At 53.8% G+C, this 273218-nt stretch overlaps 15 protein-coding genes and 1 long non-coding RNA gene across 28 annotated transcripts; 5 read left to right on the top strand and 11 right to left on the bottom strand.

Annotated features, from left to right (window-relative positions):
* The first annotated feature begins 579 nt into the window (after window positions 1-579).
* On the top strand, window positions 580-31414 carry DRP2 (dystrophin related protein 2). Of its 2 annotated transcripts, XM_064713125.1 has the most exons (24): window positions 580-892; window positions 8504-8640; window positions 13897-14030; window positions 14870-15026; window positions 16002-16122; window positions 16748-17016; window positions 17657-17803; window positions 18314-18392; window positions 19610-19670; window positions 20041-20102; window positions 20370-20444; window positions 22332-22533; window positions 23463-23548; window positions 24295-24452; window positions 24577-24743; window positions 25035-25146; window positions 25516-25652; window positions 25897-25962; window positions 26614-26679; window positions 27336-27479; window positions 28056-28293; window positions 28414-28534; window positions 28669-28755; window positions 29490-31414. In XM_064713125.1, exons 2-24 carry the CDS (start codon window positions 8533-8535, stop codon window positions 29507-29509), a joined length of 2817 nt encoding a protein of 938 aa, XP_064569195.1. In that variant the 5' UTR covers window positions 580-892; window positions 8504-8532; the 3' UTR covers window positions 29510-31414. The 2 variants fall into 2 exon arrangements, with proteins under 2 accessions (XP_064569195.1, XP_064569194.1); XM_064713124.1 differs by lacking the exons at window positions 580-892; window positions 8504-8640 and adding an exon at window positions 10774-11145.
* Window positions 31415-38004: 6590 nt separating this feature from the next.
* Window positions 38005-43785, bottom strand: TAF7L (TATA-box binding protein associated factor 7 like). The gene is made up of 11 exons (XM_064713123.1): window positions 43590-43785; window positions 42636-42714; window positions 42332-42465; window positions 41860-41986; window positions 41620-41678; window positions 40539-40611; window positions 40023-40139; window positions 39734-39922; window positions 39520-39632; window positions 39197-39256; window positions 38005-38431 (listed from the first exon to the last, which is right to left on the bottom strand). Exons 1-11 carry the CDS (start codon window positions 43653-43655, stop codon window positions 38387-38389), a joined length of 1062 nt encoding a protein of 353 aa, XP_064569193.1. The 5' UTR covers window positions 43656-43785; the 3' UTR covers window positions 38005-38386.
* Window positions 43786-43815: 30 nt separating this feature from the next.
* LOC135447912 (magnesium transporter NIPA2-like) lies at window positions 43816-47756 on the top strand. The gene is made up of 5 exons (XM_064713120.1): window positions 43816-43984; window positions 44096-44152; window positions 45167-45257; window positions 45393-45553; window positions 46484-47756. The coding sequence occupies exons 1-5, from the start codon at window positions 43867-43869 to the stop codon at window positions 47104-47106; spliced, it is 1050 nt and encodes a 349-aa protein (XP_064569190.1). The 5' UTR covers window positions 43816-43866; the 3' UTR covers window positions 47107-47756.
* An 890-nt stretch (window positions 47757-48646) lies between these two features.
* Window positions 48647-49941, bottom strand: TIMM8A (translocase of inner mitochondrial membrane 8A). Its single transcript, XM_064713121.1, has 2 exons — window positions 49734-49941; window positions 48647-49415 (listed from the first exon to the last, which is right to left on the bottom strand). The coding sequence occupies exons 1-2, from the start codon at window positions 49854-49856 to the stop codon at window positions 49254-49256; spliced, it is 285 nt and encodes a 94-aa protein (XP_064569191.1). The 5' UTR covers window positions 49857-49941; the 3' UTR covers window positions 48647-49253.
* Window positions 49942-49984: 43 nt separating this feature from the next.
* On the bottom strand, window positions 49985-60952 carry BTK (Bruton tyrosine kinase). 3 transcript variants are annotated; one of them, XM_064713118.1, is made up of 20 exons: window positions 60898-60952; window positions 59848-59925; window positions 57831-58011; window positions 57574-57672; window positions 57336-57404; window positions 56736-56817; window positions 55203-55331; window positions 55043-55110; window positions 54369-54550; window positions 54035-54097; window positions 53745-53799; window positions 53360-53442; window positions 53123-53250; window positions 52918-52992; window positions 52406-52577; window positions 51925-52141; window positions 51609-51673; window positions 51039-51157; window positions 50774-50931; window positions 49985-50573 (listed from the first exon to the last, which is right to left on the bottom strand). In XM_064713118.1, exons 3-20 carry the CDS (start codon window positions 57969-57971, stop codon window positions 50505-50507), a joined length of 1974 nt encoding a protein of 657 aa, XP_064569188.1. In that variant the 5' UTR covers window positions 57972-58011; window positions 59848-59925; window positions 60898-60952; the 3' UTR covers window positions 49985-50504. The 3 variants fall into 3 exon arrangements, with proteins under 3 accessions (XP_064569188.1, XP_064569187.1, XP_064569189.1); XM_064713117.1 differs by having other exon boundaries at window positions 49990-50576; XM_064713119.1 differs by lacking the exons at window positions 59848-59925; window positions 60898-60952 and adding an exon at window positions 58203-58273 and having other exon boundaries at window positions 49990-50576.
* An 893-nt stretch (window positions 60953-61845) lies between these two features.
* Window positions 61846-64839, top strand: RPL36A (ribosomal protein L36a). Its single transcript, XM_064713116.1, has 5 exons — window positions 61846-61966; window positions 62204-62309; window positions 63002-63069; window positions 64562-64684; window positions 64771-64839. Exons 1-5 carry the CDS (start codon window positions 61964-61966, stop codon window positions 64789-64791), a joined length of 321 nt encoding a protein of 106 aa, XP_064569186.1. The 5' UTR covers window positions 61846-61963; the 3' UTR covers window positions 64792-64839.
* A 1002-nt stretch (window positions 64840-65841) lies between these two features.
* GLA (galactosidase alpha) lies at window positions 65842-71730 on the bottom strand. Its single transcript, XM_064713115.1, has 7 exons — window positions 71558-71730; window positions 70922-71096; window positions 70574-70751; window positions 69030-69121; window positions 68030-68191; window positions 67252-67449; window positions 65842-67088 (listed from the first exon to the last, which is right to left on the bottom strand). The coding sequence occupies exons 1-7, from the start codon at window positions 71725-71727 to the stop codon at window positions 66825-66827; spliced, it is 1239 nt and encodes a 412-aa protein (XP_064569185.1). The 5' UTR covers window positions 71728-71730; the 3' UTR covers window positions 65842-66824.
* A 5638-nt stretch (window positions 71731-77368) lies between these two features.
* Window positions 77369-88110, bottom strand: LOC135447907 (glycine receptor subunit alpha-4-like). 2 transcript variants are annotated; one of them, XM_064713111.1, is made up of 10 exons: window positions 87896-88110; window positions 85333-85466; window positions 84724-84791; window positions 83825-84048; window positions 83625-83707; window positions 83294-83434; window positions 82998-83212; window positions 82622-82771; window positions 81640-81735; window positions 77369-78978 (listed from the first exon to the last, which is right to left on the bottom strand). In XM_064713111.1, exons 1-10 carry the CDS (start codon window positions 87976-87978, stop codon window positions 78700-78702), a joined length of 1473 nt encoding a protein of 490 aa, XP_064569181.1. In that variant the 5' UTR covers window positions 87979-88110; the 3' UTR covers window positions 77369-78699. The 2 variants fall into 2 exon arrangements, with proteins under 2 accessions (XP_064569181.1, XP_064569182.1); XM_064713112.1 differs by lacking the exon at window positions 81640-81735 and having other exon boundaries at window positions 87896-88107.
* A 13753-nt stretch (window positions 88111-101863) lies between these two features.
* On the top strand, window positions 101864-108775 carry PLP1 (proteolipid protein 1). 2 transcript variants are annotated; one of them, XM_064713110.1, is made up of 7 exons: window positions 101864-102014; window positions 104197-104383; window positions 104806-105067; window positions 105832-106000; window positions 106195-106268; window positions 106379-106444; window positions 106798-108775. In XM_064713110.1, the coding sequence occupies exons 1-7, from the start codon at window positions 102011-102013 to the stop codon at window positions 106867-106869; spliced, it is 834 nt and encodes a 277-aa protein (XP_064569180.1). In that variant the 5' UTR covers window positions 101864-102010; the 3' UTR covers window positions 106870-108775. The 2 variants fall into 2 exon arrangements, with proteins under 2 accessions (XP_064569180.1, XP_064569179.1); XM_064713109.1 differs by having other exon boundaries at window positions 101883-102014; window positions 104806-104962.
* A 4407-nt stretch (window positions 108776-113182) lies between these two features.
* Window positions 113183-119025, bottom strand: RAB9B (RAB9B, member RAS oncogene family). Of its 2 annotated transcripts, none has more exons than XM_064713107.1 (3): window positions 118949-119025; window positions 117388-117440; window positions 113183-116355 (listed from the first exon to the last, which is right to left on the bottom strand). In XM_064713107.1, exon 3 carries the CDS (start codon window positions 116318-116320, stop codon window positions 115715-115717), a length of 606 nt encoding a protein of 201 aa, XP_064569177.1. In that variant the 5' UTR covers window positions 116321-116355; window positions 117388-117440; window positions 118949-119025; the 3' UTR covers window positions 113183-115714. The 2 variants fall into 2 exon arrangements, with proteins under 2 accessions (XP_064569177.1, XP_064569178.1); XM_064713108.1 differs by lacking the exon at window positions 118949-119025 and adding an exon at window positions 117891-118887.
* Window positions 119026-128631: 9606 nt separating this feature from the next.
* Window positions 128632-130102, bottom strand: LOC135447712 (thymosin beta-15A homolog). The gene is made up of 3 exons (XM_064712800.1): window positions 129968-130102; window positions 129548-129652; window positions 128632-129132 (listed from the first exon to the last, which is right to left on the bottom strand). Exons 2-3 carry the CDS (start codon window positions 129645-129647, stop codon window positions 129095-129097), a joined length of 138 nt encoding a protein of 45 aa, XP_064568870.1. The 5' UTR covers window positions 129648-129652; window positions 129968-130102; the 3' UTR covers window positions 128632-129094.
* A 4254-nt stretch (window positions 130103-134356) lies between these two features.
* On the bottom strand, window positions 134357-146466 carry PRPS1 (phosphoribosyl pyrophosphate synthetase 1). The gene is made up of 7 exons (XM_064713106.1): window positions 146151-146466; window positions 143763-143946; window positions 143320-143418; window positions 141569-141693; window positions 139660-139833; window positions 138705-138864; window positions 134357-136434 (listed from the first exon to the last, which is right to left on the bottom strand). The coding sequence occupies exons 1-7, from the start codon at window positions 146270-146272 to the stop codon at window positions 136342-136344; spliced, it is 957 nt and encodes a 318-aa protein (XP_064569176.1). The 5' UTR covers window positions 146273-146466; the 3' UTR covers window positions 134357-136341.
* A 7797-nt stretch (window positions 146467-154263) lies between these two features.
* Window positions 154264-220883, bottom strand: FRMPD3 (FERM and PDZ domain containing 3). 6 transcript variants are annotated; one of them, XM_064713099.1, is made up of 15 exons: window positions 220699-220883; window positions 186848-187010; window positions 186514-186616; window positions 186124-186169; window positions 184946-185050; window positions 183859-183966; window positions 183272-183403; window positions 182241-182360; window positions 181988-182124; window positions 181113-181236; window positions 180399-180488; window positions 178341-178523; window positions 166409-166553; window positions 161081-161896; window positions 154264-160319 (listed from the first exon to the last, which is right to left on the bottom strand). In XM_064713099.1, exons 2-15 carry the CDS (start codon window positions 186996-186998, stop codon window positions 157474-157476), a joined length of 5106 nt encoding a protein of 1701 aa, XP_064569169.1. In that variant the 5' UTR covers window positions 186999-187010; window positions 220699-220883; the 3' UTR covers window positions 154264-157473. The 6 variants fall into 6 exon arrangements, with proteins under 6 accessions (XP_064569169.1, XP_064569171.1, XP_064569170.1 ...); XM_064713101.1 differs by having other exon boundaries at window positions 178341-178520; XM_064713100.1 differs by lacking the exon at window positions 220699-220883 and adding an exon at window positions 199708-199741.
* A 12803-nt stretch (window positions 220884-233686) lies between these two features.
* Window positions 233687-236998, bottom strand: LOC135447751 (uncharacterized). Its single transcript, XR_010440290.1, has 3 exons — window positions 236942-236998; window positions 236467-236543; window positions 233687-236145 (listed from the first exon to the last, which is right to left on the bottom strand). It is a non-coding gene; the product is annotated as an uncharacterized LOC135447751 (long non-coding RNA).
* Window positions 236999-254471: 17473 nt separating this feature from the next.
* DNAAF6 (dynein axonemal assembly factor 6) lies at window positions 254472-264806 on the bottom strand. 2 transcript variants are annotated; one of them, XM_064712798.1, is made up of 7 exons: window positions 264661-264806; window positions 263763-263871; window positions 261432-261495; window positions 260186-260291; window positions 258256-258352; window positions 257375-257460; window positions 254472-255873 (listed from the first exon to the last, which is right to left on the bottom strand). In XM_064712798.1, exons 2-7 carry the CDS (start codon window positions 263856-263858, stop codon window positions 255738-255740), a joined length of 585 nt encoding a protein of 194 aa, XP_064568868.1. In that variant the 5' UTR covers window positions 263859-263871; window positions 264661-264806; the 3' UTR covers window positions 254472-255737. The 2 variants fall into 2 exon arrangements, with proteins under 2 accessions (XP_064568868.1, XP_064568869.1); XM_064712799.1 differs by having other exon boundaries at window positions 263766-263871; window positions 264661-264751.
* A 158-nt stretch (window positions 264807-264964) lies between these two features.
* Window positions 264965-272265, top strand: LOC135447900 (nuclear pore glycoprotein p62-like). Its single transcript, XM_064713094.1, has 12 exons — window positions 264965-265325; window positions 266107-266492; window positions 267195-267305; window positions 267766-267897; window positions 268153-268257; window positions 268672-268780; window positions 268932-269076; window positions 269516-269565; window positions 269687-269821; window positions 270203-270314; window positions 270840-270906; window positions 272042-272265. Exons 1-12 carry the CDS (start codon window positions 265018-265020, stop codon window positions 272131-272133), a joined length of 1752 nt encoding a protein of 583 aa, XP_064569164.1. The 5' UTR covers window positions 264965-265017; the 3' UTR covers window positions 272134-272265.
* The last annotated feature ends 953 nt before the right edge of the window (window positions 272266-273218 follow it).

Genomic DNA, 273218 nt, shown 5'->3' with positions numbered 1-273218 from the left:
TGTGTTATATGAAAATAACAATACTTGGTGGCTTGAGCATTTTGAAATCCTTGGGTGGAATGATCTGCAGAACTGTAAACTGTTATCTATGGACAAAAACCCCAACTCTGTGTCTGTGTCCTCACCCAAGCTAGCAGCTCCAATCCTCCTGTTTCTTGTGAGCTGAGAGAAGATACCCTGACATTTAAAAGGAGAATTGCCTCCTTCCTTTACTTATTTTTCTTTTCTAATAAGAACAGGAAGCACATCCAAAATTAAGCGATAATCCTATTTTTGCTCCTTAACTTTAAAACGGGCTATTCTTAAATTATAAAAATCTAATGTCAGATACCCAAATTGTGCTTAAGGAAGGAGGCGACTGTGTCTGGCATTTTCCAGCACACGCGTGGCCATATCTAACCTAAAATGAGAGGCGCTGGGAGATGCCGGCGAGCAGAGGGAAGCGTGGCTGAGCCCAGCGGCCCGTGGCAGCTCCCCAGAGGTCAGATCTCTGTGTGTTTGTACCTCTCCCCTCCTCCCTTTTCTCTCCCCCTTTCCATGTGTATTTTGTCTCCTCCTCCTCCCGTGCGTGCCCATCTTTGCATCCCCGCTGTTCCCTCCCCTGCCCGGCATCCTCGCTCTCGGGCCGGGCTCTCGCAGGGCCGGGCGCTCGGGGGGCTCCGTCCTTGCTCCCCGCCGATCCGAGGGGATCTCTGTGAGCCGGGCGAGCCTCTGCTGCTGCTGCTGCTGCCGGGGATGTGATGGCATAGCAACACAGCAGCCGGGGCGGTGGAGGAGGAGGAGGAGGAGGAAGGCAGCGGTGCCGAGGCTCAGCATGCAGCCCTGCCCCAGGGGCTCCGCTGCTGATTCACAGCCAGCCCCGCTGCCCGCCCGGACCCGCCGCGCTCGCAAGGTAGGCCACGGCAAAACGACTGTGTTCCTGCCTGGGCTGGGAAAAGGGAGAATTCGGATGGATGGTTCAAAGTGGGCAATGCGCTCTTTGGGGTGTGCGTGTCCCTTGGCAGCAGCGCTGCCCGTGCATGTGCGGGTGAGGAAACTTGCGGAGAAGGAGAGAAGGGTGTCGGGGTGGGAGCAGGAGAGTGGCCAAGAGCATCTCCAGGAGGGAGAGGCCGGGGAGCAGCTGGGGATGCGGATTCCCGAGGCGAGCAGCAGAGCCCGGCGTGCCCGGCTGCGATGCTTTTTGCTCATTGAAGGGTTATTTACCCCGGCAGTGTTTATTTACCCCGGGCAGGGCGTGTGGTGGCCTTCGAGCATCTTCCTGGCAGGATCAGGGCACCGAAACACTCCTCACGAGCATCAGCCCACAGTCCCAGCTCTGCCCTTCCCATCCAGCACCTTACGCGGTCCAGCCTTGCTCCTTTATGTGTCCGCCCTCCCCTCCCCCAGCTCCTTTCACTCATCCTTCCTCCTCCTCCTCCTCCCCTCAAGGGCTGGTATTGCCACCACTGACCTTCCCCTGGCTGCAGGCAGCCCTGATTGCCTGCAGGAAGCACAGGACCTCTCCTGCTCCCCAGGGCTCTGCCTCCCTCTCCCAGCCAGACAGGACAGCCTGGGCTGTGCTTTCTCAAGATTTGGTGCCACAGATTGTTCCAGGTGCCCAGTCCAGCCTGTTCCCTCCAGCCTTCCCTCCAGCACAGCATCACAGCTGTGGAGGTGCCCTGGTGGAAGTGCCAGCATTGTGTTTGTGGGGTTTCAATGCTGAGATTGCCCATGTGCAGTGACAGGGGTGTGGAGCAATTATTCCCATACCCTTAAATGCCATGATTTCTCTGGGAGAAACCAATGTTTGTATTTTGGGTTTTAGTGATGTAAAAAAGGTCTAGTCAGTTTTTGGTCAGTTTGTTTTCCTTGTGCCCTAATCCAAGGTCCCTCACACCTCTCCTGCTGCTCACCTCTCTGCCTTGGACCTGTGGGAGTTCTTGTTTGGTTATTCTCATTAATGGCCTTTCCTGCCTGAGCACAGTGCCCTTGTTGAGGAAGCTGTGTGAGGTCCCAGCCATCAGGTTCAGCTGTTCTGGGGGGGTTTCCATTCTCCTGGCATTCACATGTGGCTCTGGTGCCATCTCACACCCTCCCTGTGCTGAAAGCTCTTTCCCTGATGCTGTGAGAGCTGTCCAGGCAGGATTCTGGAGGCAGCAATGATGTGGTGGCTCTCTGGAAAGGAACAGGACCACAGTCTCCCTTTGCAGCACTGTCCAGGAATGTGGAGTGCTGGGAGGGGAAGTGTTGGAGTGTTGCTGTGAGGTGATGCTGTGTTCAAGTCCTCTCTGAGAAGGGATGAGGATCATGCCTCTGGATTAATGCCTGAGGCAGATCAATGCTGCTCTCTAAACCTGGCCAGGGCTGGAGCTGTGAATGGGGCTGCTCAGGTTGGAGTGGCTCTTCAGAAAACCAAGCAAAGTGAGGCAGGGAAGGGATTAAATGAATGGGTTCAAACAAAAGTCCTGAGTTCTGGAGACATATGGTTATTTCTGAATATAGAAATGTTTCTAGAAGTACATTCAAGGTTTCCACTTTAGCCTGGGTGTCTGTGATAAAAGCATAACAGAGGAATTATAAGTATCATGAAATAAGACATACTGACCAGAAAGAACTCAGTCTTCAAAAAACTCCCATTTTCATAGGTGTATGAAGATGAAACCAATCTTTTCAGAATTGAGCCAAAATTGCTCCATTCCATTTTCCTTTGCATAAGAATAAGGTCATTCTGCCACATCTCAAGTAGGGAAAGGAAATGTGACTCCATGGGGCACACAGCCTGGCCATTAAATTCATGGCCTCAGAAGGGCAGAGAGCCTTGTGCTTTGGCAGGGAGTTTATTGTAAAAACGACCTTGGGGGCAAGGCAGAGCATTCAGTTTAGAGAAGCAGGTGCCAGCTCTACATGAGAATGAGAAGCCAAGTGCCAAGGCAGCCAGGAGTCAGCATTGCCTTGGCCATCAGAGCTGAGTGTGGGTGTGCTCTTCCCACTGTTGTTGATCAGTTACACAGCCTGGCAAATGGGTGATGTGCTTTTCACAATGCAGCAAAACTTGTTTGCTGCTTCCAGCAGCAGGGGAGGTTCAGGTGCTTAGAGGAGAAGGGCAAGGCTTGAGGTTTTTACTGGTTTAAATTGGCAGTTTCAGGGCTACAGGAGCCACATTTCTGAAGGAATGTGCAATTTTTATGCTCGTTGCGACCTTCTTTCAGTCATTAGGAAAGTGTTTCCCCCCTGTTCTGCTGTCCCTTTTGGGAGGTTGCTGCCTGCTCTTCTCCTGCTCCTTCTGTCTGTCAGGTCTAGCAGGCAGCAGCTCCTCTGTGTCCAGCCCAGCAGGGCTGTGGGCTCACAGCTGGCTCCTCTGCCTGCTCGAGTCATTATCTCAGTACTTTAAGCTGCTAAGAGAGGGTAAGAGTTCCTAGGAAAAGTGAGCTTTAGAGGGAGCAACTTAAAACCCAGCTGGGAGTCTGAAACGACATGCAAAAGAAATGTAGGTTTTTCAATCTTCCTTTAAAAAAATTCCCTAAGTTATTTTTGAGCCTGGAGAAGGGTAGTCAGTGTTGCATGACCATGTTGTGGGCATACACCCACACTCACCTGGTGAGGTGGGGACATCATCATCACCACAGTTTCCTAGTGCAAAGCCACCCGGGGAAATTTTTCAGTTTGAGGTTGTGTGTGTGTATTCTGTTGCTTAGGAAAATGGAGAGTGAGTGAGCCGGGGGAAAGGATGCTGCTTCCTTATTTAGATGTGTGGCAACTGTTTATCCATTGAATTAAAATAACATTTTGGTTATGAGCTCCAAGTCCAAGTGGCCATTTAAGAAAGGAGCTCATTAGATGTGAGAGTTCCCACTTGACCCACCCTCAGTGAATAACACATCTTGTGCTGCTTGCTCACCACCAGATAAACCAAGGTTTTATGTTAATTCTCATGCACAGGTGCTTAATTGAAGCACCCTTCATTTTAATTAATAAAGGGGCCCTGGTTCTTTGGTGGAAGTGCAGTGTGATGCCCAGCTTTGGCCTCTGGGATTTCTAGCCCTCTGATGATGGGGTTGGAAATGCTCCCACGTGTGGAAGATTGCTGACAGTCCCTTTCAGGGTACATGGGAGCACATAACACCAGGAAAATGTTCGGATGATTTTTGTGGGAGTGTGTTTGGGTATCTATTCTGGGTTTGTAAAGAGATGGAGATGAAGGGCCAGTGCTCTGTGTTGTTTTGATGTTGATCCCACTAGGACAAAGGTTGCTTTTCTCTCACCAAACCTTGACCAGTGGGGTCTTGGGAAGTAGGTCATCTGGCCTGCGATCTCAGGCTTCAATTATTTACTTACAAGTGCAGAAAATAATTTTTTTGCTGAAACAGGATGTGTTGTTTAGCTGTCGAGGGAGTCCTGCTGTCTGTCAGCCTGGGAATGCTGCCTTTGTTAGCATCTACATGGGAGCTGAACTCTGAAATATCCACAAGCCTCCCACCTTTCCCCTGAAAGGACACCAAACATGCTGAGCTAAAATGTTATTACTTCTCTGTACAGTAAGTTAAACAACAACAAAGCCATTAACATTTCCAGCAGCAGGGAACATGTTTGTATTTCCACCCTCCTCATGGGATAGAGGCTGAGCTGAGCTGCCTTGCCTCAAGATGTTCCCATATTTTTTTCCTTATAGGCCAAGATCTGAAGTGGAAAGTTTCAGGGAAGAATGTTTAGGAGGAAATTAGGAATTCAAAGCATAAACTATGTGATTGAGAGACCTCTTGATCTGGAAATTCAACATGACACTCTACTGCCTGGGACAGGTTTCTAATCCTGGGGGATGTCTTATAGCCATGGAGGGTCAGCTGCAGTGTGAATTCCTTCACTGAACTGTGAATTCCCAAACTGTTTGGGGGAGTTTGGATTTGGGTTTCTATCAGGGGGATTTTAAACAAATGCAGCAGAATTGGAGAATTCTGTGCACCATGTGCATCTTCTGTGCATCTTCCTTTTGGCTGGGATGGAGGAGAGGTGCTGGGGAGCTGGGGCAGCCTCTCCAGCCAGCCAGGGGTGCTGCTGCAGCAGGTCTGGGAAGCAGAGAGGGCACAGAGATCCCTGGGTGGTGCAGAGTTGTGTGACAGAGCTGGAGCAGGACTGGCTGGGCAAAGGCTGTTCCAGCTGCCTTTGTCAGACTGCTGGAAAGAGGGGAGTGGGACAGGCTCTCCAGTGCTGAATTTGTAACAAGTAGGAAGAGGAAAAAAAGGCAATTATTTTGGTTTTAGTACCTTTAATACCCAAGCATTCATCTGTTGAAAAGTAACATCCAGATTTTTTGCTTTCTCATTTTTCAGCTAGAGGATCATCAAGGTCTCAGCTGTGGTAGTGGTTTGGGTACTGAAGTGTTTGGGAGCTCTCACACAGCACTGTGGAACATGCACTGCTTCATTTCTTAGGGTGTTCTGAGAGCAGATTCAAATGTTGGGTGCTTTGTATGAGGGAGGATGCAAAACAGCCCCAGGTAAGGAGGTTGTACCTGATGCCTCTGATCTGACACCTTTGTGCCTGGAGTGGTTCCTCCAGCACAGACAGGTGAGAGACGCCAGTGGGAAGGGTTTCCCTCCCTGCTGTCTCCACTGTGTGGGTGCAGTGCCCCAGTCCCTGCTCCATGGTGACTCTGCAGCTGCTTCTTGCAGTGCCCACCTGTGGGAATTCTCACCTGAGCCTTGATGCTTGTTCTGCTTGCACAGAAATGTGCCCAGGGGACCAAGCTCACTTTGTATCTGTTTGAACAGCCTGACCACGTTGTTCCCTGAGCCCTCCAAAGGAGAATCTCTCAACTCATTTCAATTAGAGGTTGGAGTAGGCTGTGGGGATAAGAGTTTTTGTTGTCTGCACTTCAATCTGGTTTGAATGATGTTGAACCTTGGCTGTTGTGTGCTGGGGCTCCAGCACCAACCTAAAGCAGAGTTCAGAAGGTGGATGGTGGTGTGGGAGAGGCAAAGTGGATCACAGGTTTGGCTCTTGACAGGAGGAGGCATCAGGCAGCAGGAATTTAGCCAGGAAGCATCCACAAAATCTGCTCCACATGCTGCAGTGCCCAGCCCCAGAGCTGTATGAAGCACTGAGGTAGGAGTGCCAGAACTGGAGCTGTTTTGTGTGCCTCAGCAGAGAAGCAGAGCAGATCCAAGAGCATTTCTCCTTGCCTGGTTCCAGCAATAGCAGGGAATTTGGCAGGGGGTCCCGTGGAGCTGCTGCCTTGCCTGCAGACGTGCCTCTCTGTCTGGTTGTCTCTCTCTCCCCTGGATGTGCTCCTCTGTGCTGCCTGCTGTGCAGCTCACTCAGTCCCATCTGCGTTCTCTGCCTCTGGGCTTTGTGTTTGCTGCTGCAGAGTGCCAAAGGGCAGCTGAGCACTGCCCTCCACCCTGCTCTGGTGTTCCTGGCAGCGAGGTGATGCACAGGGCACGGCTGGGCACTGCCCTTTGCTTGGCACTCAGCTTGTGCTGGGACTGCTGCCTTGGACAGGCTTTAGCTCCCTGTGCCATCTGTGTCCTGATGGGCTCTGCCATCCCTGGAGGAGCACAAGGAGCCTCAAGAGTGCAGCAATGCCTGTCCTTATTTCCATGATGCTGGCAGGGAGCGTGGACACCCTACACATGCATACCTGCAGGAGCAGGGTTCCCCACTCCTGTCTCAGAGTGCACCTGCCCTGTGCATGCACAGCTGTCACTCGGCAATATGCACTCAGAGCAGAGCTGCTGACCAGCCCAGCACTGCTCCTGCTCTCTGTGCTGGTGGCAGGCACTGCCAGGGGCCAGGCTAAGAGCAGAGAGCCCAGGTGTGTGTGTGTGTGTGTGTGTGCTGTTGGAGGGCTGGCTTAACTCCTCTGGCCAGCACACACCGCTGCAGTTTCACTGCACTGTGGCACAGGAAAACCCAGGCCTCAGGATGGCAGCTACTGTGAGATATCACAGAACCTCTCTGCAAAATCCATGGATTTCCCTGTCCTGGGGAAGAGCTCAGGGGCATTCCTCTGTCAGGGGCTGTGAGGAAAAATAGCATTCCACACGCTGAGAATTGTATCTCAGCTAGATTGTCATTTAGAGGAACAGAGCCCAAATGGCACAAGCACTGGAGGAAAAGGAGATGGTGCTACCTTCTGTCAGAAATCTTCTGTACCCTTGGGGTTGGGTGTGGTGAATTTGCACCAAGAGGCTGCAGAGCTTTGAAGACCCTGGAATCTATAATGATTAATGTGGGTCTCATAATCCCCTGATAATCCCCTGCCTGCATGGGGGAAGGAGCAGGGATGCACAGCCTGCAGTGTTCATTGGAGCTAATGGGCAGGAGAGGGAGAGGACGAGACCTTGGACTGTCAGCCTGCTGGAGAGCTCAGCACAGGCTGTTCTGCTGCAAAGGGAGAGCATTATAGCTGTAAAAATCACTCAGAGATTAAAAAAAAAAATCACAGGATAATCTCTTAATGTGTGTAATTGAGGGCAGAGAGGCAGAGGAGGCTCGGGCAGGGCAGTGAGGGCTGTGGAGGTGCCAGGGATGGGCAGCATGCACAGGGCCAGGGGGGTTTCTCCTCAGCTGTGCAGGGTGGCTGCTGTCAGTGCAGGATGTGCTGTCTGATCCTGCCCTGCCCTGCCAAGCAGGAGGGGTCCCCAGCTGTCCAGGTGTGAGGAGCCAGCAGCCTCCTCCCATGAGCATCACTCATTGCCCTGCAAGCAGCCATGAGCTCTGTCTGCTGGAGCAGGTGATTTTCACCTTGTAAAAGTAGGAAAGCAGTCACCAAGTCTTCTCTGAGCTCTGTTTCTCATGGCTTTCCATAAAGCTGAGATGGTGCTGGCAATGAAATGAATCCTTGTTTTAGCTCATTTGGAGTCCAAACAACAAAACCCAGCAGCATTGTGAGCAGAGGTCTCATTTCTGATCTATAGAATAGTCCAGGGGCCACTGCTAACTGGCTTTACAGGTCATGCAGTTCAAAAATGGGGATAATGAAGGGAATTTTATAGCTCATAATGAGCAAAATCTCATAAAAAGCCAGCTCACAGTATGAGATACATGAAGTTGGGGCTCTAGGCAGTTTTCCTTCTGAATATAAAAGGAAAAAACAGGTTTGAAAATGTTGTCTGTTATGGGGAAATGTCTGTTCTGTCTAAACATAAGTTGTTCTGGATTAAAAACCATACTGTACCACCCGCTAGGAAGAAAGTGAATGTTATCTCAACCACAACTAGAGCAATGGCCATGCTAGTGAGATCCTCTCTCCCTTTCTATAACCATGGGCATCTTGTACAGTTCAACAAACCCAGCCCTTTCTAAAAGTGCAGTATAGTCTGTGGGACTCACTAACACCAAATTGCATAACCAGGTGGAAGAAAAGAGTTGGATGCTTAGATGAAACTAGATTGTAGCACCAGTAGAAGTACATTAAATTAAAAATGCTTCCTTTAGTCTCCAGCTGCGCTGCGGGCAGCTGGGAAGGGGCTCAGCTCTGTGAGGAGGTGCAGGCTGACCCAGGCACTCTGCTGCTGCCTTTCAGGTGCTCCATGCCCGTGACCATCAGCTCTGATGCAGCCCCTGGTGATGCAGGAATGGCTCCATGTCCTCCCTCCGTGTCCTGAGTGGCCCCTCCCGGCCCAGGCGCAGCACAGCAGCCCTGCCCGCCCGCTCTCTCAGGTAAGAGCTGCCCCTGAGCCCTTCCCTGGCAGATTTGTGCACATCTTGTAGCTTTCTTGGGGGGCAAAGCAGCCCCTCTGCCCTGGGGAAGGGGAGGCTGAAGCTCCAGCCCCCATCCCTCCAGGAGGAGAGCGTGTGCTCTGCTCCAGCACTGCTGCTGCAGAGTGTTCCCCAAAGCAGGGGAGGAGAGACCTGCAGAGCTGGACTCTGAGCTCTTCCACAATAAAGAATGAGAGGTTACTGTAAACACCTCTCATGTATTTGGTTGGGCGCATTTTTCTTTCCTGGAAACCTGGAAGAATGTCAGCTTTTGGTGAAAATGCAGCTTTTCTACTCTTTCTGGTTGCAGAGAGGAGATTGGAAATAAGCCCCTGGTGGGTTGTATTGATGCTGTAAGGCAGAGCAGGAATCTGACCTCTTACTAATCTAATTATCTTGAGGGACAGATCTTGGTGTCCCTCCTCCTTCACCAGGCTCCTCAGCAGAGGGGCAGGAAGGTCTCGGGACTCTGGGTAAGTGGCAGGGCAGATGGAAGGACAGAAAGGTGTGCTGGCAGCTGTCTGCAAGGCTGCCTGTGCTCTGCACTAGGCTGTCATGAGGTGCTTTAGCCCCTCTGCTGTGGGGAGAGGCTGCCTGGGCTCTGCCAGGCTGTGGGTCCCTCTTTAGCCCTTGGTCCCAGGGTGCTCTCCCCTGTCTGGGCACTGCCAAAGGTTCCCTTGGGCACTGGCAGTGTTCTCCCCAGGACAAACCAGGTCCCAGCTCTGCCTTTTCCTTTTTTGTTGTGTTCCAAGCATGAGAATCAAGGCTGAGCCTGAGGTCTCTCCCTGCTGGGGCTGACCATCAACCTGGACCTGTTTGCCTCAGGGAGCTGGGGTGTGCAGGAGGGAGGCAGAGCTGCCTCTGGAGAGGCTCCAGCTGCAAGGATGAGGCAGGGACAGGCTCTTGGTGGCTGAGCCAGGGGTTCCTGGCCCCAGGGTGGCTGCTACAGTGCTGCTGTGGGCCAGTGGTGGTTGATAAACAGCCTGGCAAATGAAGTGACGAGGGAGAGGGATAGAATAGGATGAGCAGGGAAAAGCCTTCCTGACCTGCTGAGCAGGGATCAGAGCCCTGTGGGATTTGCTGGGGGAGAGGAGGGGAGTGGGAGCAGGAGCAGTGTTAAGGACAGCTCCCTGTTGGAAGGGCTGCTGCTGGTGCCTAGGAAACAGCTTCTCTGTCCTTGCTGAGAGCTCTGGGCAGGCTGCACACAGCCCTTCCTCACTGCAGCCCCCTCCTGCAGTCTGGGAGCTGCTCTCCCATCTGTTGGACCTGAGGGGTGCTGGGGACAGGAGCTGGCTGTGCTGGTCCCACAGGGAGGGCAGCACCCTCTGGGAAGAGAGGGGGAGATACTGGGAGCTTTTCTTTCCCTCCCTGTAGGTGGAAGAGAGCATGATAAAAATTCTGGGCGTCAGGACTGTGGGGGACACAAGAAGCCAGCCCAGAGCTTTTTGGCAAAAAGAAACTATTGGCACTTGGTCCAGGCTGGCATGAACATCTGCTGGTACCCAACACTGTGCAGGGACACGTGGGGGACAACAAGGGCAGATCTCAAGAACCTATTCACCTTCTGGGTCACTGAGGCTTGATGGGATGATTTCCTGGATAAATCCCTTTCCTGGCAAACACCCCTGTGTGCTCCGTGTGTGCTCCAGCATTGGAGCCAAGGTCTGTGCTGGGCATCCCAGCACATCCCCTTTGCCCTGCCCTCGCAGGGATGGCTTTTCCAGTATTGTAAATCAAAGGTGACTCCGACAAAGGGGAGAGAGAATGATGCATCTGGTTCCATCATCAGAAGGCTAATGAATTACTAATGAATTACTTTATTATACTATACTATGTCCATTGTATCTAAACTGAATCTGCTGTGCACTCACTCTTGCTCACAACTGCTCACACTGCACTCATCTCTTATTCTCTCCTGACTGTCCCATGACAGTCTGACACACACACGCACACACACACACACACCTGGCCCTGATAGCCAAGGGAACCAAACATCCTCACTTTGGGTAAACCATCTCCCTATTGCATTCTACTTTAGCACAACACAGGCACAGCAAGCGAGATAAGAATTGTGTTTTCCCTCTTCTCTGCTTGTCTCACAGCCTCTCTCCGCTCAGAGGCCGTGTGAATAGCACAGCCCTGCACACACCTGCTGTCCCGTGGGGCTGTCCCCATGGGCACATCCCTGCCCTCGCCGTGCTCCAGGGCAGCCGCGGGCTTGGGGCAGGTTGGAGGCCGCTGGAATGCCGCTGGACAAAGCTGGGATTGAGGCTGGCAGGGATGGCTGCCGCCCCCTGCGCATTCCTGGGGGGTCAGTGCCCGGCCGTGCCGGCTCCGGCCGTGCCGTGCCCGCTCCTGCCCGGGGCGCTGCGGGAGCGATGCCCGCTCCTCCAACAGAGCTGGGGCTGGGAGCAGCGAGGGGCACCGGCCACAGCCCGCGGGAGCCACAACATAAACCTGAGACAGGTGAGGGTCCGGGCTGCCGGGGCTCTGGGGAAGGGATGCTGAGGGGATCTCAGAGGGAAAGTGTCGGAGTGTTGGGGGGTAGCACGGTTGGGATGGACGGAGACAGAGATCTCTGCAGCCAGGGCTGGAACTTGGGGTTTATTGCATTTATTGCAAAGGGCCTGGGTGCAGGGCCCTGCTGGGAGCTGCCAAACACAGCTCAGAGCAGATCTAAGAGAGGGGTACAGAGGATGAGAGAGTAAGAGAGTAAAAGGGTAAGAGAGCAAAAGCATAAGAGCGTAAAAGCAGCAAGCGAGTAAGAGGGGCAAGCGAGCAAAGTTCCTGTTACAATACAATAAATCATCTTCTGTGTTGAATATTCTGATTCTCACTAACTAATCTAGTACAATATACAAATTCTATAGCATTTACATACAGCCTATATGGATCACTACATTACCATGCTGTGTTACATTTTAAACCCTAAAAACTCCTCTTTGGGCCCCTTCTGCCAAGCTGCAGTGTCTGCTCTGAACCTTGGACCTGTCTGCAAGCAGAGGGTGTTGTTCCATCAAAAGGGGATTACCTTCAGCCAGCCACACCATTGTTTTGTCATTGTTCAGTAACTAAGAGATCTCAAAGCTTGCTTTCATTTCAATCTCACTTATAGTTTCCATATTCTCAAAATCTTTTGCTAGGCAATCATATTTATAAGGCTTCCCTGTTTCATCTTCCCAACAGGAAAGCATTTCTTTCTCTCTCTGCTGGCTTGCAGGGGGTTTGTCCAAGGGAAGCAGGTGTTCAGCACCTGCTCTCTGCTTGGCCACTGCTACGTGATTGTCTACAAGGTTTGGGAGCTGCAGATGTGGTGGGCTTTTAACTTATGGAATAAGGCTGGGAGGGCTGGGTTGTCTGCAGAGCTGTGTGTGGTGGCACCCAGGTAGAGCTGATCCTTCCTTTGGCATCCCCTGGGATAGAGGGGAGGGCTGGAGAGTTCCCTGGCACTGACCTACTTCAGGGCCATGAGCACCTGCACATGCAGAGTATTGGTTTTTCTATGTGCAAGCAGCACTTTTAGCTTCAGTGGATCATTATCCGCGGCCCCAAGAATCCTGTGAACTCTGTGGGTGATGGTTTTCTCTGTTTTCTTGGTGTTTCTGGAGTGGCAGGATGGGGAGGCAGAGAACAGCCTGTTGGATGTTTTTAGATGAATCAAACTTAGCACCAGTCTTGGCGATCATTTGATTTTTCTCTGAGAACTGGTGTGGAGGGGGTATTTTTAGCTGTGCAGCCAAATTCCTTGTCTGGTTGTTTTCTCCTGCCTGTTGTTCCCCTCGGCTTGGCTGAATTGCTTCTCCAGACACCTCCACGAGCCCCTGGACAGCACAAGTGACAAGTATGTATGTACACATTCCCCTTGCAAGAGCTGCTGCTTTTCCCCCAAGGCAGCTGCCCTTATCTGGCCTGTTGTATGCTGTTTAGAAAGTACTAACACATTTAATTATGGTTGATTAAGCACCTGGGGATAATTATCTCAAGCGAGCTCTGATATCAAAGCAGCACTCGATCGAAATGCTGCCATTTCTCCAACACAGCTCATTGATGTCTCACTTATGGGGAAATGTCCATGTGTTTTGCTTAACAAACTGTGGTTTTTGGAGAGAAAATCCCCTCTCACTCGCTGAGTCCAGGGGCTTTTGATGCTGTGTGCTGCTGTCACCAGCACATGCAGCAGAGTGTGTTGTGAGCAGGGGCATGATACAGTGCTGAAGGCTCAGGAGAGGATTCCAGCAACGATTTGTTGTCCAGGGATCAGAACCCAGATTTTCCAGCTGGATGTGCCTCCCTTGCCTGGCTGGGTTGGGATTTGCTGTCTCCTCGCCATGGCCTTTTTGCAGCACCCTTCCCACGGCTGCTCATTCTGGAGGGCTGCGGAGGAGAAGCAGCATCTGTGGAGGAGAAGTGGCTTCTCAGATTTGCCATGCAGGCAGGGAATATCCTGGAGCCTCTGTAGAGGAGCAGGTGGCAAGTGCCAGCACTGGGGATGGCATAGAGGATGTTGGCAGATCCCCTTGGTCCCTGGGAACAGCAGGATCAGCCTCCTCTCGAAGCACAGCAGCTCTGTGTAACATGGGAAAAATCATCATTAGCCCTGCAGGCTCTGTGACACATAAGGACCAGCTCTGGCTTAACAGCTCTCAGCAAGATAAGCTCATTGCTGGATAGCTGAGGAGAACAGGAGATGTGCAGTGAACCCTCCCTTCCACCTTTGCTCTGAGTGCTGCTGGAGCTGCGCTGTCACTATAGGACACGAAAGAACACAAGCTCACACCGCTGCTCTCAAGGTGAAGAAAAAAGGGGAGTTAATTTTCTGACTCCAAGATTTATAGTTTTCCAAAAGTGACAGTGGATTGGAGGGTGACAGTGCCACCTCTCCAATGACACTGGACAAACCAACAGTTTATCAACTTTCTCCTCCTCCATAAAGGAATGCAAAACAATGTGTTATTTACAGAAAGTGTGTGAGAAAGTTCACTGCAAGAATGTCAACATCAGAAGGCTTAGAAAATCTTAAAGAAACAGGGTGACAATGGCACTGCATCCCAGGAGTTTCCTGGGTGCTGCTAACAGACCACCTAAGGAGCAGGGCAGCCCCCTTGAGAGTCAAAAATCCAGTCAGGGTCAGGGCAGAGTGGGGTGGGTGTCCCCAGGCAAGTTCCCACAGCACCAGGCAGCAATCTCTGGATGCAGTGTGGTTCTGTTTCTGCGCAGGTTGAAGCCTCCCAGGATGGTGCAGGACCCTCGTGTGTGACCCCCCGGGCTCCCAGCAGTGCTGCCGGGCCCCAGGCCCCTCTGGAGATGAATCTTTGCTGGAACGAGATCAAAAAAAAATCCCACAGCCTTCGGTAAGAGTCGAGCCTGCAGCGAGCCCCAGGCTGGCCTGGCCTCCCAGCCTTGCCTGCTGCTTCTGACTGTCAGGAGGTTTTTGAACTCTTTTGCTTGATGAGCCACATGAATTCACAGTGACCTTGGCTCAGCTCCCCCTCTGGCCCACAGGCTTTTGAACTCCTTTTGCTGGAAAGCATCTCCTCCATTTCTACCCATCCCAAGCTCTCCTCCCTCCCCTCCTTCCCTCCTGCTTTCTGCTGCTCTCTCTGTCCTCTGCCACCCCTGCAGCTGTCTCTTCTTGCCCCATGGCTTTGCCTGCACCTCCTCTGTGCCCATCCCTTCACTGGGAGCCCTCTTGCCTGCATGAGGGGAACATGCCTTCCAGACTGCCAGAGTTTGCAGCTCCAGCACGACAGAGAGATTAACTGGGGCGTGTTAATTGTGTCCTGCCTTAATCCAAGGCTCCTGGAAGCTGCCCAGACATGTAAATGCCATTCCAAGCCCCCCTTGCTAGCCAGAGCAGTTCTGACCCACGGGCAAATGCAGAATGGCTGTCCTCTGTGCTGGGCTCCAGGGTGAGGAATGGCTCCAGGTCCTTGTCCCCAGTGCCTCCTGTCTCACCCCACCTGGCAGTGTAGGCTCTCTGCTGGCTGGGGGTTGTGCACAGCCTGTGCTGAGGTGTGCTGCCAGTCCCTGGGGATGTCCTGGAGGTCATGCACAGCCCATGCTAACATGCTGAGGTGTGCTGCCAGTCCCTGGGGTCAGCACCCAGCCATGGTGCTGTGCTTCCCCTCCTCAGGGAACCTGCTCCACTCCTGTCTGTCTGTCTGTCTGACTGTCCTTGCTCTCCTGCCAGGGCTCGGCTGGAGGCCTTCTCTGACCACAGTGGGAAGCTGCAGGTGCCTCTGCAGGAGATCATAGACTGGCTGGGGCAGAAGGATGAGGAGCTGTCGGCGCAGCTGCCCCTGCGGGGTGATGTTCTCCTGGTGCAGCAGGAGAAGGAGACACACGCGGTGAGTTCTGCTGCTCCCCTGCTCCTGCCCTGTGTGTGCACAGCCCTGCCTGTCACTGCCATGCCACAGCAGCCCCTGAGGGACTCCATCTCTGCTCTGAGAAAAGGCAGAGCCCAGCTGGTTTTAGACAGCAAACCCACATTACAGCCTCGAGTCCCCTGCAGCTGGTGATGGACCCTGTCCTTTTGTAGTGACTTCCCTGTGTCCTGCCTCTCACTGGCCTCTGCTTTTGGGATGCTGGAGCCTGGGAAAGCTGGTCTAGGGGCAGTGCTGTGGCTGCAGGAACATGTTATCATCATACCTGGGGTACCCCCAGGCACATCAGAGTCTCCTGCTCCCAAGTTCACAGCATTTTCCTCTCACTGCCAGTGCCTGTTGGGCTTTAGTTGTTTTTACCTTGAAGACAAAATTAAGGTGTTTACTGCTGCTATCCCTCATCCTTGCTGGGTGCACAAACAGCCCATCAACAGACAGCACTGGTGTGGGAGCTGCAGTGCAGGGGAGGAGAGGACATGATAGACCAGCGTGCCTCTGACAGATGTGCTGCTGTGGGGCATCCTGCTGTTCCTCTCCTTGCTCCTGCAGCAGCTGGACCTGTTGCTGAGCAGCTGCTGGAAGGATTGTTAGTGTGGCCATGCTCTCACTGCACGAGTGAAGAGCATCTCCAAGCAGTGCCTCTGAAAGCACCATAAATAAAACAGCTCCTCTTGTGCAGCCCTGGCTCAACACACCATCCTGGGCTTGCTGCTCTGCCTCCCCACTCCAGGCCAAACCTCTGCAGGAGCCACCTTCTGCCAGGTGGTCATTCCTTCCCTGAACTGCAAAAATATTTCTCTTGACACTGACTTCTCTCTGTGCCTCCAGGGAGGTTTGTGCCTTGGGGTGAATAAATCACTGCAGCATTTGGCAAGGGGGCCGCCAGGGCACAGCTTTCTGGCTCAGCCTGCAGTCTGATCTCTGTGCTCTGCTCTGCAGGCTTTCATGGAAGAAGTGAAGTCTCGGGGGCCATACATTTACTCTGTCCTGGAGTCAGCACAGGCTTTCCTTTCCCAGCACCCATTTGAGGAATTAGAAGAACCAACTTTGGAAAGCAAAGGTCTGTGGAGCTGCCCTCTTTTTGTTCTCTGGTTTCACAGCTCCTCCTGGGCTGGCCCAGAGAGGGTGGGATGGAGGTGGCTGTGGTGGCACAGAGCAGCACACCAGTGCTCTGCCCCACACCGTGGTGTGAGACCAGGCTGTGCCCAGTGCCAAGGGTCAGACTGGCACAGAGCATCACACCAGTGCTCTCCCCCACACCATGGTGCCCAGGCTGTGCCCAGTGCCAAGGGTCAGACTGGCACAGAGCATCACACCAGTGCTCTCCCCCACACCATGGTGCCCAGGCTGTGCCCAGTGCCAAGGGTCAGACTGGCACAGAGCAGTGTTGCTGTCCCAGGAAAAGGCTCCTGATGCAGTCCATGATGGGGGCACCTCATGAGGCAGCACCAGATGTGCTCTGGGTTAGCTTTTTAAAAGGCAGTACAGCCTGTGAGGATGGAGAAGAGGAGCTGGTGCAGAGACGGATACTATGGATGCTATGGACACTATTATTACTTGTTTTCCTTCCCTTTGCCCAGTTTTCCCTGGATTATTTTATCTCCAATTTCCCTGTCCTCCCTCCACCCCTTACCCCTCTCTGCCCTGGGCTGGGCTCTCATGTTTGCTCCCTCTGTCGCTCCCAGATGTGTCTCCGCGGCACCGCATCCAGAACATCAGCCGCTTTGTGTGGAAGCAGGCCAACGTGGCCAGCGAGCTCTGGGAGAAGCTCACAGCCCGCTGCGTGGACCAGCACCGCCACATCGAGCGCACCCTGGAGCAGCTGCTGGAGATCAAAGGGGCCATGGAGGAGCTCAGCACCACCCTGGACCAGGCTGAGAGCGTGCGGGACACCTGGGAGCCCATCGGGGACCTCTTCATCGACTCCTTGCCTGAGCACATCCAGTCCACCAAGGTACTTCTGGCTCTGGGAGGCTCCAGCCTTGGCAGAGCTGCTCCATCCAAGGCAGCCTCATCACCTGGGATCCCAGGGCCAAGGACTCCTTCCCACAGCCCCCCTGCTTTGTGAGGGGGTGTTTGGCCAGCAGTGCCCTGAGCACCTTGTCATGGCACAGACCTTACACAGGTACAGTGGCTCAGCATATCTGAGTCATTGTGTCATTGTCCCCTTTTCATTTATCAGGAGTAATCTGCAACCCCCCATTTCACTTATCAGGAGTAATCTGCAGCCCCCATTAAATTTATCAGGAGTAATCTGCAGCCCCCCATTAAATTTATCAGGAGTAATCTTCAGCCTCCCATTTCATTTGTCAGGGGTAATCTGCAGCCCCCCCATTTCATTTATCATTAAATTTAATTTAATAATTAAATATAATACAATTTATCAGGAGTAATTTGCAGCCTAGTTAGCTGCAGATTGGGCTGGGTATTTTTTCCCCTGCTGAGATACCCTGTGGCAGGGTTGGTCAGCAGTGGTTTGGCAGTCCCTAGCCCACCCTAGCTTGTGGCAAAGGAATCAGATCCAAGTCCTGGCTACTCACCTGCTTCTCTTCCTTCTTCCCCTGCTCTGTGTCCCCATCCCCGCTGCACTCCAGCTGTTCAAAGAGGAGCTGTCCCCCATGAAGGACGGGGTGAAGGTGGTCAATGACCTTGCACACCAGCTGGCCATCTCAGACGTGCATCTGTGCATGGAGAGCTCCCGCACCCTGGAGCAGATCAACACCCGCTGGAAGCAGCTGCAGGTGGGAGGGAGTCAGGAGCAAGCGCTGCAAATAAACCATGGGCAGGAGGGTGCTGGGAAGGGCTCTCACTGCTGACATCCTTCAAGGAGGATAAAGTAAGGTTTGGCACAGCAGGATGTTATAGCTGGTGCTCCTGTGAGAGAAGAGCATCAGTTCAGGGTGAGGAAAGAGTCTGGTAAATCTGCAGAGGTCTTGCTCAGGAGAAGGCAGTGTGAGGAACAAAGGGAGAATCAGGATGTGTTGGTGGAGAGGGTCAGTACCTGCTGTGACTGCTTTGATGTCTGTGAGAGAATGGATGCAGGTGAGCTGGAGATGTGGCTGTGCTGCCCCAGCAGGAGGAGGTGTAGAGGGTTTAGCAGGCTGGAGGAGGACACAAACATCAAGATAGGAGAGGAAGGAACGGCATTTGTGCACTGGGGCATGTCTGAGTCCACTCACAAACCTTCCTGAATGGGTCATCAATCCAAAATGCCTGTTGGACTGGCTGTGAGCTATTTTTCAATTCTCCAGGCCTCCATAAACGAACGCCTGAAGCAGCTCCAAGATGCCCACCGGGACTTCGGACCAGGCTCCCAGCACTTCCTCTCCTGTACGTGAGTGACCCCCTGGCTTCTGCCACGAGGCTGCCTCTGCACAGCAGCCTGGGCTGTGGCACAGCAAAACAAGGTGCAAGGTCCTCTTGCTGAGCCCAGAGCCATGCACGAGGCTGGAAAAGTGCCCAGGCTGGTGTTTGGTGCACAGGAGCTGAAGCATGAGGCATCTCCAGGGCTGGCATTGGGCTGTCCCACCTTGTGGGACCAAAGCAGGACACATCTCCACAGCTGGCATTGTGCTGCCTCACCCTGTGGGACTGAGGGTGGTTCTGAGTGTGGTTTCCCTTCAGAGCACAGAGCTGTGGCACTCACAGCAGCTCCCAGGGGACACTGGGACTGTGTCAGCCTCAGAGCAAGACAACAGATGGCAGGAAAAGGCAGTGCCTCATATCCCCTGTTAGTTATTTGGAGGCTGAAATGTGCCTTTTCAGGAGGTTTTCATTCATGTGGCGAGGCAGAGGATGCTGTTTTTACAGATCAGAGCTGTTGGCTGACAGCTCTCAGCCTGCCAAGGCTGGGCAGCAGGTTGTGCTCCAGAGCCTGGGCTCCATCCTTGGAAATGCTGAGCCCTGCAGGGTCTCAGGATGTCAGTGGGGTTCACTGGCCTGTGCCTCTCTGCTGCATAGGCTGCATACTCCTACCTGAAAGGAAGAATGACTTTTCCAGCTGCTGGAATTGATACACTACCTGTGAAAAAGGAAAATAACTGATGTCATGCCATGGCTTCCATCCTCTGTATGACACAGGGTGGCAGGCAGCTGGTAGGGGATGGATCCTCATCTTCCCAAGACACTGCAGCTGGCACACAGAGCAGGAACAACAGATGCTTTGGGTGTCTGAGCCTGGTCATAACAGGCAGTGCTGTGTCTGTGTGCCCAAATCCCATCTGCTATGAGCCCTGCCCACTGGTCACCACAAGGTTGCCTTGGGCATCATCAAAAACATCAGGAAATGTCTCTTCCTGAGTTCTGAGCTTGGCCTCTGGCTCAAGAGGCAAGATGTCTCTAACAAGACCAGCAGTTGGGCCTCTTTTATAGGCAGCATCCCCTTGCCTGCACCAACACCTCCAGCTGGTGATTTGGGAGCATGCAGCCTTTCCAGAGGCACCCACGTGCTGGCACAGTCCAGCTGTGCCAGGGCTGCCATCAGAGGCAACAGCAGCAGCTTAGAGGAGCATTTGGTGTTGATCTGACAGGTGTTTCTCTCCTTGCAGCCTCTGTCCAGGTGCCCTGGGAGCGAGCCATTTCCCCCAACAAAGTGCCATACTACATCAAGTGAGTGTTCCCAGACACAGCCGAGGCCTCCTCTGGCCTGGAGGGATCAGAATTGGGAAATTAGGAGAGGGGGGCAGAACTCACCTCCAGTGACGCAGGGCTTCCCCAGCCTGGCAGATCCAGGCTTTCCCTGCCTGCTGGGATGCCCAAGATGAGGGGAAGCCCCAGCAGGGAGGAGAGAGGGCTGGGGATACCCTGCTGTGGGCATCCTTCCTGCTGCTGTGCTGGGGAGTGTGCTCAGGGGGATGCAGCAGTGTCTGCAGACACTGAAACACTTGCTCCCAGCACTGGCCAGCTCCTTTTTTTTAATCTCTCATGGCAGATTTTTGTTACCACATTGACTCTTGGTCTCCATCTATTTTGCTTCCAGCCACCAGGCCCAGACAACGTGCTGGGACCACCCAAAGATGACAGAGTTGTACCAGACGCTGGGTAAGAAGGCTGTCCCAGAACTTTTTGTGCAGTATTTGCCTTTTTGCAGCATGGGGTGCGTGTGAGATCCTCCCAGGCCACCTGCTCCCTTCTGTGCTCCCCTCTGTGCCACAGGGTCCCCCAAAGCACTGGCGTGTGACCCCTGCCAGCCTCTGCTCCTCACTGTCCTGCACGTGCTCTGCTGGGCTCTGAGAGCTGCAGCTGCTGCTTCCTGCCCTGGGGATGAGGGTGTTGTGGTTTAATTCTTGTTTTCCTGTGTGTCTGCAGCGGATTTGAACAACATCAAGTTCTCGGCGTACCGCACGGCCATGAAGCTGCGGCGGGTGCAGAAAGCCCTGAGATGTGAGTGTGGGAAGGGCTCCCCTCCTGCTGCTCTCCCTCGGTGAAGGCTTAAACTAACACAGGCTTTTATCAGCACATCAAAGGCAGGAGGCACCAGGGGATGGGCAGCTGAGGGGAGAAACCAGGGAGATCAGCCTGGGAAGCTGAGCAAATGCACCGGGTCTGTGTCAGCGCCTTTCGTACAGCTTGGGGTGGAGATGACCCAAGGGCAGGTGCTGTCCAAAGGGATGCGAGAACAAAGTGCTCCAGCTCAGGGTTACAAAGCTGTGGGATCAGGCAGGAGCTCACCAAGCAGCTCCAAAGGAGCATGGAGGAGGTGTGGGTGTAACTGAGAGATGAAACCAGCCTCCCTGGCAGGGACAGAGAGGGCTGCACCGCTGAAAGAGAAGGAAGGGAGCAAATAAACCTGACTTCTGCACTCTTGGTGAAACTGGAGGATTCATAGCCAGGTGAACATGATACAACAGGAGTTCAAACATCTGTCCAAGAGGCAGCTGCTCCCTGGAAACTGCTGAGGAGTTTCTGGTGGAACTGGCAAGCAGGCAGGTGGGAATCTGATAGATGCAGCATCCTTGGCTGTTCAGAGCTTTTCACAAAACCTCTCACCTAAGACTGTCAAAATTAAGCAGCAGCAGTCTGGGGGAAATAATCCTCCTGAATTAATTGTTCATGAAGGGGATCAGCAGTGGGGCCCAGGCAGACCTGTGCTCCTTGGCATCCTGTGAGAGGGCTGGAAGGAGGCAGTGAGTCAGGGAAAGAGGAGTTTGGGTTCTCAAGGGAGTCAAACCCTGGCTGTGGAGTATCCTCATAACACTGTGGTGATCAGGCTGTCCTGTACCCAGGGACATTCAGGGATGATGTAATGCAAATGGAAGAAAGTTTTTCCACCCTGTTAAGGTGTCTCTGCAGCAGCAGGCAAGGTGTGGAGAGGAAACAAGGATGAAGAGCAAAGGAGAGCTCTCCTGTGTGCTGCGTGTGCATCCTTGGTTGTGCATCTCTTGCATCTCACGTGCTGCACAGTCACCTCCTTTCCATTCCAGAAGTGACTCGAATAAGTGCTCTTTATTCAAGATATACTTGAGAAAAGGGCAAGGAGATTGCCAAGGCAGCTTTCCCATCACGAGAAGTTTGGTGGAGTGGCTGTGTAGGAAAGAGGCAGTGAGGGATGGATCAGAGCCATATGCAGTCGTGGGCAGTGTGGACACGAGGGTGGGCAGGAGTGATACTCCCTGGCATGGAAACTGGGGCTTCCCAGTGCGAGTGTAGCAGCTTTGACAGGAGAAGGGAGGAATTATCCACAGAGTGAACTTACAGTGTGGAAAAGGCACACAGTCCTCTGGGTACTGTGAATATAAAAAGGTCTCAAAGATGGAAAGACTTTCAGGAAAGAAGTATTGCTGGCTGCTAACACAGTAGCACGTACAACCTGCAGCCATAGAAATCTGAAAGCAGAGCAGCTCACACTGTCCTAGCCCTGTTTTGGGTTTGTGCCTTAATTCCCTCACCCTGTCAGAGCTGGAGGCAGGACTGATCCATCTCTGGGCAGTTGCTTGTAGGGTCTGTGTGGGTCTGTGCCCCCACACCAGCCCCACAGGGACCTGGCCCATGCAGAGAGGCCAGCACTGGGCTCTGCACAGAGCCTTCCTTGGAGGGCATTTTCATGGCCATGGCTGGACACAGAAATGAGGAAGGGGGGGTCACAGAGAATGGTGGCTCAAGGTGGAGATGTGGTGTTTTGGGACAAGTTTACAGGCAGGAGAGAAATTCTAGGAGCTGCCCCATCCTTACCAGCATCTTTCCCAACACAATGGGACCAATACTGCTCCAGGTTAGGGCAGGACTGCATCTCTCTCATTTCCCCTCTTTCCCTCTGTTCCCTCTGTGCAGTGGACATGGTCACCTTGGGCACAGCTTTGGAAATCTTCAACGAGCACGACCTGCAGCCCAGCGAGCGGGCGATGGACGTGGTGGAGGTGATCCACTGCCTGACCGCGCTCTACGAGCGCCTGGAGGAGGAGAGGGGCATCCTGGTCAACGTGCCCCTCTGCGTGGACATGAGCCTCAACTGGCTGCTCAACGTCTTCGACAGGTACCTCTCCCTCCCCCTGAGCTGCCAGGCCTGGGAGGAAACCCCCATGTGGCATTTAAAAATCCCTTTGCTCAGGATTTTTCTCCTGGGAAGCTGAGAAGCTTCAGAGAAAAAAGAAAACCATATTATCTCATGTGCTTCTCCTGTGTTTTGCTCCTGTGGAATGTGTTTGGAGAGTAGGTCCCTCCGTGTCCCCTGAGCTGTGGGGCTGCCAGGCCTGGGAGGAAACCCCCGTGTGGCATTTAAAAATCCCTTTGCTCAAGATTTTTCTCCTGGGAAGCTGAGAAGCCTCAGAGAAAAAAGAATCAGTTACTATCTCATTTGCTTCTCCTGTGTTTTGATCCTTTGGAATGTGCTTGGAGAGTAGGTCCCTCTGTGTCCCCCAAGCTTTGGGGCTGCCAGGCCTGGGAGGAAACCTCCATGTGGCATTTGCATTCTCTGAAAAATCTCTTTGCTCAGGATTTTTCTCCTGGGAAGCTGAAAAGCCTCAGAGAAAAAGGGAAACAATTATTATCTCATTTGCTTCTCCTGTGTTTTGCTTTTGGAGATTATTTAGCCACAGGGGATTGTTTCACTGGTTTCTGGTGTGAGTTATTTTCACTCTTTGGCCAATCAGTGCCAAGCTGGGACTCTGGAGAGAGTCACGAGTTTTCATTATTAGCTTTGTAGCAGTCTGTAAGTATTTTCAATATTCTTTAGCATAGCATAGTATCCTTCAGTACAATATAGTATCATAAAATAATAAATTAGCCTTCTGAGAGCATGGAGTCAGATGCATCATTCCTCTCTGCAAATACAATACCCCCGTGCTGCTCTTCCAGCTGGCAGTGAGGGAGGCTGCCTGGTGTGTGCTTGCCTTGATGACCCCCCCTCCCAAAAAATTCCCACTCTGGAGCATTTGCAGAGCTGTGCAATCTCTTGTCCTGCAGTGGCCGCAGCGGGAAGATGAGGGCTCTCTCCTTCAAGACGGGCATCGCGTGTCTGTGCGGGACAGAGGTCAAGGAGAAGTTCCAGTGTGAGTCCTTTGTCTGCCTCCCCTAGAACCTGCTGTGAATTCACCTCGGGAAGACAGGAGTGGTTTTGTTTCCTGGCTCAGACCTTCCTTGCCCAGGAAGAGCAAGGAAACAGCTTTCCTGCAGTGACTAAGCTGCTTGCATCATCACCTCTCCCTCCCTCCCTCCCTAGGCCTGCCCACTGAAATTAGGAGGTGTTGTTGTGCACTGCCTGGTGCTGCAGTGATCTTGCTTGCATGGCACTGTGAGGAGCAGAGCAGAGAAGGCACAGAGGATAGTTATCCAGTGCTCTCCAGAAGGAAAATACCAGGGGGTGCATGGCTGGGGGGAAGTAAATTTCAGGCAAATTGCTTTCCTCACTGCATTTTAACCGTGGAATATTGTGGAGGGGAATCTTGTGTAGCATAGGGAGCACCAAGGGGTTAAATGAAGGATTAAGGCTGATTCACAGAGGACAGGCTGTCTGGGGCTGTTTAATAGATGATGTTATGTCTGAAGAAGACACTAAACTGGTTATTAGGAGCTGGAAGGACACTGATAAAAGTTATTTAATCATAGTTCAGGTTTCTCCTTGCATTTGAGCTCTGTGCTGGGGGTGGGCAGTGGGGTCCCTGGTGTGCCCTGCTCCCTGTGTCTGCTGGGCTGTCAGCTGTGTGTGTGTGCTGGGGATGGGCAGTGGGGTCCCTGGTGTCCCCACACCCTGCTCCCCATGCCTGCTGGGCTCTCAGCTGTGTGTGTGTCCCCACAGATCTCTTCAGCCAGGTGGCCAACGCCGGGGGCCTGTGTGACCAGCGGCACCTGGGGGTCCTGCTCCACGAGGCCATCCAGGTCCCTCGCCAGCTGGGGGAGGTGGCAGCGTTTGGGGGCAGCAATGTGGAGCCCAGCATCCGCAGCTGCTTCCGCTTTGTGAGTGCGGGGTGATGGCCCTGGCCCCGTCTGTGCTGGGGACAGGCTCCCGAGGCAACAGGGGACCTGCACCCCATGGCAGCCAGGCCCCAGCTCTGAGCAGCTCCTTCCTCTCCCTCCCCAGAGCAATGGGAAGTCTGCCATTGAGGTGTCCCAGTTCCTGGAGTGGGCCAACCTGGAGCCCCAGTCCATGGTGTGGCTGGCGGTGCTGCACCGGGTCACCATGGCCGAGCAGGTGAAGCATCAGACCAAGTGCTCTGTGTGCCGCCAGTGCCCCATCAAGGGCTTCAGGTAAGGGCTGTGGCACGGGACCCTGGCCCCAGGGACAGAGCTGAGCTGCTCTGGGCTCTTGGGGCAGCTGGGGCTCTGCAGCCAGCACTGCTCCTGGTGGGGCAGAGCAGGTGCCAGCTAAGGGGAAGGAGCAGAGTGCTTTCCTGGGGACTTCAGCCATCAGCACTGTGGGTTCACTGGGGTGTTAGAGCAACTCAGGCCACCTCTGTCCCCTCCCACTGACCTCTTATTGGGCTTTAAACACATGTTGTGATGACTTCCAGTGGTTCCCTATGGCCTCTTGACATGCAGGTATCGGAGCCTGAAGCAGTTCAATGTGGATATCTGCCAGACCTGCTTCCTCACGGGGCGAGCCAGCAAGGGCAACAAGCTGCACTACCCCATCATGGAGTACTACACCCCAGTAAGGAGCTGGGCTGGGCTGGGAGGGCCCTGGCACAGGGCAGGGCAGCAACCTTGTGAAGTTTGGGCTGGTGCAGCCCCACAAGGGGATCTCTTGTGTAGTTTTATACCCTCTGCATGCTGGAGGCTGCCTGTGTCCCTGTTCTGGGGCTAGTGGTGAGCAGGATGCATGGCCCCAGTGCCCAGCTTGGCCTGTGCCAGGCCCCATGATGGGCTCACAGAGCTGCTGTGTGTGCTCCTTGCTTCCTTATCTGCCTCTTCCCCCATGGAGCTCATGCCCAGCCTGGGGTGATATCTTATTGTGGATGCTGAGCTGTGGTCCCCCACTTTCCATTAAACAGGCACCTGTGTCACGTTTGTGTCTCTGCAGACCACATCCAGTGAGAACATGAGGGACTTTGCCACGACACTGAAGAACAAGTTCAGGTCCAAGCAGTACTTCAGCAAGCACCCCCAGAGGGGTTACCTGCCCGTGCAGTCTGTGCTCGAGGCTGACTGCTCCGAGACGTGAGTTGCTGGGCCCTGGATTTTCTCTCTAGGCCCAGAATGAGCCATGGCTTCTGTGGATGGAATCTCAGCTCATACAGAGCTCCTGGGGGAGGGCTGGAGGAGCACTTGCTCTGGGGGTGTTCTGCCACCTTGTTCTTGAAGGAACAGAGATTTCAGTCTGTGTCCAGCCCGTCCCTGGCCCTTCTTGGCCAGGAGGGCTCAGTCTGTGCCAAGCCTGCTGACCAGTGTGCCTCTCTTGCAGCCCGGCCTCCTCCCCGATGTTACCCCACGCCGACACCCACTCCAGGATCGAGCACTTTGCCAGCAGGTACCCGAGGGCTCTGCTGTCCTGCTGGGGCACAGGGCATGGCCTGATGGGTGTGGGGGGGCTATGGGGCACACAGATGGTCACAGACCCCTCCTGCTGCCCCAGCACAGCCAGGCAGACCTGCCTGGGACGTGGCTGGGGCTGTGTAAATTGGCAGCAAAGACCATGCATTTGACAGCAGAGTGCAGCAGCCTCCATGTGCTGTCCTGCTCTGCCCAGGGTGAGCTGCTGGATGGGTTCTCCCTTGGTTGTTCTGCTCTGTGTCCTCACCAGAGCTGTTTGCCAGCTTCCCACTGCTACTGCCCTGTGGTTTGTGGTGCCTCTGCCCTCACTGTGGGGACCCAGGGGGTTCAGGGAGCCTGTACTTGTAGCTCAGCTCCTAGGCTGGAGCTGGAATTCTTGGATCCCTTTCCTTTGCTTGTGAGAGAGGAGGCTGAGCCAACTGCGCAGCAGCAGCTCTTTATTCTAGAGACTTACAGCCAAGGAAGCAGTGTATTTTAGTTTTTAAAAAGGCAGAGCTCTCCAGAGCCTGTGCAGAAGGACAGATTGGTGCAGGCCAGGTGGGAGACCCTGCAGAGAGGGTCTGCAAGCAGCTGAGCAGACATTTAGGGTGTCTCTGATCATATCTCAACCTTTTTCTCTTCCCTCCAGGCTTGCAGAGATGGAAAGCCAGAACTGTTCCTTCTTCAGTGACAGCCTGTCCCCTGATGACAGCCTGTGAGTTCTCCTTTCCCTTCTCCTCACCTCCTGATGGGTCAGGGCTCCTGTGGCTCTGTCCATGCCTAGCCAGGGTGCAGAAATGCTCTCCTTCCCAGTCCCATTGAGTGAGAGGCTCTTGGGCACCCCTGTTACTGTGATCTTTTCGGAAAAATCTCTTTGCTGGGATTTCTTCTCCTAGGAAGAGGAGAAGCCTCATTTTTTAAAGTTTTGTTGCTTTGGAATGTGGTTTGGAGATTGTTTATCTAAACATGTGAATTGTTTTTAATTAATGACTAATCACAGTCTAGCTGTGTTGGACACTGAGGAGTCAGTCATGAGCTTTCATTATCGTTCTTGCCAAGCCCTCTGATGTATTCTTTTCTCTATTTCTTTGGTATAGTTTTAGTAGAGCATTAATGTAATATAATATCATATCATATCAGCCTTCTGAGAACATGGAGTCAAATTCTCATCTCTCACCTCATCCTGGGGACCCTCACAAACACCACAATCCCCCAACAACAAACATCAGGGATGCTGAGCCCCTTCTGAGCTCTGGGCCTGGAGCAGCCAGGAGCTCCCCTGTGAAGCTGCCTCCCTCCATGCTGTCCTTCCCCAGGGGCAAACAAATCCCCTGGTTTTCCTAATGAGGTGTTTCTCTCCTGCTGGAACAGGGATGAGGACCAGTACCTGCTGCGCCACTCCAGCCCCATTACGGACAGGGAGCCTGGGGGCAGCCAGCAGGGCCCAGCAGGCCTCAACATGGATGACAAGGGAGAGCTGGAGAGAGTCCTGGCCCACCTGGAGGATGAGAACAGGTACAGACATGGGCAGCTCTGAAGGTTGGGGTTATGGCCTGGGAGGGGGGAAGGGGCTGGGGAAGCCTTGCAGAGCTCAGAGTGGAGGCAGGGGATGCTGCTGGGGCTGGAGCTGGGGATTGCAGCTGCTGAGAGGGCAGTTTGGAGAGGGCTAAGCTGAGCTCTAAAACTCAGTGAGGCTGTGCTCTCTCTGGTCCCCAGAATATTCCTTCCTACATCCAGAGAACCTGTTCCCTCCTGAACCCCAAATGAGTTCAAGTGAGCCCAGGGCACTCTGCCTTTCTTGTCCCTGAGCCCCTCATGATCAGTGGTATTGCTGTTGTGGATCAGGGTGAGGCTCCAGGCAGGGCAACCAGCTCAGGAGGAGGTGATGCTTCCCCTGCCCTTGTTTTCAGCCTCTTGGGAAGTGTTTGCACATCTGTGAACCCCCTGTGTGGGGCAGAACCACACACAGGCCACCCTGCAGTGCAGCATCCTGGCCCTTAAGCTTCACAAACAGCAGAGCTTTGTCTGATGTGCAGCTCCCGGGGGTTTGCAGGCAGCATTGAGGGGATGCTGACCTGGGCTGTCCTGCAGGATCCTCCAGGGAGAGCTGAGACGTTTGAAGTGGCAGCATGACGAGGCAGTGGAGTCCCCAACCTTGGCCTCAGGCTCTCCTGAGTCGGTGCAGGACCCTCGGAACGAGGAGCTGCTGGCAGAGGCGCGGATCCTGCGGCAGCACAAGAGCCGCCTGGAGACACGCATGCAGATCCTGGAGGACCACAACAAGCAGCTGGAGTCACAGCTGCACAGGCTGAGGGAGCTGCTGCTGCAGGTGTGCTCAGAGCAGGGATGGGGTGGGCTTTGCCACAGCAGGGCTGGGACAGTGGCAGAAAGGGGGAGCCAAGGACAGAGGGTCATGACAACCTTCTCACAACAACTCTTCTCACTGCAGCCTCCAACAGAGTCAGAAGGCAATGGGTCAGCAGCCTCCTCCTTGGCTTCATCTCCACATCAGTCAGAAGGCAGCCAGGCAAAGGAGAAAGAGCACAACACTCCTGACACTGAAACTGCAGGTGAGCTGTGGGCTTGGGCTGAGCTCCTGCCCTGCTGCCTTGTTCCTGCACCCTGCCATCCTGCAGAGGTGCTGGCAGCCAGGTGTGAGTCCAGAGAGCCTTTTCCTACCCCCCTGCCCTCCTTGCCACTGCAGATGAGGTGGAAGCCAAAACCCAGGAGGTCAGCATGTGCCTGGAAGACATCATGGAGAAGCTGCGGAGCGCCTTCCCCAGCTCCCGAGGTACTTGAGTGAAATCCTCCTCCCTCACTTCTCACTGCTCCCTCAGGTGAGGCTTCCCACAGAGCCCTGCCCCAGTCCCAGCTTCCCTGCACAGCTGATGACCTGCAGTGCTTCAGCCAAGAGCTTTGCTGCTGCAGAGCTGCTGGGATGGGTGTGTGGCCTGGGAATGGAGGAGGAGGAGGAGGCTTCACACCTGCGAGGAGAGGCCATGAGAGCTGCCAAGAGCACAGAGCAAACAGATCCCTGTGATGAGCTGCAGGGCAGCCTCCTGCCCTGCTCAGGACCTGCAGCCCACCGTGAGGATGGACAGAGTGCCAGCACCACCTGCAGTGACAGCTTTGAGCCCCCTCCTGCCTTCGTCCCTGTCAGACCCCTCTGCAGGAGAGGCCCCAGCAGCCTGCTGAGATGGGGGCAATGGTGCAGGCTCTCCTGGCTGCTCGTGGATGGCTCCTCCCAGCAGGGATGTGTGTGTGGGTGGCACTCCACTCACCCAGTGGGTTTGGTGTTGGTCACTCTGCTCCTTCCCTCTGTGCTCCAGTGCAGGGCAGCACTTGGTCTCTTGCCAGGGGGAGCCATTGCTTGGTGCCAGTGCTAACATGAGCTGGTGGTCTGCCCATGCAGATTTTGCCCACTTTCTGCCATCCCTGAGCAGGATCCTCCTGGCTCTGCAGCAGCCCCCTTCTAACCAGCTGGCTCTGGCTCCTGTTCTCCTGACCTGTCTATTTCTCTTCCAGGTATGACCTCCCTTATCTAACACCTCCTGTGAGCCAGAGGCTTTTCCTAACCAGCTCCCTGGCTGCTTTCCTCCCCTCTCCCCTGCCATGCTCCCTGTGCTGCAGCAGACCTCACACAGACTCCCTCCGAGCTGGTGGTGCAGGATGCTTGCCAGCTCCAGAAGATCTCAGGGGAACATAGGCCATGCAGGAGTGGGACTGTGGGCTCCCCAGGAGGCTGGCTGGCTCACTGGCCACAGTGTCCAAGCCTGGGTGGGATGGTTCAGAAGGAAGAACTGAAGCCATGAAAACTGCCAGTCTCCCCTGGCACCCTCGGGGGATGCAGAGCTCAGCATCCCACTCTTCATCCCTGCCCAGGAGCCTCCAGGTCTGTGGGCACCAAAACACTCCTGGAGCCACACAATTTTTAAAATAACTCTTTATAACAGTGACCAGCTGCCAGCCTTGTGGTTTGAGCTCTGCCACCCAAGGCTCTGCAGCCAGCCAGGCACACACCACCAGGAGAGAGTCTGTGAGGTTTATGGAGTAGGGATTGAGTCCATGTTAGAGCTTCAGCCCAGCTAGTAGCCTTATATTGAGAGGGTCTTTATAACAGAGCCTTATTGTTTAATTTGCATATATTTCTATATATTATATATATATATATACTGTACTTAAATCCTCTCATGGACTCACTCTATTAAACTCTAATACCTTAAGTGTAGCTGCCCTTCACTTTCAGACCAGCTCCCAGGGGCACCAGCACCTTCCCTGTTGCTGGGGCTGCCTTGCAGGGCTGCAGTGAGGGAGCTGCACCCACAGCAGGTGCTCCACCCTGCCTGGTGTCCTGGGCATCTGTGCCTTGGCCATGGCAGGGTCCTGCACAGACCCAGCTCCCTGCCTGGCTGGGAGGGCTCCTCCAGCCATACTCAGCCCTGGGGCCGCCCTGGTGTGATGCAGGTGTGGGAGGGCAGCAGGACAGGCGGGCACCTCCTGGCTGCAGGTGCCACGGGGCAGTGCCAGCTGGCAGGGCAGCTCGGGGGTGGTGGCTCCTGGTGCCCAGGGCTCCCTCGGGCTGGCTGATTGGTGCTGTGTTATGTCGAGAAGGAGGCAGAGGCAGGTGCTGCAGGGTGACCCAGAGCAGGGGCTGACATGGCCCCGGTGCTCTGGAGCCACAGAGTGAGGAGAGATGAGAGGTGTGAGCCCTCGGGGCAGGGCAGGGGTGAAACATCCCATTGAACAGGGCTTGCAAGGACAGCCAGGGCTGCACACAGGGGTGAAACATCCCATTGAACAGGGCTTGCAAGGACACAGCCAGGGCTGATGTTGCTGGCTGGGACAGGACACGGTACAGAACTGTTCCAGGAGGTTGTGAGCAGGGCTGTGGGCTTGGCTCTGGGCTGCTGGCAGAGGTGAGCAGCAGTGCCCACCCCAGTGTGAGCCTTCCAGCCTGGGCTGTGCAGCATGGAGTGCTCCAGTGTCACTGGCACAGCGTGGGTGGCTGTCCTTGCTGTCCCCTGTGCCAGCCAGCTGAGTGGCAGGAGGGCAGTGTGGTGGCATTAGGTGGCTTTGGGCATGCTGTGGGTGACAGGGACGCCGGGCCAGCCTGTGAGACCCAGCTGGACCCCTCTGTTATGCCAGGGGCAGGATGGCAGCAGTGTGGGGAGCAGCAGAGGGAGGCTTGGCCTGAGGGTGTGCTTAGGAGTGTCCAGCCTTGGGGGAAGAAGAAAAAGGGCAGGATGAGGACAGAGCTGCTGGTCCCAGTGGCAGCTGTGGGGAGCAGAGGTGGCCAGGTGGGTGCTTGGGCTGTGTTTGGGAGCCAGGATGTGTCAGCGAGGGGAGCAGGCTGGCTAATGCTCTGGTAACCATGTACTGTGGTGCTGCTGTCCTCACTGCTTTGTGGCATCTCTGCTCTGGAAAGAGAATAAATTTGTATTTATACTGATGCCTGGATCAGTGCTCTGGCCTCTTCTGTCCGTGTGTCTGGGCTGAGCCAGCCCCATGGCTGTGCTGTGCAGGGCTGCTGGGACACAGCCTGCACTGTCCCCATGGCTGTCCCCAGCACCTGAGGCACAGCAGCAGCTGGGAGCAGAGCCCCAGGGTCCCCAGACACAGGTGTGTCCCCCAGCCACCATCTTCATCCTCTCCCAGCAAGATCTGTGCATGTGGCTGCAGAGGGGTGGGACAGGGGCTATGTGGGGACAGTCCCTCATTTCTCCAGGAGCTCTGGCTGATGAAACACTTCAGCCCCAGGCAGGCTGCTGGGCGGGCAAGGCAGTCCTCTCCCTCCTTTCTCCCTGCAGCTCTGGAAGGTTTTCAGTGCCCAGAGGTGTCTGGGTGCCCCAAGTGCTGCCCGTGTTGGCTGTGCCTTTGTGGCACAGTGAGGGATTCAGAGAAGTTCAGGGTGAGGCCAGGGGCTCTCAGGCTCTCTGCCCTGCCCAGACTTGGCTGATGGTGAAGCCTGCCCAGGACAGACAATTGTTGGGCTCTCACCCTGCCTGGCAGTGCTGGGAAAGGCCTGACACGGTGCCGGTGCAGGGAAATTTGGGAACACTCACACAGGAGAGATTTGGGAGTTTAAGGGGCTGAAATGCAGCCCCTTGACCCCACAAGCTGCCCCATCCCTGTGCCAGAGGGCAGGGCAGAGCTGTGGGATGTGCTCAGGGAAGCTGCTCACGCTCAGGAACAAATCCAGCCCGCGGTGCCAGGGAAGAGCTTTTATTTCTCAGCCAGCAGAGCTCGGTGGCACCAGCTGAAAGGGCTGGAGCCGGGCAGTCGGGCAGGGTGAGGACAGCATTGTCCCCGTGTCACTGCGGGGCCAGCCCCAGCCCCGGGGCTCCCCTGCGGGCACAGGAGCCCTGCTGTGCCTCTGTCAGTGCCCTGGCAGCTGTGCCCAGGCAGGGGAGCTGAGCTCAGGGCTGGGCGCTGCCCTGCTCTGTGCTGCACTGCTCCCGGGCTGCAGCACCCCCTTCTCCGGCTGTTATGGGGCATTTCTGCCCCTTAGGGGGCATTTCTGCCCCTGCACCCAGCTCCTCACCTTCCCCAAGGGTGAAGCTCTCTGCAGGGATGTTGCTTTCCCCGGGATTTTCTTGTTCCCTGCCTGCTCCCTGCAGCTCCCTGCAGCTCACATCTCCCAGAGCCTCCCCAGGTGTTTCATCCTCCAGCCCTGGGGCCCCCTGAGCTGGTCCCAGCCCCTCGCTGGGAGGCTCCAGATGTGGGGCTGGTTTTGGCTGAGCCTGAGCCTCACTGCCTGTGCCAGCTGCCTCTGCTGTGCTGGCTCCTTGCTCCAGCCCCGGCTTTGGCCCTGCTGCCTTTGTCCCCCCTGTTGTCCCACATTGCCCTGCTCCAGGCTGTTCCAGTTTTGCTGGTAGACACTCTTTCTCTTTGGCCTTCTCCTCTTTCCCTTTCACTGCTGCCTCCTCCTCCCTCTCTTCTCCTTCATTTTCTTCTTCCTTCTCCACTTCTTCACCCTCTTTTAATTCCTCATCTTCTTTCTCTGCTGTCCTCTCCAGCTTCTCTTCCCCCTCCACTTTGTCTTCCTTTTCTTCCTTCTCCTCCAATTGTCCATCTTCTTCCTCTGCCCCCCTCTCTACCTTTACTTCTTTGCTCTCCTCTTTTTCTTCCTCTTTCTCCTCCTCTTTTTCTTCCTCTTTCTCCTCCTCTTCCCCCTCCTCTTCTTCCTCTTCCCTCTCCTCCTCTTTCTCATCTTCCTCCTCTGTTCCCACGCTCTCTGGCTTTGCCCTGCAGGTGCCCAGGTTTTCTTCTTTGCCCACTGCTGTCTCATCCCTCCCTTCCACCTCTTCTCCCACAGGTTCTCCTCGGGCTTCTTCTCCTCCTGGTGCTGCCCCTTCAGCTGCAGCCCTGGGGGTCCCTGGTTCCATTTGGGGAGCCCCAGGGGTCCGTGGTTCAGCCTGGGGAGCCCTGGGCTGTTCTGTGACCCCAGTCCCAGCACCCTGCTCCCCCTGCCCAGCCTCCCCCTGAGGTGCCCCATCACCCACCTCCCTGCTCTCCCTCCCCTCACGGCCCTTCGTGCCCTGGCCTGACTGGAAGAGGCCCTGGTAGCGTTTCCGATCCTCCACGTGCTTCTTCCTCATCCTCTCCCCCAGCTGCTTCAGCTCCTTCTTCACGGCGGCCGCCATGGAGGGGTCGAGGTGAGCCACGCGCTGGAAGTCCTCCCGCGCCTCCCTCTCATTCCACACAGCAGCGTGGGCCTTTGCCCGCTTGAAATAGGCCTTGGCATTGTCTGCCAGGAGAGAGGAGCCCTCAGTGGGCGTCCTGCAGCTCAGGACCATCAGCTATGGGAGCTGGAGAGCCGAGCACATCTTGGGTGTGGGGTGGACACACTTGTAGAGCGGGCAGGGAGATCTGGGCTATGCACAGGGATCATCATGGGATGGAAGGGGAAGGATGGTGGTGGATGGGGCAGACTGGGACACAGGGATCCAGGTGACACAGGCACTATCACAGGACACAGGATGAGCGTTGTCACGGCTGGGGGATTCAGAGCATGGAGTCCCTGGGAGCCATGGGCACAGCAGGGGTGGGATGCAGGGCACAGGTACCATTGTGCTTCTGGAGGAGCTCCGTGGTGTGCTCCAGCACCTCGTAGTACTCGCCGAGCTCCAGCTGGCACTGGCAGTAGTTGAGCACCAGTGGCGTGACCAGGCTCTCCAGCTTCAGCCAGCCATCCTCCCACGGCTTCTCCTGCCCCACGAGCAACCCAGGGCACCTCATGGCAGTGTCCATCCCCTCCCAGCACCCAGGGCAGCTCATGGCTGTGTCCATCCCCTCCCAGCACCCAGGGCAGCTCATGGCTGTGTCCATCCCCTCCCAGCACCCAGGGCAGCTCATGGCTCTGTCCATCCCCTCCCAGCACCCAGGGCAGCTCATGGCTGTGTCCATCCCCTCCCAGGCACCCAGGGCACACTGTGAGGAGTGACCCAGGCAGGGATGGGGGTGCTGGTGCTGCTCACCTTGGCCTGCAGGTTCCTGAGGCAGATGACAGCCTCCTGGTACTTGGCGGCCGCCTGCGCGAACTCCCTGCGCAGCACCAGCCGGTTGCCCTCGCTGTGCAGCACGGGCACTGCTGCCAGCTTCTCCTCCTTGCTCATGGCCCACGTGTCACGTTTGTACGCTGAGGGGTCCTCCACCTGCCCAGGCAGCAGGAGCTGAGTGCCTGTCCCAGCTGTTCCCGCTCTGGCAGCCATCCCCACCATCCCCTTATGTTGTGGTGTGTTGCAATATCCTGTTTTACCTTCTCCCTTCCCCCTCGCCCCTCGCTGAGTGTGCCCTGTCAGTCAGGCTAACATACCAGCAAGGTGTCGTGTGATAGGTGACCCTAGTACCTGGAGACCCTGCCCCTTCACCTGGTTGGTGACTCACCTGTCCCCTCCCCTTCCCCTGTCCTGAGCTTAAAATGTGAATGAGACCATGCGGCCCCATTCTGTTACCAGCAGTGGCCCAGTGCAGACGTATCTGTACTCATGGAATAAACATCTGGCTACCTTCTAGCAGAATCCATTCCCTTTCTCTCCACCATCGCCAGAAGCTCTCTCCTGAGGAGAACGGAGTCCTGTCTTGTGCCCCGCTGCACTCTGCCGCCAGCCAAGGTATCTCTGCGGTTAAACACCACAGTGCTGCCTCTGGCCAAGCAGCGAAGGTCAGAACTGGCCTAGGCACCATCTAACTGGTTATATTGGGATAGTTATTCCAATATATTGGGAAAGAGAGCCCCCCCCTCTCCCGCAAAGAGAAAGAGAAAGAGAGTCTCCTAACACGTGTCTGAGCACGCTGCTGAGCCGGGGGGGAAGGGCAGAGAGCGATCCCGCTCCGGCGCGAATTCTAAAAAACAGTGAAACACGCAGCAGGAAAGCTAACACTAGAACGCTATGAATTCTCGTCTGTGGGGCTGCGCAGCCAAAATGCAAAGGCAAAAAGGAACAGAACTCGCGGCAGAGTCTGTTTTTGAGCTTCTGCTCTACCGAAAGCAGAGATACTCACGTGAAATGGAAGCTGTAGGCTGGGTACAGGCAGGCAGGTCTCCACCGGAAAAGGACCTCTCTCTGGGTGCAAGAGAGGCTGCCCTTTTCTCCCTCTGGAAAATCTGTTCACCACAATGAAGCAGGGCTTTCCAAAGGCGCCGAACAGTCCACGAAACTTTTTCTGGGAGTATTCCCAAAGTCTCTAGCTGGGAGTCTTGAAGCCAGGCTCCTTTCAGCTGGATGCACGGCTGGCAGAAGCTTCTCTGAGGAACTGCGAGTCCTTTTTCGGGCTGCAGAGTCGAGCCACCCACAGGGACGCCAATATATTGGAATAACTATCCCAATATAACCAGTTAGATGGTGCCTAGGCCAGTTCTGACCTTCGCTGCTTGGCCAGAGGCAGCACTGTGGTGTTTAACCGCAGAGATACCTTGGCTGGCGGCAGAGTGCAGCGGGGCACAAGACAGGACTCCGTTCTCCTCAGGAGAGAGCTTCTGGCGATGGTGGAGAGAAAGGGAATGGATTCTGCTAGAAGGTAGCCAGATGTTTATTCCATGAGTACAGATACGTCTGCACTGGGCCACTGCTGGTAACAGAATGGGGCCGCATGGTCTCATTCACATTTTAAGCTCAGGACAGGGGAAGGGGAGGGGACAGGTGAGTCACCAACCAGGTGAAGGGGCAGGGTCTCCAGGTACTAGGGTCACCTATCACACGACGCCTTGCTGGTATGTTAGCCTGACTGACAGGGCACACTCAGCGAGGGGCGAGGGGGAAGGGAGAAGGTAAAACAGGATATTGCAACACACCACAACACCCTTACCCGGAACAGCTCCATGATGAAGATGAGAGGCTGAGGTGTCCGCTGCAGCTCATCCAGGTCCTCGTAGCCCGTGCTGTGGTAGTCAAACATGTTGCCCATGCCACAGCGGTGCTTCTGGCCCTCCAGGGGGTCCCGTCCCTCTGCGATCCTCCTCATGCCCCTGGAGACCAGGGCGTACATGCCCGTGTGCTGCAAGGAGGGAGCGCCCTGCTCAGCCCCTTGTCTGGGGCAGCCCCTTGGTGCAGAGGCCAAGGGACACGCTATGTTGGCACCAGAGGACAGAGCATCTCTGGGATGTGTGGGTCTCTGCAGGAAGGAGGGAAGTGGGCATCTCTGGGCCCCTCACTCACAATGGCGTCGCACCAGAACTCTGCCACCTCCCCAATCCTCATGGAGCTCAGCAGCGTCTCCCAGATCTCCAGCTTGAACATCTTGCCCACGATGATCTCCATGGGCATGCCGGCCTCCCGGCTGTCGTCGATCACCGTGCGCTCAAAGTCGTCCTTCAGCGTCTGGAAGTGGAAGGTGAACTGGCCCAGAGAGAGCCCAGGTGAGACCCCCTGGCAGCCACCCTGGCCTCAGCTGGGGGGCTGAGCCTGCTCCCAGCACTGGGCTGGTCTGACTGGCAGCTCTCCCTCCACAGCAGGACATTGTGCTTCCTGCCCACTTGAGACAGCAAGCAGATGGTCAAATGTCTTAACATCCATCCATGCTGTAGCTCACTGCTCCCTTTGGATCCCCCTTTACAGCCCTGTGCAGAGAGAGCTCTCAGTGTGCTCCAGGACCTGGTGGAACCCACAGTGATCAGAGGCTGGGGAATCTCCCAGAACAACCCACTGGCACATCTCACTGCTGCTTGGCACATGGCAGGAAAGGCAGATTTCAGCAACCCACCTGGGCTGCTGGGCTCCGAAGGTGCCATGGGGAGGAGGTGTCCCAGGCCCAGTGCAGGGTGAGGCTGTGGGCACTGCCAGCTGTCACTGTGAGTAATTTGGCTGGGAAAATTTCAAAATTTTGAATTTTGAAAATCCAAACCAGCCCCTCCTGCACCCCTGTTGAGGGCTCTGACTCTTTCCAGACCTGGAGCTGGGCTTGTGAACCATAATGGGCGAGGATGTTAGACCCACTCCCTCTCCCAGGGCTCTGCAGGAGCAACCCAGACCACTTACCTTGCTCCCATCCTGCAGCTTCGGCAGCTGCCCTTGGCCTCCGTGCAGAATCTTCTTTTTGACCCCTTCCACATTCAGCAGGTAGGTTTCTTCCATGGCTGCTCACAGATCACTCTGGCCCTTCTAGAGCTCCACGTCTTCCTTAGGTGTCTCTTTCTTGATTATCTGGACATACACATCACCTTCCAGGGCTCCTGCTGACCTTTTCCTTTCTGTGCTGGGGGCAGAGCCTTCTCCCCTACCCGTGGGTTGTAAGAGGGGTGTCCCCTCCTAGCACACACTTGCTGAAGCCCCTGGTGTCCTCTGTTGCTTTCTGTAACCGCCCTTCTAATCCTCTTCCCACCCTGTCAGGTTAATCTGGGATTTGCCTGCAGAGTCTGTGAGGAATTACAGGAACTCCCTGATTGGGAGGGCCTCGTTCCCCCACCAAGTGCCAGCACTTTTGACCCAGCTCCAAGAAGAGCACTTTGGGGAAGGAGCCCAGCAGTGCCCCACCAAAGGTGCCCAGGCACGGCTCCCTGCCAGGGGCTGTGGTTGGGAGACCACAAAGGAACAGACCAGGGTTGAAAAGGAAACTTTATTGAGTTTGGTTTGCAGATATAAGCACTCCTCAAACACAAGAACAAACTCTTACCAGGCCACAGCCCATCAAGCCCAAGACTCAGTAAGATGCAGAAACCAGCACCATGCTGTCCTGGGGAGGCCAGTGCTGACTATTGACAGGAAATCTGTTTTTTTGGCTGCTCTCACAGGCATAGTCCAATTCTTTAGCTCCACCAGCCAAAGCCAGCACAGTGAATGAGACATCAGCTCTGGACACAGACCCTGTACCACTGCCCAGCAGCACAAGTGGCTCAAGTGGCAGCAGCAGTGTGTGACTAAAGCAAGGACTTCAGTGTGGCAGGTGACCACGTCCAGCTCTGCTCACAGACCCAGGCCCATTGCTCACTTCTCCATGAGGGACTCCAGCTGCTCCTGCAGGGATGCCATCTGGGAAGACAGAGTGACATGTTACAGTGAGGCACATCTGGGACCCCAGGCAGCCCCAGCCCACTTCTTTTGTTTCATCTTCAGCAATGACTTCCCAGCCTAACAGCAGGAACAGGTGAGTCAAGGGAAAAAGAGAAACTTGGAAGCTGTGATGGAAGAGGCTAAAAAGGGCAGATCACTGCCACTCCAACCAGTCTGGCCTTGTACCTATGGATCCCCAGGATGAAACAGCACAGACCTTTTTTTTCTAATGACTTCTCTACTAGGAGAAGAAGATTCTTGCACATCTTCTACCCACATCAGTGGCTGCTCTCCCTGTGTGCTGCCTGGAGCTGTGCTTGGGCTCCTCTGGGGCAGGACTGGCATTGCCCACAGGGATGTGAGAGTGAGAACCTCCTGCCTTGGCACCAGGCTGGAACAGAGCTGCCCAGGCAGGAAATCTGCCACAACTCTACAGCCACTACCTGCCTTGTACAGGGGTGCCAACAGGTTTGTGCTGTGTTTCACCCCAGACAGCAATCCTGGCAGCTCTGGACTGGGCATGGCTTGGCTGCTCCAGAGGGCAAACTGCAGTCAATCCCACTCCTTCTATCTCCTTTTGCCTTGGGAAGCTCCATGCACTACAGATGAGGTACAACCCCACCTGAGCTGTAACCTGGAGTTCACAGCAGCTGCTGTGCTGGAAGACTCAGGGAACTCTGTCAGGCCAAGCCTAGAGCAGTGCTGTGCCCAGTACCTCCCACTCCACTGTGGGCTTTTCCTCACCTGCTGCTTCTCTCTCTCTTCTTGCTGCTTGAACTCGTCCAGCACAGCCTGGAGACGGGTCTGCAGACACAAACATGGAGAGCACAGCTAGCAGTGTGCTCTCAGCAGAATGGGTGCTGCTACCACACATCAACCACCCCCTTGTCTCCTCCAGTTTCACAGATTACTTTGCCTCCACAGGGAAATGCTGGAGTGTGTACAGCCACACCACAGCTATTTTTAACCCAGCAGGCAAAGGCTCCTGGCTTCTCCACATCAACCTGCTGGATCTAATGGCCAGACAGTGTTAAGCAGGTCTGAAGAGACCCCAGGAGAGCTCTCACCTTGAGGGCAAGGTTCTCCACTTTCATGATGAGATCTTCCTGGCGCTTCCTCCTGTCTTGAGTTTCCTGGAGTTTACTTTTCAGGTTGTCAATCTGTTTCTGGATGCCCATGGCTGGAAGGGAGAGTGAGCTCAGACCCAGAGCAGCAGCAGAGCTGGGAAGCACAGCCTGCCTGGCACCCCAACAATTCTGCCATGCTCTGCTGGCCACTCACCAATCTGGTTGGACCCCTCATTCTCCTGCTGCTGCCCATCAGACTCATTCAGCTTGTCCTGCAGCTGTCTCTCCAAGTCCTCCTCAGTGTCCATGATGTTCAGGTCTTCATCATCATGATGATCCCTCTCATCTTCATCCTCGCTGCTGCTGCTGATATCATTAAATATCTCCCGCAGTTCATCGTGTTCTAGTTGGGGGTAAAGAGTTAAAACACAGCTGATGAGCTGCCAGTGCCCTGTGCCTGCCAGGGACCACAGCTAGAAATAAAACAACCTTCCCCACTGCACCTGAGGAGCCATGGCCTTGCTTATGCCCCGACATCCCTGGGGAGGAGATGTCCAGGCTGGTGAGGGAACCATGGTTGTCCACTTCTTTTGTTTCATCTTCAGCAATGACTTCCCAGCCTGACAGCAGGAACAGGTGAGTCAAGGGAAAATGAGGAACTTGGAAGATGCAGTTGTGATGGAAGAGGCTAAAAATGGCAGATCACTGCCACTCCAACCAGCCTGGCCTTGTACCTATGGATCCCCAGGATAAAACATCCCAGAATTCTTTTCTAATGACTTCTCCTCTACTATTTCAGTCCCTTCTCACTACAACAACACAGTCCACAAGAAAGGTCACCCTGAGGAGACAATAAACTTTGAATAAGGCAAAGATGAAGCTCCAAAACTTCAGTGCCTCTTGTGTGTTGATGTCCCAGAGTCCCACACCCGCACAAAGCTCAACTTGCTCTTTCCAGAACCCCAGGTCACACCCATGTCCTTGTCCCACTCCTGAGCTTTTCCCCACTGAAAGGATACGGACACTGACAGCCTCAGCATCGGTGCTCAGGAGACGTTTCACCTCTTTTTCCACATCAGGAGACTCAATATACTGGGCCAGAGAGGGGAAAGAGAACAGAGACACTGTGAAATGCCTTGTGCATGCTGCTGCTGCTGGCCAACTACCAGGCTCCACCTCTGGATAGAGCACTGTTTCAAGGCTTTCTTATCTCTCTGCTCAGTTTGCTCATATTTAACTGTGAAGTAATTTATGCACTCCCCAATAACAACTCATCTTTTTTGTACCTTGGTAGGTTGAGTGCTCTCACTTTTCTGTTTATACTATGTATTTCATAAGACTTTCTGTGTCTATGCAGAAAGTCCTTGAGGTGTTGATGGTCAACTCAACTGAACTCAAGTGAACTCAAATCTTTCCCATCCCACTCAAAAGAAGGCTTCATTTTTCACTTTTAAATTAGTCAGGAATTTTACTGCAGTGATATCAAATCTCTCCTGTGGGCTACAAGAATGTCTCAAGTAATTTGCTTCCCAAATGTCATGCAAAATCACACTCAACCCTGTTCTCAGAAACTGCAAAGGAGAGAAGAACAAGTCTTCCCAGCCTCAGGGTGCTGCCTCTCCCCAACACCTTGCCTGGCTTGTGCATATGCACAGAGACAGTCTCTGAGCTCCATCTGTTGTCACTCCCCCAGCTGAAGTGACAGTGGTACTATTTGGGGAAGGGAATGGGCCGTGCAGAAAGAGAAGATTTAAGCTGGGAAAGCAGGAATGAGTGAAGCCTCATTTCCATGTGAGTCTTTCTTCCTTTCTTCTCTATGAGCAGGAAGAGATGTGGCTGGGCAAGGCAGCCACAGGAATGAGGTCCAGCAGTGCTCTAAACAGAGAACTTTCCCCTCAGAAGCATCTTGGAAAATACAGAGGAAGCACCCAAAGAAGTGTTTAAATCTACTATCCTGCCCTCACCCTCATCTCAGGCAAGGAAAAGTGAACAAATGTTACAGAACACATGACTTCTGGACCAATCACAGCTACAGCTCTAATGTCTCTGCCCTCCTAGCCCTTGGCTATTTCATCTGCATCTGGGTGAGAAACAACTCACCTTCTTCTTGGCTGTCTTCCGGAACCGCCGCTTCCGTACATTTTTCAGGGGAAGGGTGACTGTGACAGAGGAAACAGATTTCATGTGTCAGGCAGTGAGAGAAGCACGTGTCAGAAGGGAGAAGATCCCTTCTGCAACAGAGAGAGCTGTGGAAAGGAGCAGCAGCACTGCCAGTACTGTGAGCACCCAGCTCACAAGTAGGGTACTGGGGTGGAGGGGCTTGGCACAGCCTCTACTCACTGCCATGGTTCCATATGAATTTCTTCTCTCTGTCCTTGTCCTTCTTCTTGTTTGCCTTGGGGTCAGTGGTCACTGTTTGCTCTTCCAAAGGTGGGTACAGATCACCATCCACAGTGCAAACAAGCATCTGGAATCCCCACATGAGCACAAGGATGTGAAAGGCCAGTGACTGCACACTGCACGGTGTCAGCCAAGGGGATTCAGGGGCACAGGGTGTGGGAAACACAGCTGCACCCCCAGCTCAGCTGGACACAGCAGCAGTTAAACTGTCACAAGGACAATCACGTTTCACACTTCAGGAATGAGGTTTCTAAATACCAAGTGGAATGGGGAATTTTAAACTGCTAATGCTGTGAGATACAGGAATTGGGCATGTTATAATGGGTGTCCAGTTGCCAAAGTGTGCAGAGGTTTTCCTGGAGGGGGAGCAATGAATTAAGCTATTGGTGCAGGCAAGAAGGACAGCTCATACCTGGCAAATATCTGCTGTCTTGTAGAAGGTTTTCTTGTCAATGGTTTTTAAGCTCTCGATGATGCAGGGCAGATCCACCAGCTTGGCTGCCAGTGGCACCCGGTCCACACGGACAATCCCATGGCGCCCGTCCGCTGGGGAGAACCAGGGCAGGTCAGTGCTGTGCCCCAACAGCCACCCAGGAAATACAGCCCTGGGCAGCAGGAACGTCACAGGACAGTATGTGCAGGTGGCACAGCCTCAGCTGTGGGCAGGCAGAGTGCCCAGAGCAGATGCTCACCATGCCCTGGTGCTGCTCACTCACCGTGCAGCTCAATGGTGAGCCTGTCCTTCAGGTTGACATTCCCAGACTGGACTGCTCGCCGCACAGTCGAGGCATATTCCTGAGAAGGGAATTCTTCAGGAGCTGGTGTGCTTCCTCCAAGAGTTACTGAATGCTTCTGCCCAACCTACCCAGCTTTAAACACCTGCCATCCACATGCTGGACAGCATCTGCAAGACCTATAGTGAACTGCACCCTCTTCCCGACAGCATGTGAACGTGGCTCTGCTATTCCCAGTGCTCTCCATACCCCTGGCTGTGACAGTGGTGTGAGGTCCCTGACAGACACACCTGCCAGAGCTCCACAGCACTGTGGGCACTTAGAGCTCCCCTCACCAAGCCCTTGTGGTCTCAGCAGGACACAGAATCCCAGAATAACTGGGGGTGGAAGAAGAGATCACCCAGTCCAACTCCCCTGCCAAGGCAGGGTCACCTGAAGCAGGTGATGCAGACACATCCAGGTGGGTTTGGGATGTCTCCAGAGATGGAGATCCCACAGCCTCCCTGCCCAGCTGTTTCAGTGCCCTGCCACTCTCAATGGAAAGTTCCTCCTCATGGTGAGGTGGAAATTGTGATTTAGTTTATCATCCTTTCACTGGGCACCAGAAAAAGTCTCAGCTGTATGCACATAACAAACAGCAACAAGGGCACGTATCGCCACTGCAACTAAAGAGCCAAAACCTTTACAGAAATGTCCTCCCAAACCCTCTGGGTTGTCTCTGAGCCTCAGTAGGAGCACCTCTCTAGGGAAGGCCGTGGACAACCCGCTCAAAAGAATGGGAAGGGGCTCCCCAGGCCCCAGAGCGCCCAGCCTGCTTCCACACCCAGAGCCGCAGCTTCCCCACCGCCCTGTCACCTCCTGGGGCAGCCGGTGCCGGCCTGCCAGCCGGGCTCAGCCCGGTGTGGCCGTGACGGGACGGGCGGACCGAGCGCTTACCGGGGGCAGCCGCAGCACGAACTGGCTCTCGAGCTCGTGCGGAGCATCGTCCTTGCCCTTGCTCATCCCGCCTCAAACACAAACACGCGGTCACGGCGGCCAGGGAAGGCTCCTGCACGGAAACCGGAGCCCCCAGCCCAGGCCGGCCGGCCGCCCCAGCCCCGCTCCCGGCCCGGCCCGGCCCGGCCCGGTCCGGTCCCGCCCCGCGGAAGCCGAGCCCGGCGCACCGCCCCTTCCGTTCCCTCCCCGCTCCGGCCCCGCTCCGGTGCCGCTGGCCATGGGGGCCGGGTTCGGCGCGGGGCTGGGGCTGGCCCTGGCCTCCAGCGCCTTCATCGGCGGCAGCTTTGTCCTGAAGAAGAAGGGGCTGCTCCGGCTGTGCGGCCGCGCCCGGGCAGGTACGGCCGCTCCCGGGGCGCTGCCCCCGCTGGGTCCCCCGAGGGTCGGGACCAGAGTTTGGTTTGGTTTGGTTTCATCTGAAGTTTCTCGTTTGTTTCCTCCGCACTCAGGGCAAGGAGGGCACGCGTACCTGCGGGAGTGGCTGTGGTGGGCAGGGCTGCTGTGCAGTAAGTACCGCGCTCAGACTGTGTTACCACACTTATCGTGGGATCACGGAGTGGTTTGGGGTGGTGGAGACCTTAAAGATCATCGCGTTCCAACCCCTCCCGTAGGAACACCCGCTATCCCAGGCTGCTCCAAGCCCTAATGTCCAACCTGGCCTTGGACACTGCCAGCGATGGGGCAGCCACAGCTTCTCTGGGCACCCGGTGCGGGGGCCTCACCACTTTCACAGGGAACAATTCCTAGTATCTTATCTAAACCTACTCTCCTTCAGTTTCAACCCATTCCCCCTTATCCTGTCACTACATGCCCTTGTAAAAAGTCTCGCTCTTTCTTGTAGGCTCTCTTTGCACACTGCAGGGCCACAATTAGGTCAATCCAGAGCCTTCCGTAAATAAGAGTGTGGCTGTGGTTGTTTCCAGTCACTTTCATGCTTTGTTACTACCATTTTTGTTTGACTACTTGAGTTCTATCCAAGTTTCTGATGATGATGTTGACCTCATTGTAATTAAACTATTCTGAAGTCTCATGCATTACCAAGTTTCTGTGCTAAGCAGGTGTTGAGGAGCTGGTTTAGCTGGGTTGGGTTAAGTGCTTCTGAAGTGGCCTGCCCTGAGGATGTAGTGATAATTGCACATCCAGCACTGTGTGCAGCAATTTCAGCAGCTTTACTTTACACTTTTCTATGTTAAGAACCAACTCTAACTGATTTATCCTTTAGAAAGCTGTAAAAGCTTTTCCAGGAAAAGGACAGACACCTTTCAGCTTTGTGGAAATTATGGAGATACTTTCCTGTGGTTGCTGCTCACTGTAGAGGCACATGTGACTAAGGATCACTGTGCATAACACTGAGCCTTCTCTTCCCAAGAGAAGGTGCTGGTGCTGTTCTTCCCTGCTTGCTCAGCATACCTTAGAGAAACAGCATGCTCAGGAGGAAGCTGAGGCTTTTCTGACTACACTCAAGCTTGTATTATGCTGAATTGCTCCCACTTTGATGCTCACAGGAGTTTCTCTTGCAGTGGGAATTGGAGAAGCTGCAAATTTCGCCGCCTATGCCTTTGCCCCTGCAACACTGGTAACTCCACTGGGTGCTCTGAGTGTCCTTGTTAGGTAAGCAGCCTCAGAAACAGCCTAACTTCACCTACCAGCCCTCAAGTATCCATTTCTTGTCCTGACTGGTTTTGGATTTGATTTTTGCCTTTTTTTTTCTTTTTTTTTTTTTTTTTTTTTTTTTTGCTTTTTCAGTGCAGTTCTCTCTTCCATCTTCCTGAATGAGCAGCTGAATGTTCATGGGAAGATTGGCTGCATCCTGAGTATCCTGGGCTCCACTGTCATGGTGATCCATGCTCCACAGGAAGAAGAGGTTTCTAGCCTGGAGTCCATGGCAGAGAAGCTGAAAGATCCAGGTACTAAAATAAAAGGATTTCTGTTGACTTCACGCTGATGACAGTAGAAGGTGGGATACAACTTGGAGAGATTGGAAAAAACTGAACTAAATGGTAATTGAGCTGTTTCTTGTTCTGCACACCCCACTGGAATCATTACTAGTTAGCAAGTGGGCTGGTTTTTTTACTGTCTGTGATGCATAATGCAAAAAGTGAGGAGCAGGGAAATGAGGTGCAGCTGTCAGCAGAAGGGATTGGCCTGTGGCAGTGCCAGGAACTGCAGAAGGAATTCCTGTACATAAGGGTGGTAGTGGTGTGGCTGAGAGAAGACAGAGGAGGAAATTCAGGCAAAAGAACTCAAGGCAAAAGAATTCAAGGAGTTGTGCCCAAGATCAGGTAGTCCTTGTATTTATCTCAGAGGATGAATCAAGTTGCAAGGATATGATGTAGGCAATAGCACAAATGGCAGAATAAGCCAAAAGAGAAGGAGGAAGGCAGCATAAGGAGAGGAGCAAAGCAGAGTAACAGGCAGATGTTGCTGCTCATTAGGGGGAGCACTGGCAGGGCATTCCTGTGATGTGGCACTTTCCTTTTTATCCCACCAGTCTGCAGAGTTCAGCCACGGCTTCCCAAGTCTTCTGTCACCTTCCTGGGCCTCCTGCTGGACTGGTCACAAGTCCCCCAGTTCTGTTAGTGCTGTGGAGCCTGGCAGTGCCCCTGCCACTCCCAGCAGACTGTATCCCCAACAGCCTGGCTTGTGATCACACTGTCATGAGCTGTTGTTGTCTCTGCAGCTTTTGCTCAGGCTTTCCAACCCTGTTCCCCTCAGATGGAGGCCAGAAAGGCTGATGGGGCAGTAGAGATGTCTCCATCTCTCCTTGCTGTTCAGTCATATCTGTGACTGGTGCTGCTGTGTTCTGATGGGAATTCTTGAATTCTTCTTTCCCCAAGGATTCATTGTATTTGCTGTGTGTGTCGTGGTGAGCTCCCTTCTGCTCATTTTTGTGGCTGGACCCCGTTATGGACAGAGCAATGTCCTGGTTTATGTTTTGGTCTGCTCTGCCATCGGCTCGCTGTCTGTATCCTGTGTCAAAGGCCTGGGGATTGCCCTCAAGGAATTGTTCTCTGGGAAGCCAGTCCTGAAGGAACCCCTGGGCTGGGTGCTCCTGGTGTGCCTGGTGATCTGCATCAGCATCCAGATCAACTATCTGAACAAAGCCCTGGACATTTTCAGCACCTCTGTGGTCACACCCATTTACTACGTGCTGTTCACCACAGCAGTCATGACGTGCTCAGCCATCCTCTTCAAGGAGTGGCAGCACCTGGTGCTGGACAACATCATCGGCTCCATCAGCGGCTTCCTCACCATCGTGTCGGGCATCTTCCTCCTGCACGCCTTCAGGGACCTGCCCCTCACCCCCAGCCTCCTGCCCCTCTTCCTGCAGCCAGCCAGGGCAGACCCACACCCTCCCTGGAGCACTGCAGACAGACATCAGAGCTGTCAGCACCAGCCCCTGCTGCCCTCGGAGGACAAGGGCTCTCAGAGTGCAGAGGAGGAGGAAGAGGAGAAGTGAAAGCAGGTGAGGAAGCATGTGAACTGCTGTTTTCTTGCTCTCCCTGCCAAAGGCTGAACGTGCTGCTGCAGGAGCTGTGAGTTACCCTCTGCCAGTCCAGGCACCACCAGCCTGACAGGGCCAGCAGCCTCCTGTGGAACAGACAGGAGCCCTGGGAACTGCCCCATTCCTGGCATCCTGTGCTTCTTCACTCTTCTTTTATGTGAAGAATTAATTTTCCCTCATCAGGACTCGGAGCTCAGCTGTGCAGAGAGGCCTGCAGCACTAACACAGTGCTAACCCTGACTCTGTGGCAGGTCACACATCTGGGGAGGCTCACACTGTTTTTTAAACCCAGAATTAACAGTTACAGAATGATCTAACATGGTGCTAAGGTTGAACAGGGAGAAGATGGATGTCTGGCTTTAAAGGTGACATTCAGAGAGTATTAATGCAAAAATTCCTCTGTCAAGTACTTGGTTTTGCTCACTCTGCTAGAATTTATTTACAGATTCACATCCAAAAACAGAATACAGCCCAAACGGGGAAACTTCAGTGGTGCTGCCACATGCTGCTGTGGCTCTTACAGAGGGACCAACCTCTTCGTGCAAAGTCTGCTGTGCAGGTTGATGAAGCTTCCTGTGTTCTATTAAAAACTGATCTGTTCAGTTTCCAAGTGCTGAGTGATACATTTACACCAAGAGCTGGGTGAACACTGGAAGGCATGGAGGATCACAGGGGTAGAAGAACTCTGTGAGTGCTCCAGAGAAACTCAAGTTAGGACAGGAGAGGCAATCACCTACTCTGGGAACCTGGTCCCTAGCTACTGAGGTAAGTTTCTGACAGATAACTAGATAGCTGTGTCCTCACTGACATGGGTTTACATCTGCATAGCTGCTAAACACATCCTGAGTTTGTTCCCAGGAAGGCTGCTGGCTACAAGCCACCCACATTGGGAGCTCACACGCTCTGACCAGCAGCCCTGCAGTGGGTTGTGTGCAGAACTGCTTTACCAGGCTTCTGTGTAGAGCTCCAGACCACTGTCAGGGTCACTCCAGGCTTCCCAGAACCCTGCAGCATATGAGCACTGCTGAAATGCTGCTGCCTTCCCAGAGAGCTGAGCAGTAATTGGTTGTTTTTCCAGTTTGAAGCTCCTCTTTGTGTCCTGGGGGCAGAGGTCCAGAAAACACACCCACAGGCCTCCTGCCAGTGACCTCCAGAGGTGAAGGTGCACGAGGCTATAAAGCAGCTGGTTAGTTATTCCTGCATTTAGTCTCTCTAAAGAAACTACTCTCCAGGACAACAGGAGCTGTTAACCTTTTGGGGAGGAAGAGGAAAGGCCACAGCCTCTCCCAGAAACAAATCTGATTCATGAGACCAGATTAATTGAGCAACGTATCAGAATTCAGAAAAGGCCTTCTAGCCAAAAGACAGTTATGTCTCCTTCCTACTAATTTTGCCATAAATAGGGTAACTGGGAAGGAGGGGGAGTGACAAGAAGGCCAGATTTTCCATTCTTAGTAGTGATCTATCTGAAAAAAGGAGAATCTCATATTAAAAATTGACCCAGTTAATATTTATTACATTTACCCAGGGAAAGCAGTTAATGGAGCAAGTCAGCATCGACAGAGTTGTGCTGCAGAGTGTGAAAATTGGTCACTTGGCCATATGAACGATTCACCTATGGAAGCCTGGAAGTATTTTCCAGCAGTGGCACTGCCTGGGATGATCACTGTTCCCAACACGCTCTTCTTGCTCAGGGTGCCTGTCCCAGCCATGGAGCCCGGGGCGGGTGAGGATGTGCCCAGGAGAGCTGCTTTGTGCAGCACTGTTTAAGGCGGGCTGGCCTCACCCAGAGCCGAGCTTCCCATCGGCGCTGGGAGCATCCGTGAAACGAGCATCAGCACCCTCTGCTCAGCCCAGGGGCACGTTCCAAACCTCCCGGGTCCCGGCACAAAGGTGGCCGCTGGCCCGCAGGGCCGGGAGCAGCACATCACCCCGACGTGCGGCGTCCGTGTGTCTGTTGTGGGCTCTCATCTGGCTGCGACTTCCCCGAGACTGGCATTTAATCAAATCCTACCCCCCGAGCTGATCCTGGCTCCCTGGGGCAGCGGAGTGACCAGGAGTGGGCATGGGCGAGGGCCTGGCCTGGCGGGGCTGGGTCCGGCTCAGTCGGACAGGCTCTCCGAGAAGGCCGACTTGGATTTCTGCGTCTGCTCCAGCCGGTTCAGGATGAACTGGCTCGTGTCGATGAAGCGCTCCACGCAGTTCACGAAGCACGTCTCGGCCCGGCTGTCCAGCTTGGGGCCCGGCTTGTCCATGCACTTCTCCTGCACACAGCGGGGTCCCGTTGGTACCGCAGCCCGACCGGGGCCGTGCCTCCGGCCATCTCCCGCCCTCGGGACCCCGATCCCCTCGGGACCCTCAGCACAGCTCGGCCGCTCCCCACGCGTGGCTCTGCCCGCCCCGGAGAGCCGCCCCCTCCCGCTCTGTGCTCACCGGAGCTGGGGCTGCTCCCACGGCGGCTCCATTTTGTCCCCATAGGCCTCCTCCCCCCGGGGACAAAGGTCTGCGCGGCCTCCCAGCCCGCCTCGCCCCACCATCGCCACCGGGTCACCGGAGCCGCCGGCCCTGCCCGCCGCCCGTACCCAGCAGAGCTCGGTCATCTGGTGCACCAGCTGCTGGAAGCGCTGCTTCTGCGTCTCCACCTCGATGAAGCGCTGGAGCTGGGGGTCGGCCCCGCCCAGCCCGGCGGCGGACGGCGGGTCCATGGCGCTCCCGGTGTGCCCCCGGTCCCTCCCGGTGCCGCCGCGCCGCGACCTTCACGTGCCGCCGGTGCCGCGCCCGCCCCTTCCGCCCGCGCCTGCGCGCCCGCCCGCCGCGCGCCCCCTGCCGGCGGGGCGGAGCGGCCGCAACGGGGAGGCCTTGGAACCGTTTTATTGTCCGGGACCGACCGGAGCGGGAATGGTCCGGGGCGGTGATGGAGCTCCAGGGATGCAATGGAGCTCTGAGCATGTAATGGAGCGCCAAGGCGCTGATGGAGTTCTGGGGATGTCATGGAGTTCTGGAGTGGTGATGGAGCTCTGAGCACGTGATGAAGCTCCAAGGCGCTGATGGAGCTCCAGGGGGGTGATGGAGTTCTGAGCACATGATGGAGCTCCAGGGATGTGCTGAAGCTCTGAGAATGTGATGGAGCTCCAAGGTGCTGACGGAGTTCTGGGGATGTGATGGAGTTCTGAGCATGGGATTGAGCTTCAGGGATGTGCTGAAGCTCTGAGCATGTGATGGAGCTGTGGGTGCAGCCGTGTGGGTCCCCCAGGCTCTTGCACGCCCCTGTCCATGAGGACTGTGCCAGCCGGTGTGCGGGGTGTCCCGCGGGGCAGTGGCAGCGCTGGGCAGGGTCGGGGCAGTGCCCGTGGTCAGCACTCCTCGTCAGCCATGTCCAGGATGCTGCTCAGCAGCACAGTGAAGGTGGGGCGCTCCTCAGGCTTCTGTGGGGCGAGAGGGGAGCCTGGCTGGAGCCCGTGTCTGCCCCAGCCATGCCCTGGGGATGCTGTCACCCCGCCAGGGTGGCTGGAGGCATCACCAGGGGTGGAAGGCACTCACCTCGTGCCAGCAGCTGTACCTGATGGCACAGACCCACTCACCTCGTGCCAGCAGCTGTACATGATGGCACAGACCCACTCACCTCGTGCCAGCAGCTGTACATGATGGCGTAGACCCGCTCCGAGGCCGCCTGCGGCCGGTACAGGCGCAGGCCTTGGATGACGTGCTCGGTTGTCTCGCTGTTGTTAAACCTCTCGTAAGGCATCTTTCCCAGGGAATAAACTTCCCACATCAGGACGCCTGTTGGGGGGAACAGCACGGAGAGCTCATGGCATTGGAGCACCTGTGCCTGCACCTGGTTTGCAGAGGAGTTCATAACCTCCAAACCAGCAATGCTGTGCCCTTACCAAAGGACCAGACGTCAGACTTGCTGCTGAACTTGCTGTACAGCAGCACTTCAGGAGGAGACCACCGCACTGGGAACTTGGACCCCATGGAGCTCGTGTACTCATCATCCAGCACGTACCTGCAGCAGGAAAATGGATCAGGGTGCCTCATCTGGATTTCACATTTCCCTCCTCCACACAACTGAGCAAGCTCAAAAGGAATGGGCAGCTCAGAATGACCAGAGGCTGCAGCTCTGCACGGGTTTCAGCAGTATGTGCGTGTTAGCCAGGATTGCAGAAGAGATTTGCTGACATGGAAGCACAGCAAAAAGGGGATGTGGAGAGAAAGCTGCAGCCAGGAGATTTGGGGGTGGGAAAGAAGATACAGAGAGAGGGAGGAAAGGGCCAGGGAAAGTAAGAAAGGGATGGTGGAAAGTGGAGAGGCAGAAGGTTGAGCCAAGCAGATTAAATGGGAAGACAATGGTAAAGCAGAGCTGGAGGGTGGTGGGGACAAAGACTAAAGTGTAGAATTGATGGAAGGAGGAGATGGAGTACTGAGACAGGAAAGCGACACAGACACATCTACCAGACCTGGAAAGACCAAAATCTGACACTTTCACAATTCCTTGGTCATTCACCAGACAGTTTCGAGCAGCCTGTGAATGCAGAGGTGGAGGCAGTTACTTCTACCTGCTCTTGTCTCTCCCATCCCCCTGTAGCAGGTGAACTTCATCTCATCCCACCCACCAAATACTTCACCTCACTTTGTCCTGCAAGTTCACCTGGACTGGGGCAAGCTAGAGAGCCCTCAGCAGAGAGCAACTGAGGCCTCCAAGCATCCTATTTATCTATGTAGGGGCAATTTCCCCAGTGGGATTTTGCCTGAACAAAGCAGCCAGAGCCCTACCAGGTCTCTGTGCAGGAACTGCTTGGATTCCAGGTACTCCATAGCTTCACAGACATCCTTGCACATCTCCAGCAGCTGGGCGGGCTGGAAGCGCTGCCGTGTTTCCCTCAGGAAGTTCAGGAGGCAGCCATTGGCCATGTACTCGGTGATGATGAAGATGGGACGCTGCTTAGTGCAGACCCCATAGAGCTGCACCAGCTTCTCGTGAGACAGGTTCCTGTGTTGGGGACAAAGGCAGTTCTGAGCATCTAGAAATCCAGGGAGCAAAGGAAGTGAATAAAGAGAGTTTGGGAAGGGAAGGTGTTTCTGGCCCAGCTGACAGTGGAAAACCTCACGAAGGAATCAGCACAAAATCAGTGGGATCTTAGATGCTTTTTGCAGAGTATGGGACTGCCCAAGACTGTCCCTCCACACCTCCCAGGAGTGCAGCCATTCTGGCAAGGAGCATCCAGTGCTGCCCTGTGTGGTGCTCACCACTTACATCATGACTTTGGCTTCATCAATGAACTCGTCCTCTGACATGGAGCCCTCCCTGATCATCTTGATGGCAACGTTGTACTGGCCTCTCCATTTCCCATATTTCACCACGCCAAACTGCCCCGTCCCCAGTTCCTTCAGGAAGGTCAGATCCTTGGGGTCAATCTCCCACGAGCCTAGGACAAGAGTGTGAGTGTAATGTGGGTACAGGTGACCTCCCTGCACGGTGCTCCCAGTCAGCCAATCTAGCAAGCCCAAGAAAAGCTCACAAGCATTTGCTGCCTGAAAAATCATCCACAAAATCCACAACATCTGAGACCTGTAACTCCAGGGAATGGGAGCAAGGCAGCTTGTGAAGTCTTTTGGTCAATACTGTCACCAGAGGGCAGTTGGGAAGTGGTTCCTGGGAAGGCTATGAGCTGTGGGACAGCCAGGATCCCAGCCTGGGAAGGCTGCTGCCAGCAGAAACAAACCCTCTAACCAGGGAACTGCAAGGTAGCCCAGGCTGTGGCTTACCATAGCCAAGGCCAGCTGTGGAAGGAGCACTTTTCTTGTGCTGAGACACGGGGTACTTCAGTCTGGATATGAGCCCTGAAACACAGCAGCAGAGAATGCCACATTCCAGCAGGGAACACAACTCCTGCCTTTGGCACAGGAAGGTGGGGATGCCGTGGTGCCAGAGCAAACACTGCTGGCTTCACTGTGTCTCCAGAGCACTGACCTGCAGAGTTGTGCTGGTGGTAGGTGATGAGCTCTGGGATGCTGTTGAAGAGGTGTTTTTCTGCCAGGTAATACTGATTCTGGGGGGTGCAGCAGACAACGTAGTGGCGGATCGTGCCTTGGGGGTCTCTGGAGAGGGAGAACATGAGGTCAGTGCCATGGGGAGGAGAGGCAGAGGGTGAGGGGTGTCTGGAGAGGCCCTCTGAGGGAGGAACAAGCTGTTCTTAGAGGCACTTACGCAGAGGACTTGGCATAGACAGAGACAGTGTATTTCCCTGTCTTGCTGGTGGAATCTCTGACAATGAAGCCTCCTTCCTTACCCTAAAACAGAAAGGGGAAAAGGCACTGGGTGTTTGTGGGGACTGTGTGTGATTGAACAGGCAAAACTTGAAGTAAGTGAAGATCACAGCATAGCTGGGAAGGATGCAGTGAGTCAGAGGAATCCTATTTCCAGTCCCTGCATGGGAGGCAATCTCCTGAAGTGGCTGCCTGGAGGAGCTCACACTGGGATAGGGAAGGTTCCTGGGGCTGTTGGGGCAACACTCCTCTCCCAGAAAAGCCAGGGTTGGTCCCATGCTGGACACAATGTGAGAACAGACCCAGCCTCGGGAGGCAACACTTACCTCCTGTTTCAGCAGTTGCTCTGCTTGGCTCCGAGTGATATTCTTGGAGTACCACCTGGAACAGGGACACAGCCATCAGAGAGATCTCCACAGCCACCTCTGTCCCCAGCCAGGACAGGCAGTGCAGAGAGCAGGGCAGGGATGGCTGCCAGGGGCTGGAGGCTGTCAGAGGATGTGGAAGAGGGAGAATGACCCAGCCAGGCTGGGCTCACGGGCTGTGGAGGGGAACAACCAAATGGAAAATGTCTCCAACCAAGTGCAACTCGCCAGGTGCCTGTGCCCTCTCTTACTCAAAGATCTCCAGGGAATTTCTGGTTTCAGTGACGTAGTTGCTGGGGATGTATCCTTCCCTCCTGCAGAGAAAAGGGCTGGTCACACTCTGATAGGGGAGGCCAAGGGGAAAAGATATTCCTATCTCAGGAGGCTGATAGAAATGGGCTCAAAAGCTTTGGTGCAAACCCATCTGGGGAGGGCTGACACCACAGCTGGTTTCAGCTTCCTCCCCCTCCTCCCCAGGGCAGCCCACAGGTGGGCAGGCAGCCTGTCCTCGCCCAAGGGGTGCCCAAGGATGTGTTTGCCCACCAGTGCCTGAGCACCACGGCCATGGGCAGTGGGAGCTCTCACCCATTCTTGTCAAGGGCTTTCCACCAGGGCAGGTGGCTCTCCTCCAGGATGAAGTACTCCTCGCCCTTGTGCAGCTGCAGGTCCTGGGCATTCATTGGCTCATAGTTGTAGAGGGCCACCACCTTCTTCCTCTCCCCTGCTGTGCTGGGGGCTGGCTCGGGAGGCAGAGGCTTCATCACCATCTTCCCACAGGGAGAGGGAGAGCATGGGACACAGTCAGGCTGGCACATACACCATGTGAGACCCTTCCCAGGCCTGGGAGAGCAGTGGTCTCAGGCAAGGTCAGTGCAGTGTTTGTCTCAGCTCCCATGTGTATCTCTACCAGAACACCCATTTCCTTTCTCTGGACTTTTTATCAAAATATTTTCCCCATCTCCACAGAAAGGATAAGTGTTTTCTCTTTACCTTTTGGCTTACTGTGACTCCTCCAGCCTACATCAGGGCTTTAATCTCTCTGGGAAACCTTAGGGTTGAGATCATTTGACTTCCCTATAGGCCTTTGGGCTTCATCCCCTGCTTCAAGCTCCTTCTTCCTTAGGTCACCATCTTGACCTCCCTCCCCAGAACAGAGTCCTGCCTGTACATCTCTGAGCAGTCATTGAACATGTTGGCTTTTGCCAGGGAGATCTTTTCTCCAACACTCTGGAGAAGCAAACCCTGGCATTGGCCTTTACCTGGTCCTCCTCAGGAGTTGGGGGAAGGGGCTTCTTTGTCTTGCGATGCGACCGCCCAACTTTTAAACCTTTGGAACAGAGGAGGGGCTGAGGTGAGAAAAGACCCCTGGCTCTGTGTGCAGTGCTCCCCAGGGCAGGGGGAGGGTGCCTGGTGTCTTACTGCCATTCCTGCTCTCCAGAATCTGGCAGCCCATGGCGTTCTTGGCTGTCTGGGAGCAGCACAGGTACTGCCCGTCGATCCAGAAGCAGGGGTGGTACTTCTGCACCAGGTCGCTGTTGTACCGAATCACTGTGGCAGAGGAGGGAAGATGTGTGTGAGCCAGGGCTGTGTCCCCAGCCTGCTGCAAGAGCTCTCTGCTCCCTCAGTGCAAGTGGTCAGCTGCATTAAATCATTTCCTCTCAGCTGTGCTGCAGTCCCCTGAGCCCTGATGTTCAGGTTTTCCCCAGCTTACCACTCTTGTTTCAGTGCTGAGGCTGTGCAATCCCTGTGCCACAGGGAAGGGCCAGGCTTGGATGGCAGATCCAAGCTTTTGAGCAGCTCTGCAAAAGGGCATGAGCATGCTTGGAGCCAGTCACAGAAGGACCAGGCCCTTCTGCCAGCCAAAATATCCAATAACCCCCAGGCTGCTCTGGCCCATGGTTCACAGCTCTTTTGAGCCCTTTTTTCCCCCAGAAGTGGGGTAGGAGGCCAGAGCTGTGCTTGGCTTTTCCATGGGAAGAGGAGGGCACTGCCACCACCCTGTGCCTGCTCAGAGACTTCCCTGGCAGGGAGAATATTCCCTTGCCAGGCAGGCTGACCAGCTTCCTCACACTTCTCCTCAAGTCAGAGGGACAACTGGATGTGCCTAAACACTGCCAACAGCCTGGGGCTGGCCCAGCAGCTGCACAGGCTGCAGAGAGCCCGTTCTCTGGTGGAGTAAGAGGAGGACATCCTGTCAGCAAAAAGGCAGCATTTTCTCTCCTTTCCCTGTGGATTCTACACTGGCTTGAGCTGCCAGAGCAGCCCTCCTCCCTCAGCAGGGAAGTGGGGAGAGGACTGGCTGCTCTGCTGGGGCTCCTGTGAGATAACCGACTTCCCCGTTATCAGCCTGCCCCTCTTCCGCCCCGCTCGAGCCAACTTCCCCGTGTCAACTCAAGCAGCTGATCCCACCCTGCCAGCACAAAGCCACAGAAACACACACACACATGTGCCAGGAGGCACACACAGGCAGCTCCAGCAGATTTTGGGTGGTTGGAGCCCCTTGGCACAGTGCTGCTGCAACCCACTCGAGGAGGGAGCACCCACCCAGCTCTGAGCATTAGCTCAGCATCACTGAGGAAGGCTTGAGGTGGTTTGGGGATGATACTCCCTAGCTCCCAGCAGGTTTGTGGTCCATGTTTCCTAAAGCACTGGGCACCCAAGGCAGCACAGCTGTATGGCCACATCTGCTATTTCCTCTTGCCCTCAATGATTTCTGAGCCTGCTTGAGCTGCTTTGGAGCAGGTTTGTGAGAAGGCAAGGAGCCTCAGCCGTGCTGCTGCAGAGGGTGACAGCATTCACCTGCCCCAGGCAGGATCAGCTTGCTCTTCCTTCCTCAGCCATGGGATAGGTACCCATGAGCCAGGCAGCCCTGGGAGGCTGCACTGAGGGCCAGGCACAGGCACAGCTGTGCCTTGCTGGTTCCCCAGGGAGCTGCAGAGCCCCCGCACTCACCGCTCTTCAGCTGATGGATCCAGCGCTTGCGCAGCTCCTCGGTCGGGGAGAAGATGTACAGAGGCCCCTCGTCATAGACCACCTGCAGGAACATTCAGCTCAGCGCCGCGGGCAGGGCTCTCAGGCAGGCACGGGCGGAGCCGAGCCTTGTGGCCACCCCGAACCAGCCCCGCCGGTGTCTGCTGGCCCCGCACGGTGCTCGCAGGACCGTGACAAAGAGGTTAAAAATAAGCCCCCTCCCCCGAGACTTTCCACTTCCTTCTCTGACTTTCGGTGTGCCTGGGTGCCAGCAGGGCAGGCAGCTGGGCTGGGGGCTGAGTGTGCAGCCAGCATCCCTCCAGCATCAGCCAGGGGATTGAAAGGGGCAGCTCAGAGCTCAGAAGCAGGTTTCCATCTTAAACAGAGCTGGCTCGGGGCTCAGAGAGGCCCACCTGGCTGTCCCAGCAGTGTGGACAGCAGCAGAGTGTCTCCAAGCAGCTGAGTGACACCTGGCACCAGGGCAGTGATGCCATGTCTGACCCCAGGCCCCTGTGGGGTCCCCCCCTCAGGACCTGCCCCCAGGCAGAGTGGAGCAGCAAAGAGGGCGCAGTGAAAACTCACCTGGAAGGGGTAGGGGAACCGTTCGATGATTGAGATCTGCTCCATGTTGTTGTAATCCTCCCCTTTCCTCTGGAAGAGAGAGGCAGAGATGGATGCTGGCATCTCCTCTGAAGCAGGCCCACAGCTTTTGGCATCCCCTTGCTCTGCATCAAGCTATACCCCTGGTATGGTGTGGACAGAGCCCCCCACACCAAGCAGGGCTGTCCCCCACTGCCACCACCCCAGGGACCCTCCTCACCGGGACCTGTCGCTCAGGGGGAGGGTTGTTTTCAGGTGCCACTGTCTCCACACAGGTGATCTTCTCAATGTCCACAGAGCCCTTCTTGCTGCCCCGGCGCTGCAAGAGACAGCCTTGGTTCAAACAGCCACCAAGTGGAGACCTGGAGAGACTCAAACCAGCCCCTCTCCCTGTCCAACCACCCCCTGGGCTACGTGCTGGCAAGGGACAGCTGTGACCCCTGGACACTGGCCCAGCCCCTCTGGCTGCAGACTCACCCCCCGCTCAAAGTCATACTCGTAGTAGGACAGCTTGCTCTCCGTCAGCAGGAACAGGCGCTTCTTGAAGTTGAGGGGAGATGTTTTCTTCTTCTGCTGCGAGCGCTTCAGGAAGATGCTCTCCAGGATGACACTGGCCATGTCAACCCCTGTTGTCCCCCGTGCTGTGCTCACAGGCTGGCTGTGGGTAAGACAATGCTGACACGGTGTTTGTTCAGCCCAAAACCTGCTGGACCTCACTCAGTGCACTCTGCCCCTCGCCCCAAGGGCACACAGGGAGTGCTGGGACCCCCACAGCGAGGGGAAGCAGCCACAGCGGGGTGAGGGCAGGTCAGTGTGGGTTGTTTGTGATGTGACCTCTCCCACACCAACCTGCAGACCAAGCCACCACCCGGATGGCTCCTTCTCCTGCTGAAGAGGCCCCCAGGATATGCAAGATGGACAGAGAGCTGGAGACAGAGAAATGGGGGGAGCTCGGAGCCCCGGGGAGGAGCGGGGCGGCTGTGACACCCCGCAGGAGCTCCTCCCCTCAGGCTCTGTGCATGTGAGCCTGTGTGGGCCGTTTCCTCCTGCCCCACCGCAGCCTCTCCGTGCCGGGGATGTGCTGACTTGGCGGCGTGCAAGGGCTGGTCACGGGAGACCAGTCCCTAAAAAGCTGTGGCTAGGGCCTGGCCCTGAAAAGCCACAGTGCTGCCAAGAGCACGGAGTAGCCCCAAAGTCATCCTTCCCCTGTGTGTCCACGGAGCCTGCAGGAGTGCAGGGATGGAGCTCAACTCCCCTTCCTCCCCTCTGAGCAGCACTTGTCAGTGGCCAGGCTTGAAGGGCAGCCTCCAGCCAGCGGGCAGAGGGGTTAAATCCTCCCCCAGCCATCAACAAAGCTCCCCTGAGCCTCTCCAGGGAAGGGCAGAGCAGGAAAGGGCTCATGAGAGCCCTGCATCCCACTGCTGCCCTGCCTTTAGGGACTGGAAATTTCCCTGGCCCATTTCCATGCTGTATTCAGAACTGTGACCCCCAGGTGGGCCCAGCACCCCCAGAGCCACGTGGGCTGGAGCTGTGGGCTGTGACCAGCACCTGACTGCAGTCTGGGAGCTGATGGGTGAGCTGTGTGCAGCCCCTGCTGAGCTGGGAGCCCCTGGAGCCCAGCTCCTGTCTCCTGCCTGACCACCTACAGTCCCTGCTTCCCCTTCACCCTCACCTTGTTCCCCTTTTTCCTCCTATAAGCACAGCTTTGGAAAGTAACCTGGGAGAAGCTGTTTTTCTCCCCTGCTCCCCACAGCCCATCTCCTCGGGGGGAGGCTCAGAGGTGGACCAGAAATAAGGGTTCAGCCCCCCCCATTCCCCAGCTGAGTATTCCATCCATTCACCACACACAGGAGATGGGCATTGGCTCACTCACAACACGGTCAGGTGGGGAACAAAGATGCCAGGACCCAGTCCCACACACTGTGCCTCCCTCCAGGGCAAGCCCCAGCTTGGGGACAAGGAGCAGAGGTGTCCTCCCATCTGCTGGCAATGCCCAGAGCCTCCCAGCACAGCCCCTGCTGCTGCAGTACTGGTCCTGCCCCACAGCACCCAGAGAGGCTGGGGACAAGCAGGATTCCCTCTACCAGGCTTCCCTCTCCCCTCCTTGTGGCTCTTATGGCTCACACCTTTCCAGCTTGTTTGGGTGGTCAAAAAAAGCCCAACTTAAAAAATTAGTAATTTTGGAGTCTTTTGGAACAAACAGCAGTGTGCTGACTGAGGCCTCAGGAGGAGGGATCTGGCGTCCCTGCAGGTGGCTGGTGTGGCCTCCCTGACCCCCAGACTGCTGGCAGGGTGGTGGATGAGCCCAGAGTGACCCCAGAACCACCGTGTAGCCCTGTGCCTCATTCTCCCTCCTTATCAAGTGTGGCTGCTGATCCTGTGTCCCAAGAGCAGGAGCGTCCCACTGCCCTCCCTGGCACAGACACAGAGCTGAGCACAGGGGCCCTGGGCTCCATCCCATCCCAGCTGCAGTGCCAGCTCCCTGGAGCTTTACCTGCAGTCACAGCAGCGGGGTCATGGCCAGCAGTGCCAGGCAGGTGGGACACGTCCTCACTGCGTCCTCTGGATGAAACTGCCAGAGGAGAAAGGACGACGAGTGTCTCAGAGGGCTGTTGTGCCCCCATCATGGCACAGCCTCCCTGTCCCCAGCAGTGCCACCAGACCCCCTGTGGGTGCCCCGCAGGGCTCAGCCCCACAGCCAGCACTGCTGTGCGGCGACAGCGGTGACGAGTGGGTGTGTGGGAGCATGTCCTGTGTCCCCCCCTCCAGCCAGTGTGACTTCCTGCCATGCTCACACCTCTGCCCAGCGTGCTCTGAGACCACCACCAGCCTGGCACATGCTGCTGGCCTCATGCCACTGCACTGTGTCCCACCATGGTCCCACGGCCACCCCTCCTGCACAGGCAAGCTCTGGTGTGGGGCTGGCATGCCTGGGACAAGAGGGAAGGGTGACAGAGTGACAAACTTCACACCCTCATCTTAACTTCACAGCCCTCATGTTTCAGGTTCAGCGCTGAGAATGTCAAAAACCATAGGTGGGAAGGACAGAGGGGGAAACCTGCATGGGAGAGACTTGACAGCAAAGGCAGAGCTGCACACCAGCAGCGCCCACTGCGGAAAGCACAGGTGAGGAATGGCCAAAGACACTGGCAGAGCCCCAACCCTGCTCTTGGCAGCCTTGGCAGCCTCACACCGCTGTGATTCCCTGCTCCAGCCCAGCCTGCACCCCCTGGCACCCCCTGCACCTCCCTGCACCCCACAGCCCCGGCCAGGTGACAGGGTCAGACGCGTCCTGCTTGGAACTGGCCAGGGAGTGGGACCAGGCAGAGCCCTGCCCTGCCCGCTGGGCTCACCCGCCCCGTGTGCGCTGTGCCCAGCACGGCTCCCCTGCCCTCACGGAGCCCAGCAGAGGTGTGAGGCCACCAGCACAGCCACATGGAGCCTCCCGCCACCCCAGCTGTCCCTCGGGCACATCAGCAGGGCCCATCGGTGCCCAGGAGACAGAGGCAGCGCTGCCCTCCATAGCTCCCGGTCCCTCACTCACCGCCCGTCCGCCGCCGCTCCGGCCCGCCGGGCCCGCCGCGCCCACCCGGCCGCTCGGGGTGCCTGTGGCGGCAGGGACCCGCAGAGACGGCAGGGTGCGCAGGGAGGAAGGACGGGGCCGGCCAACCCCACCCTTTCGGTTCCCCTTTTTTCGTTTTGTGACTCAAAGGCAGGGTTTGTGTTTCCTCCTGCAGACAGCCGGGTCATTGCCGTGGGGGCGCCAGGCCGGGAGCCTGCCCCGGGCTCTGGGCAGTGCCGGCTGTTGGATGAGTTGGATGACCAGCCCTATGTTGCCCCAAAATGCGTTCTTTCACCCAATGGGGCTGATCCCCACACAGAACCAAGGTATTTTTATTTAGAGTTCTGAGTTGAAAGAGGTTTTGGTGGTAAATTCACAAAGCCAGCAGAGCAATTATCAAAACTTTGCACTGATTATACGTTTTAGTAAATGAAAACATTAATTTTCATTGGCTACAGATTACATCATTCTTTAGTATGCTGTCTTGTAGTGTTAAATGATTCCCTCATTTCCTTTGTTAATTGGGCCACATGTTCAGTCTTCATTTGGGTCAGTGAGTTTCTTGGGTTGGTGGTCCGTGAGTTGGTGCTGTGATCTGGAATCTCTCTTATCCACTCAGATCTGATTCAGCACAGTTGTTCAGTTAGCTTTGCTACTTACATCCTTGTCTTGAGAGTTCTGCCAACTGTTCTTGTGCTCCTAAATTCTGCATTCTTTGTAATGGTAAATCCTTCTTCCCAAGCCTTGTTAACTTCCACCCAGGTCTGAGATCTCTGAAACATGTCAAGCCCTAAACTTTATCAATGAACTCTTGACACACAGTTTGTGTTTCGAACACCTGGATGTCACCTGCACCGGCAGACCCCACAGTTCCCCGCCCTCACACCCCCGTCCCACACCCACCCACCCTCCCTCCCATGGCTGCTCCCCTCCCGCCGCCAGGGGGCGCCTTGCCCCGCGTGCCGCTGCGCGCTCCTCTCTATGGTCCCCAGCTCGCATTCGCTTCCGCTTCCGGTCAGCTCCTCCTCTCCGGGCCGCCGCCGCCAAAATGGTGAGTGCTGGGGCTGGGCCGAGCTCCATCCGCCGCCATCCGCCCCGCGGCTGCGCCGGGCCGGGCTCCCTCCGCTGCCATGGGTGCGTGCTGGGCGGCCAGGCCGGTGCCGGGACTTACCCATCTCTGGATGGCAGCGCCGGGCCCGAGGGAAAGGGAAGGGCGGGAGCGGGGCCTTCGGAGCTGGATGTGGCGTATGCGCAGCGGCCGTGACCGGTTTCTCTCCCTCTCCTCCAGGTGAACGTGCCGAAAACCCGCCGGACGTACTGCAAGAAGTGCGGGAAGCACCAGCCGCACAAGGTCACGCAGTACAAGAAGGGGAAGGACTCGCTCTACGCGCAGGGTGAGCCCGGGCTCGCTCCGGGCCCAGGGGAGCTGCATGCGGTCCGGGTGTGGTGTGCCCTGCGCGGCTGGTGTACATTGGGAACATTTGTATGGCTGGGGAGGACAGCTTGGCCTAAAGGATGTGCTGTACAATAAAGGGAACTATAAAAATAGGAGAAAGGGAGAAAGACTAAGGACGTGTTAGCCCAAGGCACTTTCGGATGGTTGTCGCATAGAAATGTTTAACTAATTATGGAATGTGCTCTGGGTAAACCTGGCTGGCTGTGAAAGCACAACTGGAGCCCAGGCTGGCCAGCTGAGGGAGAGCCCTGCTATGAGTTTAAAATGTGCTGAGGTGAAAGTAAGTGAATCCAGTGGTAGGTCTGCCTGTACTGATGTGGATCAATTATACAAATACCACCTGAACAGGACTGTATAAATATTTTCAGCCCTTTGTGTGCTGGCTTTAAGGCTTTACCGTGCTGCACCCTTCTCTGCACAGAACTGAATAAATCGAGTGCCTTGACCTTGTGTGTCTGTTGGGTGCACAGTGAGGGGAAGGTTCCACTTTTGGGGACAGCACTAGAGCCGTGGCACTGGTTCTGCTGGACTGTGCAGGGTCAAGCTGGGCTGTGCAGGGATTTAGGCAGTGCCAGCTGTGCCTGGAGCATCTCCTCAGTTGTTGCCTGACCAGAGCTGTTTTCCCCACAGGAAAAAGGCGCTATGATCGGAAGCAGAGCGGGTATGGGGGCCAGACAAAGCCCATCTTCCGTAAAAAGGTGAGTGAGTTTGCTCCTCAGGAACAGGAACTTCCCTGGCAGCCCGTGCCCAGCTGAGGGAGGTTCCTCAGTGCTCTGCTCTGGCTGTGTTAGGGCAGTGCTGTGCTGGCACTGCAGGTGTCCCCTCATCATCACAGAATGCCTTGGGTTGGAAGGGACCATTGTGTTCCAGCCCCCTGCTATGGCAGGGCCACCTTCCACTGTCCCAGCCTGGCCTTGGACACTGCCAGGGATGCAGGGGCAGCCACAGCTTCTCTGGGTAACCTGTGCAAGGGCCACCCCACCCTCGCAGGGAGAAATTTCTTCCTACTGTCTAATCTAAATCTCTCTCAGTGTGAAGCCATTTCCCACTGCCCTGTCACTCTGTGCTCAGGTAAAATCCTTCTTTTTATCCCTTGTAAGCTCCCATCAAGAGCACAGCTCATCTCCTTGCTGTGCTGTCTCATGGAGATGCTCCTCCTTTGCAGGGTGACTTGGGCTGTGTTTGCAGAGCAGCTTCTCAGCTTTGGTGCTGCAGGGGAGTGGGATATTTGCAGTGAAAGGAACGTTTCCTTCACTGCTTGCCCAAGGGGAAGGGCTTGGCAAAGGGAAAGGAGCTGTCTGCTTGCTTGGTGTGGTATTTACAGCAGGGAAGCAGACCCCAGTGGGTGGGTTTGTTACTTTGTGTGAATTATTTAGTTATGCTCATAATGCTGCTTGGCTCGTTGCTGGGAAGCCCTGGTGTCCTGCTGGAGGTGCACAGGAAAGCCTTCCAGCAAGAAATAAAAAATGAGGCAGCAGGTTTCAAGTTGATTTTGTGCCAGGAAGTGGGGAGACCTCTCAGCAAATGCTTCTGCAAGCAGGGTACACCAAGCAGCTGCACTGCTGGCACTCTCTGCCTGTACATTGCAATTCTCATTTCTGTTTTTTCCCAGTCAGCATTGTATGGATGCTTGGCTGAGGTTTTTAGCAGGTTTTTAGCTGGTGGTTACAGCCCTGTCCAGCTGCTACAGCAGCCTCCCAGCTTTGGATTCTCCCCTCTGCAGTCTTTTAGGTTCCATCCAGCTTCTGAGTAGCTGCAGGTCTGCACTGAGCCTGTTGTGTCACTGCTCCTTCCAGAGAAAGTTTGCCAGTGGTGTTGCTTGCAGCTGTTACTTTTTTCCAATTTTCTTCTGGATTTCTCCTGAGCACTGCTGGTCTGTGCTTCCACACTAAAAGTGTGGGTTTCTTAACTCTGTTCAGTAGAACAGACTTCTCCAGCATGGCTGATCCCTTCAGGAACCAGCCCTGCCCCACTGAATGCTTTTGCCAGTGCCCTTTTTGTGAAGATACCAATCCACTTCACTCTCCTGTACTGATCCTTTTCAGTGGAGGGAGCCTACCTGTGCTTGTAGTCTCTCTCTATGCTTTGGGGACAAACTGAATGCTCAGGAGTGCAGGGAGCAAGCTCTCCCTGAGGGTTTGTCTGCTTGGGAATGTGGGGTTCCTTGAAACACCCTGCTCCTCCTCCTAGGCCAAGACCACCAAGAAGATTGTGCTGAGACTGGAGTGTGTGGAGCCCAACTGCAGGTCCAAGAGGATGCTGGCAATTAAGAGGTGCAAGCACTTTGAGCTGGGAGGAGACAAGAAGAGAAAGGTGAGTTTGTATTCTGTGAGTGGCTGAGAAAGGGGGGGCAATACTCAGTGGTGAATAAACTCACTCTTGTCTCTTGTTTCTTACAGGGCCAGGTGATCCAGTTCTGAGCGTCGTCCTGCTCATCGTTACGGACCATATTAAAGTAATTAGATTGATCCCTTGCTTTTCTTAATGTGTTTTCTCTTGGGGTGGGAGCTGTGAGTGCATCAGCTCAGCAGGGAGGTGTTGCTTGCAGAACCATTTAACAGACCGGTTTTAACCCTGGCTTTTGAAAAATTCCCTGCCAGTAGCTGGGATCTCTTTATTGTTTCCAAGAGGTGTTCTGTAATGGATGCCTGTGACTTCTGTGCATGAACATGGTGCAGGCTCGTTGATGAACTCCCCTGAACAGCCCCTACACTTGGCTGTAGGCCCCTTTTTACAGACAGCTGTACTGCCCTGAGGAGCAAAGGCCTTGGAGCAGCCAGTGGGTTTGACACCTGGAGCATTAGGCAGGTCCCTAATTAGGTAATGAGGCAGGTGCCAGTAGCTGTGGCAGCTCAGAGAGGTGGGGGACAGCTCTGTGCCTGTGGTTGCCCCTGGCACATGGTGAAACAGCCCTCAGCTGCCTTCCCCTGTGCCAGCTGCTGCTGGCTCCTCTTTGCATCTTCCTTGAAGGAAGAAGGCCAAGCACAGCAGTGAAGTTTCAAATGGGCAACAAGCAGAGTGTGGTAGATTGTGGGGACAGCCTTCCCTTAGAGAGGAACATTTCTGTGAGTAGGAAGTCTGCTGTTAGCAGGTGCTGGGAATGCAATGCAGAGTTCACCCTTATCGGCAACTTCTTGTAGTGGAAATAGAGCTGGAGGATGGGGAGATGCCTCTTCACATCTTCATCATGATTGAGAGCACTCAGTTACTGAGCTGTAAGGGAATCTGTGGTTTTGCCTATTAAATATTGGCTGATGTGATGGCATTTTCAGACTTGTGTAGGCAGTGGTGGCTCTGGCCTGTGGGGTGGACTGTACAGCTGTATTACATCAGTTTCACTGAGTGCTGTTTCTAGTTACAAATGTCACAAAAACTTCCATGACTGGAACAAACTGGCCAGCTTTCTAAACCATTATTTAATTTCAGATACCATGCTGTACTCTTGTACACTGCAAGTAAGAAAAAGCATAGACTTTTAAAGGGATTTTAATCAAAGTGCTTAATCACAGAAGAACAAATCAAGAAATCCTGATTGTATAGTAATCAGAAAATAATATATTTGCACATGATGTTTGCTTAAGTGATTATCCATCTCCTGTCTTGGAGAGCCCATGTTATTCTACCTAAAGGCTGCTGCCAGCAGTGGGAAGCGAGCACTCAGGGATTTCTGGGGGGCAGGATTCATGGAGAAAAGGGACTCCATTGGTCATATGAAGGGTAGAGAGGGAGTTGTCATCTAAAAGGAAGTGACAGCCACTGGTGAGAGATTCCTGGAATGAGGGGAAACTCTCAAAAACTTGAGTCCTAAGGCCTGATAGCAGCTGTCAAGGAAGTTGCTGAGAAGTGCACCGGTTCATGTCAGTCCCTGAGTTGTCAGAAGATGGAAGTGCATGTCCATGCTCTGAGTCAAGTGTTTGGTTTCTTTAGTGGGGATGGGAGCAGCTTTTCTTGGACTGTGTGTCCTGGTCTGGAAAAGAGAGCAAGGTGGCCAAGGTATGTTTCCCTATTGTCCCTAAAATGCTCCAGGACAGCTGTAAGGTGCTGTCTGTGCATCCCTTGCCTTTCCTTGCTCCATAGTGGCAGTGGGTGTAAACAGGAGCTGCCGCCCTTGGAGGAGGAGTTAGGTGAGATGCCAGGGAAAGGGGCCCTGCTGGAGCCCTTCCAGCCCTTGGAGGAGGAGCTGGGTGAGATGCCAGGGAAAGGGGCCCTGCTGGAGCCCTTCCACCCCTTGGAGAAGGAGTTAGGTGAGATGCCAGGGAAAGGGGCCCTGCTCTGCTTTCACCCTTTTCTCTGTCACCTCTCGATGATGGAGTGATGGCAATTTGTCACAGTCAGCTGAAGGTTCAGATAATGAATGCCTGAGAAGAAAGGCACCTGCTTGGAAGAAGGAGAACAATTTCCTGCCTCAAGTTCAAACAGAGCCTAAGGCTTAGGATGATTGTCTTTGTGCTGCCTATAGTGGCAGGACTTTGAGCAGCACGGTGCCTGTGGGGTTCACCTCCAGGCTCAGGGAGGACATCCAGCTGTACACACCACAGTCCCTGCTGGCTGGCAGCACCTGTTTGATGGAGCAGGCTGGGTTGCAGGCCAGCCCATTGCCAAGGAAGGTGAGGGAGAAGGTGAATTTCTGGGGCCCCCCAATCTCCTGCTGGTTCAGCACTGCCACAGCGTAGGCTCGGTCAGACAGGGGCCGCTCCCACAGCTGAAAGTTCTTGTCCTGCCAAGGAGAAAACAAAACAAACCCAGGGCTGTGGGAGGCTGAAGTGGTGATCTTCATGCCTGTCCCAGCAGGCTTCAGGAACACATGGGCTCCTTTCCCAAACCCTGACCACCACTCCATCCCTCCCTGCCCCCCTCTGAACCCCCCTTCTCTACTGTACCTTGAAAAGCTGGTATCCCTGCTTGCCCAGGGGGTCCTGGTTGATGGCAATCACCTCTTTGTTCTGGAGCAGCCACTTGGCCTCGGGGCTGATGTGCCGCAGGTCGTTGGACATGAACAGGGGGGCGGCCATGATGGCCCACATGGCCATCTGAGTCACCGACTGGTCCCAGCTCAGCCCAAAGTTTCCAATCACCAGCTATGACAAGCAAACAAAAAGGGCCTGGTAACACTAACTGCTGGGGACAATCTGGGCCACCAGCACCAGGAAATCACAGGGTGGGACCTCTCTTTGGAGCCTGGCTAGATAGGCTGAGGGCCAGGAGCAGGACCAGCCGGTTGGGAAAAGCAAGGCACGACTGCGTGGCAGTTTAGGATGAGTCCCTGCTGGAAATAAAGGGAACTCTTTAAGTGGCTAGGCAGTGTTTGAGAATGCTTTTGGATTCAGATTCTTGCAGTGCTGGCACCTAGGGGTTTTCACTCTGGTGGGACATCAGCACTTTGGAGACTGTCCCTCAATGTCACACCTGTGTCCTGAGCTGGTGCTGCTTGTGGAAGCTGTGACACAAAGATGGTGCTTCCTTGGTACCACCCAGAGCTGCAGTTCTCTTTCCCTTTCCACTCTGGACCTTCTCACCAAGATCCTGATCCTAGGGTCCCCTCAGAGCCCCTCCCCTCAGTGTTTCTCCCCCAGTTCTCTCCCTCCCCATTCTCAGCCTGCAGCTGAGGGAAAGTTTTTTTGCTGATGCTTCAAGTGGGGTGGGTGCTGCTGTACTTGCCATGTCAGGATCATTCCAGCCCCCTGGCCCAGCTATCTTCACAATGGTGTCCTGGTGAAGTGCTGTCCAGTCTAAGATACTCTTGATGCTGCTCCAGGAGTCATAGACATCATAGAAGTTCCTCCAGTGGTTGCAGTACTGTTTGATCTCTGTGTAATTGGGCTGCCAGAACAATGAGTGTGATTAGACAGAGCACCTGGCTATACAGCAGGAGTGTCAACAAGGCTAGACTGGACCAGAGGTAGCTTGGGGGAAAACCTTCCATCACCAGCTATCTGAATGATGTGCATGTTGATTCCCTTGAATGCTTTGTGCCAAGTAACTCCACTCTGACATGTTCTAGACAACACTATTGCCCCCCTTGGGAGAACAGTTGTGACCACCAGCTCTGTTACAAAATTCCTTCCCAATTTTACTGAAGGTGTGACAAGGCCCGTGGGATCAAATTGTAACATCCCAGTAATTATTGCTATTTCTTGGGTTTACACCCTTTCATGAGTAATGCATTTAATTCCAGCTGTGGGTGGAGGGCAGTGTGTCAATCACAGACCCTGGCTGGCAGAAATTTGTCACTGAACAATGTGGGGGATGTCACAAAGCCTCTCTGGTGGTCCCCAGAGCTGTTTGTAAGGCTGAGCCTGCAGCACTCTGTCCAGGAGGAATTACCCTGAGCTATCTGCTAGGCTGTGTGTCTGCACTGCCAATGGTTTGCTGCTTAGCTCCTTGGAGAGAGGAAGCAGATGGATGCTGTGGTTTTTTTGGCATGCTCCATCTGGGCTGTGCCTTCATGCTGCAGAGTCCCACTGAATCTATTTCAGCAGAGCAATGATTTAGGAATGCTTCAGGGCTCTGGAAGAAAAGGTTTTTTCCTCCATTTTACAGCCTTGTTCTCAGTCAGAACAGAGAACAGCCAGTTTCTCAGGGTGCTGTTTTGCAATGTTAAATGTTTTTCTCTTCTTCCCACTTGAGCCCCAGGATAAACCTTGCAGGCACTCCTTACCTGCTGCACAGGCCTCAGGTAGAAAGGCCACTCACAGGAGTACACAATGCTCCTTCCAGTCCTGTTCAGGGCCACAGACATGCGCCTGTACCCTAGAGGAAGAGCACAGACACAGCTTACACAACCTCCCTGGTCACACAGCAGAACTAAGCCAATGTCACAGGTTCAGGTTTCAGTTCAACTCTTGCAAAATTAAGATTGAACACATTTTTGTGGTTGAGACACCACAGGGGGAACAGGAGAATTTAAAGTCTGCAGCTGGTCACCTGCCTCCCAGGGACAGGGGCTTTGCTTGGGCAGGCTGTTGCTCCAAGACTGCTGATCCCTTTGTACATACAGCCAGGGGGAGAGGTTAAAAGCATTCCTCTATGGCATTTTCCCTCTAGATAGCCAGGAAACACAAGTCAGTATCTATCAGGCAGTGCAGCTTTGCTGGGTGATGTAGGAGTAGGTTCTCACGAGGCCCTTGCGCCATATGGACTGGGCAGGAATGCAAGAGCTCGAGTTTTTCCTGTCCTTGTCCCCAAACAGCCCTGTTCAGTCCCTTCCAATTGGCAGAGAGGGAATGAAAAGTCTGCTCTCTCCTCTGGAACTGCTTCAGTACAACTGGATTGTATCTGGGTTACACATATGATCCAGCAGGAGCTCTCAGCTCAGCTGTCACTCAGGGTGCTGAGCTGTGCTCCTGTCTGTGGCAGTTGGCATATGCCCCACCATCTGGCTTGGATGGCACTGTCACTTGGGCAGGTTCTCCCTGCCAGGCAGAGACAGGACTTTGTGCAGCGCTCCTACTGTCAGATGTGGTGGTGCATACTGTGCCAGCAGCCAGAGAGCACAGTCAAGAGGAAAAAGCTTTCTAAGTTCAAGTGTTCTTCCCATAAATCCACTCCTGTGGCACTGGGATTTGCCTGTGCTTCAGAAGAGGCTGTGGCCAAATTGCCTCAGCACCGGGAGCTGCTGAGCTTCCAGCCTTTGTGCAAATCACTTCTGAAGTGGTGTGCTTTAAGAGGAAAACCCCAGTAGGATTTTTATGCCATAATTCCCTTCATTTTTATCTGTTAAAAGCCCTCCTAACTGCTCCTTTAATGGCTGACACAAACTTTTCTAGCTTCAGGCTGATTCACATTGACAAGGCCCCACCACAGGGATTGAGGGTTAAGTGTGTGAGATGCTCTGGGCTCTCCAGTACAGGTTCTGCAGAAGGGCAAAGCCTTTGCTGAGTTAAGAGCTGAGGGAGCACAGCCCTCCCAGAGCCCACAGCTGATGGGTCTGTGCTCAGCCTGATCCAGGCTCTGGGCTCACAGCTCCTTTTCTGAGCTGTGCTGGAAGGGCAGCTCCAGGAGACCGAGCAGGTAAAAACACTTAACACAGCAACACTCAACACCTTGGCCTTGAGAACAGAGCCTCAGATTTGCTTTTGTAAGCAAGTCCCTTAAATGAGTATGCTCAGGGGAAATCCCTGGAGCCTGATGCTGGGCCTAGAATTGGTGCTGCCTGCAGAATATTCCCAGCCATGGGAATAGCTGCCTTGAGCCCGTGCCCACCTTCTGCCAGCAGATCCAGTGACTCAGAGTTGCAGCCATCAAACTTGAGCAGGTCCACACCCCAGGAAGCAAATGTCTGGGCATCCAGGTCATAGTGGTTGTAGCTGCCAGGGAAGCCAGCACATGTCTTGGTCCCAACATCGCTGTAGATTCCCAGCTTCAGACCCTTGGAGTGAACCTGCAGACAGAAACAGACCCTGGCATGGGGCAGCCACAAGGCAGGAGGGTTTGGGGCAGCGAGGGAAGCAAAACCCCACAGTGGCAGGCAGGGCGTTACCTCAGCAGTGACACCCAGCCAGCCCTCCCCAGCTCCCCGGCCGGGTGACACCGTGCCCCGGTGGCACTCACGTAGTCGGCCAGCTTGCGGATTCCCCCGGGGAAGCGCTTGGGGTCCGCCTGCAGCCTGCCCTGCTTGTCCCGCGTCGGGGCCATCCAGCAGTCGTCGATGCAGATGAACTCGTACCCGGCGTCCCTCCAGCCCTCGGCAACCATCCTGTCAGCCATCTCCACGAACAGCTGCTCGCTGGCCACGGCACCACCGGCAAAGGAAGCGGAGAACGTCTGCTGTGAACCACCGGCACAGCCGCGGGCACAGCCGGCGGGGACACCGGGGCAGCGCGGGGAGGGCACAGGGGCTGCCGGGCACCGGGCCGGCTCTCTGCTACCCGGGAAGGCACAGCGGGGACGGGAGCACCGGGCCGGCTGCTCGTTACCGGAGAGGGCACAGAGGCTACCGGAGCACCGGGCCGGCTCTCCGCTACCGGGGAGGGCACAGCGGCCGCCGGAGCACGGGGCCGGCTGTCCGTGACTGGGAAGGCACAGCGGCTGCACCGGGCCGGCTGTCCGGTACCCGGCAAGGCAGAGCGGCTGCCGGGGCACCGGGCCGGCTATCTGGTATCTGGGAAGGCACAGCGGCTGCCGGGGCACCGGGCCGGCTGTCCGTGACTGCGCTGCCCCGTGCTCCCCGTGCCCCTGCGGCGGTACCTGACGCAGCGGTGCGGCTCGGCGGCGCAGTCGGTGGCGCAGAGGAAGCGCTCCCAGTGCAGCCAGCCCATGGGCGGTGTCCGCGCCAGGCCGTTGTCCAGCGCCAGCGCTGCCGCCACCGCGGCCACCGCCGCCGCGACCCAGCGCAGCATCCACCGTGCGGCCGCCATCGCCCCGCCGCGCCGCCGACTGCTGCTGATTGACAGCCCGCATGCCCAATCCTCAGGGAGTCGGCGGGCGGGGCTGACCGTAGAACCAATCACCGTGCGGCACCGCCCGCCCCTCCGCCAATCCCGAGCGGCGAAGCGCGCACCGGCCCGCCCCCTGTCGCGGGTCAGGTGCGGCGGTGTCACGTGACCGGTGTAAGGGGCCCATGGCGGCGCGGTCGGGCCGTGCCGGAGCTGCTGCCCGGAGGTGCCGGCGGAGCCGCGCCCGGGGCGGCACCGGCCCTGTGCAGGGGCCCAGCTGGCCGAGAGACCGCTGGCACCCGGCCGGTACCGATAGAGTGGACCAGGGCCAGAGCAGTGTTTGTCCCCCTGTGTTGGGCGCTGCTGAGGCCACACCTGTGCCCAGCTCTGGCCCCTCAGCTCAGGAGGGACGTGGAGCTGCTGAAGGAATAAAGCTGGGGAAGGGTCTGGAGCACAAATCCCGTGAGGAGAGGCTGAGGGAGGTGTGGGGGCTCAGCCTGGAGGAAAGGAGGCTCAGGGGAGTCCTTATGGCTCTGCACAACACCGGGCAGGAGGGGGAGCCAGGTGGGGTCAGGCTCTGCTCCCGGGGGACAGGGACGGATCTCAGGGACAAGGGTCAGAGGGATGGATCACAGGGACGGGATCTCAGGGACGGGGTCAGAGGGACGGGATCTCAGGGACAGGATCTCAGGGACAGGGTCACAGGGACGGGATCTCAGGCTGTGCCGGGGGAGGTTCAGGGTGCACATCTGGAGTAATTTCTTCACAGAAAGGGTGAACGGGCTTCCCAGCAAAGTGGAGTCAGGGTCCCTGGAGGTGTTTAAGGACTGGACACGACAATCAGTGCCATGCTCTGGTTTGCATATGTTAGACTCAATCTCAGAGATCTTTTCCAACCTCAGCAGTGCGGGGGCTGCCTGAGGGGCTGGGGGCTGCTGTGAGTGCAGGTTATGGGTCTATGTGTGTTCTGTCAGCACAGAATGCTGGGGAAGAGAGGTTGTACCCCATGGGCTCAGGACTTGGTTTTAGCCCTGGGCTTTCAGGTCTACTTTAAAAACTGTGAGAAGCTCCTCCTCCTGAGCGCCTCTCCCTGTGCTCTTTGATGAGATCCAGCCTGATCCAGAGTGTGGATTATGGCCAGGCTGTTTGCTGCCTCTCTGCTGTGTGTGTGGACTCTGTGCTCTTGGATCCAGCCTGTCTCTGCTTGGGATGCTTGGGTCCATCCAGATCTTTGCACTCAGAGATTTTGGTCTCTCTTCAACGAGTTCAGCCACAAGAATAAATCATGGGCATCACCCCATTTGCACCAGTTACATGTGACTGAGATGAGAATCTCTGGAAAGGGGCAGTGCTGGTGTCAGCAGGACCTGGAGAGCTGCAAAGGGCACCTGTGTGCCAGCCAGCATCTCTGAGCTGAGCCCTGCATTTAATCCCTGGTTTTGCAGGAGTGACACAGCCATGAGCAGCACTGGTAGTACGTGTGGCCTGTCAGGGAGACTGGAGGCTCCTGCTGCCACGGCACAGTGGGAAATGGGATGTGAGGAGCCAGGTCTCCCCCTGGACCAGCCCTGGAGCCCCCTGGAGCTATTGAGGGTCCCACCAGGGCAGGAGGAGGGGCAGGATGGGAGCACAGCAGGGCACAGGGCTCAGGGTGCCACCGAGGCAGCTCGCTAGGTGTCCTCCCATCCCTGCTCTGCCACAGCCAGGGAACAAAAGCTCCTCAGAGCCCGCGGGCTGATAATCACTCCTTGTTTCAGTGCTGGAGTCCTCCCCCTGTCCCTCGGGGAGCTGAAGCGCAGAGATCTCTCAAAGTGGGGCAAAACAAGACACTCTGGAGGCTGAAAAACCTCCTGGCTTTGTTTTCTCTTGTGCTGAATGATTCTCCAGGGCTGGGCACTTATCCCTTACTGCCAGAGCTTGGATGCTGCAGGGCTGATCCCTGCTGCTCTCTGTGCCCCACCACTCCCTCACTGCTGCTTCCCAGGTGTCCTGCCTGTCCCCAGGAGAACCTGGCACCCCACACCCCTTGGGATGGGGAGCTCTGGGGTGCTGTGTGGGCTGCATGTGCTGGCTGGTGTCCCCAGAGTGGGGCAGGCTGGTCCCCAAGCCATGCTGTGGGGTTTGGTGTGATGCTGTTCACAGGGGTCTCAGGGTGTGGGAAGAGATGAGAATCTTGACTCCATGTTTCAGAAGGCTGATTTATTATTTTATGATATATATTATATTAAAACTGTGCTAAAAGAATAGAAGAAAGGATTTCATCAGAAGGCTAGCTAAGAATAGAAAAGGAATGATAACAAAGGCTTGTGACTGACTAAGACAGTCTGGATAGCTGGACTGTGATTGGCCATTAATTAGAAACAACCACATGAGACCAATCCCAGATGCACCTGTTGCATTCCACAGCAGCAGATAACCATTGTTTACATTTTGTTCCTGAGGCCTCTCAGCTTCTCAGGAGAAAAAATCCCCAGGAAAGGATTTTCCATAAAACATGTCTGTGACAGTTTGGCAGGGCCATGGTGCAGCCCCTCAGAGCAGCTGGAGGTGACAGGCTGGGGTGTGATGCCACAGCTGGAGTGGCAGGGGATGCTCTGTCGGGGGGCAGCTCTTGCAGGGCTGTGCTTAGGACTGGGGTGCTGGCACAGCCACACTGCCCAGCACCCTGCACCTGTGCCAGCAGGCTCCTGTGCCATGGAGCTCCTGTTGGGGCCCTGTGCCTGTGGCATGGCCAATCCCAGCAGGGCACAGTGCCAGTCCAGCTCCTGGTGCTTTCCTTTGTGTCCATTTCCCCCCTTGTAAAGGGGCAGCCCTGGCCTGTTTAGGATTGCCTGGCTGACTTTTGGAATTTGCTATTTTCTTTAAAAGAATTCTGTGCTCAAGGCATGTGCAGTGGTTGCTCAGAGCCCCAGAAGAGCTGTCACCTGTTCCTGTGGCACTGCCCTGGCCTTGGGGCTGGGATCAGCTGGGACAGGCTGTCCTGCAGGCGCAGCTTTGTGTGCACAAGATGCTTTGCTGAACCTCTGGCACTTGGAGCTGCCCCACAGGAGCTCCAGGCTGTGGATGTGGGGAGAGGCCCTGGTGAGGGAGAGCGGGGAGAAGGGGAGGTTTGACACCCTGATGCTGCCAGGGACAGCAGCAGAGCTCAGTGCCAGCAGGGTCAGGCCCTCTGTGGTGCTGGGGCAGGGGCCAGGCTGGCATGTCACTGCAGTGCCCAGCCCAAGGCACATTTCCTTGGCCCCACATGGTCCCTTGGGGCTGGCACGGGGCTGAGCTGTCCCCAACCTGTGTGTGCTCCTGGCCCTGCTGCAAGCAGGAGCTGGGAAGCTGCCAGTGCTGCTGATGCTCATTTTGCTGTCTGGGAGTTCCATTAACCTGGTGTTAACTTCATTAACTTCCTTTTAAACCAGTAATTAACTTGGCCATGGCTGTTGGTGCTGTGCCCACAGCTGCTGTCTGTGGTGGCTGGGATGCACCACCAATGCACAGCCTTGAACAGGAAATAAAAAAACTGATTCTGTCCAAAGACTGTGAGCGTTGCTGAGGGGCTGAGCCACCTGGGCTGGTCCCTGGCCATGCTGTGAGAGGACATGGGGCTCAGAACCCCCATCCCAAGATGTGAGGGACCCACTGGAGCTTTGTGCTGGAGGGCAGTGGCAGCCCTGCAGCTGTGAGGGTGTCCCAGTGACTCCCAGTTCAAACTGGGGAGCTGGGAGCACCAAGGGCAGGGCCTGAGTGCTGCTCCCGACTCTGAAATTGCCCCCAGGGACACTGAACCACAGATACCTGCAGAGCCACGGGGTGGTGCCCTTATGCCTTTCCAAGTGTGATGCCAGAAATGAGCTCCCCACTTTGCTGTGAGCAGTGCCTGGGACCTGGGGGCTTTGGCTTGGGAGGGATGTGTTGGGTTTTTACATTTTTCTTTTTTTTTTGGTAATTCCTGGAGCTGAATGGCTCAGGGCTGACTGCAGTGTTTGTCTGAGTGCTCAGATGTGATGTCCTGACTCCAGAGCAGGGAGTGAAGGAACTGGGGACACCGTACTGGTGTGGAATACCTCCCAGCTCTCCCCTTGGCTGTGTCCTCTCTCAGTTTGGGGTGGGAACAGCAGCAAGACCCCGGGGAAGCTTCATTTTTCCCACCTAAAGAACAACCCCAGCCCCAAAGCAGCGTGGTGCAGCTTGCTTTCTCTCCTCCCTGCCCCAGAAGGGCGATGGGGCTGCGAGGTACCAACAGAGCTGCTCTGTGAGACTTGGCCGGGAGCACAGAGGGAGATTGATGTTTGCTCGGGCGCTCAGCCCTCAGCTGCGGGCTCTGCCCACCCCTGCACCAGCTGGGGACAAAAGCCCCGGCCCCGGGTGGCACTGCAGGGCTGGCGTAAGCCCCCCAGGACAGCTGGCAGCTCTGTAAGCTTGGCTCCTGCCCAGCAAGCCGAGTGAAGGGGCTGAGGGGCCACACAGGGAGGTTTGCTTGGGGATGCTGCACATGCTCGGGTGTCTGAGCTCCACCGCAGAGCTGGGACCCCCCCCAGCTCCGCCTCATCTCGGGTCCTGTCCCCTGGCCAAGCCTGGGTGGGAGAAAAGGGCTGGGGTGACTGTGGGGAGCACCCACAGAGCTGGGGGAGACAGAAAGTGAGGAGATTTGGGGCTGAGGGCTTGCAGGGGGCTCCTGCCCAGCCGTTCTGGCATCTCCCACGTGGGAGTTAAATGTGACAGTGATCAGTTGTGTCAGAAAAATCACCCCTGGAGAGTAATGATATCTGTATGAGTATAATGGTGGGTCAGGGCTCCTGTCCCCACAGGGCATTGTGCCCTTGTCCCCTCCCCACGCTGTGAGTGGGAGCTGGCTGCAGTGTTCTTGGCAGAGACAAATCCCCAGCACACAGCACGAAAATCCCAGAAAGCTTTATTTGCGTAGGAAGATCGATGCTGTTTAAAAACCCACCACTGCAGGAGGCTGGCATGGCCACCCAGTGCCTGTGGGTGCTGCTCAGACACTGGTACCTGCCTGATTGGCACTGCCTCGGGTGCTGGGGAGCCCAGGGTGCCTCCAAATGGGGCTCCCCAAAGCAAGTCTGGCCTGAACACATGGTGGGAACCCATGGGGAGCCCCATGGCAGGGGGGGCATGCACAGGGCTGGCAATGGGATGGAGCTGGCTCAGCCTGTTCTTGTGGGTCCCTCTGTCCCCTCATGGGGTGGCCTGGGGCCACTTCTCTGCTTGCCCCATGTGTGGAATGGGTGCATGTGGCTGAGCACTCTGTGGGGCTCAGGGGATGGTGCTGCTGGTCAGTCCTGCAAGGAAGAGGGGGATGAGTGGTGCCTGAGGAGCCAGGCCAGGGATCACAGCAGGGGTTTCTGCCTGGGTCTGGTGTCAGAAGGCAGTGCTGGCCTCCTGCCCATGTCCCCCTGCCTTGCAGGGTCCATTCCACCATGGCAGGTGGATCACTGGAGCACTCACTGTGCCATGGGGCCACCACAGCCCTTAAGGAAAACGGGTGAATTCTATTTCCATCCTGCCCAGCCTGGAAGACTCTGGGCCCTCTCCTGCACCCATGGCAATGGGACCTGCTGGGCTGCAACCTCCTGAGGGCAGAGGGAAAGGAGAGCATCACCACACTCCTCTCTGGAGGACTTAAGCATCACCTGCTGCTTTTATTTCCTGCAAAGCATGGAGGGTATCCAGGTTTGGAGGGCTGGGAGCCTTGCTGAGCTTGTCCTGTTGGGGTTCCAGTTGCTCTCCTCTCCAATGGAGGAACATTAGGGATGAACCTGCCAGGGGATGCTGCACCCAGATGCTAGGCTGAGGAATGGGGCAATTTTCACCTCCATCTCTCTTCTGGCACTGTGGTGCTGTGGGAATGCAGCAGTCTGGGGATGCCACCACTCACTCTGCTCCTCCAAAAGGATTGGCCAAGCTTTCCCCACTGCTTTCATCCCAAAATCTCCCTTGGAAGACAGGCTGTGGGCCCTACCCTGCTGATAATGCAGTGCCATCTCCCCAGTGCCAAGTGACTCCCATCTGCAACTGCAGTGGCCATCTGGGCCCCTTCAGCAGGACTGAGCTTGCCTGCTGCCTGCCTCAGGGCTGGCCTGTCCTTGGAGCAAACAGAGCCTCCTGCCCACTGTCCCTGCCACAATCCTGCAGTCCTGGGCACCACGGGCAGTTCTGAGCTCTGCAGGGAGGGCAGCATCCCCAGCCTGCTACTTTGCTGTGTGCTGGAGCTGGCTGGGGCTGCATTGCTGGGCAGGGGCTAGGGGGGCACAGCCAGCATCCTGCACAGTCCAGGTAGGGCTGCTGCCTGCTCTTTCCTGCAAGCAAGCTCCAGGCCAGAGCAGAGAATTGCAGCCTGATCCCTGCCCCACAGCTCAGTGATGCAGGCTGGAGAAGCAGCAGCCTAACAGGGTAGGTGTGGAAAAGGGAGAGAATATTTTTTCTGGAAGGTGATGTTTTCTGGCCACTGGCTCTGCCAAAGTACCCAGGGCTCTCCTGTGCCCCTGGCTACTCAGGGTTCCCCCAGCAGCACAGCATTCCTAGGGTATGGTTGTTCCCCTGTTCCCTGACAGCACAGCATTCTTAGGGTATGGTTGTTCCCCTGTTCCCTGACAGCACAGCATTCCTGGTATGGTTGTTCCCCTATCCCTGACAGCACAGCATTCCTGGGGTGTTTCCCTGCCCTGATAGCACAGCATCCCGGGGTACCTGGGGTGACACCATGCAGGAAGCAGGAGGGGTTCCTCTCTCCAGCTGACCGTGGGGACCTGTGATTGTTGATCCCCCCACTTTGTGCCACAAAATCCACAGGGGCACAGGGGCTGCCACACATCCAGGCTCTGAGGCCCAGCCCAGCTGTGCCACCGCTCCGGGACAGAGGGAAATGCAGTTCTGGCTGAGCCTGTGGCACCTGAGCACACTGTGGGGTGACACCGAGAGGCAGTCAGTCCTACTTTTCCAGCCTCAGGGCACCATGTGGATGTCCTCTGAGCGCAGCACTTTGTAAACCACCCAGTAGAAGATGTTGAAGAGCAGGAAGGTGAAGGGGAAGACGGCTCTGGAGACGGTGTCGATGCGCTTGGCGCGGTCCAGGTAGCGCCTGTGGAGGCTCTCCCCTTCCCGCAGCACGGCCGGGGGGCTGAACGCTCCGGGGCCCTCCCCAGCCCCCTCCTTGGGCTGCAGGCAGGGGCCCAGCCCGTAGCCCCGCAGGTAGAAGCGGCTCTCACGGCTCAGCTCTTCCTCCTGCCGAAGGAAAGGCGGTCAGGCAGGGCACGGTGGTGCCGGTGCTGCGGGGGGAGGCTGCACGTCCTGCACACCCCTGGTGCTGGGTGCTGGGTGCTGTGCCAGACTGGCAGCTCTGTCACACAGCTCAGCCATGCAGGCAGAGGCAGGAGCTCCCAGTGCTGTCTGTGCACAGGGCAGGGGTGAGCACTGAGCCCCTGCCTTCTCATCCAGCACGTGTTTAGTTGTATCCAAAGGCAACCCGACCCTCACATCCCCCCAGCTTCCTCCCAGCTCTGGCAGCCAGAGGGATGGGAGCTGAACTGCTGGAAGGGGGCCCATAGGGGTGCAGGGTGCATTGGGTGCAGGGAGCTGAGGTGTGCAGGCACTGCTGTGAATGTGCTGTGTTTGCTGTGCGGTGGAAATGTGACTGTGATGGTGAATAGGAGGAGACAGGCAGCTTTCTGGGGCAGAGTAGGGCAAGGATGCAGGAACCTGGCTACCACCAGGGCTTGCAGGGCACCCCAGTCCCTCCAAGAACCCAAGCCCTCATTTCTCCCCATGGCTGCTTGGCAGAGATTGCCTGGGGCAGCAGAGGAGGGAGGCTGAGAGAGCTGGACTCTGCTGGTCTTTCTGCCCTTGCTCAGCTTCTCTCTCCCCTGGCTGGCAGAGGGGGCAACGTGCCCATGGAATTGTGTGTTCATGATCAAGGCTGCAGAACTGCCGTGAGAGTCCCTGGCTGCAGCCCACTGCCATTGTTCAGGGCACCGACTGGGTGCCTCAGGGGCTGGCCAGCAGTGCCTGCCCTCCTCCCCATCGACAGCTGTGCACTGCGAGCCACTTGCCTTGTTTTAGCCTTGGAGAGGGTAATGTGTGCAGAGATGTGATGAGGGATGGGCATGTGCAAGTACAGGCTGCACATCTGGCTTTTTGCTGAGCCCCTGGACTCATTTGGTCTCTGTGGCTCCCCTCTGCCTTTGCTGGTGCTGTATCTGGCTTTGGTGGGTTCTTTCTTCCAAAGCCTGCTGCAGTCAGTGCCTCACTTTGTGTCTGGGTGCTGTTTGGGATCCCAAACACCATCTCTGGCCAGCACTGCCCTCCAGGACACAGGGGCTGCCTGCTGAGATCAACCCCTGCAGGCACTCGGCCGGCACGGGGGCTCTCATGCAGAGAGTTTGTACCCTGGCATCTTTATTTAACTCAGCAATCCACAGGCTAAGCAAGATTTTACAGCGGGAAGAGCAGCAGTGGCTCAGATTGCTGAGGTCAGTTCTCATTTGCAGTACAGTTTTATTTCCCTGCCTCAGGCTGAGTGCCTGCAGCCCCTCTGGATGGTGGGACCTGGGTGCTCTGTGTGCTCTGGGGACCAGCAGCTGCTCCCCCAGCCCAGGGTTCCTGAGCCTGGATTTAGGTGGTCTGCGGGAGGTATTTGCCCTCAGGCTGTGAGACCCGGGCTGTGCTTTCTCAGGCACAGGAGCTGTGTGTAGCAGGGCTCTGCTCCCGTCTCTGACTGAGCAGCACCCCAGGGTGCTCCTGGCTGCATCCAGTGCTGTGCCAGCAGCACCCCAGGGAGCTCTGCAGCCTCACTTTGGTCTGTTCTAAGCCAGCACACGTTTCTTGGGTTGGACAGAGCCTCCTCCTCCCTGCCCTGGCTGGGTGCTGCTCTCCAGGAGTCATCTGTGAAAGGCAAAGATGCCTCTCCTGGCATCCAAGGGCTGATGATGGTGCAGAGGAGGTGAGGGTGACCAGGTCTGATCTCCTCCCTGAAGCTGTGGTTGATCCCCTGCATCTCCCCAACACCCTGGGAGCTTGCCCTGCCCCACACTTCTCCCTGTGCCTCAAAATGCTTATGAGCCCTGAGCAGCTGCCTGTGCAGGAGGGACTGCAGGCAGCTGTCCTCTCTCAGTTTGGGGTGGGGACAGCAGCAAGACCCTGGGGAAGCTTCGTTTGTCCCACCTAAAGAACAACCCCAGCCCCAAACCAGTGTGGCTGCATCTTGCTTTCTCTCCTCCCTGCCTCAGAAGGCCCTTGGTGGGCGACGGGGCTGTGAGGAACCAACAGAGCAGGGAGTGCCTGGAACCTGCCTGCAGGGAGGCAGAGCCCTCACCCTGCCTGAGCTGTGGGCATGGCTGGGGAGCTGGGCTCACTCACCCTCAGCATCATCACCCTCAGCATCACTCACCCTCAGCAAAGGGGACTGTGCTGGTGCTGCTTTACCAAAGGGGAACCCAAGGCATGGAGTTGGGGTTCCACAGGGAAATCTGCTCCGTTCCCATCCCTCTCTCAACACGTTTGAGCCCAGGGAATGTGACCCACATAGCCAAGCTTGTGTTAGCTGACCCCAGGAAAGCCACAGCCATGTGCTATGGCTTGGCCTGTGGGAAGAGGCACACCACCGGTGTGGTGCCAGAAGGGGTCACAGGAGCCCTGTAAGCAGAGCCATGGGCACTGGGGACTCCCACGCTCCCAGCACAGCCCCTGCCAGCCCTGAGGCACTGGGACAGGCTGCCCAAACCCTCACCCATCAGCCACATCCTATGGGCACATACTCTGTGCTAATCACTATCCTGCTTCTTCCAGAGCCCCTTGCTGCCCCCAGGGCTGCTCCTGGGGGCTCCTGTGGGGAGGGGAGGGTGAGGCTGGCTGGGGAAGCACGGGGGCTGCCGCAGGGTCGTGCTTTACCCGGGAGCTGCAGAGCGTCGCGTAGGTGTGCTCGCTGCTGCGCCGGCTGCTCGGCTGCCGCAGGGACTCCAGGCTGGCCGTGCCGCTGCTCAGGCCCTTGTGGCATCCAGCAGTGTGCACCAAACAGAAACAGGACAGCGGGTGACCCGGGGCAGCGGCTCTGGGTGCCGGGGTGGGGGTGGTGGGGGGAGATGGGGGCTCTGTGTTGGGGGGAATGAGCCCCACCAGTGTGCCCTGGCACTGGGATCTGTCTTCAGCACGTGCTGAAGGGATTTGGTGGCATGGGATGCTGTGTGTGTGAAGGTTTGTGTGTGTGTACTCGTGTCTTCCATGGTGCCTCACAGGCTGCTTAAAATGAGAGTGAGGCAGCCACATGCCGACCCCAAGCTTCTTGCAGGCCTGATGCCTGTGTTGGTGGGCTGACAGAGGCGAGGACCATTTCCATGAGTGAGGGATCCTGCCTCTCCAGATCCTGCTGCGCTCCCATCTGCAGCCCACACCTGTCCCTGGGTGCCACCAGCTCCCTCCCTGACACAGCATGAGTCCCTGTCGCCGCTAAGGAGCCCAGGTTTGGGGCTGCATGTAAGGAGAAAACCTGGTTTCCCTCATCCTCACTGCTTATTTTTCTGCATTTTTCTCCCTGACATAGCAGTGAGTCCCTGTCACTGCCAAAGAGCCCAGATTTGGGGCTGCACATAAGGGGAAAGGCTGGTTTCCCCCATCCTCACTGCTTATTTTTCTGAATTTTTAGAGGAAGCAGAGCCCGAGGATGTCCCAGCAGGAGAAGGACAGCACCCTAAGCAGGGCCATGGGTGCTGAGCCCTGTGCTGCAGTGCCTGTGGGTCCCTGGTGTGCCAAAGGAGACATCTGTGGCTATGGAACACAGCCCTGCCCTGGAGGCTGATGAGAAACTGTCCCTGCAGCCCTGGGCTGTCCCCTCAGGGGCTGAGGAGGAGCAGATGTCAGAGAGGGGGACACTCACCATCCTCTGCCGTCGCTGGCGGCGGCGCAGGCGCATGAACTCCTTGTGCTGGCGCGACACGAAGTTGACGGCCGCGTACTCCAGCAAGGCGGCGAAGACGAAGAGCAGGCACACGGCCATCCAGATGTCAATGGCCTTCACATAGGACACCTGCCGGGGTGACAGGGGGCTCAGGGACCCACTGCCCCCCACCTTGCTCGTTCCCCCCACTGCCAGGAGGCTGGGAGCCCTCTCAGCCTGGGCACACAGGCCAGAGTAGCCAGTGTTTGTGTCAGCATGTGTTATCCCCCAGCTGACGAGGCTCCAAAGCCAAGGCATTGCCAGGGAAAGGCTGTCCCTGGCCCTGGGGCGCTGCCCAGCAGGCAGCAGCACTGACCTTGGGCAGGGAGGCGCGGGAGCCGGCGCTCTGCGTGGTCATGGTGAGCACCGTGGTGATGCCCAAGCCCACCCGGGCCGGTGCCGCATCCATGTTGATCCAGAAGGAGACCCAGGAGAGGATGACGATGAGTAGGCTGGGGATGTACATCTGGATCAGGTAGTAACCCATCTGCCTCTCCAGGTGGAACTTCACCTCGATGCAGGTGAACTTGCCTGCAGGGAAAGATGGCGCCAGTGGGCGAGAGGGACCCCTGGGCCATGGGAGGGGTGGCAGCAGGTCCCTGGGGTGCTCACCTGTGTTGTAGTACTTGGTGCAATAGCCCAGGTCCTTCTCATCCCTGAGGATGAACTGTGGGAGTGTCAAGCCCTCTGCCACCTGCACGGCCTCCTGCTCCTCCAGCCACTCGAAGATGAGGTCGTTCATAGTGTAGCCAACTGGAGGGGATGTAGGGAGCCATGGGATGGGGACATGCACCCCGTTCAACCCCACCCTGAACAACTGCTTTTTCCTGCTCATGTCCCTCAGAAAAAGTGAGCTGCCAGCTTTTGGGATGGCATGGAATGGGAGGGCATGGGATGGGAAGAGGGAAATGAAGCACAGCTTGAACCCCCCCAAGGTACTCACAACTCTCCAGCTGCATGGTACATGTCTGGATGTCCATGGGGAAATTCTTGAGGTCCATGGGGCAGGACAGGATCAGGGTCAGCCTGAGGAGGCAGAGGAAAGGAGGGAGTTGTTGGAGCTGGGGAAAAGTCACCACATGGAAGGCCAGGGGAAAGCTTTGCCTCCCCACTCAGGCACTGCACCAGAGGGGAAGGTTCTACCTAATGCTGTAGAGCACGTTGCCATTCTTGAAGATGCGCAGGAGCTTGTTGTCAGTGGTGACCTCGTGGAAATTGGCCCCTTTCTCGTTGGCAAAGAACAAGTCTGGCTTCCAGATGGAGTCGAGCATGGAGGGGTCGAGGTCGAGGGAGTCGTCGGGGTACTCCCGGTAGGCCAGGCGGGGATCGTTCCACTGCTGCCGCAGGAACACGTTCACCCGGTAGTCCTGGCACAGGGGGCAGCAGTCAGTGAGAGCACCCCCGGGGCCCAGGGAGGAGGAGGAGGAGGAGGAGGAGGAAGGGATGGAGGAGGGGTGGAAGGGGCTGTTTCCACTGAGGCTCAGCCCTGCTGTTGCTGTGTTCCTGCCACTAATAAAGCAGGGAGCAGGGGCAGCTCAGGAGCCTTTCCGTGCTGCTAGCAGCCAGGGAAAATTAAAAAGCCAAGGCCATAGCAGCTGAGAGAAGGAGGAGGAGGTGGAAGACCAGTAACTGCTGCCTGCAGCATTCTGCACATGGCTCTGTGGGACTGTTGATAGTATTAAGGCTTTTGCAGAAGCACAAATAGGAAATATTTTTGCCCTGGGACTTCCTCTGATGTGTTTCTCATGCACCCAAGGAGGTTCAGGATGGCAGGAGATTACATCCATCTGCCCCACTGTGACCCTTTGGGGGGCTCTTTCTTCCAGCTCAGGCACAGGGAATGTGACCCACATAGCCAAGCTTGTGTTAGCTGACCCCAGGAAAGCCACAGCCACGTGCTATGGCTTTGCATGTCCCCAGTGTGGTGCCAGAAGGGGTCACAGGAGCCCTGTAAGCACAGCCATGGGCACTGGGACCCACACCCTCCCCAGCACAGCCCCTGCCAGCCCTGAGGCTCTGGGAGAGGCTGCCCAAACTCTCACCATGGTGGTTTCAGTGACGGAGCCAAAGCTGTTGATGAAGATGTTGCACGTCACGTTGACAGGCGGACCTGGAAAACAGCGTGAGCCTCCTCTTGCTGCTGGCTGCTGAGACACGTGCGGGCACACGCGGGGACACCGCTCCTGCTGCGTGCCTGAAGGCACACAGGCGTCCCCTCCTTCTAGGGCCACCCCTGGGGACACCAGGGACACTGCTCCTGAAGGCACACAGGCATCCCCTCCTGTGGGGCCACCCCTGGGGACACGCTGAAGGCACACAGGCGTCCCCTCCTTCTAGGGCCACCCCTGGGGACACCGGGGACACCGCTCCTGAAGGCACACAGGCATCCCCTCTGCTGGAGCCACCCCTGGGGACACGCTGAAGGCACACAGGCGTCCCCTCCTGTGAGGCCACCCCCGGGGCTGGGATGACCCCAGCATGCCCATGCTGCCAGCCTAGCAAGCACACAGGGCTGGCAGGACAGCCGGGACTCTGGGCAGGGTGTTGGGACAGGGACGTGGAGCAGGATCCTGCCCCAAAGGCCCTGGGTTTGGGCAGCCATAAGCTGCCAGGACCTGCCAGGTTTGGAGCCCTCACATCCCCCCTCTTACCTTTGAAGTTGGGTCGAATGCGGGCGTCGTACCCTGAGGTTCGTCCCATGAGCTTGTCCAGGAAATCAGAGGGTGACATGGGCTGGGCTGAACCTCGGGAGCCAGCTTTAATCTCCTCCCTCCCTGAGACCAGCCTGTGGGGCAGGAGGGCAGGTCAGCGGCTGCCAGGGGTCCGCAGGCACATTCTGGGCTCCCCTGGGGACACTCAGTTGCCTGTGCTGCATCCACTCCAGTGCCTGGTCAGCATGGTGGGGGATCCCTTCCCTCTGCTGGGCTCCTGGTGGCTTTTTTCCACTACCTGCAGCAGCCTGAGTGTCACATGCCCGCATTTTGCCTGTCCCTGCTCCACCACGTCCCTTGGCATGGGGCTGGGGGCTGGTGCTCCTGGCTCCTGGGGACAGGGCAGAGCCAGTGCTGGAGGGAAAGCAGGCAGCTCCTTCTCAGGTTCCACCTACAGCTCAGCTTGGGTTGCTGAGCAAACAATCACCCAGTGCCTGTCATGGGGGGCTCGGGGACACAGTGTCCCTGCCTGAGTGAGGAGTGTCCAGCTGGGTTCTGACAGCTGCCAGGGGCCAGGGAGATGTGGCAGGAGAGGAGCAGCAGAGCCCACCTCCACACCAGCCATGGGGATGAGCTCTCCCACACAGCGCTCTGAGTGACGATGGAGATTTATTTAAACTGACTCTGGAGGGGATATTTTTGTGAATGCATCTTAGCCTGCCAGCTTCTCTCCTCCCGTCAGTCTATAATGATAATTTCAAGGAACAATGCGAGAGATGTTCACTCACCACATTGCCAGGCATGTGGCTGTGATGGAGAGGATTAGCCAGACATCTCTGGACACAAAAGAGCTTTGAGCATGCTGCTGGTGCTGCTGCATGATGCCTATAACTCCACCAGGTCTGTGCCCAGGTGGATCTCACTCCTGCTTGGAGCTACAGCCCCAGCACTGCAAGAAGAGGATGATGCTGGGAACCCTGTGTTCCTTCTTCCTGCCTCTTTTCAAAGGGGTGAGATTCATCCTAGAGGGGGTATGTGCACCTTACCAGCTAGAAATGGCCACAACCAAAATGTTCCAGTGGGGCAGGTTTTCCTCTAATTGGAGAAGGGCAGCAGAGAGTAGCTGAGATTCGTCCTGATCAAGAGCAAAAGGCTGGGAGGAATTCCCTGCCAGGAGCTGCACAAGCAATTTTGTGTGGTACAAAATTGCACGAGCAATGGTGCCTTTGGGAGGAGGGCTGCCAGGGACCAGGCTAACAAGGAGTTAAAGTGAGGCTTCTGCCTGGCACAGAGCTGTGAGCCATGTCCTCTCGCAGGAGAGGACAGTGAGGGCTCTCCCCTGCAGCACGTGGCAGGGAGGCTCCCGGGCTCCCTTGGCAGGTAGCTCCTTGAGGAGGCTCAGATAACAGAGCCACGGCGGCTCTGCAGCCCCGGGGATGCTCAGAGCAGCGTGGGGGATGCCAAAATGCCCAAAGTGCAGCTGCTTCCCACGGCATCCCCGGCAGGGGAGCGCAGCCCTGGGGCACAGCCCCTGCCTGGAGCGCTGCCTGCCCTGGGGGCTCTGCCCCGACCCGGGCCGGGCACCGCGGGGCCCTGCAGCTCACTCAGCACCTCTGTGGAGCCCGTGGATGGCAGGGCTGGAAACGCTGATGTCTGCCTAAAAACGCTGCCCTGAGACAGGCAGTTTCTGCACGTGAAGCAATTCTGGGTTACCCCTCCCTGCCATAAACGTTACAAATCCCCCCGTGCCCCTCCAGCCACACTGGCTGAGTGCTGGGAGGGGGACTGGGATCAGGCTGAGCCCAGGAGTCCTGCAGACTCCAACCCTTCCCTTCCCCTCTGCCCTGCATCCCGCCTCATCCCAGATAACACCCAAGGTGGACCAGATAACAGATAACACCCAGATAACACCCAGAGATGGAAAGAGGGACCTGGGGGCTTTGGATTTTCCATCCAAGTGGGCCAAGAGTTGTTCCTGCACCCAGGGGACCCACCCACTGTCCCGAGTGAGCCAGGGTCTGGGTCAGGGTCTGCCCTGAGCTCTCCTTTCCCCACACACCATAAGCCAGGAGAGGATCTGGACATCTCGGGGGCTTTGCAGCAGCAGGGACGGAGCTGCCTGGGCTGTCACGGGCTCAGCTGTCCCTTTCTCCCGTGGGTAACCCTCCCGCTGGCCCGGGGAGCCCTCGGGGGCGGCTGGGGACAGGCAGGGTCTGGCTGTGTGTGGTGGGGACTGTGGGAGAAGGCTGCCGGGTCCCGGGGTGCTGGGTCAGGGTCCCGGGAATGGGGAGCCAAGCCAGGTTTGCGGGAGGTCCCGACAGGAGCTGGGGGCGTTCTGTCCGGGGCATCAGGCCGCGGAGACAGCTCCGCATCGGGGGTCGGGATAAGGGTCCGGGGATGGTCCGGGTCTGAAGGAATGCCCAGGTCCCGCAGGAGCTCTGTCTCCCAGAGGGGGTGATGCCCGTGTGCCGGGGGGAATCGCGGCTCCCGGGGGATGGACGGGGTCGGGATGCCGGGGTCCCGCAGCCCCGCGCAGCACCGAGCACCCGCGCCGTGCGCTCACCTGAGCGGGCCGCGCCGGGGCAGGAGGCAGCCGAGGAGGAGGAGGAGGAGGAAGGCGAGGGCACCGGCCCGGAGCGCGCCCATCCCGCCGCAGCCCGCAGCCCCGCCGCCCCGGGCGCACGGGCATGACCCGGCCGGCGGCGGCGGCGTCCCCGCTCCCGCTCCCGCCGCACCGGGGCCGCACCGGGGCCGCTGCCGCCGCCCCCCGCCCGCTCCCGCTCCTCATAGTCCGGGCGCCCGCCGCGGGGTGGGCGCCGGCCGGCTGCGGGCCCCGGGAGCCGGGCGGAGCTTCGCCCGCCGCGGCGGGGAGGAGGCGGGAGCGGCGGTGGGTGGGGGGCTCCGGCCCGGTGCCCGCCTCCTCCCCGGCCCCTCGGGGCCTCTGTCCCCGGCCCGGAGCCCGCGGCCCTCGGGGGGGATCCCGGTGCGGGGAGGGAGCGGCCCCGGCGGGGGCTGGGGGGGTCTCGGGGCGCACCGGGCTCGGGGCTGGAGGGGGCGAGGGATGGGGCAGAGCCGATGGATGTGCGAGGGACCCTCGGAGGGAGAGAACCGTACCGGGATCAGAGGACGTGCGGGGCTGAGGGATGTGCGGGAATGAGGGATGTGCCGGGATGAGGGATATGCGGGGCTCAGGGATGTGCGGAGCTGAGGGATGTGCGGGGCTGAGGGATGTGCGGGGCTGAGGGATGTGCGGGCTCAGGGATGTACAGGGATGAGGGATGTCCCAGAGGAGCTGCCCGTCGGATGGGGGGAGCACCTGGGGAAAACCGGGCCCCCAAACCCTTGTGCCCGGCCTTGGGGCCGCAGCTCAGGTCCCTCCTGCGCCTTTCCCAGGGCTCAGCGGATGGACAGGACTGTCCTGGGTGAGCTCCTCGGAGAGCACAACACCGACACTCATGTCTGTGTGATTCAGGAGCTGCAGCGGCTGCCGGGGACAGGGCAGCCAAGGCAGAGGGAGCGGAGCTGCCTGATAACCACAGCCCGGGCCGGGACTCGGTGCTCGGCTGCCTTTGCCCGGTCCCCTGAGGCCACCCGGCCGAGCCGCAGAGTCACCTCTGCTCCAAGGCAATCCGTGATTAATTTGCAAGGAAGTAAATAGTATTTAAAAAAGATAAAAGCGCAGAATAAATGATTCCTGGCAGATATGTCAGTCAGGTTTCTGTTCACTCTGCTGTGGCTGGCTGATCTCATTTGTTTGTATTAATTGCAGTCTGGTAATGGCTGGGAGCTGCTGTACAAAGCCATTGCTGCAGGGGCCCACAGAGGAGGAGCTCAGCGGGGAAGGAGGGCACGGTGCCCCCTGTGCCTCCTCTCCCAGGGCAAGCAAGGGGCTGCACAGGGCCTGGAGAGCTCCCAAGGCTTTGCTGGGAGGGCAGTGTGGCTGAGGGCTGTGTGAAGCCAGCCCAGGGTGCTGTCCCAGCACAGGGCACAGGGGGCTGCTGGCCAGAGGACACCTGGCCCGAGGTGCTGTGCAGGGTCCCCATCCCCTCTGATCAGCTCCCCCAGCAGCAGGAGCTGGAGAAGTCTCCTCTGATTACCGTTGCCATTAATGTTTGCGGTGCCACGGTGCCAGGAGGGGCAGGGACAGCGGGGAGCCCCAGGGAGCAGAGCAAACACACACGGTGTGACAGCTCCTCTCCTGACGCTGTCCAGCTAAACTGACCTGACACTGGCAGGAGGGCAGCCAGTGCTCCCTCTCTGCTCTCTGGAGAAACTGAGGCACAAGCATGGTGTCCCTGAGGGGCCTGAGGATGGTCACAGAGGCTGTGGGGCCAGCGTGCCAGGTGGCCACGAGCATGGGAGCTCAAGGTGAGCAGCTCCAGGGCATGGGTGCACATGCTGTGGTCAGCAGGGCTGGGCTAACGGGGCTCTGGGAGAGGCCAAGGAGGCTCCCAGGTGGGCAGCACCGTGGGGATGCTGCAGCCACAGCCCTGCTGCCCTCCTTGCAGCTCTGCAGGCAGCCAGCACGGTGAGGAGTGCTGAGAGCAGCGCTGAAAACAAGCTCTGAGCAAGTGAAGGCAGCGAGCATCCCACCAGGAGGGCGCAGGCAGTGCTGATTCGCTGCTGGCTGGCCCGGGGATGGAGCAGGAGCTGCACAAACAGAGAGTGCCCAGGGGATGCCAGGACGGTGCCTCATCCTGAGCAGGGCATTTTTGGGAGTGACAGGGATAGGCTTATCCCCCATATCCCTCAAATCAAGGCATGAGTTGGTTTTTGTGTAAACAGTCAGGACTGCAGCCATCAGGCAGCTGTCAGCATTGGGCTCCAGGCATCCACCACCAGCTTGTCCTGGGGCTGCAGGGCTGGCAGGGGCAGGGGGCAGAGAACACACTCTGGTCCAGGCTGGTCCAGCCCCCAGGGGCATCCCCAAAGCTGTCCCTGTCACCATGCAGGCTCTGCTGACAGGAGACATGCAGGCAGCAGAGACTGGGCTTGCTCAGATGGCCAGAAAAGTGGGGGATCTATTTCCTTTCCCTCCACTGTCTCTGAGTTCACATCAGCCTGCTCCTTTGAGGCCAGACACTTCCCTGCCTCAAATCTGCAGCCTGGGGAAGGGCTGTGCCAATCCACACTGCCCCAGCCCCTCTCTGCATTGCCACATCTACAGACTGAATCCTGTCTGATAAATGAAACCCTGAGGTGTATTTGCAGACAACACCATTACAAGGTGGGAGTGAGTCATTCAACCCCCTGAAAACAGGTTTGGGCTTTTTTCCAGAGAAAAAAGGTTCAGGTGCTTAAGCTCAGTTTCAGGATAAAGACCTGCTCTGTGCTATTTGTGCTGAGGGGTGAGGGAGGGGAAGGACAGCAGGCAAAGGAAAGCACTTTGCTATTCATGCAGGACCACAAAGTCATCCTGCTGCTTCCCACTCATCCTTGGCTCCTCCTTTGGAGTGAGCACAGATTTGCCTTTGCCCTGGAGCCTGGAAGCCCTGAAATACCAGGAGGGACAGAATCTCCAGGTGGGCACAGGTTTGTGGTGGGCTTTGAGCAGCCTGCTCCAGCAGGCTTGGAGGGTCATTTGCTCTGGGGAGGGCTTGGAAGCACCTCAGTGATCAGCTCCTGGTTTGGGGGCACTGCTGGCTCTGCAGCCCTCAGCCCCAACCCCAGTGAAGGGCTGGGCAGGGAAACAGCCCTGCCTTTCATCAGGCACAGTCTGATGCTCTGGGAGGATGGGCTTGCTGTAATTAGAGCACACCACATCACAGCACCTCCATCCTGTCTCCTCGTTCTCTCCTGACTTCCCTCTCCCAAGGCTCCCAAGGCTCCCAGCCAGCTCTGGACATCCTCCTGTCACTTTTTCCCCAGGACTGGAGTTTTCTTTTGCAGAAAGCAAGGTGTGAAGCAGAGCTGCTGCGTGCAGAGGGCTCTGCCAGCGTGCCAGGGCTGCTGTGCATCCTCTGGACCAACTGCTTAAATGCTTAATGAGCCCTGGGGAGCAAAGCAGTCCTTGTGAAAGATTCAGGCTCTCTGTTGCCTTCAGTTTAGGGCCATGTCAGCTCTCCTTTCCCTCTTTTAATCCTCTGACAAGTGAAATTAAGGGAGAGCAGGCACAGTCTCAGCACTGTTTCTAAGGAAAGCAGCAAAACAAACAGGAAAACCCATGTGCTGCACAGGGGGAGAGCACATCCCCTCCACCCTGGGGGACACGGAGGCACACTCCCCCAAAGCAAACATTTGGAGGCATTTAATGAGGTGTGAAATTAATGCTGGAGACAACACACCCTGGTGGGTGGCTGTGCAGTGCTGCCAGCCTGCAGCTCCCCATGGCTGCCCAGAGTGAGCCCAGGGTGGGCACTGTGCTGTCACTGCTTTTCCAGTGTCCTGCTGCTCCTGCCTTTCCCTGGAGAAGCTGTCTAACAGGCTGTGGGTACTTTCCTTTCCCTGCAGGAGCAAAAATCATCTCATTGCAATAAACAGTGAAGGGATGAGCAGCTGTAGAGGTGTTTTGGTGGATGGATTGAGCCCCACAGGCACCAGAGCCCAACCATGCCCCTGCTCCTCAGCAGGGCAAACAGGCTCTGGGCTCAGGTGTAGCCACCACAGGGACAGGGCAGGATGTGGGATTCCTAGGAGGGATGGGCTTGGAAATTGGTAAAAGAAGCTTAAGTTCATGGTCAGGTTCAGGGGGTGGTGCTCGGAGTGATGGGTGGTTTGCTAGGAGGGGATTTATTGATACGAATGACAGGAATTTGGGTTGGATAATTAAAGAGAGTCATGAAGTGAGCATGATAAAATATCAGGGGCTAGGGTTTAGTTGAAGTCTACCATTAAGGAGGGGGAAACCCTCTTTCTTTAGCTTAAAAGGCTAATGCTGGTTCATAGCTTCTTAATGATTAGGATGATATTAGAGAGGATCGGCATTCGAAGTTGGCAAGTGGGGTGGATTCTACTATTTCTCCTATTTCTGCTATTTCTGCTATTTCTACTATTTCTGCTATTTCTACTATTATCTTCTCTGTGGCCTGGAAGGTGACAGGCTGTGGGGATGTTTGGGGCTGCTCCTGAAGGAAGGAGGCACCGTGGTGCAGGAGGAGGGCACAGGGGGCCCTGGGGACTCCAGTGGGGCTCAGTGTTTGTGTGGCAGTGCCAGCAGGAGCCAGAGCCTCACTAGGCAGGGCAGGGTGACCCAGAGAGAATTGCAAGGTGAACTGAGACGCTGGTCCCAACTCCAGAAAATGTTGCTCTATGATTTTGTGGCACTTTTCCAGGCTAAAAATACCCCAGCTGCTGGTGCTGGGGTGGGCTGTGCAGGCTGGGCAGGGATGCTCTGTGCTGGGGACTGGCCAAGGGCAGCTGCACCATCCAGCTGGGCTGGCCCTGCCAGCGGCCCCAGGGCTGCCCCTCCTGCTCTGTGAGCAGCCAGGCACAGAGGTCACCTCTCCTCTGGCTCCGAGTGACCTGGCACCTCTCTCCAGGGCTGTGCCAGATGCAGCTGCTCATCCATCAGTCCCCAAAATACTCTGTGGGGACAGAGCACCCTCAGTGAGCTCTCTGAGCTGTGTTTCGGGCCAGCACTGGGTTCTCTGATGATCCCAGAAGGTCACTTGGGCCCATCTGGGGGCTCCTCAGGAGTGGGATGCTGTAACTGGGCTCGTTTTCCCAATGGGGCACAGTGAGGTGAGGCCTGAGCACTCAGCCCAGCACTGTGCTTGTGGGGCTGCTGCATGTGCTGAGGAAATGTGCCCCAGACCCTCCATACAGCTGTGGGGGGACATCAGAGAGGGCCCTTCCCTGTCCCTGTGTGTCTGAGCTGCTGGGTTTGGGACTCCAGAGTTGGTGGCTGGAGGGGACAGGGCTGAGGAGCCTCTCTGAGGCTTGGATGCAACCCCAGCATGGCAGAATCCATCAGGGTCAGCCCCATTCTCCCAGTGCTCTCCTGGCCATGGGGAGCAGCTCAGTCCTGCAGGATCCAGCTCAGTCCTGCTCCTCTCTGCCCTTCCAAGCAGATCACTCAAAGCATCCTGGAGCCCCTGAGTCCCTTCCCTGCATGCTGGAGGCCATTCAGGTCTTCTGAAAGCCATCAAAGAAAGGAGAGCCCAGTGCTTGTTCTTCAAAACCATCCCCTCACCAACAGGTGCCTATCCTCATCTAACATATTTATTTTATTTTGTGGCAGGTTCTCAAGGAATTATTTTGTGTACATCCCAACCATCACATCCAACCAAGTGAGTGCCACTCTGGCCTGAAGACATGGAGTGGATGGTGCAGACTTCCCTTTACCTCTCCATGGGCTGCAGACCTCCTGTCTCTGGCTCTCTTGGTTTGGAAGGCAAGGCAGGAGCCTCTCTTGAAATGGAGAATGTAAACCCTTCCCACCCCTCTGAACTGCTGTAAATTTTAAATTAAGGGGCTCTCAGGCAAAAATATGGGAGCAGGAAATAACAGTTATTTAACAGGGAAGGAAATAAAAGGATCAAATAAAAAATGCAGTACACTAGAACAACACTGACAGAGTCAGAACCCAGCCTGACACCCTGTGGGTCAGGGTGTTGGCAGCAGTCCCATTGGAATTGTGGCTCAGCCCTCCTGCAGTGTCAGGGGTGGTTCTGCTGGAGCAGGATCCTGTAGAGAAGGATGGATTCTTCCTCTGAAGATCCAGTGGGAGAAGAGGCAGCTGCTGTTCCTCTGGAGAATCCAGTGGAGAAGTTGTGCTGGTGTTCCAGAATCTCCAGATTATATCCAGGTAGGAATGTTTGGCTCCTCCCTCTGGGCTCACACCTCCCAATGGGATGCTGTAGTTCTTATCAGCCATGCAGGGACATTCAATAGCTGTTATCAGCAATGTCCCCTCCCGAGGGAGGAGTGGGTGTGGAAGAGATAAGGCAAACTGCCCAATGAACAGAAGACAACTGCCATACAGATGGTAACAGAAAACATCTTGCCTTGCAATCTGGAGCACTGGCCCTAGTGCTGCTGTGGCCTGGAAGGTGACAGGCTGTGGGGATGTTTGGGGCTGCTCCTGAAGGAAGGTGGCACCGTGGTGCAGGAGGAGGGCACAGGGGGCCCTGGGGACTCCAGTGGGGCTCAGTGTTTGTGTGGCAGTGCCAGCAGGAGCCAGAGCCTCACTAGGCAGGGCAGGGTGACCCAGAGAGGATTGCAAGGTGAACTGAGATGCTGGTCCCAACTCCAGCTGCTTTGGGGGGACCCTGGGGGCTGTGTTTGCAGGCAGAGCAGGAGAGGAGGGAGCTGCAGGCAGAGGAAGGCTGGAGCAATGGCACTGCCTGATCCTGTGACCTTGGCAAGGCAGCAGGATGAACAGGGAGATTTAATTTAGATAAGTGTCAAGCAAGACTCTTAGGGACAGCAGCAAAGGCTGGCACAGATCCCAACCCTTCAGAGGACACCTCCCTTCCCCAGGGTGCTGGCCTGACCCTGCTCTGGCTGCCTCCAGCATTTCCAATGTCTCTGGAGAAAATCCACTGGATTTGACACTGCAGGACCCTCAGCCCTGACCCTGCCTGCCCCTCAGCCTCTGCAGCTCTGAGCAGGGGAAGGAGGAGCTGCCGTGCCAGACCAGAGCCTCAGCAGGGCTGGGCTGAGGGTGGCACTGGGGCACTGGGGACAGGCCCAGCATGGCACCCCCAATTGGGGTGCCCAGCTCTGAGCATCCTTGGCCAGGGTTGCCATGGTGATGCACATCTCTCCCTGCAGCAGCAGCGCTGGGGTTTGATGAGCTCTGCTCACTGTTCTACCTTCCACAGCTCCCCTGCCCTCAGTCCCTGCAATCTCCAAGCTGGAGAGCAGCAGGACATCACCAGGAGATCACCAGGAGCAGAGCCTGGGGCTGTGCTGTGGGCCATTCCCTGCAGGCTGCCTGCCCCACCTCACTGGGTGGGACTGGTTTGGGTTCTGCCTTAACCAGAGACCCCCAGGAGAGACAAGTTTGGAAAATGGAACATTTCACATCAGGTGGCAAATGCAGGAGAGAAAGAATAAGGAAGAATAAGGAAGAATAAGAGAATAAGAAAGAATAAGGAAGAATAAGAAAGGATAAGGAAGAATAAGAAAGAATAAGAAGGAATAAGAGAATAAGGAAGAATAAGGAAGGATAAGGAAGAATAAGGAAGAATAAGGAAGAATAAGAAAGAATAAGGAAGAATAAGAAAGAATAAGAAAGAATAAGAAAGAATAAGAAAGAATAAGCAGGCCCTGTGCCCTCTTCCCCCAGTCCTGTGCCCCTGCCACTCCCCTCCATGCCCAGCTTGGCCTTTGTGGTGGAGATGGGGTCCTGGCCATCCTGGACAGCCAGAGGGATGTCCTGGGTCCTGACATTTGGGAGCACATGAATTCACCTGAGCCTTTTCAAATGGGCAGCAAGAAATAAATGGGGACAGCCCAGAGCTGAGGCTGGTGCTGGCATTGCTGCTCTTCCCTCTACAGAGCCCAGTGCAGCTCCACAGGGACAGAGCAATCCTGGGCTCTGTTTGCTGTTCTCATCTCCCACCCCCTCCTGCCAGGGAGGCAGGATGGCATTTGTCTTTCCCTTCCAGGATTTTCTGAAAAGTAAATGAGAACAGTTCAAGAATGTGACCCCACGAAAGGCAGAGTGAGAGAGTAATGAACAGCCTGGAAAAGATCAGAGTGAGGCATCTGTTTACCCTCCAGTAGGGAGAAAATCAAGGAGAAAGGCAGTGGATGTGAAAGGCAAATCTGCTGGAAAAGGAGCCAGGGGAAAAGAAATCACCTTCTCCACCAACCTGTAATTAATCTGAGGGACTCACTGCACCGAGTGAGAGGCTTTGTGGGAGTTTCTTTTGAAATTAGAAACCTGACTAAGAGAGTTGTTTGCACCACTGTATTATCCCCAGTTTCTGCAGTAAATAACAGAGCTGTTTGGTGGATAAAAGGAGCAGTGAGCAGCCAGGAAGGGTTCCAGTGCCTGGCCCTGGTGAGGGCACTGCACCTGGCACTGCTGGCACTGCTGGGTGTGCCCTGGGCTCTGCAGCTGATCCCCCAGGCACAAACACAGCCTGAAACTGCACACACCCGTCACAGACATCTTCTATGGAAAATCCTTTCCTTAGGATTCTTCCTCCTGAGAAGCTGAGAGGCCTCAGGAACAAAATGTAAACAATGGTTATCTGCTGCTGTGGAATGCAACAGGTGCATCTGTGATTGGTCTCATGTGGTTGTTTCTAATTAATGGCCAATCACAGTGAGCTGGTTTGGACTCTGTCCAAGCCACAAACCTTTGTTATCATTCCTTCTTTTTCTATTCTTAGCCAGCCTTCTGATGAAACCCTTCCTTCTATTTTTTTAGTATAGTTTTAATGTAATATATATCATAAAATAATAAATCAGCCTTCTGAAACATGGAGTCAGATCCTCATCTCCTCCCTCATCCTGGGACCCCTGCTCACTGGATGGGAGTGCGAACACGCTCACACTCACCTGGGTGACACAGCCTGGGAAGGTGTGGGACAGCAGGGAGGCTCCTGCAGCGTCACCTCTGGGATGGCAGGCACCCTGCCCTGGTCCCTGCTGCCCCCAGCAGCGAGCCAGACACGGAGCACAGGCTGGACAAGCTCTCCCAAACTTAAAAACTGGGTAGGTTTGAAAAGTCAGGCTCCTGCAGAGGGAACATCAGCCAGAGACACCAAACAGAAGGGCAGACATCTGCTCAGCTTCTCTGGAGGGTGACTGCGTGGGAGGTGAGCTCATCTCGGTGCCATCCCTGCTGGCCAGCACCTCCTGGTGCCCCTGTGCTCCCAGGAAAGCCAGGACAGGCAGGGCTGAGGGCTGGTGCCAGCTGGGAGAGCTTTGTACCTGGGTTATCCAGCAGGGCTTTGTTGCACTGCCTCAACCCTGCCTGCTCTGGGAGAGCCCCAGAGCATCCCTGGGGGGCTCAGGGGGCAGGACCCCACCCTGTGCCCAGCCCTTGCTGAGCCTCACAAGGGTTTTGGCCTCTCCCTTTCCCTTTCCCTTTCCCTTTCCCTTTCCCTTTCCCTTTCCCTTTCCCTTTCCCTGTCATCCTGCAGCACTGCCCTGTCTGTCTGTCCTTCAGCACTCCTCCCCTGTCCTCTGACAGCCTCTAGCAGCTCCTTCCTTCCTTTTTAAATGTAATTTTTATTAGCACATTTTGCAGCGCGCCGGGAACACCGACAGGACGGTGAGGACAGCCAGGGCGGGCAGAGTGAGCGGGGCTGGCTCCGGGAGAGCCCTCGGCATCCCGGCAGGGGTGGACAGACGGACGGACAGACAGACGGACGGACAGACAGACACTGCTGCAGCCAGCACAGCCTGCCCATGGCACTGTCACCTCCTGGTTCTGTCGGGGACACCTTGAGATAATGATCTCCTTGAGCCAGGTCCTATAAGCTTGTCACAGACATCTCTTTTGAAAAATCCTTTCCTTAGGATTTTTCCTCCCTGAGAAGCTGAGAGGCCTCAGGAACAAAATGTAAACAATGATTATCTGCTGCTGTGGAATGCAACAGGTGCATCTGGGATTGGTCTCATGTGGTTGTTTTTAATTAATGGCCAATCACAGTCAGCTGGCTCGGACTCTCTGGTCACTCACAAGATTTTATTATCATTCTTTTCTATTCCTTTCAAGACTTCTGATTAAATCCTTTCTTCTATTATTTAGTATAGTTTTAATATATAATTTTCTTTTAATATAATATATATAATAAAATAATAAACCAGCCTTCTGAACCATGGAGTCAGATCCTCATCTCTTCCCTCATCCTGGGACCCCTATGAACACCACCACAGTGGGTGAGGTGGGGCAGGAAGGTGAGAGAAAAGCAGAGCTAAAATCAGCAGCAGATGACAAGAAATTCATCCTGACCGGGAAAGAGAGTGGCTAAAAATAGCAGCAAGGCTCTGAGCTGTGACACGATGGGCTGGGGTTTCTCCTGCTGACAGATGTATAATGGATAAAGGCACTGCACGTGCCGCTGCTGCTGCCTCTTGGGGTACCCAGGGCTGTGCCTGCACTGTGGGGAGCACACTGCAGGGGCTGCAGGGTCAGCACATCCTGATTTTGGCCACTGTGCATCTTTGAAAGCCAAGCCCCATGCCCAGGGGAGTGCAGAAAATGAGGAGTGCAGAAAACGAGGAGTGCAGAAAATGAGGAGTGCAGCCCCTGTGGGGCTGTAAGCAAAGAAATCAATCAGCAGGGAATACAAATCCTCCCTGGAACTGCAGGAAAGCCCCTTCTCCCAGCTGAGCCCACCCCAGGGAGGGCTCTCTGCCTGCCCAGCGTGTGCTGGGAGGGGGTGGGACAGGCAGGAGGCTGTGCTGTGCCACCAGAGCGATGGGACAGTGACAGTGGCAGTGACAATCACCACAGTGACAATCAATCACCTCAGTGACAGCCTCTGGTGATGGTGGCTGCACACAGAGAGGGACAGCAGGATGCTCTGCTCCCCTGCCCCACATGCTCCTCCTTGCTTTTCCATGCCACTGCTTTGCCCTAAAGCAGTGGAGTGGATGAGCCAGCAGTGCCTGTGTGTCTGTGCCTTTGCCACTGATGTCCCCTCCTTGTCCCCCCAGTCCCAGGGCCCAGGGGAAGCCTGAGTCTGGGCTGCAGCTGTCAGGAGAAAAACCCACAAAAATTCCAGGGAATCCTTTCCTCACTGAGAGTGTATTTAGGGATGTGTGTGTGCCCATCCAAACCCTTCACTTTGGTGCAGCCTTTGCAGCACCTCAGTGCAGATTGGGGGTGCTGGGGAAGGAAAACCCCCTCCAAGCCCTGCCCTGCCCTGCCAGCCCCCCACACACCTCACCAGGGGCATGTGGCAGTGCCAGGCTCTGTTAGTGAGGGCTCCTGCCTAATTCCTTCATTTCCCGGGGGTTTGGATGCAATTGCTCACTGCCCCAGGGTCAGAACAAACTGCAAGGTGATCCATATTGATTTATAAGCATGTTTATTTTTACCAGCCTGGCGTGTTCCCCACCTGGGAAGCAGCAGTGATTTCTCTGGCAGGGATGAGCCAACAGGAGAGCTTTGATGTGGGCTGGCAGGCTCCCTGCAGCTCCCTGGGGGCTCACCCAGCAGGGGCTGAGCTGCAGGATTGCTCTGGGCACGCAGAATTGCACGGCTGGGTTTGCAGCAGAGGCTCTCCCAAACTCTCCAGCTGGAGTGCAAAGTGTGAAAAATGCCAATCACTTGGTTTTTGAAATTTTATAAGTTTAATAGCAATAAAATGGTTATAAAAAAAGTAATACAATTAGAGTAATAATACTTTGGACAAATTGAATTAGGACAATATGAGATAATAGAAACAAAGAGTTATGGACAGTTTGGGTACCTCTTTCTGGGCAAAAGAAGCCCAAAAAAGGACCCACGTTAACAGAGGATTAACCCTTAAAAACAACAGCCTGTTGCATATTCATACACCTCATACATGATGCATAAATTTCATTCAAACACAGGATTCTGTCTGGTCAGTGTCAGCTTCTTCCTCTGAATCCTGACAGCACCTTTGAGGTGGGAAGAAGTTCATTTCTTCTGATAATGGAGCAATAAATTCTCTTTCTCTGAAAGATTCAGGTGTCCTGTGGCTGCTATCTTGGTGCAAGTTCTTTCTTTAAAAAAATATCCTACATAGCATCGTTTCTATTTTAACATTTTTTATAGCCTAAAACTATATTTAACACACTACTCAAGAGAATTAATACAGCATTACTTTCTAACACAACACATATAATATTCATTTGGATATGTGTGAAAAGCCAACCATAAAACAGGCATTTTTCACAAAAGGAGAGGGATGCACAAAGGGTTTTCCATCACCCCCGTGCCCCCAGACTCTGCTGCCCAGGGCAGGCAGGGGCAGTGCCTGGGGTGGGCTCTGGGTGCCCACCCAGCTGCCTGGGGCAGGGCACCCTCCACGCTGCCATGGCAAAGGCAGCTCCAAACACTTCCCTGCACATTTTCTTCTCCCTTAGAAAGCCTTAGAAATCCAAAGGGGGGATTTCTCCCTTCTCCCTGTCCTGCAGTCCTGCTCTGGAGCATCCATGGAGCGCTGCCAGGAGCTGGTGGGTGATCCCCACTGCCACTCATCACAGGGCCAAGGGGTTTCCATCACATTTTGGCATCCACCTGCTGACAAAAAATGCCCAATAGCCAAGAATTTTACAGCACTTTCTGCAGGAATCACAGTCCCTCTTAGCTGCTCACCTTGTGCCCAGTGAGGTAAAATTCCCACTTCCCTCCTGAGTGTTCAGAAATGGGAGTCAGCAAATCTGGAATTTCTGTGGAAACAAAAAGAGGGGCAGGTGTGTTTTTGCCCTATGTCATATTTTATTCTTTTCCTGTCATGTTGCATTTTATATGTTTTATTTATGGGGGACTTTTTATGTAACACTTTTCCCTCCTGGTGGCTGGGGGTCCCTCTGGTCTTCCCTGGGATGCAGGCAGGGCTCTGCTGGTTTCCAGTGGCTGGAGGGGTTCTGGCTATTTCCAAAGGGGTGTTGTGAATCTGTCACCTTCCCATGGCCATTTCAAGGCCATCGTGGCCAGGTGACATTGCTGCCAGGCCACCTGGTGTTGCCACAGTTGTGACAGAGGCTCCCCCTGCTCTGTTGTCCCTGCCATTCCACATCGGTCTGAGGACACCAGGCAGCCCCTCTGCAGTGGGAAACTGAGGCAGAGAGGGGTCTGTGGGGCCAGGAGCTGTGCCCCACTGATGTGGGGTGCATCACAACACCCTGGCACAGATGCCCAAGTGATGTTTCCCCCCAGCCCCCCTGTGGCAAGGCAGTGGTGCCTTTTTGGCTTGGTGGGAAGGGGCAGGGTCCCCAGAGGGTGGCCCAGCCTGGTCCCAGCGTGCCACAGCCCAGCAGTGTCCCCGAGGCTGGGGACAGGCAGGCCCTGGGCACTGCCTGGCACACAGAGGGGCATTGAGGGACACAGCAGGGCTTTGTCCCCCTTTGTGCCTGCCGGGAAGGGCCCGGTTGCCCTCTGCAGGCTCCCGGGGCCCTCTGCTGCCTGCACAGCTGCAGGGGACATGGGAACCGTGGCACCCACGGGACTGGGGCACCCAAGGGACCAGGCTGGCCCTGCCACAGCCCTGGGGCCATGGGGAGCCACGGGTGTCCCCACCACAATGCCACTGCCCCATAGGGGTCACGGGGCTGGGCAAAGTAGCTACAACATTCCCATCAAAAGGGGGTAAACTTCCAGTTTGGAGCCCCCAAAGCTGAAAGCAGGTTCCTGGGGTGGGAACACCTCTTCCCTGCTGCCAGATGCTGGGATCAGGGAGGTGACAGGGGCACACCACTGCGGTCCCACAGGGCCACACTCCCACACCAGCTTGCACCAGCACAGCCTGGTGGGGCTGGGGGATGTCCCCAGAGGCACCAGTGAGAGGGAGCACCCCCTCCCCATACCCCAGAGTGCTGTGTCCCTTTTGCAAAGCCTTTTCCCCTCAGAGCACTGCGCAGGGCCCTTGGCATCACCCGGGAGCTGGCAGCCAAGGGGTGCTGGGGGGCGGGCAGGGCGGGCCCGTGCCTTTAAGGGGGGTGGCTGTCACTCACAGAGCCCTTTTCTTTGCTGGAGAGCGGGACAGGCACCCAGAGGGGGGACCCAGGGCGTGGGACCAGCGGGCAGCAGCCAAGCAGCAGAGCCAGAGCGGCGCTCGGGGAGCTGAGCAGGACCAGCACCATGGGTGAGTATGAGGGGACCTGGGCGACACCTGGGTGTCTCTGGGGAGTTGATCCCACAGCAGAGCCCACTGAAAGCTTCCTCTGGCAGCAGTGAGGTCCTGGTGACCCCGGTGTGCCCGTGCCAGCTGTGGCAGGATGCCTTGGCACGGCAGGGATGATGTTTTCTTTCCCAAGGCAGTTTTCTGTCCCCATGTGCTCCTGTGCTGTCTGAGGGGGCAGATGCCATCCCCACAGCCTGTCCCACCCCAGCCCTCACCCCATGAGAGCTCCATCCTGGGGCTGGCAGGAGCTGTGAGGTCCAGGCAGGGCACTGAGCCCATCACAGCTCGTGCCACTTGGGAAAACAGAGCCACACCTGGTGCCTCAGTTTCCCCACTGATAGAGCAGAGCTAACACTCACCGGGGTACCCCTGGGGTTTTAGGGCTGCTCTGTTCCCAGGGGTGCCTTGTTCTGCTGGCCCCCTGCTCCTCCTCCTGTCTGCAGCACGTTGTTTGGCGCTGGCAGCAGCGGAGCCTGGGCACAAGGCTCAGGATTGTGTGGCACAAGGCTCAGGATTGTGTGGTACAAGGGCTCTTTCTCCCCTCCTTTCCCTCCCCAGGCTTTCCCCCTGCAGAGGGGCTGTGCCAGGGCCCTGTAGCATCCCAGGGCTCTCAGTCCCCTGGGAATGGAGCTGCTCACTGCCCCAGAGCTGGCATCTCTGTGCCATCTCCCAGGTGGCCAAAGATCAAACCAGGAAAGGAAAGTTTGGCCCAGCAAGGGGCCAGACCCTGGGTCCCAGCGAGGTTGGGAGCAGCACTCCCAGGATGAAGGAGGCCCCCCCTGGATGTGCTGTGTCCAAGGCAAACAAGAGGGAGGGGTCCCAGCACTCCGCTATAGCGCTGCCTTTGTTCCCTGTTTGCTCTTGGCGTGGGGCAGCCACTGGGGTGGCAGTGCCAGGACAATCCCCCATTGTCCTCGGTGCCACTGCGCAACCTTGCTCCCAGCGGGGAGGGCAGGGCTGGCCAGGGCCCCACGGCTTTCTTGTCCTCCTGGGGAGGGGATAAGCACTGTGGGGTTTGTGGAGGGAGCGTGGGCTTGGTGTGGGTGCCTTCGTGGCATTCAAGGCAGGAATTCTGTGCCCAGATGCAAGCCACTGTGCCCTGGGCAGTGGGACGCTGGAGCCCATGTCCTGGGGAAGGGGAGCAGCTTCCCCAGGTGTCACACAGCCAGGGCAGCAGCTTAGCTGGAGCCAGATGCTGGTGGGTGCAAACCCACCTGGCTGTCTGCCCCCAAAGCAGGCAGGACAGCAGCTGGCTGGGCACCTCCAAAGCCAGCCCACAGGGAAACTGAGCCCATGTTAGAAACTGGCTGGGCACCTCCAAAGCCAGCCCACAGGGACACTGAGCCAACACTCTTGCAGGTTAGACCCCTGACGTGCAGGAGGAGCAGGTGCCCATGGCCTCACTGCTGAAAAAACCCAGCATTTAGGCACTCCAAGCAGCACACTGCTGTGTGTCCTTGCTTTCCCTGCAGCTCCTGGAGGACTAAACCTATTACACAAGTGTTGTCATTTGTGGAACTGGCATGGCTCTTTCCTACAAGCACGCCTGCCTGCATAAAGGGGCAACTGCAGCCCGAGGTGCCTGCAGGGTGCCCAGCAAGGGACAAGTGCCCACGGTGCCACCTGAATGTCCAGAGTGGTCAGGGCGTGTGCTGGCTCCTGCTGTGCTGCCCCAAGCAGGGCCACCTTGCTGGATCTGCCCTGGGGTTTGATTCTGTGCAGGTGCTGGTTCCCCTCTACATTTAATGGCAAATTAGAGCTGCAGGCAGCTGTGGTGCTGCTGTGGTGGCAGTGGGGAGCCCATTAGCAGCTTGTTTGCCAGGTCCCACTGGCATTACGCTACATCACGCTCTATTTCCATCTGTTTGTCACGGGTCAGCATGGCTGGCTCCTCACAGCCCTGTACCCCACACTGCCACCATTCCTGGGCACCCTTGGGTGGGCTCCTGAGCTGCTGGGAGAGCTCTCAGGGGAGCTGCTGGGTTTGGCTCTACAGCACTGCAATGGGTCATTTCTGAGGTTTTCCTTCCACCTGTTTTCCTCCTCCTGGCAGGCACCTTTCTCCCACTGCACTCCTGAGCTGCAGGCTCCAAGCAATCCTTGTCCCAGCAGTCCCGTCCCACCTCTCCCCTTTTCTCCACAGGTTTACTCGAGTGCTGTGCCAGATGTCTCATTGGGGCACCCTTTGCTTCCCTGGTTGCCACTGGCCTGTGCTTCTTTGGGGTAGCCCTGTTTTGTGGCTGTGGGCACGAGGCCCTCACAGGCACCGAGCAGCTCATCGAGACCTACTTCTCCAAAAACTACCAGGACTATGAGTTCCTCCTCGATGTGTAAGTACCCTGCTGCAGAGCACCCACCTCACAGCTTTGTCCTGCTCTGTGCCAGGCTGAGGTGTCTGGCTGGGCTGGCCAGGGCCAGGCTCTCACTGGACACCAGAGAGACCCCAAGCTGCCTTTGGCAGGGTCCAAGGGGCCACTTGTTTTATTTCACACCAGTTTTCATCTGGCCCTTGTTAGGTGTCCTGGGTAGAGCTGGACCTCTGCACGGGGTAGGTATGGAGGATGTGGGGGGAGGATTGGAGGATATGGAGGATTGCTCCCCACAGCTTTGCCCCAGCTTGCTCTTCCTGTGGCTTCACCCTCTGCTTTGGTCCCCGTGGGGCAGCGTGGGGAGGGGAAGCAGCAGCAGCCAGGGCTGAGCTCTGGCACTGCCCTGGCACCTGAGCCCCCCTGCCCGCTCCTCTCCCCCGCAGCATCCACGGCTTTCAGTACTTCATCTACGGCACAGCTGCCTTCTTCTTCCTCTATGGAGCCCTGCTGCTGGCCGAAGGCTTCTACACCACCGGCGCCGTCCGGCAAATCTTTGGGGACTACAGGACCACCATCTGCGGCAAGGGCCTCAGCGCTACGGTAACTGGGGGCCCGAAAGGGAGGGGAGCGCGAGGCCCCCAGCGAGCTCACTCGTGGCAGCGGGTGTGTCATTGTTTGGGAAAGTGGCTAGGACATCCTGACAAGGTGATCTTAACCGGGGTTTGGCACCCCTTCGCGCGCCCCAGCGGGTTCACCACGCTCCACGCGGCCAAAGGGCAGGAGAAGGAGCCCCTCAGGGTTTTGGGATATCCCAAAGGGAAGCACAGCCCTGCTGTCCTCACCCAGGCCTGCTGTGTTCCCTGGGGACAAAAAGTAGCACAAATGGTTATGTTTAATAAAAGTGCTTCATGTTTAAACATAGGCTGGGAGAATCTGAGCATCCCTGCAGTGCTGGCAGCTCAAAGCTCTGTGGCACCCGGTACCCCTGGGGTGCTCCACTCTGCTGTGCTTGGGAACCATGACAAGAGTGCTGGCAAAGGGGAGCAGAGGGGCACGGCTGTGGTTCCCTCGGGGGCTGGTGGGGGTGGCACCATGGAGGGAGGGCAGGAGAGCCACGCTGACATGCCAAGGCAGCTTTTGCAGCTGCCCTCCCTCAGAGATCAAACCCTGCTTGGTCTGGCCACGGTTACCCCCCCCCTCCAAAGGTGGCAGCATTCCTGCTGCTGCCGGTCCCCCCCATGCACACCCAGTCGGGCATGGATCTGGGACTGGCCCTGCTCCTGTGAGCTGCAGGAGCCCCAGCCTGGGCTGCTGCCCTGTGCTGCCTGCCTGGGGCCACGCTGGCTCTGAGCATCGCAGTCCCCACCTGCCCCACGCCCTGCCCTGCCTGGGGACCCTCGCGCTCCCCTGTCCGTGGCCTGGGCCATCGCTAACCGCGGCTGTGCCCGGCTTTGTCCTGCCCCCTGCAGTTTGTGGGCATTACCTACGTCCTGACCATCATCTGGCTCCTGGTGTTCGCCTGCTCTGCCGTGCCTGTCTACATCTATTTTAACACCTGGACCACCTGCCAGTCCATTGGCAACCCCACCAAGACCTCGGCCAGCATTGGCACCCTGTGTGCAGATGCCAGGATGTACGGTGAGTGCTGGCTTCACCAGCCAGGAGGAGAGGGGACGGAGGGCAGGGCCCAGGCATGGTGGGTGGGGTAAAGCAGAGCAGGTGCTGAAGAGCCCCGAAATGCTGGGGGGTGTGTGACAGGAGGCTGCAGGAAGCTGGGCAAGGGAGTTAGCTGTCAGCCATGCCCCTCTCACCTGCCTCCCACATCTCCACAGGTGTCCTGCCCTGGAATGCCTTCCCTGGCAAGGTGTGTGGCTCCAACCTGCTCTCCATCTGCAAGACCAGCGAGGTGAGTAACTCCTGCCACCTCGTGTGTGCTCCCCTCGGGGGGACACCTTGGCTCTGCCTCCCCAGGCAGCACACGGGACCCCGTGAGCTCACCCTCCTGTTCCCTTGCAGTTCCAGATGACTTTCCACCTCTTCATCGCAGCCTTCGTGGGGGCAGCTGCCACGCTGGTCTCACTGGTGAGTCAGTGCTCCCCCTGCCCAGCCGTGCTTCTCCGCCTGGCAAGGATGTGGGGGAAAAGGACAGCGAAGGTGGTGGGCACGGATGGGACAGAGCCTGTGCTCGTGTCGTTTTCTGGCACGTAAGTGCAGATGGTGAGTCCAGGCCATGAGGCAGAGGTGGCTGCAGGAGGGGATCTGGAGAGGCTTTAGCAGACTGACAGGGAGAGGTCCCAGTGCATGGAGTGCCCTGCCTTTCCCCGGACACACTGCAGTGTCCCGATGGTGCTGTGGGGCTGCAGGGCTCTGCAGGGCACTGCTCTGTGGGGCTGGGGCTGGGGCTGCCCCCTCGCTCACTCTCCTCCCACCCACAGGTCACCTTCATCATCGCAGCCACCTACAACTTCGCAGTCCTCAGGCTGATGGGCCGAGGCACCAAGTTCTAGCCCGCGAGGCGGAGCCCAGCCAGACCAAACGCCCTCCTTTTGTCTAACCCCGAGGCTTTAACACTGCAGCCACCTGACACCAGGTCTCCTGCGTTAACTCTGCCTTCGCTGATGACTCCCCTCCTCTTCCTCCCTCGCATCCATTGTGCTGAGCGTGACCAGGAAGGAGAGCTTCCCACCGATGGACGCCTCTTCATGCACTTTTCTCTCGTTGCTCATCCGTAACCGGCTCGCTCCAGAGCCAAGCCCATCAAAACCAGCCAGAGAAGAGGAGGGACTTTCTCCAATGTCCCAGTGTTGCCTAGGGATGAGCAAAGGCCTTCAAGCTCCTGGGAGGAAGAAATCCACATAGGTTGCTCCGTGAGTAGCAAGAGGCTACCTAGAGAGAAAAGGAAGTCGGCCCAGTCGTGGTACCATTGCTAACGACTCTCCTGGAGCTGTCTGCTGTCACCACCCATGGATGGAGAATAAGAGAAGGATTTTTTTCCCTTAGCAGAGAAAGATGAATTTAACCTAAATCGCCTGCTGCAGCCACGGCAAAGGGAGTTCAGGGCAAGGATCTTCCCAGTGTGGAGAAGAGAGTACTGATCCCAATGCCGATAAAGCCCTAACCCAGCTGCTCCTATTAAAGCCTAAAGGAGTTTGGTGTCTCTGTAGGCAAGGGGGACTCTTGGCTTTACTCTCCAGGCGGCAGAGAGGCAGCAAATAGGTTTGACTGAGGAGGGGACACCTCTGCACAAGCCCTGGGAGCGTAAAGCCAGAGCCATCCCTCCGTAGGCAGGGGATAACCCTCGGGACCGCGTGCCTTGCCTGCCCTGCCAGTGCCCTTCACAATGGTGCTCTTCTCTGGGGTGATGTCTGCTTCTCTAACCTCCACTGGGCCGCAGAGCTCGGCTCGCTTCTCCCCCTTGTCAAGTGTAACCACCCCTCCCTCTGTCCCCCTCGTCCCCTCACTTTTCTTCCTGCAAGTCAGGACAGCTGCCTTGTGCCTGCCAGGGTGGGAGGGATCGGCAGCATCTCGCTTCCGGGTGAAACCCATGAAGGAATTGAGGAGGGAAGGAAAGGTGGCGGTGTGGGGGTCACAGGGTGCAAACACAGCCCGTCTCTGCAATCCAGATCCTTACTGGTGCCAGTCTTTTCCCATGGAGAGGGGTAGGGGGGCAAGGGGTTGGGTGGAGACCTCTCCTCCGTGACTGTTCTCCTCTGGCTGGGTAGCATGGATCCAGCCAGACCTGCAGAAGTGCTGTTTCCTGTCCTCCCTGACAACTGGTGATTTGTTTTGCTCTCCCTGCCTCTCTCCTTAGTGCTAATCTTTGTGTTTATTTATTGGAGAAACTAATTTCAGTGGCAGACTGAAGCTCCATCTTGCATGGATTTATTTTATTTTTTCCATGTCTGTATTGTTGTTATATATATTTTTAAGTGCTGGTTTCAGCAGGGGCAAGGATAAGGAGGCAGATCTGCTGAGCAGTGCATTTGAAGGATCCTTGCTGCCAGGAATGCTGAAATAGGTTGGCCAGGCTACCAACGCACACGGGATGGGGAGGGGGGAGATCCAGCAGGGGTGCCAGGGTGGGGAGAAACCAGTCAAGATCTGGAAATTCACATCAATGCTATCTCTCTTGGGGGGTTGCTGGGGTTTTTTTTCATATCCATTTAACAAAAAATAACCAGGTCCTCCTTCCCACCCTTGTCCCCAGACCCCACACACGCACACACACATACACACACACATACACACGCAAAAAGAGTTAATCAACTGAAAGTGTTTCCTTCATTTCTGATCTAGAATTTCAACTTGTTAACCAGCAATAAAAAGGAGCAAGTTTTTAAAGACTTATCTTACAGGATGTATTTTATAAAAATTAAAGAAAATGCATTAAAATTAAGAACATTCTGAACAAGATGTACGTCTGCCTGTCCATTTGTTGTGCTGGCTTTCCCACCTTCTGCCCCCACAAGAAAACAAAAAAGGGGAGGCTGCAGAAGAGAAGGTCTCAGAGGAGCAGTACTTGCTGATCCATGTGTGGGCCAGCAGCCCCTGCAGGGCTCTGCCCACTCCAGCCACGAGGTTCATAACTCTGACTTCAAAATCATTGTTCCCAGCTGGTGGGGGGCCCCTAAAACCTCTTCTTTCTCCTCCAGCCACCCTGAGGAAAGCTGGGGTCTTGTGGCAGCTGCTTGCTTGTGTTTGGTGCTGCTGCTGCTGCCCTTTAACCCTCAGCCCACGTGCTGACAGCCTCTGCTGTGTCTCCTCATGTAGCACAACAAAACCACAACAAAACTAACAGGGCATCTCCAGCCAAGCTGGCTGGCACTAAGGCAGCATGTGTGGGATGAACATGGCCAGAGCCATGCAGGGTGGGCGATTGTCTCGCTTGCAGAGAGCCCTGTGTGGAACAGGATGGCCTTGTTCAGGCACAGGGGCACACTGGGCTGTCACAGAGCCCTGCATGTGCTGTCTGTGGCTCTGTGGTGCCGTTTGCTGCAGGATTGTTAATGTGTCCATGGTGCTGGTGTGTGGGAGGGCATTGGCTGCTGCCTTTCTGCCCCAGAAACCCCTAGGTGCATCTTTCCACAGCAGCTGCTCAAAAATTATTGATTCAAATGTTGTTTCTCTTGGAAATCTCCTCAGAAGCTGTGCCCAGGGGCCTCCAGGGAGTGGGGCCACAGAGGGATGCTCCCAGCCCCATGTATCTGTCCAAAAAGGCAGATTTAAGGCACAGCCACATGCACTGGAGTGGCAGGGTGGGACCTTCACTACTCCTTCTAAATGGGACCCTAGCCCAAATCCCACTCCCTCTGCTCTTCCCTGGCTTCAGCCCCCTCTGAACAGGCAGCAAAGCTTCCCAATGCAGCTTGGCCAGGGGAGGTTTAGCTCATGCACTGCTGCTGCCCCAGCTCAGTGGCACAGCTCGGCCTTGCCCTGGCTGACAGAAACCCCTGGGGCTGCAGCCAGCATCAACGGGGCCCTTTGTTCCCTGCGTTCCCAGATGCCATCACCCTCCTCTCCCCGTGCTGAAAGGGTCCTGTGTGTGCACAATCAGCCTCAGGGCAGCAGCGAGCTGGGGAACAAAACAGCATCTCTGTCCCCTGGCAGAGCCTGGTGCCCCCCCGGCCGGGGCGCGGGCTGGGGACAGCAAGTGCGAGGTGGCAGCGTGTGAGAGCGGCCAGCAAGGCCAGGGAGCTGGGCAAGGCCCCAAGGGACACTTGGAGCCCCATCAGGTGTGCCCTGCAGCCACCCCACCTGGGCACAGGGGATTTGCCCTCAGAGCTCCTCTCCTGAGCACCCAGCGCCCTCCAGACACTGGCTGAGAAAAGACAGGGAAAAGCTCTGCCTCATACCAAACCATATCTCTGTAAAAAAAACAAAACAAAACAAAACAAACCGAACCACATCTTGGCCCATCAGGAAAGCTCCAAGCAGGGGACCTAGTGCAACCACCTGCGGCTAAAATGCGGCAGAACTTTGCCGCCACAAAGGCTGGACCAGAGCAAGGGACCCTGGAGCAAGTCCCATGGGCTTGCTGGCAAGAAGGCGAGGCAAACTCCCATCCCTCCATCCTGTGCCCTGCCGCCCCGGGGGACGGCCCTGTGTGCCCTGGGGAGGGGATGGCGGCACCCGGGGGGTGCTGGTGATGCCATGGGCCCCCAGCCCTGCGCTCGGGCAGCCCCCAAGGCTCCGATGGCTCCGCATCCCCGAGCCCCTGGGCGCGCATCGCCGGTCCTGCGGCTCCTCCCCGCGGCCATCGGGCGCAGCAGCGGCTCCTCGGGCAGCGAGGCGAGCGGCGGCCAGCCCCGGTTCCTCCCGCAGCACCGGTCTCCGTCCCTGCGGTCCCGGCCCCGGCTGATGGTGCTTCCTGGGGAGCCCTCCCCCGAGCCCCCCAGGACACACCATAAACACCACCAAAGGCTCGCTTCTCTCAGCACGGATTCGGACTCAGCCCTGGAAAGGCTGTGTAGGATGATGTGCTGGTTTCAGCTGTGTTTTGGATAAGCCTGGCAGGCAGCTCTGTGTGCCAGGGCCGTGGCATGGTACTGACACCCACCTGCCCTGGCTGAAGTCCTCACCTGCACCTGATCAAGCAGCCAGCTGCTTTCTCTCCATCTCTGCAGAGTCCAGCTCTGCCAGAAGTTTCTGTCTAAAGATGAAGAGGGAATAGTAAGTGGAGTCACACAATCACAGAATGGCCTGGGTTCAAAGGGACCTTAACAATCATCCAGCCATTGCCACAGGCAGGGACAACTTCCACTAGAGCAAGTTGTTCAGAGCTCCGTTCTCCCTGGACTTCAACACTTCCAGGGATGGGGCAGCCACAGCTTCTCCAAGCAGCCTGTTCCGGGAGTCCTGTACCTGGAACACGTGGCCATGAGCAGCAGCCCCCAAAGGACCCCAGGCAGTCACGAGGAAAGAGCTCCTGCAACAGCCATGCAAGCACTGGGGGCAGGGGCTATCTCTGTCCATCTCTGATTGCTTTTGCATGAGCAATCACCTCAGCAGCAATCCACCATTTCACAGATTAGCCCAATCTCCCCATCAAGGGACTCTGACTCACCTGTGTCCTCCAGAAAACTGCTGATGGAGCTGCCATCACCTCCCACCTGGGCAGAGCTGAGTGCTCCTCAGTCCAGAGGAGAACACCAGTGCCACAGTGTCAGAGCTGTCCTCAAGCCCCTGTTTGTGACTGGAGCTTGGAGCAGGGTTCAGAGGCTCCTAAAGGCGCATCTTTAACTCTTTATTAATTCAGCGCAACTTCACACAAGAATACGCTGTATCCAGAGATCCCATGAATCTCCTCATGGTTTATTGCCTTGAGCTAAGGAGGAGCTGCACTCAGGGAACAGCCCTGGTCACCAGAGAGCAGCCCCAGGGCATCTGCAGCCACTGGTGTGTCACCCCGTTCCTCTAAGCCTTCTGATGTTTACATTTTTGTACTGAAGTTTCTCACACACTTTTCATGTAAATAATGATTGTTTTGCATTCTTTTCTGGAGGAGGAGAGAACTGATAGACTGTTGGTTTGACCAGTGTGGCTGGAGAGGTGGCAATTTCATCCTCCAATCCATGGTCACTTTTGAAAGTCTATAAATATTTGAGTTCAAAAATAAACTGCTCTCTTTTTACCTTGCACATCTCAGCTTGTGTGTGTTGCTCATTTTGTGTCCTATGACACCAGTGCTCCTCAGAGAGTGGCTCTTGAGGAGAATCCAGTTTCCTTAGCCCACCACCAAGCAGTTGCATGGCCTTTCAGGGGCACTACCCAGCCCAGAGCAGCAGAATCCTCAAGAGGGACATGGGAAAGATGAATGGGATCAGGACATTCCTCACCCCTCCTCCTCTCCAAGCACACTGGGATGTGCTACAGCAACTGTTCCATACAAAAGCAGCTCCCTGCTTTCCTTTGGAAACACTTTGCCCTGCAGGGATCCATCCTCTCCCCTGCCATGACAAAACCTACAGAGCCCTCTGAAACAGGTTACAGAGGGAAAGTGGGGAATGAGGGAATGGCCACTCTATGGCTCCTGCCTCTGCCTGCACTTCCTTACAAACATCTCACCCCAGGGGAGTCAGCAGCTTCTGGTGCTTTCAGACAGACCCTTCCTGATGTGAGGCAGCCTCACCCAAACCCCACAGTGCCACCACACCAGAGCCATCTCCCACCAGTGTTGACTGTGTTTTCAGCTGCCTTTTGAGATGTTGGAGGACCCCAGATACTGCAGCCCACATGTAAAATGCACAGTTTTCAAGGACTTTGAACCCTACACTGCCTCCTGGAATCACGGATAGCACAAGCAGACCTGGGAGGAAAATAAACAAAAACATTCTGCCAAAAGAAACAGCAGGCACAAGCTCTGAAAACACAGAGAAAGCTTCCCAAAATAAGCAGCTATCCTGGCAGGGCAGAGAAAGAGAACAGTCCCATATGCTGATTTCCTTCTCAGCATCCTATGGAAGTCATGCCTGGTTAAAACCCCCTGGAGCCCGAGGAGCCAGTTCCAAGATCACAGGAAGAATTCACAGCAAAGTACCGGACTTGCTGCTGAGAGCCCAGGCTGAGAATTTAAGATGTAGTGACAGAAGGAAGCCATGTGGAATATTTCTGTTCTGAAACTGTTTTCTGATTCTCCTGAAAAGACAAAACTGGTCACTGGATTCAGCTGTTGAGCTCTGATCCTCCAGCTCCTGGTGCAGGTAGGTACATGAAGGAATATCCCCCTGATCCCTTAGTGACTCCTCTCTGTCAGATGCTGTAACTAGGCAGTCCTCAGAGCAAAAACTGACTTGAACATGGATAAACCAAGAAGGCAGCCACTTCACTTGAATACATCCATGTTTTATTTGCTTAAATAAAGGTAGACTCTTGGTTTTACAATTCCAGTTCTGTAGCAATAGCAACAACCGCAGCAGCACGAGGGGGCACGGGAAGGGATGGCTGTTGGCACTGAACTGCAACAGAGTTCAAAATCCTGGCTCCTTTGGGAATTGTGCGTTTCATTTAAAATAAATTAAACAACTGAAATATATTATACTCTACCTTTTATAAAAAAACACATAAGCCTGATATAATGGGGGGGGTTAATATAAAAAGTCAGTGATCCTATGTCAGAAATAAAAGTGCTGTGTAACACGTGCACAACGAGGTCCTTGAGCTTTAGCTGCCAGCATTGACACACACAGGGTGCTGCAAACAGCTGCACATGTGCCTCCTGCACTGTGGCATGCTGAATCTCTGCCCCCTTCTGTAGGATGTGCCATTCCTCACAGAGATCCCAGAAAATCCATGGCAAGTGGCAGTTTCACCTGCAGGGAGCTCCCTCAGCAGCCCCCCTACCAGGGGGCAGCAAAGAGGGACTCAAGTCTGTTCTCATCCTGAGCCCCTGTGCCTGTTCAGGGATGGGAACTGGAAGCACAGGTCACAGAGCCTGGGACCTTGAAGGAAATATCAAGCAGTGCTAATGAAGAAAAAATCCAGAGGCCTCAGGAGGTCAGACACGGTTAAATAAACAGTAACAATAATATCCTGTAAAAATCTCTTTCACCTACAGAGGCAGAACCTTCTCCTTCAGGGAGCTGCCTGAATAGCATTCACTCCCCAGGAATACAACTGGCCTGTTTAGAAATTAGATCCCCCTAAAGCACTAATACTCCAGTCCCTTCCACACACAGTTGCCCTGCAGACAAGGGCAGTATCTTCCTGGTTTACCCCAGAGAAATGGGGGAAATGCTCATGCTCTGCATGCTCAGAGACTGTGCCTTGATGGGGACAAGCTGCCAAAACAGGGCAGAGACTGCCCTGCTCTAAAGCACAGCTTAAAGGAGGGTTGCTTGATTTGAGCTATAAAATTCACCATCCAGCAGCTGATCACAGTGGGAATCACTCGGCAGCCAGTGGATACGTGCTTGGAGCAGGCTCCTACGTGCCTGTGGGCAGCCACAGCTTTGGCCAAATGCTTGCACGGGAGGTTGCAGGGCTTGGGGTGTGAATGGCAAAGGCAGCAGCCAGCAAGCTCATCTCTGCTACACAGCCAGCCTGGGACTAACACCTAGCAGAGGGCAGGAGATGGGAGCAAAGCCTGGCATCCCTTCTAGAAGGCTCCTTGGGCTGCCCACATCTTGAACAGAGAAAGTGGTGCAGTTTTCTCCCCACTGGACTGAACACAGCAGTCAGTTAACCCAGCAGACACCTGACCAGTCTGTCACAGAATTACAGATAAAACATCCTGGGTTTCCTATGAAGGATCAGAGGCCAGGATGGCATGGGCTAACAGTGCCTGACACACCAGGTGAATGGTTCCACACTGCAGCATTCATGGGAACATCCATGCTAGAGCAACTGAAGGTGTGGCTGTGCCAGCTGATGAGGCACAGTGGTCACTGGTGCCAGACAGAGTGGGTTTAACAGCTGACCACACATGAGCCACCTGCACACCCAGGAGACAGCCCACCCACCTGCCATCTGGCCTGCTAGAGCACATCACCTGAACACAATGATCACTTGTGACAGAAACCAGCTGAAGTGTCACACTCCAGATCTCCTGAGTAACCCTTTGATATGACCCAGTGAACATCCACAGCGGTGTTTTTCACCCAGGGCTTCAAGGCTGAGCTTCCACAAGAGACAAGAAAACATGTATTAAACAACAAGCAGACAGTCTCTCCAAAAAATAACACTCACACAAGACAAAGTTAGAGGTGAGGAAAAACAGATCAGAAATAGGCAGCTATGAAGAAACAATACTGTCACATTCAAACACAGGCCCCTCTCTCCTTCACATGTTGCTTCTGGTCAGAGCTCTAACAATTCTCATCACATTTCAGCCTCAGGACACAATGCACTTATCCCAAAGAACAGACACACATCCCAGCCACTCCACTATTTGGCTTTCTCAGTCACATGGGCCAGAGTCTTTAGGACAGGTTTTGTTCAGTATGTTGAGTGGGATTTCCTTTGGCAGTATGGTCATGAGTGGGTCTATTTTTTTTTTTATTTCAGGACTAAAATACTTCAATGTCTAGGATGCTCTCAGCTTTGCTCTGCAGGCAGTTCTTGGTAGAGAACAAATCCCTATTGTCTTTAGGGAATTTAAAGGACTTTAACTCAGCCCTTTAAACCTGCTAAAACAGGCAGAGATGAAAGCAAGACTATGCTCACATGCTCTGTTAACAGCTCCCTCCTGCAGATACATGCTCTGTGCCTGAAAACCCCAGGCAGGATTCAGATGGTGAGGCTGCAGCTCCCCAGTGAGCAAACCACCTCTTGTCCTTGTGGCCACTCTCCTCAGAGAGGCCCAGGGCTGCCCAGGTGTGTTTGATCCAGCTGCTCCCAAGGCAGCAGCAGCCACTCTCAGCAACAGGCTGAGCCTGATTTGGAGCTGGAGTTGAGGTCAATGGTGTGGCCCAGCATGCAGTGCTCCAGCTGCTCCTCCACCGCCAGCACCTGTCGCACGGCTTCCTCAAAGGCCACTGTCACATTGGTGTCATCCTTGGCACTAGTCTCCAGGTAGGGATAGTTACCGTTTTCAATGCACCAGGCCCGGGCCTCCTCTGTGCTCACCTGCCTCTCCAGTTTGTCTATCTTGTTGCCCAGGACTACAAATGGGAAGTGTTCAGGGTCCTTCACATCAGCATAATAGATAAACTCCTTCTGCCAGTTACTGAGGTTCTCGAAGCTCTGCCGGTCGTCCACGCTGAAGGTGAGCAGGCAGCAGTCTGCTCCCCGGTAGAAGGGCGTCCGCAGGCTCTTGAACCTCTCCTGGCCCGCAGTGTCCCAGATCTGCAGGGTCACAAAGCGCCCGTCCACCTCCAGGTCCCGGTTCAAGAACTCCACCCCAATGGTGTGGAACGCCTGCGAGTCAAACTTGTTGGTGACGTAGCGGTTCATGAGGGAGCTCTTCCCAACTCCACCATCTCCAAGGAGAATCACCTTCAGGAGCAAGGACTTCCCGCTCATTGCAGCAGCACGGAGGGACAGGGTACCAGGGCAATCTGCAGGGTTCACAAATAGAACAAAACAGCCATTGGACTTGTGGGTTCTGCAGAACAGAATAAGGTATTTCCATCCCCATTTCTGAAGTTTTGTAAATAGTGCCTCGCCGGCAGTTTGTATACAGCCCTGAGGACGGGACACCTGAAATCAGCGTCTAGAGCTTTTATTTTCCCAGCATCAGTCTAATTACACTGTTATGACAATGGAGAAGAAAGATGCTAACAGCTCACTGATCAAACAGAATGCCAAGGAAATGTAACATTACAGCATAAGACAGTCTCAGTCTAAGTGAGGTGTCTAAGGAAGTGATGTCTGTTTTTAGAGAGATCTTATCATCCTAATCTCTCTTATTAGAGAGTTAAGAGCTAGGAACTGGACAAACTTTCAGGCACTCAAGTCCTCCATCAGGTCCAAAATGGATGCAGCACATGACCTCTTTAAGTGCAAGGTAAAAACAGCTGTTGAGAGTTTAGTATCAATTACAGCATTTTTGGTGAAAACACTGTATTAGAAAGCTCATCCAGTTTTTCCAAACACATCATCCCTACCTGAAACATCTCTCCAGGCCTGCATCCTGTGAGGCTATCACAGAAACAGCAAAATCACCAGGGGTGGCCATCACCAGGCCTTCCTTTCCACTGTACCATCCCCAGCTAAACAATTTCTGCTCTCTGACTTGCTCTGCTGGAAGGATGCAATAGATGTGCAGGTCTAATACCAATACCAGTCATTTGTCAAGCCAGTTGTTAATCACCCTGAGGATGCTGACTCACCTTGCCAGCGCAGCTGCGCGTGATCCCAGTGCCTCAGAAGGGGTTTCCCAGCACAGGACCAGCTGCTCTTTGCCTGTCACAGCCCAGTTTGCTTGGGCTCAGCTGCAGGTTCACATTGCAACCACCCAGACACCACAGGTTCCTTAGTCAGCACCCTCAAGGCCAAGTGCCAGTGCACCCTCCCCTCCCAGGGACACTGTGCAGGCTAGGGTAAAGGCCTGACATGGAATAAGAGGTTTGTTGGGTGTTGTACTGTACCTGCTCTGTCTCCAGGACTGTCCAGGGAACACCTTCCTCCAGTGTATCAGTCACTAAAAAACAAACATCAGTCATCAAGGTTACCAGGGCAGCCCTCGTTGGCTTTCAGTTTGTGATGCTGAGTGAGGATGGAAGGACAACAGCAGAGCCCTAGGAACCTGCACGTGCAGTGCTGATGGCTGGAGTAAAACAGCAAGAACAAAGCACTGAGGAGCTTCCCTTGCCCTGAGTGAAGTGGAACACAGCCCAGTACAGAACCAGTACAAAGTGCACGCTGAACCCCAGGTAAGAAGAGAACAACTGAAGGAGCTCTGACATGAGAGCACAGGCTGCGCAACCTGTGTCTCCCTTCAATCCAGGGATTATAATAACTGTGATCTGCTTGTCCTGCCTACTCACACCTTGGAATCTGATTTGAGGATTGAACACGCACCAGAATCTACTAAACAGAAAGTGAGCCAGCTGGGAACAGCCTGGGATGAAAAGACAAGGAGCTCACTTACACCTGCTACCAACATTCCTGGGAAGGGTGTGGATGAGTAGTGCTGCTTAGTGATGACATCTCCAACCCACTGAAGCAGGAGCGTGTGGCACTGCTCAGATCAGCACTCCTGCTCCTTCCAGGCCAAACCCTGCTTTCTGCCTTAACCTCGGGGGGCCCTCTTCAACCTTGATTCTGCTCTTTTTGCAGCCCTTTCAAACCGTGCTTACCACAAAGCCAAAAGCAGAAACTTCTGCTTTAAGTGAGTTTCTTCACTTTCTGCACAAAAGGCTCACAAATTTCACTTCCCTGCACAGAAACATCTCAAACCAAGCCCAGCTGAGCTAACCTGATTGGCTATTTGAGGAGCAGTGTGTGACCCAGTATTTCTAAAGCAAAGACCAAAATGCAAATGCCAGAAGAGACAAACAGGAACTTCAGCACAGGTCCCCATGGCCCATGGCTTAGGGGAAATCCTGCCCTGTGAGCAGGTGAGCTGTTCAATACCCTTGTTCCTTTCCAAACCTTCCTGAGGGATGTTTAAAGACAGTCACTGTCACCACTGTCACCCCTTCTGGCACAGGCCACCAGCCCCGAGCAGAATTTCTGTTTAAATATACTCTGTTAGCAAGTGACTCTCTTTAAAAATGACTAATAGGTTATGTCGGGCTGCTCCAGAGCCTGCAGGACTCAGCAGCAGGGCTCAGGTCAGCACGCTGCCGGCACCGTGACACAGCCTTGACATCGCTGGTCCCGTTGCGAGCTATCCGGATGCTGAACCCCACTGCAGCAGGGCCGAGCCGCTCTCGCAGGGCGCCAGCACCTGTGTGCAGGTACCAACAGCGGGGTGGGCACGCCGGGTCCGACTCCCCCCTGATCCCCAGGCCCCGGCTCGGCGGAGGCGAGACCCTCCGGCGGGTCCCATCCCGCCCCACGGGAGCGGCCAGGGAGGAGCCCGCAGCCGAGGAGCGGCACCCGCGAGGGGGCTCCTCGGCACGGGCCGGGGTAAAGGGGCGGCTCTCCAGCCCTCTCCCTCCGCAGGTGCCCAGGCCGGGGCGGCGGCGCCGGGCCCGCCCTTACCTCACCCTCACCGCCCTCCGGCCGCCGCCGCCGCCCGGCCCGCGGGGCGCAGGTGCCGCTCAGCCCCGCGCCTGCGCCGCGCACGCGCCTCCCGCCGGCCGGCAGGGCCCGCCCTCGGTGGGCAGGACCCGCCCCGCAGCCCCGCACGGTGCCGCGGTCATTGCCATCACGGTCCCGCATGTCCGCCCTGTGCTTCCTCGGCCCCCTCACGGTGCCGCGGTCACTGCCATCGCGGTCCCGCATGTCCGCCCTGTGCCTCCTCGGCCCCCTCACGGTGCCGCGGTCACTCTGCTCGGCCCCGCATGTCCTCACTGTGCCTCCTCAGCCCCCTCACAGTCCCCTCGTCACTCTCCTCACAGTCCCACATGTCCCCCCTGTGCTTCCTCGGCCCCCTCACGGTGCCACGGTCACTGCCATCACGGTCCCGCTTGTCGCCCCTGTGCCTCCTCACTCCCTTCATGGTCCCGCATCTCCCCCCTGTGCCTTCTCAGGCCCCTCACGGTCCCGCATGTCCCCCTGTGCCTCCTCAGCCCCCTCACAGTCCCACCTGTGCCCCCTCGCTGCCTGTCCTGTCACCCCTCGAGCTCCTGTCCCCTCAGTGTGCCCCGCAGACCCCCACAGCACCCCCCGGCACTCCCATCCACAGTCCCTGCATGTCCCCCATGTCCCTGCGTGGCCGGCAGCCCCGCACTGCTCGCCCCCGGCACTCTCCTCACAGTTCCACCTGTGCCCCCTCACAGTCCCCTCTGTCACTCTCCTCGCAGTCCCCGCATGTCCCCTGCCCCCCGCAGCCCCCTAACGCCAGTCCCCGTCACTCCCCGATCTCCTGTCCCCTCACAGTCCCACATGTCGCACCGCAGCCCCTCACTGTCCTTCCCTATCACTCCCCTCACAGTCCCACCTGTGTCCCCTCACTGCCTGCCCCTGTCACTCCTCTCATAGTCCCCCTGTCCCCACTTTGTCACTTCAGTGACAGCTGCCCGAAAGAGCAAGACTCCCCCACCCTCACGATGTCCCACAGGACCAGGAATGAGAATGTCTTTAAGGAGGTTTCTGGGGAAGAGCAGCTAATACAAACATTGCATTGAAGGGGGAAATTGTGGCCAGCCTCGCCCAGACAGTGAGAGCAGAGGGAGGGGGAAACCAGACCCCCAGGTGGCTGCAGAGGGGTTTTGGGGAGCAGCAGCCACTTGTGTGTTCCCCTGTGGTTGGCATCATCAACTTTTCTTTCTAATAGTGCTGGTGCTTAACCAGCACTTGAAACTTGGGGACACATCTCACTGGGGCTGCAACATGCCTTGGACACCTTCTCCAGGGGGGAAGAGCAGGGACCTCTGCTATGGACATCCAGGGCTTTTGGCCATCTGGATCCTGTATCAGCTCCAGGACTGAGTGGGTGCCACAAAAGGGCATCCATTCTGTTCCCCCTGCGGGAAAGCATGAGATGGGAGGAGGATTTAAATTAAGCCAGGGATTATATTAATACTGGCCTCAGTGATCTGTCGGAAGAGATGGGAAACAAGGAAAGCCTAGGGGGGTGAGGAGGGGGAGGGCAGCACAAGGGCCCAAGGTCGAGGCTGTTGGCAATAGGGGACCAGGGCAGCCTGGGGAAAATGTGGGAGCTCCAGGGGCGTGCATGTGGGGCACTGCTGTACACAGCAGCTCCAGGGCAGAAGTGCAGGATGCTGCTGGTACCAGTGGCAGACACAGCCTGCACCACCCACTGGGAGACCCCTCCAAACCAGTCCAGATCCCCATGCCAGCTCTGTGAGGACCATGCATTGCTGGAGTGAGCCTCTGAGCATGGGACACTTGCCCCTGCCCAGTTCCCTTTGCCTGGCAGCCATTCAGTCCTGTTATTTGCCAGTATTTATTGATCAGGGATCTGATTTAGCATATAAGGGGTGAGCCCTGATCGTGAACAAGAAAGAGCCACCACGGCAGATCCTGTCAAGGCAGCAGAGGCATGGTGCTCTGCTGCAGTGCTGTGCCATGCTCTGCCTTCCTGCACCACCCCTGTGAGGCCTGGCAGACACCTAATCCTCAGGGGAAGCTGCCTGCAGGCTTTAGGGGGAGCAGCACATCCCTGCAGCTCAGCCAAAGATGCCACATGGCCAGTGACCCCAGCTGACCATGCTCGTGCTCGAGGGGCCCCCTGTACCTCCAGGGTAATCTGTGGGTGCTGACAGCTGGTGGAGTCACCTTCCTACCTGAGCAGGGATGTGCCTGGTCTGATTTGGCTCCCAGCGGCGGTGCAGTCTGGTTGTCTTGCTGAGCTGGATAACAACCAGTTTGGCATCTGTGGTGGACACCAGTTACCCACCAAGTGCTCTAGCACTCCCTTTCTCAGCAGATAGGGCAGGGAGAAAGTAAGATGGAAAAGAACTTGTGGGTCAAGATAAAGGCAGATTAATAAAGCTAAAGCTGCATGCAGAAGCTAAGGAAAGCAAAGGATTTATTCCCTACTTCCCATCAGCAGGTGATGTCCAGCTGCTTTCGGGGAAGTAGGGCTTAAGCACTCATAGTGGTTGCTCTGAAAGACAGTTGCCTTCTTTTGTCTCTCTAGCAATTATATTGGCAGCCTTCTTGGGATTTCCTCCTCTTAACAGCTCTCTTCCCTCTCACATCTCATATATGGGCTTTCTGCTTCAAGCTGGGTTCACCATCCCACTGCCTCTTGTCCTGCCCTGCTCAGGCAAGAGGAAACAGAGTACAGCACATGCATCTGGGGCTCATTCTCCCTCTGAGCAGGGCAGGAGGGGACTGACTTCTTGGGGTGCCCCTGGCAGCCAAGCACTGGCTTATAGGCACGAGGAGGGACAGATATTTCATCAAAGTTCTAGAGCTAATAAGGTGTTTTCATATCTGGATAATACATTGCTGCCAAGCTGCCAGAATGACACTGGGACACTCTGAATCACCTTCTTCCACACAGCATGTGTGCACTGAACACCCTCTGGATTTCTGAAGACATCATCATTGTCTAGATCACTGTAGATGACCTCCAGCATTACTAAATTCTCTCAGGTGCTGGATGCCTTCACCTGTGCTGGTGCACTTTCCTGAGTAGTTCACAAGGTCTTCCCTGGATAGATATCTTGCCCTCACACTTGAGAGGAGCTACCTGCAGAGACTGTGAATTGCTGCCACAAACCCCCAGTTGTTAATTAGTAGTTTTAAACAGCCCATGTAAGGGTGAACAGGGACCTCTTGAGCACAACAAAGCCACCCACATCAGCCCTGGGTAAGGAGAGGGAGATGTATTCCCTGATCCTCTCCACAAGGCAGCTCCCCCAGCAGAGCAAGGCCATCAGTGCCACAGCAAAGCACAGAGACATGGTTTGTACTAGCATGTTCCCAAAGCCCAGCAAAGTAAAGAGATAAGAAATGCAGCCAACAAACACTGTGGCCCAACAGGAGCTGCCTACTTAGTAACTACTATGGCTAAAGCACACTTAGCACAAGTTAAGGAATGGGCTTATCTGGGCACGACCTTGTGCTGGTGGGAGCCTGCTGAGAGCAGCACTGCCCTGGAGGGGACCTCACCTGTGGGTCCTGAGCACCAGGGAGTTTGTCTGGAGATGGGGACGTGGCCCAGGAGCCATGTGCTGGGTGAGCAGTACCAGGGGGTTGCACTGGGGCAGGGACTCTGCAGGGCACAGGGCTCCTTCAGCATGAGAGGTTTTACTCCCCTGGCTCGGCTGCATCCCTGCCCAGAGGAGCTGCAGCACACATGTGGCTGCTTGGCTCTCACTGCCAGCTCTGGGAGTCAGGGTGAACAACGGGAAGCTGGTGCCAAGGTGAGGAGCCCTGATCCAGCTTGGACCCCCTGCCAGCCCGTGGTCACACAATGCTGCCAGCTCATGCCTCGATTAATTCCTCACACGTCCCGTGCTGCAGCTGGGGCTTGGGCCTCTGCTTTTGTTCCAGCCCCGGTGCACAGCTCTGCAGCTGCTTCTCCAAGGCATGTACCCAGCAGCAGCTCCAGCCCCTGGCATCTGCTCTGAAACAATTTCCAGCACAGGAACCCCCTGAGCAGTCCTGCCACCCCTAGCCTTGGCCACCCCCATTTGCCCTGAGCAAGTTGTCAGGTATCCCATCATCCACTTATCTCCCCAGGAAGGAGCTCCATAGGTGGAGCAAAGCTGGGGAAGAGGCATCATTCACCCCCTCTACCCAACCTGCCCTGAAAAAGTGACCTGTCTTGTTTTTGTGAGCTGGTCTGAGGCAGCAGGGAGGGGGACATTCCTGGGCTGCAGAGCTGCATCAGACACAACACTGCAGGCAGGGGCTTGTCCCAGCTTCAGTGCAACCGCAGGCCAGGCACTGGCTGAGCCACGCACCACTGCCCTCACCTCCCCACCCATCCCCTGCCCTTCCCAAGAACCCCTTGGCTGGTTTTTAGGGACATGTTAGATGACAGGGTGGCACAGCAGGTATCACCATGGGAGGCAGCACCAGACATAGTTCTACCCTGATGTAGGTGCACAGACAGGATGGGCCTTTGGCAAACAGCACAAGGCATCTGTTGCAACACGCATATCTGCTGCCCATGGCTCCAGAGCTAGTTCCTGGAAAACTACAGAGGAGTCTGCCAGGCTGGGCAGGGGGGAGTTCAGCCTGTGCTGCCACGGACTCTGCTCTGGGACCCAGAGGAAAGGCACACGGCAGCACGGGCAGAGGAGGGGAACAGGGGTATCCTGGCTGTCGTTTGGCAAGGAAAGTGCCTGGACAAAGGGATGGAGAGAAGCTGCTCCTGCTGTGGCTCTGGAGGTGCCTCTGCCTTGCCTGGAGGTGATTCTGGGGGGAGTGGCAAAGGATCATATTCCCAAGCTGACCCTTGGTTTGTACCCTGCACCGCACCCACTGTGCTGAGCTCGTACGGGCACCATGCTGTGCCCAGCCTGGCCCCAAGTTCCCCCTGGGCAGCAGGAGAATCCCATGCAGGTTCATCCAGGCAGGTTTGGGGCTGTGGTACCACAAGATGCCACCAGCACTGTGTGCCTGTGGGGCACACAGGCTTTGACAGAGGACACTGATCTCTGCCCTGGCCAGACAGAATGAGGTGACATTTCCTTATCCACTGTGGAAAGGCTTTGATTCTGTTTTTCCACCCCTCACATCATGAAGGTGTATGAGCAGTCTCAGGCACCCCTGGCAAACTCCTGCCAGCTGTGCCATGACTTGGGCGTTGGATGCATCCCTGCTGCCATCACTGCCATGGCTTTGAGCCCCCACCTTATTTCTCCCTCCACTTCCTGGAATGCCATACCCCAGCTGTTGCCTGTTGAGAGGAATAAATCACGGAGAGGGGGCTATGCATTGCGAACAGGGGAACAAAATGGCTTTTCATGCCATAATCCTTTGTAATAAAACACCAGAGGCGAGAAAGATGATAAACAATGTCTCCTGTGTGAGCCAGCTGCTTCCTAAAATAAAGCGCTCCTCTGCTCCGTCAGCTGCCCGGCTCGGGCGCAAGTGCGGGCGGTGCCGCAGCCGCCGGAGCCGCGTTCCCGCAGGAGCACATGCTGCCGCAGCCCGGCACGGCCCCTCCGGCCGCGGGAATCTGCAGAATGCGGCCGGGGGGGCCGGTAGCGAGCACCGAGCTCCGGCCGCGGGCAGGAGCGGGCTGGCAGCCCCCGAAGGGCTCGGCAGCCCCGGCGCCAGCAGCGCCTGTCGCCCGGCCGAGGCACGCAGCCCGGCTGTTCCCACCTGCGCCTCGGGCCGCCCCAGCCCCGGCACATGCGGGCAGTGCAGGGCTGGTGACCCCCGGCTTTGTGCAGGGCCAGGGGCTGGCAGCAGCCTGGCCCTGAGCAGGAAGCTCTGCGTGCTCCCGGTTCATCACTGCTCATGCTGAGCCCTCCGTGGCAGGGGATGAGTAAGCTCCTGCTGGTAAACCTGACCTCCAGGGCATTATTTCAAGAGCAGCAATAACTTGTGCACTGCCGGGGAAGGTGTTGGGTTGTGCTGAGTACGTGCAGCCCACAGGCCAGTTTGCCAGCACAGGTGTCCAAGGGTTTCTGGCTCACTGAGTGGGTGCCTTTGTGGGTGCAAAGGGGCAGTGGTGTTCCCTCCGCATGGCCATGAGAGTTCTTCAGCACAGTGCTCCTCCCCACCACAGGATAGGGACATCCTTTCCATGTCACAAAGTGGCCCCATCACACACAACTCTCACACACCATGGTAGCCTACTCTCAAATCCTTTGCCAAAGGACTGTGGTCACTAGCCCACACAACACTTTCATTTCCCCACTATTGCTCCTTCTCTTCTGCCTTCCTCTTTTACAGCCATGTGCTTTCCTCTTTAACTATCCCCATGCAGAGATCCTCCCCAATCAGTCCCAGCAGAGGTTTCCCTGGCAGCTCATGCTTGCTGCCCCTTGTTCCCCTCTCAACCTCAGCTGCCATGGGGTGGTTTGAGCTCTGTGCTTGGCAATGTGTCTGTGCAGGCAGCAGAGACCTGGCAGGAAAAGGCCAACCCAAGTGACACAGAGGTGGTGACATGTTTTCCTCAGAGATGCAGGGAACAGGGAGATGGGGATGGGCAGGATCCACCCCTTGGGGAGCTGCAGCATTCACCTGTCTGTGCAGCCTGGCTTCACCTTACCCTGTTTGCTCTGGTGCCAAACACATATCTTAAAGGAGGTTTGCTCGGCCTATCTGCAGTTCAAGTTGAGGTTGGCAATTTCCTGTCATCCAGGAGCTGCCTTAGGCTTTGATCACTGACTGATCTTGGCTCTCACCACTTTCTGCTGCAGTTCTGGGAACTGCCAGACGGTGAGTGACAAAGGGAAAAAACCCTGGCTGCCACAGTGCAAGAGCTCCCTCGCCCTGGGTGAGTTGTGCCACAAACCAGTGTGGTGCTGTGGGACATCAGGAAGGTGCCACAGACTGGCAGGGAGCTGTGGGGCACAGGGCAGCCCAGTACAGGGCAATGCACAGGCTGACTCAGGCACCTCCTGCCAGAGATGGGGTTGTGATCCTCCACATGTGTGTGTTGGGCCAAATCCTCTCCTGTTGGAGTCAAAGAGGATGGAGCAGTGGCAGGGACAGACACCCAGCCACAAGCCCTGATCTGAATTCACCTCATGCTGCTGGTCACCAGGTATTTGCCCAAATTCCTCCTGATGGTGACTCAGCCTTCTCCTCCCTCCTCTGCAGTGAGGCCACGGCTCACTCACATCTCATGGAGCGTGGGAGGAAACCGCCCCAAAGCAGCAGGATGGGCCCCAGATGGGAAAGAGGCATGGATTATATCATCCTGGCATTGCCAAGAGGGGCTGACACGAGGAACTCACCTGGTGCAAGGGAAGGGTCACAGAGCCCTGCCAGGAAGGCCCAGCTCCTGGAATGTCACCCTCTGTGTGTGGGCAGTCCATGCTGCTCAAGCCACCACATTTCTAGGGGACATCAGTCTGGCAGGTGTCCTGGCCTCCCACAGCACTGGCAGCTGTGGGCCCATGTGTGCCAGGGTGAAAAGGTGAAGGTCTGGGATAGGGAGGGGAAGTGCTGATGTAAAAGGCTTTTCTGTAATGGTTCTCCCCTTCCTGGCTCACGCTTTGCTGGCAACAGGGACATTTTGGACACCGGTTAGTCAAACAGGTAACTCTTTACCCTCAGTCTTTACCCACATCTGGCAGGGATGTGGTTGGGAAAAGCACCTGGACTGCCCTCACTCTAGGTGAACACAGGACCTTGGCCATAAGACACACAGGGATGTGTTTGCTGGGGAGCTGCTCCCAGCTCCAGCTGATGTCCCTGGGTCCAGGCTGGGGTGACTTCCTTGGGGCACAGACCTGGCCGTGCCAGCATGCACAGCCCCATGTCTGAATCTGTATTGCTACATGCTGGGGATGGCTGCAATGAAAAAGCAACCCAAACACAGATGCATCAACACCTCTATGGCTCCCCAGGATGCATGGGGGTGCCATGGCCACTTCCACAGACTCAGGGTCAATGCTGGAGCACTGCCAGCTCCTGGCACCAGCCACCCTGCCACATGCAGCAACCCACAGCCCTGGCCCTGGCTGCCAAACCAGCTGGCTCTGTGGGACTGGGGTGCCCAGCACCCCTGGCAGGCTCTGCTGCCTGTGTGCCCAGCTCAGGCTGAGGGGGAAGTTATTGTAAGCACAGCAGTGCCAGGGAGGGGACACTCCTGCCGTGGCCTTGCAGACGTCCATGTGACTCAGGGAGAGATAAGTGCCCTGGTGCTTTTCCATGCCCGCAGAGGGGCCCGTTGCAGCATGTCACAGGGAGAGGCATGGGGCGGTGTCAGAGCAGCCAAGGTGCCCTGGGCAGCCAGAGACCTCCCTATCCCCAAAAGCAGAACTGAGCAGGGCAGATCAGCCCTGACACTTTGTGTTTCTGTCCCAAAAGCTTTACTTGGTTCAACTCAGCCTCTGGCTTTCAGGGATGGGGAAAGCGTTCAGGCTGGCTTTACCTGCCTGCCTCTGCTCCATAAGAAAAACCACCCCTGAGCAGGGACACATTGTCACCCTGACAAACCACCCTGGCTGCTGGCACTGGGAAAACATTCCCATGTCCAGGATAGGGGTCTGTCCTGGGGACATCAGGGTGCTGAAGGGGCACAGCCATCCTTCCTAGTGCTCAGCCCAACAGAGCAGGAGCCCTAACTGGGCCTCTGCATTGCTGGCCTCTGCCCTCACCCCATGGAAAACCCCACACGCTGCCCTGACAGCACACAAACACCAAACCCTTACCTGCAGCTCTTTCAATTCTGCTTTTTAAGGGGTGGAGGCAGTGTTATTTGCAGTCCTTGGCAGGCAGTGTGGGTGGAGGCACATAGATAGGCACCGTGTCCAGACAGGCACAGCAGCCCCGTGTTTGTCCCCAGCTGACCAGGCTCGTTAGGAACACTGACCAAAGCTGTCAGCTGGCAAGTTTTGGCTAGTCTGCCTCCACTCCTCTGTAAGTGGGCTGGTGTGTTCAGTGACCCTGCAGGCCAGGTAGAGGTGAGGAAGCCCTGGCAGTAGCCAGGAAGCCTCAGCATAAACCTGGAGGCACTGTCAGGGCTCACCCACACTGTGCTGGCAGCCAACTGCAGGACCCAGGGATCTCCACACCTGCAAGGCAGGGCTGGGATCAGCCCAGAGTACCCAAGGGATTTACTGCATTCAAACCCATCCCTACAGGGCTGCAAAAACCACCTGCAGTCAAGGGTAGTGGTGGAGGCTGGCTCAAGGGGAACAGAAGGGCAGTGCCATGCAGTGATGGGAGAATTGTGCTCCAAGATTTGGGTAGGCAGAGCTGGCCTGGCCACCACACCAGCAGGACCCAGGCCAGCATCTCCAGCCACACTGACAAGGCACCAGCCCAGCTCCACATGGTTTTAGGCAGGGGACACCAAGTTTTCCAAGGCAGAAGGCTCAGCCCTCACATAGGCAGCGAGACCCAGGTTAGCCTCTGCTTTTAGATGTACCAAGAAACCACAATGGTGGTGGAGCACAGTGGCCATAATCATGCCAGCAACACTCCCAGTTCCCCAGGAACTGATCCCCAAACACCAAGCTGGATTCACCCGGCAGGGAACCATCCCACATTGCCCTCTGAGCAACACTGAACCCCCAGCACTGCTGCAGCACCAGGCACACCTCCCCACCCTTCACAGGGCAAGCCATGCTACAGCCAGAACCTTTGTCAGAAAAGAAGCCACGAGCCATAGGTAGATCATTACAATTTTTTATTTTATAATAAACTTCTCATTTTTTCCCCAAGGAAGACAAAAAACTGTGAGTGAGGCTACAGAACACTGTCAGTGAAGAATATGCAAGACAGACCCAGGCTGGAGGTGAGGCCAGAAAGGTTCCCCACTCCAGCAGGCAGAAGGGGTCCATGCCCAGAAGCCTCCACAGCCCTTGCTCATCTCCCTACTGCATCAGAGCAAGATCAGTGCTGTCACAGGAGGCAGCTGAAGCAGCAGAGATGGCATCAGGTCAGGCTACTGATGGACTGAGAGGACCACGCTTTGTCCCCCCACCTGCCAAAGCTGCCAGCAAAGTGGGACAGTGTGTTAGGTGATACAGCTGTTTTCTATACATGTACGTGATGTAAATTTAAAAAAACCCACATGATTCATTTCAAAGCAAAATAATTGAGTAGTCGCTCTTCCTGCCAGGCAATCTCTCTCTAGGAAGACTTCACACATTCCTTCTCCTGCTCAATAGCTGCAAGAGAATAGAGGCCCATTAGTCTCTTGTGCTTTTTTTGGTGAAAGCACAAACTGGAGAAGGTTTCAGAGCATTCACTCAGGCCCTGGTGGCCAGTTTTGTGGTTTGATCCCAAGTGGGGTGGTTGAACAGTCAGTTTAGAAGATGACAAGCCACACGTGTGCGTGGCAGCACGTCGGGCACCTGTCTGCGTCTGTCCGCAGCAAAGTGATGCCCTGAGGGATCAGTTTGGCACCACAGCCCTCCCCGAGTGCCCGTGCCCGCTGCCCCGGGCTGCACACACCTCGGCCCGCGGCTTTCCCCGGGCCGGAGCCCCGCCGCCCCGAACCACCCCTGTCCGCCGGCGGGGAGAGCGGCCCCGAGGGCTCTGCCCCGCCGCTCGCGCCTCCCGCCCCGCCAGCCCCGCACTCACTCTCCTTGGAGGGCAGCGTGTTCTTCTCCTCCGTGTTGGTTTTCTTCAGCTTCTTCTTATCGAATTTCTCCACCTCCGACAGATCTGGTTTGTCGCACATTTTGCCTGCGAGACCCCCGCCGCAGTCAGCCGAGGATGGGGACGGGCAGACAAAGGCGGCCCCGGCCCCCCCCGGCCCCCGCCGCGGACAATAGCGCAGGGCGGGGCGCGCCGCCGCCCCGGGCACCGCGCCGCTCGCCGGGCCCGGGCAGCCGAGCGGGGCGGCCCCCGGTGCCCGCACACGGCGCGGAGCCCTCCCTGCAGCAGGCAGCCATGGCCCCCCGGGACCCGCCGCGCCCACAGCCCCCGCCCCGGTGCGCCTCGGCGAGTCCCTGCTGGCAGCAGCGCTGCGCGGAGCCCCCTGCGCGGCCCAGCCCGTACCTGCGGCGCTGTACGGCGCGGTGTGCAGCGGATGCGATGTGCGGTTGGTGCCGGTGCCGAGCCCGATCCCGTTCCCTGCACGTCCAGGTGAGTCTGGAGCGCGCGCCGCGCGGGGCGGAGCCTTTTATACCCCGGCCGCCGCCCAGCCCGCGCGCCCATTGGCTGCCAGCCCGCCGGGAAGCGCGTGGCCCGCCAGGGGGCGGCCGCTCCCGCCGTGCCGCGCGACGGGGGCGCGAGCGGGACCGAGCGTGAGGGGCCTGAGGGACCCGAGCGGGGAGGGGCCGGCGAGAGAGGAGACACCGAATGGGGGCTCACCGGGGACAGCGGCCACACACCCTCACAGCACACACGGACAGGCGGCACACAGCCCTCACAGCACACGCGGACGCAGCTCCTGCTGCCTCCACACACGGGCATGGCTCCCACTGCCCCTCCTGTGCGCACACGCACCTGGGTGCCAGGTGTGAGGGGCAGCAGGCTGGTCCCTTTGTGACCACATGGCTCCACAGCCACTGTCCCAGCCTCAACCCCCCTCACCAGAAGCAGGTGCCCCACAGCAAGGGAGGCAGCTGTGGCCCATGTGTGTGTCCAGGGATGCTCCCACTGCTGAAGCAGAACTAGAGTAAAACAAGCCTTGGGCTAAAGCCAGCACCCTATTCTGTGAGACATGCTTGGCCACTGCCCAGCTCACGTCTACACTGGCCACAGCACTTCCTGGGGAGGGCTGGTGACTGTAGAAGCAGCATGGGTGGACAAGAAGCTGACCATACTCACAAGCTCTTGCTTGGCTGCAGCAAGGCTGGGGAGCAGCCCAAACTGCACATGGGCTGGTGTGCAAGTGGAAGAAACACCTTTGGTGGTAAAAGCCAAGGGGCGTGCAGACAGCCTATTTGATCCCAGTAGGAAGGACAGTGGCAGTCTGGGGGGCACTTGCATGCTGGCCACCAGGATAGAGGGGGTAGAGGGCCAGGAGGGTTTTGTAGGTGCTGAAGGGAAGGAGGGGAAGGGGAGGAAGCAAAAGAAGAAGTATCCTGACTGCAGATGAGGCTTGCAAAACCTTTCTGCAGAGATCTTGGTGCCATGGCGAACAGGAACCTGTTACTGAGCACCAAGGGGTAGCAGCTGTGCTGCAGCAGCTCTCACCTCCACCTCCTCCTGGCCTGCCAACCTCTGGGTTTTGCTCGGGGCTTATTGGAGATTTTGCAGAGAAAATCCCCAGCAATCCGGAGGGAACACTTGCTTTGTGTTCTTTAGCAAGACCGACTGCCTTCTTGGCAGCAGGGAGCGGTGCTATCCAGCGACAGCAGGTCACGGCCGGAGGTGGCCCTGTGCCGCAAACCCCGAGGCACCTTCTCACTCCTGCCACAATGTGGGCTCTGAACTCAAGAAGCACCAAGAGCTGGCAAACGCTGAAAAGGCAAAGGCCAAGATCTAAGGCCAGGTTGCTCCTCCAAGAGGAGTCTGGATGAGAAGCAGCCTCCCGTTCCTGTGCTGGGGGGAGGGAGAGGCTGCAGGCACAGCTCCAGGCCAGGCTGCTCCCAGAGCAGCTCTGATTTGGTGCTGCAGCCCCAGGCAGGGCCAGGTTTGGAGCTGCAATCCCAGGCAGGGCTGCCTCCATAAGCATCCTTCAAACCCACCCTGCAGAGCCTGCATCACACAGCCCAGCCCCAGTGAGAAAAGGCTCATCTTTCCTGCACAGCCAGCAAGAGCCAAAACATCCATTCAGTTTCAAAATGAACGCAGAAAATGCTTTTTGCCTTCGTGCAAATAGTCAGACGAGTGTTTTACCATGTGTTTACTCTCTGGCCGTGCTCACCTTCCCCTCAGCTTCCCCCTTTGCTTGCCTGCTCTCCACATGCTTCTCCTTTGTGGATGCTGCAGTCTGACGTAGCTTTTGTCCCTGGCAGGCAGCGAGTGCAAACGAACCTGAACCCCACCCTGCCTGTGCACAGCCCCTCACCAGCAGCAGCTGCACCCAAAAACCTGCTCACCATCCCCCCAGCTGCACCCAGCACCGGCAAGGCACAGCCCCTGGACAATGTGCTACATCTCCCGATGCTGCAGCACTTTGGAAGTCCCGGGTCTTTGTCTGGGCACAAAGCCACCACGGTGGCCATGCAGGCAGGGGAAGAGGAGCTCCCCCTTCCTCAAGCCACACAGGCACCACCACGCTCGTACAAACCACGGCCAGAGCAGCTTTAAAGCCAAGCCTGAGCACTGCCAGCAGGGGAGAGGTGGGGCTGCTGCTGGGGAGCTGCTAAAACCCATCTTGCACAAAGAACAAGAAAGGAGCTTATATCCCAGCAAGAGCTTTTCCCCAGCAAATTAGCAAAGCCTCCCATAACAGCACAACCAGCTTCTTTCTTACGTCTTTTGGCATTTCTGCTTTCAATAATTTATAACAAAAGAACTGAGACATCAACAGATAGGGAGAAAGCAAAAACAGCCCTGACCTGAAATAGCACAGACCGACTGCCAGCCATTTTAGATGGGTTTTAAATCTCGCACAGAACAAGGCTGCCAGGCTGATAGAGCCTCCCCAAGAGCCATTTCCAGGAATGCCTTATTCTCCTGTACTGGAAGGAGGCACGTTTGCTCTGATCAGGTTTTGCTCAGCCTCCTGACCCATCTGCCTGCAGGGCACCACGGTGACAGCTGCCAGGCTGAGCCACTCCACAGGGTGACAGCACTTTCTCCCATTTTCACCCCAGCCTCCTGCCACAACCCTTCACATCCATCAGGGCAGGAGCACACACTGAGGAAGGCAGCAGCAGACTGGGGCTGTTGTGTCTTACAGGAGGGCTCATTCCTCCTGTGGATATTGCTGCAGTTCACAAAAGGGCTTGCTAATACCATTTTCCCCTTGTCCAACAGCAGCAAGACAAGGTGCTGCTTTCTTTAGATCACAGGAACACTGGCTCCAGGAGACCTCCTTACATCAGTAAGGCAGGAGGGAGGAGCCAGCAAATTATTTTGAGGTGTGTCTCATTGTGCTTTAAACAGTGGATACATCCTGCTACCTGCAGGGCACACCTGGCAAGCTCAGTTCCCACACTGTGCATCAGTTTCAGGTACCTGGGCAGGTGGGCGAGGCTGATACAGGACTAGTGATTGACGTGTTCCTTGTTGTGGTGAATTAGCAGGCAGCAGACATGAGATAGCCACCAGCACCAATTCCAGCATCCTCACAGCTGCAGCCACACTCTGGCTGTGCCTGTGGCAGAGGGAGCTGATGGAGCCCTCCCCTGCTCCGCCAGATCTCCAACTGCAGGAGCACAGCAAATGACTCAGTTGAGATTTTCTCCTGGGAAATAACTTGTTTTGTACAGGAGTAACTCAGACAGCTGTGAGGAAAGCCTAAGACACCCCACAGCTCACCTTCAGACTTTGGTGAAGTCTCCCTCCCTTCTGATCTGAAGGCTTCAGAGCAGGGTAACTTTACACAGGTATGAGAACTCTCTCAAGGAGGTATCTCACATCCTTTGTAAGAGCTACAATGTCATACAGCACATTAAGTCTGTGCCCTCTCCCAACTCAGATCCCTGGTTTTACTAAAATAAGAAAACATTATATACTCACTAATAGCAATGATCGCCTGTGTACAAATGGCTGTAAAGCTCTGTTCGGTTTTTTTATCAAAGGACGGTGAAATCTGCTACATAATCCTGATGAGACCCACAGCACCTGCTATTGATGCTATATGAGACCCCTACCCTGCTATTTGGGGCAAAAAACTCCATTTTTTTACTTATTCACTGGCCAGTACTGCAAGACATTTTAACAGATGGACAACAATTGTGATCCTCAGCAAATGCCTGCCTGAGGCCACGGTTCAGTCTAGGCCTGGAGGTCTGTTTGTAATGCCAAGGACCTTTCTCCAGACCTGCCATCTCATCCTTCTGACTTCCTACTTTCCCATCTGCAACACACAATGAGAAAGGATCAGGGTTTAGTCAGAACAAGTGCTCCTCAGGACATAATCCTACTGTCTCTGATCATCAGCTTTGTGTGAGACACTTACAAATTCTTCATTTGTACTTGTTAAAATATTCAGGCTTCCCCTACCTGAACACGATGTGAACAAATCTGCTCAGATACATAATTGAACAGTACTAGAGAAGCTGCACTGCCACCTCTAACAATTAAGTCCAGGAAATCAAAGATGGACAAAAGGAATTACTCAGTGCTTGGTCCCATGCTTTTCCTTCCATGCAATGTGAGCAGAGCCAAGCTGAGCCTCACAGCTGGCCAACATGTACAAGGGTTAAACCAGATGACCTTGCAAGGTCCCTTCTAAATAAAAGTACTCGATGATCTACCCTTAAAATGACCCAACTCAGAAGATTCATGTCATTTAAGATGTTCAGAAGTATTTACAGGCAGAGGCCGTGGTTTTTAAATAAAAGTTTAATTCCTTCATCAGGTCTTAACTTTAAACACAAATGCTGCTGAAAATCCTCCCAGCACTGCTCTGATGTCCTGGCCTTTGGCTCTCAGAGCAGCAGCAGGATGGCAGCAGGGGCTCCCATACAGGAGGTGGGATCACAGACTCTCAGGAGAGCTCAGTGCAGGATGCAAAGCAAAGAAGCAAGAGATGCACAGTTTCCAGACAAACACCAATTCTTATACAAAAAGAAAAGCTCTACACTAATAGAAGTGTTAATGTTGCCACAGGACAGGAGTTTAGGAAGGGAGAGAAGTCTTCAGTAAAAGGCACAACTAAAGAAGTACTTCCCTAGATTTTAACCACATCTTTCAGTTAGTTCCACTTATACCCCAGCCCCCAGCCTCTCAAAGCCATGCTGGTTACTGTAGAAAGTAATTTCAAGTTCCTTCTTTTCCCTTTTTCCCTTCCTCCAGCTCAAAAACAAATAAAAAAGGAGTGCTTATTAAAAAAAACAAACAAAAAACCAAAACAAAAGAAAACCAGAATAAAACAGTTTGGTCTATAAACCGTAAGAGTTCAAGAGAGACTTAGCAGTTTACCTTACGATTGTCTGGTACATTTTCAAAGTATTCAAGTTTCAGATGATACTTATTACATCCAAGAGCCTCAGCCAGCTCTAGTTTTGGTATTTTTCTTTCAGGCACTTTGTGGCCTGTCAGTTGGTGTTAAATCTGCAGTTCTCCCAGTATTATGTATCACCAGCCACTTCAACCCATTGCCATGAACACTCCTGGCAAGCATCAGACCCACTCCAAGGGCTCCTTCAGGTTCTGTTGTCCTGCAGCCTGCAGTGCTCCTTGGCTTTTAAGGTATTTTGCAAGAAGCAAGGCTTTCAAGGAAAGGCAGACAGTGAGCAGGACAATGTGTCAGTAACTTCCAGGCTAACAGGACTGTAACAGGCATTGAGTGAGAGGCTGAGCCAACTGGACACAAAGCTGTTGTGTTTCAGGTCACCCCAGCATCTGAGCAGGCACTTGCTAGATGCAACAACCTTGCTGCTGTTGGACAGAGGCTCTGTTTACTACTGTACTGATAAAAAAAAGAGTTGGGGGTTGCACAGCAGGTCAAGGTGCAGCTGCAGCACATGACAGCAGTGCTCTAGTTAGCTAGCAAGGCTAACAGGAAGCTGAGAAATTGAGAAGCTGGTTTTAGCCTGCACTAGAAACCAAAGCACACAACCACCACAAGTTCTCTATGTCAGAGCTTTTGGAAAAGAACACTTGTCCAGGATGCACCTTCCCCACTAAGCTAGCACAGCACTGCACAGACTCTGCTCTCACCCTCACTTTGCTGTGTAGTGCACTAAAGGGCATTTAATTTCATCAACAATTAAGAGAAATTCAAGTTTGCAAGCTACACTGATCTCCTTTTATGGGAGGAAGCTGTAGCAGAACCACTCCCATGGTGTCTCCCAGGGCTTCACAAGGGTCAAGCTTGGCCAAGACACAAGCCTTCCCCAGCACTCTCCAAGTGTCAGGTACAGAGTGGTAAGACAGCCAGCAGTCTCTTGGGCTCTTGCTGTAGATCCAGATCAACATGTCCTAGGGAGCTCTACTTCCCAAACAATTTAGGATGCACATGCCAGATCATCTAACCCTGCCCACAGACAAACCCTCTCCCTCCCCCCCTCAAAATAATTGTGGCAATTAGCCATGTGTCAGTCCTGCTCTCCACAGACCTGCAGAATTGAGTCAGTGCTACTGATCAGCTCCATGCACAGGGCTGCTGGTGGAGTTGGCTGTTATAAAGATGAGCTTTCCCCCTCCAGCCTCCCAGTGTTGGGAACAGAGCCAGTAAGCCTGACTTAAGCAGGAGATGTGGAGAACTGCACTGGAACAAGCAGAGTCTTCTACTGAACTTTACAACAAGCTGAACAACTTTTGGTTTTAAAAAAAAAAGCCATACAAGCAGCAGCTGACATCTGTTGTTATAAAGGGACATGGCTGAATAGGTAGGAAACAGATTCCCCATTATGAGTCCTCCTGATGGCCTCTGCAAGGATCATGGAGATGTCAATCACCTGCAAGGGAAGAAAGATGCATCAGTGCCATTGAGAAAAGGCATCGAGCCTGAAAGAACTGCTGGGAAGTCAGGGACAATCTAAAGAATAAACTCATCACCCACATTTGAACAGGCCAGATGCAGATAAATTACTTCTACACAGGATTAGGATTTAATTACATCTAAGCCTGAAGATACCCCACAAATAGCACTACAAATATTCTAGTTGGTCTGTCAGAATTACAGTCTACTGTTGCCTTGCTTTGCTCAGACTCCCTAGACTCAATCTGTTTACCACAGGACTCTCTTATTCACCTTGTGCAGAGAAGTTAGGGCAGTCTAAATCAAGATGAAATCACTTCCCTTGAGCCAAGAGGTTTTACCACTGCTGCCAGCAGTCTGAGAGATGAAGCTGCTGTGCTGCAGCTCAGCTCCTGGGCGCTGTGCTGGCTCCATCTGGTGGGGTCAGAAAGGTAGCAGGAGGGAAAGCTGAGTCTCAGCCAAATCCCAGCTCTGAATCCCCACAGCTAAAGCATTTCAATATATGTAGTCTAGTAAAAATCCCTATATTCATGGTGCATTGAGGAAACCAAGGGAAAATTGTATTTAATATTTTTTTTTTAATCTTCTAGATAGCTTGTCTCTGAAGGGAAGAAAAAATGAACAAGCTGCAGCTGCAGAGTAAAGCCTGAGACTTGTGACAAATCCTTTAGCTCTGTGCTCCTCAACATCAGACACCAGTGCATAAAATGTGAGGTATTAAAGGAGAGCCTGGAAAAATGCTCCACTGCAATTTTTGGCTACAGCTACTTACAGAGGTTGCCAGTTTAACATTTTGCCTACACCAGCTGCTGTGTGGAGCCTGAAAACAAGGTGAAGCACCAGAAATGTTTTAGAGGTTGCAGGAGTATCATTCATAAGTTAGTGCTGAAAGAAATGCAACCCAACAGCAGCTAGCAATCAGCTTATAACATATTTCCAAAAGCAGCTTAAAAATCACTGCAGCTTCAACCAGTTCAGCTGCCCTCTCACCAGCAGCGGGGAAGCCTCTACACCCACACCACAGCACTGGCTGAGTGTGAGCAGTGCCAGAACTTCTCCACATGCTTGTGTCCTAAACATTGGTGCTGTGAAGCCAAGGCCCTTCTGGAATTCAATCTGGCAAAGGACGTCAGGGACAAGAAGAATGTTTTCCTTTTGTTATTGATGTATTTGGAAAAACCTATGAAAAATGTGGATCTGCTTCTAAAGGGAAGAGGGACCCTGGTGGCAGAGGATGCACAGAGGGCAGTTAGTGAGCACCATCTTTGCATCAGCCTGCACTGACAAGCAGCAGACCTGGGTAAGGGAATGTTGGAAGACTCTTCCTTAGGGAGGAGTGGGTTAGAGGACACTTGGGCAGACTTGATATCCACAAGTCCATGGGCCCTGATGGGACACATTCATGAGTACTGAGAGAGCTGGGAGACATCAGAGCCAGGCACTCATCATCAGCTCTGAAAGCTCCTGCAGATCAGCAGAGGTGCCTGAGGACTGGGAGAAAGCAAATACAACCCAGAACTACTGCCAGTCACAGCCTCACATCAATCCCTGGGCAGGTGACAGAGCACTTCATTCTGGAGGCCATCTCTGTGCACAAGGGTGACAAGAACATGATCAGGAACAGTCAGCATGGATTCACCAAGGCAAATCATGCTTCACCAACCTGATCACCTATGAGGAAGCAACTGCCTGGATGGGTGAGAACAGTGCATATTGTCAAATTCAGCAAGGCTGCTGACACTGTCTGTCATGAAATCCTCACAGGCAAAACTCAGAAGTGTACACTGGATGAGTGGATTGAGAACTGGCTCATTATCAGCTTTTAGTTTTCATATGGATGGCAGAGGCTGGGCATAAAGTGACAGATACACAACAAAGCTGTCAGCATCAACATCAGAAGCTCCTCTCTACCTCTGTTTCAGCACTGCACATCACCCCTCCAGAGGGCACACATCCAACTACTTGCCTACATCGTGGCCCCATTAAATCAGACACCTGATCTAGGTAAAACAAGCCCTAAAAAAAATCCTTCATGAACTGTTTGAGATGAGCTGCAACAGAAGCTGCTTTATATCAGTGTAACATGACTGTTACCCCACAGCAATAGGGCCAAGAGAAAAAGGCAATACTAATGACAGTACCAACAGAACCCCTGTCAGCACTACACAGTATTGTGGGATTTTCACCCCTAACAGGTGAAGAAACAGGGTTACCACCCCCCAGGAGTGCCAGAAAATAGATGCTCACCTGGATTTTAGGGCACTGCTTCATCTTGTCCTCCTGGGGTATTGTGTTTGTGACTACAACTGCCTCAAAACAGGCATTGTTGATGCGGGAAATTGCTGGCCCAGAAAAGATCCCATGAGTTAAGATGGCATAAACTTTGGTGGCTCCAGCTGACACAAGCCTGCAAGGGGGAGTAAAGGACAAGGATGAGTAATTCTCAACAAATATTAAGATGACATAAGAGCAGGGCACATGGTAAGCATGACTGGAGACAGCCCCATGTGCTAGGAACAGGTTACCTTTGATTCCCACACTCTACTGACTTGGGGAAAAAAAGAAGTTTTACAAGTACCATGAAATCCACTACAGGCAAAGCACACACTGAAAAAACCCCTTTGTTCTTAGCTCCGGAATATTTGGAACAGATCATACAAACAACCTTCTGTAATTTTTGCTTACACAAGGTAGCAGATATTTAATACTGTGTTAATACTTTAATACTGTATTTAATACAGTATGAAATACTGTGCTAATTTTTAATACTGTATTTTACAGTTAATATGTTGCTGCTTGTAGTGTAAAGTGTATGAATGATATCAAAGTTTGAAGAGCTTATTTCTAATACAAAACCAGCTGATAGACCAGACAACAACACTTTTTACCTGGCATGGTCAGTGATGGTCCATTTTCAACGCAGGGAAAAAAGAGACACTATGGTCTTCTACCTATTCCCACTAAAAGCACTTTTAATGATATTTTCCTTATTTTGTATGACATGAATAATCAAGAAACTGCATGAGTCTACTGCAAGAACTTGTACTGGGTTTTTTTTTTTTCTTATTTTGTATTACATGAATAATCAAGAAACTGCATGAGTCTTGTGAAACTTGTCATGCAAATAATCTCCATAACCCATGACACGGTGCTCCCCAAGAGCAGGCTCCTGGTTAGGAGGGCAGCAGGCAGCCCCACTCACTTGTCTGCAGCGTGGCAGATGGTGCCACACGTGTCTGCCATGTCATCCACCAGGATGGCCACTCTGTCCTTGACGTCCCCCACCAGCACCATGCGATCCACCTCGTTGGCCTTCTTGCGCTCCTTGTGGATGAGGGCAAAGTCCACGTTCAGCCGGTCTGCAATGGAGGTCACTCTGAGGAGAGAGCAGGTCCCAAACAGCACTTAACTCACACTGCAGCTTGGGGCAAAGCTCCTTCCATATCAAACACACTGCACTAAGAGGAGCTGTCACCACATCTGCTACTGCTCCCAAGCAATTAATAGAAGGCACTCTGCCACCTCAGTTTCCCTTCGAGCAGTTAAACTGCAACCTCTGATCTAATCTCTCTCAGTGACTGCAAACAGATCTCATCTTTCATCATGACCACTGTAAACTAATTTGCATTTAAGCTGAAAACAAATCTTAACCAGCAAGGTCAGCAAACTTGAAGTGATCCAAATGATCCAAACACTTGGAAAGTTGTCTTCTCTGTAACACTACACTGGAAAGGCTTAAGTTGTGCTATGACAGGGCTTTACTGTCACTCCTGTAAGCACTCAGTCATCATGCACACAAGCACTGGCACAGACTGTGGCAGGATTACACATCCAGGAAATTCAAATACACCACCTCACATTTATTTCCATTAAAGGGACTGCAAAGCAACCTTGCTAGAGGGATCTTAACCTTATATATTGATACTGATGAACAGTAAAGTTTAAAAGTGGAAGGAGTAAAACACACATGCCCCCCCCAAGAAATTTTTCACTTGAGGTAAGTAGACTCTTAGCCCCACTAGATCAGACTTAACATCCTGGTGGTCCTACACAACTGTTAGACTAAACTGAAGCATTTTGCTTTGCAGATCTCCATAAAATACTGCACCAGCCAAGATCGACACATTTCAGAATAAAAGGCTTTTGAGCAGATTTTTTCAAGAGTCAGATTATATCTGGCTGGTTTGGCACTTCATATACTGTGTTATGCAACAAGCTACAGAAATAGCTGAATGTACAGGAGGTCTTGCCCAATCCATGGACCACAGCAGAGCTACAGAAGACATGCAGTGACCTCCACTGTGTCTCTTGGCTGTCTGTAACATCACTTCAGACATTCTGAGGCATGTGAATCACATCAGCACCCACCAACATTTTGGTGTGACAGCCCTGGATTAAAGAATACATCTGTGTCCCTCTACTGTTCACATGTAGCCCTCAGACAGAAGCACCAAGGAACAGCCTAGTTTCTCCCAAAAAGCCTCTGAGAACATTCTGGGCTGCCCACAAACTGGCATGTTTGTCTGCAGGGAGATGGGAGATTGTAAGGCTATCAAAATAGAAATGTGCTATGGCATATGCTGCTGATTTTTGGAAAGGAACCATCTATCTTCCTTGTTCTCAGGGAAGATGAAGAGAGGCAGCAGGCTTAAATCACAGCTAGATATTCAAATCCAAGGTAATAAAGTAAGAAAATACCTCAAGAGACTAAGTTTAATTCTGCAAAGAAAGCAGCCTGGATAAAAATGTATCATTAATCATCAACACTAAGCTTGCCTTGGCATAGGGGTGTAGGCTACACTATTTCCTCCTTCAGTTGGCATAAACACCCTTGTACAAATTGGTTTACTCCAAGGGAGGTAGCTCTTATGCAATTGCTACCTATGCAGTTGTGATTCTAGAAGCTATTAAATGCTCCATGTAGCCCAAGAAACCTTCTAAACAGTCCCTAGGAAGAATACCTGACCACTCTTCACCAGCTGTCCCAGACTGCCTGAGAGAAGGCACACTGAAAGAAGGAAATTTTTATGTTTTAAAAATAGTCTCAAGTATTCTTAGGAATTGAGGTAGACACAGAAGCAGCATCTCAAGCTACCTGTCTGACAGCTCACCTCTTGGCTCCACCAGCATCTGGTGAAACAATGGTGCAGTTCTTCCACTCTGGAATATTCTCTTTGATCCATTTCAGTACAGCAGGCTCAGCATATAAATTATCAACAGGGATGTCAAAAAAACCCTGCAAGGAAGACAACAGGAACAGATGTAGCTGAAAGCCCCATTCCAGAAACAGTTGTAGGAAGCCTTCTGTATCATCAGGCATGCAATCATCACCTTTCCACAGCTTTCAGCTTTCCTTTTTACTTCCCTTGATGTAAGGGCAGTAGTCTTTGGGATACACAGAATAGTAATGGAAGAAGTCTTCAGAGCCAGAAATAGTTCAGCAGCATAAATAACACTTTATATTTAACACCCCCACAAAATGAAACTAGTTCTGTCCTGGGGGCTGCAGAAAGCCTGCAGCAAATGCACTCATTTCCAGAGCAGCTGGCTGCCTGTTTACAGTCAGTCTTTAAAGCTCATTACCCAAACTGTTCATATCTACAAAACAGGCTTGAGTAACATCTGTCTTTAAAGTAATGCAGCTGGTTCATAACTTTACAGTGACCCTGCAGACTTCTCCAAATCTCATAGGTCACCAAATAGCAGAATTTAACTCTGGAGTAAACAGACAGCTACTCCTGAGGAATGCTTCAAGGTACAGGGTAACAGACCCTTCTCCCCATCATTCCTTCTGTGCTCAGCAACACAGCAGCCCCAGCCAGCTGCTGGAAGCACATGTGCACAAATGATCCCATTAAATCCCATCCCTGCTGCTGGTGCAAGGTCAGCCCTTTCAGCCACACCAATTCCAAGCCCTGTAAGAAGAGGGACCCCCTTGGGCTCAGTTATTTCATGCTCGGAGAGCCTTCTCAGCTGGGCCCCTATAGATTTTTTTCATCTGAGACAGTATTTCTGGGCAAATCATACTGAAGTGTGAATGACTGCACTTCCAAGTGTTAAAACAACAGCCAGCCCACTTACTTCAGCAAGCAGTAGCTCCCTTACCCTGTGCAGCAATACAACAGACATCCTTCCCTCTGCCACACCCCTCTCAGCTGCACTGAGTTGGTTTCTTGGTCTTGAGCACTTGCTCAAGGTGGAGAAAAACAAAATCAAACTGAGCTTGCAGCCTCTCCTCTCCCTGGCAAATATTCCTGCCAGCTTTCTTGCACAGCCCAATCAAGACTTTAGTTGCTCTGTGAGATATTTTGTTCATAAGCCAACAAAGGCTATGAATGATTTTCAATTCACTACGAGCTTGGGAGAGAACCAAGGCCAGCCTGTGTGGGAGGGTGGCACTGAATGGATACAAATGGGATTGCCCATCTTTGCCAGAGGCAGGCTATCAGATCACTGTCCTGGTCAACCAAATCCACAAATGCAGCTGTGCCAGGACACCTGAGGGCAGAACTAACTGCTCACCTCTCCAAGACAACACACTAGGTATCAGAAATACTGCTCAGAATTTAAAGACACTCTCAATTTCGCATTCCTCCAAGGTCTAGTGAAGAACAAACGGTGTCACTGTGTGGCAACAAAGCTGCAGTGATCCTTTACTAGCTCATTTACACAAGACTCAGTCTGATGAAGATCTATACTTTCATTTACAGGTTAACCTGTCACCCACCTCCCCACCCAGTCCCAAATTCCCAACTCTTGATCACTGCAGTATCTCCAAAAAGCAGATGACTGGAGAGCTGGCAAAGCAGCCAAGAGGCTCAGACTGGAACAGGTCAAGCCCCTTCCTGATTTTTGCTCCTACCTGAATCTGAGATGCATGCAGGTCCATGGTGATGATGTGATCTGCTCCTGCCACAGACAGCATGTTTGCAACCAGCTTGGCAGAGATTGGAGCTCGACTCTGGTACAGGAGAAAAAAAAGACAGTACAAGACAAGTTCAACTCCTTCATCAAGATGTCAGCCTTCTGCTTCCAGGCAGTGATTCACAAGCAGTTACTAAAAGCAGCACTCATTAACATTGCATCTTCTCATCAGCTAGTGATTAGACTTTAGTATATTTTCAAGAAGAACTAGATCTTTATGAAGAGATCATTTTGCAGTCTAATGTCTCAAAGTTTAACAAACTGAAGAGAGGTTGGATATTCAGAGGAGGTGACAAAACTTTATTTAAATCCTCTCCAGCAGCCAGGACTTTCAAGGTGTGCCTTTAACTTCCCTGCAGGAACCTTCCCCACATCCCTTACCTTGTCCTTTTTGTCCTGCCGGGCGTAAGGGAAGCAGGGGATGACAGCTGTGACTCTGCTGGCTGAGGCAATCTTGCAGGCATTTATCATGATGAGGAGCTCCATCAGATTGTCATTGATTTCCCCACAGCCACTCTGCACAATGTAGACATCCTCCCCACGAACACTCTCGCCTATTTCCACGCTGCAAACATCACAAGAGAGTTGGAGCCAAACACAAATTAAAGCCCAGCCATTACCTGTGCCTGCAGAGCAACCAAGGCCCTGCATCCCCGAGGTGCTGTGGGTGACAGTGCCATGTAATCAAGGCTGTTAACAGCAACACTGCTGTTTATTTGCTCAGTGGCTATTTTACAGCGCTCACTCATCAGATTTAATGGTCTAGCCAGTAAAGCTAAAAGCACTCAGCCTGTACTCTTGATCTCAACACAAGCTGAGCATGTAAACACCCCAGAGCAGGCCTTGTTCCCCTGCAATCACAAGCACAGCCACCTCTAAAAGCAGCAGTGCACAAAGGAGCAAGGGCCCTGGCCAGCCACCAGCCAGAGTGGGGTCAAGCTGCTACCAGAGCAACCCTGCAGCCAATTATCAGATTGAGACTCATAACAGCCATTCAGGGCTCCAGCAGAGAAGCACTCCAGCCTTTCACTCTGGAAAGGCTTCTGGGGTTAATTTTCTCCTGGATGCAGTGCACGCTAATCCCTGCTGATGAAGGGCCTGAACACAAGCCAAAGGTCCTGTTTGCCAGCAGCAAAATGCCAGCTCCAGTGCATGTATGGAGACACCTGCACCACAAAGAGTAGGAAAGAAACCACTTCAGTTATAGAGCCCCTCAGGGTAGAGCTCTAATTCTAATATTTCCTTCCCTGATCTTTCTGATCTCTTATTTAACTTTTTCTGATGACTGTTGTCTATTTATATCTTACTGCTCAATATCCATCAACGAGCTGCTGTCATCTTTACTGCTCACTGACTTACAGGATGCATCCATCTCTTGTGGAGAGCTTCTGTCAATGAGAACTCTGCTGGGGAACTGGCTGATTATCAGCAGTTAGCATAAAAGTATCATCTCCAATATTGGGGTGATTTAAGATATTTATTGTACAAAAAAAGTCTATGAATTATTCTGTTGAAAGTCTTACTCTTCTGGGAAAGCACCTGCTGTCAGTTTATTGGGGTTAATAATATTCTTTAAGTCTTCAAGTCACATTACCTGCTGACATGGGAACCTGCTGGCCAGCCAGCTAAATGGGTAAGAGCAGTTAATAAGGAACAATGAGAACAGTGCAAGGGCTGTAAATCAAACTGAACTTTTTATAACTCCTCTATAACTCTCTGTACTACCTCTAAGCTTTCACAATCGATATCCATGGCAAGAGAACCATAATACTGTATGTCACATGTACATCATGGATTTTTCAGGGGGAAAAAAATGTGCTTCCAGAAGGAGTGGGTTGGAGCAATCAAGGTTCTTTATATTATACTCTTGGTTTATACAGGGTTAGGGTATTCTCTAAAGCAAGCTTAAGGAGCTCTGAACAAGTTTAAACCTCCTTTTTAGCTTTACGTAGGATGGCAGCAAGATTTTTAAAGCATAGCTACATAAACCAAGGCGAACATTAGGTTTCAAAGCTGGAGGGAAGCAGACTGCGTGACTGCAAATGCACCGTGGGATGCACGGAGGTGTGAGCCTCCTCGCTCTCCTTAAGAATTCCAGCAATACTTTCTAAGACTCTGAAGCTCCTCAGCGAAGTTTAAAGGTACCAGCTACACGCTAAACACAAAATTATCAAGCCTCAAGTCATCAGAGTTTAGATTTAAGCATGAAAAGCCTAATCAGTGTAGGTGCAACTCCGAGATGTGCAGTCCCATCAGCTCTCGGCTTCGGGGTGGAGGGGGCAAGGTCCGGGTAGCGAATTGCACCGCTCCAACACTGCCACAGCGGCCAGGGCACACAAATCCTGCCAGCTCAGGAGCCCCGCGGGGCCCCGGGCGCTGATGGAGCCCCAAAGGCGGCGGTGGGAGCCCCAAAGGCGGCGGGGGGGGAGCCCGCGTGGGGCCCGCGCCGTGAGGCGGGGGCCGCTAGAGGCACGGCCCGGCCCGCACATGGTTCCCGGGGCGCACCGCGGCCCCGTCTCGTCCCGCACCGAGAGCCGGCTGTGCCCGGGGGGACGGGAGCGATGTACCCGAGGGCTCCGGGGCAGCAGGGGCGCGGCGGGAGCGCTCCAGGGAGGTCTCCGAGCGCAGCTCCGCAGCCGGGCCCGTCCACACGGCCACCCGAACTACAACCCCCATCACCCCCCGCGCGCAGGCCGCGTGGTACCCAGGGCCGCAGCGCCGCGAGGCCTGCCGGGAGCTGTAGTGCGGCCGCGCCCCGCCCCGCCTCACCATGTCTCCTGGTTGCTGAACTTCTTGGTGACCACCTTGCCCAGCTCCAGGCCCAGGCGGTCGGCGATCTTCTGGGACAGGTCCTGGTGCGAGCTACCGCTGAAGATCTTGATGTTGGGCATGGCGGCGGCTGCGGCACCGGCGCCCTTTTTCTCGCCCTCCTCGTCGCTCCGCCACGCAGCGCCCGCGGCTGCCGCGCGGGGACCCGCCCGCCTCCTGCGAGGACGCGGCACGGTGGGTACAGGTCACACCAGTCGCCTCTACGCCGCCATCTTACCCTTTCCCGCCTACCGCGCCGACCCTTTATAGCCTCTCCGCCCCGGGGACACACCCCCAATCGCTTTCTATTGGCTGTGTCGCAGAAGGGGGCGGAGTTCTGCTAACCGGCGCTGCAGTAGTGGGCGTGGCTTGTTCCGTCCCCTTCCCCTTGAGGGCGAGGAGAGGCGCGCGCGGCCCCCAGCTCGGGGCGGGGCCTAGGTCAAGAGGCGGCCTACGATTGGTCGCTATGTGGCAACCTGCGCTGCGATTGGCCAGAGCGGCGGCGGGCCGAGCGCGCGGCCGGCCGTGCCCCACGTGTCCGCGCGGGTGCAGCCGCCCCCCGGCGGCCATGATGGCGCCCCCCGCGCCGGGGGAAGGCTCTGGGCCAGGGCCCCGCTGCCGCCTCACGGCGCCGCCACCGCCGCCCCCGCCCCGCCACCGCCGCCCCTCCGCCGCCAGCCGGGCCCCGCCGCGCCGCCGCCACCGTTACCTCAGCATGCCGGCCTGCCCGCGCCCGCCGCGTCCGTCCCCGCCGCCCTGCGCGGCGCTGCGCGGAGCTGGCGTCACCCGGCGGGCCGCGTGTGAGGCGGTACCGGCTGACACCGGGTGGCACCGGGCCCGCTGCGGCACCGCCGAGCCCCGCGACAGGGTGCCGGCCCTGCCCTTCAAGGGCTGCTCTGATTTGGGTCAGGGCTGCAGCCCGCCTGGCGGCTGATTTATTCCTGAGGGGCTTTAATGTTTACAGTCAGGATTTTGTACCCAATTTCATACCAAATTATATATTTATATCTATATATATATACATATAGATATATAAGATAGATACATATATGTGTATCTCTGTATCTTAATAATATATATAATGATATATGTAACTAACTATAGGCTAACACCAAATCAGTCTTCTGTGAATTATCTGTATGTGACTGCATTATGCACCTTAATTTATCTTTGGTGAAAATAAACATTGTGCTTAAGGGGTTTTAACCTTTAAACCTGGATTGTTAACCTTTAAACCTGGATATTATTGGATCATAGAATATCCTGGGTTGTCAGGGAATCACAAAGTCCTGACTCCTGGCCCTGCACAGGACACCCCCAAGAATCCCACCAAAGTTATTTTTATAGTGGATTATTGTCATTCTAAATTTCTGATCCGGTCTCCAGTTGTTAATAGGCCAATATATTCCTGTCCTTTTTCTAAGAGTTAATTATCTCAACTTACCTTTCACTACTTTGAAGGAAGCGATACTAAAATTTTAGCTTGTATATATTATTATAAACCCCTTCCAAATAAAAAGACCCTGTGTTTCATCACAGAGAATGCAGGAATTGATAAATGCTCACATTTCTGTGTTTCTGTCAGACAAACAACACCAGCAAGTCCAGGATAATGATGAGACCAAGCCAGGGACTCTTCACTCCCTGTCTGTGCTTGTTGTTTCCCCACAAAGTGAAGGAAGAAGATTGACACATTTATATAAACATACAAAAATATAAATATAAATATAAATATAAATATAAATATAAATATAAATATAAATATAAATATAAATATAAATATAAATATAAATATAAATATAAATATGCCACAGCTTCTTCAGTATTTTTATGCAATTGTATAATTCCTGCTCATATTACCTGATTTTCTGAGAGGCAATAAACTTCTGCAGTGGATTTGACATTGATTTGCTTCCAGTCCTTGAGAATTCAACCAGAAGAAATCATCCACAATCAAGGGGGATGGAGGTGGCCGTGTTTTCTTCATTTTCTTAAACTCCCCTGGCCCCAAATGCTGCTGCCACTCTCCCCAAAGACCCATGAATTAATGACAGCAATACCATGCTTGGAGGAGGTTTTCCAGAACACTTTGTACAGTGTCATTAAATTTGGAATTCATCTGCATAAAAATAGATATCGATTCCCATGCTTTGCATGGATGGAACTAGAATATTAATACTGGCAATTTTGATTATTTTCTGATGTAGCTGCAGCAGTTTTGAGATGCTGTGACAGACAACAAATGCAGGGAATGGGGAAGGAAGAACACAACCCTTTGTTTCTAATTTGTTGCTAATCATTGTTGCTTATCTTAGCAAAGAACATTCATCTTAACAAACAAAATTAATCTTACCAGTGAAGAAAACTCTACTGGGGAGTGGCTACCTGATGGTTCAAGTGATGGGATTTGAGGCTACCTCCCAGTTTTCCAGCAGACACATTTTTGCCCCAAATCCACATCCCTGCAGCCATTTATTGCTACCTCCATGTCTAAGGCACACCTTGGATTTTGAAGTATTTGCTTAAACCTCTTGTTTTAAATTCCATTTAATTGAATACAGAATGAGAATTTTCTGTGCCCAAGCACAGGAACAGAAACTTCTCAGTTTATTTGTGAACCAGGCAGTGGGGCCCTGAGACTCAAGGCAGCAGAGGGTGTATTTAAACATGCAAATTCTGCCTCTCATTGATGAGCCCTGCCTGGGCTTCCCTCCACAGGACTTTGGAAGCAGCTTTCCTATCAGGATCCTCCTGGCATCACAGAGATGTGATTTGGGGGAGTGAAAAATTGGACAAAAAAAAAATTAAATCCTTAATCCTAAAACCAAAAAAGAAAGAAAAAAATGTAATTAAATCCTTAATCCTAAAACCAGGAACTAGCAACCTGCTCTGTGTAAAATCAAAGATATTTTTTCCCTTTCTGAGCTGGCAGCCAGGTGTGTTTTCACACCCACTTGCTCCCCTCCTGTTTGAGCCTCCACGGAGCCTTTGTAGATTAGCCAGGGCTTTGTTCCTGAGGACAAAAGTCCACCTCCACAACGACTCCCCGAGCTCTGGGAACAGGATAACCTCGGGGATTTGCTTAAGGAGAAGCTCTTAATGCACCAGAGTCTGAGTTAAACAAAGGCAGAACTCGCTCGGGAGGTTCCTGAGCCACTGCTGGTCTAGAGCAGGATGCTTTGCCATGCAGGGACAAAGAGGAGCAGCTTTGAAGAGTGAGAGGTTTATCTGGTTCTTGGGATTAAAGGAGACACTCTGCTTGCATCCCTTGAAAACCAAACCGAACTGGCTTGGGAGTCAGGATTGCTGTCAAAGGATGCTCAGGGAAATGGTCACAGATCATGGAAAAATGCACCGGAGTGTCTCAGCTCTGGTGTGGATGCCCTTATTCACCTCAAAGCACCTCATTGCAGCTGGTGAGCCTCATTGTGAAAGCAAAATATGAGAAATTGAATTATTTCCTTTCAATCGAAAGGATTTTATTTAATTTGCCAGTGGTTTACAGTAGGGACAAGCAGAAAGGACAAGCTCATAGCCTGAGGTGCTGTGTTCCATCAAGTTCTGCAAATTGTGAATTAAATTAGCGTCCAACTGAGGACAGCCTGAAAACACACAAACAGCCAAAAAAAATCTTTACTTACCTGATTCGGAGGAGGTGCAATTAATCAGAAATACCTTTGTGTGTCACAAGCTGAGAACGAAATTCCCAGGAAGTTTCCAGCAGCACATTAACAGCATCACATTTCATGGCGACATCAATCAAGACAAGTAGCCCTCGTCCCCCTCTTGGCACTTTCCTGCATACAATTGCCACTCAATTACCACCAGCCACTAATCAAGAGCACATTTTCATGCAAAAATCCCGTGGCGGAGGGTTGTTATTTCTTTCTGTTGCCTTGTGACTTCAGTTCCTCACAGCCGGCTCTGTTAATGAATGGCACTTGATGGAAATTACACCGGGCTCTGCCCTCTTGCCTTGGTGGCTGGAAAAATTGCAGGTCAAAAAAAAAAAAAAAAAGTAAAGAAAAGTAGAGGTAGAGAAAAGGTGGGAGGATGGATAAGAAAGTAGAGATGAGAAAAAAAAATAATGCCAAAAAGTTGGAAGGCTGAAAAGTCGAGGCTAAAAAGGGGAGGGAGGTTGAAAATTGATGCCAAAAAGGTGAGAGACTGACATGAGGGCAGGTGGAGATGGGGAAATTTAGGAATAGTGCTCACCCTTAGCACTGTAAATATTCCCAGAGTTACTCAGGACATCCCTGCACCACACCCACCAAGGAAAAGCACACCGTTTATCAGAAAAAGTGAAAATTCTGGGCAATAAATGATATTGCCAAGTCTCCACTAGAACCAATACAGATATAGAGATCGTTTTTAAACGATCCTGACTGGTTCCCTTGGTGTTCCTGCTCTTTCCACTCAGCGTTTTTACTGTGCCTTTTTAAGCAGCCCAGGTAAAAGTATGAGGAATGAGCCCCTCTTGCCTTGGGAAGAGGTGAATATTCATTAGATTTAGGAGTATTTCCAAGGTGCTTTTTGAAAGTGGGATTTAGGAAAGCATTTTAAAGTGTCCTGACCCAGAGCATGTCCCCAGCCCTTTCATCTTCTCAGCTTTAGAGGGGCAGCACTGGAATTCCTGCCACTTTGGGCATGGTGTGTTTGCTTTTTAATAACTTTTGCTTTTTAATAATTTTAATATTGCAGCTGCAGGAAGCCCCCTCCATCCATTCTGTGAGTAGGGGACAGGTGACAGCCAGGGACACCATCTCAGTGGCCTGGGGGGTTCTGCAGCAGCTGCAGTGGGATGAGGGGTCTGCTTCATGGAATTGTATAACATGACACAAAACCTCTGGAAAAATTTCCTAATATATACACTAAACCAGACAGTTTTTGTGTATATCTGGTATGTTTGGGTGCTGTAAATAGGCTGACATGACTTTGCTCCCTGGCAGACTTCTCCCATGTGCACAGAAGGCCATGGGTGTCCTGCCCAGCCCCACTGTGACTGCCCACAAGAGGAATTTGTTGGGATATTTCACACAGGAATCCAGGATTTGTTGGGATGTTTCACACAGCAATCCAGACATTATGAGGATAACATTTAGACATTACTCACTTCCATTTGACTGTCAGGTCCCCTGGGCACGATGAAAGCAGCAGTGGGTCCCAGCTATTCTGCTGTTGTATCTGGGGCTCCTGCAAGTCCTGTGTAGTGCTGCCAAGACCTTGGAGAGGGTGGAAATCCCGACAGGAGAATGTGGCTGCTCTGCCATGGGGATTAGAGTTCAAAGTGCTCTCAGCCATGTGCCCAGTTGCTGTCTCCAGCTGACAATGGCCAGCAAAGTTCATGGAGACACAAAACCTGTCTTGGGACTGCTGCTTGAGGCCTGCTGGTTTCCCAGCCCCTGCCTTTGACACTTTAACCCCTGACAAACAGGTAGGGGGGTTGAACATCAGCTGGCAAAGCAGCTGGACAGATAAGGCAAAAGCTGCACAAGCAAGCAAAGCAAAACAGGGAATTCATCCCCTGCCTCCCATGGCAGGCAGGTGCTCCAGGCAGGCAGGGCTCCATCGATTACTTGGGAAGACAAACCCAGAATGTTCCCCCTTCCTCCTTCTCCCCAGCTCTGTGTGCTGAGGGTGATGCCGTCAGGTCTGGGGTGTCCCTGGGCTCAGCTGGGATCAGCTGTGCTGGCTGTGCCCCCCAGCTCCTCTCTGGTGAGGGTGAGGAGCAGGACAGGCCCTGGCTGTGAGCAAGCCCTGCTCAGGGAGAGCTCAAACACCCCTGGGTTATCAGCACAAAACCAAACCCAGCCCCACAGCAGCTGCTGTGAGGAAAATTAACTCTAGCCCAGCCAAAACCAGCACACCAGGTGTTCTGCTGGTCTCCTGAGCATTAGAGGGATCAGCAATGGCCCAAATTTTGTTCCTTTTCTGTCCATGGTCACTGATAGAGCCTTGGTGAGAACTCCTTGAGAGCAGACATAGATAAGGGGAGATTAAGGCAGGGAGCAGACTGTGGGGATGCAGGGACATCAGATGGCCAGGAGTGCATGCTGTGGCTGGGTCCAGGAGCTGGGAAGGTCCTGGAGGAAATCTGCACCAGCTGTGGGGCTACAGCAGAACACTCAGGGGAAGGCAATGTGAGAAGGGCAGGTACTGCTGGTTTGCTGTGAGACGGTGCTGAAGGGCAGCAAACACAACCTGCCACTCTCAGGCAGATTGCTCTGGTGGGAGGGGATGCAGAAAAATTGGTTTATCACACAGTGTTTTAACTTTGACTTCCTGGGGCACAGTGGGTTTGAGGTGAAGAACTGTTGGTGCTAAATGAGAACCAGCAGGGAGATGGGCAGTGAGATAGCAACTAGATTTGGAGGAAAAAATCCACTTTTCTCTGTACTGTGTAACTGAGATGCATTTTTTAAAAATAGCTGTGATTCAGAACCATTAACAAGAACGTTTTACCTGGATCATTTCCTTTGGGAGCATTTACAAGTCCCCAACAAGAGCAGGGACCGAACCTTTGAGAGGAATACAGCAATGTCATCCTGCAGGGAATGTACCAGTCCAGCTCCTCTCCTCTCAGAGGGACATCTGGCTGCTCCTGGATAACATTCCTGTACAAATAGCCCATTCTGATGTGTGCTTCTTGCCCTCTAGATGGTACCAAGCACCGAGTCTGAAATCGCTGATTTCACTGCCTGCTGTCAATAACACTGTCAGGCTCTGGGGGTTGTTAGAAAACCTCTTGGCTTTTCTGTGCTTTTGATCCATATCCAGCTTTATAAATAGGTGGGTTTTGTGCCATTCAGTGTCACTGTTAGTTCAGCATGGGAAAGGGTGTGATGCAGATTAAAATAACCAGCCTGGAGGCACAGAGAGCTGTGTGAGTCTCAAGTGCTGCCGCCTTTGCTTTAGACAACACGTTCAACCCCCGTCTAGAGAATGACCCAGTTCCTAAAGGGGCTTTTTTTGGGTTGGATCCTTATTAGACTTGGCTTTTATAACTCCTGGAGGCTTTGGGGTGTAGAGAGTGAACACACATCAACACCTCCCTCCCTGATAAACAGAGAGCAGTTCATGGTGCCAGGCAAAGACGTGTACACTGGATATTGTCTGTAGCTAGGAAATTGTTTGTCTGGATCTGAATTCTCCCCTGGTCTGGCATTCTGCCTTGCTGGGCTTTCCCTGCAGACACAGCAGAGCAGTCCCAGAGGGCAGCAGAGCCATCAGGCCAATGATGGCAGGGCCACACTGACACCTCTTCCCAGGCAGAAGGGCTGGGAAAGGCTTGGGTGAAAACAGACTGGAGCTGGTCCAGGTCCTCTGTTGGTCTCCTGAGCATTAGAGGGACCAGCAATGGCCCAAATTTTGTTCCTTTTCTGTCCATGGTCACTGATAGAGCCTTGGGGAGAATTCCTTGAGAGTAGACATCGATTAGAGGAGATTAAGGCAGGGAGCAGACTGTGGGGATGCAGGGACAACCCTCCCTGACAAACAGAGAGCAGTTCATGGTGCCAGGCAAAGACGTGTACACTGGATATCATCTGCAGCTAGGAAATTGTTTGCCTGGCTCTGAATTCTCCCCTGGTCTGGCATTCTGCCCTGCTGGGCTTTCCCTGCAAACACCCCAGAGCAGTCCCAGAGGGCAGCAGAGCCATCAGGCCAATGATGGCAGGGCCACACTGTCACCTCAAGGCTTGGCTGAAAACACAGACTGGAGCTGGGGCTCACCTGGCTCACCTGAGAGGGACCAGGCAGGGCTTTGTCAAATCCCCCCTTTCTCCCCAGCTTTAGGGCAGGAGGGTGTCCCAGCACAGCCACAGTGACCAGTGCCAGCACTGAAGGGGTGACTGCTGCTGCCCTCCCCTTCTGGGGAAGAATTAAACCAGAACAGCTATCAGCAAAACAAAACTGACCTTGGCAAGTCAAACAGTTCATTTCAAACCTGTCTGTGATACCTGCATTTCTGTAGCAACAAAAATAGGAGGTTTTGCTTACAAACAGTGTCTTGTACATCTAAGAATAGCCACATTTCCACAAAGTTCTTAAAAAAAGACACAAATGCTAGTTTGGATATTAAGATTAATATATTTAATCTTTCTTGTTTGTAAAACAAGACATAAATTTGTGTATAGATATAACATATATTTTTTTATTTATATATAATATATACAGACAATAAAAAAATTTTCCTCTGTATTAGACTGAGAGATTTATGGAGGAATGATATAGGCATAACGGGGAGCTTTGAAGAAACTCAGAGTTTCATAACTAGGTAATTCCCAGGGAAAGGAAAACACCCTGTCAGCCTTCAGCACTGAAACAGGCCTTGCCCACCATGGACTGAAGTCCCAACTGGCTCTTCCACTGGATATTTGCTACATGGTTCTTGGAATCAGGAGGCTGTCCCCACAGCAGGATGCTCTGTGCCTTGCTGACAGCCCCGGGCCAGGGGAGCTTATTGCACTCCGAGGACGCAGTGTTAAAAGCACATCTGTGCATTTCCATAGCTCCTATGGAAGAACGAGACATTTCCAATGTGCATATTTATCAAAAATCATAGAGATGGGAAGCGACTGCTCATCCCCAAGGGCTGGGGCAAGCTGCTTGGCTTGGACAGCTGCTCTCACCCCCTGAGGCCGGGGCTGTGAGCAGGGCTGTGAACAGGGCTGTGAGCAGGGCTGTGCCCTCCTGCCCGGCCAGAGGCTGTGACAGGGACAGGCACAGGGATCCCGAGCTGCAGTGGGTGTCAGGGTGAGGGCAATGCCATGGGTGACCTTGCATTTCTCTCCTTGCTCTCTCTTGGAGGGTGGGTGGCTGCAGGGGAACACCAGTTAAGGCTGTCTCATTGGTTATGTCTGTTACTCGACTGGGAGGAGGAGGAGGAGGAGGGGAGCCTTGGGGTGGGGAGGAACACAAGTAGGAATCATTTTACCATTCACCTAGGAGTGAAAACAAAAACCCCCAAACAAACAAACCCCCCAACTCCAAGTAAATAACCACCTCAGAGAACTAAATAATGCTTCTTATGGCAGTCAGCCTGGTGAAGACAGAAAAGGAACCCCAACAACCTGGCAAGGAGGGGAGCCCCTGCCTGGCTCACAGTCAGAGCTGATCAGGGCTCCTCTCTGATGGTCACAGTGAAAAGAAATAGGAGAGGGTTTGGGCTGAGCCTTGGGGACATGAACCTGACCTCTGGAGAATGGTGTGACAATGGTCTCCCCTCAGCTGCTAGCCCAGCTTCTGGCGTGCAGTGGTCAAGGATCAATCAGTCTGGGTTCCTTGCAGGACCTCTAGCATGGATTCAGCCATCCAGAAGAGGAACACAGAATTGTTTTGGTTGGAAAAGACCTCTAAGATTATTGAGTCCAACCATTCCCCCAACACTGCCAAGGGCATCACACTAAACCATGTCCCCAAATGCCACAACTAAAGGTCTTTTAAACACCTCCAGGGATGGTCACTCCACCACTTCCCTGGGCAGCCTGTTCCAAAACCTGACCACCATCAGTGAAGAAATTTTTCTTACAACCAATCTAAACCTCCCCTGGCACAACAGGAAGCCCTTTCCTCTCATCCTGTCTCTTGCTACCTGGGGGAAGAGACCGATCCCCACCTGGCTGCTCCCTCCTGCCAGGAGTTGTGCAGAGCCAGAAGGTCCCCCCTGAGACTCCTTTGCTCCAGGCTGAGCCCCCTCAGCTGCTCCCCATCACAATTGTGTTCCAGACCCTTCTCCATTCCATTCCCTTCTCTGGACACGCTCCAGCCCCTCAGTGTCTGTTTTGTTGTGAGGAGCCCAGAGCTGGACCCAGGATTTGAGGAGTGGCCTCAGCAGTGCCCAGGCAGGGGACAGTCACTGTCCTGGTCCTGCTGCCCCACCATGGCTGGGACAGGCCAGGTGCCCATGGCCTCTTGCCCACCTGGGCACACCTGGCTCCTGTTGAGCTGCTGGTGAGCAGCACCCCCAGGGCCTTTCCCACCAGGCCCTTTCCAACCCCTCTGCCCAGCCTGGAGCTGCAGGGCTTGGTGTGACCCAGGACAGGACCTGGTTGGGCCTCAGCCCATGGAGCCAGCCTGGCCAGATCCCTGTGCAGAGCCTTCCTGCCCTGCAGCACAGCACTCCCACCAAACTGGGGTCACCTGCAGACTGACTGGGGGTGTCCTCAAAAGGTACTAAACAGGACAGGGCCCAGCACTGAGCCCTGGGGAACACCACTGGTGATGGCCCCAGCTGGATTTAACTCCATTCCCCACCACTCTCTGGGGCCTCTCCATCCATCCATCCATCCATCCATCCATCCATCCATCCATCCATCCATCCATCCATCCATCCATCCATATTTCTCCAGGTGAATGCTGAAGAACACAGTGAAAAACACAGTGTTAGATTTTTTACTAAAATCCAGCCTTTCCCTCACCCACAGAGAGTCACCCTGTCATGCAAGCAGGCCAGGCTGCTCAAGCAGCACCTGCCCTTCCCCCGTGCTGGCTGGGCCTGACCCCTTGTCCTGTGTGTGCCATGGCATGGCACTCATGATCGTCTGCTCTGTGACCTTCTTGTCACCGAGGTCGGACTGACAGTCCTGTGGTTCTCTGGATTGTCCCCCCTTGCAGGCATTGAGCCCTTGCCAGTGGCACAGGCAATGCCTGTGCTCAGGACTGGAGCACTGGGGCCTAAGCTGTGAGAGCAGAGCCCAGTAGGGTGCCCAGCTCTGTGCCAGCATGATGGCAACCTGCCATAACCTGCTAGGACTGCTTGCCAAGCCCCAGCTCAGATCCCTTCTGCTGCTGATTACGTTGTGTTTGTGGGCCAGGAAGATCCTGGAGGCAGAAGAGTTGTTTACGTGGCAAGACACTGGTTTGGCTCCAGAGTGCCCAAGGGGAGCTAGGAGATCTCAGCTCAGCTCCTGATAGCTCACTGGCCCACCACAAACTGTGAAAGAGGTCTGCAGGAGCAAGGCCCAGAGCCCCATGGAACCACACTGGTGTGGGGATGGGGTGCCTGCACCTCCCAAGCACTGTCACCAACGAGCCAGTGTGGGACAACAAGCAGAGAAGCTGCTTGAGCCCCTGGACCAGCAGATTGCACAGCTTGTGACAGGGCACAGATTCACCCTTCAAACCCCTCACCAACACAACCATGCATTCTGCAGAGATCAAAGAGTGTCTTGGCTACCGCAGACCGTGGTCAGCGTGGGCCTGCAGGCACCGCATCCTCAGCAGACCTGTGAGATGTGAGAGCGTGGCCTGGCACACACTGCCTCCTTGGTCTTCACAGCTGGCTTTACTTATTGATCAGCGTCTTCAGGGAGCGCGTCAGGGTGCTCATGACCGTGGCCACCGTGGCTGACTGGCGGGCCAGCTGCTCCACAGTGTGCTGGTGGCTCAGCGTCCTGGCCGTGGACTCCTCGGCAGCCTTCAGGAGGAAGGTGTAGTTCCTCACCACCTCCTCCACCTTGGTCAGCAGCTCCTGGCGCTGGGACTCGGAGCGCACAACGTACACCAGCCTCACGAAGGTCTCGATGAGGCTGCTTAGCACCTGGAAGCTGCTCGTGATGGCCGAGAGCATGTGGGTGGGACTCTTGTCGACGGCGGCCACGCGGCGGCAGGACGCCCGGAACTCCTTGAACTTGAGGGCCAGCTCCTGCTTGTACTCAGCCAGCTGGGAGATGTAGGGCTTGCAGTCCCGCACCTCGGGGCTCAGCACACACTGCCTCAGGATGGTCAGGAGCTCGTTGGTGTCCAGCTGCACCTGCAGGAACCCGTTGGGGAAGCTGTAGGCATGGCCTCGAAGGGTGTTGATCTTCGCCAAGCTCCCCTCAAAACTGGAGGTCCTTAAATCTATCTCCTGGGTCTGGCTCTCGTTGGGACTGCTGCAGGCTGTTGCGTCCAGGACCTGAAGAGTCCTGCTCATTACTGGGACCATCTGATTGTCCAGCTTCATTCCTGGGAGTATCTGCATGGGGATGGAATAGGACAGCTCATCCTTCTCGCTCCCATCATCTGCAACATCGCATTTCCTGTAGTAGAAGCAGTAGCGGATGGAGCAGCACTTCTCATCCTCCATGTCTTCATCCCGCAGCTCAGCAGGACTCGGGTACATCTCCTCCTGGACAGAGAACACTGCTGAACCCTTCTGGCTCTTTTTGTCCTGTGCTATCTGGACGTAGGAGGGGTCAGCCACTCCAGTGGCTTCCTGGATTTTGCTCTTCAGAACAGGACAGAGGATGCTGGGCTCAGGCTCTTTCTGGGGGCCTTTCTGCTTGGTTGTGTAGATGTTCTGGTAGACGTCAGAGGACAGGGATGTCTTTTCAGTCTTATCTATTTCACTGACACTGTAGCGACGCAAGAGCTTCCTGTAGTGGGGTGCACCCATGCACTCCCCGCGGGAGGTGCACGTTGTCAGACAGGACATGCCGTTCTCTGGGTCTGACCGGTTGTCTCTGGACTCCAAACTTGTGGATCGGATCCGTTTGCCTTTGGAAGGGCTGCTCATGCTGGTCAGCCTTATGGCTTCCACCTGCTTCTGCTCATCTGCAGCTTTATCCCTGCCTCGCCTCTCCAGTTCTGGCACCACCAGCTGGTTGGGGGGTGGCCTCATTCCCCTGCAAATCCGCTTGCAGTCGCAGCTGCGCCTCTGCTCCCTGGACATCCCTGGCACTTTCTGCACAGGACTGCTCCTCAGCTGGCAGCTGCAGCGCCCAGGGGCAGGCGGGTGCAGGTACTCCTGTGGTGGGAGGTCACCTTTGCTCTTTGGCTTGAGCAGCTCTTCAAGGAACTCCAGCTCGTACTGCTTCACCTTCTGCAGCTGGGCCTGCCGCTCGTCCGTCTCCTTCTTCAGCCGCGTGGGAAATGTTGCAGAGAACAGGTTCCTAAGCCTGAAGGGAGCTTTTGGGGCTTTGGGTTTAGCTGGGACATCAGCATCTTGCTGGGTTACCTCCAGGACTTTCTCTACTTTTTTGGAAGGCACAGTGCTAATCTGCAGGCTCTCGGATCTGGGCATCAGCTGGATTGGCCCTTTGGCTTCCTCACTGGTGCTCCTGAAAGTGCTACCAGGTGATGCAGAGTGCACATTGCTGCTCTCAGCTTTTAAGATTTTGGCCGAGCTTTCCTGTTGTATTTTCTGTCCTTGGTTTGAAGGAGCTGAGTGTTTCTGCAAGACGAGGCTTGTGGCTTCCCCACCTGCCTTCTGACCTGTCTCTCCGCTCGCAGCTTTTCCTGCAGCATCCCTACTCACTTTTTGCTGGTAGCTTTTAGAGGCAAAAGTCTTACTGGGCATCATCTCCTCACCTGCTGAGGCAAGATGGAAAGCTTCAGCCTGACTGCCAGGAGCTTCCTTAGGACTTGGAGAAACTTCACAGTGCTGCTGTGGAGAGACCTGCTGCTGCTGCTGCTGACAGTTGCACAGTGTCTCTGCAGTTTGTGGACCTCCTTTAAGTGTCAAAGGCTTGCTGCTGGTACCATTCACGTTCTGGTCTTCTTTTAAGGCTGATACCACTTGGGGAGCTGAGGCTTTTGCATTTGCCACCTGCTGCAGAGCAGCTGAAACGATGGCTGGAGCTACACTGCTCTTCTGATCCAGGAGCAGCTTGGAGCTTGGCTGCACCTCCTTGGGCATCTTCTCTTGTAGATCCTGTGCCTGCTCCCTGCTTGGGGCTGCTGTGCCATGCAGAGATACCTCAAAGGCAGCTTTTGTGTGAGCTGCAGCAGCTTTGCACTCAGAGCTTAGCACAGCAGCCCCCTTGCCCTGCTCACTGAGCTGGGGGCTCAGCCCTGGCTGGGCAGCCGAGGTGCAGCTCTGCTCCCTGGGCTGCTGCTCCTGCTTGCTCTTGCAGTTGGTAAGGCTGGGACTTTGGGTGGAGAAGGCTGGCTTCAGTGAGGGCTCCTGGCGGCTCAGGGCGTAGGGGGAGGTGAGAACAGCCTGGGCAGCACAGCTCTGGATTCGGAAAGGCAAGTCCTTCCTGGCCAGGAGGTTTTCTTTGTTGATGTGTTGGGTGAGGAAGTAGGCAGCGTTCTGGTGCTGCTTCATGGCAGAGACCATCTCCGAGACATCAGTCAGCTCTGAGGAGTTCGTCTCGTGGCCAGAGTCCAGGGATGACTCAGGAGTGATGGCAGCCAGGACAATAAGACCTGAGGAGGGACACAAAGAAAACCCCACAACAACCCTCACACCACAGTGGAAGAGAGGGGAACTCCTTGTGGCAGGGCACATTGGAGAAACTTCTGTGGCTTCTCACAACTAAGAGTTAAGGCTTGTAAGGGAAATCACTTTGTCAGCATTGAGCTGGCTTGATAGCTCAATTCAGCAAGAGCTTCTGGCCCAGGAAAAGATCCTGTGAAGCTTTCCACTGTTGGTGGTAGCAGAGCTATAGGGATGTGTCTGGCACAAGAAGGAAAATCGGGCAACAGGTACTCTGCCACAGTGACTGGGGCAACCAAGGTGGGAAGTGGGACAAGGGACTGTGCTGCCAGCAGGCTGGTCCCAGAGTCACCCATCTGGCAGCAGGTTTGCCCTGTGAAGGGCTCACATGCTGCAAAACCTGGGTGGGAACCTGCAGAGACCGATGGCCAAAGGTCCCAGGTGAGAGGGGTCACAGTGGGGAGGAACACGCAGTGCTGGCTGGTTATGGACTCACCCCAGCATTGTGGCATATGGCAGATTTGGGACAAACCAAGAGACTCCTTCAGCCTCTGTCAGGGAGAGGAGTCCCACCTCAGCTTCTCAGAAATCTGAGCAGCAACCTGGCTGCTCCTGCTACAGCCTGCTGCCACAAGTTTTTACTAGAAGCTGCTTCACAGTCACTTACAGGATGGGACGAGACTAAAGGGAAGGATGTACAGTAGGAAAGAAAGGCTATAGGGAAAAAAGGGAGTCACAGCCACGGAAATACCTGCTGTCTGCTGTGGTGGGGGATGTGGACAATCCTCTGAGGCAGCCAGGGCTTCCAGCGCCTGCAGGGTGGACACCAGGGCATCATCCAGCTCCTGGGCGTGGTCCCGCACGGTCCGTGGCTGCACGCTGTCGATCAGGGTGACCGGGATCTCGTCGTACAGGATGCCACAGAGGTGCCGGCCCTGCTCCTGGCTCTGGGCAGCCGCCCGGCGCTTGGGGTCGTCCTCGTCGGAGCTGTTGTCTCGGAAGCCAGGAGGGGGAGCGGCGATGGCGGGGAGCAGGGACGTTGTCTCGTCTTCTTCCTCGTCGTTGCCGGGAGGGGGAAGCGACATCAGGTCCACGGTGGTGTCGCGGGTGCTGCCGGGCTTGCCCGCCGTGCCCGAGGCCAGCTGGCTCCGGATCTTGGCCTGGCAGGACTCGCAGTACAGGTGGGCGCTGTCGCCGCGCAGGTGCGTGTCTATGGTGTGAGCCCTGGCCCTGCTGCCCTGCCTCTCCTGCTCGAGGCCAGCCGGGTCGCACTCCTTGGCTGCCCCGTTGTAGCCTTGGCCAGAGCTTTTGGAAGTGGGGTCAGATTTGGTCCTGGGACGAGTTTCCTCAAAAAAGATCAGGTTTTCATTGATATCCGTGGCGCTCTCCCTCTCCTTCCTCTGCTCTCGCATGTGCAGGTAGCAGAAGCGGATGAGCTCCGAGTCCCGGCTGGCAGCAGCCCCGGCTGCTCCGGGGACAGTGGCAGAGCCACCCACCAGCCCATTCTCCTTCTTTCCCACGTGCCCTGCCGTGGCAGGCCGCTGGAAGTTGTGTGCGTTGATGTAATCTAAACCAAAAGCACAACGGGAGCGTTAGCAGCAGCACCCAGTGAGGGGAAACAGCTGGGGAAGCTCCTGCCCACCCTGGAGAAACATCCCTGTGCTCTCTGCCCTCCAGTGGGACACCCACGCTCCCTGCAGCACAGCCAGCCCACCTGGCTGTCCTTTGGAAAACCTGCTGGGCCTGGCTGCCAGGAATGAGATAGGAAAAATGTCCTGCACCACAGAAGGAGTTGGAAGGGGCATTTCAAGGCCATCTGGTCCAATGGCAGGGACACCAACTAGATCAGGTTGCTCAGAGCCATGTCCAACACTCAAGGAAACCTTGAATGCTCCTGTGCCTACACCTCATCACCCTCATCATAAAACCCTTCCTCTTTGATCTAATCTGGATCTACTTTCAATTTAAAACCTATGCCCCTTGTCCTATAGCTACAAGTCCTATTAAAAAGCCTCCCTGGAGCCTTCTTTTCTCTAGATTAAAAGCTCCAACTCTCTCACCTAGGAGAGGTGCTCCAGTGCTCTGATCATCTTCACGGCCTCCCTCTGGACTCGCTCCAGCAGCTCCATGTCCTTGCTGTGCTGGGGAGTCCAGAGCTGGAGGCAGCACTGCAGGTGGGGTCTGGCCAGAGTGGAGCAGAGGGGCAGAATCCCCTCCCCTGACCTGCTGGTCCTGCTGCTGTTTGGGCAGCCCAGGACACTCCTGGCTTTCTGGGCTGAGAGTGCACATGGCTGGGTCCTGTCCAGCCTCTCATCCCCCTGCATCCCTGAGTCCTCCTCTGCAGGGCTGCTCTCCATCTGTCCATCCCCATCCTGGATCAGTACTGGGGTTGCTCTGCCCCAGGTACAGCCTTTGTACTTGGCCTTGTTGAACCCCATGGGATTCCCAGGGGCCACTGCTGGAGCTTATCCAGTCCCTGTGGATGTCACCCATCCTTCAGGACTATCAACCAAACCACTCAGCTTGGTGTCATCTGCAAACCTGCTGAGGGGGCTCTCACTCCACTGTGTCCTTGATGAGGACATGAAACAGTCCTGGTGCCAGGACAGATCCCTGAGCTCAATCCCTCTGCTGGGTAGACAGAGGCAGAGGAGGGCTGGCCAGCACAGCAGGCACTGGACACAGGGATGTGGGTGCTCATCACTGACCCACCAGTGTGTCCAGAGGGCAGCAGGAGCAGCCCAGCTGCTCCAACAAGGACCTCCAGCCCCAGCCTGCCAGCTCACATGTTATATGGCAAGAAGGAATTGTTGCCGTTTCTGGGTAATGTTGGCCACACCAAGCGGTGTTCATCAGGAGACTACTAAAAGTGGAGTAATATTGCCTTTTGGGGAGACATCCACTGCAGTTTGGCTGTGTTCCAGTGACGGGAACAGCCCCTTGTCCCTCACTGCCTGTGATCCATGTGCTATTTCTATCAGGCTGACAGCTACTGGATCAGGCTGGCTACAACAGAGCCTGCTGCTCTTGCTGTTAAGCATCTCCCAGTGACAGCCTCCCCTTGTTCCCTTGTGCAGGGAAAGTGGCTGAAATACTACTTGAATTTCTGGCCAGAGGTCCATCCCTCAGGAGGGGAATCTGTCTGCATTGCAGGTTGGATTGTGCAGCTGTGCTGAGAGCCAGGGGATGCAGGTTCTGTCTGACCAAGGGGAAATTAAATCAAATAAATCCTAATTAAATTCATTAGCTCGACAAATTGGACAATTTGTCTCCCCAAACACATGTTTGTATTATACTGTTCATCACCTGCAATGCTAAAATCCCAATAAAAACAAAATCTCTTTGATGCCTGGCCATGAAATGACAGCTGGGTGAGGGAGCACAAGGCTGCCAGAGCTGGGCATGTGTGGGCTTCAGGAGGGTGGCAAAGGCTGAGGTAGAGGCTTTGCTGGCTGCCCATGCCAAGGCCTGCTGCTGAATGGGGCCAAACCCCAAAAATCCAAAATCCAGCTGCTGCATGCTCAGGAGGGAGAAAACTGCCTGACAAGGAGCTGAGAGAGCAGCTAAGGGCACAGAGCTGATGGTGGCTGAGGGTGAGAGTGGGGAGAAGAAGGGGCAGGGAGCTGAATCACCTGCGTAGCTCCAGCAGGGCACACTGGAGGGCAAGGCTGTGGCATATGGCTCCTCAGGGAGATGCAGAGATGGATCTCACTGACAACGTTCAGACAGCGTGTGCATTTCTAAAAATGTCTGCTGTTCAGCAGGAGGCTCTAATGGGCCTCAGGGAAGATGGATGTGCTCCTCTTCTAGGTAAAAGCATGGGCCAAGGCTTGATTTTTACATTTAAGATTCTGGCACAGTCTGCCTGCAGCCTGGGAAGTCTGGGCTAACTTAATTCATCCCAGTGGGGCTCTCTCCTGCAAGGATGTGCTAATGATCAGCATCCCTGCTCCCTGTGATCCAGCCAGCTCTGACAGCTCAGCCTGCAGCCCTGAGGAGAGCAGGATGTGAGCAGACTGCCCAGCACACCCTAAACCCACTCCTCCTGCAGGGTGGCTGGGCTGAGTGCCCTGGGTCTGCAAGGGACCTGCTCCACCCCACGGGTCACAGAGGTTCTCACTGCACCCAGGAGGATGGAGCAGGGCACCCAGAGAAGGCTGGCACAGACCCACTGCTGTCCTGCCCACTCTGTGAGTCCCTCTCACATGACTCCCACCCTGCAGGGTTACTGAGATTGGTTATTTGAGACTGACAAGAGCAGGGCAAGACCTACAACTCTTTGGTAGAGGGCTGGATGAAGACCCTGAAGCAAAACCTCAGGAAAAAAATTCTGGCTATTGCCACAGAATGTGGGAAAAAACCTCCTGCACGTGCTGAGACATCCCCAGATGCCAGGAATTGTGGTGCTGCCAGCCTCCTGCCAAGCCCTTGGGTGTGGGGTGCTCTGCCCCTCTCTGACTCCCCACAGCCACGTCCCCCTGTGTCCCTGTGTCCCACAAGCCAGGGAAGGAGCACTCTGATGGCAGCTAAACCAGCTCAGCTGCAAACACCCTCTGCTCACAGCAAAATGAGATTGAATGCATTTCCATAGGGCAAGCAGGGCAGAACACAGTGACAGCTGTCAGTCAGGGGCACAGAGGAAGAAAGGAGAGGAAACTGCTTGTACTTACACCAAAATCACCTGCCAGGCCTGTCCTGGATTCTGAGGCTGCTGCAGATGCTTTCCTGATCCCTCTTGTGAGTGTGTCCTCCCACAGGTGCCAAATCCATGCCTGGGTGCCTTCCTCAAAGGCACCAAGGGCTTTCCCAGGGACCCTCTGCACTCCTCCCCAGGCCAGGCCCATCCTTGGAAGGGAGTTTTGACACTGGACCTAAACTGAGCACTTATCACAGCTCTCTGGAGCTGCAGTGTCACTTGGGGGGTCTGGGAGTGACCTTGGGTTGGTATTTTGCCCATCTCCAGTCACTAAACCCTTATTTTACAGTTCCTATACAAAATATATTGGATGTGAGCAGCAGCATGTGGTTCATGGTTGGCTCTCGTTTGAAATCACTCTTGAGAATCATTGCTCTTTTTGGAGGGTGACTCACACCTGCAATCCATCCCTAAGGGACAGCATTGGTGCCTGCTGGGACAGAAGCTCCTGCTGTGTCCAGACCAGCCTTCTGCCCCCTGAAAAGCTGGGGCAGCCAAGTTTCCTTCCTGATTTAGGAAATCAGCAGAGCAGCCACGCTCACAGGGCTGCTGTCACAGACATCTTTTATGAAAAATCCTTTCTTTAGGATTTTCCCTTCTGAGAAGCTGAGGCCTCAGAAAAAGAATGTAAACAATGGTTATCTGCTGCTGTAGAATGAAACAGGTCGATTTTTGATTGAGCCATCTTGAATGTTTATAATTAATGGCCAATCAAGACAGCTATCTCAGAGTCCGAGAGAGCTGCCTTTTGTTATCATTCTTTTCTTTTCTTTTCTATTCTATTCTTCACTTAGCTAGCTTCTGAAGAAATCTTTCCTTCTATTTCTTTTTAGTATAGTTATAATGTAATATATATATATCATAAAATAATAAATCAAGCCTTCTGAACATAGAGTCAACATTCTGGTTTCTCCCTTCACCTGCAAACCCCTGTGACCACTGTCACAGGCTGCCCCTGAGGCTCAGAGCCCCAGGCTGGGGGCAGCAGTGTCAGAGGCAGCAGGAATGCAGCCCCTGAGCTCACACACTCGGGTGGAGCAGGATGCCAGCCAGGGAATGCACAGGCTGCTCTGTGAGCCCCAGCTTGTGGCTGGCAGCCTCACAGGGCTCCTCCTCAAACAGCCCCTCCTGGAGCTGCTCCAGGAGCTGCCAGCACGGCTCATGGGGAGTGTTTAGGGGCTGAGCTGACACCACAAGTCATTTTGGCTGACCCACAATGAGCACCTGTCTCTTGGCTCCTTGCTTTCTGGTTAAAGAGGGAGCCTGCTGCTTCTCCAGGTGAATGGGAGCTGTGTCAGGGAAAGCCTTTCCCTCCCTGATGCTGCAGGGGAGGGCAGGGGGCTGGGCAAGGGGCTGGCACAGAAAGCAGAGGCTGAAACGTACCTGCCTTGATAATCTGAGGAGGGGGTGGCTGGCTGGGGGCCCTGGACAGGATCATCTTCTTGGAGTCCACCAGGAGCCGGCAGTAGCCCGCGATGAGGCAGGCGAAGTTGGTGGCTTCAGGCCACTCCATCAGCAACACCAGGGGCTGCAAGGCAAGAGGGACAGAGAGAGTGAGGGCCCCTGGCTCAGCTGATGGGCACCAGAGCTGCCCAGGGCTCTGCTGGGCCCTGCACTGGTGGAACTGGTGAGCTGCTGGTGCTCCCAGCAATGCCAGGTGAAACCAGCCAGCTGCACAGCCTGGCTCCTGCTCACCCAGATGAGCACAGGAGGGTGCCTGGCTGCAGCTGTGGTTCCTGATTGCTGAGGGACCCACAACAATGTCCTTCTGATCCTTTGTGTGCATATCAGTGCTCTGAGACCACCTGTTTAACCATCAGGGCCTCTGGAGGAGCACAGGGAGTTTGGGAGTCTCCAGAGCTGCCAGAAGTGCAGGGAGTTTGGGAGCTGCCAGAACCCCTCTCTCATTGCAGGCACTGTGTTTCCCTACCATAAATTAAAATATCTGCTTCCAGCAGGATGCCAAAAGGGCCAAACCCCATTACAGGTTCCCCCAGCTACCACTCTGAGACTGTGGATCTTATTTAAACCTAACCCTTTGGAAAATTAAATTTGTGCTTAGGAGCAGATGGTGCCTTCCCTTTTAGGAGAGTATTTATTTGCATGCTAAAAAAGAGCTTTGCTTTAAAGAGAAATAAAACTCAGACATGATCTGTGTGACACATATAACCTCACAGCACAATCTAGCAGCAGACAGTGTCACTCCCAGCTCCCAGATTGTCCCAAGGAGAGGATCAGCGTGCCAGGGAAGCTGTTGGGGTGGGATTCACTGTTACCCACCCAGTGAGGTCCTGGGCACTGCTGGAGCAGGCTGAGCAGAGCAGCCTCTGTCAGCACAGCTCACCTGGGAGATCTCTGCTCCATCTGAGCCCCCAGCTCTGCTCAGAACAGACCCATGAGATGGGAAAAACTGACAGGTGCCTTCAACAGTTATGGCAAAAGCAGCTCCTGCCCTCACCTACCCCTTGCACAAAGCACTTCTGGGTACAGGGGATATCTGAGCCAACTGGGGATGCTGAACTGCTACACACTCAGCCTCTTGCACACTGAGCCCTCCAGGACTCAGAAGAACTCATTTACCACACTCAGGGAACACCAAGGCTGTTTTACAAAATGCTTAAGCCTACACAGTGTGAAAAGCATTAAAGCTATTTTGGTTTTCTTGTTTTATAACCACAAGAGGTTCCTGGTACCCACTGGCCAGTTTTGTGCTCTGCTCAATATTTCCTTCTGTAAGCTACAAAGCCAATTCTGGCACAGCAAGGCCCACCTTAGGCCAGTGTCATGCTCTGGACCATAAAGTGCAACAAACTTGGGTGTAAAGCCATCAACATGAGATCCCCAAGACATGCCGGCCCCTGGCACATTTCTCCCAGGGCCAGGGTGAAGAAGTTCCCTCTTTGGCTGCTGTGCAGGAAGATAAAGGAAAAGAAATAACTTGATGTGGAGAAGAAGCAGCCTGACAAGTGAACATGCTCTGCTGAGAGGCTCTGCCCCTGCCTGCTTGACAAGGCTCTCTCTTTGGAAAATAAACCTGAGATGACACAGATCAAAGGGGAAGTACCAAAGCAGAGAGGGAGGAGTGAAGAGGTTCTCAACATAGCTCAGAGGAGGCAGCATGCAGTGGTGGGGGGTGACACCTCTTAGCCCAGCTCCAGTCTTGACATAAGTGATGAAAGGAAACCATGTGTTCTGTGTATGAAGCATCCTTAAAACAAGTGGCTTCTACACAGGGCTAAGCTCTCCTGGATTTTTCAAGCCATCTCTTGAATGAGGACATCTTTGTGCATTTTCCCTGCTCTGCTCTGCAGGGTTTGGAGTGCCAGCAACAAGGGAGGGAGCAAATCCCAGTGGGAAGGAGGCAGTGGGTGATGGACACCCACTGCTGGGAGACTAAACCAAGAGGCCAAGGTGGGCTGAGAGTCCCAATCCTAAAGGAGAAGCAGGGGACAGTTTCCACCATGTGTGAATCCCACCAGGGCAGAGCGGCACAGGGCTATGAACCTTCATTTCCCCCCTGTCAGTGCTCACCCTGCAGCCCCAGGGCAGCCCCAGTGCCACAGCTGGTGACCAGCATCTCCAGGACCCATTTCCCTCTTTCCACATTTCCCAGCTGGTGACCAGCATCTCCAGGACCCATTTCCATCTTTCCATGTTTCCATTTTTGCTCAGCTGCCTCTGCCTCAGGATGCTCCCACCCATCCAGAGATGGGACTGCAGGTTCTTGCTGCAGGACACAGCCCCTGGATCAGTCCTCCTGAAGGGTGACAGGACGGAGATACAACAACCCTGACTGGTGTTCCTTGACTACAATGAAGCACCAGGGTGCTGTGAGCTCCCTACCAGGTCTCCAAGCAGGTCCAGCCTCCAGAATGGCTTCCAGCTATAAACGCATGGCATGCAGGGGTTAACTGTGGCACTCTGCTCTGAAAAGGAGGAATCTAGAACCTGGTTAATGTTACAGCTTAGAAAAGATTACTCTGATACACTGACAGAGGAGCTGTGTGAGGGTTCTTCAACTGTCAGGCATTTAAATATTGTTATTGGGGATTAAATCACTTCAGGTGCAGCTTGGAGCCATCCACCTGTGCTGTGGATGTGTCATCTCCCCATGGCCTGGGAGCCCACAGTGCCTGGCTGTCACCCTGATTTTTTAAGTTCTTCTAAGCCTTCTGATGTTGACATTCTTGTAACAAATTTCATCACACACCATCTGTAAATAACTCATTGTTTTGCATTCTTTTATGGAGGAGAAGAAATTTGATGGACTGTTAGTTCGTCCAGTGTCATTGGAGAGGTGGCACTGTCACCCTCCAATTCGCTGTCACTATTGAAAAACTATAAATGTTGGAGTCAGAATTAAACCTTCCCTCTTTTTTACCTTGGAGAGCCCAGTGTCATGTTGTTTTATTTTGTGTCCTAGAGCAACATCCGGGTCTGTGTCCTGCTCATGGGTTATGACCTTTTACAAAGACACTGATTGTCACTATAGGACACGAAAGAACACAAGCTCACACTGCTGTTCTCAAGGTGAAGAAAAAAGGGCAGTTTATTTTCTGACTCCAACATTTATAGTTTTCCAAAAGTGACAATGGATTGGAGGGTGACAGTGCCACCTCTCCAATGACACTGGACAAACCAACAGTACATCAACTTTCTCTTTCTCTATAAAGGAATGCAAAACAATGAGTTATTTACAGAAAGTGTGTGAGAAAGTTTGCTACAAGAATGTTAACATCAGAAGACTTAGAAAATCTTAAAAAATCAAAGAAACAACTGGTGGTGAGCAAAGCTGCTGCAGTCAGGCTGTGCATCTCCCCTGGCCCTGCTGGCTCCTCTGCTGCTCACTGACAGAGTTCTGGCACAGGATCTGAGCCCTTCCCACACGGGGTTACGACTGACTCTCTCTCTTCCACTCTACTCTATTAAGTAGTTTTGCTGAGATTGCAACAGCTCAGCTGCTTTGGGATGTCCACCCTGCTGCCACATCCCTCTGAGAGCAGCCAGCAGATCTGGAAGTGATTTATGGGGCCAAGAGGCAAAGAGACAACATGATTGCAGCAGCCCTGTTCCCCTGGGACATGATTCCACAAGGAGGAGGTGCCAGGGCTGGCAGCTAATGGAGGTGTTATTTTTAGGCATTGGCACCCTTGGCCACCCTGTTCTATGTGGGCAAAGCAAACGAGATCCTGCGGAGACAGCCAGGCACGGTGAGCTGAGCAAATATTGACTTTGTGAGCAGGTGCACCAAGCACTTCCAGCTCAGGGTGCTGGGGGCTTTAGATGGCAAATTCAGGGCAGCTTTGTGGGGAGCTGCTCTAAATGAGAACAGCCCTGAAGAACTGCAGTCTGTGCTTTGGGCTTCCTTGGTTCTGGCAAAGGGGATTCATCTCCATTCCCTTGGAAACATCCTGCAAGAGGCAGAGAGGGTCCTGCCTGAGGTCAGGACTGCACAGGGCTGGGGTTTATTGTGTTTATTATCCCTGTCTACCTCCCTGCAGTTTTCTCAACTCACTGTTCAATCTCAACCAAACCCAACAAAAAGGCAGCGACCTGGAAGAGCATGAATCTTCCTAAGTTTTCCAAACCCAGGGGTGCAGTAGGGCAGAGCCTTGTGAGAGCAGCTGGAAGGCAGGGAGGGATGCAGCAGGCCAAGAGCAGTGCTGTTCCCCTGAGCCCTGCTCCCTGCCCTGGCAGCACAAGGTGCAGAGCTCTCTGTCCCAGGTGCTGATCAGGAGACAATACGATACTGATCACTGATGGGGAGTAGTTTATTATTCCAGATTGCAAGGCAAGATGTTTTCCATTACCATCTGTATGGCAGATTACCTTTGTCAAGGGGGCAGTTTGCCTTATCTCTCTCTTTGAGTGACCACATTCACACCTCCCTTGGGAGGGGACACCTGCTGATAACAGCTATTGAATGTCCCTGCATGGCTGATAAGAACTACAGCATCCCATTGGGAGATGTGAGCCCAGAGGGAGGAGCCAAGCATTCCTACCTGGATATAATCTGGAGATTCTGGAACACCAGCACGGCTTCTCCACTGGATTCCCCAGAGGAACAGCAGCTGCCTCTTTTTCCCCTGGATCTTCAGAGGAAGAATCCATCCTTCTCTACAGGATCCCTGCTCCAGCAGAACCAGCCCTGACACTGCAGGAGGGCTGAGCCACAATTCCAATGGGACTGCTGCCAACACCCTGACCCACAGGGTGTCAGGTTGGGTTCTGACTCTGGCAGTGTTGTTCTAGTGTACTGCATTGTTTATTTTATCCTTTTATTTCCTTCCCTGTTAAAGAACTGTTATTTCCTGCTCCCATATTTTTTGTTGCCTGAGAGCCCCTTAATTTGAAATGTATAGCAATTTGGAGGGAGGGGGGTTCATTTTCTCCATTTCAGGGAAGGCTCCTGCCTTCCTTAGCTGGCACCTGTATTTCCAAACCAAGACACTTCTCAACCTGGAAAACCCCTGGCTGTCCTCCCACCAGGCTCCTCTGGCCTGCCTCATGCCCACCATTCTTCCTCATTCTCACAGGCACATTCTTGCTGCTCCAGCTCCTCAGCAGCCCCAGGGCTCTGCAAAGCAGAAATGCCTGTGTTTTGTCAGCACAGCAGCACCTTTAAAGTGAAAACTCCAAATTTTACACAGAAGCAAACTTAGTGGGATAATCCTACTGCTCTAAAAACTGGACAAACATCAGATGCCCAGGTAAAGGTTCATGTCTGACCTGTAATGTGCCAACATGTAAAAAAAGCAAATTTTCGCAAGGATGCTCTTCCTACATCTACATGTGTAACACCAGCCTGAAATTACTGATGGTTTCATCTTTCATGCATAATGGTTTCCCAGATTTTCTAGGCCTCATGAGGAAAGGACACCTTTTCATTCAAAGTTTCCTGCTTGACAACCAGTCTCTCTGTGAAGTAAAACAAAATATGTTTATACTGGATAGAAGAAATTACTTTTGCATTAGTTTATAATTGATAAAGTGATTTTTCTATAATGCTCTGCTTTTAAATAAGATCTGAGTGTCCTTCTGGAGGGTATTTTCTTGCTCAAACAAAGGTCTGTAGGAAATTTTCTGGCCAGGGTTATGCTAGATGATTTTAACAGTCCTCATACTGAAATTAATTTATGACCCAATCTATTCATACTATAACCTCTAAGATGATATGCATTTCCTTTTAATCTCCCTCCTTTACTTTGGGTCCTACTCTGCTTCCTTTAATGCACTGCAGCAGAAAGATGGGAGATGAATTTACATAATTTATGTTCCTTGGTTTACTTGAGGTGCACTGCCAAGTTTTTATTTAATAATACAGGCACCTGGGCCTAATGAGGCAGCAGCCAATTTTTCACTTCTACTTTGACCTTTCCTTCTCTCCCCTGCAGCATTATTAACTCAGCTCTATCAATACCAGGCTGCTTGTGACTAGGACCACCATTTCCCACTTGTTGATCAATAAGGGCACTGCCTTGGTTAGACCTGCAGCACTCTCCTTCCTTAGAGGGCTGCAGTTTTTGGTAGGGTTTGGGGCTTTATTTTTGTTTTTTTAATGAACAAATCAAATCTGGATTTGCAGGCTTGGAAACCCATCCTCTCCACATGTTGTCTGCATTTCCTGTTTCTGGCTGGCTCCTCTCCTGGGTGCCTGCAGGCAGGGCTCTGGGTGCTGCTGGAGATAGGAAGTGCTTAGATTTGCATCCCAGTGCTTTGCTTTTCATCCCATTCCTTTGCTTGACGTCCTATTCCCTTGCTTCATATTCCACTCCTCTCCTTTACATCCCATTCCTCTGCTTTACATCCCATTCCCTTGCTTTTTATCCCATTCCCCTGCTTTATATTCTATTCCTCTGCTTTTCATCCCACTGCAAGCAGGCATCTGTGTCTGCCCCTCCCACCCAGGTACCGAGCCAAAGGAAATCTCAATCCCTCCCTCTCCCCCACGAGATGATGATGGTGTTTCAGAATGGTTTCATGCAAATAAAGATTAATTCAGTAAGGAATCAGAGCTCAGCCCCATTGTCTCTCCAAAGCCTCGCTCTTCCTGTAGGAGAAATCCCAGGGGCTTCAGTCAGGGCTTGCAGGAGCAGGAGGAAGGTGAGGTGACTCTGATGTGGCTCCCCACTGTTTTCACACTGGGGTTTGGCAAATGCACATTGGGCTCTGGCTTCAGCAGCACAGCCCATCCCTGCTGTGATCAGCCCAGGGAGCACAGCCAGGGTTGGGGCTGGCTCAAGGGCTCAACATTCATCACCTGTGACAGGAAGGGGCTCCTTGGCCCCTTCCAGGAGGAGAGGAGAGGGCTGAGCCCCAGCTGTGCATGGTGCTCTGTTTTCCATGGCAGGCTGGAAGCACACCCTGGGACACCAACACCAGTACCCACATTCCAGGCACAGCAGCAGCAGCCAGGGACCTTTCTGAATTAATTTTTCCTTTGGTTTTCTCTCTCAAGTCTTGACCTCAGCTTAAGCACCAGGCTGGCTGCAGGCCCTGCTGGGAGACCAAAGTCAATTGCCCCAATGCCTTTGATTGAATTGTGCCTGGCCAGCAGCCAGTGCCCCAGAGCCAGCACAGGGACAGGCACAGCCTGGGCCAGCTCCTGTGCTCCTCTGCAGAGCTTGCCCAGGCTCAGGTGATCTAGCTGTCCCCCAAGCACCTTCTGTCATTCACATTCAGAGTGCTTCAGCAGCCTTTGTCCCAATGTCAGGACTGTTAATAACAAAAAGCCCAGCAGTGTGCAGCTGTGTAAATCAGAGAGGAGAAATGCTCCATTGGAAAAGCCATTTCAGAAAGAACAAACCCTCTGCTCCCGTGGGAGCTGTGGAGCTGCACAGCCAGGGGAGCCTGGAGCTGAGCAGCTCTCCCACACCTCCTGCACTGGGGAGCAGCCACCTCCTGTGCCCCCTTCCAGGCTGCCAGGCTTGCCCAGGTGCCAGGCAGGAGATGCTGGCATTGTCCTTCCTGGCAGGTACAGGAGGAATCTGCAGTGCTGCACCAGGGAGGAAGGGAGGTGCATGCCTGCAGCTCCATTTTGAGCTGGCTCAGAAGCATTGGCCACTCTCAAATGCTGGTCCCAGCAGGAGGGGGAAGCCCCTGGGAGATGCAGAGCCCCCTAACCTGGCAAGATGCACTTAATAAAGATGATGTAAAATCATAAAGATCACAGGAGACACCTTGTGCCACCTCCCTGCCCCCAGCACTGAGCTCCAAAATCAGCGCCCAAACACTGATTCTGAGGAGGAAGAACAGAGAAGCAACAGCCCCAGCAGAAAGGAGGCTTTGCCAGGTAAGAATGACCACTGGAACCTGCCAAAGGACCTCCTGCCCCACTGCAGTGCAGCTGAGGATGTGCAGTCCTGCTCCCAGCTGCAGGCTGGGAGCTTTCTCAGTATTCCCAAGCAGAGCTGCTCACTTCTTCCATGACTGTTGAGACAAACCTGCTCCTGTCCTCCCTGCAGCTCTCACAGACCTGGCAGGGAACAAAAATCCTTGGAACCAGCAGCAGAAGCCTGGAGGTTTTTGGTTTTCTGTCCTGAGGTTGTGTGGCTCCTCTCTGAGGGTTCTGTCAGCATCTGCCACCCTCTTGCACAGTGGCAAAACGCAAAAGAAGGCAAAGCAGAGCTCCCAGCCCTGGGTTTGTATCCCTGGGCTGTTCTAAACAGCAATGGAAGCCCAGGATGGAAAAGCTCCAAAACAAACCAATTAACTACACCTAGTGAATAATTCATAAGACAAACAGTATTTCTTTTCTGCCCGAAATAAATGCAAATGGTTTATGATTTCCTCAAGCCTGTTTGTTACCTGAAAATCTCCCCAAGCTCCTTCCTGGCAGGTGAGTCTGGGCTGTGGGTGCAGCTCAGCAGCAGGGAGGGATGTCTGGACTGTGCTGGTTTGGTCAGGGTGTTCAGACTCCCCAGCCAAGGGCTGCTCCATGACCTGACCCCTTTTTTAACCCATTTTAGCTACACGTAGAAATTCAAGATGGTCTTACTGCACAAAACCCTAAAGCATCATTGGCCATCTGTGTTTCCACAGTAACTCAGTGAGCACCTCCCACAGATTCAGCTGGGAGCTGCCCCAGCACCAGCATCCCCTGACAGCAGGGTGAATAGCCCAGGGGGACATCCCCTCCTACACTGGAGCTCTGACAGGCTCCCAGGGGTGACAGGGATTTGACAGGTCCCCAGAGCAGTCAGGACACCACTCTGAGCCCTCTAATGGTTTGCAAACTCACAGCAGAAACTGATTGATTTGCAACCTGGGGCTTTAGCCAGTGACACGTTCAGTGCAACAGAATAATTGCAGAGAGCAGATTAGCACTGTGAGCTAATGATCTTTTTGCCTGCTTTTCTCAGCCTGCCTCATCCATCGCTGTCCTGCGTGGGATTAGCATATGCCTGGTTTTGGAGCAAACATTCTGCTTTAAAACCCAGCCCTTTGGATAATGGGTAAATGAAGACAGATAACAGCAGCTCTGCCCTGGCACAGTGCTGTTGAGCCTGCTGAGATCCATAAATGGGGTGTTTGCTCCATTCCAGGCAGGCTGAGGGGCTTTTGGTGGCCAGAGGCAGCTGCCTGGAATTCCTCCTGGAGACAGATAAAGGCATCGTGCATGTGGATGTGCTCACAGGAAAGTGTGAGCTGCTTACTCCAGTGAGCTGGCTTTCCTCCAGCTTTGGGGGGCTGGATAGCAGGGTCACAGGGGAAAGTCTGCTCCTGCAGCAGGAAAGGGCTGCTGGAGGCACAGAGGGGATTTCTGCAGCGGGGAATGGCTGTGGGGAGCAGCGCTGCAGGATCCGTGGACAAGTGCGTGGGAATTGCCACCTAATTCAGAGCAGATGGATGCCAGCAGCACCCAAGCCTCCAGAGCATCTGTCCCTCCTGTGGCCAGCCTGTGCTGGGGGGCACAGTGCTCTCCTGCACACCAGGGAGGGGACAGAGTGCCGTGGAGCTGGGTGACAGTGGGGACAGCCACGCTCAGAGCACTCACTGTGAGCCACAGCAACAGGACATGAGCAGCCTGTTATTAATGCATTAATGGGGTGGTTTTATACACACAAATCCCCCATCATTAATGCATTAATGGGGTGGTTTTACACACACAAATCCCCCATCATTAATGCATTAATGGGGTGGTTTTATAATGTATTAATGGGGTGATTTTATACACAAAAATCCCCCATCATTAACGCATTAATGGGGTGATTTTATACACAAAAATCCCCCATCATTAACGCATTAATGGGGTGGTTTTACACACACAAATCCTCCATCATCAGTGCATTAATGGGGCGGTTTTATACTCAAAAATCCCCCATTATTAATGCATTAATGGGGTGGTTTTATACACACAAACCCTCCATCATTAATGCATTAATGGGGTGGTTTTATAATGCATTAATGGGGTGATTTTATACACACAAATCCCCCATCATTAATGGGGTGGTTTTGTACACACAAATCCCCCATCATTAATGCATTAATGGGGTGGTTTTATACACAAAAATCCCCCATCATTAATGCATTAATGGGGTGGTTTTACACACACAAGTCCAAGGGCCGTGGGCAGCAGGAGGACCCAGCAGGGCTGCTCGTGGTGCAGCCAATATCCCCTGGTTATTCCTGCTCTCTAAGGAGAAAATGGATGGATTCCTGCACAGTCCAGGCAACTGGAGGGCTTTGAGCAGGGCAGGGTGAGGGCTTTGAAGGGTTGGGACAGGCACAGCAGGATACCCAGGCTTGAACTGCATAACTGACCTCGGTGGGATGCAGAAGAGGGAATGTTAAAAATGTTGCAGTTGACCAAATACCCACTGGATTAGGAATTCCAAGAAAGGGCTTTGTGGATGAGGCTGTGGAGGGGATGAGGATTAGCAGCGCTCTGGCAGAGGCTGCTGGGGTGTTAGTGCAGGTGAGCAGAGCAGCTGGAGCAGGCACAGAGGCAGCAGGAAAACAGACTTGGAGGAATTAATGAGCTGGGCTGGAGAAAGTGCTAAAATCCACCAGGACAGGAGGCAGCAGGAGAATCCTAAACAAATCCACCATGATTACAGCCGTGAGACTACCACTGAGACAGTGCAAAGGGAGGGCTGCAGAGAGGGCTGAGGCTTGGACACCTTGCAGGAGTGAAACACAGAGACAGTGGCAGAGCAGCTCAGCTTCATCAGTCTTGGGGGAAAAGGGGTGAATGCAGGGGCAGGAAAGCTGAGCCACAGCCAAAGGCTCAGAGGGTTTGTGCAGCAGCACCTCCCTGCCCCACAGAGCCCCACTGTGCCAGACTCTGCCAAGTACTGCTCCTGACTGATTAACTCCAAACCCAATCCTAACTGTCCTGTTGAATTCAAGGTGGGAGGAGAGAAGACTTGGCATTTATCTGTGAGATCTCTGCCTCTCAGCTGTCCTTCCCCTGGGGACAGGGACACCGAGGATGGCCTGGGGACACACACACAGAGCTATGTGCCTTTGAGTCTATCTGCCATGTCCCAGCTCGTTAAAAACCTCAGCAAGGGAAGATCTCCTTAGGATCTTGTGGCTGCTGCACTGAGAACCAAAGAAGGGAATAAAGATCTTAGTGTGCTGCTGACATTTTTCTTGGAGAGTTTGGGAGCCTTGAGGGGTGGCAGGGGCTGAGCACAGGGATTGACCATCAGAACCAGCACTGCAGTACACAACCACAGCAGGAGACAGGGGATGGCACCACACAGGGCTCAGGGTGTGCCAAGAGTGCCCTGGGGGCTGAAGGGGGGATAACAGGGGCAGCTGGCAGGGGACCCAGGGGGTGGCTGCTGGGCCAGGGCCACACAGCCATCTGTGCTCACCCTGAGCCTGACACCACCTTCCCATCATTTCCACCTCATTCAACAATCCTGCCTGGCTTGACAAGTTCCCCAGGTGCTACTAATGCATGAAACCTCCCATTGCTCTGCAGTAGCTGCAGCCAGCCCAGCTATGGCCATGCACTGCTCCTCTCCAGCCCTGAGCACAGGGGAGGTGCTGTCCTGCCTCCAAAGTGTCCTGCTGCCTGCCTGGCCTGTGCCACCCCATCTGCCCAAAATGACCATGCTTGAACCATTAAGGAGGTATGGCCAGAATGCCACCATGCCTCTCCTGTCACCATGCCTGCCCTGCGGCCCTCAGCAGCCATTCCTGTGTGGCACAGGGAGTCAGAAGCAGGGGAGATGCTGCAGGCCCTGCTGTGAAGGGGTTTTGGAGTCTCCTGGGCTCCCCAAGCAGATTGTCCAGCACACAGCTGTGATGTAAATCCCCTCAAAGGCTGGCCCCAAAGCCCCAGCCTCATCTCCGTGCCTACCTTGGCATCCAGGATGCTGGTCTCCACCCGGGCCACGCCCTGGTTCTCCCTGAACAGCTGGATCTTGCTGACCTTGCTGAACTCTGACAGCACCGTGGTGAGGTTGGTTTTCAGGTCTATGACATGGCTGATGCCGTGCCGGGGTCCCACCAGCAGGGTGGTGGCTGGCTGCTTCTCATCCTGCTGGCACAGGGACAGACAGACAGACAGACGGGTGAACAGACACACCCAGCATGGCACAGCCTGCTCCTGGCTCTCTCCATGCAGCCCAGCCTCAGTGCTGGCAGCCTGGTCAGGCCCAGGATGGCTTTGGCACCAGGCTGGTGCCACCAACCTGCCCCCCTGAGCCCCCTGGCAGAGCTGGGAGTGGTGTGCAGGGTGCCAGGGCTGTTTAAAAGTAAAGCTCTGGGCTGAGTGTCCACATGAAATATTCAGGCTCACTGGTGTCACTGCACTAAAGCAAGTGTGTTACAAATCCGTCTGATCTGACATTGCCTCTGAGAGAAGGAAGCAAAGCAGGGAGTGAATGGATTTCAGAAAAGAAGAAAGACCAAAGCTTGACTGGAAATAGGGATGTTTCTTGCTCTGGTCTAAAAGGATGCTTCAAGCCAGGTGTGGAGGGGAAGAGGAGCTGGGCAGAGCCTTGCAGAAGATAATAAGGGAATACTTTTTACCACTTCAACACAGTTCAGCTCACAGGCTGGCTCAGAGGCATTGCTTTGGTGTCAGAGATAAAAAAAATAAATGCTGTCTACTCAGGCAGTGTCAGGGGTAGGCTCTGAGTGCTGTGCCATGGCACCAAGCAGACACCACAGGCTGTGTCTGCACTGATTTCCTGCAGGCAGCCCTCTGAGCTGTGGGGTGAGGGACAGAGCAGAGCAAAGGCTGCCAGAGATGGAACCCAGGCAAAGCACAGAAAGTGCTGAGACCACGGGTGGGGGTAAAGGGAGGGATGGCAGAGAGGTGGCACCTGTGGGAATCTACAAAATTAGAGGGTTCTGGGAAAGCTGAAAAAGGCAGGCCCTCAGAGACAGTAAAACTGTGATTAGAGCTAAGCAGCAGCCATGAGATTGGTCAGCAGAAAAATTATTTAAAAAGTAGAAAAGCAAGGACAAATAGAACAATGGTCTGTGTATTAACACTTGTCTAGAATAACTCCCTAAGCTGCAGAAAAGTTTATCTAGCAAGATATTAAGAAGTTTGAAACTTAATAATGGAGCTCTGTGCATTGTGTTTTAAGGCCTACAAGCAAGTACTGTATCTAAAATAAGCAGGCACTGCTTTAACCAAAGCAGTGCTTATAGTGGTTGGATGGAACTATTGTCAATGTGCTTTTGCTTGGTGTGATTGGTCAGAAAACTTTTAGAGTGAATTGTAATATTAAGTTCTTGGTCTGCTGCTTGGGATGTGAGCTGCTGGCATCTTCCCATTGTCATAACCATGGGATGAGACTGATGCTGGAAAATAAAACAGCTCAAGGCAGTTCCACCGCAGCTCTGTCCTGTTTGTGATTTGTACACAGCCCCCAGCTGGCAATAGCACCTACATGGGGACCTCTGGGTGGGAGTGGAGTGAGAGGGATGAAGGGTGAGCCAGGTGCTGTTTGTGCTGGTGGCTTTCCCCCTGCTGAGGTGGTTTGGTGAGCAGTGGAGAGGAAGGATCACTGTGGCAGGGATCACTGCAGCACCTGTGACAGGGCAGCAAGCCCAGCTGTGGGCAAGCAGGGACCACAGTGGCCTTGGCCGGGAGCTGCCCTCCTCCAGGATGGGTGGCAGGATGTGTCAGGGCATGGCTGAGTTACAAACACATGCCTGAAACTCCTCCAGCTTCACTGAGCAGGTCATGTTGCTGTCCCACAGGCTGCAGGAACAGAGCAGCTCCTGACCCAGCAGACCCAAAAACCCAACCTGCTGACAGCAGAGCATCCTGGGCTTTCTGGGTGGGCTTGGAGCTCAGCAGGGCAGAGCAGGGCACTGAGGGGAGTGATTTCTGTGGGAGCCATGTGCCCCCTGGCACAGTCAGGGGCAGGCACCCCCAGCCCAGCCTGGGTTACCGTACCAGTCCCACGGTGTTGAAGAGAACCCCAGCGAAGGTGGGCAGCTCGTTCAGGATCCTCAGGTACTGCAGCTTGGCCTGGGCTGTGGACACCTGACAAAACACACACAGCTGATCACTGTGAGCACAGCAAGAGAGGCAGGAGGCTGGGGCAGGGCTGGGGCTCTCAGCTAAGGGGGCACAGCGAGCTGTCAGGCAGCCCTGGGCATGGAAGTGGGTCTGAGTTGGGGGTGAGGGGGGTCTGCAATCCCCTGCCAGCCTGGGCAGCTGTTGGGAGGTAACTCAGAGCAGGGCACGGCCAAGAAGGAGCCCCAGTGCTTGGTGTATAACCCCCCTGAGATGTGCAACCCACCCTCCCTCCCTGGGGAGCTGTGAAGGCTGCAGGGGCCAAGGCAATGGCTCAGCTGCCACCTCCAGAGCTTTCCAAGCCCAGAAGGCTGCAGGGGCCAAGGCAATGGCTCAGCTGCCACCTCCAGAGCTTTCCAAGCTCAGAGCAGAGATAACAACGAGCCGGTGTGTGCCACTTCAGCCAAGCCTCAGCTGATCTCAGCCCTGATCCTCACTGCACTCCTTGCAATCCACATCAGCTCCTGAGAGTGGCTTCAGGAGAGGGAGACTCTACCTGGCTGTGGGATTTATCTGCCATCCCAGGGGATTTAAGGAGTGCCCGAGGAGGTGTCCCCAGCCCCGGACAGGGACCCTGTGGGCTGGGCTCACCTTGGTGCCCCCAGGCTGGTGCTGGTGGGCTTTGAGCTGCTGCGAGAGGGATTTCCGGAGGCTCTTCTCTTTGATGAGCTGCAGGAGCGAGGGGGGCAGGAAGGGCTCCAGCCCCCACTCCTTCCTGTGGGGAGGGAAACCTGCATGAGCTGCCAGGTCAGAGGCACAGCCAGCGAGCACAGAGGGACACAAAACTGTCCCAGAGCATCCTCTTGCCGTCAGAGGGAGCTGGAGCCACACCAGCACTTCCTTGGCACCGCGGCCGGAGCAGCAGCAGCCCCCAGCTCGGGTCCCCAAGGGGATGGGACCCCAGGCTGGTGACACAGCCACCAGCTGCAGGCTGGGGAACGGCAGTGCCACGCTCTGCAGCAGACCCCAGCTCCCACTCACCTTCATGTAAACTTAGGGATGCAGGGCAAATTCCCAAATCTATTTTGGGGTGACCCCTCCCTCCCTCCTCCCTCTGCCGACTGGGCAAGGCCAGCCTGCACAGATGGGCTGGGTATGGCTTTAGGTCCCCCAGGAGCCACAGGAGGGCTGAGCTAGTGCTTGGTGACAGGCTGAGGTTACAGGGCCACAGAGCTTCTCATTGCCTTGGGTGCAGGTGGAAAACCAGCCCAGGTTCCTATGGAAATGATCCTGGGCTCACAGCAACTGTCCCCAGCCCTGGCTGCTGTGTGTCAGCATGAGGGGGCCTTACACAGCCCTGTGATGGGACCAGGGGTGGCTGTCCCTGCTGCCAAGCCCCTGAGCCACCACCCAGCTCAGAGCATCTCATGTTCCACACCCCAAAACATGGCTGTGACACAGGGACACGGGGAAGGGACAACAAAGGAGGGCTGTGTGGGGGCCTGGGCACAAGCAGGAGCACTCACTCCACATTCTTGAGGGAGACCTTCTGGCTGGGGCGGGTGGCTGAGACAGTGATGTAGATGTGGAGGGCAGCCAGCCCCAGCAGCATCTCAGGCTTGGGCTCTGTGCCGAAGCGCTCTCTGATCACATCGTTGCGGCTCTGCAGGAGGGAGAGGAGTGTCCCCAGACAGCCCCAGGGACAGCCACTGCCACCTGAGGGGTGCCCAGCCTTGGCAGACGTGTGGGCCACGAGCAGCAGCAGCCCCCAGTGCCCACCTGGATGTACAGGTACTCGAAAGCTGCAGGGTCCCGGCGCAGCAGCTCCACCGGGTCCTTGGGGAAGAAGCTCACACGGAAGAGGCATCTCATGCCGTGGTAGTGTGTTCTTTGCACCACCTGTGGAAGGAGCAGAGGGGAGCAGTGAGCCCAGGAACCACAGGCTGCAGAGCATGAGATGCCCTCTCCTCTCTTCTGGTGTTATATTTGATTTCTCTCCTCCATGCACCACCTTTCATCCCGACAACATCCCGGCCTTCCTTGGTGGGACAGCTTTGCCTGGTGCTGGAGGGTTTATGCCACTCAGGCTAATGTTTGCTCCATGATCCCTGTTTTATCCCTGGTCTTATTGGCTCTCCCAGCCAAGGACGCTCATGAGTGCTGTCTGCAGCTGCCCAGGCAGAGCACAGAGCAGCTCCATGGTGTTGTCAATGTAGGGTAGATGAAACCCTGACTGTCTCCCTCTTTGGCAACCCTTTTCACCCCTGAGCCTACAGGATCATGTCAGAGGCAAGGAGAGGCAGTGGCACCCCACAGCACAATCCCAGCCTGTCACAGCATGTGTCAGTTGAGATGGCCACAATACAGAATGTCACCATACAGTCTCAGAAGGCTTCAACCCATACAGAGTAACATCAGGTCACTTCAGAAGGTTGTAAGCTGTAAGCATCTTCTCTTGTTCTTTAGCCCAACCTTTTACACCCCTCATGTTGATGCCCTGCCCCTGTGTGCCCTCTGCTCCCTTTGGTGGTTGCTCAGCACACCTGGGCACTCCATGTCTCATTGCTGTCAGTGCTGCTCACCTGCTGCTCACAGCTGTGCCCACTGGGGATGGGGCTGGGCCAGCCCAGTGACCCCAAACTGTGCCTGCAGCCCCATCCCAGTACCCCCAAACTGTGCCCACAGCCCCATCCCAGTGACCCCAAACTGTGCCCCAACAGCAGCCAAGCCCTCAGTGGGGGAAGGGGAGGCTTTCCATGCCCAGCCCCTCACCAGGGCCATCCCAACACCCTCCCACCCCAGCAGCTTACGTGGGCCAGGGGCTGCTTGTCCTGGAGCAGCAGGAAGCGGTGGCTCTGCTCGGGGCTGGAATACTCCAGGACCAGGGCAAAGTGCTCGATGTGCCTCAGTGACAGGCGGTCCTGCAGCGTCACCATCACGTCCTGCAAACACCACGGACAGCCCTGGGTGCCAGGCATTGGCTGCTTCCCAAGGGGGAGCTGGGACCTCGCTGAGAGCCCACTCTGAGCTCACTGAGAGTCCCTGGCAGCCAGGGCAGTGCCAGGATGAGGCTGAGAGGGTGCACCGGTGGCACCAGTGACCGTGCAGTGGGAGATGACAGCAGGCTGGGCTAACCCTGGGTGTGCTGAGGGAGCTGCCCCTGGCAGGGGCACTCACAGGAGATCCAGCCTGGCTGGAGGGCAGGCTCACAGCAGGGAGAGAAGTCAGGAGAGGCAGAGCCAGCAAAGCCCCATCCCTGCCAGCTGCAGAGCGTGCTGCCTGGGGAGGCAGACGGGCCATCCATCATGCCAGAGCGGCTCACAGCCAGCCCAGCGCCGCTGATCGTGCTCGGGAAGCAGAAACGGATCGGGCAGGTGGGAGGAGAGGAGGGGCTCACCTTCACAGTGGTTCGGCCATCGAACGTGAAGGATTTGATCTGCCCGTTCTCCAGGAAAACCTTCAGCACGTTGGGAATGAGGAGGAGAGCTTCTTTCTTCAACATGTCCTGGCATGTGGGGCCAGCAAAGGGGGAGGCGAGGAGGGGTGGGGGGCACGGAGAGAGGGGAGGGCGGGGACAGAGAGTGTCAGTGATGGAGCACTCACTCGTGGCATCCTCTGCTGCTCTGGGCTTTGTGCTAAGAGGCACATTTGCCATGAAAAGCCAGCGTTCTGAAGCGCAGAGCTGAGGCAATTCAGAGCTGCCTGACAGATTCACCTGCTCAGCTCCCAGCAGCTGCAGTGGAACAGAGCACCTGGCTCTGCCCAGCACACCCCAGTGCCCGTGCTGGCAGCCTGTCCTCTCCCCAGCTGTGTCCCAGACAGGAGGCATGGCTGGGGTGGCTCAGAGCTGATCCCCCCTTCCTGACCCTCACCCCAAGCCTATCCCCCCTCAGCCCTGCCCATCCCCTCTGCAGGAAGTTGGGAGAAGGCTGATTTTATTTGGTGAGAAGCTTTTCGATCAGATAATTACCTAATTGATTTTGCTTAAAAATAGAACGTGCTAGAAGCGCTTTTTTTTTCACATTTGTTTTGTTGTTAACAAAACCTTTCTGCATTTAAGAGATAAAAGCACTGGGCTGGAACTCTCCAGCTTCCACAGCCATTCAGCAGTGCCCTGGTCACCCTGCCCCACATGGAGGCATCCCAAAGCTTTTGGGATCAGGCTGGAAGCCACAGATCTCCTCAGAGCAGGCACTGGGTGCTCAGGGGAGGCATTGCCTGGGTGCTCAGGGGGGCTCAGCTGAGACCAGGTTTCTGAGCCAGTTTTTGGGGCTCCTTCAGAGGTACAGGGGACAACCACAGAAAATCCCCCCAGCAGTGACCCAACACACTGACTGTGCCCAAGGGCATCAGTCCTGTGGGGCTCTCCGAGACAGCTGCTCTCACCCGCAGAGCCCAAAGCAGGCAAGAGGAGCCCTGTGGCCCTGGGGACCCCTCAGGGGGTGAAGCACAGGGAAGGCAGGGCAGGACTAGGCAGGACTTACTGGGTCTGTCTCGCCGACCGTCACCTGCTCAGAGAATCGGACCTTGGCCGGGTTGGACCTGAGCTTTGCCTTCTTGGCTGCGCTGATGAAAGCAGATTTGGGGGACTGCAAAGAGAGCACTGGGTCAATCACCTGCCTGCCCTGGGAGCCATGGTGTGGGGAAAGGCAGACACAGAGGAAACCCCTCTGCAGCCAGCATGGTGATGGGGAGTGGGCAGCAAACCATGAAATGGGGAGGGTGGAAAGCAAACCCCTTTGGCTGTGGTTACACAGCAAACCATGAGATGGGGAGGGTGGAAAGCAAAGCCCCTTGGCTGTGGTTACAGGGTGCCACAGGCAGGGCCAGAAGGATGAGCAGCAGCCCCTGAAGTCACACCAGCAGCATCAGTGTGGCAGGGAGGTTGCACCCCAGGGCCTGGCAGCCCGTGTACAGGCTGAGCTCCAGCAGATGTCAGCCAGGGCTTGCCTGGAGGCACTGGCACCAGCTGGATGGGACAGATGAACCCCTTGGATGTGGGTTTGCAGCCCCAGGGAGATGGCAGCACCCCAGGCACCCCTGCAGGATGTTCTGGTGGCAGTGCTGCACACACTCCAGCACAGAGACACTCTGTGTGTGTCTGATGGTGCCAGCACCAGCTGAGCTGCCTGTCCTGGCTGGCTGCCACCCAGGCCAGAAGGAAAAAAGCTTTTTTGGAGTGTGGCACACGCCCCTGCTCCTGACAGGGCAGTGCTGGGTGGGGCATCTCCTTTCTGGAGAGGAAGGGAGCACAGGGGAGCTCTCACACCTCTCTCCCAACATCAAAGACTCCGTGAAGCACAGACTGTGCCTCTGCTGTGACAGCTCAGTGTGCCCCAGGGCACCATCAGCATCTCCAGGGACTCCTGGGCCAGCAGCGACCCCTCCCTGCCACTCCTGGCACGGTGGGTTGCTCCATCACACACACGGGATGGGGATATTTCCCCTCCCTCCCTCCTGGTGTCAAGGACAGGGAGATGGCTGCACGCCCATGACCCCAAGAGGCCGTGGCAGCTCTCAGACCCCACAGCCTGGAAGAGCCTTGGGGTGCTGGGACATGGCCCCAACAAATCAGCTGAGCTGCCTGAGTGGTCTCCAGGGACCCTGCCTTGGTGTCCAAAAGTGCTTCTGACCCCTGTCCTGGTTCCCCTGTCAGTCTCACCTGGTGGGTGTGCAGAACCGTGAGGATGATGAAGTCCTTGGCGTTCCTGTGACAGAAAGGAGAAATGAAGATGGATGGACCTCATGGTGATGGACCTCAACATGTGCAGCTGGCTACTGAGAGCACATCCCACCCTTCCAGCCCAGTGCTGGCCGGGACCTTTGTGGGCTCCTTGGGGTGCTTGACAACGTGGCTGTGGATTCTTTCCCGCTTCTTGGCCAGCTGGGGATGGCTGTGGCCCTGGCTCCAAGGCTGCCCCTGCTCAGGCTGGGAGTTCCCCACCCCAGCAGTGAGCACTGGTGCCGTGGGTGCGCACTGGCACCACGAGGCTTTGGGCACTACGGGCACAGCAGCCTGGCGTGAGCCCCTCCCCAGGGGCGTTGTCCTCACCTGACAAGCTCGATGAATCTCTCTCTGGGGGCTTCACTCACATCCTCATCGTTGATGGCCAAGATCTGGTCTCCTGGCAGGAGTTTATCCTCAGAGGGGCCGCCTGCCAGGAGAGAGGGTCAGGGCCAACCCGGGCATCCCGGAGCTGCGGGGCGGAGGGGAAGCACGGGGGTCCCAAGCATCCCCAAAGCATTTGCCCACCTATGTGGCCGTGGAGGACGCCCTGCAGCAGGCCCAGCAGAGGGGACAGGAGAGGACAGGAGCCCAGGGAGGGAAGCAGGGCTGTGTGTCCCGGCACGCTGCCGCCGTGTCCAGGAGCAGCCCCACACCCTACCTGCAGCCACCGAGCGCACCACCACGGGCCTCTCGCTGCCAGCCACGAAGCCGAATCCGAGGAGGGGGTGGCGCTGGACCGTCACCTGTCGGAGCGTGGCCGGAGGCAGCTGCCCACATTCCATATCATCGCCACCGCGCTCCTCCGGCATCACATGGCTGCGCTGCAGGCACAGGGACAGGCTGCGTGTCAGGAGCCCCTCCGAGAGCCCTGCCCGCCGCTCCGAGCCCTCCGGGGCTGCGGGACAGAGAGCTCCCAGCCCATTCCTGGGGCAGCCACAGCCCCGATCCCCCTGCAGCGCTCCAGCCCATCCCTGGGGCAGCCACAGACAGCCCCGATCCCCCTACAGAGCTGTGCTGATCCGTGCCACAGCACCGGCAGGGGACACTGACGGAGGTGCCACAAAACGGTAAACCACATCATCCTCTCCCAGCCCCTTCCCGGCCCCGTTCTGCCGTGCAGAGCCGTGCTGATCCATGCCTGTCCCTGCCACAGAGCCGTGCTGATCCGTGCCTGTCCCTGCAACTGCACCAGCAGGGGCATTCATGGAGATGCCACACAAGGGTAAATCACACCATCCTCTCCAGCACCTCACTGTCCCAGCTCATTAGATAGGAGATCTCTGTGGGGTAAACCACTGCTGGTGTGGCTCTGGCCATTTTCCCTAAGGGTCAGGGCAGACAGCAGCAGACTGAGAGCTCTCTCTGCCGTTCTGCAGAGCTTTCAGAGCAAACCCCAGGGTTGGCTTATTCATGCTGTGTAACACAGCTCAACAATATCAGAGATAAGTAAAAACAAGTTTAGCCAGTCTAAAAACTGGGATTAAGGCAGGCTCAGCTGTGCTGCTACAACCAAATCTCCACCATCAGCCCAAGGACTTCTTGGAATGGAGACAAGCAGAAGATGGGAAGGTCCAGCCCAGGGCAAGGTCATGTCAAAGCTGCCCTTGGCATCCTGGAGCAATGCCAGCCATGGCTCCAGGCTGTGAGCCTGCCATGGGGGAGCAATCCCAGCACCACGGGATGGCCACAGAGCACAGCACAGATGGCAACACGCACAGCCCAGCCAGAAAAACAAAGTGGTGAACGTGCTGTTGTTTCTGTGCTGCTCATTGCTTGTTCCTGTCCAGACTATTTAGCCTATTTAACAGAGATCCTTCCCGGCCTTTTGACAACACACCAATTGTTCCATCTCTTATCAGTTTAGGCTTTGATGCATCATCCATCTAATGCTATCTGTCTGCATTTCTGACACCTCTACCTTCTCCCAGCACTGTGTTTGGCACCTGCTGCACAGCCAAGAGGGGCAGCACGTGGGGCTGGAGGGGACAGGAGCCCCTGGCAGCTCCACACCAGCACACACAGCTTGGGCCTCGAGGACATCACAGTCAGCAAAGACAGCCCTGTGCCGAGCCTGATCCCCAGGTAACCACCCAAAACCCTCCAAGGGAGGATGCCATGCCTGCCACGGGCACCAAGAGAGCTCTGAACATCCCTCCCCAGGGTCAGGGATCCAGTGCTGGCCATGGGTGAGCTGTGCTCTGTGACAATGACCCATTCCCAGTGCCCAGCTGGGTGGATGCCCGTGGCTTTCCCCTCCCACCTGCAGCAGCACATGGCTGGAGAAGGAAACAGCGATGCCTGGGGCAGGGAACTGGTGAGGAGCAGCAGGTTCTGGGCACCCCGAGCCCGGGAAGTGCTGCACCCATCAGAGCTCCCAGCAGGAGCAGAGCCAGCCCAGCCCAGCGCCAGGAGAGTGCAGCTGCAGGGAAGCACTGCCGAGAGCATCTCCCCAGCCACCGTCTCTGCACCGCCTCATTAGCTGCTCTGCTACTCCCATGAGCATTCAAAAGAACAACAGTAACAACCACAACAAAAAGAATCACGCGATCCAGCCAATTTTCTGAAACAAACGCTCTCCAAGGCCATTGTGTGCAGCTGAAAGGGCTGAATGCAGCACTGCGTCTCGGCCAGGGAGGATGCCAGAGCTGGCTGCCACAACACAGCGGGCACCGAGCTGCTGGCTGCCCAGGGGACACTCCTTTCATCCCACCCGTGCTGCCCACAGCCACTTCAGCCCCCCAGCAGATGGACACGAGGATGAGCAGCAGGGCTCGGAGCGCTGGGATGCTCGGAGATGGGGCTGAGCTCAGTGCATGGCTCCAGGGAAACAGAGGCAGGGCTTTGCTCACCGAGTCACAGCAAAGTGGGTGGCGAGTCCCAGAGCAGAGCTGCCCAGCTGTGTCCCCAGATGTGAGCAGTGGGGGTGTCGGTGTCACCCTCAGTGCCCCCGCGGCTGAGGCACAGCCGGGGACAGCCCAGCGCCAGGGACAGCGGCGGCTCCCGCAGCCCAAATCACCGTCAGAATTGGATAGCCTGAAATCTTTGCAGCTTTAACAGACAAAAGGAAAAGAAAGCACACCTCACTTCAGCCACAACCAGCCTGCCATCCAGCGTCAAAGGGAAAAGGGGAATAAAGAGATGGATACTGACAATAAAAACTCCTTTACCGGCCTCTTAAGCTGCTCCTCTCCTGATAAGACTTGGACGCTGCAGAAGCATTACCAGGAAATTAAATAAAAGAGGACGAGCGTCCTCCTAAGCAGGACTTATCCACTCCTGGAGAAGCAGTAATATGCTCGGCAGCAGGTACAACATGCCTTCTCCAGGCTGGGGCTCTGTCCTTCCCGCAGCAGCTCTCCCTTGCCAGACTCAGGGATTAACGTGTGCTCACCCCGGACCAGAGGGAGAGGTCAGAGAAACCAGCAGCAGCAGGGGCTAAGGCAGATCTCTCCCTAACACTGGTAATTGGCTGCACCCCAGGAGCTATCACTTCCTTGGAGCCTCATATTTTTTGTGTTTCTTCTTTTGATTTCTGGGCAGAGAGCTGGGCTGGGCTGCAAAGCTCATGGGCTGGGCTCGCAGCAGGGAGTGAGGATATGAAACATTCCCTGGAGCTCAGCAGCACCCAAACCCAGCCTCACCCCGGGGCCACACTGCCACCACCTTGGAGGGCAGGGATCAGCACTGACCCCATGCCCCTGCAGGGAGCCAGTGGCTGTTTGTGTCCCTGTCCCCACCCTGCCTGTGTCCTTACCTGCCTGCTGCCCACTCTTAGCCCCAAGAGCCTGCTCTGCATCCCCCTGTGTCCTCAGTGACCACCATGGCACAGACATTGGAAAGAGCTCAGCACAAAGTGAAAGGATTTATCAGGAGAAACCTCTCTGTGCCCAGCCCAGCACCATGGACGTATCCCTGTGGGAGCACCTGGCTCTTCACGGTGTCTTGACTGAGGTGGCATGAAGATATCCCACTCCTGAGGCTGGGACACTCGTGTGCTCAGAGCTGACACTGATCTGGTCACACTCTGCCACCCAAGGAGAGAGAGACATCAGCTCGGTGCAGTCACTGCCCATCATGATTCACCCACCACCAAGGATGTGTCTTCAGCCCTCCGTGCCATGAACAGGGCTAACACAGAGCCCTCATCCCCCCAAACAGATAAAGACAGAACAGGAGTTACTCCAAAAGCTGACGCATCCGTTTTTAATTTCCTACCGCAATAAATCTCTGCTCCCTCTGAGGACTGATTTTCTGCCTTTGCTCTCAATGCTGACTGGCCATCTGCCACCAGAACAAACCAGCACCACCTGCCTGGGAGGAACCATGGTCTCCCTCCAGCCAGGACACTCACACCATTTCCACCTGCCTTTAAACAAGTGCACCAGGTGAAAGCACTTTGTGCAGCTCAGGAAGGGCTCACAGCTCAGCTCTGGGATGGGAAGCTCTGGCCCCTTCTGCAGAGGGGCAGTTTGCAGGTGTGCCAGCTCTCCTCCTTCTTCCTGTGCTGCTGTGAACAACCCAAGAAACAACAGAGTCCCCCTCTCCTACTGCAAGCCCATGGCTGCTCCTCCATCTGCCAGGCTGCAGTTGGTGAGTGGCTGGTGAGGCATGTGGGATCCTGGGCACGTGTGGCAGCACCAGGGAACGGGCCAGGAAGGGTTTTTATGGGGAACATATGGCAGCTCCAGCCTCACAGCCCAGTCTGCATCTCAGATGGAGCCGTGGGGCTGCCAGGGCACGTGGGGACCAACAGCAGGGACAAAGGCAGGGCAGGCTGGCACGGGATCCACCACAGTGTGTCTGCTCCATCAGCCCTGCAGCTGCACCCAGCAGGCAGCTGGGCACCTTGGCAGTGCCATTTGGCCACATTTAGGTGTCAGACACCCCCAGCATGGGCAAACAGATGCTGTCCTTCCTGAGGAGCTGCTTGGCCACACAGACCCAGACAGGCTGGTAGTGCTGCCCCTGCTCTGGCAGTGTTCAACAGCTGACTGCAGCGAGGAGAGCTGGGTGAGGGGTGCCAGCCTGGCTGAGACCAACTCCAGGGGCAGCACAATAACCCTGGCCTTCATGGGTGAAATCCTTCCTGGACCCAGCCAGGAGAATGCAGCCTGCACACAGCTCTGCCATATGGCCCACGACTTTCCCCCCGTGCTCCAGCCTGGATTTGCTGTCAGGATTGGGCAGCAGTTTGAAACTCCTCAGAGGGAGCTGGCTGTCCCAAGCTGGCAGGCGAGCTGGGAACGCTGCTGGTACAAAGGTGGGTGCCAGATGGCACCATTGGAGGGCACAAATCCCCCTGGCTCTCAGAGCAGGGACAAGCAGACAGTGAGCAGTGTCCAGCAGAGCTGCTGGAGAAGCTGATGAGCAGCCAAAGGCAGCTGTAAATAACGAGGCAGCAGCCGCAGCCTGGCTCCGGGCAGCAGCTGCAGACTTCTGCTGCTCAGTCTGCAGCTTTTTAAATGTTCCTGGCATCTCACCTAGGGATAAACACAGGCTAAAGGGCCAGGTGAGTTGGGGGCTAGCTGGAAATCCCAGGACCTGTTATATCCTGGAGGTGGCAGAGATGGAATTAAATCCCCCTGGCAAGGAGTGGAGCCAGCTCAACAAGGTGCTGGGGGCAAGAGGGGCTCAAAAATTCCCAAAGTAATGATGCCAATTACAAAAAATAGAGTATAAGCACGGCTAGCAAAGACCCTGTGTGTCACCACAACCTCCAGCCACGCTCAGGTCACCAGAAAAAGCAGCTTCTGCAGAGGGAGAGGCTGTCCTGAAACAAGCCCTGGGAGACACGGCCAGATGAGAATGTGCAGCTCAGCCTGTATTGCACTTTCCAGAGGCAAACACACACAGACATTGCCTTCCCCAGCTGAGACCTGGCATTCCAGGCTGGAAAGGAGCAGAGGGACCATGGTGGTCCCTGAGAGCAGCCTGACACTGGGCAGGGAGCTGGCACTGGTGAAAGCTGGAAGGCACCTGTGGAAGGAGGTTTGGCACATGGAAAAGGCAGCACTTTGCCACACAGAAAACAATTAATCCCAGGAGCACCCTGCCACAGGATGCTGGGGAAGCTGGAAATTCTACTGGCTTTGAAAAGCAATTTCCAGCTACTAAAGCCAGAAGTCTCCACATTTTCCTTGCTCTATCTTGCCAGAGCCTGGGAGAATTTACAGCAAGAGTTGTCTGATCAACGTGCAGCAGGAGAGAGGACCTGAGCCCACCTGGCTGGCACAGTGCACCTGCACAGGCTGCCTGAGGTGCACCTGAGTGTGGCAGAGTTTGGACTGAGCAGAGTGTGCCCCTGGGTGCCCTCAGGTCCCAGGGCAGCACTCAGCACCTGCAGGAGAGAAGGATGCTGAGTGTGAGATGAAGACAATCCCCAGATTGCTCACTCACACAGCCTGGCCATGCCTGCACAAGTTTGGGACAAGCTGGGGTGCTGTGGAACCTGTCTAAATGCCCCCCAAAGACAGTGGGTTCTCTCATCTGTGCAAGTCTCCACCACAATGCAAACACCATTCTCCTCCAAACTGTTTAATGCTATTACAGTCACCATCCTCCTCCACCAAATTGTTCCAACCAGGGGCTCCCACTCAGGTAAAAAAAATTCTCCTCCAACCTTCCCTACGATTTTTGGCTGTTTAAGGGATTTTTGTTCTCCCCAGCTGGAGAAGAGGATCAAAGCAAAATCCTTCAGCAATAGGGTCAGGCCCAGAAGGCTCAGGCTCCTGACTCAGCCAGCAGCAGGTGGAGAACCAGGGGGCTGCTGGCAAAACTGACAGAGCCTGGGATGGAGAAGAGGGACTTGAGACAGGCAGGGCTTCCCTTGCAGGGCTCTGACAAATCTGCCTGCAACGAGAGAGGGGTGTGAAGAGGAAAGCCTGTCTCCTCTCTAGTGCACTGGGAACGTGCCCTGAGCATGGCTGCAAAGCCACCCCATAAAACAATTGATTTTAGGGTATCTTTCTTTGCATTTGGGGATGCCCAAGCAGCTGGACACTGGGAGAAACTGGTTTCCAGCCCCTCCTCTGCCACCATCTGCTGTGGTGACCATGGGCATGGGTCCTTGGTCCTCCCCTCTGTGGTGCTCCACTGATGCCAGCCCACAGGAGCCCCCCCTCACCCAGCCAGGCAAGACTCAGAGGGATTTTTGTCTTTGTGAGGACTACAGAAATACAATAAACAGACAGTCAACACTGGGATAAAATGAGATGAACACATAAGAGGATTAATCAGAGATAAGGAGCAATAGAATAAAATTTGCAGCATTTTTCTCCATTCTTTGTGTGATGCTCAGCTGCATGATGGGGGCTTGGAGTGATACCAGATCCCCACCACAGCCTGGCCACTCTCTGCCTGTCACTGCTGCAGCTGTAACTCAGGAGATCTCTGTGTTTTATTCACTGGAGGCAAATACCCCTGGCCCCGTGGGGAGGAGGGGATGACACCAACCCCAGGTGTTCCTGCACCTCTCCTGCTGGCCTGGGCACCTTGAACCCAAACTGAGCCTTTCCTGCAGGAGCTCCCAAGTGCACCCAGCGTGTCCCCAGAGCCTTGTGCCCCTCAGGGACAGGGTCTGTGCTGCATGGCACAGCCAGGAGAACGGCTCCCCCCACACCTGCGTGGGCACCCAGGGCCCACCTCGCTCCAGCAGACTTGCAGGAGGAGAAATTTATGGCTGCATCTAAAGTTCAGGGGGGAGTTAAATAAGGCAGGAGATTTACACATCCTTTACATTCCATTAGCGAGCAGGCACAGCCTGCATCCCCTCCCAGGCACCAGGGAGGAAGATTCAGGGAGGCTGTCAGCCCTCCTCTCCCACTGCTGGCAGGGAGGCTTGAAAATCCAATCAAGCACTTTCCTCTGGGCCTTCAGGAATCCCAGGACTTTCAGTGTGGATTTACAGTGAGCAATTTCCTCAGTGGATGACTTGGAGTGCTATCTCTACCTAGCACAGTGCATGGAAGGGACCTGGGGGAAGGAGGGAGGGCAGCAGGATAGATAACAGCATCCCCAGCCCAGACTGCTGGGGACAGCCCCTGGCTGCACAGGGAGCCTGAGCTGGACCCAAAGCTCACCCAGCAACCCACAGCCCTGCCCTGCCAGCCCACCCAGAGGTGGCAAACACTGGCCTTGACACAGAGGCGGCAAACACTGGAGCATTTCTGGCACTACAGCATTGGTGAGATGGTCTCCTGAGCTGTGACACAACTGGCCCAACAAGCTCACCTGCATGGCAGCAGGGACTGTCCCAACAAGCCCAATACTGCCACCAGCCTTGGCAGGAGCTGCACAGGACCCTGCCCATGGAGGTGACAAACACAGAGTCCCCTCCACCCCTGCCTTCCCCAGCATCCCCCTCCATGCCCCAGGGCTCAGCAAAGCTCTTGAGCTGATGCAAGATAAAGGCAAAGACATTAAAAAGAGAAAATGCACCGAAGCAGAGGAGCCTTTGTGTGTGATGCTTCCAGCCTGGGGCTCCTGGCCTTTCTAGCAGAGAGGCTTAGTTTATTCCTCTTTATAATCTCCTCACAATCAGCTCCCAGCTCTGCTGCCTGTGCCAGGGTGGCCCTGGGGGTGCAGGGAGAGGAGAGGACTCTGCAAACTCCAGAGTTTGTGCGTGCTCATCAGTGCAGTGCATTTGCCAGGTGTATATATACATATAAATATATATATATATATTTAGAAGCACACCTGCCCACGTGGACTCTGTTTTCAACACGTGGGTGTACAAATGCTGCACTGAAGAAGCAGCAGCACCTGTTTGTGTACAGCCCTGTGCCTCCTCACCCTCAGGCCAGCATAAGCTGCTCACCTGGGGAAATGCTGCAGGAACAGCACCTCAGAATGGCCTGGGTTGGGAGGGATCTCAGAGCTCATGCAGTTCCAGCCCCCTGCCGTGGGCAGCAGCACCTTCCACCAGAGCAGGCTGCTCAGAGCTCCATCCAGCCTGGCCTTGGACACCTCCATGGATGGGGCAGCCCATGCCAGTGCGTCCCCACTGTCACAGGGAAGAATTATTTCCTAATAATCATTCTGCTCTCAGTTTGAAAGACATGGGGACGCAGAGCTGCTCCTGGCATGCCCCAAGGTCCCTGTGGGATGCACACACATTGTCCCCCACAGGACACCCGGCTCCCTGTGGTCTGTATGCACACACCGTCCCCAAAGGACAGCTCCATGCTGGTCCCCACTGGCACACAGCTGCCAGGGTCACACTCACCTGGCAGTGGCAGAGAAGGGGCTCCCAGCACAGCCCTCTGGGCACCAGACAGGACCAGAGACTGAGGCAGGAGCTCCTTCCCCACATGCTGTGGGTGCCCACAGCTTTGCTTTGCCCACAGCCCTGCACTCACCAGGGTGCTTTGAAAGCACCTGTGATGACAAAACCACCACAACAGGATTCTAAACAAGCCCAAATCATTTATAAATATTGGTGTGACAAGCTGGCCAGCTCAGGCTGGTGCTGGCCAGGTGCTGTGCAGCCCCAGGAGATGCTGCTGAAAGCACAGCAGTGCTGCACACCAAGCACCATGGCAGCAAAGCTCAGCACTCCTGCTGCAGAGGGATCTGATGATTTTCTGAGTTCCTGCTGTAGTAATGAGCTTAATCAGCCCATGCAAATCAGTTTCCATTTGAAACCAGCCTTATCTAATGGAACCCACTCAGTATTTGCCTCCTGGAGTTTTCACACAGATCGATCTTCCCTGTTGCAGGTGTGAAAGGCAACTGGGGCAGGGAATGGTTTCACCTTTCCCAGCACTGGACTGCAGCTTGGAGCTCCATGGCAATTTCTCAGCTTCATTTCTCACATTCTCATTGTTCCCAGAAACAAAGGGAATTAGGCTCTGAAAACCTCTCTCCTCTGGTAATGGATTATGTCCTTAGATTACTGCAGCCATTCAGAGGAGCATTTGGATAACAGAATTGACACAATTCAGCCCTTGGTGCCAGCAGGTTCAGCAGGAGAGCCCCTCCACCACGGCCTATTTTGAATAAGCAAATCAACCACGCACAGGGAGATTCATTTTGCAAAGTGCAAGCGGAAAAAGCAATGCCAGCTCCCATCCACTCCTGGCTGACATTTTATTTAACAGGTTATTCATTTGCCCCAGCATCCTCAGCAGCAGCAACAACCACTCCTGCCACTTCCCATAACTCACTGCCAGCTCCTTTCCCAGGTGCCTCCCCCTCCTCCCCAGAGGTAATTAGCAATTATGAAGGTGTTACAGCAATGCTGTTCAGTGCCACAGCCCCAGTGCTGGCTCATGGGCAGCAGCATGTCCTCCAGAACCAAATCACACCCCAAACAGACCCCAAACCTCATCCCTCAGGCTTGATCCTTCCAGGCATGCAGAAACCTGAGCCCTGTTCAAACCTTTGGGACAGTGTTGCCCTGAACTCCTGGGCTGGAGCTCAGACTGACCCATCAGACCTGCACAGACCCTCCCCAGCTCTGTGCACCCTGGACCAGGTGTTGTGGGGCTGGACCCCAAGGTGTGCACAAGGCCACTGCTGGAACCCAGGACATTGCTCTGGCTGTCCTGAAGGACTCCAGACCGTGGCAGGGAGCTCAGAGACCTTGGCACAGAGTCACAAACACCTGAGCCTTTGATTTTAACCCATGGAAATAATTACCAACTTTGTGTGAAGATGTACAAGCCACAAGAGCTTGAGTAGAATGATAGCGAATTTATCACAGAGTGAAAAAGTAGAATGTTGGGGTTTCAGAATGGGGGTTCAAGAGGCAAGATGGAAGAATCTGAGCATGTCCTGTCCTTCTCCTTTTTGTCCTCCATCTTCTGCTGGGATGGTGGCACATTTGGATTGGTTTAGAGCAGAGACAGACTGTCTAACATAGGTGATAGGTATTGGAAAATTATTGTAAATAAAGTACATGTAGTTCTCAGTATAAAAAGCAACACCTCCTCAAGGGTGGTCAGTGTGCCTCAACCCAATCTGCAGGACAGACCTCAGCCAGGGAAAGAATTTTATAGATAAGGGAAAACAACCTTGAAAACCAGAACCGAGGAATCTTGACTTCTTCTTTGGTCACAAGGCTGGGAAAAAAGACTTTTAATACCTCAGGAGCCATTTCTAGCACACAAAACCCAAGGGGCCACCAGTGAGTGAAACCCCTGGGGACACACACAGGTCTACTCTGAGCCCCTGCCCATCCTATTTATTTCTGATCTGCAGAGCCCTGCTGTGGTGCTCTGGCTGACCCACCAGGCAGGGCAGAGACAGAGAGCAGGTCTCAGACTGCTCACCACGCTCCAGACAAGGCTCAGGCAGGACAGATGCTCAGCCTAAATGAGCTCTGCCAAGGGGGAAAAGCCCTGTGGCAGAAACTAAAGGAGGATGGTGAGACACTGGAGGGGTGTCTCAGTGCTGCAGAGAGGGGGACAGGGCTGCAAGGAGCTGCCTCTGGACAGGGAGTGTGGGCTTGGAGCAGCCAGCTGCTCTGGGGAGCCACAACCAGCACGGCTCTCCTCACCAACTGCACTGCACTCCTCTCTTTTTTTCCCCCCTTCCTCTCTTTTTCTCCAATTTATCTTTTTGACACGTTCAATGATGCTTCTGCAGACCGAAAACAATAGAGACAGAGTTTCAGCCAAGGCAATTTCAGAGCTGAATCAAAGCTAAAATAACCTAGACACAGAGCAGCTGAGCAGAGACAGCTCAGGGAGGGGGGACAGAGCAGTGCAGGTGCCCTGTCCTTCTGTGCAGCTCTCTGGCTGGCAGGGAGGACAGGAGCTGTGTGTTTCCATCTCCCTGCCACCCCCTTCTGGCCCTGCTGGCACCATTTCCCCCTCCCATGGATGTAATTCCCCCCCAAATCCAGGCCTGCAGCTGCAGCTGGGTGAGTACCTGCCTGCCCAGCACACCAGCTCCGTGCCTTGCATAGCAAGCAGTGCTTGCTGTCCTGACCTTACAGCCTGCAGAGCTTCCAGGTAGAGATTTTATTCCCCCCCCCCCAAAAGTGCTACTCTGCTGCTATGTGAAGGAGGTGGGAGGGACAGACAGACACACAAATGGGGAAGGAGGGAGGATGGGCTGCTTCTGCCAAGTGAATATTTCAAGTGGACCCGTAACAAGGCACAAGACACAATCCTCAGCATGACTCAGCCTGGAAACACATTCTGCCTCCCAGTCCCACTGCCAGGACTGGCACTGCCCCACAAGGATGCAGCCCAAGGCTGCGACCCCAGCTCTCACCCCAAATTTCACAGCCAGGACAGGTGAAACCAGGCAGCTGCTGGGAGCTGGACAGGCTGATCATGGCCAAAGCAGCCAGGAAAAGAGGGACTGATCTGTGCAGGATGAGCTGTGAGTGGCTGACACGCTGCTGGGGCGCTGCAGACCTGGGAGCAGCTGTCAGAGCCTGTCTGGTTCCAGTGCCTGCCTCCCCAGACACACGGGAATTCTGCTCCCCTGGGCCTGTGCCACGTTTGTTTGTCTCAGAGAGAAAGGGTTCAGCACTGTGAGCCTCAGTGCTCTCGGAGAGCATCAAAAGCAGCAGGAAGAGCAGAGAAATGGGAGGTGCAGAATCACAAGCATCCCCAAGGGCTGCTCCATGGGGGCACCCTGTGCCCCAGAATTCCTGCCAGGGGACAGTGGTCCATTCAGGACACTGTTCACATCCCGGGTGAAGTGCAGTGGGCTGGGAAGGGCAGCATGGTGTCCTTCTGCTCCTGTATTTCACTTGTGAAGTGCCACATCCAGCTCCAGGTTTTACTGTGGGGCTGGGCAGGAGCTGCCTCAAGAGCCTTCTCTGGGCCCCACTGACCATCCCCCCAGGGGTCAGCGGCTACCCCAGCCCCAGAGAGCCTGTGCCATGCCCTTGGGCACTGTGGCAGCCCCAGCTTGCCAGGGTGGGTGTGAAACCCTTCACTGGGCTGGCAGGCAATGCTCTGCTCATGCCAGAATCTTCTAAGGGAGATGCTCAGCATCACATCCTTGGATTAGGGGGATGTCAGACCCCCCTCCTCTCTGCCCTCACCCCAGCTGGCTCCATGTCTCTGAAGGATCCATCCCATGCCAAGTGACACGTTCCTGATCATCTGAGGACATGCAAATAAACCCAGAGCCCCTCTCTCTCCCCACCCAGGGAGAGCATTCCCCTCACTGCTGTGTACAGCCAGCACCGTGCTGTGCCAGCTGTGACAGCTCTGGAGGTGACATGGCAGCTCTGGCTGTCCCAGCAGGACGTGTCAAACTGTCACACTGCATTAGCTGCAACACACTCCTGCACACCACCCTGCGGCCACCCTGCCACGGAGCTGTGGCACCCCTGCCATGCCACAGCACTCACAGCCTGCCTGTGGGAGCCCCATCAGCTCCCTGGGCAGTGCCCAAGGGGTGCCAGCCACTGCTTTTGGCACCTGGCTCCTTGCATGTCTTCTCTTGCAGCAGGATACTCATGGCTTTGCAGACTTGGCAAACTGATGGGATCCGGCTGAAATCACCACCTGGCCACCACTGAAGAGTTGTCATCTTATTGTAAAAGTTCCATACCTTCTTGGTGCTTTCTCCTCACAGCACAACCAGCTCTCTCCTCACCCAGCTCACCCACTCTTTTATAGCACTCATCCTCACTGGACACAGCTGTGGCCTGTTAAGGGCAGGCCTGTCCCTAATCTTTGGGGATTAGCACAGCTGCAACTCCTCAGGGGTGAGATTACCTTCTGCACTATCTTTATTTTCTCACATTCTATCCCCCCACACTGAAGCACCAGGAGTTCGGGCAGGCACGGGGATGTGGAAATCACAAATGGTCTGGACAGAGAGAGACAGAGCTCGCCCAGGATTTTCCTGGGAAACTGTGTGTGGTGGTTTGACCAGGAAGGAGTGGGAATTCTGGGATGCTGTGGTCAAACCAATGGATGTTCTGAGTTTCATACTGACACCTGGTGTAGCCAGTGGGGTTTGGACACACCTCCGAGAATACACAGGGGTTAAAAAGCAGGGCACTGCCCTTGGCACTCTCTCTTGGGACGTCGCTTCGAAGAGGTCAGATCACCCCCCCCTGTCCAGCCTTGCTGCTGGGCGGGGGAGGGGCAGCCATGCGGTAGGCCCGGGGCCTGGACAGAGATGGGGGTGAGAAAGCTCTCAAGGATGGAAGGGTGGAGGAGCCCCAAGAGACATCGGGCAGCCATTCCCCCCCCAGGAGGGAGAGAGAGGAGAGCCGGCGTCTGAATGTGATAGCAACCAGCCCGGGAGGGAAAAGGGGAGGGAAGGGTGCAGCCCGGCCGGCCGCAGCAGCAGCACGTGTGGGAGTATCATCGTTCTGAGATAGACAGAGACTGAAAGTTTTAACCCCTTTCTTTCATGATTGGGGCCTTGCAAAAAATGCTAATCCTCCTCGAAGCTGAATAAGAAGGGAGATGAGAGATGAGATGAGACAAGGACCTGGCCCGAAGAACGTGGAGATGATTGAATGGGGAGAGATGATTTGGAGTGGCCTTTTGGCTGGACTTTTCTTGTGGCCATGGACTCAGTTGTTCCTGTGACACAGACTGCATTTAGGGGGAAGCAGTGGCTCAGAACCAGGAGGGTTCATCGTGGGGACCCCTCGGCCCCAGGGGGTTGGAAAAATATGGGGGGGACAGATGTCCCAAAGCAGAGACTGTGCCTTTTTGGAGTGAGACAAGGCATCCTTGAAAGACAACCCTAAAAGCAGCTCTGGTCCATGCGTCAGTGGTGAGAGCACTGGGCATGGAAGGAAGATGTCACAAGCGGCAAAAGGACTTTTTCCGGGCGGTGCCGAAGTGACAGGGAAGCACACGAGGTTTCAGTGTGTTTCCAGGGGAAGCCTATGGAACAAGAAGGACTCCTTTCCTCTTCATGAACTGCAGTTTGAGTATACTAAAGTGTGGGGCCAAGGCTGGGCAGTTGGTGTTTTGGGAGAATGTATCGGATTGGGAAAGTCAGGTAGTGGGGAGGGGGAAAGTGGTTTTTGTAAGGTTTTCAATTTTTTTTTTTCTTTTCCTTATGGTCTTTCCCTATTTTCCTGTAGTTTAGGTAATAAAGTGTTCTTTATGTTCAAGCTAAAGCCTGTTTTGCTTATTCCTGGTCACATCTCACAGCAGACACCAGGGTGAGGGCATTTTCATGGGGGGCACTGGCTCTGTGCCAGGCTCAAACCATGACACTGTGAGAAAACTCAGAGAACAATTATTATCTCAATTTCTGCACCTGGCAGGCAATCTCTGTTTGTCAAAGATGTTTATAAGAAGGAGTTGTCCCTTCTTGATCAATAGGTGAGAGAAGATTCCTAAAGGCCAATCAGGTCTTAGGTGCACCATTGTTTCTATAAGAACTGTGAATTTCTAATAATAAAGTGCATTTTCATGCCTTTTGAGGATGGAGTCTCTGTATCACCTCTGTCTGTCCCTGACACCCCTTTGGTGACCTGGGGGGAAGGATGGAGATGGAGGTACCATGCCCACCTCACACCCACCCTGCAACACCCTCCAGGAACCATCTGTGGTGGCATGGAGAGCCTGGAATGGGGCAAAACATCTCCTCATGCCAGTGCTGGTGGGGTTCTGAGTGCTGTGGGACACAGCCCTGCATCCCCACCCTTGCCCTGTGCCCTCGAGCTGCTGCAGAGTGAAGCAACCAGATCTGCCCACAGCAGCACTGCTCTGCATTCACCAACAGACACTGGAGCAAAGCAATTTTGGGGCAGGTTGGACCCTCTGCAGGGCACTGGGAGAGGCTCAGAGAAGCCTCAGAGGAGAAGTGGCCCAGTTAGCAGAGCAGCAGCAGCTCTCTGATGCAGCATTCACATCCAGGGAGCAGCGCAGAGCCAGGACCAGCACCGCCCGTGGTCCCCACAGCTGTCACCTTGGCACTGCTGGAGAATGACAATTCCTAGCCACTGGTGCCATGACATCAGATGACTTTGTCCTGAGTCACAAGAAGCAGCAGAGAGAGCTGAGCTTGGCCCCAGAGCTCGCTGCCCCTTCCTCTGCTGGCTCAGATCAATGCTTTGAGGCAATGCATGGCTCTGGGCAGCTCTGGGGTGGGGTTAAGCTGCTTGGGCTCCAGCTGTGCTGTAAATAACACAAGAGGCAGCTACAGCTCCTCTGAGATCAGGAATGCCTCTACCTGACACTCTCAGTTTGGCCAACAGCTCCAAAATCACCTCTCAGGAGCGTGCACAAGGAGCCACCAGCCCTCGCTGCCTCCTCGTCATGTTCCAGGCACAGCTTCTCCCATTTCCTGCTTCACTGTTCAGATTAAAATCCTTCTGCTAGCCTATAAAAAAGGTAATCAAAACGATAACAGCATCAATCAAACGCTCTCAGCAGAGGAGCCAGTTGGTCCTTCCCTCCTCCTGGCTGCCAGCAGCTCGTTGTCATGGGTGGACAGGAGCTGTGAGCTCCATCCTGGGGACATCCATCTGGGAGAGCTGGGCAAGGAGTGGGGAGGATTTCAGCTCCCACCTTGGGATGCTCTGACACCCTCTCAGCACTCAGCTTGCTGCCAGGGAGCTGCATGGGTGCTGCAGAGGAACGAGAGCTCATGGACTCCCCCTGCTCAACACGAACCCAATTATCCTTGTGGCAATTAAAGGGGAGGAGAGACAAAGCCCTGTGGCCAAGAGCATCTGCAAATCCTGACACCAGTGCCAGTGCTGGAGGAAGGAGGAGCAGATCCCTGGTGCCACGGCTCTGTGCCAGCCTGGGCACACACACTGGGCATGGATCACCCAGCAGCATTTTGGTGCCACACATCTGCAGGGCAGAGATGAGATGCTCCCAGGTTTCTGGTCACCTTTTTACAGCCCCATCAGTCCTGCTGCTGCAGACAGAGGGGTCAGGACATGTTGGAGGCTAATGCAAAGCTCAGGGTCTAGGGGCAATTTCCAAATAATGGTTGGTGGTGGCTTAGAGAAGCTGGCATGGGGCAAAACATCTCCTCATGCCAGTGCTGGGGGGGTTCTGAGTCCTGTGGGACACAGCCCTGCATCCCCTCCCTTGCCCTGGGCCACCAGCTCTTCCTGTGCCCTCCAGCTGCTGGAGAATGAAGCAACCAGATCTGCCTACAGGGATCTGCTTTGCCTTCACCAATAAACACTGAAGCACATCAATCAGAGACATAGACACCATGTTGGGGATGGAGATGTGCTTCCCACTCCCCTCAGAGACACCCTGACACCCTGTCATGGGGAAATCAGAGACTCCTCTGCTCCTTCATGGGCAGGCAGGAGCAGCATTGTAAAAGCAGGGAGAGAAAACAAGCTGGACTCCATGGATATCAGAAGGCTAATTAATTACTTTAATATACTATATTATTCTATACTATAATTAATTACTTTAATATGCTATATCATTCTATACTATATTACACTGAATCTGCACAAGCACCCAACTGCACTGAACTGCCCAGAATCTCATGACTGTCAGCCAACTGTCCTGACACACACACATCTGGATTCAACTGGTCAGTGAATCAAAACACTCACACCAGAACCCCATCAAGCAAATTCCTTCAGGTAAATAATCTTCCTCAATGCATTGCACTTGTTCCAAAACACAGGAGCAGTAAATATATATTATAGACAAATAAATATATAAGATAAGAATTGTTTTTTCTTCCTCTGAGGTTCAGAGAATGTGAATCCCAGAAATATCCTTGGGAAGCTGTGCCTTGCTTTTCTCTGTGGAGAGAAATGTGGCCACAGAGCAGGGCTCTGCAGCCAAATCACACAGGGACTGAGACCTACGGGTGTTGTGCATGGCCTTTGCTCTTGATGACAAGCAGGAGATTCCTGTGCTGGAGCTGGGGTAACAAGTGCCACCTCCTCAGCAGAGGGGCTGCAGGAGCTGTGCTCAGCACCCCTGCTGCTCCAGCCATTCCCAAAGGTCCCTGAGCTGGAGGGGTGCCAGGTGGATGAGCGAGTGATGAGGCAGTGTCAGCTCCAAGCTCCCCACGTGCTGATGGCTGGGAGCCAGAGCATCCCTGACCACAGCCTGAGCCTGCTGCAAACCCACACAGCCTGCATCCCTGGGAGCCAGAGCATCCCTGACCACAGCTCCAGCCTGCTGCAAATCCACACTGCCTGCATCCCTGGGTGCCAGAGCATCCCTGACCACAGCCTGAGCCTGCTGCAAACCCACACAGCCTGCATCCTGGGTGCCAGAGCATCCTTGACCACAGCTGAGCCTGCTGCAAACCCACCAGCCTGCATCCCTGGGAGCCAGAGCATCCCTGACCACAGCTCCAGCCTGCTGCAAATCCACACTGCCTGCATCCCTGGGTGCCAGAGCATCCCTGACCACAGCCTGAGCCTGCTGCAAACCCACACAGCCTGCATCCCTGCTGACACCCTGGGAGCCAGAGCATCCCTGACCACAGCCCCAGCCTGCTGCAAACCCACACAGCCTGCATCCCTGGGAGCCAGAGCATCCCTGACCACAGCCCCAGCCTGCTGCAAACCCACACTGCCTGCATCCCTGGGAGCCAGAGCATCCCTGACCACAGCCTGAGCCTGCTGCAAAACCCACACTGCCTGCATCCCTGCTGACACCTCATTTGCAGCAATCCTGCCAGGGGCAGGTAAACATAGGTAAGTCATCGGATTCACATCAGCAGAGAGTGTCTAACTGGGATCTTACCCTGCCTGAGCAGGCAGCAAGGGAAGATGTTCCCTTTTTATTAAGGGATCTCCTCTGAAGAGCTGAAATAAAGCAAGTCCACATCTGTCTCTTACAAAGCCAAGGGATGGCAGCTGAGACTGGAGCATTCAGCTTCTCTCCCACAGCCTTCCTTCCTCCCAGGAGGAACCCACAGCTCTGGAAAGGCCCCCACACCCTGGGAATGCTCTCTTCCCTCCCCTGGCTCAGGCCTGGCTCCCCTCTGCAACCTGAGGATTCTGAGTGAGGAAAGCACCTTTTTAAAGAAGAAATAGCAATCAAAAACCAGCCTTTTGCTGCTGTTACCCATCAGCGGGGCTGGCTGTGATTACACAGACCCCATGTGAACACCCACAGCTCCCAAGGTCTGTCCCTGTGTCCCCACCCCAGGCAGGACCAGGTGTCTCCTGCCTTCTCAGAAATGTCTCTCTCATCAGTAGGGTCGCAGCAGGAACACACCCAGGGCTCCTCAGCTCCAGGTCTCTGTACAGGCAGTGAAAAGAGGAGTCTCATGAGCGCTGCTCAAAGGTGATGCAGCAGCAGCCAGGAGCATCACCAGCTGCTCCATGCCCAGAATACAATTCCCATTAAAGGGAACAAAAAAGCAAAGCACAAAAACCAATGAAGCACTGAAGTGTTTCACAGCATCCTCTGCCTCACCAGAAGAAAGGGCCCTTGCAAATGCTCTCTGCCACTGAGACCCCCAAGCCTGGGAGATGCTCCAGGGCAGCCTCCCCCCTTCCCACCCTGCTCATGACATGGTCTGGGGGGCTGCAATGAGAAACCTCCATGGGGTTTGGGGTCTCTGAGGCAAAGTGCTGGGTGCCAAGCAGTCTGAAGCCTTCCCTAGCCCTGGAAGGAATCAAAGGGGTCTGCAGGGTGTGGGACAAACAGTGCTGGCACATCCCAGCACCCCAGGCTGGATTGTCTGGGAAGAGGGCATAGACTCCATCACATCCAAGCCCACACAGCCAGCCCTAGAACACTTCTGTCAGGAGAAGGACCAGCAGAGGAGTCACAAGGGGTTGTTAATTGGGCATTCTGCTAATGGGAAAGGTAATTAAGGGCTTCCCAGAGGCCAGCACTGGCACCTGGATTTAGCAGCACTGTTCCTTTGGGGATGGCAAATACAATGTAAATTCCCAGGGGATTAAACTTGAAGAGGATATCCAACTAGCACAGAGAGAGGAGAGGCCAGCACCACAGGAGGGATGGTAATTACAGAATTACCTGCCAGCCTTTTAGGACAATGAATGACATGAAATTTTATATAGATAAATAGAGACTTGATACAGCTGCGGGAACAGCCGGTACTGGGACAGGAGCAGCCTGTGCTCCCTGGCTGATGCAGCACAGGAACAGGGCACAGAGGATGGGGCAGAAGCAGGGCACAGAGGATGGGGTAGGCACGAGAGGAGCTGGGTTTGCAGGGCAGAGCCATCTTTGGGATGATGGCAGTGCAGGAATCAGGGACAGAGGCAGAGGAGGAGGCAGGGATGGCTCAGTGAGCACTGATCAGCGCTGCAAGGAGCCCCAGCCCTGCTTAGCAGGCAGCTCAGGCAGCACCAGGCAGGAACAGGACAGGCTGTTTTCCCTCCTGCAGCCAGGGAGCACAGGGATGCTTTAACCTCTGCACCACTGCCAGGCTGGGCCCTGAATCACTGCCTGTCCTGACCCACAGGCACGCCAGGAGCTGTGCACAGCACACCTGGGCTTGGCAAGAGCAAGGCAGAAGAGGCTGAATGCAGCAAACCTGAGAGCTGGCTGCCTGCCTCTGCTCCAGGACTGGGGGCGCCTCAGAATGTCACTGTCATATTTTCTGAAAAATCCTCTTTGCCCAAGATTCTTCTCCTGGGAAGCTGAGAAGCCTCAGAGAAAAAGGAAAACAATATTATCTCTTTTGCTTCTCCTGTGTTTTGCTGCTTTGGAATGTGATCTGGAGATTGTTTATCCAACATGTGAATTGTTTTTTACTTAATGGCCAATCACAGTCAGGTTGTGTCAGACTCTGAAGAAAGAGTCACTAGTTTTTCATTATTATCTTTTAGCCTTCTGTCTGTACCCTTTCTCGATTCTTTAGTATATTATAATATAATATAATAATAAATTAGCCTTCTAAGAACATGGAGTCAGATTCATCAATTACTCCCTTTGTTGAGGGACCCCAAAAACACAAAATCAGAGCTGGGCATTTCCCTCACACTCTGTCACATCCCAGCCAGTAGCTCCCTCCTCACAGCTTTTCCAGCCTTTGCTAGTGCTGGGAAACTGTTGTTTTGATTTTTAAGATTTTTTAGGCTTTCTAATGTTTACATTCTTGCAACGAATTTTTTTATACACTTTGTATAAATAACTTATTGTTTTGCATTCTTTTGTGAAAGAGGAGAAATTTGATAGACTGTTGGTTTTTCCAGCATCATTGGAGAGGTGGCACTTTGTCACAGACATCTTTTATGAAAAATCCTTTCCTTAGGATTTTTCCTCCTGAGAAGCTGAGAGGCCTCAGGAAGAAAATGTAAACAATGATTATCTGCTGCTGTGGAATGCAACAGGTGCATCTGAGATTGGCCCATGTTGGTTGTTTGTAATTAATGGCCAATCACAGTCAGCTGGCTTGGACTCTGTCCGAGCCAATAAGCTTTTGTTATCATTCTTTCTTTTTCTATTTTTAGCTAGCCTTCTGATGAAATCCTTTCTTCTATAGTTTTAATATAATATATATCATAAAACAATAAATCAGCCTTCTGAAACATGGAGTCAGATCCTCATCTCTTCCCTCATCCTCAGACCCCTGTGAACACTGTCACAGCACTTTCACCTTCCAATCCACTGTCACTTTTGGAAATCTATAAATGTTGGAGTCAGAAAATAAATCCCCCTTTTTTACCTTGAGAAGAGCAGTGTGTGCATATCCTATAATGACAGGGAACACCTGTCTTTTGCTGCTTTTTGCTATTTTTTGCTCGGGAGCAGGCTGCCTGCTTTGTCCCCTTGGCACAGGGGAGCTCCCAGCCTGCCCATCCCCAGGTTGGGGTGCCAGGCTCCCCATCCCAGCCTCTGCCAGGGGGAGACATCCCCTGGGCTCCTTGGAAACGCTGCCAGTGGGAGCTGCTGCTCAGTCAGGGAGTGACTCACGGTGCTGGGCGAGGGTGGCACCGGGCTCTGGCTGCCACTCGTCCGCCCAGGGCTGCAGTGACAGTGACACAGGGCACAGAGCCAGGCTGTGCCCGTGGAGTGGCATCTCCTGCAGTGTCAGAACCCAGGCCATCCCTCTGGCTGGCCTGTGGGATGCTGTTCACAGGGGTCCCAAGATGAGGTGAGATGTGGTGGTGTTCACAGGGGTCCCAGGACAAGGGAAGAGAATCCTGACTCCATGTTTCAGAAGGCTGATTTATTATTTTATTACATATAATATATTAAAATGATATATCAGAAGTGTACAAAAAGAATAGAAGAAAGGATTTCATCAGAAGGCTACCAAGGAAAGGAATGGAATGATAATAAAATCTTGTGACTGACCAGAGAGCCCAAGCCAGCTGACTGTGATTGGCCATTAATTAAAAACAAACGTGAGACCAATCACAGATGCACCTGTTGCATTCCACAGCAGCAGATAATCAATGTTTACATTTTGTTCCTGAGGCCTCTCAGCTTCTCAGGAGGAAAAATCCTAAGGAAAGGATTTTTCATAAAATATGTCTGTAACAGTCCTGGATGGCTCCAGCCCCTGCCAGGGGGCTCAGAGACCCTGGCACAGAGCCAAAGATCCCTGTGCCTTTGATCTTGACCCATGGAAAAAATTACCAACCTTATATAAGGATTTACATGCCACGAAATTTTAAGTAGAATAATAGTTTGTCATAGGGTGAAAAATGAATTTTTGAGGTTTTTAGAATGGGAGCTCAGGGTCCCAAGATGGAGGAATTTGGCTGTACCCTGTCCTTCTTTCTCCTTCTTCCTTGCCTCCATGTTCTGGGTGATGGTGGCAGTTTTGGATTGGTTTAAGGTAGAAACTCGCTGTCTAACATAGGTGATAGGTATTGGGAAGTTATGGTAAATAATGTACATGTAGTTTTTAGTATAAAAAGATAACACCACCCCGGGGCAGGCAGTGCCTCTGTCTGACCTGCTGAACAGACCTTGGCAGGCCAGAGAAAGAATTTCATAGATAAGAAACAATAAACAACCTTGAGAATGAGAACGGAAGAGTCCTGATTCCATCTTTGACTGCCAGGCTGGGAAAAGAGACTCTAACACATCTGGGGGTCACTGTGAGCAGCAGAATCCCGAGACTGCAGCTGGGGGACAGCCCCATCCCTCCCACCCTGCTCCACTGGGCTGGCAGCTGTAAGAGCACTGCAGAACCAGTCCCAAAAGCTGTTTTTCTGTGCCATGGCATCAGGGAGAGAAGGAGCAGCCCTGGGAAAGCAGCTCCTGCACAGAGGGACACCCTGTGACCCACTGCACTGGGGTATCTCCTCCCTCCCAGCTTATTTGGGACTAAGGGGAAACTGAGGCACGGGGGGAGGAAAGGACTTGCAGCAGATCACTGAGGCACAGAGGCTCTTCTGCTCCTGCTCATCCCGGGGGAGGCATCCCCCAAAGCACAGCCCAGGCACTCCCCTTTGGAAAGCACCTCCCTGCCTGGCCTCAAAGATAGCACAGGCTCCTCAAAACCCGATGGGATGATAAGCACCTCTTCTGAAAGGGAGCAATTACCACAAAACACTGATTATGCAAATACCTTGGTTACCAAAACGATGTTCCCTGAATTCTGAGTAGGGAAGAAAAGAGACGTGGAGAAAATTTGTTTAGCCAAGAGCTGCATCACATCTATTTATAGCGCTGAGAGGTGGAGAGGGACCTCCCTGGGCAAAGAGGCTTTAGGAGGCCACCACAGCCTGGTGACCATCACATCAGGGACAGAGATGGAGTGTGGCATTTCCCTTTCCTCCCAAAACACTTCAAGACACACTCTTCTTGCAAGGACAAGGAAACTGAGGCACAGAAGCAGAAGGCACTTGGCTAATGAGACCCAGAGTGCAGAGGAGAGGGTGAGGGGCTGCCAGGAGCAGAGCAGGGCACCCCAGAGCTGCCCAGTGCCCTGGGTGGGACAGGAGAGACCGCCCAGAGCTGGAGCAGAGTGTGGAGAGAGGCAACAACAGAGAATGGCACTGGGGGAAAATGCCTCTGTAGGACACCCAGAGTGGGCTGGGACAGCAGCAGCCACAAGGCTGGTGAGAGTAAGGCTCAAGGGGAACCTGTGAGTCTCAATGCACCAGGCAGGGACTGTCTGCCACAGCACATCCTCCCTGGGATGGGGACAGTGGTGTCCCCAGGCCTGGCACCGCTGGCTCGAGAGCAGCAGGGCTCAGTGTGCCACCCTGTCACAGACATCTTTTATGGAAAATCCTTTCCTTAGGATTTTTCCTCCTGAGAAGCTGAGAGGCCTCAGGAAGAAAATGTAAACAATGATTATCTGCTGCTGTGGAATGCAACAGGTGCATCTGAGATTGGCCCATGTTGGATGTTTGTAATTAATGGCCAATCACAGTCAGCTGGCTTGGACTCTCTGTCCGAGCCACAAGCCTTTGTTATCATTCTTTGCTATTCTATTCTTAGCTAGCCTTCTGATGAAATCCTTTCTTCTATTCTTTTAGTATAGTTTTAATGTAATATATATCCTAAAATAATAAATCAGCCTTCTGAAACATAGAGTCAGATCCTCGTCTCTTCACTCATCCTCAGACCCCTGTGAACACGGTCACACACCCTGCACAGCCCTGGCTGTGCTCTGCTGCCCTGGCCTTGTCCCAGCCTGACCCACTGCCACCATGGGTCTGTTCTGGCGCCACAGGGGTGGTGCCACCCTCGGTGGTGGCACAGGACCCTGACAGCCATTCCAGCTCTGCAAGCAAGGCAGCTTTGGGAGGATCCAGCACTGGCCTGCAAGGATGGAGGGTAACACACACAGAGACAAGGGCCCTCAGGTAGCACAGCAGGGGTGGCACCATTCACACCTGGCCACCACCCTGTGCTCAGTGCAAGGTGGGACCGAGTGACAGCTGATATGGCACTGCTCTGCCACAACCATACACCTTCCCTGCGTGGGGACAGCTCCTCTCACCGTGCTGCTGGAGCCAGCAGAGCCTGCCATGGGTGTGAGCTGCCAGCACAGCACCCCTGCCCTCAGCAGCAGCCACTCTCCGTGTCCCACTGACGTCACACGGGGAGGAAGGACAGCTCATGACGCAGTGGATGCCAGCAGAGCCAGCCATGAGACGCTGTTTCCTGTCCTGGAGGAGCACAGAAGCCATAAGTCAGCAGGAATGCTCCTTGCACTGATGGCAGGCAGATTTATGGCAGCACAGGCACTGCTGTGCTGGTGCCAGCATCCCCTGCCACAGCTGTGCCAGGAGCAGTGCCCAGTGCCAGTGTGTCCCTGGGCAGCACCCTGCCACTGCTCACCCAGCACTGCAGTGACACCCAGCACTGCAGGGGACACCCAGCACCTCATCCAGGCTTCCAGGCAGCTGGGGACCCGTGTTCTGCCTTGCTGGAGCAGCAGAGGGGATGCTGGACTGAGCAGACAGACAGACAGCCCCTCTGCTCCTGACAGCCTGGCTGTCCCTGCACATGGGATCCTGTGCTGCAGGGCAGCCCCAGCCCTGCAGGACGGCCCTGTCCTCCCTCCCTCTGTCACAGCCCCTCTCTGGGCACCTTCCAGCTCAGCCTGTTTGCAGACAGCCGCGTGCAGCTCTGGCACACATCAGGAGTGTCACAGATAACCTGGTGTCCCCTGCCCAGGAGCTGTGTGCTGCCCTGGGCTGGGTGCCCACCCTGCAGCAGGGAGGAGCCCAGCCCACACCACAACACAGAGGAGCTGCCAAGTCCCCCATTTTCCACTTCCAGGGTGGAATATCTGCCTGAGGATCAGGACTTTGCTCATTTGGACCATGACAGCCATTGCCTCTTGAAATCCATCTCTGGATTTGAGTGTCCCAATGACACAGCCAGCAGTTTATTCCCATGCACAGGGAGAGATAGAGCTCGCCCCCAGTCTCCCCAGGCAGGTCTTCTCTTCCACAGAAAGCTCTTTGTGGCCTCTGCACTCCTGCAAGGTCAGTAATTGCTCACAACCATGTGTCTGTCAGATTTGTTTTTGATCACCAAAAAACCCAATTCCTCCTTATCTCCCTTGCCATCCTGAGCTGACACCGCCTGAGAAGAGACACAAAGTTAAATTCACAGACAAGGTAAGAAAAGCCAGATGTCTTCTGCTTGCAGAGCCACAGCAAACAGCACAGGCACCTCAGAGCTCCCCTGTGACACCAGTAATCCACCTGCTGCCAGCACAGCTCCTGACTTCTCTCTGTTAGCTCTGACTCTTACTCCTTCCCAAAACCAAGCATCCTGAGCTCTGCTAGGGGCAAGGGGCTTGCTGGAGGTGCCAGCTCAGGACTAACCTCAGTTTGTACCCACTGCACACGGAACAAGGCTGGGCTGCACTGCTCTGCCCTGCTGGGGACCAAGGGACAGCTGGCAGTGCCTGCCCTCTCCTCTTTCCCATCCAACACCCCACAGGCTGCTCCTCCTCCTTCCTTCTCCCCAAAATTCCAAGCCCTGCTTCAGCCCAAGGAGCTGATGTGGAACCTGAACGTGGAACCTTAACAGAGGCAGCACAACATGCACGGAACCTCTGCATGGCTGCACACCAGAGACTGCTCATGGAGACTGTGCACATCTGTCAGGAGGCACTGGAGGTCCAGCCTCCAATGTGGGCAAACTGGACTTGTTCCCAGCTGTCTGTCACACCCCAGACACGCTCACTGCCAAAGGAAGGGCTTACCTTTGGGCATCAGAGCTCAAATCCTGGCCTCTCAGCTTCTCAGGAGGAAAAATCCTAAGGAAAGGATTTTTCATAAAATTGTCTGTGACCCTGGTCCATGTCCCACCAGCACCACATCAGCCTCCAGGGCTCTGAGCAGCAGCAGCAGGGCATTCCCAGCTTGTCCTTGTCAAGGAACGGAGGGAACAACCTCCAAAGAGCTCCATGGGTAGGGACACATTGCTCCAGGTGCCTGTGGACACTGATTTCCCACTGCTCTCCCCACCTGAAGGCAGCACTGGCTGGTAACTCCCAGCACTGAGCAGTCCCTGTGGGAATGCCCCCATTACAGCCCAGAGGGTGCAAGCAACAGCAAAGTGAAGAGAAGGAGATGGATGCTCCAAGGTGCTGCTGACCATGGTGGAAGTGGGCACAGGATTCAAGGGAGCATTGAAATATTGGAAATAAAGAGAGGCAGAGCAAGGAAATATGACCTGAAAGAAGCAGTTAAGCCTCCAGAGAGAAAATGCATGGCATGGATTGAGGCTGGATATGTGCACAGGCAGCCAGACCTACCTGATACACCCAGTGCCTGTCCCAGGTGAGCAGAGCACTCGTGCAGGCTGTGACACAGCTGAGCAATGCTCAGAGAAGGTGCCAAAGCTGGATGGAGGCCCCAGACACAAACCCTTTGGGGCAGGGACACCTTTTCCCCCCTCTCCATCCTCCCCAGCTGAAGATCTGGCAGGACAGCAACACCCTGCAGGCCATGGCAGCAGAGGGGATCCAGAGCTGTGGCTGCGCCAGCCTCTCCAGCACCTGTGGCACTACTGATGGCAGGAGGACATTGGTGACACCACACCAGCCGCCCTTCAGTGCTGCTCTTTTCCATAACTCCAATTAATATCATAAACCTCTATCAGGAGTCGTTTCAGCCTCTGAGTTGCTTGGAAACTGTTTGCTGCAGCGACTGACAGCTGCTGCCAGGAGGGCTCAATGCCAGCCCACTCCCCAGGGCTGCCACCACAGAAGCTGGTGGAACAGCCCTGCCCCATTCCCTGGCACGTGCCAGCAGCCAGGGGATCCAGGGATGAGCTGGGAGCAGCCAGGGATGAGAGAGCCTGGAAAGGCTCGAGGGCTGCGCGGCTTTGGTTTAGGACTTGGAGATCCCACAGCTAAGGCTTCAAAATGTTCCCAGCCCGAGGGTAAGGGAGAGTTTCCAGAAAAACATTCATGGGAAAAACGTGCTCAGCCTCACAAGATTTATTTGGCCAAATGTGGACGTTGAATTCGATCATAAAGAAGTCAGAGAGAGGGTTTTGCTTTATGGACAAAGTATTGGTGTGGGCTTAATGGTGAAGTCACTGAGACCTCCATAATACTCTATGAATAATCAGGTATCTCTTCCAATTTATAGTGTACCATAAAGTGCTGCTACAGTTTTGGAGACAGTACTTTTTGTTATACTATAGCAATGACAAAAAGCATATTTTACTGTAGGAATGGCACTGTAAGTATATTTATCCACTGGCCAGAATTCTGTGGTACACTTTCCTATCTAATGGCTGCACAAACATACATACATCCCAGATTTATACCCAGATTTTCCATACATTGCTTTGAAATTTGCATAATATGTGAAAATTCCTGTATAAAATGGAGAAGAGCATGGAGCAGCTCCTGCCAAACCAGCCACTGGAATTCATCACTTCTCTGTCTTACACTGCTCGTGTTTCCCCACAGTGACAGCACCCTGGGGATCCTGGAGCTGCCTTGGGGATCCCCCCTTTAGCTCAGCATTCCCTGGGAGAAGGAAAGCTGAAGGGGAGGAGGTGGATGAGGACCCCAGTGCAGGAATCCCCATGATAAAAACGTGAGGGGAGCAGGTTCTGCCAGTGCTGGTGGAAGGCATCTCCAACACCATCATCCCACCTGACAGCTTCCTCCATCGCCCCAGTGAAGCACTGCCTTTTCTTCTGGAGAAAAAATGTTGTGGAATTACAAGTCTGATTGATATGAATATGTAACAACGCTGCTTTATTAATAGCAGCTGCATTATCAGTTTGCTCCCTGCTATTGGCAGGAGATCTGGGACAATATGTGGTTTGAACACTAAAGAGAAATGCAGCCTGCAAAGGCAGCAAGATCATTTCCTCCCTTTTTCCCTGGAGCTGGCCAGGGTGACGGGGATGCATCCATGGCTCTTCCTGCCTGGGATGGCTCCAGTGTGAATGGTCCTGAACACACCCACAGCCATCTGCACAAGGATTTGTGCTCAGTGCCCCCAGCACAGGCAGCAGACACCCCTCCAAGCCAGGGACCACCAGAGGCAGCTTTAACCTCTGCAAATTGAGGTCACTTGGTGCAGAGCATCATGCAAATCTCCCTGGCACGGGTAATAAACTCCCCTCGCAGTTTGCTTGCCTTACTCCCCCCATCACCACCCTGGAGGCATTAATGAAAACAAGATTACAAAGGAGATTGGATTGGACATATATCTGGTGTGCTATTTTAGCTGTAAATTATGCCAGCTTCATAAAACCCCAACTGTTCTTTCCTGAGATCCTGCATAGATTGGCTGGCTAAGATCAAGCAAGCGGCGCTCGCCGCGGGCAGGCACTGCCTAGAAAAACGCTGAGAGGCTCCAAACAGGAGCAAGATCTTACAGTACTGCATATCCACACACATTTACACACATGGAAACACAGGCATGACAGCCAAGAACTTCTCATGCCCACTGATCAGCTAAAGGGACACAGCCAGAGGTCTTACAAGCCCCTGCTGCAGGGGCTCGCCTGGCTTTGGCAAGCTGACCGTACAGATCATCTGTGCTGTTTCACTGCCTCTGATCACACTGCTGACACTTCCCTCAGCTCTAGGTAATCCCAGGAGAAAGCAGAACATCAGGCAGCACGGTCCAAAGCAAGGCTGGATGCCAGGTATGGGACATGGAGCTCTGTCACAGAGTGAGTGTGAGTTAGCAGATGTGGTGAGGTGAGCAAGGCTGGCTCTGTGGCAGCCACAGGGCTCCCAGCCCCAGGCTGGGCAATGGGGCTCTGCAGCACCAGGGCAAAACTGCCCCAGCCTGAACTTTGCTACAGCCAAGCCAGCAAGAGGCTTTGCAATTCTTCTCACGAGCATCACTGTAGCTTGGCCGTGCTCCACGACCCTGGAGGACAGAGCAGCCAGGGCTGAGCTGCTCCAGGGAGAGCAGTGGTGCTGCACAGGAGGAAGGACACAGCTCTGCTCACGCCCTGCTCCAGTCCCTGCCCTCTCCTGGCTCCATGCTAGGAAGGCACAGGCAGTGCAGGAGCCTTGGCAAACAGGGCCACGAGCAGTGAACCACGCATGACCTGGCTGCTGCAAGCACTCTGCCACCTCTGAGGGACAAGGGCCACTCTGAGCCCCGAGGGGACAAAGCCCCTCAGCCCATGGGAGCCCTCCTCCACCCACTGCCCATTACCTGGAGGGAGACAGCTCGAGAGCAGCTGCACACCTCGCCTTTCCTGCCACACTCCCATGGCTCCAGCTAGGACACAGAGCTCAGCCAGGTGCCACCACACTCCCCACACGTGCCAGCTCACAGCCTGCACTGCCAGCCCAGAGCTGGACACAAGGCAATGCCCTCCCTGGCAGGATTGGTCTCATCCATCCTCCTCTCCAGCCAGTCCCTCTGGGTGAGGCTAGAGCAGAGTGAATTTTGCACATCTTTCCCAGGACTCCACATGAAGAATCCCTTCAGGGTCAGAGACCTTTGAGGAGACCACCCAATTTGTGGGCAGACACCTGCACATCTTCTCCAAAGGCAGAGTCCAGAAGCCTCCCTGCAACCACAGAGGCAAAGCAAGCTGTCAGAACCTGCATCACAATGTGTCAGGAAGAAAGGGACACACGTTCAAGAGTGGTCAAGGCAGCACAGTAATGCTGGGCAAATGTGAAAGGCCCATAACCAAAGACCCTGGGGTGCCTCTCCAATGGAGAGCTGCATCTTCCTCACATGGACTCACACGTGTGTCCCCACCTGCAGCAAACCCTCTCTGCACGTTCCTCTGTGCCATTCACCACCAGGAGCTGGCACAGGACCTGCCTGTGTGTGCATGTATCTATTGATACAAACCCAGGCTTCCTGGGCAATCAATAATGCTATTTAAGAGATAAGTCTTGCTATTGACTGGCTGTTGAGCCCAGCTCTTGCTTAATTTGAAAGAGAGGGAGAATGACGAGGGAGCTCTGAAGTGTTCCCAACGTCACCAGGCATCCATGTGCATGCTCAGGCTGTGCAGGCAGGGATGGAGGGGTCAGGGATGGAGGGGTCAGGGATGGAGGTATGGCCAGGCAGAAGCACAGTGGTTTTTCCACAGTGGAGGATCTGTGCACTCTCAGGGAGAAAAGGCCCATCTGTGAATGCGTGTGAGCACTTGCAGTACTGAGCAAAAATCAAATCTGGGCAGGCTGTTCCCTCAGTGCAGCTGTGGCTGCACCACATTTGAGGCTCCTCTACCACCCCACAGCCAGCCATGGTGCTCTGATCATCTCTTCAAGTGGCATGGAAGAGATTCTTGACTGCCAAGTCCTCCAAGGTGGCTCCTGGCTATTATTTCTGTCCTGGCTGTAGAAATCTGCTCTGGTACATGCAGGGCCTCTCCCAGCCCTCTCCTGGCTCTCCATTTTCAGGGATGACAGCTCCCACCATAACAGGTGAGAGCAGACGACGAGCAGAGCTCACTCAGCCTCACAGAAGGCTGTGCAGCAGCCATCCCTCTCTTCCCTGTGGGGACAGCCAGCCACAAAGATTGTATCCAGCCAGATCAGAGATTTCCTGACCTCCAAGAAGCAGGGAGCTGAGCACACCCCCAGAAGGAGCCACAGAGAAAGAAGGACTCTGTTTTAGGTGGATCAAGTGAAAAAAGGTGTGCTCTTCAACAAGCCAGTGCCCAAGGCCACTGCTTGGATGAGCTGCTTGACTTGATGGTGCCATTTTTCCTTCCACTCTCCCAAGTGCTTCTCCCTGGTGTGGGTCCATGTCTCTGTCCCCTGCTTTCAAAGCTGGAGCAGCCCAGCAGCCTGGGGAGGACACACCCAAACAAGCCCTGCTGATGGAGCAAAAGGCCCCCTTATTTCATCTCCTCTTCCTCCTGCCATTGCACCCTCTGAGACATCACCAGGGATGTCCTGGTGATGCCTCAGAGGAAGGTGGCATCAAAAAGCAGCTCCTCTGTCCTGGCAGAGGAAGGTGGCATCAAAACACATCTCAGCCTTGGGAGGTGTGGGCTGTTTCCTGCCCCATGGCAGGAGAGATGGGAGCAGCCTTGCTGCCCCAGTGGTGATGGGGGGACCCATTCTGTGGAAGAGCTTCAGATGATCTGAGCCTTGCTCCAGGCTAGAAACTCCTCAAGGCAGCGCCCAACTTTACCTTTATCTAAACACTTTTTTCACCACCAAACCATGGAGTCTGAGTGCTGGAGCTGCCCTGGCAAAGGGCACAGAACTCATGGGCATGAATCAGGAGAGAGGCTTGCTCCTGACATTGTGGGAGGGAGGAAGAACTAGTGCTAAGGCAAAGCTGAGGACTGGAGGCTTTATCCTTCCCTGTCAGGGTGCAGCCACCAAGCAAATGACAAAAGCATCTTCCTGCTACCCTGGGGCTGGCATTGGGGGTAAAATCCCAGCTCTGCAGATCCATGGGCAGGTCCCAGAGCTCTGCTCAGCCCCAGTACTGCAGGTCAGCTCCCAGGAGCTTGGGTGGTGAACATGAAGGTGGCTGCTGCAAACAGCATCTTCTCTCTCTCAGGGACCTTTGCTGTGCTAGACAGGGCTTCAGTTCCAGTCCAAAGCTCAGACTGCCTTGGTCTGAGGCAGAAACGATCTCCAAGGCTCACTGCAACCTCACTGCTGTTAACTGCAAGCCTGTGCCTGCCCTGCTGCCTTAGGAAGATTGAGGTCCCTGTCCACCCTAATACATGTGGCACCTCTTCCCTTGCCCAGCTTTATCTCCAGCCCTGCACCCCTTGGTTTGCAAAAGAGTCCGGGCCTGACCCACTTCTGTGCTCCCCACACCTGGCCCTGTGCCAAGGGAATGTGGGTTTGCATCTGCTCCATGGGATCCCAATTCCCTTGAGCTGCCAGAGCTCCCTGGGCAGCCGAGTGAGCTGCTGGCAGCAGCACTGGCCCCTGGGGACAGCACTGGGACCTCACAGCAGGACCAGCCACATCAGCTGGGGCTGCAGCAGGGACAGTGCTTGGTGGCAGCAGTGCTGAAGCCCTGGGAAGGGGCAGGCATGCTCCAGTTGCGGGGCACTGCTGGCCCAGCGCTGTCCATGGTGGAGCACCCCACCAGCAGCACCCTGAGCCCCCTCATGGCTGGTCCTGCAGCAAGGCTGAAGTTGTGCCTCCCAAGCAGAGCTGCAGCACCGTGGCTGTTGCCATGCCAATCAAGTGGGCAGCTGGCAGGTTGAACTGTCAATCCAGGAGAGCAGCCACGCTCCCCAGCCATGCCAGTGTCCCAGGGGGCTGATTTCCCCCACAGGCTCCTGCAGCAGCATCACAGAGCCCGAGGGGCTCAGCTGCTCCAGCACCAAGCACTCCTCCATGCAGGCAGAGCACCCAGAGCCAGTCCCCAGCACCCCAGAGCCCAGCTCCAGCCAGGAGCTGTGGACACACAGGAGCAAAGGCTGTCCTGGTGGCTGTGGTGACAGCCACAGTGCAAGGAGATAGCAGCAAAGGCAAGAGGAAGTTCAGCGTCACGGGGGTCCTCAGCCAGCAGCCAGAGTGGGAGGCTGCAGGCTCAGCACAGGCTGGAGCTCCAAGGCACAGGAAATGACCACAGAGGATGTCAGAGCCAAAACCCCCCAATTTTTAATGAAAAAAGCCGGGATGCTGTTTTGTTTGCTGCTCAGGTGCAGCAGGAACTCCTGACTGCAGGACAACATGGATGCCAACAGCTCGTGGATGGGCATGGAGGGCTGCTAAACCCGGGGAGCATCCTGCCAGGGTCTGTGCCCAGAGCAGGGACAGTGCCAGCCCTCCCCTGCACTCAGCACCTGCCTCCTCACAAAGGTGGGCCACAGGCTCAGCTTGCCTTGGGCTTCACCCAGAGGCACTCTGCCCTCGAGGCAGTGCCCTCATGGCAGCAGAGGTTCTCACACACAAGAACACACATCCCAGCTTTTCTCTCCTCCACCTTTCCCTTGTGGACACGGGGAAACTGAGGCACGGGAAGGTTGAAGGTGGCACACAGCCCTCTGGTTGTCATCAGAGAGGAGAAAGGTGAGAATGTTTTCAAACTGCACTTCCTCAAAAGCAAGCCACGTCTCTCTACTAGTTCTGCTGCCGACAAGGAGGAAAACTCATCCCATCCAAAATGCTCTAAAATAGGAAAACGAGGAAAAGCAACCAAACCCAAACAAGCCTCAAGCCAGAAGCCAAGTGCGTTTGTCTCTGTTCTTTCAGCTCAATCAGCCGCACTTCACGATGGCAACTGCCATGATACCACACTAACAGCGGGAACACTGTCACCCAGGAGCACGCCAAGGTGACCCGAGGGGGAACTGGCGGAGCTCCCTGCCCCGAGCCCACTTTCTGTGCTCAGCCTTCCCTGCCATGGGGCAAAGCCATCTCAGGTATGCCCGGCTGCACCGATCCGCTCCAGCCCCTCCGGCCACATTCCTCCTGCCGAGCATCCCGGCGGCTGCACCGAGCCAGGGCCACCGAGGCGGCGGCAGGGACACGGGGCAGGAACGGGGGGACCCCACCACCGGCACCCCGGCCCCGGCAGAAGGCCACAGGCACATCCCCAGCGGACCCCGCGGAGGACGAGACAGCTCCGCTCCAGCGATGGCTCCGGGCATCCCGCGCCCAGGAGCGGGCATCCCTTGCGGGAGCACGGGGACCGAGGAGGTGCCGGGGAGGGGGCGGCAGCTCCCGCCGCTCGCGGTCCCCTCGGTGCCGCCGGAGCATCCCGGGCCAGCCGGCGAACTCCCCCGGCGGCGCGCAGGACCGACGGCCGTCCCCGGGCACGGGCCGGCAAGGGCTCACCTGGGCTCCGCCGCCGCCGCTCCCTCAGGAAGCGCCGCGGGCTCGGCGGGCGGGCGGGCAGGGCAGGGCAGGGCTCCCGCAGCCCCCCGCCGCCGCCGCCCCCATGGCCCGCCGCGCTCAGCGCTCGGACGGGGCCCGCCGCCTCTGCTGCTGCCGCTGCCGTCCCGCGGGGCCCGCCCCCGCCATGCCGGCCCGGCCCGGCCCGGCCCGCTGCTCCGTGCCCGCGGCGGCGGCGGCGAGCGCGGTGCGCGGCTCTGCGGGGCGAGGGCGGGCGGCGGCTCGGCGGGGCGGGGCGGGGCGCGGGGCGGGCGGAGGCGGGCGGGCCCCCCCGGGCCGGGGGCTGCGGAGCCCTCACGCCCCCTCCGGGAGCGGCGGGCATCGCCCCCGGGCCCACCGCGGGTATCGCCCCATGGGTATCGCCCCCCGGGCCCCGCCGGCTGCGCACGGACGGGCACGCTCGGCGGGTGCAGGAGGGCCGGGACTCCGCCGGCGGGCACCGCAGGAGCCCCTCGCCCAACCCCTCACTCCCCAGCCCAGCCGCGGCATCGCGCCGCTGTCCCCGGCCGGGTGTCCCCGCTCCGGCACCCCAAAGCCCGCACATCCCGCGCCCCTTCCCGCAGCCCCGTGCCTTCCCCAGCCTGCCCGGCCGCGGCTCCTTCCCCGGGCAGCTCCGGTTTGGGGCGGCCACCGGCCTGCCCTGCGAGCACTGTGGCACTTCGCTTCGGATGCCGCTTGCCATGTTGTCATCGGATCGCTAAACATCATGAAACCCTCCTGCAGTGCCTCGTTAGGTTTCTTGTTAATTACCTTTAGACATTATATGTGGTGTGCAAACAGTCACCTTACTCTTCGTCCCCTGTTCCAAAGGCATGGGATTGTCTGCCTGCCTGTCCATAGGTAACTCCATGGTAACCACTCTCCCAGTCTTGGCGGGGAAAAAATCAACAAAACCTCTTAAGGAAACTACATTATCAATGCATGAAAGGAGGCTTGTGTGCATTTCTTCCAAATAGATTGAGAAGCAAGGGCTGGGAGGTAGGTTACCATGGAATTGAGGAATTCAAGTGCACTATTAGCTGGCTAACATACTCAAGAAAGAATAATTTGCAAGCCACGAATTCCTCCTTTGAAAATATGACTGACTTCCATCATATGACTTTCCACATCTTCCCATTCTATTCTTTATCAGAGCTTCAAGCAACTCATTTGCTCTGTACAGAAGTTGGACTTGGATGTAGGTTCCTGCTCTAAGCTTTGACAGAAATTACAGTCACAATTGCTGCCTCCCATCTCCATGATCTCAGAACTATCCCAGAAGCAGGGCACCCAACCCAAGCTCAGTAACTCCACCTGCTCCTTCTCCACAGCCTGTAGGGAAATCCTGCCTGGCCCTGGCAATCCCTTGCTCTCCATCTCATCAGTATTTTCCAAAAGCATTTTCTGACATTTCAATTTAGGAAATGTTCTTTACATTTATCTGCTACTGGAAAGGGCAGAGTATGTGAATTTTCTAACATTGTTCATGGCAGATCCTGATGTAAAGGGATTAATTCTGGTTTATGTGATGCCCTAATGTCAGAGCTCTTTGCAGCCACAGAAACACAAGAATCCAGCAGAGCACTGGCTGCCTTTCTTCTAATGACCTGGAATAGTCTTCATTATATGTTCTTATGCTTTTAGCATGTCACACCTTAAAACTTGTCTCAACCCAAATTTATATCCTCTCCTGTTTTCCCTGTTTGATACAGCATGCACCTTTTAAGGTTGACTGTTGACATCTATTTGACTCATTCACATATCTATTTTAAACCTGTTTGCATTTTCTGGCCCTTTACAGATACAGCTATGGATTTTAAAAGAATGTTTCCAGAATGAAGATTGAGAAGATATAGCAATGCTCAAATGCTTTTCTACATTTCAATATCAGAATTTTTTCCCCAAAATAAAACGCCCTTTTCCCTGCATGTCTGTACATGAAGACAGCCCCCTCAAAACATAACCTATTCCTTGCAGAGTTTGAGGATTTGTTTGTTTGTGTCCAATTGCTTATATACACCTGTCAGATTTTCTTTCTTTATGTTTGGATGCTGGTATAAAGCCTGCTTAAAGGCAGGAGGCAAGTGTCTCTGAGCAGCAGTATCATCTGAGAGAGTTTTACTCTTTCAGCTGCGATTTTGGCAAAGCTTCCTTATTTTTTCATAGCTTATTTGCCAGACAACTGTTCTGCAGTTGGTGTTGGGTAAGAGTTGGGAAGCAGTGGGAAACTGTAACATGAACAACTTGCTCCCTATCCTGTGTGCTTCCTGTGAGGGAAACACAAATTTATTTCTCTTCCTTGGGCACCTTTGTGGTTATGTGTTGCCCTCTTCAAATGTTTTAAGGCTCCCTACCTGCTGCAGTTAATTCAGAGAGAGTTCTCTGGCATCTCCTGATCTCACAATGCCATCGCCACAGGCCTCCCTCCTGTACGTGCTGTGGGCTTGCCCTGCCCCTTGCTCATGTGTCACAGACATGTTTTATGAATAATCCTTTCGCCAGGGTTTTTCTCCTGAGAAGCCTCAGAAGAAAAGAAGAACAATAATTATCTGCTGCTGTGGAATGCAACAGGTGCATCTGTGATTGGCCCATGTTGGTTTATTTGTAATTAATGGCCAATCACAGTCAGCTGGCTCCGCCTCTCTGTCCGAGACAGAAGCTTTTGTTATCATTCTTTCTTCTTCTATTCTTAGCTAGGATTCTGATGAAATCCTTTCTTCTATTCTTTTAGTATAGTTTTAATGTAATATATATAATAAAATAATAAATCAAGCCTTCTGAAACATGGAGGCAGATCCTCATCTCTTCCCTCATCCTCGAACCCCTATGAGCACCGTCACGAGGGAGGATGACACCAGCATGTGGCAGAGGTGTGATGGTAAGGGAAGGTGACACCAGCATGTGGCAGAGGTGTGATGGTAAGGGATGATGGCACCAGCACGTGGCAGAGGTGTCACAGAGCCCATCAATACACACAGACACCAATCAAAGCAGGGATGCTGTGAGAACTCCTGCCCTGGCACAACCCTCCCTGCCCCAGGAGCAGCACCTGAAGGGAGAAGCTGGGGAGCATGGGTGTCACAATCTAAGGTGGACAGATGAGAAAGGGCTCTGTGCATATCTGTGTTTGCTTTCTTCCCGAGGAGCAGCTGAGCAGACCCCTCCCACTCTGTCCCTCGCTCCGAAGCAGAGGGAGTAGGAGAAATCACGACTACCTGATGCCTGCCTGGCAGCTGTCATGAGGCAAGGCTGGCAGCTGCCAAGCCACCTCGCTGTCACCTGCTTAGAGCTGCACTGTCACCACAGGGCAGGACACACCTCTGACCCAGCCCTACCTGCCCAGGGGGAAGAGTCCTCAGGCTCCAAACCTCAGAGTCCCATTTTCCAAACCTATGAGCTCTCTCCTTCTTACCCAGGGTAGAAATGAGCTGCAAGACCTCTCAGTTGGATTAGGGGACCAAAATTCAACCCCAACCCTGCAGGAGCTGCAGCAGGGAGGAAACTCATGTGTACCCCCAGCTCAGTGGGAAAGCCAGCAGGTTGTTGGGGTGGTGGCTCAGAGTTCCTCCTGCTGGCTGTGGAGGGAAGGCTGTTGTGGAGTAAACATCCCATTAAGTCAAGAAAAAAAAACCAAAAAGCTTGCAAAGCCCAGTGGGGTGGGAGGCAAACAGCTCTGTCAATGTTGAGAATGAGCAATTTATAAAATCAACAGGCTCACCAGCTGGGAGGAGAGCAGCAGCACAAGGAAGCAGGGCTGGGAGCAATGGGGAACCATTGCCTTTTCCAAAGGGTTCATCACAGCAGGCAGGACAGCCTGGCACCTGCAATTATTTCAGTGGACATCACAGAATATCCTGAGCTGGAAGGGACCCATGAGGATCATGGAAGTCCCCCTTGACAGGTACCAAAGGGAACTTGCCTCCTACTTCAGACCAGATTTTTTCCCCACTATGGAGGGCAAGAAGAAGTTTCCATCTTCCTCTCAGTTGCTGGTTTTCAAGAAACCTGTTGGATATCAGCTTTGGGAATCTCAGATTTAAACAGATTTTGGGTTTCACCCCAAAGCTGAGGGCAGCCAAGGGGCAGACATGCACAGGCACCTAGGGAAGTGATGCTGAGCATATGAGCCCCCAAATGCAGGAACCCCAAAGCCCTGGGGCAGAGTAACTGCACACCTGGGGCTCCAAGCCCAGCTCCTGCAGGGATGCAGCACTCAGGAACAGCCACCCTGGAGATGCTGTGGGTGCTGACCCACCCCAGGGTCCCAGCAGGGTGGGGCTGGGAGCAGGAGAGGTGATGGATGCTGGATCTGTTCTGCAGCAGCTGAGGAGTGCCAGGGCTGGCTGGGGGAACAAGAGCTCTCCAGATAGAGAGTGGATGTGTCCATCTGCACAGAGCTGCTGGAGCTGCCACTCATCTCACCCAGCCCCTTCCAAAAGCCAGCAGCCATGGGGAGTGGTGCTGGGAAGCCAAATGCCTTTGCTAATTGGACCTGTTACCATGTTTGTTCCTTTAGGTTGTTTTTTTGGTTTTTTTTTCTTTTGTGGTTTGCCTTCCAGGCTGTGGTGGGAGCCTGGGGTTAGAATCACAAAATGGTTTGGGTTGGAAGGGACCTTAAAAATCCTCTTGTTCCAGCCTGTGCCAGGGCTTCACCACACTCACAGTAAAGAGTTTATTCCTAATGTCTAACCTAACCCTGCCTTCTTTCAGCTTAAGGCCTTTACCCCTTGTGCAGTCACTTCAGGTCCTTGCCCAAAGTCCTTCCCTGGCTCTCTTGGAGTCCCTTTAGGCACTGGAAGGGGCTGTAGGGTGCCCTTGGAGCCTTTGCCTCTCCAGGCTGGATACCCCCATCTCAGCCTATCCCTACAGAATGATCTGAGCGCTGCCAGGTGCTCCAACCCATGCTGGGATGCAGGACCTGGAGGGTAATGAGTTAAATAACCTTGAAGAGCAAATTCTTTTGCCCATCCCATTCCTCCTGCCACTGACAACATTCAGGGAATGAAGGTCATTTCTCCAGCAGAGCTTGCTTCAGGCCAGGGGCTTCCTTGGCCCAGGACAGGCATTGGCCTCTGTTCTCTCTCTCTCACAGGGCTTGGATTTTCTGGTCCTAAAGGAATTGGGATTTAGGATTGCGCCAAAAGGAGCTCCAGGGGTTTCCCCCCTCCTCACTCCTGCTGCTCTCTCCCAGCTGTTCAACTAGTGGTAAAACAGAAGCTGCTGGATCTTGAGGAGAGAGCAAATAGCTTCAATTCAGCCATGGAAGAGAGATGGAGGCATTTGCCAGAGAGCGTCTGACAGCTTGGGGAGAGCAGGCAGAGCTGGCTGTGGAGGAGCTGTGGCAATTAGGATCTGTGTTTGCACTCACTCCTTCACTCAGCACCAGAGGTTGCCATATGGAGAGCAGCCCTGTCACTGCAGCATCTCAGGGTGCTCCAGCTCACTGCCATCCCCAGGGTGCTGCTGCCCCAGCATCTCCACACAGCTGCCCCTTGGGAGCATGGTGCCAGCTCTGTCCCTGCCTGCTGCACCCTGGCACAGCCCCAGGGCACCCCCTGCACCCTGCAGTGCCTCAGGTGTGACAGGAGTGGGTCTGGAGCTCAGTAACCACAGCCCCAGGCTGCTCCCTCAGCAGTGATCTCCTGCACCAGGGCAGGATTGGTTCACTCCCTTCTCCTGCACCCTGTCACTGCTGGAGCCAGCAGTGAAATTACACCTTCTGCTCCTCACCCCCGCATCCCTCTCTGTCTCCTGGACAAACTCCACTGCCTGCTGTTATTTTTAGCTCCTGGGAACTCTGATCTTTTTCTTAATGGGACACGTGTACTATGAAACGTGCAGCTCTCTGCAGCTGCAGGCTCGTGTGAGGAGCTGCCAGGCTGTCACCACCTCCCCAGGCATGGGGACAGGGACCAGGATGGCATTGCTATGTCCCCGTGGCTCCCTTCACACAGGGTTGGAGCCCCAGCTGTGCCCGCACACCACTGGCCATGTCCAGCATTTCCCCACTCTGTCAGTTCCCTGTCCTGGGATCCAGAGGGGTGGGACCACTCTGGTGGTTCCAGAGGTTGCCATATGGAGAGCAGCCCTGTCACTGCAACATCTCAGGGCCCTCCAGCTCACAGCCATCCCCAGGGTGCTGCTGCCCCAGCATCTCCCCACAGCTGCCCCTCGGGAGCATGGTTGTGATGGTGTTCTCAAGGGTCCCAGGATGAGGGAAGAGATGAGGATCTGACTCCATGTTTCAGAAGGCTTGATTTATTATTTTATGATATATATTATATTATATTATATTATATTATATTATATTATATTATATTATATTATATTATATTATATTATATTATATTATATTATATTATATTATATTATATTATATTATATTATATTATAACTATACTAAAAGAATAGAAGAAAGGATTTCATCAGAAAGCTAGCTAAGAATAGAAAAAGAAAGAATGAATAACAAAGGCTTGTGTCTGGGACAGAGAGTCCAAGCCAGCTGATTGTGATTGGCCATTAATTACAAACAACCACATGAGACCAATCACAGATGCACCTGTTGCATTGCACAGCAGCAGATAACCATTGTTTACATTTTGTTCCTGAGGCCTCACAGCTTCTCAGGAGGAAAAATCCTAAGGAAAGGATTTTCCAGACAATGTCATGGCTACACATGGTGCCAGCTCTGTCCCTGCCTGCGGCACCCTGACACAGCCCTGGCACCCCAGGATCCAGCTGTGCAGGGGCAGCAGGGAGGTGCTGCAGGGACTGGTTTGGGGTATCACAAACCCCTCAGGCTGAGGTGCAGCCCCAGCCCACCATGGGTAAGCTGAGGCCCAGGATCAGGCTGCTCTTTGGTAATTCTGGTTAAAATCAGGCTCCTGCAGCACCAGGAGGGCTCTCCCCTTCAGAGATGGAGCAACAGCTCCTCTTTTCCTGCTCAGGGTTAACCAGGGATACAGGAACATTTGGGATTCCTTCACAGGGTGCTGCTGGAGTGCTCCGAGCTGCCTGAGAACAGAGCAGCTCCCTGGAAGTCTCTGGATGCTGAGCTGTGCCAGCAGGGTAGGGAGAAAGGAATACACAAACCAGCCTATTTTCTGAACTACCTAAATTAGGAGGTGGGAGTCTAATTTTAGGCACCTGGTGCTGCCCTTCAGAGGGATGAGTTAAGGACTGTGAGTCCTTCAGAGAGCACTGCCCCTCTCCTGATGCTGCCTGTGTGTCTGGGGCACCTCAGAGCCTCTGAGCTCAGCCCTGCTGCCAACCTGGCCCATTGCAGGGCCCCTGGAGCTGCTCAGACACCCTGCAATGGACCAGGGACCCCATAAACCCTCCACAAGGGCTCCACAGCCTGTTTTGCAGCTAAGCCTGGCTGTGACTCAGCAGCAGGGGGAAGAGAGGGCTGTAAGCACAGCACATTCGCTCTGTGAGCATCTCCCAGGGCTGAGACTCCTCCAGCTGAGCTGTGCCACGGAGCTGCTGCAGCACAGCCAGGCACACCTCGTTAATGCTAATGAATTAAGTGTCCCAACACCCAGCCAGGAGAGGAGAGCAGAGCTGCTGCTGGGCTGGGGGTGCAACCAGCACACAGAGATGCTCGAGTGAGAAAGGGAGATGGCAGGAGTGGGGATCTCCAGCACCCTCTGCATCCCTCCCAGCCAGGGGCAGCTGCAGCTCTGGCTCCATGCCATTGTGGCAGCTCAGACCCTTCCCATGCTTTACATTCCTCCACGATCCCCTGGAAGCAGATTTTCTGCCCATAATCCAGCACAGTGCCTGAGCTCCTGCTGCTGAAGGAGTCCTTCCCCTTGTCCTGTCCCACAGGACAGCCCCAGGGACACCTGTGGCCACCTCAGCACCTCGAGCAGCACAAGGAGCTCGATATCATCTCTGGCAAGACAGGAAGACAAATGGGGACAGCTGGCAGGATGCTGTGTGACAATTGCCCCTTGGAGGACACCTCCTCTGCAGCTCTGCCAGCCTGCTGCTCTCCTTCAACACTTCCCAATCATTGTAATAGAGTGAAACCTTATTTACTGCCCTCACCCAGCCACGGGCACACAGCAGGCATCCTTCCCTATCTGCTAACAAGAGCCCTAATGGCACCTCTGCCACAGCACAAATCAGCCCCAAATAAATGTGAGCTCTGGGGAAGGCTGGAAGGGGGAGCAGAGCTGAGGAAAGGGAAGGCAGGAGTGCTGAGGGGTCCAGCACTGAGCAGGGGACAGGGAGCTGGGCAGAGGGGGCAAAGGGTTGATGTGATGGCACATGCAGCCGTGTGTTAAATGGCTCAGCTGGGAATGAAGGGCAGACACCAGCAGAGATGGGGAGATCACACTGACCAGGCACAGACTCATCACACACTGGCCATTGCTCTGGGGAAGGCTTGGCACAGCACTGTGCCCATGCCAGGCTCCTGGGAAGCCTTGTGATGTGCTCCATGTCCCAAGGACGTGCTGGGACACAGTGGCTCTGTGGCTGGGGATGCTCACTGGGCAGGAGCTCAGCACCAGGCAGATCAGGAGGGTGGGAAATGTGACAGGCAGCACTGCCTGCACCCAGCCCCAGGAGTTTCTCCTAAAATGGGGCTCCTCAAAGCCTCTTCTCCCAGGATCTCAGAATCTTTCGCTGGTTGCTGTGACCCCGAGGTCGTTAAGTCTCTTTTCCCAGCCCGGTGCTTGAAGAAGGAGTTAGAGCTCTTCATTTCTCGGTCTCAAGGTTGTTTATTGTTTCTTATCTGTAACATTTTTTCTCCTGTCCAGCCAAGGTCCATCCAGCAGGACAGTTCCAGGCACTCTCACTGCCCTGGGCAGTGTTATGTCTTTATACTAAAAACTACATGTACAATATTTACAATTACCTTCCAATACCTATCACCTATGTTAGACAGTGAACTTCTACTCTAAACCAATCTGTCAGTGCCAACATCACAGCAGAAGATGGAGGCAAAGAAGAAGAAGGAGAAAGGCTGGACATGCCCAGTTCCCTCCATCTTGCCTCCTGAGCCCCCATACCAGAAACCCCAAAATCTACTTTTCCACCCCGTGATAACTTCATCTAAGGTTGGTCATTTGCTCTGTGGGTCATAATGAAAACCAGGTGTTTTGGGCTCTGTGCCAGGGTCTCTGAGCCCCCTGGCAGGGGTCCAAGCTGTCCTGGACAGCAGAGGGATGTTCTGGGTTCCTACACCAGGAGATGTGGATGGAACCACAGCAGGAACAAAGCTGGGAAGTCCCAATCTTCCCTCCATGCTCTGATTCTATGTGGGACCATGCTGATAAGATGGAAGAGTGGGGGTACCCAGGCACCTGCGTGTCACCACAGCAGGGGATGGGGACACACCCCACTGGAGCAGAAACACTGCGCCTTGCAAGAGCATCTCCTGCTGATCTCCTCTGAGGATCTCCTTGGACCAAATCTCCAGAGTGTTAGAAATGCAGGAACATGTCCCTAAGCAGCAGCTCTGCCAGCACAGGGGACACCAGCTCTGACACAGCCTCTCCCTTGCCATGCACCAACCAAGGCTCCACGGAGAGTTTCACCAGCAGAGAACCTTCCCAACAGGAGTCAGGGTGGAAACCTCCATGCAGAGAAACACTGATGCCCTGTCAGAAGCAGAACCTCTGGCACAAAACTCCTCCAGAGAGGATTAGCAAATCCATGTTTGGAGGGCAGAGACATCCTGTGGCCAGTCCCCAGCAGGGGAGCCCAGCCCGAGCCTGTCTGTCTGTCTCTGCTGGGGTCGTGGTTTGCCGGGTCTCATCCCGAGAGTCGGGATTCCAGCAAGGAGCCGTCTCCGCGGGTTGCCATGGCGATGTGCAGCACTGCCACCTCCCTGCTCTGTCCCTGGGCTGGGACAGGGCCCTGCCAGCTGCACATCTCCCTCCTCGGGGCACCTTTGGGCTCGTCGCGCCTGCTGGGTCAGCTCTGGGGTGCATTGCCCATCCTCTGTCCCACCACCAGGCACAAGCTCAGGGCTGGCCTGGAGAGGGAAGGAGATGCCAGGGTGAGCCATGTAGGTTCACTCTGTTTCCCTTTCCTTTCTGTGCTTTCTCTTCTCCTTTCTTGCCCTGCCCAGGCCCAGCTCCTCTCCCATCAGATGTACATCAGTGGTGGCAGGAGGAGAGTGGGGTTTGCAGAGCTGGGGAAGATAAAACACTGATGCCCCAGAGACTGATTCCTCCCTCCAGCCAGCTAATTCATCCAGGACTCCCCTCCTCGTGTGCCCCAAATCACAGACACGTTCTGCCCAGGTGTGCTCAGAAGAATGGATCCCAGCCTTGGCACTCCATGGGTGCACAGAGGGAGTCTGAGATGTGCAGCTGCCACGGGAGGGCTGTCCTGATGCCCCAGGGCTGCAGATGCCCTGGCCAAGCAGGGAGGGCAGATCCTCATTCCCCCTCCAGGGACAGGGACAGCACCCTGTGACTGTGTTCACAGGGGTCTTAGGGTGAGAGAAGAGACGTAGATCTGACTCCCTGTTTCAGAAGGCTTGATCCAATCTATGATACAGATTACATCAAAGCTACACTAAAAGAATAAAAGAAAAGGTTCTCATCAGAAGGCTAGCTAAGAATAGAAAAAGAAAGAAGAATAACAAAGGCTTGTATCTCAGACAGAGTGTCCGAGCCAGCTGACTGTGATTGGCCATTAATTACAAACATCTAACATGGGCCAATCACAGATGCACCTGTTGCATTCCACAGCAGCAGATAACCATTGTTTACATTTTGTTCCTGAGGCCTCACAGCTTCTCAGGAGAAAAATCCTAAGGAAAGATTTTTCATAAAAAGATGTCTGTGACAACACCCAGCCCGAGGTGACATCCTCCTCTTCCTCTGCCCCGGGAGGGGACACTCTGCTGCGGCAGGGATGAATTATTCAGCAGTGGCCACTCCTCCCTCTGCCGTGCTCCGCATGAATCGCACTCCACAGGCACCTGAGCTGCCGCCAGGGATGTGATGGGGAAATGGGGAAGCATTGGATGGATGGGTGGAGCCGGTGCAGGTCCCTCCTGTAAGGACAGAGCAGCAGATGCTGGTGCCCAGCCTGGTGTCACCAGGTGTGTGTGCAAGAAGCTGGGCTGTTTGGGATGTCACCAGTGCCACCAGGGTGCCCTGCTGGTCAGGCTGGCCTTACACTGATTTTCCCTTTCCCCTGACTCAGCCTTTCCCCATCTGCTGCCCTCCTCAGGGTGAACCATAAGCTCAGTGGACCTGCATCTGCTCCATGTCTTCTCATCCCTGGACCCTCTTTGCTCCCTCCCCTGCTCTGAAAATCACTTTGAGACCCCATGTGTCACAGCATATGCCACAGTCAAGACAGCCACAATACAGAGTGCCACCATACAACTTCAGAAGGCTTCAACCCATACAAAGTGACACCAAACCTCATCAGAAGGCTTCAGGTGCCTGCCCACACAGAGTAGCATCATCTCACCTCAGAGGGTTTCAAGCATCTGCTCCTCTTGTTCTTTAGCCCAACACTTTACACCCCTCATGTTGATGCCCTGCCCCTGTGTGCCCTCTGCTCCCTTTGGTGGTTGCTCAGCACACCTGGGCACTCCATGGCTCATTGCTGTCACAGCTGTGCCCACTGGGGATGGGGCTGGGCCAGCCCAGTGACCCCAAACTGTGCCCGCAGCCCCATCCCAGTGACCCCAAACTGTGCCCACAGCCCCATCCCAGTGACCCCAAACTGTGCCTACACCCATGACTAAGCTCCTGTGTAAGTAGCCAATGTCCATCACCCTGCAGAAGCTGTACTGCAAAATAGGGCAAAAAAAGGTTTGGGCTCTGCAGCACGCTCCCAGATTGTGTGAGAAATGATTTCACAATTGTTGAAGATTCAATGCAAACTAGTCACTGAAGGTCAAGGGCTCTTGTAACAAAATAAAGAAAGAAAGCTTTTCTGAAAGCAAGAGCTGATTCATACTGACAGGCATGGCCATCTATTTAGGAAAGCTTAAAACCTCACAAACCACCACTTCTGCTGCATCTAGCAGGGTTATAAGCTCTGCTGCAACCTGTCCCTTCAGTGAAAAGAACACATTTACAGCAGTCTCCCTAGTCCTGGTGTCTAAACAACCATAAATCCACATGCAGGGGAGGTATGGTGGTGAACGCAGACAGGATTCAGGCAGGGCTTGACACAGAGTCAGCACAGAGGGGAGCAGGGCCAGCACCATCCTGGGGTAGGGAGCAACCAAACCCTCTCCAAGCAAACCTGCCCACGGCCTGCCTTACTTTAATCTGCATTGCAATGAATTAAACCTGGTTTAATATCAAAAATGAAGGCTCTAGGATCAGCAGCAATAAATGCTCCACACTCATTTTCCATATTAAGCCGGTGTGTAGCCAGGGCAAGTGTGGTAATTAGAGTCACAGTGATTTATTTGGAGGAAGGAACTGGAGGCATTCAGACATTGCCATTCTCAGTCTTGGCATGTGTTTATTCCCCTGTTGCCTGCCTGCATGATAAATCCCTCCAAGGTGCAGGGCCTGGAAGGGCTGGTGGCAGCAGGATTGGGGCTCTAGGGTGTGCAGGGAGCCTCATGTGTGTAGGGGGATAGAATATAAGAAAATAAAGATAGTGTAGAAAGTAATCTTATACCTAAGGAGCTGCATCTGGGCCAATTATCACAGATTAGGAACAGGCCTGACTTTAACAGGCCACAGCTCTAAGCAGTGAGAAGAATATGCTATCAAAGAGTGGGGTGGCTGGGTGAGAAGGGAACTGGAGTTAGTTGGCTGCTTTGTGAAGAAGAAAAAGTCAGTGCTCTGAGGAGATGCCCATGAGAAACACCAAGAAGGTGTGAAACCTTTGTGATAGGAGACAACAGCGTGGAACCCCTGTGATAAGATGACAGCACAAGTGTTGGGTGCTCTCTGCCAGTGTGTAAGAAAAGGCACCCAACAGGCTGAAAGAAGGGCTGTGCTGGGGCAGGGTGGCCTTTGCCTGTCCCAGGAGGATTCCGGCTGTAACACCAGCCAGCAAAGCCCCTCCACTGGGGCTGGCTCTGGCAGGAGAGGCCTGAGCTCCTTCAGGCACCTCGGGGACAAGAGGTCATTGAAGTTTCTGGATTTCTGCTTCTCTGTCCCGGCTCAGGCACTTTCAAGGACCCCCACCCTGGGCTGAGGGCATCACTGTCCCCAGCATCACCCACAGCCAGCAGTGGAACACTTTCCTGGGCATTTCCCAGGCTGTGGCTGCAGCATGCAGGTGGTGAGGAAGCCATGGTTACACAGGGTATTTCTGTTCTCAGCAGTCATTTGTGGAGTTCCTTTTAACTTTGTCCTGTCTTTTCACCTTTTTGGATAGGAGAAGACTTACTTTTTTTTTTTTCTTTTTTTCTCAGCTTGGCTGTGAATTCTTGTGGGTGCCTTGAAGGCTGGAGAGGTCTCTTCTTGCTGGGGAAACGAGGCTGCAGGCCTTACTCCCCAGCCATTCCAGCCCAGCTGCAGAGGCTGTGGGGTGGGATAGGTGTTCTTTTGATACTGTTTTTTTTTTTCTCCTGAAAACCTGAATATTCCCCCAGCAGCTTGCTGAGGCTGTGGGCTTGAAAACATAAATTAAGAGGACTTTCAGCTGGGCTTGCAAATACCTGGAAGCTTCATGCCAATGATTCCACAGCTCAGGGGCTGCCCCATCCCTTGGCAGCCAGAATCTGCATGTGAAAGGTTTTGCAGATGCCACTGAGATTTCTCCAGGAGGCACAACCCCCTCTGGAAATTTACCCTTGCACTTAGAGGCTTCAAACACTTCATCTTTTTCCTTACCCCAAGAAATAATCCATGGGCACTCGGGCTATGTGGATCACAAGGAGCCCTTGCCCTGAAGGAAGTTAAGGGAAGGATTTTCTTCTCTTAACACAGGAGAAGAGGGAACTCAGTGGCTGCCCAAAGGCTGTGAAAACCCTCACTCAATCCACCCTATAAATGCCTCAGGCTGCGCAGGGCTGTCACTGCCCCAAGGGGACCAGCACAAAACGCTGCTGGTTCTGATTGTCTCTGAATGTTTATTTGTTCCTCCAGGCCTCAGCCTCCAAAATCACTGGACTGCGCAAGGAATTGAAGTTTTAATGTATTCTTCAAGGATTAAATTTCAAGATCTCATAAACACCCACTGAGGCTTGGGGATATGCACCTAGAAGCAGAGGATGAGAATCCAAGAGCTGGTATTTAAAAGTGAATTAATCTGGGATTTTGAGTCAATCCTGCTATATTTAAAAGCCTCATTCTTGAGGGAACACTGCCACAAAAGCACTCTGTCCTCAGTGCTGGCACTGAGTGTGACACCCTTGGAGGGGAGCAGGGCTGGTGCCCCATACCTGTTCTGTAACCTGCCCCAAGCACCAGGAGCCCAAATCTGCTCAGGGATGGGGGCTGCAGCTTCCCCTGGCATGGCACTGAGGGATAACAGCTTGGCACAGTTCCTGCTGAGGGCCAATCACCCCAAAAGTTCCTGGGGAAAAGCACAATTTATACAAAATGTTCCCAAGACTCCTGAAGACCCCAGAGGGGAAGGCAGGACAGCCCATCCTCCTGAGCCTTGGAGCACCTGGAGTGTGTCAGATCCTCAATTAAATCCAGGAGATTTTTTCCCTTGCTTGAAGCAGTAGAAAGAAAACAAACCTCTCTTGATCATGGTTTAGCCAATGTCCAAAATCCTTCTACCTAGTGTAAGAAAACACTAGAACTATAGTGCTAATTTTTTTTGCCAATGACAAAAAGCAGCATTTTCCTTTCTTAGCATCAATGTACTTTCCAAAGGAATACAACTTGTCATACGCTTTTACCCAATACTGTCTTACTTTCTCCTGTATGGAAACAAATTTTTTTAGTTTTAGACTTGCTTTTCTGATAGTTTCTGACCAAGTCTAGTCAGTTTTTTAATCAAAGAAAGACTAGATTAACATCACTCAGCTAAACTGAGCAAAAAACAGCTGATTTACCAAATACTGTCTGGTCAAATGACACCATTATTAAGGTAAGAATAATGACAAAAAAACCACATATTAAATATTAATGCTTATGGATAGGCTCCAGTGGTGGGCACAAGGCTGCTTTTTTCATGAAGGAGGTGCAGAGAAGCCTTGAATTTCGGGCAGGGCCTGCACAGGTCCCTGTGACGGTGTCAGGGCAGGGAGATGCTTCCCCTGCCCTCAAAGGATGGGAGAAACCTCCCATGGCTGTCTATGAGAGACTGGGCTTCTTCCAGGTTTTAAAATCCTCATGAATTCCATAACCCCAGCAGCCTGGGCTTACTTCAGCCATTGGATATCACAAACTGATGTTTTTAAGGCTGGCAAAGATGGACATACATCCTGCCATTAAATCACAGCCTCCTTCAGCTGGTTGTGGCAGGTGCAGGGCACCTGGCACTGCTGGGAGCCCAAAGACAGCCCTGCAGAGCACAGAGAGAGAAGAGGAATAACGATTTTAGCCACAGAGCATTTGGATTTTTTCTCTTTTGCAGAGATGGGCTGGAAGCAGTGAGAACCGTCCATGGTGCTGAACTCCCCATCTAACACCTGAAGTGCTTGCCATCAAAATAGAAACTGAAGGAAATGGGTGGGATTGGGCCAGTCTTTCCAGCACTGCCCTGGGCTGAGCAGAGCTGGGGATGGCAGGGAAGGGGCTGGGCTGCTGCACTTGGAGCAGCTGCCACACTTGGCTGGGAGCATCTCTCTGTGCCTGTTGACACGCTGAAATAAATAGAGAATACCTTTTGATGTTGCCTTTGAATTGCTACTCTCTCTTCCTCCTTGTCCCCAGGGTATTTTATTGGACTTCATAATAAAGCTAGAGGGAGGGGCAGAAGGGGGAAAGTTCTTTGAGTTTATTGTAAATGAGCAGAGTTTTATCATCCCTCTGCTCCCATTTTAGATTTTCCCTGTAATCTTATTTACAAGCTGAATACCAAGTGCTGGATTAATCAGTAGGTGATCAATAACACCAAGAGGGGCTCCTTGAGCTGCAACCATTTAAAGCCAATCAGTTCCCTTGCACATGGGTATGGAAGCTGTATTTTGGGTGGAAAGGTGCTCTTGAGAGATCTCAGCATGGTCCCATTTTTGCATATTGAACCAGGGGTCTGGCAAGCCCCAGTTCTGTGAGCCACCAGCCTAGCCATGAACTGAAAGCTCAGCACGAGCCATGGTTTGGGGTGATAGTGTCATCTTATTGCAAAAGTTCCATACCTTGGTGATTTCTCATGGGCAGCTCCTCACAGCACAGCCAACAAACTCCAACTCTCTCCTTACCCAGCTCGCCCACTGTTTTATAGCACTCATCCTCACTGGACACAGCTGTGGCCTGTTAGAGCAGGCCTGTTCCTAACCTTTGGTGATTGGCACAGCTGCAACTCCTCAGGGGTGAGATTGCCTCCTGCACTGTTATCTTTATTTCCTTACATTCTATCCCCCCACAGAGTGGGATGTAGTCAAACCCTCCCCAGTGGCCATCCCCTTCAAGGCAGGGGCACCACAGACACCAGCTCTGCTTGTCCTGACCCCAGTGCAAACCAGGATCAGTGATCCCTCAACACAGAGATGTGCCTGGCAAGGCAGGATCTGTCCCTAGAGCCACAGGAAGTTTGGGCTGGTGTGCTGGGGAACACATCAAGCCCTGTCTGCTGCTAATTAGCACAACTGCCCTCCCTGGGATTGCTAATTTTATTATTTCTTACTGTCCTCTCTTTTGCATTCAGCTTTGTCTTTCATTCACCTGAAGATGCTGGCAACCCCAGTGCACTTTTAATTCAAAATAAAGAAATATATCTGAGTTTTAAAAAGTACTGCAGAGAGGACAGAGAGAAGGCTTTTGCCATCTCTTTGTTATTCTATAGCCCAGACCTGGCAAAAACCAAGTGGCTAAATTCAGATGTTACCTCTTGTGTGAGCACCCTGAGCAGAGGGGCCAGGACATGGGTACTTGCCTGAGCTGCCTGCCCACAGCCTCCCCCTTCCAGCTCCCACACTGCCTGGTGTGAAAAATGCATGGTTCATGACTGGCTTTTTGCAAATATTAAAATGAATATGTGTTATGTTAGAAAGTTATGCTGTATTAATTTTCTTAAGTAGTGTGTTAAATATAGTTTTGGGTTATAACATAAGGTTAAAATAGAAACTGTGTATGTAGGATATTTTTCTGAAGAAAGGAACGAGGTGCTCATACTGTGACAGCAGCCACAGGACAGCTAAATCTTTCAGAGAAAGAGAATTTATTGCTCTCTTATAAGAAGAAACGAACTTCTTCCTACCTTGCGAGGCCCTGAAGACGCTGTCCGGATTCAGAGGAAGAAGCTGACACTGACCAGACAGAATCCTGTGTTTGAATGGAATTTATGCATCATGTATGAGATGTATGAATATGCAACAGGCTGTTGTTTTAAAGGGTTAATCCTCTGTTAACGTGAGTCCTTTTTCGGGTTTATTTTGCCCAGAAAGAGGCACCCAGACTGTCTGTAACTCTTTGTTTCTATTGTCTTATATTGTCCTAATCCAAATTGTCCAAATTATTATTACTCTAATTATATTGCTATATTTATAACCATTTTATTACTATTAAACTTTTAAAATTTTAAAAACAAGCGATTGGCGTTTTTCACACGGGGAAAGTGCCTGCTGGGTCCCAGCCTGTTGCTGCCTCCCTCTCCCCTTGCTGTCTCCCCCTTACTCAGCAGCAGCATCATCTCCCCCAGGCCATCCATCACCCTGGATTAGCCATTAGCTCAGTCACCCATTGGCTCCCGTGGATGCTGTTAGCATTCCAGCCACCACGATGAATGGCCTGACACCGGAACCCTTCTGGATCACAGGGAGAAGCCAATCAATTATTTCACTCCCCTGCCTGCTGCCAGCACCCGGGGCTGGAGCATGCTCTGATCCCTTAATGGCAATTTGAAACACCGTCAAGAGAGTGGTGCATTTCATTTCCCTCCGTGCATGGCCAGTGCCAGGAGGGTGCTGTCACAAACCCTTGGTGGGACAGGCTGTCCCCTGATGCTCCTGACCATCCCTGCATCCTCCCAGGGATCACAACCCGACTGCCCTGCAGCCATGGGAAGCACTGCAGGTACTCCAGCCTCCCAGGCAGGCAGAGGAAAAGGGAGGAATTGTGTGCAAAAAGGAGAGAAAAAGCCTTAATTGGAGTGCCCTGTCTCTCAATTCACCTAAAGCCATCCAGTTCCCAGCAGCAGCGTGGCTCTTGCTCACTTCCCTTCTCTCATGTACAAATATAGCACAATAATTAGATGAGGGCTCTTTGCCCTCTCGTTGGCAGCTTGTCCTGTGTGGAGCAGGGTCAGGCAGCCAGCAGGGCGTGTGGGGCTGGGCACAGCATCTTCTGAGCACACAGCCTCACCCCAAACACCCTCCATCCTGGGAAACAGGGGGACAGCCCCCAGGTGTTGGAACCCTGGGCATGGGGAATGTTTCTCTGCCTGTCCTGAGATGTCCTGACCCCCAGGTGAACACTGCTTTCAGCCTTCACCCATGGAGAAAGCTCCCAAGGCTTTGGGATGAACTGGAATCCACAAGTGTGTGAAACAGACAGTGGTAGTGTCCTAGGTTAGAATATAAAGATGTATTCTATTCCCATCCTCAAGAGCTGCTGAAACCAGGAGGGGCATTGGTTTTTTCCTTGTCTCCTGTTAATGGGCCTTTCCATGACTCAGAGATAACTCCTTCCAGAAGTCCTTTCTGTTTAATGAACCCACCCCATGGCTCAGAGCATGATACCAGCCCATTGTGAGATGCTCCACCCAGGGGGAGGAGCTCAGCATCCCCACCTGGATATAATCTGGGGTTTGGGACACAACAGTCAATCTTTCCACTGGGTTCCCAGAGGAATGGCTGCCTTTTCCACTGGGTTCCCAGAGGAATGGTTGCCTTTTCCACTGGATCCTCAGAGGAAGACTACACCCCCTCTACAGGATCCCTGCTCCAACAGAACCCTGACACTGCAGGAGGACTGCAGCCACCATTCCAACTGGACTGCTACCAACACCCTGACCCACAGGGTGTCAGGTTGTGTTCTGACTTTGTCAGTGGTTTTTCTTTTGTATTATTGCATGTATTTTGGTTTTCCTTTTCCTAATAAATTGTATTTCTGACTTGGAATCTCTCACTGGTTTTGCTTTCAAACCAGAACATATCGTTTATCACAGGGTGAAAAACTTTGAGTTTTGGATTTTTAGTATGGAGGTAGATGGGAGACAAGATGGAGGATTTTGGGTGTTTTCTGATCTCCTTCTTGTTCTTCATCTGCTCCATTTTCTGCAGTGTTGGTGGCACAGGGTGATTGGTTAGAAAGAGCCCCAATGCAGATGTTGTGTGAACAGACAAATAATTAGTTATTGGTAGAAAGGCAGAAATAAAATTCATTCTAAGAGTTAATGGGACAAAATAGTTTTAAAAGACCTTGAACCTGTGTATCTTGTGACTTCTGTTGCCTTTCTCTTTGTGTGCCAAGTCTGGTGTGCAGACAGCATGCTGAACTGTTGGTGAGAGAAAACATAAACAACAACCTGAAGACTGAAAAAAACCAAAAGTCTGTTCATCTCTCAATCCTGGCACAGAACTATTTAGGGGTCTCCACATCAGGGGACCCTAGAGGGGATTTCTGCACCCAGAAACCCCCAGCTCCAAGGGGACACCACACAGCTGGTTTGGCTGCTGGGTGTGGGTCACTGCACCAAAAGGATCCCATGGTGTTTAAAGCACTGTGTCCTCCATAGGCTCCCCAGACAATTATCCAAAACCCATGATCAGTGGGGTGAGATGAGTGGAAGGACAGTTTCCCTGCCCACTGCCCCATTTCTGCAGGGCTGGTGCAGCCAGTGTTGCTGAAGGAAATCCTTGCAGCATTTTCTGCTCCTGGGGCTGTGTGTAAAGGGAAACAACAAGCTGGGGAATGCTGAGCCTGCTCCCAGCTCCCTTCAGCCTGCATTAAACACAAGTCATTTCAGGACAAACCATCCCATCTCCTGGTTTACAACACTCACATTCAGATGTCTCAAGCCCTTTGGGATCCAGAGCAGATGCTTGGTCCCCTCACTGAGCTCTGCTCCCACCCCCAGGAAAGAGAAGCAGAGCTGCTCTCACACAGTCAGGGGACTCTGAGCTGCTCTCTCCTCTCTGTGGTGGCTGTGAGAGCTTTAATGTCTTTGTACACACTTAGAATGAGTTTTTCACTCTATAACGATGATCAAAGTGAAGGAATTGCCAAAACTGAGCTCAACATCAAGGCAAGCAGTGTGGGACCTGATGTCCTCCTGGAGATCACATCTCAGCTGGGCAGCAGGGCTGTGAAGAGCATTGCAATCCTCCTGTGGGCTGCAGGAATGGGCAGAGCATTGCAATCCTCCTGTGGGCTGCAGGAATGGGGAGAGCATTGCAATCCTCCTGTGAGCAGCAGGAATGGGGAGAGCATTGCAATCCTGTGGGCAGCAGGAATGGGGAGAGCATTGCAATCCTGTGGGCTGCAGGAATGGGGAGAGCATTGCAATTCTGTGGGCGGCAGGAATGGGGAGAGCATTGCAATCCTCCTGTGAGCAGCAGGAATGGGGAGAGCATTGCAATCCTCCTGTGAACAGCAGGAACGGGGAGAGCATTGCAATCCTTTTTGCTGCAGATGGGAGCATTGCATCTCCTTGAACAGCAAATGGGAGAGCATTGCAATCCTCCGTGGGCTGCAGAGGAGCATTGCACCTGTAGCACAGAATGGGGAGAGCATTGCAATCCTCCTGTGGGCTGCAGGAATGGGGAGAGCATTGCAATCCTCCTGTGAGCAGCAGGGCTGAGGAGAGCATTGCAATCCCCCTATGAACAGCAGGGCTTTTCTCTGTGCAGGTGTGGAGAGGCAGCCTAGATGGAAGGCACCAGCTAAATATAAACTCTGATTTAAAAGATAAGTATATTAAAAGATGGTAAGTGGTTTCATTGTTTGGGAGCAAGGACCTCCAAACCATTCACTGGAAAAGACTCAGCCAGCCTCAGCAGAGCCAGTAATTAAAGGTAACTAGCCCAAAGCAGTCACAGCACAAATAAAGCAAGGAAAGAAGATTGCACTCCTGTGGTGAGCTGACCTTGGTTGGATGCCAGGTGCCCACCAAGCTGCTCTATCCCTCCCCTCCTCAGCAGGAGAGGGAATGGGATGGGGTGGGAGGAGAAAATCAGGTGGAAAAACCACTCATGGGTCGAGATGAAGGCAGTTTAACAAAGTGAAAGGCTCAAACCAGCAAAGATCTTAAAGATCAAACCTCCTAAAGATCTGTGTGCCCAGGGAGGTCACCCCATGCCATCTCAAGCACCCGTGGCAGGGCTCTGTCCAACTGGCACCACCCTGCCCCTGGGCACCCCAAGGGAGGGGGATCCATAGTCTTGGTCGTGCTCAGCCTTTCCAGGTCCTGGACTGGGCTGCAGTGTTTAAACAAAGTGATAAAAGGGATTTAAGAGGCAGCAGGAGGCCTCCTGAAGAGGATGAAAGGAATAATCTCTGACCGTGTTCACAGGGGTCTTAGGATGAGGGAAGAGACGAGGATCTGACTCCATGTTTCAGAAGGCTGATTTATTATTTTATTATATATATTATATTAAAACTATACTAAAAGAATAGAAGAAAGGATTTCATCAGAAGGCTGGCTAAGAATAGAAAAAGATAGAATGAATAACAAAAGCTTTTGTCTCTGACAGAGAGTCTGAGCCAGCTGACTGTGATTGGCCATTAATTAGAAACAACCACATGAGCCAATCACAGATGCACCTGTTGCATTCCACAGCAGCAGATAATCATTGTTTACATTTTGTTCCTGAGGCCTCCCAGCTTCTCAGGAGGAAAAATCCTAAGGAAAGGGTTCTCCATAAAAGATTTCTGTGACAATAACCGACAAGAAATGGAGAGAAGGGGAAGGGAAGGGAAGGGAAGGGAAGGGAAGGGAAGGGAAGGGAAGGGAAGGGAAGGGAAGGGAAGGGAAGGGAAGGGAAGGGAAGGGAAGGGAAGGGACATCTGGCTCTGTGAGCCAGTTGGGCACTCACAGCTCAGGGGATGCTGTACATGTTCAGTGTACAGCAGAGCACATCCCCTCAGCTCCTCCCAAAGCTGATTTTTCACCCATCCGCTGGTCAGGAGTCCCCACAGGTCCTGGGGTACTTCACTGTCCCTTGAAGCTGCTCTTCAGAGCATCCAATGCCCTTTGTCTGAAAGGCAGCTTTGCCACAGGGGGAGCAGGCCAAGAACACCTCCTGGGTTTCAGCAGGTACAAATCCCCAAGCATGTGGGACATTAGCACTCACAAAACTGAGCTCTCCAAACCTCTGCCAGCCCTTTTCTGCACAAGGTAGACGCACTGGGCCAGGGAAACTCAGGTTGTAGCACCTCTCCTGTGGAGGCAGGCTGAGAAAATTTGGATTGCTCAGCCTGGAGAACGCTGGAGAACCTCTTCAACCTGGAGAATACCCTTCCAGTATCTAAAGGAGCTCCAAGAGAGCTGGAGAGGGACTTTCAGCAAGTGCATTGAGGGATAGGAAAGGGGGAATGGCTTTAAACTGACAGAAGGCAGGTTTAGATTAGACACAAGGGAAAAATGGTTTACAGTGAGGGTGAGGCCCTGGCACAGGGTGCCCAGAGCAGCTGGGGCTGCCCCATCCATGGGAATGTCCAAGGCCAGGCTGGATGGGGCTTGGGGCAGCCTGGGACAGGGGAAGGTGTCCCTGCCATGGCAGGGGATGGAGTGAGGTCTTCTTTGAGGTCCCTTCCAACCCAACCATTCTATGATTTAATAATTTAAGCCTCCTTGAGCCTGTGGGGCTTTGCAGCCTGGTCCCTGTGCTCTCAGCCACGCCTGCCTCCTCTCCCTCCTCTGCACTAAAGATGGACCCTGACATCAGCAGAACTAAGCACCTGTCCAGGAGAGGAAAGCAAGATTGATTTGACTCCAAATGCTGCCAAGTGCATAAAGCCAACACACTGGGAAAAATAAGGCAGGCAATTTCATCCTGGTTGCCTTCAGCAACAATGACATTAGGTGTTATTTGATACAAGAGAAGAGCCAATATTTCCAGACTGAAGGGCAATTATTTAAACCTGTGTGTTTAGAGGGTCTGGAAGCTGTTCAGAGCGGGAGCACTGGAAACAGCTTCTGACTTGGGATTGTGTGGGCCCAACACTGTTCTTGATGGCTTCACCCTAGTCCAGAATTCATATTTAAAGCAAACTTGGGGCAAAGTTTCCAAAAGCAGTGTTATCTCGATTATTCTCCACCATCCATAACCATCAGCTGGATCAGCACTAAAAGTCAAGTGCCAAAAGTTTTTGCCAAGCCTGTATTTGCAGCTAGGAGCACAGGAAGAACCCTGCTCACCTCGCTGAGCACAAGCTCTGCAGCCCCAGCCTCATAATGTGAATGTCAGTGGCTGAACCTCCAGCCAGCCTTTGTCTCTGGCACAGCAATGCATTGCTGGGGCTGGGAAATATTAAATGAGGCATTGGAGTCAAAAAAGAACAAAATTGCAAATCCAGAGGCTGCTTTCCAATGCCCCTGGGCTTGGCTGGGACTGCCTGTGACGTAACCAGGGATGGATTTATGGCAAAGCCACCAAGCAGGGGCACCAGGGCTGGCAGGGGATAGGGCCCTGCATGGTGGTAAGAGTGAGGGAAACCCAAGGTCCTGAACGATGGCAAAAGTGAGGAAAACCCAAGGATAGGTTGGATTGGATGATCTCCAGAAGTCCCTTCCCACCCTGACAACTCTGTGATTTGGTGATTATGGCAGGATAAGAATCAGAAATAAATTCCAAGCAGTTTTTCTGCTTGCCCAGGTGAATTTACCACAAGAACTGGAGGAGTTCCCACTGCAGCCCCACCTCAGCCCCTCTCTGTGGGCTGTAAGGAACCCTTAGCAGCTGCCTCACTGAGTATATATTGCCCTATCACAGGCTCATGTTGTGCAACTGCTCCTTTTGATTTCTGCCCAGCATCTTTTAGGACTGATCCCTTCATTTGCAAAACCTTCACAGGTATTTTTATCACTGACTCTTCAGACAAAATTATTTCTGCATAAACAGTCCCTGCTCTCTGCTAGCAAGCATTGTGCTTGGACTGGAGAAAAGAAGGTCCCTGCAGCCTGGACATCTCTCCTTGAACCTGAGAGCACTATTTCTGCACAGTGACAGGCTTCCCTCAGCCTAACTGGGTCTGAGAGAGTGAAATCAGTCCTTCCCTGTGCAGACAGATGCTGCATTGTGATGCTAGCCCAGAGACAAAGCAAGCAGCTTAGACTGTACTGACAAAAGTCCTAATGGAATAATTAAACTCAAATAATTCAATTAACACTGCAATTGAGTAATTGCATTTGGAGCATGGCTGTAATTGAGCAATATTTGTATTGTCCCAGCCATGAGGATAGGCAGAGTCTCCTTTCAGCAGGCAGAAGGAGACAGATGGTGCTAATAAAGGGCAGGAGATGGATGTGAGGTCACCAGATTAAGTGTGCTTCCTTTTTTTGGCCAGAGAAAGAAGTCAAACCACTGTGATCCCGTTGCCTTTAAAAGCCTAAGTAACAGAAATAGAAGAGACTGCAGGATTGCAGGAGTCTGCTTTACCGTTAATTACTTTTTATTGAAAGCTCCCAGCCCGCTTGGCATTGCATCAGCGAGAGGGCAGCCGTGTCCCTGCCCACAGAGCCTGATCTCCATCGAGCTCAGACAGCAGCAGCAGGAGCTGGGACCTGGGGAGGAATGTCTGCTTCCCTTGGCAACTGAGCCAGCCTGCAGAGCACGGGCCAGGAGGCAGCAGACAGAGCTCAGTGAGATAAAGCAGAGACAGGAAAATAAACCAGCGATTTGGGGCTGCCTCCCTTGTGCTGGTGTGGCTGCATGCTGAGATTGCTCAGAGCAGGGAGCGGCTCTGGGGCAGGTAAATTCCACTCCTGACAGCCCCACTTGCACTGCAGCCCAGTTTGAGGAGTGTCCAGAGTAACTGCTCCACTGCCCACTAACTCTTCTTTCCCTACAAAGCAGCAGCAGCAGCATTGCAGCAAATGAAAAAGCCACTGCCTCCATTTACCTGTGAGTACAGGGGCTGCAGGTGCTGCATGTGGATCTCACACAGAATTCACAGAATCACCATGTTGGAAAAGACCTTCAAGATCATTGAGTCCAGCCCAGCCCCAACACTACTGTAAAAGCAGATGACCCAAATGTCTGGGAAGAAGGATGCATCTGACTCCATTGAAATCAGAAGGCTAATTAATTACTTTATTATACTATATAATATAAAAGAGATACACACTATACTGCAATACACTACATCTAAACTGAAACTGCACAAGCACTCAACTGAACAAAATCTTGTGTCTGTCTGCTGACCCACAGTCTGCACACACACCTGGCCCTGACAGGCCAAGGAAACAAAACCCCATCACTCTGGGTAAACAATCTCCATATTGCATTCTGCTTTGGCACAACACAGGAGCAACAAATGAGATAAGAATGGTTTTGATCATTCTTTTCTCTGCTTCTCTCACTGCTTCTCTCAGGTTCAGAGAATGTGAATCGCACATAACACCTCACCCAAACCCTGGCACGCAGTGCCACATCCAGGCTTTGTTAAACACACCCAGGGATGGGGACTCCACCACCTCCCTGGGCAGCCATTCCACAACTTTATCACCTTCCTGTAAAAGCTTTTTCCTCATATCCAACCTGTATTTCCCTTGGCACAGCTCGAGGCTGTGTGCTCTGGTTGTGTCAGTTCCTGCAGACAGAGCCCAGCCCCAGGTGAGCACAGGCACCTTTCAGGAGCTGTGCAGAGCGATGGGGGCACCCCTGAGTCTCCTTTTCTGCAGGCTGAGCACCCCCAGCTCCCTCAGGGGTTCCTCTCAGGGTTTGTGTTCCCAGCCCCTCTCTCTGGATGTGCTCAGTGTCCCAAGGTCCTTCCCAAGCTGAGGGGCCAGAGCTGGGCACAGCACTCAGGGTGTGCCCTCACAGTGCCAGGGACAGGGACAGGGGCAGGATGAGCTCCCTGCTCCTGCTGGGCATTCCCTTGAGGCTCAGGCCTTGGGGAACACAGGCAGTTGGGCTTTCAAGGATTAGTCTCAGCCAAACCCCAGCTGTAGCTCACAGCCTGCCAATATTTGAGGATGGGGTCTTTCCTGGGAACTCAACTTCATCTGGTAGCCTGAGGTGCTGGGAATGGAAAAGTTAACAGCTTGGTTAACCCCTTCCAGTCTGAGAAGTCACTGCAAGCATGATGTCTATCTTCTCCAGCTATTCTGAGCTAGGCTCTTGGCAGCTTTGTTAGAGTACCACAAATCTGCCTCTCTCTTCCTTCCCGAGAGTAATTACAGTTTTTTAATTTTTTTTTATTTCCAACTCCCAAAGCTTTCTAAGCAATTTAAACTTGTTTGGCAGATTTTTTTTTTTTAAGAAAGAGGCAGCTGATGCCAGTATGCTGTTTGCAGCTCCTCTCCCCTCCCACTCTCAGCAACATCTGAGCTTGGTGGTTAATGACTGTGAGACCTCTCTGCCTCTGTCAGTGTTAGCTGGAATGATGGGTTTACACCATGCATGTCAACAAGCATCTAGATGGAAAATAAACCTACTGATGCTCCCACTGTTGGGGAAACGAGTGTGCTGATTCAGGCATCTCCCTCCACGTGGATGACAGGCACATCCTGCTCTGATCACTGAGGGCCCTGTTGGATCCTTCTGTGTGCACAGGGACAGAGCCATGGAAAACAGGCTTTGGTAGCTCAGCTCCTTGCTCCCATTTCACAGAGGTTGCTCACACATGCAAAATGGACTCTGTTGAACTTTTCCCAGGCAGGAAAAGCACAGGACCACCTCCATGTAGGAGAGGGCTAACACCCCCAGCTTCTCTTCCAGCCTGTGCCTCAGGAGGGCATTTCACAGAATTCACAGAATGACTGGGTTGGAAAAAACCTTCACAGAATTACCAGGCTGGAAGAGACCTCAAGATCATTGAGTCCACCCCAGCCCCAATACCTCACCCAAACCCTGGCACCCAGTGCCACATCCAGGCTTTGTTAAACACACCCAGGGATGGGGACTCCACCACCTCCCTGGGCAGCCATTCCACAACTTTATCACCTTCCTGTAAAAGCTTTTTCCTGATACCCAGCCTGTATTTCCCTGGGCACAGCTCGAGGCTGTGTGCTCTGGTTGTGTCAGTTCCTGCAGACAGAGCCCAGCCCCAGGTGAGCACAGGCACCTTTCAGGAGCTGTGCAGAGCGATGGGGGCACCCCTGAGTCTCCTTTTCTGCAGGCTGAGCACCCCCAGCTCCCTCAGGGGTTCCTCTCAGGGTTTGTGTTCCCAGCCCCTCTCTCTGGATGTGCTCAGTGTCCCAAGGTCCTTCCCAAGCTGAGGGGCCAGAGCTGGGCACAGCACTCAGGGTGTGCCCTCACAGCGCCAGGACAGCCATGGCCATCTCCATTCCCACACTCCCACTTGGATTTGCAGCAAGAGGAAGCAGAAGCAGCTCAGCTCCTTTGGGCACAGTGTCCTGCTGCAGACCTGTGGCAGGGTAGGGCACAGAGCTGAGCAGGGGCTCCTTTTCCTGGAAGGCACAGGGCAATGCAAGGGACAAACACGTCCTTGTGATGGGAGAGCCACATGATGGTGACGAGTCTGCTGTGACTCACAGCCCAGGAGATGCCGTGATATTGCACCACTGGCCTGCTCTGTCCACCTGCTCTGAGGCACAGCTTTAGCATTCAAGGCCATATTTACTCTAGGATCTCATTTTCCCACCACAAGAGCAATCCCAAATCAAGCTGGAGAGTTGACCTTGCTCACCATAGCAGCTTGTCTTCTGGTTAAGATCCTGCACACAAACTCATTTCCAGCTCTTTTGGAGTTTCTTCAAATGGCTTCAGGCTCTGTGTGCTTTGGTTTTATCAGGTGTTTGGCATCAGCCCCATCTCCAACTCCTTCCAGTGGGTACCAAAACATTCTGCTTCCAGGTGACAAATTCCATGGACAATATGCCACACTACTCACATGGGGGTTTCTCCCTGCTTTGGTAGGGCATTTAAACAATTTTCTCTTTCTTTTTTGATCCATACCAACTTTCTTTTGTTTCTGTGCTGCACTCTCTTATATTACCCAATTTTATACCAAAAAATACTATATAACAAACTTGTATTTAAGCTGGTCCATGATCCTTCCAAGGAAAACAATTTCAACAGAAAGGAATTTAGCTTGATAAATGCTGCCCAAGACCTGCCCTGATCATCCTTATGCTGCACTGCACAGCTTTCATTAACTTATGAATGAATTCCTGTTGTGTCTCATGGCTTCCTTCAGATGTTATTATGCCAGCTCCCAAGGACATAAACAATTCTCTTGATTTAAGAAAGTAGGCTGAGATGTTGCTTGGCTGTGGTTTGGAACGGAAACAACATTGGAAAACACATTTTATTCAAGAAAACAAGAATATTAGTTCCAAATAGAAGCAGTGGTCCAATTTAAATAAACTCACTGAGCATAAACTTGGGAACTCATGATGCAAGAGAACAGAAATGGGGTTTTCTATTACTGCAGCCATTCTCTTCATTCAGCATCTGTATCACAGCAAGCAGTTAATCACCTTCAGCTCTCTTATCCAAGCACTGGCTCAAGACAACCTTGCAGAATCTTTGTGAAACTTTTCCCTTCATCTGAGGGATGCCCTGCCCCTGGCCTGAAGGTAGCTCCAGGATAAGAACAATTCTAATGCCCTAATTTATCTATTTACCTCCTGATCTTAGAGCAGAATCTTGTGGTATTTATTTGGGTTTATTTTTGTGGGTGGGGTTGGGTTTTTTTGGTTTTTTGTTTGTTTGTTTGTTTGTTTGTTTGTTTTAAATATACATTGGCTGCTCTAAATAGGGAAAAGGATGGAGGCAAGCATGCATATGCATGTAGGCCTAAAACGAGATGTGACATCCCCTGTTCCAGGTCAGGGCACAGCAATCTGTCACCCAGGCACTGCACACACAGCCCTGCTTACCCAGAAATAGGTGCTGCAAGGACAGCACAGAGACTCAGGCTGTTGGGAGCATTTGAGAGGGTTCATGAACTCCCAACACCAATTCCCCTTTCATCTGCTGTTGATAAAAGTAATTGCAATGGGCCACCTTAGTCTGACCCCCAGAGTGAGACAAGGTTCCCAGCCCAATAAATCTCCATGACTCAAGTGCCCAGGCCCTCTTGGAGACCTCATAGCTATTCCAGGCACAGTCCCCTTCCCACAGCTTCCTTTGGCACAGGATTTTCAGTGCTGGTGACATTCTAACAAAGGTGTCTCATCAGCCCTGAGCTCAGGGTGGCTGGCTGCTCTGAACTTCCCTTTCAACACAGTGGCTTTAAAGAAACTTTGATCATGTCTTTCTTCTCCCCCTTGTGCTTTTGCCCAGTTCACATCACTCCTTCACTTTCAGCTTCTCAATCCATACCCATCATTTAGTTTGCCCTAAACACAGTTTAAGGCTCATCTAGTTTCTCACAGTGCTGTTCCTCACCATTTACCTCATCCTGGATGGAATTCCTGGGCTCAGCTCAGGTGAGAAAGGTATGGCTGACTATCCCAGGTGAAGTCAATACCTCATCCCCCTCTATATATTCGTCAGCTTGCCACAGTGCCCCCCAAGAGCAGCTCTGGGGATATAACTATAGGAATCTGGGTCAGGTTCCCAGTCACAGAAATTCCCCAGGGGTGTTAAACTCTCATTACCTGGTCCCTGTCAGGGGTGGAACCCACCCAGAGCTCACAGTATTCAACTCAAGTATTGGTGCTTGCATTTGTACATTTCCTAATCTTTTTGGCAAATATCTGCCTTGCCCACATCACTTGAGTTAACAAAATCAGCTGTGTCCATCTCCATTCCCATCCTGTTCCTTTTTACACAGCTTTCTGACATGACAAGAGTTTTCCAGAAGAGGTGTGTGGCTCTTTTTCTCTCTGCTCAGCAGCTGCAGGAGACAGGCTGCCAAATAGAATCAGAGAATTGTTTCAGTAAATACAACATAGCACTCTTGGAAGTGTTTGCTGCGTTGTGATACCATCAAGTTAAAATGGCATGGTTTGAAAAAAAATATTGATCAGCATCAGAAGTGAGTTTGCAGGCTGCTGAGCTGCACAAAGGAGACACCCAATTAAAGAGAGATGGTCTCTAAGGACTGGAGGTGGACAGTAGCTGCTATCATTCTGGCAGCTTCCTATGATCTTCTCTTCAGAAATGAGTGTGTGGAGGCAGAGAAAAAAGATGAAAGGGAGGCCTTGAGATGAGAAAGGCCCAAATGATCAAAGATTCCCATGGATTGAGAGAAGTACTCCAGAACCAAAGGCATTCCTCTGTTGCCTGTGTCACTGTTGCCCTGGAGTGGATTTCAAAACCTTCTTTAAGCATTACCTGGGATGTGGGGACACACATCAGGAAGCAGAGAGAAACTTTTCAGGCCTTGGGGAAGGCTGAAATTCTGAATGACTCTGACTTTTTCTGAATAGGTTCATTTCTTTATAACCAGATTCCACTGGGGATGTGTGGTACTGGCTACCTTTGAAGCAGGGGCTCAAGAGGCCTCTCAATTCTGTCAACACTCCTGACAGCCTGCAGCATCTGCTGCTTTTGTGCCATGGTCCTTCACTAGGAGTGCCTTTACACCCTCCAGGTTCTGCTGTGATGCTGCTGCTTGTGTCCCCTTCAGACAGGAGACACATCAAGGGAGGACAGAGCTGTTCACCAGCTCTGATCTGAGTGAGGGGAAATGAATCACACCCTTCACCCACATCCAGCAAGGGTCAGATATGCCAACTGCAACCTGCCAGGAGGCTCTGCTGAGAAATGTCCTAATGGGAGAACAGTCAGGGGAGATAAAGCACTCAGGAAAGGAGAGAAGAGATCAGAGTCTCCTGAAAAGAGCACAGAACAAACAATCTGTGATGGGAAGGGAAAAACAGAGATGCTGCTCACCATCCTCTGATGAATTCATCACAACCTGAAAGTGAATTTTGCCCGAAGGAGAAAACAGAATGAAGAGAGACACCAAGACAGCAAAGAGAGATACCAAGAGAAAAATCATCTCCTGTTTGTGAAGATCACAGGAAAAAAAACAAACCAGCCCCCAGCATATTCCAGGCACCCTCCCTGGAGCCAGGACCAGGGGCAGACAATGCCTGTCTGTGGCAGCAGCTCCTGAAGGGGATCCCAGGGAACAAGGAGGAATCCAGGCTGCAGGTGCTGCAGAGCAGAGGGTGAGAGTCCACAGCAACAGCAGCAGGTTGAAAAGGAGTTGCTGCAGCAGGAGGGAGACAGATGTGTCTGTACACGTAGGTACAGCTCAGTCATTTTAGATAAACTCGGTCTGGAGGGAAGGATAAACTGATAAAGCAGTGTTTCCCACAGGGCAAGAAGTACACAGAGTTTGGATACAAACTTCAAACTGAACAGCAGAAAAATGAAGTAGTCTTTTAAGACAAACAGAGGGGTATATATATGATGGTATCAACAGCAGACCTGGAGGAAGATGAGAATGAGAGCGTGCAGGTTTAAGGGAAGAATCTAAATGTAGGTTCTTGCCCTACCTCAGGCGTTTACATGGAGCAACTCATCTGAGTTTTCTCTTCCTGCAGCTATAGAATGAGGTGTCTTGGCCCCAGAGCAGTGAGTGGACAAAGGGGAATATGAAAAGAGGTGAAATTCAGACAGTGAGTTGGGCCATGTATTTTAGCACATCACCATCATTCTGAGAGAAGGCAGGAACAAGTCTGTGATGGTGTTCACAGGGGTCTCAGGTTGAGGGAAGAGACGAGGATCTGACTCCATGTTTCAGAAGGCTTGATTTAGTATATTATGATATATATTGTATTAAAACTATACTAAAAGAATAGAAGAAAGGATTTCATCAGAAGGCTAGCTAAGAATAGAAAAAGAAAGAATGATAACAAAGCCTTGTGGCTCGGACTCTCTGTCTGATCCAGCTGACTGTGATTGGCCATTAATTACAGACAATCACAGATGCACCTGTTGCATTCCACAGCAGCAGATAATCATTGTTTACATTTTGTTCCTGAGGCCTCTCAGATTCTCAGGAGGAAAAATCCTAAGGAAAGGATTTTCCATAAAATATGTCTGTGACACAGGTCAAAATGGAGATGGTAGCTCTGCAACCACAACTGGAGGGCAGAATGTGTGGACAAGGTGAGATGAGAACCTGCAGTTTCTTGGGATGCTGCTGCAAACAAGCCTCTATCTCAGTTCCACATCTGCAGTGCCCTCCACTTAACTGCAATACATTTAATCAAGCTGCTTCTTATGGGAACCAAATAAAGCTTGATGATGCTTAATGGCTGGGGCTTAATGGCTGGGTTGTTTAACTGGGCTCATAATTTTGATTAATTAAGATGCTTGCAGGTGTTGGAGAGGCACTTCCACGTCAGTGTTGATGTTCAGAGGCAAGGGGGGTTCCCCTCCTGGAGGATTTCTGCCGGAGCTACTTTAGCAAAGCAAAGCTGCCCTCAGACACATGCAAAAAAGTCAACCCTTGTAGCTGGTAGTAGCCTCCAGATTTCTGGGAATTCTGACAATCTGTGAGTTGTTTTGGGAGGATTTATGGAAAAGTCCAAACCCCAAAACTCAAACTTTTGCCCAGGGCAGCCTCTGTGTCCTCGACAGGAAGGAAGTGAGGATGTGAGAGGCTCTCCAGGTGATGGTGGTGCCTTCAGGCAGGGGATCCAACCAGCCCAGCAATGTGCCCACCCCAGAGCTGCGTCCCTGCTCCAGTGAAAAGGGCAGCAGAGCCTATCCTGAGCAGAACACACAAAGCCTGGTTGCTCATGAGTTTGTGCCCTGTGTTCCTCTATCCTCACTCTGTGATTTCAGCCTCCCCCTGGCAGGATATCACCCTTTCCTATCCATTGTCACCAACCTGCCAGCTCCCCCTCATGGGTGACCTACAGGAGCCTGGAGGGGGATGCACAGAGAGTGCCCAGCAGGTACAAGAAATCACATTACAACCTCCCTCCTAAGCAGTACAAATTTGTGTTTCCCTTTTCTATTTCTTACAGAACATACTTACCTCAGGTTTTCGTCTCCTGAATGCTGATAAAATGCCCTCAGGCTAAAAAATATTTGGGGATAAATGATGATATGGATACCAGTGTGGCATATGCTCATTTCCATAAGAAACTAACACTGGAGAGAGGCACAATGAGCCAGACTCATCACTGTTTTCAGTATCAAACACTGACATTAAATTAAGCAGAGCTTGATGATTTAAGGCTTAGTAAATTACTACTGCCAATTATAAAGGCAATATAACCTTGTGGACAGAGCACTGGAGTAGGGCTCAGAAGAGCTGTACCTTGCCATGGATATACTGAATTAATTTGGACAAATGTTACCTTCACAGGCATATCAATACTGGTCAATCTTCCACTTTTCTTGTAATGTGTATAAGAAATGCAAAAATGAAGCAGCATATTGTCTAGAGACCACAAAGAGAACCTTTTTCCAAGAAACAGCTTGTTTGGCAAGCACAGGAGGGAAAAACTGAGTCAGGAGGAGTGAAGTCAGCCTTTTCTCATGCATCCACATTGTCCTGCTCAACCACAGCTTTGGAATAAGAGACATTCAGATCTAATTTATGGAAGCTTAAGCAGATACCAATTGGAGTAGCCCCTGAGTGTTATCAGCATATTTCATAGCTTGTGATGAATCAGAAATGAAGTATCTGCTTTCCAGTGCATTAAGGCTACAGCAGAAGTTGATTAGGATTATTCTGACCCAAGCAATGGTTCACTTTTCAGGGAAGGGGTTGAAATGTCCAGACATCAGCCCAATTTGTCCTGGAGTTATATTGTAGTGGATTACAAACATACAGTGACTGCACCTTTAAACTCACTGTCAGTGTCTGCAGTCCATCATGGAGTTTCCATCTTCTCATTACAGCCTGCCACAAGTTTAGCTGCATGGGTGCTGTCTGCAGCCTAGCTGGTCAATTATTTTCCTCTATTTCCACCCCAGAAGAATGCAGGACTCAAAGCCATTTTGCTCTGAAAGTACTCACAGGGTTTTGGTTAAGTGTGCCATTAACATGGACCTGCTTCTCTCTTCCACTTTGATCACTGAGCAAGTACCTTTGCTTCCTGCAGGACTAACAACATTAAATTAATATATTTGCCCAGCAGCTACTGTAACTCTGGATACAGAGTTACCCAACTCTGCATCTCCAGATTGGACCTGAAGGCCAAAGAACAGATTTTGCAGCATTTCAGTCCTGTGAGAAAACCTTTGTTATGCAAAATTCCTCTTATCTCAGAGCATAATATAGAGAAGGCAGACTCAAAGATAACTGGAACTGTTCCTTAGAACCTATTATTTTATTAATCAAGAAAGATCAGAGAAATAGGTGCAGGGACAGCAGATGACTAGACAACACTGAACCATAAATTTTCAGAAACCTGTTCAAAAGAGCTGAGATGTTCAGCAACTCAACTATAGCTGGTTAACTTGTTCTGCCAGTGTAAAGGAGCCTCAGATGTGGGTATGGATCCCTGCAGAATGATCTTCTCACCAAGAAATAGGCAAGAGAAGATTCTGAACTGGCCCCAGTTCCAGCACTGGACACCAAGCAAGGCCAGTAGCACTTGCAAGGCTTGGAATGGTACCAAAGCAACAAACATTGTCCTGAGCCTCACTGTGCTACCTCAGCCATGACCACACAAAGACTTTCTGTGGCTTTTGAACTGAAATCTCCCACTTTCTGACTCACAGGGGCTGTTCCAGTCTGCAGGAAGCAGAAAGTTAACCAGAGCAGTGTGAGGGTCAGACAGCAGCAGCTGTTAGAAGCTGTGGTGCTGTGCTCCTCCTGACTCATTTCTCCAGACACTTTCCCTGGACTGCTCAAGGGAAGCCATCTACTATTTCAGAACAAGCTGGGTTTCCAAAAGCCCTCAAACTAGAACATTAGTTTTTGCAAACTTTCTCTATCTTTCTACCCATCAGAAAAATTGATGAAATCCAACTTCCTTGACACTCTCAAGGTGACTTCCAAGATCTCCTCTTCAGAGAGAAAACGAGCTCTGCCCTCCTTGCTGTTCACAGGGTAGGGGAGGTGCAGCAGCAGCTTGCTGTAAAAGAGGACACAGGGGATGTCAGTGTCTCAGACCAGGGGAGCAGTTGAGAAATCATTGCAATTTACTCCTGCAATTCCTCAGTCAGTATGCCAGGGAATGTTATCACAATAAATCTCCTTGTTGTGATGGGGTTCCTGCAACACTTCATGCACAGCAAGACTGGATATTGATAGAAATATTGAAATATTTTTATCACTTAAAAGCAGCCTGGCTTAGGAGCAGCCCCAGAACTACAGAGCTGGAAGCAGTTGCTTGGAATCTTTTTACCCATCTGTGGGAGAATAAAGTTTTTCAGTATGTAGAACTTGACATCTTGATTGTTTCCCTCATACTGAGACTTGCACTTATATTTGTGAAAGCAGCACTGGTTCAGGCTGTACCCAAGCAACCATCAGATTTATGGTGAACTTTTTATTTGCTAGGCTTGTGACTAGAGACAGCTGGGTACTGAGAAGATAATGGCAGATCTGAGTCACCAAAAAGACAGAACTGCAAAAGGAAAAGGATGCTGAGGTTTTCTACATCTGCAGCATTGCATTAAGCTCCTTCTTTTACTGCCCATAGGTTCAGCAAGTCATTAGCTGAACAATTATTTCTCCCAATTTTCCAGTTTCAAAACAAACATTCCCAAACCTTCTTCCACTCCTGTTGCATCCTTGGGTTGACATCAAGCACAGGGTAACTGATTTTGCCTGGTTTTGGCAGAGAAAAATGGCTTTTCTATAGTTAGTCTGCTGGGGACTTATTTAGGCCTTAATCCATGGCCTGCTCCTGGAATTTATCTGCAGAAAGCTATTCTCATATAGATCTTCCCACACCCCATTCAGTGCAGCAAGTCAACCCAGAGAGGATTAAGGTTTCTTATAAAAACAGTCTTTGTGAAGAAGGACTTTGAGCAAAACAGACATGGGAATTATCAGGAAATCTCAGGCAGAGGAATTGCACACTGAGGGAGAGATGGAGGAAGACTGAGAAATCCAAGAGTTTATTATCAGTTATCTTTGTAGGCTTGAAATAGCCCTATTAAAAAAAATCAAAGGAAAACTCTTTAGAAAACCTTGTAACATTTCTAGCTCTGCATTTGTGCTTGGGTAGGTCCATAATTTGGCTTTCAGCTACTGAAAATTCATCTGCACTTTTTTTACCACCTTCAGTCATACTTATTTGTACAAATTAGTGCTTAGGAATACTAGACCAAGTCTTTCAAGATCTTGGGCAGCTTTTTGCCAGGTGTTTTGAGCCCTTGATACTTGTTGTTTAAGTAGCCAAAATCTGTGCCAAAGCTTTTTACTGGACAGTATCACAGATTCAAAGCCAGAAGATTGTGCACCTATGGATGGACTATGAGTGGCTTTTCTGTACCTATTTTTCACAAGCAATTATTAACAGTACAATCTCTAACTTTGCTTTCCACACAGACTGCAGTTAAAAGCTTGGCTAAACCCCATTTCAAACAGGATATTAATTGTACTTTTATCAGTTGTGCTGCACTTACTTTTTGGGAGTTCGAAGGTCAAGAACCTTGTCCTGGATGTCTAATGTGATGTCTGAGTACTTGGTCTCTGGCAGCTTGATTTTAATCTGAAACGATGGGCAGAGGTAAAGCTGTGATTACATATGTTGCCCTAAAAGCCATAAAAGAGCTCATTTTCATGAATATTTCAATGCTAGTATCAAAGAGCAACGTTTTGAGTAGGTAATTTGTATCAGAGCAAATCCGACAGTGATAATGACTGCTTTCAATAGCTTAGTGATGTGTATTGATATCCTATTCTCTTCCAGTTCCTGAGCTGCTAATGTGCTTGACAGGTGTTCAACACTCAGCAAAGCCTCAGGCTTTGTGCATTGCAGGGACAGTTTGCTTCTGCTAGAAAGATAACACAGCACTTCTACCTGTCCTGGAGCTCAGAAACCACGGAGGTCTTTGATTTTATAATGATGAGGCAGGATCTGATAGCTGGAACTTTAAAGGCTGTCAGCATTGTAGCATTTTGCTAGCCCACACAGCTTGTAAAAAATGCAGGAAGATGAAAAAAAAATCTCCTTCCCAGCCCCTCTCCTTTCCAAAAGTGTGTCCAAGATGAAACTTCATCTTAGAGCTACATTTTTATTCCCTTTAAGTTTATATGGGGCATATGCATTTGCAGAGGTTGCCTTGAGCACACTTGGTCCTTGAGGAGATACAAAAGTTCCTCAGGTTAGCAAGTGTAAATGTCATCTAAAAACGCTTGGAGAACCACGAGAAAGTGCTACAGGAGGTCAATCAAAGGCAGCAGTGGAGCTTGGTGTTTACATTCTGTCCCTCAGAAAGAAGGGGAGGTGGGAAAGGCAGAGAAAGAGCACAGGGAAGGGACCAGAGCTCCAGGCTCAGCTCACCACTATATCTTCACAGCAGGCAGTGGAGGGGTCTTTCCCAGTCATCCCAAAGAACACATCCTCTGTTCCCACGTGCTGCTTGAAGGAAATCTCATACCTGCCAAAGAGAAGCCATTGCCTAGGAATTCTGGAGCAGGAGGCTGAAGGAGACTGTGATTCTCAGAGGACTCTAAATCCTCCTCACACTGCCTCTCCTCCTTTGCAGTCTCCCTTCAAGGCTCCAATCCATCTGCACTGGGTTTCTGTTCAGAGCCATGACTGGGACAGCTGGAAGACAGGTGAAAATAATTTCCTCCACCTCCCAAAGCACTCACTGTGCTGCCTCTGCTCCCCCAACCAGCCTTGGCAGGACCAGGAAATGCTTCCTAATGCCTATCAGCAAGTCAAACAGCACAAACTCCTGGGGAATGGATTTGAAAAGGGAGATGCCACAATTCCATGTGTTCTATTCTGTCCTTTAGCATATTTTTGCAGCCTGAGCATAGCACTCTTAAGCCAGACTGCAGTTTTGCATTTAGCTAACATTTATTTTCTTCTCCTTCACATCTACAAAATGTGGAATCACGTATTCCCTTGCTCTTGGTAATTAATGAATGAGGAAAGGAAAACTGAATTTGTATTTATAACATATGCTACTCCTACTAAGTTCGGCAAAATTACTGGGGTGGATCACTTGTCTAAGCTGTTTGAAAATCTTTCACATCTCCAGTGTGCATCTGCATATGTAATAATTCCTAAGTCAGTGACAAATGTGTCTAATAGCTCTGGATGCACCTCTGTAGCCATCTGTTTTCCTTTTAGCACATTTTCTTTGCTTCATTTGATAAACTATTGTAAAGACTTATATTCTCTCTCTTCATCTGTGCAACAAGGGTCAGAAGTGCTTGAGACTGGAGAAGCACTGCAGAGGGGAAGGGTCACAGAACAGCACGAGAAAATCTCTGTGCCCACAATACAGACAGTGTGTTCTGTACCTGACAGTGACCATTTCAGGGACAACTGTGCATGAGGGTGAAATCCAAATTATTTTCAGAAAGGCTGAGTCCCTGCTCTGGTGGGTCTTAAGTCCTGTGTTTAATTGGGAAATTGAAAACCCCATTTTCAGAAAGGCTGAGTCCCCATTTAGGTGGGTCTCAGGTCCTGTGTTTAACTGGGAAATTGGACTCCTCATGTCCTGACTTACATGCAGAAAAAAAATGAAGATTCTGGTGCACAATGTCACCTCATGGGCTACAGGCCATGTGCTCCAGCATTTAACATTTTAGGACATTGAAAGAATGATTGGAAATGCAAAATCTGCTTTATGGACTGACCCTCAGGGCTTTCTGACCTCTACAAACTCCAACTCACATGTCTGATTTCAAGAATATTTTTGCTACTGTTTTTCTATGAGCAAGGGAAAAGCCTCTGGTTTCAAGTTGTGCTTTGACAGGCTAAGATTGAGTGACAAGATTTAAGAGCTCAAAATTGCCTGCACACAGCTTTCCTTCTGCAGTGCTATTTGTCTCTAAAGAGCTTAAATCTTTGAAATGCAAATATACATTGGAGTACTTTATGAATTTATGAGTATGGAAAAATGGATGCAGCTCAGTTGCAGCAGGAAAAAGCAGGTATTTCACACAAATGGCATATTTTAAAGTTAATAAATCGTTTTTCTGACCTACTTCCCCTCCTAATCCCACTTTATACAAGTAACTGACACTGCACATAAACTTATGCTGGAAAAACCAACACTAAGTTTCTGTTCTGAGATCAGAAGACTTCAAAGGAGGGGTTAAAACCATTCTTCACATATTGCTTTAGATGCAACTCTGATATCTTTCCTTTCTTCTTGCACAACACAATCTTTTCAGCTGGCTGCAGATGCTGTTTAACTCTCATTTCCATTAATGCCATGTGAAGCCCACACAGGCAGTCTCAGCTTTCTTACTCTGGTTTTTCTCTAGGGTCCCATGTGTCATCAAATTCAGATCCTTCTGGGACCTCCTCTGTATTCCAAATGGTTTTCTTGTTTTCAGATTTCACTTGAAAAGTACCTGTGAGTGAGGAGAAAAATCTCACTGACACATTTTGAAATGTCTCTGTTCCTCAAGTGCTGCTGAAAGCTTAGAATATTTTTCAAGAATGAAAAAAAAAAAAAAAAAGAGAAAGAAAAGCCTTTTCTAAAGCCTGGAAAAGTATTTCTAGGCTTTAGAAAAAATCTTTGCATTAAAAGCATTCTAGGTAATGATTACAGTCTTCTTCACCTTACTCTCTTATGAATGAGGATTTGCAGAGAGAGGATGTTTTCCTTTCACTTAAATCTTCTTTGCCCAACCTTTATTTCCTGGAAATCCTCCTTTCTGGCATATAATATCATGCACTTCAAAATCAGTAGAGGGATGAAATACTAATCTTCCACAAGCCCCCTGACATGAGATTCTCAGTGAGCAGAGTCATTCGCAGGAGGATCACCTCCTCACACAGAAATCCAGCTCTTCCCATTAATTATTGGGCACAGCCCAGACAAGGTGCTGAAGACACGTGAAAGTTTTTGGGCAAAATAGTTTGGTTTATGTCTGTGCTGCATGGAAAAACATTCTTTTAGTAAGCTGGTAAATGTGAAACTGGAAGGTTTTAGAGTAGAATCTCTGGTTATTGTTGGATAGCAATAAAAGCAAAAATAATCTATTTTATTTGCCAGAGTTCCTTTCCTGCAAAACTCACCCTGGCCCTTGTTGGCCTTTCTTAGGGCTCAATAATGTGACAGCCTCAGCTCCTAAAAAACTTAACACTAACTTTGCCAAGTCTCCACCAAAACTGCCTTCCTGTCTTTCCTGAGTTCTTCTATGGAGTTTTGCTGCTCAGTTATGATCCCTGCAGCCCCTGACCAGGCTGTGCTCTGAACTGTTATCATTTCCACTGGAGGCTGCTCTGGCATTACCCTTTCTGCTCCTCTTTGCATGTTTTAGACTTAAGCTTTCAAGAAAGGAATAATTTTATAGTGTAATTGTAAGGAATGTCATGCTATGCCCATCTCAAACATCACTGACCCTTCTTTTATAGCTGTTACAGCTTGCTGTAACTGAATTGTAAATTCAGCAGAATTTTAAATTTAAATTTTAAATTTAAATTTCAAAAAAAAGTTGAACTGTAAATGAGACTGAATGCCAAAGCACACAAATGCTCCTCCTTACTGGTGGTCTCCTTTTTGACTGGTCCAACACTCCCAGGAGTCATGGCACCAACAGAACAGCGTGGCTGCAAAGAAAGGCAAGAGTATCTTAAATCAATTTTTATAGAGCCAAGCTTGGTTACAACCATGATGTCAGCAAATACAACACATCATCTAAGGTCAAACAAACCCCTGATGGAATTGAAAACACATTACCCCACAGTTTCATGAGTGAACCACTGGAAATTCTCTTTTCTTCACTCTGACACAGCAGAAAGTGACCTTGACACACTGGGCTGAAGCAGGACTCACAGAAGCCCAGTCATACAGACAGATGTGCTTTGTGAGTTTTGGTTTCCATGGCATTTTGGCAAAATTTCCATGCTTTGCCTGCCATGAAAATATTACAGGAAACCAAGGGTGCTACATGAAAGCCCCATCACAGCATTTGGATTGCTTTTTACTGTAGAGATCATGAGGCAAGAACATTTTCTTCTAATTATGAATCAATTTAGTGCTAATAGGCCAAAGTGAGGCATTTCTCTATATATGAAGATTCCTTGGTTCAATAAAAGTGCCTCATATGCACAGAGCATTAAATTAAATCAAAATAAAGATTTCAATTTACCCAGATTGACTCAGACTTAATTGACATCTCTTGTGGCAACTTTCCATTTCTGTCTCTGAAGTGTCATTCATTTTATTAATAAGATGTAAACAAATTCCTTTTAAAATCAGGATGTTTACTGCAGAGATGTACAGCAATAATGCAGGGTTTAAAAGGCAGGCATTAAACAGCTGGAGGATAGTTGGGATGTGAAGGATCACATCTGAACCCACTGAAATAAAACTTCAAGGGATTTGCACCCCTTTTATCCCAAATATCACTCGCATTGCCACTAATGGGGCTGGTCAGCTCTTTGTTGAGGAAAGATTTGGAGGAACACTCAGGCATTTCCATTTTTGTTATCTGGTTTTTGGGTTTTTTTTTGGTTATCTGTTTTTGTTTGTTTGTTTGTGTTTTTTCTGTTTGTTTTAGGGATTTTTTTTTAATTTTTTTGTTTTGCTTTTTGTTGTTTTTTGGGTTTTTTTGTTTGTTTTTGTTTTTTGTGGGTTTGTTGTGTGTTTGTTTGGTTTTTTGTTGGCTTTTTTTTTGTTGTTGTTGTTGTTATCCATGTCATAATATGATCTGTTCAAAATCCTGAGAGACTTTGCCATGGTTTGAGCCTTCACAGAAGCCTTCTGCATTGTTGGCACCTTTGGGGCTCCTGGGAATAATTCTTCCCAGCACACAGACAGGCCTGGATAAAATTGGGTTGCATGTTGCAGGAATAATGCATGTTCTCCCAACACTGAGATTTTCATCTGCTCCTGAGAGGAATTGATACAGAAGAACACAGTCAGATATTTCTCTCATTATTAATTCAGATTATGCACCTTAGAATGATTGTTCCCCTTTCCCTATTTTACAACCACCAAACACCAGTTGTACTTCAGTGATCAATTATCTCTGCAGCTCTTCAATGCCTGACATACACAATTAATACACTCAGTTGCCTCTGGATATTTTGGTCCTTACTCAGAAGCTGAGCAGCAAAGTTTTCCTCTCATATCTGGTTGTAATTGCCTTCATCTCCAGCAGAGTTCAGGGAAAAGTAGGGGAAATTTGAAGTATCTAAAGCTCTTTCAAGTCCATGTTCTCTTTTCCTTCAGGCTGAAAAACTCAACCTCACTCACATGTTGTGCTCACAATGTCTCCTTGTTTTCCTGGGGCATTTTGCTCATTCTCAAGAGCTTGTTACTCTGAAAGGATCCTCGAGCTGTTTCTCTCAGACCAAAATCTTCTAAGTTTTTCTGTCATAGACATATTTTATGAAAAATCCTTTCCTTAGGATTTTTCCTCCTGAGAAGCTGGGAGGCCTCAGGAACAAAATGTAAACAATGATTATCTGCTGCTGTGGAAGGCAACAGGTGCATCTGTGATTGGTCTCATGTGGTTGTTTTTAATTAATGGCCAATCACAGTCTGGCTATCTCAGACTCTCTGGTCAGTCACAAGATTTTATTATAATTCTTTTCCATTCTTTTCAAACCTTCTGATGAAATCCTTTTTTCTATTTGTTAGTATAGTTTTAGTATATAATTTTCTTTTAATATAATATATATCATAAAATAATAAAACATGGAGTCAAGATTCTCATCTCTTCCCTCATCCTGGAACCCCTGTGAACACCACCACAGCTTTCATTCTGCTTTTACTCACTCTGGAGAAAAAGATTTGCTTCTCCTTGATTAACAAGATAAGGCTATGGTACAATATGTAAAAGAAGCGGCAATTCTCATGAAAGGCTCACCACATCATCATCATCATCATCCTCCTCTGGAGCATCACGTAGCAGTTTGGCAAGGCTCTGCAGGGAAGAGCCTGAGAACACGCTGTCCAAATCCATACCCACTGCTCACCTGTGCAGGAAAAACAAGTGACAGATGAAGCAGGAACTAATTGTGCTTGGAACAGCCTGCAAAGCACAATTTTCCTGCTGTGTGTTTGGGAAGGAAAAGTTTAGCCAAGTTCCTGTGTGTGTGATGACAAAACATGTAAAATGGAACATATAATCAAAGAATATGGAACATAAAATCAAAGAATATGCTGAGTGGGATGGGACCCATCAGGATCTCCTGGCTCTGTGCAGGACAGGCCAACCCCAGCACGTGCCTGGGTGTCACCACATTTCCCTTCACAGAGAAAAGCAAGGCACAATTCTTCCCAAGAATATTTCTGGGATTCACATTCTCTGAACCTCAGAGAAAGGGAAAACACAATTCTTATTTGCTGTACCTGTGTTTTTGCCAATGCAATATGGAGATTGTTTACCTAGAGTGATGGTGTTTTGTTTCCTTGGCCTGTCAAGGCCAGGTATGTGTGTGTGTTGGCACTGTGGACTGACAGTCATGAGATTCTGGGCAGTGTGTGCAGAGTTGAGTGCTTGGCAGATTCAGTTTAGATGTAATGTAACATAGTGTAATATAATATAGAATAATATAGTATAATAAAGTAATTAGCCTTCTGATAAGATGGAGTCAGATACAACGTTCTCTCCCCTTGTGGAGGGCAAAAAATAATAATACAATACCTGGGAACACTGTCCAAATGCTATTTACACTCTGCCAGCCTCGGAGCTGTGACCACTCCCTGGGAACCTGTTCTCGTGCCCGACCACCTCTGGGGGAAGAACCATTCCAGATACCAACCTAAACCCCCCTGAGGGAGATCCAGCTGCTCCCTCGGCTCCCGGTGTCCCCCGTCCGGCACCCCGTGTCACGCAACCCGGCACGGCGTCCCTTATCCCTCACTCCGCTCCCGCAGCCGCGTCCCTCATCTCCACAGCAACCCCGACTCGCCCCGCCCCTCACTCCTCCACAGCCAATCGAAGCTGCCATCCCGCGAGTGGCGGCCGCGCCACCCAATGGGAGCGGAGGCGGGAAGGCGCGGGGGCGGGCGGGGCGGGGCGCGGTGACGCCATCGCCAAGCGCGGTCCCGGGGCCGCGGCGCTGCCGGAGCTCGGCCCGCGCCGCCGCCGCCGCCGCCGCCGCCGCCGCCGCCCGGCCATGAGCCAGTTCAGCTTCGGGGCGGCCGCGCCCGGCGGCGCCTTCGGCCTGGGCGCGCCCCGAGCCGCCGCTGCCGCCACCACCGCCACCACGGCCACCAGCGGCTTCTCCTTCTCCGCGCCGGCGCCCGCCCCCGCCTCCACCGGCTTCAGCTTCGGCAGCACGGCGCCGGCGGCGGGCGGCAGCCAGCCCGCCGGGCTCTTTTCCTTCAGCAGGCCGGGCACGGCCGCGCAGCCCTCCAGCTTCAGCTTCGGCTCGGCCAGCGCGGCCCCCGCCGCCACGACAGCCGCCGCCGCCTTCTCAATGGGGTGAGAACCGGGCCCGGGCGGGACGGACAGAGGGACGGAGGGAGCGGGGTCCCGTGGGTGCCGGGCGAGCGCTCTGCGGGGAAAGCTGCTCGGAGCGAGCCCTGCCCCGTGTGCCGGCTCCTCCCAGCGCCCCGCAGGGCTCGGCGAGCCCCGGCCCGGTCCCGCTCCGTTCGCACGGGAGCCCCGCACGTGGGGAAGGGGATGTGCCGCCATCCCGGCCGGAACGGGGCTGCAGACGCGAGCTCGCAGAAATGCCGAAGCTCTGCTGCCCAATATCAAACGTCTCGTTCTCTCTGACCCGGATCCGGAGTGCTCTGAATGCTTTCCCGGCACTTTGGGAGGGATTTGTCGATCAGGAGAGGCGGCGAGTTCTGGAGCGGTTCTGCAGAGCTGCTGCTGGCAAAGCTCGCCAGATGGGAGCTGTGGGAAGGGAGCTCAAATGGGGACGAGCAGGAAAAAACAGCCTTGGGTAGAGGGAGTGGAAATGGTGAGCCGGGAGAAGAAGGAGCAGCTTCACGTGTGCTCCATAAGATGCCCTGTGGTACCTGGGTGGGTGGAGGCAATGAGGGGACAGGCAGCAGAATGAGCCCTGAGCGGGATGGCAGTGACAGCAGCTGGATGGAGTCTGTTGGCAGAACTGGGACACAGCCTGGCCAGCTGTGCATCTCTCTGAAAGGAGCTTTCTGCTGTCAGCAGATGCTCAGGGAGGAAGCCAGCTGTGCACTTGGGTGGATGTGTGACTCAATCAGAATGGCGTCCTTTCTGTTCTTTTCTTCCCCAGGGCAAACACCCCAAAAGTGACCTTTGGAGCCAGCACTGCCACTCCAGCTCCTGCAATCACAGGGGGCTTTTCCTTTGGTGTCCCTGCTGCAACCAGCACCCCCTCGAGCCAGGCAGCAGCCCAATCTGGCTTTGCCTTTGGCTCTGCTGCCAGCAGCAGCAGCAGCACGGCTCCCTCTGGGACCCCAGGAGGCTTCACCTTCTCCAGTGGCAGCACGAGCCAGGCGGGCACGGCCGGGTTCAGCATCGGCACCGCGGCTGCGCCGGCCACGGCGGCCGGGCTGAGCTTTGGCACGGCCCCTGCGGCTGCTGCCAGCACCAGCACGGCCACCCTGGCAGCTGCCACCCCCACAGCAGCGCCCTTCAGCCTCGGGGGGCAGCCCTCAGGTGGGTGAGCGGCCTGGGGGGCGTGGGGTGTCACACGGGGACACAGCCTGGGGTCACTGGGATGGGGCCGTGGGCACAGTTTGGGGTCACTGGGATGGGGCTGCAGGCACAGTTTGGGGGCACTGGGATGGGGCTGTAGGCACAGTTTGGGGTCACTGGATGGGCTTGGCACCAGTTGGGTCACTGATGGCTGTAGCCAGTTTGGGGTCACTGGATGGACTGGCAGCCATCCAGTGGCACAGCTGTGAGCAGCACTGACAGCAATGAGCCATGGAGTGCCCGGGTGTGCTGAGCAACCACCAAAGGGAGCACAGGGCACACAGGGGCAGGGCATCAACGTGAGGGGTATAAAGGGTTGGGCAAAAGAACAAGAAGGTCTGGTGCTTGCAGCCTTCTGTAGTGATTTGATCTTACTCTGTGTGGGTTGAAGCTTTCTGAAATTGTTTGTTGTTACTCTGTGTATCATGACCATCTCAGCTGTGCCCTGTGCTGTGACAGAGCCTCGGGGGGGGCAGCTGGGGGCTGGAGCCTTTGCCATGGGGGTGTCTGTGGGTGCAGTGGGGGGTTGGCTCTGCAGCCCCTGGCTTGTGCTGGGGCCAGAGGTGTTTCTGCCAGGCCTGTCCAGAGGCTGCAGTGCTGGCAGCAGTTGCTCTTTAGCCTGGAAGAAGGAATTTCATCTTTTCCTTTTGCTCCTGGTTCCAGGTCTGACCTTTGGGGCGCAGCCTTCATCAGCAGCCTCCAGTACAAGCACAGCAACACTGACCACAAGCACCAGCCAGGCACCCACCCTGAGCTTTGGAGCCAAGCTGGGAGGTAGGGAGCTGTTCCAGAAAACAATTCCTCAAGGTTTTGGGGACTCTGCTCTCCTCCTGGCTGTAGCTGTCTGTTAGAATTAATCAAATCTCTTATACTGGGGTGTGGGAAGGGGCCACAAGTGTTTGTTGCTATGGGTTTGCCCTGGCAGTGGGGATCTGTGACAGCTCCCAGAGCCATTGCACAGTGTGTCCTGTGGTTCTGATTGTGTCCCACATGCCCTATTCTGTTCTGTGCTTGTTTGGGGAGCACAGGGGAAGGGAGGCACAATCTTAAAGGAGCAGATTGTGAAAGACAAGGAGTGGAGGGAGAATAAGAGGGAAATGAGGGTAACATGCTGACATGGCCCAGAACCAGGTGTGGCTGGGCAGTTGGTGTCACCCTCCCAGCAGGGCTGTTGTGCAGGGGGTGGGAGCTCAGTGTGCTCTGCTTGTTCACCTGGAGCTGTTTGTCCCTGCAGTGACATCCACAGCTGCCAGCACGGCCTCCACCACCAGCACCACCTCAGTGCTGGGCTCCACGGGGCCCTCCTTGTTTGCATCTGTGGCAACTTCTTCAGCCCCAGCCTCCTCCAGCACCACGGGCCTCTCACGTGAGTCTCTGCAGGCAGGTTTGGCCCTGGGACAATGCAGGGGCAGCCAGGGGGCTGGGGCTGCTACTGCTCCCCTGGGGCTGGGGCTGCTGCTGCTCTCCTGGGGCTGCTGCTGCTCCTCTGGGGCTGGGGCTGCTGCTGCTCCCCTGGGGCTGCTGCTGCTGCAGGGAGAGAGGAGCAGGCTGGGCACAGCTTCTCCAGGGGCCCTGCATTCCATGGCTCATGCCACCTGTCAATGGTGTCTTCTCTTCACAGTGGGTGCCACCTCCACTGGTTCCACTGGGACAGCCACTCTGGGGACACTTGGCTTTGGATTAAAGGTTCCTGGAACCACAGCTGCCACCACAAGCACTGCCACTGGTAGGAACAGGGTGCTGAAAGGCACTGAAGGGAAGGGAGACTGAATTCAGTGCTATGTAGAGGTGTAAAGGGCCATGTTAGAGTAGCAGCACAGCAGCTGTGATTTGTAAAGCCCTCAAGTAACTGAAAACAGCACAGTCTGTCTTTCTCTGATCCTTTTCCATCTCCTTGTGAAAACACAGAAGTTTTTTCATGCGCTGCAGAGGTGCAGGGGAGGAGCTGGGTGTGCTGGCGTTTCTTGGCTCCAGCAGTAGAACATGGGGATATTGACAAGGGGCTGGGCTGGGGATGTTTGCATTCCCTTCACAGGGATCCACTGCAGCTCCTGTAGCCATGGGCACCCTGGAGCTGCTCTGCTTTGAGAGGTGCCAGCTGTGTCCCCTTCTGCTGCCTGACTTGGATCTCTTCCTGCAGGGACAACTTCTGCTTCTGGCTTCCCTTTGAACCTGAAGCCACTGACCACCACAGGTGCCATTGGAGCTGTGACCTCCACAGCTGCCACAACCACAGCCACCACAGCCAGGTGGGAGTTTGCTGCCGTTGACCCTTTCCTGCCTGGGCTGGAGCAGCTGCAGGGCTCGGGCTGGCCTCTGGAGGAGGGAGGGGAGATCAGTGAGAGCTGTGGTGTTTGTCTGTGCTGACCTCGTGTCCTGTGCTGCCCTCCCTCCTGTCAGTGCCCCCCCAGTGATGACTTATGCCCAGCTGGAGAGTTTGATCAACAAGTGGAGCCTGGAGCTGGAGGACCAAGAGAAGCACTTCCTGCACCAGGCCACACAAGTCAATGCCTGGGACCGCATGCTGATCGAGAACGGGGAGAAGGTGAGGAGGCCTCCAGAGCAACCTCATTCTGCTGGCTTGGCTCCTGCATGGCCCTGTTACAGGGGCAACAGGCATCTAGAACATGGTACAAATAGCTGGGAGCTCCCCTGGGTGCTTCTCACAGTCTCTGTGTGTGTGTCTGCTCTGGCCTTTAGGCCTTGGGGCTGGGAATTGTTCTGTGCCTTTGCTCTGTGATACCAGGTTCTCTTAGGGGGGGATCATCCCAAGCTTATTCCATCATTGGGGTGGAATAGGGAGGAGGAATAAGGAATAAGGGAGGATCATTCCTCCCTTACTCCATCTTGGGTGTGTAGATCTTTGTGACCATCTCTTGTTTCCAGTTGAACTTGCACAGTACTGCTCTCTCCCTCCCACCTCTCCTGTTTGCAGAGCTGACTTCTTGGCTTTCAAGGTGTAATGAAATGTCTTCTGTTTCCAGATTACTTCACTACACAGAGAAGTAGAGAAGGTGAAGGTTGACCAGAAGAGGTAGGAGACCAGGAGCACCTAAAATGATTTTATTTCTTCTCTGCCTTGTCCTGCCTGGCTGTGGGACAGCTCTGCCATGTGTGCAACATGAAAGGGAAGCAGTTGGCATTTCTCTTTGCAGACTGGATCAGGAACTGGACTTCATTCTGTCCCAGCAGAAGGAGCTGGAGGACTTGCTGACCCCTCTGGAGGAGTCTGTGAAGGAGCAGAGCGGGACCATCTACCTACAGCACGCAGATGAGGAGCGGGAGAGGACGTGAGGCACCGACCTGCTGGGGCTGGGATGGGCACTGGGCTGGCTCACAGCAGCCAGTGGGACATGGAGCTGGGATGGGGACAGGAGTGAACAGGCAGTGGCTGCTGTCAGATAATCCTGTTCTATTAATGGCAGCTTTAGTTTTTACTTACATTCCTCCAGTCCCTTGCTTGTCTGTCTCTATGTGGTCATCAAGGGAGACAGGGGCTGGGAGTCCCTTCATGTGGGTTTGGAGCCTCTCTGGCTGCTGTTCCCAGGTCTCTGCCAGCCTTGGCTGCAGTCATGGAAGCTCATTCTGATTGCCCACAGTTGCTGTGACTGCAAGCAGCTCTTCAGAGTTTTCTTTACCCATTCTGATGTTGGTTCCTGTGTGCTCTGCAGCTACAAACTGGCTGAAAACATCGATGCTCAGCTGAAGCGCATGGCACAAGATCTGAAGGACATCATTGATCACTTGAACACATCAGGAGGCCCAGCAGACACAAGTGACCCTGTAAGTGCAAGCTTTTATTTTATACTGCTGAAGAGGCAAAGGATATTGATATAGCTCTAACTCTTCATTTGTCCCCATGTGGATACTCCACTCATACTTTATGCTTTTTGTAATATCCTCATAAAAGAGGATTTGAATAACCAGCTCCTTCTGATATCTATTGAATTGATTTTGATGCTCCTTTTGGCTTTACTGAGAAGCTTTCTTTCAGCAAAAATTTCCTTTCAGTATTGCAGACTGAGTTTTTCCACATTCATTTTGAATTTTGCCTACTCCAGCCTAAGGTGATCAATGTTCTGCTGGTTCCTAGGTCTAAATTAAAATAAGCCAAAGCCACAGGCATATCCTCTAAACTGTGCAGTGTTCGTGCTGGTAAGGAGTAGCTAAATAGCAGCATTGCTGCACAGACTTCCCTGGCCAAGTGGCTGCTGCCTTAGGGAAGCTGGGCAAGGAGAAACTTGCCTTTGACTCCTCTTGCTGTTTATGCAGTCTCACAACTGACTTGCACCTTCTCCCTCTGCTCAGCTTCAGCAGATCTGTAAAATTCTGAATGCACACATGGATTCCCTGCAGTGGATTGACCAGAATTCAGGTGAGCTTTGTCCTGCAGCCTTTTGGGAATGTGAATGGGAAGCAGGAGCCTGTGTGTGAGTGTTTGTTCATCCCTGAATTGCTGAGGATGCCTGAGGAGTGTTCCTCCTCACCTTCAGTGGCACTGTCCCTTCTGGGCTGGAATTCTCCTGCTGTGCCTGATTAGAGGCCTCTGCTCAGAAGTTACTCCTGACAACTGGTATTTTTTACCCAAAAAGCCCTCCTTGAAATGTGTAAGTGCAAAACAGAGAACTTGAAAACCTTATTCATGCTGTGAAACTAATGTTAAATAGTTCAGAGTGTGGGGTTTGCCTTTGATACAGGAAAATTTGTGAGGGGAAGTGTGTGTGTTGAGTGTTATTATCCCTTGAATCTGAAAATGGGAAGCCACATCCAGGTAAGATGGAGCAGCCTGCCTTGATCTGCAGGTGGGGTAACTGGAGGAATAATCTGGGAATTTCACAGTTTCAATATCCTGAGATCCAGTGCACAGAGGGATGCACTCAGGAGTGAACATTTGACAGTGGAGTCATACTAAAGAAAGACAGGGAAAAGGAACTTTTCTCCCTGAGAGTGCCTCCTGGTGAGGGATTCTGGAATTCCGTGCCGTTTGGATTTTAACTTTGAGCAGCCACACGGGGGCACGGCAGAATAAAGCAGCTCTCCTCTCAGCAGCCCAAGTGCACTGCCTGGCTGCAGTGCTGGGAAATGCTCACACCTGGGGTAGCTGCCTGTGTGAAAGCAAACCTGCTGTTCTCCGTGTTCACACAGAATTATTGGCTTAGGGCAGGGTCTAATTGGGTGTTTTCTTTCAAAACACTTCTGCTAAGCTCCACATTCCAAACATGCCTTTTTTAGGAAATTTGGTACAGCTCCTGTGCCACCTGAATTCTTTTCAGAATGTGTGTGAAAATAGCTGTTTCCTTTAAATTTTCCTAGAAAGGAGAGCCATTTTTTCCTCTGCCACTCAATAATGACAAAGTTTTGTTATTGGCAATTCTTTGGGTTGTGTTTTCCTCCGGATTTGTCAAATCTTAGTGACTGTCAACAAGAAAATATTTTTCATTCTGCAAGCAAAACTGTGCAGGATTGTGTTCTGGGCTGACTGTGACATTAATTCCTTGTTTCTGCCACAGCTGTGCTGCAGAGGAAGGTGGAAGAGGTGACCAAGGTTTGTGAGAGTCGCCGCAAGGAGCAGGAGCGCAGCTTTAGGATCACCTTTGATTGAAACATTCCCAAGTTCAAAGGATGGATATAAAACCTCCACAGAAAACAGAGGTGTTTGGGAGCTAAGGACTGAAATTATGACCTGGTTTTTGTTTCCTTTTTTACAATAAAATATGTTGTTTGTTCAAAGCCAGTCTGTGGTGTTGGACAGGGTTTCACCTGCTCCCATCAGAAACTGGATGAAGTTTGTACTCTGTCTTTAGCTGTGCCTGCAGACTGGTGAGGTAACAAATGTTGCCTTGGAGGGCTCTGTGTGCTTTTGCATGGCCTGGTTTGGGAGGAGGCTGCACGGGTGGCTTCTGTGAGAAGTTGCCAGAAGCTTCCACCATGTCCAGCAGAGCCAGTCCCTGGTGGCTCCAAAAGATGGACAAATTGCTGGCCAGGGCTGGGCCAGTTAGGCTGGTAATTCCTCTGTGAAATTTAAGAAGAAAGAAAAGCAAATTTGTGGCTCAGTTGTAATTGTGGCCAGAGAAGAGTGGGGTGAAAACCTGTGAGGGGAACAACTCTGCAGCCACCAAGGGAAGGAGGGGAAGAGGTGTTCCAGGCACCAGGGCTGAGATTGCTCTGCAGCCTGTGGTGAAGAGCATGGTGAAGCAGCTGTGCCCCTGCAGCCCATGGGGATGCAGAGATCCACTGTCAGCCCATGGAGGAGCCCCAGGGCAGAACAGGGGCATGCCTGGGAGGAGGCTGTGAGCCCGTGGCTGAGGAGCAGCCTGTCCTGGAAGGCAGAGTGACCCACACTGCAGCAGTTTGAGGGGGGCTGTTGCCTGTGGGATGGACTCATGTCAGAAGTTCAGAGAGAACTGTCTCCTATGGGAGGGACCCCAAACCTGGGGTGCTGAACTGACCATGACCCCCAATTCCTGTCTCCTTGACCATGATCCCCATTCCCATCTCCCTGTGTTGCTGGGGTAGGAGGGATGGGTGGGGGGGAAGGTGTTTCTAAGGGCTAATTTTACTTCCCATTTCCTTCTCTGCTTTGGTTAGCAATAAACTTATTTAGTATCTCTACTGTGAAAAATGAGTATTGTATGATTGGCTTTTCACAAATATTAAATTTAATATTATATGTGTTATGTTAGAAAG

The sequence above is a fragment of the Zonotrichia leucophrys genome, chromosome 4A, assembly GCF_028769735.1.
Source record: "Zonotrichia leucophrys gambelii isolate GWCS_2022_RI chromosome 4A, RI_Zleu_2.0, whole genome shotgun sequence".
Classification (NCBI taxonomy): Eukaryota; Metazoa; Chordata; class Aves; order Passeriformes; family Passerellidae; genus Zonotrichia; species Zonotrichia leucophrys.
This window is presented reverse-complemented; position numbering and strand designations above follow the sequence as displayed.

Bases quoted from the DNA above. Each gene is read 5' to 3' on its own strand.
- RAB9B (XM_064713107.1), bottom strand. From the start codon at position 116,320: ATGAGCGGGAAGTCCTTGCTCCTGAAGGTGATTCTCCTTGGAGATGGT.
- DNAAF6 (XM_064712798.1), bottom strand. From the start codon at position 263,858: ATGGATTTGGACAGCGTGTTCTCAGGCTCTTCCCTGCAGAGCCTTGCC. The intron at 258,353-260,185 runs GTAAGAAAGCTG...TCTCTTTGGCAG, and splicing joins GACCCTAGAGAAAAACCAGA to GTATGAGATTTCCTTCAAGC. The intron at 257,461-258,255 runs GTGAGCTGAGCC...CCATCGTTTCAG, and splicing joins CCTGCTGTGAAGATATAGTG to ATTAAAATCAAGCTGCCAGA.
- BTK (XM_064713117.1), bottom strand. From the start codon at position 57,971: ATGGCCAGTGTCATCCTGGAGAGCATCTTCCTGAAGCGCTCGCAGCAG. The intron at 53,800-54,034 runs GTAAGAGAGGGC...TCCCTGTTCCAG, and splicing joins AATTCCCTGGAGATCTTTGA to GTGGTACTCCAAGAATATCA. The intron at 52,993-53,122 runs GTCAGTGCTCTG...GCTGTGTTTCAG, and splicing joins CCACCAGCACAACTCTGCAG to GGCTCATATCCAGACTGAAG.
- PRPS1 (XM_064713106.1), bottom strand. From the start codon at position 146,272: ATGCCCAACATCAAGATCTTCAGCGGTAGCTCGCACCAGGACCTGTCC. The intron at 139,834-141,568 runs GTGAGCTGTCAG...CTCTCTCCTCAG, and splicing joins GATGCTGGTGGAGCCAAGAG to AGTGACCTCCATTGCAGACC. The intron at 136,435-138,704 runs GTGAGCATCTAT...CTTCCCTTGCAG, and splicing joins AGCAGTGCCCTAAAATCCAG to GTGATTGACATCTCCATGAT.
- LOC135447907 (XM_064713111.1), bottom strand. From the start codon at position 87,978: ATGGGCGCGCTCCGGGCCGGTGCCCTCGCCTTCCTCCTCCTCCTCCTC. The intron at 84,049-84,723 runs GTGAGAGTTTGG...CCCCTGTGCCAG, and splicing joins CCGTCACTGAAACCACCATG to GACTACCGGGTGAACGTGTT. The intron at 83,435-83,624 runs GTGAGTACCTTG...CATCCCCTCCAG, and splicing joins TACCATGCAGCTGGAGAGTT to TTGGCTACACTATGAACGAC.
- LOC135447912 (XM_064713120.1), top strand. From the start codon at position 43,867: ATGGGGGCCGGGTTCGGCGCGGGGCTGGGGCTGGCCCTGGCCTCCAGC. The intron at 45,258-45,392 runs GTAAGCAGCCTC...TTGCTTTTTCAG, and splicing joins GCTCTGAGTGTCCTTGTTAG to TGCAGTTCTCTCTTCCATCT. The intron at 45,554-46,483 runs GTACTAAAATAA...TCTTTCCCCAAG, and splicing joins AGAGAAGCTGAAAGATCCAG to GATTCATTGTATTTGCTGTG.
- PLP1 (XM_064713110.1), top strand. The intron at 105,068-105,831 runs GTGATCTTAACC...TGCCCCCTGCAG, and splicing joins GGCTAGGACATCCTGACAAG to TTTGTGGGCATTACCTACGT. The intron at 106,445-106,797 runs GTGAGTCAGTGC...TCCCACCCACAG, and splicing joins CTGCCACGCTGGTCTCACTG to GTCACCTTCATCATCGCAGC.
- LOC135447712 (XM_064712800.1), bottom strand. From the start codon at position 129,647: ATGTGCGACAAACCAGATCTGTCGGAGGTGGAGAAATTCGATAAGAAG. The intron at 129,133-129,547 runs GTGAGTGCGGGG...ATTCTCTTGCAG, and splicing joins CACGCTGCCCTCCAAGGAGA to CTATTGAGCAGGAGAAGGAA.
- GLA (XM_064713115.1), bottom strand. From the start codon at position 71,727: ATGGCGGCCGCACGGTGGATGCTGCGCTGGGTCGCGGCGGCGGTGGCC. The intron at 68,192-69,029 runs GTAAGGAGTGCC...TTGTTCTGGCAG, and splicing joins ACCTGAGGCCTGTGCAGCAG to CCCAATTACACAGAGATCAA. The intron at 67,089-67,251 runs GTACAGTAGAGA...TCTCCTTGGCAG, and splicing joins AGGGATACCAGCTTTTCAAG to GACAAGAACTTTCAGCTGTG.
- DRP2 (XM_064713124.1), top strand. From the start codon at position 10,960: ATGGCTGCCGCCCCCTGCGCATTCCTGGGGGGTCAGTGCCCGGCCGTG. The intron at 24,744-25,034 runs GTAAGGGCTGTG...CTTGACATGCAG, and splicing joins TGCCCCATCAAGGGCTTCAG to GTATCGGAGCCTGAAGCAGT. The intron at 26,680-27,335 runs GTGAGTTCTCCT...CTGCTGGAACAG, and splicing joins CTGTCCCCTGATGACAGCCT to GGATGAGGACCAGTACCTGC.
- RPL36A (XM_064713116.1), top strand. The intron at 63,070-64,561 runs GTGAGTGAGTTT...TCCTCCTCCTAG, and splicing joins AGCCCATCTTCCGTAAAAAG to GCCAAGACCACCAAGAAGAT. The intron at 64,685-64,770 runs GTGAGTTTGTAT...TGTTTCTTACAG, and splicing joins GAGGAGACAAGAAGAGAAAG to GGCCAGGTGATCCAGTTCTG.
- TIMM8A (XM_064713121.1), bottom strand. From the start codon at position 49,856: ATGGACCCGCCGTCCGCCGCCGGGCTGGGCGGGGCCGACCCCCAGCTC. The intron at 49,416-49,733 runs GTACGGGCGGCG...CGCTGTGTGCAG, and splicing joins AGATGACCGAGCTCTGCTGG to GAGAAGTGCATGGACAAGCC.
- TAF7L (XM_064713123.1), bottom strand. From the start codon at position 43,655: ATGAGCAAGGGCAAGGACGATGCTCCGCACGAGCTCGAGAGCCAGTTC. The intron at 41,679-41,859 runs GTGAGTAGAGGC...CCTCTGTCACAG, and splicing joins ATTCATATGGAACCATGGCA to TCACCCTTCCCCTGAAAAAT. The intron at 39,923-40,022 runs GTGCAGTGGGGA...ACCCCCAACTAG, and splicing joins GCAAGGCCATGGCTCCTCAG to AACACGATGAACTGCGGGAG.
- LOC135447900 (XM_064713094.1), top strand. From the start codon at position 265,018: ATGAGCCAGTTCAGCTTCGGGGCGGCCGCGCCCGGCGGCGCCTTCGGC. The intron at 267,898-268,152 runs GTGAGTCTCTGC...TTCTCTTCACAG, and splicing joins CAGCACCACGGGCCTCTCAC to TGGGTGCCACCTCCACTGGT. The intron at 269,822-270,202 runs GTGAGGCACCGA...TGTGCTCTGCAG, and splicing joins GATGAGGAGCGGGAGAGGAC to CTACAAACTGGCTGAAAACA.
- FRMPD3 (XM_064713099.1), bottom strand. From the start codon at position 186,998: ATGCCGGAGGAGCGCGGTGGCGATGATATGGAATGTGGGCAGCTGCCT. The intron at 185,051-186,123 runs GTGAGACTGACA...CTCTCTTTGCAG, and splicing joins CGGTTCTGCACACCCACCAG to TCCCCCAAATCTGCTTTCAT. The intron at 183,967-184,945 runs GTAAGTCCTGCC...CCCACATGCCAG, and splicing joins CGGTCGGCGAGACAGACCCA to GACATGTTGAAGAAAGAAGC.